At 41.2% G+C, this 244,073-nt stretch overlaps 4 protein-coding genes across 4 annotated transcripts; 2 read left to right on the top strand and 2 right to left on the bottom strand.

Annotated features, from left to right (window-relative positions):
* The first annotated feature begins 3,139 nt into the window (after positions 1–3,139).
* Positions 3,140–130,225, top strand: LOC127656724 (peroxidasin homolog). Its single transcript, XM_052145207.1, has 23 exons — positions 3,140–3,375; positions 39,727–39,798; positions 40,319–40,390; positions 47,363–47,434; positions 49,231–49,302; positions 56,213–56,284; positions 62,330–62,499; positions 70,211–70,328; positions 70,851–71,020; positions 79,213–79,485; positions 79,954–80,070; positions 83,295–83,453; positions 96,028–96,140; positions 96,276–96,432; positions 99,227–99,335; positions 101,727–101,884; positions 103,200–104,703; positions 104,809–104,943; positions 105,537–105,745; positions 106,957–107,071; positions 107,285–107,414; positions 117,366–117,479; positions 126,538–130,225. Exons 1-23 carry the CDS (start codon positions 3,191–3,193, stop codon positions 126,664–126,666), a joined length of 4,425 nt encoding a protein of 1,474 aa, XP_052001167.1. The 5' UTR covers positions 3,140–3,190; the 3' UTR covers positions 126,667–130,225.
* A 16,400-nt stretch (positions 130,226–146,625) lies between these two features.
* zgc:113142 (uncharacterized protein LOC503524 homolog) lies at positions 146,626–159,392 on the top strand. Its single transcript, XM_052146073.1, has 6 exons — positions 146,626–146,695; positions 156,512–156,569; positions 156,701–157,161; positions 157,379–157,531; positions 158,528–158,661; positions 158,854–159,392. Exons 3-6 carry the CDS (start codon positions 156,744–156,746, stop codon positions 159,214–159,216), a joined length of 1,068 nt encoding a protein of 355 aa, XP_052002033.1. The 5' UTR covers positions 146,626–146,695; positions 156,512–156,569; positions 156,701–156,743; the 3' UTR covers positions 159,217–159,392.
* A 6,984-nt stretch (positions 159,393–166,376) lies between these two features.
* On the bottom strand, positions 166,377–169,360 carry ccr6b (chemokine (C-C motif) receptor 6b). The gene is made up of 2 exons (XM_052145991.1): positions 169,336–169,360; positions 166,377–167,768 (listed from the first exon to the last, which is right to left on the bottom strand). Exon 2 carries the CDS (start codon positions 167,751–167,753, stop codon positions 166,659–166,661), a length of 1,095 nt encoding a protein of 364 aa, XP_052001951.1. The 5' UTR covers positions 167,754–167,768; positions 169,336–169,360; the 3' UTR covers positions 166,377–166,658.
* Positions 169,361–200,324: 30,964 nt separating this feature from the next.
* atp6v1c2 (ATPase H+ transporting V1 subunit C2) lies at positions 200,325–236,249 on the bottom strand. Its single transcript, XM_052146041.1, has 13 exons — positions 236,124–236,249; positions 234,886–234,953; positions 231,005–231,090; positions 230,709–230,771; positions 214,739–214,833; positions 214,530–214,621; positions 214,291–214,389; positions 214,110–214,178; positions 207,694–207,786; positions 207,515–207,602; positions 207,310–207,407; positions 207,094–207,223; positions 200,325–200,420 (listed from the first exon to the last, which is right to left on the bottom strand). The coding sequence occupies exons 1-13, from the start codon at positions 236,247–236,249 to the stop codon at positions 200,325–200,327; spliced, it is 1,203 nt and encodes a 400-aa protein (XP_052002001.1).
* Positions 236,250–244,073: the final 7,824 nt, after the last annotated feature.

Genomic DNA, 244,073 nt, shown 5'->3' with positions numbered 1-244,073 from the left:
AGTCCCTTCTACGAAAGGGCGCGATAGAGCCTGTCCCTCTAGCCGAGGTGAAGAAGGGGTTTTACAGCCCCAACATCATACCCAAAAAAGGTGGAGGGTTGCGGCCAATCCTCGACCTGCGAGTTCTGAACCGGGCTCTGCACAGACTCCCGTTCAAGATGCTGACGCAGAAACGCATTCTAGCGAGCGTCCGGCATTTGGATTGGTTCGCGGCGGTAGACCTGAAGGACGTGTACTTCCTTGTCTCGATTCTTCCTCGACACAGACCCTTTCTCCGGTTTGCCTTTGAGGGTCAGGCATATCAGTACAAAGTCCTCCCCTTCGGCCAGTCCTTGTCCCCTCGCGCCTTCACGAAAGTCGCAGAGGCAGCCCTTGCCCCACTAAGGGAAGTGGGCATCCACATCCTCAACTATCTCGAGGACTGGCTAATTTTAGCTCACTCGTGGGACATGTTGTGTGCTCACAGGGACCTGGTGCTCAGGAACCTCAGCCACTTGGGGCTTCACGTCAATTGGGAAAAGAGCAAGCTCGTCCTGGTTCAGAGCATCTCTTTTCTCGGTATGGAGTTGATGATGGCACGCCTCACCAACGAGCACGCACAGTCAGTGCTGAGCTGTCTGCATGCGTTCAGACAGAACATGTTGGTCCCACTGAAATACTTTCAGTGGCTCCTGGGGCATATGGCATTCTCAGCAACGGTCACGCTTCTTGGATTGGTGCATATGAGATCACTTCAGCACTGGCTACAGACCCGAGTTGAGAGACAAGCATGGCGCCACTGCACACACAGTGTCCTTGTCACGCAGGCTTGTTGCCGTTTTCTCAGCCCCTGGTCAGACCTACGGGCAGGAGTTCCACTAGGCCAGGTCCCCAGGCAAGTCGTGGTTATGACAGATGCCTCCCAACGGGGCTGGGGCACTGTATGCAATGGGCACTCAGTCGCCGGCCCTTGGACCGGCCCGCGACTGCGTTGGCACATCAATTTCCTCGAGTTGCTGCCTGTATTACTTGCCCTGAGGAGGCTATTGCCGTTGATCCGGGGCAAGCACGTGTTGCTCCGGATGGGCAACACAGCAACGGTGGCGTATATCAACCGCCAAGGCGGCCTACGATCTCGCCGTATGTCACATCTCACCCGGCGTCTCCTCCTTTGGAGTCAGCACCGGCTCAAGTCGCTCCACCCTCAGGCAGTCCAGCTGATCTGGAGTCGATTCTACCAAGCACAGGTAGACCACGGTAAGTATTTAGGGAAGCATCATTGATAATCAGGTTCCCGAGAGGCGCGAGGAGGTTAAACCCCCCCAGGTCGCGCCTCATTCCCTCGTGGGACCACTCCGTGGTCCTTCTGAGCCTTCGGGGAGCTCACTTCGAGCCCCTTGAGTCAGCAGAGCTAAAGGCGCTCTCTCTGAAGACTGCCCTCCTGATGGCACTCACCTCCATCAAGAGGGTAAGGGACCTGCAGGCATTCTCTGTCAGCGAACTGTGCCTAGAGTTCGGTCCTGTTTACTCTCATGTCATCCTGAGACCCCGACCGGGCTACGTACCCAAGCTTCCCATGACCCCTTTTAGGTATCAGGTCGTGAACCTGCAAGCGCTCAGCCTTGGCCTTGCTTTGTCCGGTGCACGCTCTTCGCATCTACTTGGATCGCACGCAGAGCTTTAGAAGCTCCGAGCAGCTCTTTGTCTGCTTCGGTGGACAGCAGAAGGGAAGCGCTGTCTCCAAACAGAGGATTGCCAACTGGGTCGTCGATGCCATCACTATGGCATACCACGCCAGCACGTGCCACCCCTGCTGGCCTACGAGCCCATTCTACCAGGGGTGTTGCGGCTTCTTGGGCATTGTCCCACGGCGCCTCTCTAGCAGACATATGTAGAGCCGCGGGCTGGGCAACACCTAACACCTTTGCACATCTGGGTTGAGCCAGTTTCGTCCCATGTGTTATCAGGTGACACAAACAGTCTTCCTTGGGCAGAGGGCCCTCTGTCCTTGGTTGCCGTGTTTGTAGTAACTCATCCTCCCTTCGGTATGATCTACCACAACGCCGCTCCGCACGATGTGCTTCCGCTCCTACCGGTAAGACAGTGTGTTGTATTCCACCTAACCCCCCTCCTCCTCTCGGGGCTGGGTGTGGTCTCTGCGGTGTCCTCCTCTTTGGAGGGACACCCCCCAGCTTGGACCATATATTTGGCCCCCAGCTGAACGATTTTGTTCCTTTTGTGGAGAACAATAGAGAGACGGCCAGGTCTGGACCAGCCAGTCCTTATACTCCTGAGCAGTTAGCTGTTCCCCTAGATGCAGGGGACCGCTTCATGCCTGCCAGTGTGTTGGGGGTAGTTATGTGATGGCTTGCTGCGCTGGCTACGAGGCACACAGAGGTCTGCCCGTCTTGCACCACCAGTCTGCGTAACCTAGTTCAGCTCTTGTGGCGTTTTCCATTGGGACCCCTAGTGTCAACTCATCGACACATCGTCGAGTGAGTGACAGATAGGGAATGCCTCGGTTACTGACGTAACCTCCATTCCCTGATGGAGGGAACGAGATGTTGTGTCCTTCCTGCCACAACACTGAACCATCCGCTGAAATGGCCGGATCTTTGGCACGGCTCCTCAGTACAATACCTGATGTGTGGTATGCAAATTCCACACTCCAATTTCCATTGGCCTTTTCTCAAGATCAGAGATGTCTGGGCTCCGCAGGAGCGACCCCTAGTGTCAACTCATCGAGACAATGTCTCGTTCCCTCCATCAGGGAACCGAGGTTACATTAGTAACCGAGATGTTTTCATTATTACTTTGAATTAATCTGTTCATATATTTATTTACTTTTCTTTGAGAAATTATTACAAATATATATTTTGTACATAAAACAATAATGTTTTGTTTTCATTGAATATTACATTGGCATTTTTAATTATTTAGCTTTTAATTTTCAATTAATTATTTCGAAATGAATGGCTAATCCTACATTTATTTATAAGTTTAGTGCTTCATTTTGCGTAGTCCAGTTGCCAACTTCGGTAACGCACGTACTTTGAGGTATGTAGTAGGCGAAACTTCAGAAGGCTGGGCTTTTATCCTGAGAATGATTGAGTGGACTGTGATTGGTCTAGTACGCAGGCTGTAACACTGCCCTACTTTCCACAGGACTGCTCGATTCCTGCACACTGTTCTTGCGGCTCACTGGCAGGCCATGGCGTTGAGGACTGTCCGAAACTTACCTTGCTTTTTAAGTGCACTCGCCGTGTTGCTTCTCAGCAGTGGCCCGTCCCGAGTGTTCTCGTGTCCGAGCCGCTGTTTATGTTTCCGTACCACTGTCAGATGTATGCATTTAAACTTGGAAACTGTACCCGCTATTCTTCCACAGACAACAATCCTGTGAGTACATGAGACTTTATTTCTCTGAGGGAAAGTTTACATGAAACGACCGTTAAAGTGTCTTATTTTGCATTTCTGTTCGGAAGGAGGGCCATTTATAAGTTTCACATTACTTTAGTAAGTTCTCGGAGTAAGTTGTCATCCTTGTAATGCATTATTTATGGTTTGTATGGAGCTCGCCGGTTATTTATTGAGTAGAAACGAACCTAAGGGCATTTAAAGTTCTCGCTCTTTTGAACGTCTCTGTCTCTGTTCTGATTTACATTGTAACGTTCCTCATCTGGACGAGTCTTTGTCTCGCGGACACAACGGCTGTGTTTCAAAACCTAATGAGCTCCCTACCTAGTCAATATTTTTGGGCTTCATAGGCACGAATCGAGTCGGCTCAATTCATGCGCACATAGTCAGCTCAGTATGATGCAAAAAAATGTTGCATGCTCAAATGATTGCAAAGTACATAAATAAATACTTGTTGTTGTTGTTGTTGTTGTTGTTAGCTAAAGTCCCCTTTGATGGCTAATGCAAGTGCTTATACTGCCCAAAATGCTGCACGCTCCTTTGATGCTCCAAAAATGTTGTCCAGGTAGGCACCTGACTAAGTTTTGAGACACAGCCGGGAACTCTTGACCAGTCTACATCTAATTTAGAACAGCGTGTCTTGATTGTATATAATGCGTCTCACAGACTTCCGCAATGGCACACTTAACAAAACTCACAAGTGTTGCATATTTGCAAGTTTTGCAAACGTGTGTATTTGTTTTATTTTTATATTGTATGGATGTTTAAAGCTGTCATTGTATGGGACAGCCAGTCAATCTAACAACTGCCAACTGTTATTTCTCCCCCTTTATTTCTCCTCTTTTGAGTTCAGGTGTTGGCTTCAATGCTTTGATGTAATTGCAACAGTAACAGCCTTGTGTTACACAGTCTGTCCTGACTGATGAATGAATGAATGGCTTTTTCAAGGGCTTCTTTTATGCGACTCTCTGCGTTAAAGCAGTACTGTGTATGCTCAGCACTCAACAAGTCCATGATTGATTAGATGATTATTAGATGTGTACCACTTTCCCTAGAATGTCACACTATCAGTCTGCATCTGAATGAAAGTGTCTTTTCAAAATAATTTCATTTAATTAAATACACTATTTCATTTTATTTAATGATAGAATGAATAAAAAAAATTATATGTACTTATAATAAAAACAATTATTATTATTTCCATATTTATTCACATAATCATGTAAAAATTAATGGGTACATTTATGGATTGGTTTAATACATTTTGCACATTTAATTTGATATTTCTGATTATTTTGGATCTCTATAGTTGTAACTGGGTTTGGTGATTTAGAGTGAATCAAGAACTTGCTACCCTGGTAACGGTAATGCATATACTTGAAATATGTAGAAGGTGAAAGTTTATGAGGATGAGCTTTTATTTTGAAGAAGATTGAGGAGACTCCGAGATAATATTCCAACAGTGTCTCATGGAATCATTTTATGATAGCAAAATTAATTTTAAATAAACTCAAGAATCGCTACAATGACTTTTATTCACTTTCACACAAATCACGAGTAAAATGGAAGTTTATCAGCTCATAAACACTTACTTTTTGCCCTGTTTCTCACACAATGCTATCTTATGATATCTAACACATAGGCAATACATTTTAACGTTTGCTTTCCATAATCATTACAAGCTTGTTAGAGTGTGATCAGATTGAGAGGTGGTTCAATTGACAGAGTGTTGCTGTTGCGATGCAAAGGACTGGGATACGACTCCAAAAGAGCACCTTGTCTGTTTGGGAGAACATTTTAGTGCAACACAGTGGACAGTTTACTCTCAGAACTGCTGCGATACGTTTAATGAACCACGTAAAGTCATTTGGCAAAAATGTCAGCACGGTGACGTAATTTTCATGAGATCAGACTGTAAAATTCAGAGCTGGTGTGTTATGAATTGTAAGATAGTGAGTGTGTATCCCAAAATCCTCTGAATTTGTGAAACATTGCTCTGCTGGTTTTAATAGTCCCATGTGACAGTTGTGTGCATTTGTTGCCAGACCCACAATTCATCTGTGCAGAGACAGAGAGGCCCATTCACATTTGAAGCTGATTGCAAGCAAGTGACTCAAAATTATCGGGGGTGCAGAGCGCTCTCCATTAGCTAAATTTGCTCCTTCACCGACACACTGGACTTAGCATAAAAAGCCCCTCCAGTTCAACACTGCGCTGACCGCAGCTGATTAAGACCTGAGGCCTGGTGGAAGAGAACTCAATCTTTGTTTGATTATTTTGCATGCTTACACACTGTTATCAAATCAAATCACTTTATTGTCATGCAACCATTTACGCAAGTGCAACAGTGGGTGAAAGTTTTTAGTGCAGTTCCAAAATGTCCTTTTGTGTACTGAAAAAAAATGGAAGTGTTGTCGAGGTGAATTATCCTCAGAGTGGCACCAAAAGTGATGTAATACAGTCAACAGGAACGTATATTTTATTTACCATACACCCTAACCCCAACCTTAAACCTAACCGTCAGTGGAGTAAAAATTTAACTAATTTTAGAGCAAATGAAAGAAATCGTGCTCCCCACTGTTTATGAGAATTAGATTACTTCCTTTTTTCCACAGGACCAGAACCCATATCTCTGACCAGTAGTGCCACAGGCAACACAATTAAATTGATGCCGAAATGTCTGATGGGGGATGCCGCTTGTCAGTAATTTGGCAGAATGGGGGCGACTTCAGGGTACATGAACATTCTGAAGCAGCATGTTGATTTCCAATGTGAGCTTTGTAACTATACAGTAGATGGGTTAGTTCAGAGTAATGTGAGCCTGCATATCTTGGGTTCATGATATTAATAGATTATTAATCGATGAACTGAACCGGAATTGGAATAATAGGGTTCAAAACAGTGTTACTATGAATGCAAATTTAAATACAATGAAAAAGACATTCTATTAGCATAGCGTAAATATATATAAATAAATAAGAATTTACAACATTCTTTTTGAACGTGTACTAAAATAAAATGTTTGGTGCCATTAGTGTACCTTCATTTACTATTACTATTATTTTGAATGGCCATAGAAAATGAAGCAATATGATAACAAATTTACCTGGTTGCAAAAAGTAGTCAGTTAATTTACCTGATGATCTTTCATGATCTTTTGCTGACCCTTTATGCTGCGCAGAGCTAATGTGTGCTTCTAAATCACTTGCACCTTTATTAGCAACTTGACACATAAGTGCCAGCTTTACATGTCATACATTCTGCTTTCCACGGATCTCCACCTGGATGAAAGCATGGGAATTATTTATGCAAATCTTATTTAGGCATTATTTCCACTCAGCTGCCATTTGCTGCTACTGTCAGGCAACTGTTTGATGCTAAACACAACAGCGATTCGCACGTTCGTGGAGAGATTGACAGGCAGGAATTTGGCCAATAGTTGCTGTAAGCCTCTTATAATCGACCAATTGGTGTGCAAGAAGGTAGGACTTACAAAGAGTGGTTAAAGTAATGCAAATATGCACGCACACACCCACAATGAAGTATTCGACCAGATGCACATCATAATGCAACTAAAGCAGTATCCTGGACATTTTCGCAAATTTAGAAATCCCGGTCGGATGCTTTTTTAAGGTCTGAAAAAGAGGACCTGTCTGGGAAAAAGAGGACGTATGGTCACCCTAGCTTTTCATCAACATGTAAAAATTAAAAATGTGGGGATTTCACGCACTGTGAAAACGGAATGTGCAGGGATACTTAAAATGTTGCTTAAGGCGTGCGATCCCGCTACAAAATTCATTAAGTGGGTTTTTTTTCCTTCTATTTTCTACACATTGGTAATAGCTGCTGCTAAGACACTTGGAAAAGAGTGAGGACAGTGATAGGAGAGTGAACTCAGGTATTTACATGATCTTGTGCATGCGACTGTGCCTTGGTGCGTCCAGTATATTATGCACTTGCGCATCTTTGCGAACTAAATATTCTTGCGCTCGCTCCTCGGTTAGTAGACTTAATTCGCTCAGTGTAACTGTTATGCTCTCTCACTTGTTGTTTGCTTGCATTAATGTTAAAAATGCAGCACTGGCCCGATCGCCAAGTGACAGTTCTCGCAATTGTCGAGCCCTGCTCATTGCTTTGCTTTATTTCCAGATGTTCCAGAGTTGTTGCTGTGTTTGTTTCCTTAACTTTCCATCAATGAAATAATAATGGGTATAGTTTATAGTGTATGTGCTTTTCCCACTGTAATCCCAAAACATTTTAGTTGACTTGTTGTTGGGCTCCATCCAAAGATGTTTTTTATCCAGTCTGTTCACACACATGCGCACCTATCAAAAACCTGTAACAATAGAGGGCCTGGGTAGCTCAGCGAGTATTGACTCTGATTACCAACCCTGGAGTCATGAGTTTGAATCGCAGGGTGTGCTCCAAGCCAGGTCTCCTAAGCAACCAAATTGGCCCGGTTGCTAGGGAGGGTAGAGTCACATGGGGTAACCTCCTCGTGGTCGCTATAATGTGGTTCTTGCTCTTGATGGGGCGTGTGGTGAGTTGTGTGTGGATGTCGCAGAGAATAGCACGAAGCCTCCACACGCACTGTATCTGATTTAACCACCCGATGATGAATTAAAGTAATACATATGCAGTAGAAAATCTTTAATTTGTCTTGTTTACATTCTGAATTCATGACGCTAATACGCTATACGTATTGGCCATAATATGTGCTAATTACACTCCATTATTGTAATTTATGATGACACTTGTTACAGGAAAGGAGGGCACAGGAGCAGGATCCAAATGCAGTTTAAAGTATGTAATAAAATGAACAAAATACAGATTAACGGGGTAAACACCCACGATGGGAAAAACATGAACGAAGGGAATAGGTGGAGAACAGCAGGTCAAAACACATACAACAACTGACAAGGACTGAACAGAAATAAGGGAATTATATACAAACTGACTAAAGAGGGAATGGAACACAGGTGAGAACAATAGGATACAGCTGGAAGTGAACAGAGCAGGGGATTATGGGAAGTGTAGTCTGGAGGGAAAAGATGATAGAGGCAAAACACAGGGCAGACAACAGTGAATCGTAACATAATCCCTTTTTTAACCTTTAACCAAGGAGGGCACGAAGGGGTGGCAGGGCCAAGATGGAGCCGGGGAACAGAGAGTCCAGAGCAGAACAAGCTGGTGGTCAAAGGACCCAGGAGACCAGATCAGATCAGGCGGTCGACCATGGGGCCAAGGAAACCAGGGCAGATCAGGCAAACGACCAGGAGATGAAGGGAGCAAGGGCAGATCAGGCGGACGGCCATGAGACCAGGGATACCAGAGCAGACCGGGCGGACGATCCGGAGACCCAGAAGAAAGAGTAGATCAAACAGACTGTCAGGAGACCAGAGCAGATCAGGCGGATGGTCAGGAGACCAGAGCAGATCAGACAGATGGTCAGGAGACCCAGAGGACCAGAGCAGATCAGGCAGATGGTCAGGAGATCCAGAAGAACAGAGCAGAACAGGTGGATGGCCATGAGACCCAGAAGACCACCTCAGGTTAGGGACTGAATCAGAAGGCCTGGTTGGCGGCCACAGGGCTGAAACAGGGTCAGGAGGCCAGGGTGGTGACCAGTCTCAAGGGGCGAAGTCGTAGAAGGCAGAGCCATCAGAGGCTCGAGACTAAGAGTCCAGGATGACTGGGAAAATACCTCAGTGTTCGTGAACATGAGTCTCAGGAGTGATCTCTGTGGTCGTGGGCATGGAGAGAGTCATGGGCGGGACCTCTGTGATCATGGGCATGGGCTGAGACTCAGGAATGACATCTGTGGTAGTGGGCATAGGCGAAGACTCGGAGACGACCTCTGCGGTCGTATGCATGGACGTAGTCTCGGGAACAAACTCTGTGGTCATAAACACTGGCAGAGACTTGGAAGACAACAGGGCAAACAACAGTGAATTTTAGCAACACATATTCTACTGAAAAGATGATTTAATAAAAGAGTGTTAATGTGCAGAATACAGACAAAATAATGGTGATAGAGGCATATGTGACCGATCACGGAAAGTAGGGACACAAGTCGGTTTTGGGGCATTTTGAGTTATTCACAGATTCTGAAAGTGTAGTCTCCAAGCTTTCCAACGATTTGTAACACATGGAAATCTGACAATATTTGGAGAAGTTGTGGCCATTTGAAGGTAGGCACTCAAAAAAGCTAAAAGGGGAGAAAACGGCCTCAAAAGATTGTGCAGTTCTCACCTCTCTCTGCTGCTGGGAGTGACAATAGGGCTCATTTACATTTCATTTAGATAAGCCATACCCCTGTAAAGCTCCCCCTGTAAACATGGACTAAACATGAGATAACGTGATGCGTGTTCTTAGAATGAACAAAAAGCGACAAACTTTGATGTTTATGGAAACTCACCCCATAAGAAACAGAAAAGTATTCTTGCAGATCTCGTTGCCTCCAATGAAATAAGTCGTTCGGGCACACTTTCTCTTTGTCGGGGTCTTCTTTGTGGATGTAACCATCTCCGAAGTTTGCACTGTGCGTCTGTTTGCTTCTAAATGTCCAATAATTCGCATGACGCCAGTCCGATACATTCTTCCTCGTCTTCATCTTCGCTCAGTTGTAGATTAGGGATATTATTCAGTCTTATCATGCCACTTTCATCGTCGCTCAGATCGTCTTCAGAATCAGTGAGCGCTTGTTCATAAGCATCCGGCTTGTCGAAGAAGTACTTCAAAACATTTTCGTTGTAGCGGCCACGGTTCAGCTCGTCTGCGACATTCTTTGCGGCGTCCATCTTCATTGAATTTTGATATCAGATAGAGCCGGCTAGAGCTGCATAATAAGTAGCCACGCTGTTAGAGGCGGGGGCAAAAGCGCCGGCGGCTATTCAGTACAGAAATACACACAGACAATGACACGCCCCTACTGCATGCTAGAATCTCCGAAAAACAAGCCGATTTCAACCTCAAAATGTACGCTTTTAAATATACCAATACTGTTATCTCAAACATGGAGAGGCTTCTTCATGATCTCAACTAACAGATTCTGCAAAAAAGCGGAAATCACCAATTTTGGAAAAAAACACTTGTTTCTCATTTTGCTCACAAGTTGTGCTGCCGACTTGTGTCACTGGTTTCCGTGACGGGTCACATATCTTACTTCGGGCAGATGTGTGAATGGCTTTTGTGGCAGATGGCACATGAGTGAATGAGCACTTTAGTGTATTTTAGTAGATTTAATTCCTTTCATAGACTAATTAAACAAAAAATAAATTGCGAACGATTGTACAGATGTTTGTACATTTGCACCAGCTTGCTAATATCTCTACGTTGGTGTGTTCATGCTGAATACTGACAGAACAATGTCAACAAAGTAGTTGGTGAAACTTCAGGTCACACCTAGTGAGGATGTGGACCAATTACAGTAAGAAATTGTTTAGCAGCCAGTTAGAAGTTTTCCTAAACGTTTGCCCAGGCAAGCTGTTATGAACTAATAAAAACAAAAGCAAAAATACCTTCTTTTTGGGGCGATTTTGTTCTAAATGATGCCTCGTGTGACGTATTCGCGTTGGCATGTTATGGATGTAACATCACATTTTTCTTTTGGTTGAGATATTCTGGATGAGCACACAAACGCCCCATTGTGATTTAACCAACAGATACAGATCTAAACCAAAACAAATGGAGCTTCTGTACAGAATTCCTCCTGCTCAATTGTAAACAACACTGCTCTTCCTGGTGTGTTACACGTGCATCTGTTCTTGCGTGAACATGCCAACACAATAATGCCATGAGCATACTGCTGCATTTTATGATTTATAAAATGTACTTAAATATTGATATTTTTCGCAACTAAAGCAGTTGTTTTGCTTTAGAAGACATTTGTTTAACCAGTTGAGTCATATGGATGACGTTTATGATGATTGTCTCTTCTTTTTGGAGCCATAAAGGTCGGATCACCATTCACTTGCATTTTAATAAACCTACTGAGCTGAGATAAAGGACTGAATGTTCAAGAATTTGCACAATTCCAAACATTAGAAACCACTACAAGTTATTATACAAATCTACAAAGGCGGCACAGTGTAATGAAATAGGAGTGGACAGCTAAGCTTCACCAGATGTGCTTCACCAGCTGCGCTTCACTTTCGGTGCCAAAATACAAGCTCCAGGGGAAGTAAATTTGGAAAGAAATATTTTACTTTTAAGTAAAACAAATCTAATACTCAAAATAATAATGATAACTTATAATTATAAACTTGACTTGGTCCCACAGTAATAATTTGATACTAATTTAAAATCATGCAATATTCAACCAGATTTTCAAAAAATGATTGGAGTAGTTTTTGCACACTTTGCTCATTTACTTTTTTTTTTTTTTTAGTAGCAATATATGAAGGTAAATAGTGCATATAGTGCATATCTCATTCTCCCTTGTGTTCATTTAGTGCAAACCTGTAGGGAAACATGCCTTTTTTATTTTTAAATAGATTTTTATTTAATGCCTTTAAAATATTGAATCTACTTGGCTACTGGCTACTGGCTGTTTTCACAGAATTATGGTTCCTCTGATTAAAAAATAATAATCACTTTTGAGCCATTTCAGACCAAATGCATATCGAGATATATACTGTATATCGACCATAGTGTTCCTAATAAAGTGCTGAGTGTAGATTCAATACATTCTGTACATATTCCAGAAATATCTCATGAAAGTGCCAATTCCTGAGAGCTCCTAAGAAGGCATTCATACACAAACACATCTTGCATTATTCAGAGGTGATGATATATTAAAGGTCTCACCAATTAGCATTAAATGCTGCAATGTTTGCTTAGCTAGCAAGGCATATTAGCAAAGAGTTCCATTGAGTTGTGGTGTTCTTGACAACCACAACTTGCTTGTTTTTGCAGGAATTTCAGGATTGTGCCTACTAAGTTCTCTTTTATCTTTTGGCTTCGTTTCCCAAAATCATCGTGAGGATGGATACTGAATGTCTATTGTAAACAGTTGTGACTAGGTGAACACATACTACCTACTTAAAAGCTACAAAATCAAAATGTTGTTTTAATATCAACTCATTTTTAGAAGTATCATTCGTCAAAAAAAAGAACATCCCTCTCCATCCTTCTTTTTTCAGTGTTTGGACGCAAATTGATTTTTCTCTGAGAGAATCCCTGTAGACTAAATGAGTTACGGAAGAGAGAATCAGCATTGTGTGGAATTTGCTGCAGTCAGATTTTGTCAGGCATTCATTCTCTGTGCCATTGTGGAATGCAGAGCCAGTAAAATCCCTAAAGCTTTGCTCATTTGCACAGAGGAGATACGGGGCCAGATAGTTGTTAAAAGAACACACATGGCGCTGTTTTCCTGTGCCAGGGCTAAGGGGAGAGTTTGCTATACCATTTCAACATTAAAAACACTAAAAGGGAAGCCTGATATGTACCGAGAACCTCTAAGAACAATGTGTGAACACTCTATAATGTGGTGTGCTAGAACATAAACCCAGAGCAAAATCCTTCAGCATAACAGCCTTTGATTTAGTTGATCACTATATTCTATTAGATAAATTGCATGCTATTGGTCTTGCGAGATCATCTTTACTCTGGTTTAATAGCTATTTTCATCATCGTCGTCAGGGTGTGTCCTACAGGGGTTGTCAGTCAGATTATACAGGTATAGTAAAAGGCATCCCTCAAGGTTCTTCTTTGGGACCATTATTATTTTCTATTTTTTTTAATGACATGCCCTTATGTTGTACAGACTGTAATATTCATCTTTATGCCGATGATACAGTCATTTACTGTAGTAAACCCACTATCTCCGGGATAAACCTCGCTTTACAGTATGACTTTAATTCTATACAGCAGTGGCTATTGGCGAATAAACTTCTCCTTGATAAATCAAAGTCCTACTCTTTATTATTCCATAGAAAAACCTTGGCTATAGGTGAAAACAACCTTAATCTTTGTTTTCTTGATTCCTCTCCTTTAGAGTCAACTGAGACCTTTAAATATCTTGGTGTTTGGTTGGAAACTGATTTATCTTTCAAAACTCATGTACAAGCATTGACAAACAAACTTTACTCTCGTCTTAAAATACTTTATCAATCTGTTAAATGTTTTAATTTTCCGGTCAGGAAAAGAATAGTCTTACAGCTGCTTCTGCCTATTTTGGACTATGCCGACATTATTTATCAGAACTCTCCTGCTTCTTGTTTGCATTCCATTGATGTGGTCTACAACAGTCTTTGCCGTTTTGTTCTCTGTTGTCCCTTCAGGACACACCACTGTGTGTTATACAGACAGTTGTCCTGGTTGGCCCCTTCGGCCAGGAGACAGTCTCACTGGTTACAGTTTATTTTTAAAAGTTTTTACTTGAATTATCCAGTTTATCTCAAGCAACACTTGGTGCTTTATAATTCAGCTATACAGCCTGCGATACAATGATCAGATTTTTGTTGTTGTTCCTAGAGTTAAAAAACAAGTAGGGAAATATGCATTTTGTTTTAAGGCTCCATATGATTGGAACAATCTTCTTCTTTTTATCCGTTCTTTAACTTCACTTACAGCGTTTCGAAGGGCTCTCAGGGAATATCTTCAGAATATTTGTCTTTGTTTCTAGTTTTGTTTGTTTGACCATGGGCTTCATTGGTCATGTGTTTATTAATTCTAATTTTTATGTCTTCATTTTCATTCATTTATTTATTATTATTGTTATTTTTATCCTCAATTTATTTTTATTTTTTTTATTTTTGTATTACTCTTAGTGCTTGACCTTGTGCAATGCTAGTCATGTGGTTGTTTCTCTATCATGTTATCTATAGGGATCGTGTTGGGTAGGGTGGGGTTGAGCATTGTGAGCTGGTGTGTGTGTGTTGTTGTGTTTTGTTGTGCGGTTTTTGACCGTGATATTTGCTCTGCTGTTTTGGTTCTTTTTTTGCTTTGATGTATTGGAGGACCCCCTCGAAAACGAGATGCTTCATCTCAAGGGGTTAATCCTCGTAATAAAGATATGTTTATAATAATAATAATAATAACAGAGGAGGACGTCTTGTTCCTTAGATGATTCCTTGGAAAATCCATTTGAAGCCTTTGTTTGAATGTAAATTATTCTGTATACTGCACTGAATGTTTCATACATAAAACACATGTAAACTGTTGCTGTCCAGCTGTTTGTGTGGCATTTGAATGCCTTTATGTTAAAGGAATGTTTGAGGATCCATACAATTCAAGCTGTATTGACAGCATATATTATATAATAGTAGTACATTTTTATTGTCCCTTTAAAGGACAATTTCTGTTGCAGAATCTGATGACAAACACCTACAGTACATAGAAACAATATGCAAAATAAAACCAAATAAAACAGACAAATCACAATGGATATAATACTGATTACGATGGAAAGTAATTCAGACTTGTCCTTGAATAAAATTAAGAACAAGTAGTTAAAAAATCAAGGTTATAGTGAGGCACTTACAATTGAAGCATGTGAGTTTAATGCAATAAACCTTAAAAAGTACTGCCACGAGACTTAAACATTGTTCATACAGTATTAGCATTTGGCTAGTGTGATAGAAACCATAAGTGACCTTGTCTGTGCAAATTGCAACCAAATTTTAAACTTTGATGTAAAACAACATAGCGCAGAAAGGTACTTTATATGGAGCAAACTCCACTAGGACTGTCAACTAGTGTTGTCAAAAATATCGATATTTCGATAAATATCGATACTGAAATATCTGAACGGTACCAATACTAATTTCCCTAAGTATCGATACTAGCCGAGCTGTCACTTTCACTTCTCTCCAAAGGCGCGTTGACAAACACCACACACACTCGCACTCCTCTCATTCGCTCTGGTTAAATAGCAAAAGTGAAGTGAATGTAAAGATGGCGAGTGCATCGCGGCTCCACGACCAATTTTGTTTGATAAAGAACACAGCAGGAGTGCTATCTGGAAATATTTTTGATATGAAGCCAGACATCCCAAGTCTCCCGGAAGTTCCGGGAGTCTCCCGCATATTGATAGCTTCTCCCTGATGCCCGCAATTTAGTTCAAATCTCCGGAATCTGTAGCGCACATGCGAGACAGAACATACTGCACGCATAACATAGATAGTGCACACACAACATACATAAGCGTGTGCACGGCAGAGAGGAGAGAGCGAGAGACCTTATGAAAGCTAGTCAACCCCAACCCCCCTTGACGTTTAAGTATCTTTTGTTGACATTGAGATTGGATTTGATTTGACTTGGAAATACAAAAGATTGCACTTTTTATTTACTTGCACTTTATTGGTTTTTGAATGTATGGCAATCTGAGAGGCTTTTGAACAAGTGCAATACCTCAGGACATTTTGTTCATGTAAAATATACCTCATTGTCATGTTCTAGACAGTTCTACCCTCTTAATATTGTGGCAGTTTTTTTCTCTGTGGTATCGAAAATGGAATCGAATATCGATATTTTTCAAGGTATCGTATCGAAGTTAGAAATTCTAGTATCGTGACAACACTACTGTCAACAGGGCTGTGAAGTTTTCACTTAAATGTTACCAATATTAAAATTTTAAACAGCTTCAAGACATCAGTGATCACCAGATTTTGAAATCGATGCTGTCTCTGAATTCCACAAGAGGGTGCAAGGAACCAACATAACAGCACCGTGTTATAATGTTTATTGCAAAGAACTTACCTGGCTGTTCCCCATCTGTCGCTCACTTCGACATTGTGTCGAGTGAAGCGACACTAGGGGACTTTCTTGAAGGCCCCGGTTACCTCTGAACTTGAGAAAAGGCCAATGAGAATTTGTCAGACAGAATTTGCATGTCCCTGCCCCGGACATACGTGTATAAAGGGAGGGAATCACACCTAAGTTCATTCAGATTTCTTCTTCGGAGCCGAGCAGTTGTGCGATCAGCAAGCTGAGATCACTTACTGTTCCACTCTCCTCTGCAGAGCTTATGCTGTTGGATCCTTCTCTGCACGGCATTGCAGCTTTGCCCCTGGGCTTTTCGACAGCGCTGCTAAAAGAAAGTTTTTTCCTAAAAGAGTTATATTTTCTATAAAAGAGCAATACACCGCTGGCGTTGAACATCCTTTTCAGCACGCGTCTTTATAAAGATGCCCTTCCGCCCCTGTTGTACTGTTCCTGGATGTGGTTGATTTCTCTCCGCTCCTGATGGTGACAGACGCTGCCTCGTGTGTCTGGGCCACGATCACACTGAGGCAGCGTTTGTGGATGGTTCGTGTTCTCACTGCGAGAACCTAACCATGGCAACGTTGCGGTCGCGGCTTTCCTTCTTAAAGAGGAACGCTACTCCAGCTTCCCCCCACGTCGTTCCTTCTTCCCACGGGATTGAGAATGACCCGGCTGGCGATGGAGGTGATTTGGGGATGGTAGCGGGCTCTGTTATGCCGGGTAGATCCCCATGAACCACCCGCCCTCCGGCATGCTCGTTGACTTCCGTCCGAGCTCGAGGTGAGAGCGGCTCGCTTCACGGCCAGTCCCTCGACCCCCGAACTGGATGATGAGTTCGCCGCTGCATCGGAGATCGTTCCGTCATCTGACGTGGAAGACTCGACCTGGCTGCCGCCTTCGGGTCGGCATGCCCAGTCTGAGGTTGACGCCCAGATGGCCGACATGCTTATCCCTCCCCCCGGTTCCTTTCTTCCCGGAGGTGCATGATGAGCTGACAAGGTCATGGAGGGCACTTTCACTGCCCCTTAAGTGCTTAAAATGAAAAAATATAAAAATGTAATTTTGGATCTCCAGATACATTATTCAAGTAACTGTAACTTGATATTTGTGACTGTTATTAGAATCGGGTCCCACACTCATGAAGTTGTGATTGTAAAAATGCTAAGATACCAAAAACCAGTACCATTTGACATACAAATGTCATTCCTTAAACATTCAGCACACAAATTAAAATCATTTTAAGCCCTACGATGATTATTAACCGCAAAGGCTTCGATTAAATGAGATAAATGTACAGTTTGCATGTACTGCTTGCTTCAAATGAATGTGTGGAGCTGGTGTTGTGCAGACATACTGTAAAGATTTAAATTGCTCATCCGTTTTAGAGCTCCTTGGATCATACATGGATTTATTCAGAGCATCACATGCTCTGTTTGAAACAGATGACTGCAAGCAGAGCACTAATTCACTTTTTACAGTGAGGCACATACAGACTACATATTTATTTAATTAAAAGCCTTTTTCCATTTAATAATCACATTGGGTCACATAGCGACCTGCTTTTCCATAAGTGAGAAGCTACTGTCAAAAACACACAGAAACAGAAATGGTTTCACTTCAAAATAAAAGCTTCCGCCAAAATAAAAACTCAATATAAATTAAAAACAAATTAAAAACAAATTATGACAAAAATATATCTCTACTGTGTAGTTAAGTAATATTCACTGTACTACTACTATTACTACTACTACTAATATTAATAATACTTCAATTTTAATTGTATTATATTAAAGCAATATTGCACATCTGTGATGCTCTGTTATGCAGCACTTTATTTGATACAAATAATACAATATTATGTAGAAAATGTTTGTTCTATTTTCATTTGATTAAAGTTTTAATTAATTCATTTATTTAGACACCATTGACTCCATCAATTATTTAGAAAAAAAAATAAAAAAATAAACTGTTGGTGTGGAATAAGAAAAAAAAACTGTATCTTATACTGGTATTGGCTAGGTATGCACAATCGGCCAGAAACATCTAAATATTATTATTGCACCGATAATGGGATTGCCACCAATATTTTTGCTGATAATTTGTTACGATTTATTTGCTTGCGACTGAGAATATCTGACTGCCTGCGGCATCTTTCCTTCAGGCAGAGACAGCCACAAGCAACAGCGTGTCTGTGTGAGGAAGAGCCAAGCTCATGTCGCTCCTTGTGGATTATTGCAACATTTCTTGTTATGTTGTTTTTGTACGAGATCATCTGCTGTGAGTAACAATATGCCATATCCCATATTTCCAGGGCTCAATTTGAGGGGGATGTGAGGGGATGACATCCCCCTTGTTGCAAGAAATTTGAAAAAGCATCCCCCTTGTAAAACCACCATCCTCCCTTACCATCCCCTTTAGATCAATTGTGTTATGTATTACTTAGAACTAATCATGCAAGTAAAATAATGTAATATTTTACATATAAAAATATATAAAATATTATATATTTGATAAGTAACAGACTTTAAATAATGGTGATTTGTCAATCAGAATTAGATTTCCACGTGTGAGGTTCCCAGATTTTTATAGGTGTAATCATCCAATCAGATCTTGACACTTGTATCAGTTTGGATATAGTCTGCCCGGGTGATGCTTTAGGAACACAATCTGTCAATCTTAATCGTAATCTTGTTTTTTTGGCAAACAGGTGTGTTGGATTTTGATTTGTCCTTCCTAGTATTCACATGAAACTTACGCCACTGAAGGTAATCCATGTTTTCACTTTCAAAAATGGCTTAAATGGCTTAAAAAAAAAAAAAAAGAGAGAACAGAATGTAATGCAAGTTAAACGTGTGCATGTTTTTAACTCAAAGAATTTTCAGGGTTTTGCCCATAAAACGCTTTTGAATGTCGAATAACTTTTTGACACCATTGTTTAAGCATCCTTCATAGAAACAGCCCAAACTTCCTTTACTAGTTTAGTTATTGGAGTAGAAAAAATGCGTGTCTGTTACAGTGGGCGACCAAGCTAGAAAAAAAACAAAAAATTTTCATTATCATAACGTGGATTCTTTACACAAGATTCATCATAAAATACAATAACAGAGGGTAACGTGCATAATGGCCATGTGTACAAAGGGTCAGTGTAAAAAAAAATTGTCCAGATCTATTACATAAAAAAAAAAATGCTATTCACACAAACCATTTACTTTAAATCAGCTCTTCTATGATGAGCATATTTTCAATTTCTCAGTTCAAAGTCATATTGATATTTTTTCTTGGGCTTAAAAGTGAAAAATGTCACGTGGTGTCCAGAGACACAGTCTCATTAAAAGCTGAAATTCCTGAAAAAAAAGAAATGTTGGCATGACTAGTGCAGAGTAATATTTTATTATTGTTTCTTACAAAAATAAGCAGTGAAACAATTGTGTTTTAAAATATGATTCATTTAAAAATGCTTTTGTCCACCAAATAAAAGTTGTGGTGTAACCAACATGGAGGTAGCCGTTTTGTTGTTTATGTTGACCTTAAGACATCTGATATTATTTTAATATTTTTATGAAAAGGCACATTTTGTTCAAATCATGTGGTGTAACCCTGACATTTTTTTATATTTTTTGTCAAAGATTTATAATATTTTTATTAGGGATGCACCGATTGGGAAATTCTGGGCCGATACCGATACCGATGTTTAACATAACAACTTGGCCGATGCCGATGTTTTTCTTTTTGTTATTTATTCCTTCTTTTGTGCCACGGAAACATACAAGTCTTTCGGCTCTTGATCACACTATCCTAGAATGAGCACAAATTCAATCAGACCAATTTATGAAACAAAAACAACCTTTAATGTCACTTTCTGGTTGACATTAGTTATAACAAGTGATTTTCTGAAAAATAACATTCAAAAACCTTTGACTGTTAACTAATCAATGAAAAGATTGTTTCAGTACATTGCCCAACAAAATTATTTGAGTGGTTTTAGCCTGATAAACAAAAACTTACTCAATGAGATTATTTTCATGGCCCAATAAAAAATATTTTTCTGATAAATAAAAAAAAATACATCAAGTGTAAATGCAAAAACAAGTGAAATAAATAAATTATGTTATTAAAATAAATACAAACATAAATAGGGCTATCTTTCACCTTGTGTATTTCTCATACAGAATAAAACCTTACAGTGTTTCAGAACTCACAGGCTGGAACATGGGGCATCTTATAAAACAAAAACAGTACCTCCACTTGATCATTAATGACATAAGTCACCTGCTGTACCTCTGGCCTACTTCTTAATAAGATGCATGTTTTTCTTTACAAAGATAAGCATCTCTGCCTTGTCACAGCAAAGCCTATTTCGCTTTTCATCCAAAACATGAGACACAGAGCTGAATAACCGCTCACTCTCGGTGCTCTGGAAAACGCAGGTGGTTATTTCTCCAATAGCAGAGTGCGCTCTCACCTCTGGGAATAGTGGTCTCTGCCAGGAAAATACCCAGTTGTTGGGATACAGAGGTACTTGTCCTCTCTGGTCCATTTTCTTCCAGAATCCCCTCAAACACATCATGCAGGGAGGGTCATTGGATCATTGCGCTCTGTGTGATGTGCGCGCTCTCCATCGCGCGTCCCATACACCTGCTCGGCAGCGTGTAGCGTGGCTCCATAAACTTCATCAGACTCCGAAAACCCACGTCCTCCTCCACTACAGAGCAGGCTGGTCATCTAAAGCGGTGAACTCCATCACGTTGTTTGTTATTTGTTTCGCTTTGGCGCTGTCTGGAGGCAGCTGTTTGGCTTTCTCAAACACCGTGTCAATTTAAGTCTGAGTCTTACCGGGGGTTTGCGCTTTCTTGGCGGCTTCATTTTTCCGTTTTTGGTCAGCTTGCAGGTAATCGCCGTACACCGCCTCGTGCCTGCTTCTCAAATGTCCAATGAGATTTGTTGTGTTAAATGACTTTCTAACAGCCCCCCCCTTGAAATTTCAATGGAACACGTATTGCAAACTGCAAAACGCTGATCTTTCTCTGAAACTAAAATATTGCCACACGACCGCCATCTTCTTTGTTTAATCTAAGTTACTGAGGAGAGGGCGCGCGTCTCGGTATCTCCCCCCGCCCAAATAAAAAGAAGGAAAAAAAGTTTCTCCTGAGCACAGCGTTCATGACACATATAATCATCGGCGAATGTCATTTTTATTTCCCGATGGCCGATGGCAGTTAACGAGGCAAATATCGCCCGTTACCGATGTTCAGCCGATGCATCGGTGCATCCCTAATTTTTATATAAAAGAAAATGTACCTTGAAAATTTAGTTTGAAAACCTTTTGGAAATTAATGATCAAGTTTATACTCTCATGTATTCAAGAGGTTGCAAAGAAAGTACTGTTATACTTTTTACTTGATGGTTACACCATATGACAGTTTTACAGTTTTAAATATATTTGTAAAAAATGCTATAAAGGGTTTTTAGGAATGGATGAATCCAAATTGGACACAAAGATTAGATTTCCGAGAACTTGACACAAGTGTTGTCAACTAGATTTTTAAAATATTTCTTATTTTAACACCTTGGACAACCTTATTTGTCAATGACACATATTAGACCCACCATTTTAACAATCAAATGTGCATTTTTATTATACATTTTATTAATATTCAAATGTAGAATTTTTATTTGACAGCCTTAAACTATTAACTATTTCTTAAAATGAATGTTAGCACTTTGATAAAAATGCTAGCTTCATATTTCTGCATTTAAACTCTTGGAATGCTGGGACACTTTACTTCCATTGCAAGTGCATTACTATAACTGTGATTTTTGCATTTAAAAGAAAACACACACACTCAATTTCCTGGAAATAATTTCAACCAGAAAGTTCCTTTAATACAGAGTCCTTGTGTCATCAAATGAGAATGCCATATAGTGGGAATATCATAAGCAGTTAAAAGTTATAACCCAGTCATAAACCACACAGAGAGATTAGGGTGGAAATGAGTGTCAGCAAACCAATCTGAATGTCTAAATGTGATTCTGGGTAAGGTTAATTTACGAATCGATAAGCAACTTTTAAGCATGGTCAAAAAAACTGTGACATTCTTCCTTAGGAGCACAGTCTCAACATAACTCTCATAAGTGTCTGGCGTGTTGATAAGGTTCAGCTCGGGGCGAGCTTGTGTTGGATATGTTATTATTTCCTTCTCGTTCTTTATTATACATTGAACTGGGGAATTTCCAGTGTGATATCATGCTGGAAGTGAGCCTACAAGGAGCTAAACCACATCCTGTTTTTTTTTGTTGACATACATTCTCCCTATATCAGGTCACTTTTCTGTTCTTGAACACTGTCACTGTGAGCACTGACTGACGCGACTGGGAATGCTGGGAATTACTGTGACAGCACCAGATGGTAAATTAGAAGTCATAAACGTAGATGCACCTGCTCATTCTTTATTAGTGCTATTTTTCACATTTCAGAATAATAGTCAAGTTATCAAAAGTATGAAAAAACACAAGGATAATGTCATGATAAATTTCTTTTAAACAGTGCTGTCTTATATTTGAGCTTCTTCAAAGTAGCAACTCTTTGTCTAATTTCCAGCTCTGCACACTGTTAATTCTCTCAACCAACTTCATGAGGTGCATCCTGAGATGATTTTTAAACAGTATTGAGATTTTACTGAGAATTCACCATCAAATGTTTTTCCTTCAATATCCCCTATATTTGGGCCAGTGACATGATGAACATTACTTTGAATTTTGCAGACAAATCAGAAGTATTCCATTTTGATAATTCATAAATAATTTTGCTATACACCTATTATAGTAGTCGGTAAAAACATCAAGCTAGTCAAAGAGCCATGTGTCATATGTCGCTGGAAAGCTCTCAAAGAGTAGAAAACAACCAGCCGCACAAAACATAACCGGTTTCACAGATTATTAGATAATACACACGAAGTGCAATGTGCACACAGTACATAATGTGCTATATCTGGTTAGCTTTCCTGGATCAGATGACCATAACCAGAGGTGGAAGTCATCCAAATATGGGCAGAGAGGATCGTTCACTGTAATTGCATATGGTCAAAAGGACATGACACCAAGTACATGACAAAGACTCAATGATGGCTTAAACGACACAGAATGGAACTGAATGAGATCTTGTTACTCATGCCAGCATGCTTTATAGAGAGAGCATAGCTTTAATTATTGTTGTATTTGCATGTGTAATTATTATGTTTTATTTGGTTGGAGATATTTTTAGACACTATGATCAATTACAGTGCTATGAAAAAGTTTGCCATAATCCAGATTATCTTCTGTTTTTCTGTATATCTCAAACTAAATTGTTTCAAAAATTCTAACAAAATCTAACCTAAAACCAAGGCAATCTGAGTAAACACAAAATACAGTTTTTAAATGATAATGTTATTTATTGAAGCAAACTAATTATCCAATACCAACTGGGCCTGTGTGAAAAAGTATTTACCCCCTTATTTACTAAAACCCAAAATCTATGAAACTGCATTCATAATGTGGTTCATCTGGACTAGACACTGATTACTGATTAGGCTGATTACTGTCAGCCCTGTTCAATCAAATCAACACCTAAATAGAACCTTTTCAGCAGAATGAAGTTGGCTAAAAGGTCTCACCCAGCACACTATGCCAAGGTCGAAATACATTTAAGAAATTATGAGAAAAAAGGGGATTGTAATACATCAGTCTGGGAAGGGTTAAATAGCTATTTCAAAGGCTCTGGGACTCCAAAGAACCAAAATTAGTGCCCTTATCTCCAAATGGAGAAAACTTGGCACAGTAGTGAACCTTCCCGGAAGTGGCCGACCTTCCAAAATTTCTCCAAGAGCACAGAGACGACTCATCCAGGAAGTCACAAAAAAGTCAAGGACAACATCCAAGGAACTGCAGGCCTCACTTGAATCAATAAATGTCACTGTTCATGAATTCACTATCAAAGACACTGGCAAAAAATGGCATCCATGGAAGAGTGGTGAGGCAAAAACCACTGCTAACCCAGAAGAACTTTAAGGCTAGTCTGATATTTTTCCAAAACACACCTTGATGATCCTCAAACCTTTTGGGAGAATGTTCTGTGGACTGATGAGTCAAAAGTCAAACTATCTGAAAGACAGGGGTCCCTTTACATCTGGCTTAAATCACAGAATTCCACAAAAAGAACATCATACCTACGGTCAAGCATGGTGGTGGTAGCGTGACGGTGTCAGGATGCTTTGCTGCTTCAGGGCCAGGGTGACTTGCAATTATTGAGGGAAACACGAATTCTGCAAGTCCTGAAGGAGAACATCTGGTCATCAGTCCATGAGTTGAAGCTCAAGCACAACTGGGTTATGCAGCAAGACAGTGATCCAAAGCATAGGAGTAAGTCCACCTCTGAATGGCTCAAAAGAAGCAACATTTAAGGTTTGGAGTGGCCTATACAAAGTCCTGACTTGAACCCAATTGAGATGCTGTGGCAGGACATTAAACGGGCAGTTCATGCTCGAAAACCCTCCAATGTGGCTGAACTAAAGCAGTTTTGCTAAGAACAGTGGGTCAAAATTCCACCACAACATTGTGAAAGACTGATCTCACTTTTATCGGAAGCGTTTGGTTGCAGTTGTTGCTGCTAAAGGTGGCACAACCAGCTATTAATTTAAGGGGGCAGTTCGTTTTTCACATGGGTGATATAGGTGTTGGATAACTTTTTTGCTTCAATAAATAACATTTATCATTTAAAAAGTGTATTTTGTGTTTACTCAGTTTGCCTTTGTTTTATGTTAGATTTTGTTTACATTTTTGAAACAATTTATTATGAGATATACACAAAAACCGAAGAAATCAGGATGGGGCAAATAACTTTTCACAGCACTGTATTTTTGTAATGCTGTAACTTTTGATTGCTTTGTAGTATCAACACAAAATTGAAACTCATGTACATTTGATATGATTGGGTTTTTTGGAGCTACATTATTCACACCTTGAGATATACGTGTATAATGTCAAATCAGAATAAGAAGAAGAAAAAAAGTACATTTTTGGCTCAAGTTTTTTTATGAATGTTCAGCAGTATCTAAGTATCAGAATTAGTCATAATCAGTATCATTACAAAATTGAAATGTTTTCTTTACAATGATTCCAAACACTTGACCCTCCTTGTTTTTTGTTTTGTTTTTGTTTTTGTTGAGTCATAATTTTGGGTATGCCACTGAAACAGGAAATCTTTAAAACATCTTCAGAGCTTAAAGGTTTAAGATAGCTGTTATTGTGATTAGTTGAACATTATGTTGTTCGATGCAGTTCATCAGCTCACTCTTTGTTTTGGTGTTTCTTGAGGCAGTTTAGAAGCTCTTCTGGAATCTGAATGAACCTGTTTCTGAGCATGTGTGTGTGTGTGTGTTTGTATCTAAGGGGGGCATCCCTTAACTGAGGGGCTGTCAGGCATGGTTGTTTGTCCATGCAGTGAGAATATTTCAGAAATGTAAGCAAGAAAGCCTTGGCTCAGTGTCCCTATGAGGAAAAACAAACTTTTTCCAAAATCTCTTTCACTGACTGACTCATGCACTTCCCTTCTCTTGGCAAAAGTGAGACGACAACAGATTTGAGCTGTCTGGAAATTAATGTTATTGTTTACTTTTCTGAAAACGAATAGGGAGTGTTCATCTTTGATCCAGAATCCATTTATACACAATTAATTGTAGAGAAAGTCTCTTGTATAATCTGCACTGTAAAAAAAATTGTTGTTTTTACAAAACAAGTTTGCCAGCTGTGTTTGCCAGAATAATTCTGTAAAAAATACAGTTAAATTTAAACCACTTTACATACCAACCTGTACATTTTACAGTTTAAAATGGTTGTAATTTACACGCTGGCACTGTAATACAAACAAAAACATTATGTAAAATTTACAGTAAAAAAAAAAAAATTAACATGCCTCCTTAAAATGTAAAAATCTGTTGTTTACTTTATGAGGTATTTGTTAATCACCGTAGTGACTACAGAAGGGCACATGATGACATGAAGTTCATCAGTAGTGACTCTTCTAGGAGCAATGACCAATAAACGTATAGAGACAGCGCTCAACATCACTCATACAAACACTAAACACCATCATGGTAACGCATGTGAGATTTAAATAATGCAGTAAACATGAACTAAATTACATCAAATATAACACAGAACACCCCAGTGCATATAACTTATATTAAAAACAAGAAGAAACATAACTGTTCCCATAAATATAATGAAATGTAATGGGTCATGCAGGGAATTGTGGGAATGCCCGATTACTGGTTTTTACTGTAATTTTAACAATAATTTACTGTAAAAAAAAAAAGTACATGTACTCTCTTGTTCTTTTTACCATTATTATACAGGAAAATCGTTCTTTTTACATTTAAATTATTGAATTTTTACATCATTTTATTGTAAAAACTACTCTATTGACTTTTCAAATATATTAAAACATTTTACTGTATATTTTACAGTTAATATTTGTTAAACAATTAACATATTATTTCTGTAGCATTTTTACACTATTTTACTGTTAAAATTACTGACATTTTTTACAGTGTGGGCGAGAAGTGGGAACTGCAATTAAAAATCTGGTTATTTGTCATTTTGTCACTAATTAAAAGGAATAGTTCACCAAAAAATGTGAATCCCTCAGAAAAGAAAAAATAAACTTTTTATTTAAAATCCATAACTTTCTTTCTTCTGTGGAACACGTAATATATATAGCAAAATAGCCAAGTGGGTAATGGCAGTGAGGATTTCTTAACATCATTATGATATTCTATTCTGAAGCTGGACCACACTACATGTGTTCCATCTTGCACATAATGATTATAAGGGATTTTATTTTGTATTAAAAAAAAAAAACATTTCTGGTTCATTTCTCATTACCACAACACATCTAGATTTATCATTTAATGTATTATACATAAAGTAAACAATAAAATCATATTTTTTAAATTATACATGTTGTACCCAATATTCAATAGTAAATGAGAATAATTTATTTGAAGTTCCTATTTATCACAATTTAGATAATCGATTGAAAAAAACAATTCTTAAAAAAAAAGTTTTGACAGCCAATTCAAAATGCGAATTATTTGCTGAAATAAAGATTTATTCTGCCTGGATGCATCAGCGAGAGAAACAGTTAATACTAAATATGAATAACTAGATACTTTTTATCACTGAAAATATTTTAGTTGTAACTATATCAAAATTAGTGAAGCTTCTTTAAAACTGTAGCTTCCCAATATACAAGCCACTCATAACTTAAAGTAGTTAAACTACAATCAGTAAAGTATATAGCTACAGTGCAAGCTACTAACAAAAATGATCTTACTACATTTTGAATAAAGCAATAATCACACTCGCAATTGTGCTGAAAGGCCCTACATCAGCACTGCTGTGATTCGGTCTTGGGCTGAGTGCCGTAGGTCAGTGGTTCTCAACCGGTTGGGCGCGGACACTCTCCGGGGGCGCGAGTAGGCTACGATGGAAGGGAAAAAAAACTGGAAAAAAAAAAATGTTTCATTGCATAAGCGGTTTCATTAAGCGAGTCATTGAGTCGTTCATTCAAACGATTCGTTCAAACGGCCGATTCATCAAGAATGAGACTGAAATTTTGGAATGGGTCATTGAATCTTTGACTCAACCGATTCGTTCACAACACTGAATCATTCAAAACACGATTGAGTATTGCTGTGAGATGCGCTATGCTAAATAAATAACAATACATTGTTGTAACAGCAATATCTCCAAGTTTTGTTTTTCACTGTAAAAATGTCATGATTTGCCAATGCAAAGAGAGTGCCACCGCCTTTCCCCCCCACTTCAAGCACTGATTATAACACAAACAAATCATCCACGTGGCGGCTTTTTTTTTTTTTGTCAAAAGCGACAAATCCAGCGACTTTTACTGGTGTTTTTGGAGACTTTTGTGGTGTTTGGAGACTCGAAAACACGAATCACTCTGCAGTTAGGCCTACTGTGCTCAACGAACAGCGGGTGCTGCCGTGAGCCCCTCTCCCGTCCAAAAGCACTCACAGGCGGTCAGTCTCTCAGTAGCCTCGTGCAGCAGTCAGAGCAGAAAGGAGACACACACCCCTCCGCTTCCAGGCTGCAAATGAATCGCGCATGCGCATGGCCGCCGCCGTTCCCGCCCTGGCTTACAGAGCGGGGTATAAATGTAAATGTTCACTCACTCTCACACAAAAATGAATCACTGCATTTAAATTGACTCACGACATAGCTTTCCATTCACTCTAGTCTAGTCTCTTGCCAAGTTCGCTTGTGTCAGCTCTCGCTAGTCTTATCAATCTCGATTTACATAGGCCTTTACTACAAAACCCCAACATTCTTTTTAAAGACTAAACCCACAAACATTCTTTTTTAAGATTAGATCAAATCTCAGCCCTAGCCAGTATTTTTTTTTTAACTGCTAGGCAGTAGCTACACTTAGCTAAAACTACCCACACGACTAAGACACACACACACACACACACACACACACACATGTTGTGTTTCCATGTTTTATGGGGACTTTCCATGGACATAATGGTTTTTATACTGAACAAACTTTATATTCTATCCCCTAACCCTACCCCTAAACCTAACCCTCACAGAAAACTTTCTGCATTTTTACATTTTCAAAAAACATCATTTAGCATGATTTATAAACTGTTTTCCTCATGGGGACCAACAAAATGTCCCCACAAGGTCAAAAATTTCGGGTTTTACTATCCTTATGGGGACATTTGGTCCCCACAAAGTGATAAATACAGGCTCACACACACACACACACACACACACACACACACACACACACTGACGAGGACTACAATCATTAAGTATTAAAATAAAATCTGAATTGTCTGCAAAATAATTATTTTGTTCGTTTAATTAAAGATTGTGCCTAAGTCCCGACTGATTAGCCCCTGATACGTCTCTCAACATACACCACACACACACAGTTACATATTGCCTAAACTTTATTGAAAACACATCAAAATGGGGAAATTTCTTGTGAGGACCAACAAGCCAACCGACGCACCACCAGCTGCAAAAAAGCTTCGAAGGTACGATGAAGCATACCTGCAATTTGGGTTTACAGTCACGGCTGATCTGAGACCTCCGTGTGTCCTGTGTGCCGAGGTGCTGGCAAACGACAGTATGAAGCCCTGCAAATTAAAAAGGCACCTCGAAACAAAGCATGCTGGCATTAAAAATAAACCAGCTGAATATTTTAAAAGAAAGCTTGATGGCCTCCATCAGCAACAGGCAACCATTTCAGTGCACAGTACTGTGTCTAAACAGTGTTTGGAGGCATCGTATGTAGTGGCCAAAAGGATCGGTAAACTGGGTAAACCGCATACAATCGCCGAGACTCTCATTTTGCCGGCAGCGCAAGACATGTGCAGAATAATGATAGTGCAGCAGCCAAACTCGGTGCAGTACCACTGTCCAATGACACAGTCGCTAGGAGAATTGTAGACATGTCCAATGATATCAGAGAGCAACTGATAGAGTTCAGTAAAAAGAGTCCTTACTACGCGCTGCAGCTGGGCCGAATCCACTGATATTGCTGGGCAGGCACAGCTCCTCACCTATGTCAGGTATCTGCGGGACAAAGGCGATTGAGGAGGATGTCCTGTTTTGCCGGCCTCTTCAGTCGCACACTACAGGAGAAGCCAGTTTCAATGTCCTTGATATTTTTATCCGTGAAAATGGTTTGGCTTGGGACCGATCGTTGGCCTATGCACGGATGGTGCGCGAGGCAATGGCGGGGCATGGCGTGGCCTAGCTGCTCGGCGTTCAGCAAGTAGCTCCACTTGTGAAATGGACACATTGCATGGTCCATCGCGAAGCACTAGCTGCTAAAAAATGCCGGTTCTCTTTGACTCCGTGCTGAACCAATCCGTGAAAATAATAAATCTCATCAAATCACGGCCGCTAAACTCTCGCTTGTTTGGGGTCCTCTGCCAGGAGATGGGGTCAGGGACGAACAGCTGCTTCTGCACACTGAAGTTAAGCTGGCTCTCCAGAGGCGGGTGTTACAGCAGTTGTATGAGCTGCGAGAGGAGGTGAAGTGGTTTTTGACAGAAATCAAATCAGATCTGGCGAAGCATCTGGATGACACTATGTGGCTTGCGTCTCTGTCCTATTTGGTCGATATATTTGACCGCTTGAATGGCCTCAACCTGTCTTTGCAAGGCCGCGAAACTCATATTTTGCTCCTTGCAGACAAAGTGCACGCCTTCACACAAAAACTAGACCTCTGGCATGGCCGCATCAGTCGAGGGAACTGCGATATTTTCCCCAGCCGTGCAGAATTTATCACTGATGCAGGCACGTCACACGATTTCTCCTCCTTATTTCAATCAGTGTCTGAGCACCTGTCAGCAATGAGAAAACAATTTGCGACGTACTTTATAGAGGATTATCGCTCTTTTGCGTGGGTTCGAGATCCGTTTGGGTGCACAGCAAAGGAGCTATCAATTGATATGCAGGAACAGCTTATTGAGCTAAAGAGTGACCGTAGACTGAAGGAACTCTTTAGCTCCTGCCCTCTTTCGTCATTCTGGGCAGCATTGATGCAGGAATACCCTGAAATCTGTGATGTCGCCTTGAAGATTCTCCTTCCTTTTGCGTCGACATATTTGTGTGAGGCAGGATTCTCAAAAATGACTGCACTCAAAACGAAATACCGCAATCGTGCACAAATCGAGGATGATTTGAGGCTATGTTTATCAAACATTGAGCCAAGAATTGAGGATCTTTGCAAGGCAATGCAGGCTCAGGTCTCACATTAACATCACCTACCAGCAAGCTTCTGTAAAAAATGCAGATGATGCCTACTATTAGGCCTAGTAATAATAACAATAATAAAGCATAAATTAATATCAGAGGTCGGGTGCCAATTCCCAATTATAGCAATAGCCTAGTAATGATAATAGGCCTACTGATGATGATAATAATAATAATAATAATAACAACAATAAAGCATGTAACCTCATATTATTATATAGCAATAGCCTAGTAATGATGATAGGCCTACTGATGATGATAATAATAATAATAATAATAATAATAATAATAATAACAACAAAAAAGCATGTAACCTCATATAATTATATAGCAATAGCCTAGTAATGATAATAGGCCTACTGATGATGATAATAATAATAATAATAATAATAACAACAACAACAACAATAAAGCATGTAACCTCATATAATTATATAGCAATAGCCTAGTAATGATGATAGGCTTACTACTACTCATAATAATAATAATAATAATAATAATGCCTGCAAGCTCACATTAGAAGTCTGGTGCTACTGCCAATAATAATAATAATAATAATAATAATAATAATAACAACAATAAAGCATGGGGCGGGGCGGGGCACTGGGGCCCCAGCTGCAATGAACCAGCTTTGGGGGGGCCCAGCTTGCAAAAGGTTGAGAACCCCTGCCGTAGGTAATCACAGCCTTACTGATTTAGGGCCATATAGCACGATTGTGAGTATGATATTGCTTATATACAACAGTTCAACAAACAAGTAAATAAAACAATGAGAAAAACTATGGTCTGTCACAAAAAAACACACTTGTACATGGAACTACTTTCTTACACAATGGATCAGAATCTGCCATTGCTAATTCAAAAGATGCACCCAATCAAGGGCGTAGATTTGGCTTGAACATTGGGGGTGTTAGAATTTACATGTTTCCATTGATCATTGTATAAATATTGGGGGTGGGGGGGGGGGGGAGGTTGTTCTTGCTTGTTTTGATTATTGGGGGGTTACCTCCCCATCCCCAATATAATATACAGAATCAATGATGTGTGTTGGTGTGTGTGTGTGTGTGTGTGTTTGAGAGAGAGAGAAAGGTAGCGATTGAGTGCTTGCCTCTGCCTGTTGCACCTCGCAAGCAACGATGAACAGTAAAGTTATAGCTGTTTAACTCTTAATACTCATCTTTAGTGTTAGTCAGCTTGCTGAAGATAATTTTCTCTGTGTAAAAATAGCTGTCCGAGTGGGGTCCTTCCCGTATTTTGTTGTAGCCAGTTAGTTTTTCTCCTCCACCATGTTGAATGTTGTTGACATCTGAATTCTGCACCCACTACGGAAACTCTGGTAGGTAAGCACCTTGAGCATGTGTGATTACTTCATCTGTTGTGTCTCTCAGCTGTGATGAGCCTTAATGATGAAGCTGTATTTCCCAGGTGTAGTCTAGTTGTAATCTGAGTGATCATAGAGTGAGAGGCATTTGCCGATAACATCAAAGGACAACTCGCTGACTGGCAGCGCTGACTGAAATGAACGTTGGTTCAACTCGCTCATAACACACAAAAATGGTCTTTTGTCAACACCTGCTGACTAAAATCTTTAATTTAACAGGGAGAAATGAAAAGACACATATCTAGCTTTTTACACATCTGCACTGCTCTTACACAAACAAAAGCGGAGTGATACAAAGAGTGAAGCATCTGACTACTGCAGTTCTGAGACATCAGCTCTCAATAAATGTCTCTCATCCAATAAGATTTGAGGACTGGAACTAACTGTTGTATATATACAACACAAAATTTATGAAACTTAACCATGGTTTTATTATGGGCCTTTTCCACTACATGGTACAACTCGACTCTGCTCACTTTTTTGGGGTTTTCCACTGTGGATTGTACCTGGTACCTGATTTTATTATTACCACCTCGGTCGAGGTTCCAAGCGAGCCAAGCCAATACTAAATGTGACGTCAAAATCCAGCAGATCACTGATTGGTCAGGGAGAATCGTCACTACCAGCACCACTGGATTTCCGACACGCAACATCAACCCACTAGTTTTAAAGTTAGCAACAGCGATAACAGTTTAATTTGTTCACATGAATTTCGAATTGTGAAAAAAGAAAAGGCTGTGTGCAAAACCACGCCGTGGTCAATAAACAAGGTGCAGACGGTCCACTCGTTAGCGATGAACGAAACGAAAAAGTCTCTCAGGAAGTGTCTCAGGTAATGGCCGCACACGGCTTCCACCAGTGTAGGGAAAAGTTAAAAAAAACTTAAAAGTGACTACAGAACCATCAAGGAAAAGTAGAAGGGGTTTGACCAAATGGACGCTATCTAATCCGGCAAGCAATGGGAGGGAGAGTGTCCTGGACATGATGGAGGATGGTACATTTTGTTACGTTAACTCTATACTCTGCTTGAAAGCTTCACTTTATTTAGTTGACCAGCTACTGGAAGCTTTCTTCTAAAACAACCAGACCAATTTAACTGTTACACTTGTGTAAAATCACCATAAAAATAACTGCTTTATGCTGCACAATGAGCTAACAGCTAGCAGTCGTGTTATTGTTTTGGTCAGTTTGTGTCGTGTTTAAGATGATGTCACAGCAGTAGAGGTGGCACAACTATGACGATCAGCCTATAATCCCACACACGTTGAGGTGTCACTAAACTGCAATGGAAATGCAAGCTCAGAAAAGTAAAGCGAGTAGAGTTGAGGCGAGCCGAACCGTAACGTTCAGTGGAAAAGTACCATTACAGTCTAATCACTGTATTTGTATAAAACCATAGTAACCACAAAATTAGCCATGGTTGCGACTATATGGGTTCTGCAGTATTACTGTAGTAAAACTTGCTAAATTCAAAACCATGGACTCTACCAAAAAATATGGTTAAAGTCATGGTTACTAGAGTGATGGTTACCACAATATTACCATATTAGGAAAACCATGTTTCATTTTCTTAAGGGTTATACAAATCGTGGGAAAATATAAAAATAAATATACATTTTATACTTAAAAACACTAATAAACTAGAACACACCCTATTTATATAACTAATATAGATGTCATAAAATATTGATATATCGATTACTGATTGGCATGTAATTTTATCTATATATTTTTGAGGCATCGATATATTAAAATAAGCTGACATTTAAATTAGAAGCCCAATTTACGTGCTTTCAAACAGTCTGATGTTAAACACACTCGATGAGCTGCAGTGTCACAGAAGATGGTAGTCCAAAGTTATGATTACAGAATGATTACAGCGTTGCCATTGTTTAGTATACTATTCCATTACGAAAAGGCCAACTTCTGGACTATAATCATGAATAAATGTTTTTGCAGCACTCTTGATCAGTATAACAATTAAATGAAAATTGCTGAACCATTCCTCAAAAAAGGTCTATTTTATTGTACTTAACCAATATATTTGGTCTACAATTTTAATGTACTAGCTTGTTTGATTCTATTTCACCAACATCTTGGTTACACCAAAGCTCATTTAGACATCTCCAGTAAGGTGAGGTTAATGACTTCAAGCTGAGTTTGGGACCTGATATAGTAATACAAATAGTAATACAAGTGTTGCAACATGCAGTACCATATATATTTGCTTGTAGATGTCTCTGAGAGTTTTCAGGTAAATCTATTATGACTGTAGTATATAATTACGCCATAGTCAATAAGAGCAGTTTATAAATGATGAAGATGTTTGATGTCTTATCCAACAGATTTCAGTTATCTGGTTGGTGCGGAATTCCCAGCATTTGAATTTATTCGGATGGATGTTGAACTTACAGATCTGCAGTAATGTGTGGTAGAGGTAGCTGTTCTAGCATGATGTAGATGACCTCACTCCTTTTTTCAAAATATTTCCATTGCTGATCAGAAGATCCTTGTTCTTTAAATGTTGTGTCTTGGCTGAAGGAGTTTGGCAAGTGTATAAAGCATCTGTTTTATTTCATAAGTCTATAAATCTGTGCATTCTTTATTATATTACCTGATATATTGTGTGTTGCTTCAAACACTGTACAAAGTTTAACATTGGGCAAAGTAAAATGCATTTTTAATACATTCTGTCTGAAGAATGTCACTGGCTTTATTCCAAATCAATCGGTCCTCAATAAAAAAAATTCAGCTTAAAGAATGTCACTTTTCAGACTGGTATATGGCACAATCAGATTTATTTGAGTAGCTTTCCAGATTGGGTTGGTTAACTCTATGACCTAGACAGGTATTTGTGTGCTTCAAAGACAGAGCTTGTGTTCATGAGTGCTTCTGAAGTGCAGAATGGCTGTTGTCTTGGAATTCGTTGAAATTTCTAAAGAGACGGCCACTATAGGCCAGCTGGCACGTGCCCTGTTTACATAGTAATTTACTGGTTTTGGCAAGTAAATTTGATTTAAAGTCAAAGTTGATAAAGTTGATTGTATCTTAACTCTTACTTTTTTTTCTCATACTAGGGAAGTTAAATTATAATGTAGATGCAGATACTGAGCACTGGTACCTTAAACCAGATTTCAGCTACACGCAATTGGCCTATCCACACCAGATGCGACGTGACACCACGATATTAATACTCAAAAATAAGGATAATTGACAGTAAAATTTAGCAATCACAGACGAAACAGTCTGTTTATTGAACCCAACTAATTTCCTCACTGAAGCTCTGTATGGGCATTCGCTTGGCATGGCAAACCCAATGGGATAAATACACAATCACACACATACACAGGGTAAAGTTACTTTATGAATCGCATCATTCTTCAATTTTTTACGATTGTTTATGTTCACGTGGTACTTAGGGTTGCCACCCATCCTGGTACTTAGGGTTGCCACCCATCCTGGATTTTCTGGCATCATTACGTTTTTTTTTGGCCATCTGTCCTGGAAAAATAAAATTCCATTCCGGGATGCAAAATTTCCCCGAATTTCAATATTTTCCTGATGTGTGTAAAATGAGTCTGACGAGCCCTTTGGCGCATGGCCATGAATGCAGGGTAATGTTCCTTCTGCCTGTGCTCAAGAGCCGCAAACCTCAATTTAATGCTCTGTATGCAAAAACAAGATCTTATTAAGTTGATCAAATAAAATGTGAGATATTCTGTTTGGCTGTAAGTCTGTGAGTATTGTGCCTAGATGCTTGATTTAGAAGAACGAATGACACTGAATTGAACATGAATTATATGTGTTCCTAATAGGGATGTGCCCGAAGCCGTATACCTTTTTGGAAAGGCACGAATAATGACTTCTAAACGAATAATGGATTCATCCAAATAAAAAATAAAAAAGTGTACAAGGATAAAGTGTCATTTAAAATAAACATATACAAAATTACAAAGAATTTATGAATCTGTGCAGCCAATATTTCTAAAGTGTAAACCTTATGAATGAACATTGTGATTTCAAGTCAGATGGGTGTGGTCTTGACTCTGTTTGTGGTCTATGTTAATTGTGCACTGTCATGAGGAGGAGAGCGTGGCTGGGCCATGATGATGCATGGCCGGCACTGAATCAGCTGATCTGCGGGAGATCGAGATAAAGGGAAGCCGGAGGCGCCAGTTCAAGAGAGAGACGCATGTGTGCCTGTGTTTGTTTATGTTTGCTTAAGTTGAGTTTTGTATTAAAACTTTATGTTGACTGTTCAGCCGGTTCCCGCCTCCTCCTTGCCCAACCTTTACTTGTTACATGCGCGTCTGGAGCTTATCAAGTGTAACATTACAATACAAAATCATATACACTTTCCTCAATGTCTATGTTAATGTATCACACTGTTCACACGTGATCCCCATGTATTCATTTATAGCCTGAACCTGAGTGCAGTGTTCAATTCCTGACCTGAAGTGATGATTTACTTCAGAGTGTCTATCCATCTTTTAAAGTTGTCCACATTTATGTCCACATCAGTGATTATGAAAATTATCCGGTGAAGAATGTATTCCGGAAAAAAAAACACTTAATGCTCCATAAAGTTGTAAATGCTCCATAGATTTTCATCTATTAGGAATATTCCTCCTTATGTAAAATTAATAAACTGAAACATGCTACGAATTTATTTTCTTATTCTTTAAGCTGTGCTACCTCTGATAAGGTGCTATACAAATGTAACATTATTTGTATTATTATTATTATTATTATTACTGTTTCAGATTTTAATATCTGAAATACCAGGAGAAACCACAACATATTCCACAGTTAATGTAGCCTACAAATTTAGCTTCATCTGGTAATAATTATTATTATTATGAAAAGCCATAAACGAGGCATATTTTATTAATAGAAACTATAAATGTAAGAGTAACATTTAAAAATGGGCATTTCATTTAGTTTTGATGCACTTCCAGTTTAAGCCCTGCCCACACCTGGTTGTATCCGAATACAGAGACAGATGCAGGTAATTTTGTCATATGAACAGATACAAATACAGATCATGGCTTCGCTGCACACCCTGCATTTCCTAATAGGATATTCATATTAGTGGTGGACAGAAAAGGGGTTTCAGTGGTCTATTCTTAAACCAGTTTAATAAACGTTTATTAAAACATTTATTAAAATGGTAAGATTTATTGTGTGGCAACCCTAGCGGTACTCCTGTTGTTATCGGCCAAAATAAAGTTGTTTTGAACTGGCTAATGAGATGCGTGCGGCTTTAATATACTGCAATAAGAATAATTTTACACCCGTTTGTTGACTGCACTGGCCGGCACGACGTCGCAGAAATAGAAACCATTCCAAAAATAGAAAGCCCTGACGCTTGTCATGTGTTACAGCCGGTTAGGACAAAAACTATGATTTACATGGTAAATGTATGATTTACATGGATTTACACTTTTTCGTGTGCCGTTGCATCTGGTTGGGTCATGGTGTTAGACGCTTAGACTGGGTGTTTCACTGGCACTCGTAAATGCATCAAGGATATTAAATAGTCATAATGTAATTGTTAATGATCTAACATTTTAATTAAACGATTTAATGAAATTGTATTTGTATACATACTTACAGAGTTCCCACGGTCATCATTGCATATGTTGTTGACTGTACTAAAAGAGGATCACAAAGCAGTTGAAGTTCGCATGCGTCAAACATGTCTGTTTTTTCCCTCGCAGTCAAAAGTGTATACTTTGAAAGGCTGAGCACTTACCTGTGTGCAAGAGGACCCTGCACATGGAAAAAGGATTAGTATACCTGAGCCTTTACAATACAAACACTTTTAAATAAATATTGTCATATGGGATATGCATACTATTATGAGCAGTAATTTATCAACAGTTGATCAACATTCATCCAGTATTCCAGTAATCTTCTATTCTATATAAAAATAATGTTTATCCTTTTCTCTAGGTACACTGTATAAACATTCAATAATGTCTGTGCTTTATATGTGTCTTTTTTTAATGACATTTCATATTGATAATCGTGCCATTAACGATGATGGACACTTGGCTCCGTGACAATGTTTTACATGTATTAACCAAATTAAGCCTTTTATAGCCAGATAAAAAAAAAATGTATGTAGGTATTTATATATACAGTAGGGAGAGGAACATGGTGAAATACATGTTTGAGATAACTGATAGTTCCAAAAAGCAAATATCAGCAATGATTAATCTGTAAAACCGAAATATCAAGCAGTGGCCAGGGAAGCATGCCATAGGGTATAGCTGACAACAGATGTGGCTTTGCAAATGTGTTCAAAGTGCATGATAATGGGGGTTGATTGAGGCTCAGGGCAGGATCTGGGTAGGACAGTATAGTAGCTTATGAGTTAAGGCCAGAGAAATGAATTGTGATAATATTTGTTTTGGTCCTAATTATGGTTCGGAAACTCTCCAGGTTACATCCTGAGAATAACAGATTCCGATATGTATAACAATACAGCACAGCTGAAAGCATGACTTTAAATAGTTTGCTACATGTCTGACTTAACTGATGAGTCTTAGACTAAGTTTCAAACATTGCCAGAAAGGCTTTTTTAAAGCTTAAGGATCATAAAAGAAATGGATTTCAACATTCTCCGTACTATCAAAATAACTTTTTGACCTTCAGGGGCGTTAAGGATTGTATGGTATTAAAAGATCTCTACAAAAGGTATGGAGAGGCCAGACCATTTATGGCTTTAAAGGCCTTTTTTTAAACAACAGGCAGCCAATGTAAGCAGGACATTCAGCTAATATTGTGTTACAGTAATAAACAGAATCCCTCTTGAAGTTATGAATGCATGAACTAAACATTAACAGAGAACATGTTGCACAATATAGGACAAGTGGAAATAGCTTTCAAATGACAAATAGCACGACGTCCAGGCCCTTAGTTGTAGATCATGACATAATAACAGAACCATGTGTGTGGTCCAATTAATAATACATTTTATCAGAATGGGAGCATGTACAAGGAGAACAACAAAGGAAGGACCTAATGCAGAGCCTTGCGGCACTCCATACTTAAATAGTTTTTGGTTAGGCCTGTTCTCATTTACACACACAGAGTGGTTGCAATTTGACAATTTTGATCCAAACCAGGCCAGAGACTGTCCATTTATGCCAATATGATCCTTAAGTATATCCAAAAAAGAATGTTATGATGAATAGTACAGTCAACACTAACATCTATTAGCGCTAAAATTTGAAATGTGTTTAGATCTATTATTACTGAACCTTTTTTGCTTGTAAGTTATTTTCATCCACAGATCCAAGTTATGATAATTACTTTGTGTCAATGACAAAGTTGTGCACATAAAATACCATATATTTACACATGCTTTGTTTCAATCAAAATTGTTTATCTTTTGTTTTCAGAGACCTGAGGTTTAACAAAATCAAGGATTTACAACCAGGTTCCTTCAGAAGATTAAAGAATCTTAATACACTGTAAGTTTTGTTGTTTTCTATACTCTTAACTTCATGTAAAACTTTTATGAGTGTGGTGGAAATAGGTCACATTTAATACTCTGTCCTAATGTTTATGCTGACTCCAGTCCAGATGTAGGTCACATTTTCCCCCCTTTAGATCCTCTATTCTTCCTAAAGCAGGTCTACAGTCAGATCACCATATGTATCCTTTAAACTTTCAGGTCAAGCTCTGCAAGAAAAGTCAGAGATTCAAAGTAAACGGAGTGGACAAAAAACATTGTGTTAATTTAAATGTATAGATTCATTCATAATGTGTTTTCTGTGTCAGAGTTAACGTGCTGTTTGGGTTATTGAAATCATGAAAAATACAAAGTCTGAATGAATATTGATCTTATTTATATTTTGTACATAATGTTGTGTAAAACCTAATATTTTCAAGCACATAACATTTGTTTAATGTTACATAATACCGTAATGTATGTGGGGTTTTGTAAAACCCTCAGTTGTGATGTCTAATATATTTCTGTCTTTCTTTAAGCCTTATAAACAACAACCACATCAGAAGAATCCCAAGAGGAGCCTTTGAAGATTTGGAAAACCTTAAATATCTGTGAGCTTTTCTTTATCAGATTTGACTTCTGGGGAATCAGCTTGGATTATAGATTCTATAATGTTGATAGAAACTGTGGAAATGATGATACTTCTTGCACAAACACTGTCAATACTCTATATGTCGCAATACCAAAAATGTACATTCTGTTATTATCTCGCACTCATATCCTTATTTTTTTTCTTTTTCTTTCCTGGAACACAAAAGGAGATATTTTGCAGAACGTCTGAGCCACTGTTTCCTTTTATAATTAAATGAAGGGTCATTTTTTCCCCTGCAATTTCCAAAAAGCCATATGGTTGCTTTGTGTGAGGAACAGATCTAGTAGGTATTCACTGACATTTATCACCTCCATGGTAGCTTTCAAATCTCATTGATGAATGCATGTTTTCAAATATACAATATATATATATATATATATATATATATATATATATATATATATATATATATATATATATATATATATACAAATATACAATACTGTTTTTCGTGGCAGGTTTGGCAATTTCTAGGACAATAATGAATTCACTTGAGGTATGACAACAAAGCTATGCTCACACAAAGCTATTGTATGACTTCAGAAGTCTGGAATATAGAGCACAAGTCACATGGACTAGTTTTATGGTGCTTGTATTGTGTATTTTTTACTGTCTACTTTCATTGTTTTGAAAACAGCAATTTGGACATTCTGCAACGTATCTCTTTTTATGTTTCACTGAAGAAATAAAGTCTGAATTTTCATTTTTGGTCAAATACTCTTTTAAATGTACAAAATTATGGGCTGATCTATGATGATTTCATCTTAAATTTGCCATTTCACTTTATTTTATGAACCTTGAGCCAAAATGAACTATGCTCACCACATTTATGAATGATTTAGTGGTTTTTATTGCTATTGTTTGAGATGAGCACAAGAAACAAAGCTCTTAGACATGTGTGGATCTTAATTATCTGTGGTATGAAATTATCTGTCTGACGACTCTGACCCAAAAGTGCAGAGATCAGACAGAGCTGGAAGAATTTGTCTCAGGGCAGCAGACAGTGCACAGTTTCTGTCTGTGTTGGTCACGGGCCAATTAGAGAAGACGTTTTAGTTGTGGTGAGCGCTGTCTGCGTTTATATTGAAATAGAGTCTGATGTTTTAAATGTTTAACACCTGGTTTTGCACAGACAACATCTCAGCTCAGCTGGTGAGATATTACAGGAAGGGTGCAAATATGTGTGGGCAAATCTCATGAAACCTGTTAAGAACATGTCAGGGTCATATGTCTTGCCAAAAAATATGATTATTATAATTTATAAATATATCACTGTAATGAAAATCACCATTGCAAATTATGGGAATGCCCAAAAAAAATAAAAAAAAAAAAATCAGAGTTTAAGAATTTAGGTGTGAAATTAGCACACACAAAACATAATGATACTACAAATATTTTATTTTATTTAATTGTAATTTTTTTGTCTTTTTTACTTTAGGGTGAAATGTGACCTGTGCATGTTTTTGTGAGATTCGTAGACTTTAATTTTCTTGATATTTTCATTTTTGCTTGTTTTGGTTAAGTACCTGAATGTTTCAACTACCACATAGGTTTTTCCATTTCTCTTTAAACTGTATTGTATACACCACTAAAGTAATTTTTTTATATATACTGTACAGTGGTAGGGAAAAGTATGTGAACCCTTTGGAATTACCTGCATTAATGTTTAAATTTGTCTTAAAATCTGGTTTGATCATCATATGAGCAAACACCATCTGTTTTAACTAGGGCTGTCAATCGATTAAAGTTTTTAATTGAATTAATTACATGGTTTGCCGATTAATTAATAAAATTAATCGTATACATAAATATTTGCTGAGAAAGCCCCTCAAATAACAAAAAAAACGTCATGGTTATTGCTGTAACCTCCATTCACCGATGGAAGGAACGAGACGTTGTGTCTATTGTAGTGACACAAGGGGTCTCTTCTGAGAGCCTCTCGTACCTATGAACTTATACGAAAATAAGGTTATGGCGCATTGCAGTGGTAGGGATAGTGACGTGGCAAGGGGAACACAAAAAGTTACTATGACATTCCCTTTCTGTCACTCAATCGACGTTGTGTCGATTGTAGTGACACAAGGGGTCCCACTTCAAAACGGCATGCACTAACCCGTGTTACGTGACTGCTGAGCCAGGTGCAAGCAGGCTGTTGCGTGCTAGAAGTGGCTGGGTCGGCTGCACGTAACCCTCCCCAACGGCCCCAATAAAAGGTGTCATATACCGCTCTTAGTTTCCCAGTACCCATACAGGAATAGGTGACCTGACTTGTATGGGAGCCAGCCTTTTCTCTCTCTCTATGTTTCTCGTCATAGAGTTAATCCGGTCCTGCCAGTGGGGGGACCATATCGTGGAAAATATGTCACAGGGAGCTGCCTGAAGCTGGAACTATGCCTGTGGAGCCCAAGCCCAACACGGTGCACTCGACTCGTGGTGGGTCTGGCGGTGAATTTCTCCACTGAATCTGTGGCCTGAGGGATAGGGAGGAAGAGCATCCAGGAAGCGAGAGCTTGCTGGCTCACCTGGGAAAGAAGGTGCACTGGATCAGCTTGGTGAAGGGTGCAAGGTGCAAGCGGAACACCCGGTCGGTTGTTCCGTATTACCAAGTTCTACCGGCTCGGATCTGTCAAAAGACGGGATGAGACTGACTCAACCCTGAGGTTGTAGAACCTAGCAAAGGTGTTGGGTGTTGCCCAGCCCACTGCTCTGCAGATGTCTGCTAGGGAGGTGCCATAGGCCAGTGCCCACGAGGATGCCACACTTCTCGTAGAGTATGCTCGAATCCGCAATGGGGGGGGGCACGGTCTGGGTGTGATAGGCTAGGGAAATAGAGTCAACAACCCAATGAGCTAACCTCTGTTTTGAGACAGCGTTCCCTTTCCACCGTCCGCCAAAGCAGACAAAGAGCTGGTCCCTGAAGGGGGTCGTGGGAACCTTGGGCACGTAGCCCGGTTGCGGAATTTGGATGATGTGAGCATTTGCCAGACCGAACTCCAGGCAAGTGTCGCTGACGGAGAACGCTTGCAGGTCCCTGACCCTCTTGATGGAAGCGAGCACGATCAGGAGGGCCGTCTTCAAGGAGAGGGCTTTGAGCTCGACTGAATCAAGCGGCTCAAAGGGGGGTCTCTGAAGGCCTGAGAGGACCTCTGGGAGATCCCAGGAGGGGAACAGGCTTGGCCACGAAGGGTTCAATCTCCGGGTGCATCTGAAGGAACCTGATAATCAAGTCGTGCTTACCAAGGGACTTACCGCCTTCTGCGTTGTGGTAGGCTGCGATAGCAGCGACATAAATCTTCAAGGTGGAGGGGGACAGCCTCACTGGGGGAAATGTGTGCCAGCTATGTGCCAGCACTAGTACCAGAGCTGGCAGTGGGAGTTGTCTTGGGATGCAAAGAGATCTATCTGTGCCCTGCCGAAGCGGTCCCAAATCAGCTGGACCACCTGGGGGTGGAGACTCCACTCACCGCTGAGTGAGACCTGTTGCGACAGCTCATCCGCCATCATGTTGCGGTCGCCCGGGATGTGAGTGACGAGCAGCGACCTGAGTTGCGGCTGACTCCAAAGGAGGAGATGGCGGGCGATTTGTGACATGTGACGGGAGCGTTCACCACTTTGCCGATTTATGAACGCTACCGTGGCGGTGCTGTCTGAATGGATCAAGATGTGCTTGCCCCGAATCAGTGGGAGAAACCAACGCCAGGCAAGGAGTACATCAACAACTCGAGGCAGTTGATGTCCCAACACAGGCGGGGCCCCATCCAGGTGCCAGCGGCTGCGTGCCCGTAGCACACGGCACCCCAACCCAGTTGAGAGGCGTCTGTGGTGACCATGACACCTCTGGACACCTGCTGTAGGGGGACTCCTGTCCGCAGAAAACAGAGGTCTGTCCAAGGGTTGAAAGTCTGATGGCAGGAAGGGGTGATAAACACACGGTATGTCCCTCGGTGCCATGCCCATCTCAGGACTCGAGTCTGAAGCCAGTGCTGGAGCAGTCTCATATGCATCAACCCGAGCAGCACGACCGCGGCCGAGGATGCCATATGCCCCAGGAGCCTCTGGAACTGTTTGAGAGGAACCGCTGTGCCTGGCTTGAAGCGAGCGAGACTGACTGCACACGCTTGGTTGTGAGGCGTGCTGGCATTGAGACTGAGTCTAACTCCAAACCAAGAAAAGAGATGCTCTGAACCGGAGAGAGCTTGCTTTTTTCCCAGTTCACCTGAAGCCCTAAACGGCTGAGGTGCGCGAGCACCTGGTCCCTGTGGGGGCATAGTAATTCTCGAGAGTGTGCTAGGATGAGCCAGTCATCGAGGTAGTTGAGTATGCAGATGCCCACTTCCCGTAGTGGGGCAAGGGCTGACTCTGCAACCTTGGTGAAGACGCGAGGGGACAGGAACAGGTCGAAGGGGAGGACCTTGTACTGATACGCCTGGCCGTCGAACGTGAACCGTAAAAAGGGTCGGTGTTGAGGCAGAATGGAGACGTGGAAGTACGCGTCCTTCGGATCTACCGCCGCGAACCAATCTTGATGCCGAACGCAGGTTAGAATTTGCCTCTGCGTGAGCATTTTGAACGGGAGTTTGTGTAAAGTCCGGCTGAGAACTCGCAAGTCCAAGATTGGCTGCAACCCACTGCCTTTTTTGGGTACGATGAAGTAAGGGCTGTAGAAACCCTTCTTCATCTCGGCTGGACGGACAGGCTATATCGCGTCCTTGAGTAGCAGAGTGGCAATCTCTGCTCGTAAAGTGCTGGCCTTTTCACCACGCAACGGGGTGGAGCGAATACCGCTGAAACGAGGCGGGAGCCTGGCGAATTGAATCGCGTAGCCAAGTCGGATGGTCCTGGCCTGCCATCGCGACGGAATGGGAAGCGCAAGCCATGCATCTAAACTCCGTGCAAGGGGCACTAACAGGATGATCATTTTGGACGTACCGAGTGGGGCCTTGTGGCAGGGAGGAGCAGGTAATAGTGTGTCGGGAGGCTTGGGTGCTGAGAAAAAAAAACAGTCCGGGGGACATGATTTATTTCGTAATTTTTTTCAAGGTGTTTTTATATAATTCATTGCACTGAATTAACATGTTAAATAGACCGCCCTAGTTTTAACTAATAACACACAAATTATTTTATTGTTCTTGTACATACTGAATACATCATTCAAACATTCACAGTGTAGTTTGAAAAAAGTATGTGAACCCCTAGGCCAATGACATCATCAAAAGCTAATTACAGTCAGGAGTTGTCAATTACAGTCAATTGAGATTGGAGGTATGGTTTGGAGCTACTTTGACTTATAAAATAGCACTCAAACATTTTGAGTTTGCTATTCACAAGAAGCATCTGTCAACGTAGATCATGCCTTGCAAAAAAGAGATTTCAGAAGACCTACGATGAAGAATTGTTGCTTTGCATTATGCTGGAATGTGTTACATAGGTATCTTGAAGAGGTTAGATATTCATCTGTGAACAGTTTGTATATAAATGGAGATGATTTAGTACTGTGGGTACTCTCCCTAGAAGTGGCAATTCAGCCTAGATGACTCAAAGGGCACACCGCAGGATACTCAATGAGGCAAAAAAGAATCCTAGAGTGACAGCTACAGACTTGAAGGAATCATTGGAACAGGTTAACATCTCTGTTCATGAGTCTACTATACAGAAAACATTCAAACATGCATGGTGTCCATGGCAGGACACCACAGAAGGAAGCCGCTGCGTTCCAACTTTGAAAATCGCATCTCAAGATCCAGCTGTCAAGAATTTGTCCTGTATAACCGGCTCTCATTCTTTGGCTGCACTGCTTCTGTGGTTTGTTGAGGTGCGCTGACTGCCCCTTGCTGTACTTCAAGCTTGAATTGCTCCGAAGGTTGGAAAATGTATACTTTACTACAGAATTTATGTACAGGTCAGGATGCATGATATATTACATCAAATATTTTCTTATATATATATATATATATATATATATATATATATATATATATATATATATATATATATATATATAATCAATCACAATAAATCAACGTGTTAAACCGACAGCCATAATTAATGTCATTGTTAATTTCAAGTTCATGGTAGATCATAATTGATTAACAAATGTTAATGTATTCAAATTTTATTTAAATAAATTATCAGTATATGTTGGAATTATCATTAACTAATATTAATAAAAAGTTACTTTTTTCATTACAATATTGAGAGTGGGGGGTGGGGGCTGCATGCTTAGGAGTCATTAAATACAAAAACATAGGCAAAAAACATAATGGCCCTAAAAATAGGGTTTATGCAAACTATATTGCTTTTGATTTTGAGGTGAAATATGACCTGGATATGCTCTTGACAAGTTTTGGGAAATTCATCCATTACTCCTTTCATCATTCATTCCTTTCAATGTCTATTAGACTCTGTCATCATCACACATTTGTATAGCAGTTTATTAGTATATAGGGCAGTTTAATTGTCTTTTCATTTACTTATGGTTTGATCAGGTTAATAAGAAGAAGGGGAACTTGGGTTTTTGTTTATTATTTTGGCCTGGTCTGCTTCTTAAGCTTAACCCCACATTTGACTTAATTTCTTAAAATACATTTTTGTATATTTTTACTTCCATCTCAAAACACTTTTCTGTTGTGACCTGACTCTATGGGGTCGTAAAAATACACAGTTTTGCTGTCCAGTGGCCCATTCTTCAAAAAGAGAATTTCACTCTTCCTGTTGGTCACTCATTTTAAAGAGAGTGCTCCACTGTCCATTATGTGCTATCAATATTCGGGTAGCAGTCTTCACTTATATTTGATTCAAGAAATTCTTAACATTTCTACTTTATTTTTCTGTATTTTGTTGCTGTTGACTGTTTAAAGTGCCAGTACAAGTGGCACTGTATGACAACAGATTCCCAATGTGTATTAATATCCCTGAACATTCCTTTTTTCAGCTATTTGTACAAGAATGAAATCCAGGCAATAGACCGGGAAGCCTTTAAGGGACTAGTCTCTCTAGAACAGCTGTAAGTGACTTATTGCCCCCTTTCTTCCTATGTCCATTTCTTAAAATCTCCCTTTTCACACTTGCTACTCAAAAAATTATTACAGCATAATTCTTGGTACAAACGCACAAAAGGGTATGATGTAATTTGATCCATGTTGTAATAAATAAAATAAAGATGTAAAAAAAAATTGGTTTCATACGATAAAAATGCCATTTATCCATTTAGAATACCATTGGTATTTTCATTTGGCAGCAATAACCAATAATGCTCTTTTTATCCTCTCTGCTGTTTGCATTAATTATTTATTGTTTATTGTTGTGTTCAGTAAGTGTGCTTATTCATCATGCACAGTGTTGTTTCGTATTCACTGTTGTATTTGGTGGTGCACTAATTCATGTGATAGTCTTGTAAGACATGTTACATGTTAAATGTTTTGCACTGTGGTCTCAGGAGACACTTTGTTTAGTTTGACAAAGTTTAGGACATGACAATAAAAACCTCTTAACTAGTCTTGACTTCATTTAGCTAAATTTGTGTCTCCACATTATATGAGATTTTAATAGGCTGTTTATAAACATCTAAATTGCAGTTTAAGACCGAACTGATGTGTTGTAACTGTAACTCCTGAGAGTTGACAATTCATTTTTACACTCAAAATAATTATTTTAAGATTTTAATTAGTTAAATCTTTTAATCTCATAACAAAATTCCATTCAATTGAATTGAGTAATCTATAACAAAAAAACTCAATATTAAATCTAAAATCTTAAAAATAGGCTACAATATTTTTTTGTGAGTATAACAGATGTGTAAAAGAATAACAGAAATGTACAGTCTTTATCTTTCTGGAAAACAGACCAAAAATATTGATGACTTGTCTTGCACTACACTGGTTTTGTCCAATCAAATGCTGTATAAAATACAAATGCCCCTCCCCCCAATACCACCTGTAACCGCCTAGCGGGTAGCAATTCATGGTTCATGGCTGTGGCATAGTTAAACCCTATAGAGCGCAACTGTGCCCGCCCACTTTTTCAGCCATCTGGGTTCCGGAAGTATTTTCCCCATTCATTTCTTCCATAGACTTTTTATAAAATCCTTCATAAAAGAGTTGTAATCCATGAACCAAACCAACCAGCTCAGAGGAGAATCACAGCATCACAAACTTTGTTTTGAGGCAAAAAAGTATTTGAAGGGTAACTTCTAAAAAGTAATTTAGACTTTAGTATACTTATGTACTTATATGCCATTATTTCAGTTTTTTATTTCTAATAAATGTATTTACCAATACATATTTAATATACTTGATGCATGTTTAAATAATTAAATGTTTATACATTTTTCATAATTTTATTTCATAGTTGGCTAATGTTTTGTCTGTTACAGTTTGACACTGTAATAATGCACATTTTTATCTACTCAAATATGTTATGTTCTTTGACTAAAATTATTAGTCTTTTTAATCAGAGTGAAATATTGACTCAAAAGGACATTTTTATAAAATAAAATAAAAATGACTCAAATAAAAACACAAATTAACACCGAACATAACACCTGCAAATAATATTTTTTACCTGTACAACAAGGAATAAAAGACGCATTCAAAACAGATCAATGTAGAATGTATAGATTCTAAGCATTAATCATTAAAAGAGATATACGTGATATCAGGCAGCAACAAAAGGTGCCTTACAAAATATAATCACCTCAGAAGACAAGTGCTAAAAAGAGAATATTTGCACAAGATTTCATGTCCTCTCTCTCTCTCTCTCTCTCTCTCTCTCTCTCTCTCTCTCTGTGTCTTTCTCTCATAGATACCTGCACTTCAACAACATCGAGTCATTGGAGCCCGAGTCTTTTTCCCATCTACCAAAACTTGAGCGATTGTGAGTCTCAAATTAATTAGATTCCTCAATCATTGTTCAGAATCCCCTCAGTGAGCCCGTTTACATGCACAACAATATGCTGATAATTCCCAAAATCAGTTTATTTAAAAAAAACTGACAATGCAAGAAATGTATTCTCTGCTTTTGACGTCAAACTGTGAAGCGTCATGCGGACACTGGATAAGCCGGTAATGACACCAGTAAAGGTGTTTACTTGCAACGTGAATCGGTGTAATGGACAAAAATCTACCTGTGTCGATCAGTTTATTCTTAAGCCGTTTATGGCCTGAAAAGAAATGAAGGAAATGAAAGCTGTTTAATGCATTTACATGACAAAACACATTGTCACCTATTTAGCATAATCGGTGTAAGAATGTGCATGTAAACACACTCAGTTTTTTACATATGCATGTTCATAGTCATGGTAATACCTCCTGTATGATGTGAGATCAATAAAGCAGAGTACACAGACAATGAGCTAACATCGTATATCCTTTGTTTTGAGAAATAATCAAGCATATTGTTGTTTTGAGAGGAATTTGCTTGCAAGTCACTTCTATGATTATGATTAAATCATCCAGGGCATTAAAAAGCATTAAAAGTCATTAAATGGATTTTGTGAATATTAAGGCCTTAAATAGCATTAAAAAGCATTAAATGTTATTCCTACAGGCATTAAACATTTTAGATAGTTTTGAAAAAAATAATATTACCAATTTATTTTGAATATAGACTTCACAATTAATAACTTTGATTTGCTGTCACAAAGTATGTACATTGGTGTGATAAACACGCGGATCCAGTTTGGTAATTGAATCCGGCCGGTGCAAAATTGACGTAACGCCGGATGTTTGGACAGCGGCTGGCTAGGACCTGGAGGAGTTAGAACAGAGAACGTAAATTTAGTAAAGTTGCAAAGAAATGGGTAAGTGCAAATTACAGCAAAAGAGGCTAGAAGACAAAGAATTTAGGACATAGTTGCTTACATGGTTGGTTGTCAACATGGAGCCGTTAAATCTCATATGCAGTCCGATTGCCACAAATCGGCTGTAAAAGGCAGACAGCAATTAACTATCTCAAGTTACTTCGCCGTGACCGATAAAGTAACATCTTCAGCAACTACTACTACCACCACAACTGCTGCTGTAGTGACCACCGCTTCCTGCGGAGCCACTACCGAAGGAAAATCGATCGAACTTTGACCATAGTTTGTTTCGAATGCGACGCTGCAGGCAGAGGTACAGCACCACTCAAAAGCATCAAATGAAGGTGTTTCTGAGTTGTTCCAGGGAATGTTTCCTGATTCGCAAATAGACAAATCTTTCACCTGTGGATAGGACAAAACCAGCTACATTTTAAAATGTGGACTTGCCATACTTAAAAAATAAACTGATTTCTGTGATTAACAATGCAGGACAATTGTGAACTACTGGCTTCTGTAGCTTCAGCCAGGACCATATACAGGATCTACCTTGAAGAAGAGAGGAGCAAGAGAGAGGGTGCCATGCGTGGACTTAAGAGAAAAGATTTGGAAGATGAGCTGGAAGAACTGAAAAAGAAAAGGGAGGTGTTGATGGAGATGTGTGCCAGCCTTCAGAATGATGTCGATCAACTAGCTGAGCAGGCCAAAAACAAATCTAACACACTCATGGGTCAAATGATTACAAAATCTAATACTATGAGGAGATACAAGGACAAATGCAATGAATTGAAAAATGTTGAGTCAAGAATTGGAACTAAAAATGAGCAAACTAAGGCACATGGATTAATTATCTTATTTACACAAAGTTAAAACTATAGAAATTACTATAGTAATTTCTATAGCACTTGATTTTTTCATACATTAAGTTCCAGCCTTCAGAGTTTTTCCTTCACTGACTAATATAATAGTAAACTATTTAATGGATTATAGAGTGGTTAAATACAGCAAACAATCCAACAGTAAGATTAATCCAAATGGCGATGATGAAGATGACGACGAAGTTTGACAGGCAATGACTGCAGTGAGGTGGGATGATGATGGCAAAGATGACCAAATGCAGAGGGTACTGAGAGAGATATATATCTGGAGCACAGGAAAACAGGTTAAGGTAAATCCAACTAAAACAAGAAAAGAGCGTGAGCATGAGAGAGACAAAGCATGTCACACTAGAACTATCTGACAAACACAACTCACACAATTATAAAGGGGAAAGGAGATAGCATGCAGGTGTCGCATTAATCAGGCAGAGGCTGGTAATAAGCATTGCTGAGGAACGCATGAGGGAAGCCACACAAAACAAACAGGGCTGAATAACCCATAACAGTACCCCCTCCCTACGTGCGCCCCCTGGCACACTCGGGGATGGTGACCTGGTATTTGTAGAAACTATCAATTAGGGAATGATCAAGTATGTCCAGTGCAGTGATCCAACATCTCTCCTCCATACCGTAACCTTCCCAGTCCACAAAATACTGGAACCCGTGCCCACTCCGCCTGTAATCCAGAATACTCTTGACCGAATAAGCGGATTTCCCATCTACTAGATGTAGCAGTGGAGGAACCGGAATGGGCGGATTTATCGGTGAGTAAAAAATGGGCTTAATTTAGATATGTGGAAAGTGGGGTGGACCCTCCTGTACGCTAGAGGCAATTTTAGATGGATTGTTACCGGGATAAGATCTTGGTAACAGGAAATGGGCCAATAAATTTGGAAGCGAGTTTATTGGCGATGGATGCAAAGGAATATCCTTAGAAGAAAGACACACCTTTTGACCTACTATCTAGATGGGAGACTTAGACATGTGGTGATCGGCTTGGGCCTTAGTGTGGCGTCCCACCTGGATGAGAGTTTGTCTGACTCTCCTCCAGGTGCGACAGCACCTCTGGATAAACGCATGGGCAGAGAGGACTGTTACTTTGGGTTCCAGTGCTGGGAATAGTGGTGGCTGGTAATCTAAACTAGTCTGAAATTGATATAGGCCCGTGGATGAAACTGGCAAAGAGTTGTGTGCGTACTCCACCCACGCAAGTTGCTGACACCAAGAAGAAGGATTGTGGGAAGCCACACACCGTAAATTTCCTCCAGGTCATGATTAGCTCGCTCAGCCTGCCCATTGCTCTGAGGATGGAACCTAGAGGTAAGACTGACGGTAGCCCCCAGTAATCTACAAAATTCCTTCAAAAAGTTGGAAACAAATTGGTGCCCCCTGTCGGAGACCACATCTATCGGGAGGCCATGAATTCAAAAGACGTGGTCAACGACAGAAGTCGCTGTCTCTCTAGCAGAAGGTAATTTAGGTAGAGGAATGAAATATTCTGCCTTTGAAAACCGGTCCACTATGGTCAAAACAACTGTAAATCCCTGGGAGGGCGGGAGTTAGGGCAGTAATTAAATCTAGGGCAATATGGGACCAGGGTCTTGAAGGCACCAACAGTGGCTGAAGAAGTCCTGCTGGGGACAAACTGGAAGTCTTAGAACAAGCACAGACTGAACAGGTGACCACGAACTGACGAACATCATGGGCAATGCATGACCACCAAAAAATCTCTGTCTGACCAGAGCCATGGTGCACCCAACTCCAGGGTGACAGGCTAATATGGATGAATGACACCAACGTATAACGTCTGTATGTACAGACTCTTGATGTTTTTGGAACCAGGACGGTAAGAGATAGAAAAATCAAAGTGACCGGAAAAAAAAGAGCCCACCGGCTTGCCTGGTGTTCAGACGTTTAGCGGAGCGAATGTACTTTTTATCGGTCCAGACAATGAAAGGTACCCCAGACCCCTCTAACCAATGGCGCTACTCCTCCAAGGCTAACGTGACTGCCAGCCACTCATGATTATAATTACATTTGGCAGGAGACAAACGATGGGAGGAAAAGGTGCACGGATGTATCTTGTCAACGGAGGGACTCCGTTGGGAGAGTACCGCACCTACCCCCACATCTGACGCATCTACTTCCACAGCAAACTGACGAGATGGGTGAGGAGTAACAAGAATGGAGGCCGAAACAAACCGGCCCTTGAGTTTGGAGAAAGCCAGGTCGGCCTCCCTTAACAAGCAAAACTCAGTGGAGATAAGGTCCATCAGAGGTGCGGCTAGTTGGCTGTAATGGTGAATAAAATGCCGGTAAAAATTGGCAAAACCCAAGAATCTCTGCAGGGCCTTGCAAGAATCCGGGGTTGGCCAGTCTACCACAGCCTTAGTCTTAGCTAGGTCTATCTGAATCCCCTCCATTTCTAGAAAGGTTACCGATCGAGCGTGGAACTCACACTTCTCAGCCTTATCAAAAACCCCATTCTCTAGCACCCGTTGGAGCACCCGTCTGATGTGCTGAACATTTTCCTGGAGCGAATGAGAAAAAATCAGTATGGAATGGAAAGAAAGGTGTGGACAAAAGACAAGAAGCATGAAAGAAAGTACTCCAAGCCAAAATCATGTTACCAGACCAGCAAATGTGTGGATTGTGTGTGGATAACCATGTCCGAGTCCATAACCAAGGTCAGAGGACCACTGGGGTGAGTGGAGAGTCAATGATGTGAAATGAGGTGAGTTCAGAATGGTTACAAGACAGTGAGGTTTAAGGTGGTGGTGCAGTTCTTTATTTCTGTTAGTGGATTGTTGCATAGAGTATTGACCAGAATCTTGACATTGAGAGTAGTAGTGGGGATCTTGAGAGCCTTCACCATGGAAGCGTCAATTAGGTTGGCCTCAGTACCGGAGTTGACTAGGGCTTGACAGGAGTGATGCAGAGAAACCCACTGCAGTCATACCGGGAGGAGAATTGAAAATGAGGATTTCTGTTGGAATGAACTACCCACCAGTAACCTGAACTACTGGTGGACTCTCTCTTTTACCGGACTGGAATATGCTTGATGAACTGGAGATCCACAGTAGAGACAGAGACCTTGTGTGCATCGACGGTTCTTCTCCTCTCAGGACAACAGAGCTCTGTCCACCTGCATGGGTTCTCCCTCAGATGACTGGCTGACCGCAACCTGACTCAAAACTCCCCTGGAAGGTGACGAAGCATACGGCAGATGCTCATGAGATGCTGTAGATCCTAGACACGAGCGACACCGAAGACGTGTGTCCTCTCGAATAGCAAGATCCAGTCCATCAAGATTCTTTGGTAGATCTAGAGCATAGATCTCGTCCTTCATGGGGTCAGCCAACCCATGCAGGAATAAGTCCCACTGCGCCTCCTCGTTCCAGTTACAACTATCAGCAAGCCTCTGAAACTCTATGGAATACTCAGATACTGCTAGCGTTCCTTGGTGAAGTTCGGCTAGAGCACATGCTGCATCTCTGCCATGCGCTGCACAGTCAAAGACCTTCTGAAGTTCCTCAGCTAAGGACTGGAACAAGGAGCAACGTGGATGTTTCTGTTCCCACACTGCCATCCCCCAAAGACATGCTCGACCAGTCAGCAGTTAAATAACATAAGCCACCTTTGATTGGCTGGTGGGAAATGCAGATGGCTGCAAGGAAAATGCCAGAGAGCACTGGAATAAAAAAGCTCTTCAATAGATAGGCTCCCCCAAATAGGATCCTGAAGGGTTGATCTGATGCTCAAATTGAGAAGCAGTGGGTGGTGCTGACCCCGATGAGGGTGGCAGTGGTGGTGTGGGTGCAGGGGACTTATCTTGAGATGACAGTCACCAGACAAGGGAGGCGAGCTCGGTGAATTACGCTGCCAAAACTTTGATGGCTCGCCCGGTGGATCATGTGGCCTCTTCTTGCTGAGCGAGACAGGAATCCTGATGACGATGAGTGTAAAAAAAGCAACCCTATAAGATATCTCGGTCTTTAATGACACTAAACACTTTTGGTACTTTAAGCAGTTAAAAAAAAAATATTACAATTTTTTTGTTCAGTATTCACTCTTCAGAAGAGAAAGGTTGAGGAATACTAAAGAGGCGTGGGCATAACTTCAAAAAATAGACAAGGTACAGGGGGTGGAATGAGTACCTTGTATGCATTAAAGGGTTAAAACACATTTTTCCTTTGCCAGGTTATCAAAGATGCTGTCAGTACAGTCACTTGTATTTAAACCAGATTATGCCTTCTTTGCAGTCGCTAGGGAAGTGGCCCTATCTGACCTGGTATAAATTAAGAACATCCCTGTGGACCTTTATCTCAAGATCTCATTTCCTCGGAGCATATAGACTGTCGGGAACATCACAGATTAGCCCGCTGTATAACTTCAATGGCCCTTTTCCTGTACCAGAATCTACCATGAATGCTACTCCTGTTATACCCTGAAAGACATAACACTAAATAAGGAAAACTGATGAAATGTACTTAAAACACATGTGTGAGGACTTTGAGGAAATTATATAGAAGTTGAAGTACTAAAATATAGTATGAAACTAGATACTAATCATTTAAATTAGTCTGGTTTATTTCCCAAAAATGAAAATAACTATACTTATACATTTGATGAAGAAAACGAATATTTGCTTGTGCACACCACAACTCCACATCACAATGCTTGGGTATTCAGGTTGCTTTTTAATGCAGTTCTATGCAGTAGGAAAAGTTTTACGAGTGGTTATTTACTGGCCTAAATCAAAAGCGTCCACCTTCAGGTCTTTATGACATGATTCGGTCTCTCCTTCAATGTAAGGGATTTTTAATTTTGTAAAGAAAAATGTGTGCCTGTTTTATCATCCACAATACAAATAGCTCTTATCTCTTAGAAAATTAATAATTTACTCTCCTTAACAAGACGTGTCATTTGAGATATCATTTATTTCTTTAGCACAAACAGTGCAGGATGAGTTAATGCACCAAAGTATATGTATATGTTATTTAGTTATATGTCTGTGTTTATTTTTCCTATCGTAGTCAAAAAAAATTATATCCCTGATTAGTAAATACACACTTTTGAACCTGTCACCTCTCATTGATATGTGTTGCAGATTTTTGCACAACAACAGAATAACTCATCTTGCATTAGGAACCTTCTCTCATCTGCAGTCTATGAAGAGACTGTGAGTATTCTTGTCTAATATTACTCTCATCTGTCTTGATGTGTGTGAGTCTTCATTTGAAAGATCAGATACTTTCATGCTGTTTATTTAAAGTTGAAGTATTTAATTGCTCAGAAATTGTTTCTTGATTGAAAGTCAGTCTGATTTCAAACTCAAACTCCAAAAATTGTATAAACATGACAATAAACGGAAATTATACAATAGGATTTTAATTGGGTTGTAAATAAAAATAATACATAAATTTAACCTCCTTGCACCAAGTGGTTGTGCATTGTTCAGGGAAAACCTTGTTCCCTATCTGTCACTAACTCGATGTTGTGTCGATGAGTTGACACTAGGGGTTGCTCCTGCGGAGCCCAGACATCTCTGATCTTGAGAAAAGGCCAATGGAAATTGGCTTGTGGAATTTGCATGCCACTCCCCCGAACATACGGGTATAAAAGGAGTGACGCTGCAAACACACATCAGATATCTTCTTCTGAGCCGAGCGAGCAAGTCACAGAGCTGAATTCTAGGATTCGTAGGATCTACGGCACTTTCCAGCGGTCCTCCCCCTCGCACACTACGTTGTGCTGAGCAAACACCCTTGGGCGCTTCAGCAGCAGAAAAAACAAGAAGTTCACGGAGTGAATAAGTTCGATTTTTATATATATATATATATATATATATATATATATATATATATATATATATATATATATATATATATACATGTCTATATATACATATATATAAGAGTGGCGCAAACGGAAAGTGTATTTTTCAAGATGCCTATTCGTTTGTGTTTATTTCCTGGTTGCAGTCAATGTCTCTCCCCGTCTGATGGCCACGATCGCTGCCTTTCATGTCTGGGTACCACTCACGCGGAGTCATTGTTCATGGATGGTTCATGTCCTCACTGCGAGGACATGACCATGGCTACGTTGCGGTCACTGCTCGCCCTCGTAAGAGCGCAAGCCACCCCAGTGGCTCCCCGACTTGTTCCTTCAACCTACGGGTATGAGGCGGGGTCGGTTAGCACTGGGGCCAATATGGGGACCTCAGTGGGAGGCTCTCCGCCAGGTATTCCTTCACGGACCTCCCACTCCCTGTCACGCTCGTATGCTCCAACCGAGCGCTGGGGCGAGGTTGCCGGTTCGTCGCGGAGCTACCCGCAGGACTGCGACACCACCCACCTCACAGCCGGCCGCCAAGAACCCCAAGATGTCTTCAAAGTGCCCCTGGGACTCAGGAAACTGCACTATGGGAGCTGGTAAGCAGACCACTCCTTTCCCCACCAGAGGGTCGGGTGGAGAATCCTTATTTCTTTACAAATTTGATTTTTCTGCACGCCAACTGTCTCCATGGGCCACGAGGATGAAAATCTTCCTCCCCCATCCCAGGCTGTTCCAGGAGCAGTCACAAGGAGCCAATTAAATGCTTCGATGTCTCTAGACTCAGCACCCCAGGCTCCATCCCGTCGCGAGGCCCCGCCCAATGGTACGTCCGATGCTGTAGTCCCCATGGTCCCTATCACACGGTGCTTGGGGGCATGGCTCGCACTCCCCAACCCGTCACGCTGGTTGATCAGGACCGTCTGACTCAGCTATGCGATTCAGTTCGCCAGGCACCCGCCTAGGTTCAACGCCATCCGCTCCACTGCGGTGAGAGGCGAGAATGCCGCTGCCTTGCGTGTGGAGATCGCCTCCCTTCTACGGAAGGGCGTGATAGTGCCAGTCCCTCCAGCCGAGGGGAAGAAGGGGTTTTACAGCCCCTACTTCCTCGTACCCAAAAAAGGCGGCGGGGTGCGGCCAATCCTCGACCTGCGAGTTCTGAACCGGGCTCTGCACAGACTCCCGTTCAAGATATTCACGCAGAAACGCATTCTACCGAGCGTCCGGCATCATGATTGTTTGTGGCGGTAGACCTGAAGGAAGCGTACTTCCATGTCTCGATTCTTCCTCGACACAACTCATCCTGGTTCAGAACATCTCTTTTCTCGGTATGGAGTTAGACTCGGTCTCAATGACAGTGCACCTCACCAACGAGCTGTCTGCGTGTGCTAAGACAGAACACGTTGGTCCCACTGATATCCTTTCAGAGGCTCCTGGGGCATATGGCATCCTCAGCGACGGTCACACTGCTTGGGTTGATGCATATGAGACCATTTTAGCACTGGCTACAGACCCGTGTCGAGAGACGAGCATGGCGCCACAGCACACCGCGTCCTTGTCACGCAGGCTTGCTGCCATTTTCTCAGCCCCTGGTCAGACCTAGCATTCCTACGGGCAGGAGTTTCCGTATGCCAGGTCCCCATGGAACGTCATGGTTACGACAGATGCCTCCCAACGGGCCTCGGGTGCAGTATACAACAGGCACTCACTCGCCAGCCCTTGGACAGGCCCGCGACTGCGTTGGCACATCAACTGCCTCGAGTTGCTGGTGGTACTACTTGCCCGGAGGAGGCTATTGCCATTGATCAGGGGCAAGCACGTGTTGCTCCGGATGGACAACACAGCAATGGTGGCATATATCAACTCTCGCCATATGTCACAACTCGCCCGCCATCTCCTCCTTTGGAGTCAGCACTGGCTCAAGTCCCTGCGAGCCACTCATAGCCACTCATATCCTGGACCGCCTCAACAGCACAGTGGACACCCTGTCACAGCAGGTTACGCCCAGTGGAGAGTGGAGGCTCCACCCTCAGGTGGTCCAGCTGATCTGGAGTCGATTCGACCAATCACAGGTCGACCTGTTCTCTTCCCCAGAATCCTCCTATTGCCCACTATGGTACTCTCTGACTGAGGCTCCCTCGGCACAGATGCCTTAGCACACAGCTGGCCCCTGGGGCTGCTCAAGTATGCGTTTCCCCCAGTGAGCCTACTTGCATAGACGTTGTGCAAAGTCAAGGAGGACGGGGAGCAGGTCCTTTTAGTGGCCCCTTATTGGCCCTTCCGGATTTTGTTCTCGGACCTCATGCTCCTCGCTACAGCCCCCCCCCCCCGGCGAATTCCCCTGAGGAAGGAGCTTCTTTCTCAGGGACGAGGCACCATCTGGCACCCTTGGAAACTCCATGTCTGGCCCTTGGACAGGACGCAGAAGACCTAAGTGGCCTACCACCCACAATGGTAGACACGATCACTCAGGCGAGGGCCCCCTCAACGAGGCGCCTTTACGGCCTGCAGTGGTGTCTGTTTGCTCAATGGTGTTCTTCCCGAGGTGAAGACCCACAGAGATGCGCAGATGCGTTGGATCAGTGCTTTCCTTTCTGCAGGAAAAGTTGGAGGGACGGCTGTCCCCCTCCACCTTGAAAGTGTATGTAGCCATACCGGCATATCATGATGCAGTGGATGGTAAGTATTTAGGGAAGCACGATTTGATCATCAGGTTCCTGAGAGGTGCGAGGAGGTTAAACCCCCCCAGGTCGCGCCTCGTTCCCTCGTGGGACCTCTCCGTGGTCCTTCGAGGCCTTCGGGGAGCTCCCATCGAGCCCCTGTGTTAGCAGAGCTAAAGGCGCTCTCTCAGAAGACCGCCCTCCTGACGGCGCTCACTATGGCATACCACACCCAGCACGTGCCGCCCCCTGCTGGCCTATGATCCCATTCAACCAGAGGTGTTGCGGCTTCTTGGGCGTTGTCCCACGGCGCCTCTCTAGCAGACATATTTAGAGCCGCGGGCTGGGCAACACCTAACACCTTTGCAAGGTTCTATAACCTCAGGGTTGAGCCAGTTTCGTACCGTGTGTTATCATATGACACAAACAGGTATGTTCGGGTCAGCTGGCTGGGTGTATCGCTTGTGCATAGTGCCTTTCTCCTCCCTTGAGACGAAAACGTGCGCTCTTTCCCCAGTTGCGTTCGCAAAAAGTGTGAACCCTGGACGTTCTTCCTCCCTAACCTAGCAGCCGGCAAGTCTTCGGACTGCTTCTGCTCCTAACCGGTAAGTCCGTGTGTCGTATGGGACACCCCCCAGCTTGGACCTTATATTTGGCCTGCAGCCGAACGATTTTGTTCCTTTTTTGGGGAGAACAACAGAGAGAAGGCCACGGCGGGGCCAGCCAGTCCTTATACTTCTGAGCAGTTAGCCATTCCCCTAGGTGTAGGGGAGTTGGGGGTAGTTATGCGAGGTCTGCCCGTCTCGCACCGCCAGTCTGCGTAACTCGGTTCAGCTCTTGTGGCGTTTTCCATTGACACAACGTCTCGTTCCCTCCATCAGGGAACGGAGGTTACATCAGTTCTGACGTTCTGCAAAACTCTTGTGAGATTGGTATTATGAGGTAGGCTTGCTGTGCGACTCCACAGTATACAAATATTAGTTGTGAATCACACTAGGCTTTTTGCAGAGCGAGTATTGAGTTCTAGCATCTAGACACGACTGCACCAACCTGTGTTATTAGCTTCAGTAGGCCCTGGCAAGTTTAAGCTAATTGATTATTGGTTTGTTAGTTAATGAACAAAAAACAGAACAAAAAAAGCGTTTGTCATTTTTACAGTTCCAGAAGCAAACACACGCAATAAATAAATTAAAAACTGTAGTAAAATTTCAGACTCTAATAATGTTCTCCAATCTCAAGTTTTGGCCACATGGGAATTGATTATTAATGATAATTTGAAACCTTTAAAGCCAGACCTAAGGCAAGCTCTGAGGTTGTTAATTGATAGTAAATGCTTCTTATGCAGCCATCAGTCCACATTATTAAACCTTTAATTTTGAACAATTGTAAAATAATAGCAGAATTTCTGATGAAGAACTACACTAACCATTATCCTGAAGAGCAAAGATCCACTAATCAGATAATACAATCAGCTCAACAGTGCCCACACAATTTTTCAGGCATCTGGGTTCTGGAATTATTTTCCAAATTAATCTCTTCCATAGACTTTTTATAAAATCCTTCATTTTTGATGGATGTTTTGAGCCATGAACCAAACCAACCAGCTCAGAGGAGATTCACAACATCACGTACTTTGTTGTGAGGCAAAAAAGTATTTGAAAATTGGACAAAGACAAAGATACAAGACTGTGTATTTCCCATCTTTCATGAATACATGGACTACAATCCCATGAAGCATTGCGAATGATGTTATTGAATAAAAAACTATTGGAATATATAAAACTATTGATTTTAGGTTGTTGATTTTAAGGATAGAAACAATATATTTTAAGTTTATTGCAAAATACCCTGATATGTACAAATATATACAGTAAGTAGTTTAAGGGTGAAGGGAGACCAACTCAATTACGTCATTCACAGTGCATCATGGGAGCGTGTGGTCACTCCGATGCAAGTTCTGCAGTTTTGTTAGCCGCGGTTCTCTGATTGGTGGATTCTTCTTTGCTGTATCATGGGTAATGTAGTTGTTAACCATGAATTCCGCTATCAAACACGATTTTTAAACAATGAAGTTCAGATAATGCAGATGGATGGCTTAAACAGAAGCATGCCATTGATGTACAACCTCGCAGCTCAAGGTAGGTCTGTTTTCAAAGTTTTATAAGTTATTGTTGAAAATCAATTTGTCAATGGGATAAATGAATGGTATTTTGACAGTTGTGCTCTATTATGGTGAACAAAGTGTTCCAAAAGGGCTCTGCAGTGACTGCCCACTTAACACACTGTGAATGACACAATCTAGACACCCTCACTACACTCTTGAACTACTTATATATACTATATATTTTTATATTTCTGAGTATTTTGCAATAAACTTAAAAACATATTGTTTATATAGTTACAGTATAATCAAACTTGAAATCAATACTTTTATGTGTTTCCATCGTTTATCATACAAACTATGGAAATTTGCTTAGGCTAAATCATTCACAAGGCAGAACAAATATGAAAATTGAAAGCCATACAGGTTTGGAAGATGAGTAAATAATTATGGCAGAATTTTCATTTTTTGTTATTATCATTTTTAGAGGTTTGTTGCAACTTAGCAATGATTGTTTGCAGCTCTGAGAAATGCTGCTTTCGAGAAGAAGCCAAGACTTGACACAGAACTTCTTTCTTATGTTTACTGACATTTGGTCCACTTGTGTGTGTGTGTTTGTGGGTGTTTATAGGCGCCTGGACTCAAACACACTGAACTGTGATTGTGAACTTCTTTGGTTAGCTGATCTGTTGAAGCATTATGCAGAGTCTGGTAACGCCCAGGCTGCAGCTACATGCGACAATCCGAGCCGCTTGCAGGGACGCTCGGTCGCCACCCTCACTCCAGAAGAACTGAACTGTGGTGAGGCCATTCACACACACTTTACACACTCATATACACATTTGGTTACAAATGGATAACAAAATGATTTTCATGTTCAACATCTGCCCCCAGTCACCACATCCACATCACTGTGTTCATTGGGACCCCTTCACATCTCTGAACATGTTAGTCATCGCATAATATCTAACAGATGCTGAACTGGTTTTTATGTGCTGGATTATGGAGTGAATTCCCAGATGTGTCACTGTTCGTATGCTGCACCACTTCCTTTTCAAATGCTGGAGGGATTTGAGGGTCAAACATGATTCTTTTTTGTGATTTAACATTTATATAGATTTTTCAAAGCAAATAAAAACAAAACATATATTCAATGAGTCAACATTAATTCCCAATACTACCCCTCCCCAATCAAGAACCCTACCGACCCCAAACGAACATCCCATTGTTCCTACATAAGTACACACATATACAGAGAATTAAAAAAAAATAAAAAAAAATATATATATATATATATATATATATATATATATATATATATATATATATATATATATATATACATACATACATACATACATATACACATATAATAAACATACAACTCTAAACTATACCTCTCTCTCCACAGACCCACTCCATGAGCCCCCCAAAAACATAAAATATCATCCCCATTTCCCATTAAAAGAATCCCATATCCCCAGCCTTCTACACATTACCTCTTCAAAGGCTGCCACCCTTCCCATCTCCTCGCACCCCTCCCAAATTGAGGGTGCTCCCACTGACTTCCAACCCCTTAAAACAATCTGCCTGCAATCATAGCACTGGTGAAGACCCAATCTTTTATGTATTTGTCACCTACGTTGATGACTGCCCCATCACCCAAGACACAGAGTCTGGGGCAAAACAAAATCTGAATGCCCAACACGTTACACACAAAACTCTGTACCTTCAACCAAAATTCCTGAATCTCAGCACAACATCAAAAACATGGGCCATGTCTCCATCCTCTGATTGGCCATGCCAGCAGGTGGGTGTGTCTTTAAGACCAAGCCTATACAGTCTACAGGAGGTCCAATAGAATCTATGTAGAATCTTGAATCGTATAAGTTGCACCCTTGCATCTCTAGATATAGACTTGACATTTTTTTTGAATCCCAGCCCTTCATCCTCAAATACCAAATTAAAATCTTTCTCCCATAATCTCCTGATTGAGGATAAAGCTCTTTCCCCAGACTCTGAACTAGCAGGGAGTAATACACTGATGGCTCATGACCTTTTCCAAAAGCAGTAATCACCTCTCCCAAAGCATCTGCTGCTTTAGAGAGGGGGTATGCTACTCCCAAAAATAGTACAGAGCAGGTGGCGCAGCTGTAGATACCTAAAAAACTGAGATCTGGGAATCCCAAAATGTTGAGCCAAATTACCAAATGTTCTCAATACTCCACTCTTATATAGGTCACCGAATGTAGTAACCCCCCTCACAATCCACTCTGACCAGCTGAAAGGGGACTTGTCAATACACAATTTTTGGGTTCAGCCATATGCTCGATGCAGCATTCAAATAAATGTCTGAATTAAACACTCTGGACACTTTTGTCCATACCGAGTGCAAATGCGAGATACAGTAATGGGGTGTAACTTAGCTTCTCCGGCTAGTTTGATAGAAAGGATTTGCAATGGGGCAAGGACTTTTTGATCAATACAAAACCAGGGAGGGGGTCTTTCAGGCGGAAGTGACCAATGAGTCAAATGCCTGAGAGCAAACGCATAATAATAAAACAAAATGTTGGGTAGGCCTAGCCCACGTTTGTCCATCGGCCTATGTAATTTTTTTAAATGTAGTCTGGGATTTATCTGAAATTAGTCCATTTGTTTGTACTGCTGCTACAGGGTGTTTATAAAGTAACTTAATCCAACCAATAAATGTACTCCCGAACCCATACTTTCCAATCCCATTCTACCATATCAAACGCCTTTTCGGCATCAAGTGAGATGGCAGCGACCGGAGGCTGATCATTCGCTACTGACCATATAATATTGATGAAACGCCTAATGTTATCAGAAGAGCTACGGCCTTGAAAAAACCCCACCTGATTTATATGTATAAGAGATGTCATAACTTTACTTAATCGGTTAGCCAACAATTTTACATCTAGCTGGATCAGGGACATTGGATGGTAACTTTTACACTCACTTGGATCTTTGTCCTTTTTAAGAATCAGACTGATCCTGGCTTTTGTCATGGTTGGGGGAAGCTTTCCATTCTTTAATGCTTCTGTATAAACTTCTAACAAAAGTGGAGCCAATTCTGTTGCATAAGATCAAAAACATTCAGCAGCAAAACCATCTGGCCCCGGGCGTTGCCTGTTATTAAGGCCTTAATTACCTCGTAAAGCTCCTTCAAGGTTATCTCAGAATCAAAATAATTTATTTGCTCAGTTGTAAGTTTAGGCAGGTCTAATGGTTCGACACATTTTCAAATATCTTCATCAGTAGATGAAGATGTGCAACTATAAAGATCAAGATAGAATTATTTAAAAGCATTATTAATATCAATGGCCGAGGTAAATACTTCACCACCAGCAGATTTCACTGAGGTAATGGTAGGGAAAGACTCTCTATGCTTTATATATCTAGCCAGAAGGTTCCCTGCTTTTTCCCCAACTCAAAGTATGAGTGCCTTGCCCTGAATAAACAAAACTCCACCTTCCGCGACAAAATAGTATTAGATCTGTATTTCAATCAGGTCAATTACCTGAGGCCATCAGACGACATTTGGCACTTCAGTTCTGCCTCTGCACTTTTAATATTCCCTTCCAACTCCACGAGTTCTCGTGCTTTGGATTTTTTTATGAATGAGGCATACTGTGTGATCTGACCCCTAAGAACCATCTTAAGTGCCTCCCAAGCCTCGCCCACAGAGGATACTGAGGACCAGTTGGTCTCCATATAAACATTGATTTCAGTCTTTAATATTTGTTGGAAATCAGGATTTTTCAAAAGGGATACATTAAAGTGCCAACTATATGATTTATTTTTCTCTGTATGTGGCAACATCTCTAAACTCACCAGGGCATGATCTGAGACTAAGATGGTTCCAATTGAGTAATCTACAATAGATGAAATGAGGGACTTGGATATAAAACAAATGTGAAGCATCAATGTTGCTCTAGGTGGCTTACACACTTTTGCTTCACTATGATCATGGACTGAGTCCATCAAAAGATTAAAGTCTCCTCCCAATATTATATCATGAGGGATGCCAGCGGCTTGCAACATCCCTTCAAGATCTATAAAAAAGCCCTGATCATCAACGTTAGGTGCATAAATATTAGTCAAAATCAACCTATGCCCCTGAAATTCTGCTGAAACAATAATGAATCTTCCTAATTTATCTTTAGTCTTTTTTGAGATATTTGAATTGTAGATGTTTATTTATCAATATAATGATTCCCCTGCATTTACTTTAGCCAGCACTAAAGAAAACATGTCCACCCCATATCTTCCCAAATTTTTCAATTTCCTGCGGGGAAGGATGAGTTTCTTGAAGGAACTCTCTATCATATTTCTTACGCTTAAGAGAGAAATAACCTTCCTTTTTTTATGGGGTGCCCCAACCCATTCACTTGGGGCACCCCCATCCATCTCCACACGGAGAAAGAACATATATATTCATATTAACCACTCATATTAACATTTGACATTTTGATATAATAGAAAAAATAAATGGTGTGACAAAAACAAGATTATACAGACCACATTCCCCATTAGTGTAACAATCAAACCCTGAACACCCTAATCCAAACAAACAGAAAAAAAAGAAAATGTGCTCATTATCCCTGTACACGACAGCGCCAACTGGCATCAATCCGTCTAAATTTAAAAGGTCCATATATGCCTACGAGAGCCCCCTCGACAACTTTGCCATCGGATTGCTCAATTTTACCTCACAAATTTGTGAGGCAAAATTACATAATAGAAAATACTTTGTAAAACAAACCCCAGCCAATAGGCAGAATAAACACAAAGAACATGTAGATTTATTCACAGAACTGTCTCGAAGGTGTGTTCCTTCACAAAACAAATTCCAACCGATATAAAGCCTTTCAGTTTCCTCGGACAGACAAACAAGTGTTCAGTGAGCCAGCTGTTAATGAGTGCAGCAGATGGCGTAATCATTCCATTGACCCACAAAAATACTCCACAAAACAAACTTCATCCAACAAGAGGCATAAGCACAAAGAACAAACAGATTCATCCACAACTGTCCCGAAGCAGTGGTATTCAACAAAACAAGATCCAGCCACTAGGCGGAACCAACACAAAAAGAAACAAAACAGGCGTACCGGTTCCTCGGTTGGTCAAGAGTGGCGATATTTGTTTTTCAAATTCTGTTTGATGGCACTAGTGGCGCAGAAATTACACACTTCAACATTTGCAACCTAAGTTTAAAAGGAAAACAGGATATTCAATGAGAAATTGTGGGGCAGAACTTTTTCTTTCTTAGGAATGACTTGGGGAAAAAAACATTTTAGCAGTTGAACTACAGTCAAACTGCCCTTTTGAAAAGTATTTAGCTACACTACCATCTACTTAGCTGTTTAAGGGGACAAGAAATACATAACTAGCAGATGATATCATTTATTGTTCTAAGAGCACTATTGGCATAGGAATATATAAACATCCCAAAAATTACACACTTCATATTTAAGTTATTAGCGTTGCTACAGTACTTGCAGTTATTTTCACTCCAACACTGCAGCAATCAGATGCAATCTCAGCAACTAACCACACTTTCCAAAAAGCTGCATATACATTGTCACATTTCTACATGGTTTACTCTGACATTGAGCAGTCCTGAGCTCTCATACAACCTGAGTAGCTGTATACTGTTCACCACAGAGTAACCACAAACCACTGCAGCGGTTTAGCTCTGTGGACTTGTTCAGGCTTGTTACAGTAATCTGCTCCCCCAATTCCGCTTTTGGCTCTGTAGAAGATAGACTTTAAGACAGTATGGCTTTTTTAGCCCTTTCATACACCGAGCACACCACACAGAGGCCCGAGGCACCAGTCAAAACACAGCAGGGCAGAAGAAATGAACAGCTGAAATGTGCCACTGAGCTTTAAAGGTTTCTCTGAGGCTTGCTCAAGACCTGTCCCTTTAAGCCCAAAGTATACTTCAGTTTTAAGTTGTGCAAGGATACTCCAATTGACCGTGTGCCCTTACAAAGGTGGTTGACGCATACGCGCTATGACTCCGATGAGATATTGGACTATTTTTCTTAAGGCATTTTGAACCATGAATATGTCTTCATAGTCCTTCAGACTGGAGTTATACAAATGCAGGTATCTCCTGACCTCCACACATGCAATCTTGACACACGCCTTCGTTTCCTGTCGATGGCACCTTCTTTTTGCACTTCTTGGTGAAAGCAATGGCTCAATTGTGAGAATTGCCACCTTGTGGACCCACTAATTAGTGCAAATAATTCCAGGCACATGTGCAAACTACGCTTTCGAAGTATGCATGGTTAGAAAAATCAGGCTTCTCGCATTCATTGCTTGAGCACTCTGAAAAGAACGAATTTTGCATCATGCATTCTGTATGAAGACGCCTAGCATTCGCGTCTGCCCGAAGTATACTTTGGACTTTACTGTAACTATTTGAAATGCAGTGATCAAAGGCTAAATTAGAATTAGTTCAACCAAAAATTACAAATTCTATAATAATTTACTCACTCTCATGATTTCATGAAATCATGACATTTTTTAAAATTCAACAAAAGTCCATTGGAACTGGGCTGTCAAGCTTGTAAAATGGCAAAAAGCACTATAAAAATACCTCATGACCACACAATCAGATGTAAGCGTACCGCCTCAGGATGATCAGTCATAAAATACGCGGACCAACAAGTCCAATCAACGGAGGGTCCACCTAGAGACTTAGAGGACTTGAAGGATCTGCTACTAATGTCTTGGTGCCAGATACCACTGGACACTAAGGCTGGGCGATAGGACGATTTGATCAGATAATGACGATGTCTTACAAAGATCACGATGCCGGTTGCGACACTTATTGACAGACGATGATTGACAGTATTGGGAAACGGCAAAATCATGGATCTGGAAGTTGCCAAACATATTAAACAGTAGCCCAGGGTGTGAAACTAGCACCCTCCACCCGAAACTTGCAATGAGGCTGAATTTAGTCCGCAAGCTTCTCATCCAAATGTATTTCATCCATGAGTAATTTTGCTAATCTACCCGCAACAGTTGGGCAACCTGTCAGACTTCTCGGAGTGACGCATGATGAGAATTTCTGTTACTCTTTTTTCTCTTTTTCATTCGTGTGAAAACTGTTTGCAAGAATAATGTCATCTATGAGAATGCTGCAAATTATAATCTAAACGCAATACAAACACAAATTCGATAAGAAGACACATTTGCCAGCATTGTTTTGGGAATACAAGGGAATTTATTAGGCTTATTTATTATTATTATTATTATTATTATTATTATTATTATTATTATTATTATTATTGTCTTTACATTTATAATTGTCTTTATTTCTTAATCTGTAAGCTATTAGTAATTTTCCACCTGTTGTCATTGACGGATTCTTACGTGATGGCAAATGGAGCTGCTGGAGACGGTAAATGTTTAAATAAGGTGGTTATTTTATTGCTTTTTTAGTTTAGTTTAAAGTGCAATTTGAATTTAGAAATGTCTTTTGTTTATGTTTTTTGTGTTTCACGAAATAAATAAAGATTTTAAATCAAAATCAATAAAGCAAAAATAATTCACCGACCCACGCCAAGGGGGTTGACAATGTAATCGTATATCGCAATATTTTAAGCCGATTATCGATAAAATAATTTTTAGATATCGCCCAGCCCTACAAGACACCTTCAGGGGTCAGAGTCCATGCCTTAGCGGACAAACCCGGCCCAAAATGGTCCCGTCTGGCTCATTTAGCAGACCTCTACTTCCTACAGCCACAACTGTACAGCCCAACCTGAGAATCCTAGTTAGAACAGTAACCATAAATCTTAAGAGCTGGAGCTGGAGCTGGGTCTGCTCGAGAAGTAATGCCACTTGACATCATTGACGCACCAGATTTGAATGTGTGGAAGGGGAAATTACATTTTTGAGAAAATAAACGCACACAAAGCTATCGTATGACTTAAGGAGACTTCAATGGTGCTTTATTGTCATTTTTGGAGCTTGACAGCCACTGGTCACTGTATACATTTGTCGTATGGAAAAGATCAGCTTGAACATCCTCCTAAACATCTCTCTGCTAAATGTCTTGTGTGTTGTCTCTGTAAGAATAACTTGATAATGTGAAATGATACGGTGTGCCAGCAGACATTGGATTTTGCCAGTAGAAACAGTTTAACAGTTGTATCAGACAGTTTGGGAATATATTTTGCCATGTTCACAGTGGTGTTGGTGAGTAATGTTTGAGGTTTGGCGTGCAGCCGTCGTGACCATATCAAAAGGCCCTCGTCAAAGATAGCTAGTTGAGTCAGTGAAGAGGAAGTGAGGCAAGAAGGAAATGTTAAACATTCTTTCCAGCAAGCATACAGCACCATCACAAATCAGTGTTGTTATTCAAATAGCTTTCACAGACCAAATTAATCTATTCTTCTTTTTTCCTGACATTTTTCATTTTACAACACACTTATATTTAATTTCATCTGGATGTGTCTCTTATGTGGAGCAGAAGTGCCCCGGATCACATCTGAGCCACAGGATGTGGACGTAACCTCTGGGAACACTGTGTACTTCACATGCAGGGCAGAGGGTAACCCCAAACCACAGATCATCTGGCTAAGAAACAAGTAAGCTCCCATTCCTTCCATTTGATTTTAAAACCCTCATCCTAAAGTTGTTCTAAAAGAAGAAATATTGCAGAATGTCCAGAGATTTCTTTTCTATTTTAGTGGGGACTGGAACCATAAAAGTATCATAAAATAAGTCCATACCACTTGTGCGCTATGTTCCTAGTCTTTTAAATTATATTGTAGTTTTGTATGAGAAATAGACTGAATTTAAAGGCAACCTTCCCCACTGTTGTGCCATATTTACTAAATCTCATGTAGTTCAGTTCAAATATGTCTCGGCAAGACACATCAAGCCAGGTTTGACATAATTTTTTTGTAAAACCTGGCATGACACGTCTTGACCCTCCATATTTTAGATGAATGAAGACAATACAGGTTTGGAACAACATGAGGGTAAGTAATTTTAGAGGAAGTTTCATTATATTCCTTTAAGTAGCTTGTTTTCTTATTAGAAGATTTTTTGCTTTATCCTGGAAATGTGAGATGTATGTGTGTAAACAAGAAAATTGTTCTCGTTAGCAATGCTCTGAACATGAGGGACGACACTCGCCTGAATCTTCTGGAAGATGGAACGCTGATGATCCAGGACACGCGGGAGACGGATCAGGGCGTGTATCAGTGCATGGCCAAAAATGTGGCAGGAGAAGTGAAGACCTCGCAGGTCACCTTGCGATACTACAGAGCACCATGTGAGTTTGAGCCCCTGTAGGCAGCGACAATAGAGCACAACAGTGCCCGCCCACTTTTTTCAGCCATCTTGGTTCCAGAAATATTTTACTCATGTATTTTTTCCATTGAGATTTCATAAAATCCTTCATAAAAGATTTCTAAGCCATGAACAAAACCAACCAGCTCCGAGGTAAATCACAACTTTTCAAACTTGGATTTGAAGAGAAAAAAATATTTTACAATCAGACAAATAGACTTCAAACTATAAATGACAGAAAAATATAAAACGACTGATTTAAAGTTATTGATTATAAGTACAGAAAGAAGATTTCAAATTTTAAGTAGTTTGAGAGTGTAGAGGACTCGATTGCATAATGCAAATGGGCGGTCGCAACAGAGCTCTTTTGGCGGGCTTTGTTTGTCACACTTTTCTGATTGGTGTATATTTTTTTAAAGATCATGAGTAGTGTAGTTCTTCATCTTAAATTTCGGTATTAAAGACAATTTCTTTTTTTAAATGAATTTGAAATAACACGGACTGATGGCTTCAATAGAAGCATATACCATCGATTAACAACCTTGGTGTTCACGGTAGTTCTATAACTAAAGTAGGGCTATCAATAGAGACAAATTTCTAGTCAAATTAATTACACGACATGCCGATCAATTAATCGCATATATAAATATTTGCTGAGAAAGCCTCATAAATAACAATAATTAAATATATAATGATTAAGACTACGTTCACATTAATCCGGATACATTTGAAAACTGCACTTTCGTTTTCGAAATGCTCTCCATACTCACTGCCATTTTCAAGCGTTTTCCTAAAGTTTCTCGTCCACACTAAAACATATGAAAACACTTAAATCAGAAGATCGTTGTTCCATTCATGGAGTGAAATGCAATTGTCCCTGTTTTGTATCATTGGACAGCAATTCCAAGTACACTTTCCTTCGCCTATGAAGGAATGTATTTTGAAGGTTGTAGAAAAGTAGAAAGTAACATTTATCTTTACAACGCTCACAAAGTTGAGTAACAGACAAAATAATACCACTACAATGTGGGCTGCCATCTTGATCATTTGTGTTGAATGGATCACATGACTGCGTCACATGACAACAAATACGTAATTGTTTTCAGATATCTCGGTCTTCTCCATCCTCACCACAAAGTGAAGACTGCATTTTAAAATGTGTCCACATGAGAGAGTGCTTTCGAAAGTTTTTGCTTACAAAAACGGCATCTGAGTGTGGACGGAAGGCCAAAAACGTAGAGAAAAAGATGCATTTTCAAACGAAAACGTATTAGTGTGGACGTGGTCTAAATAATTATATTTCGAATAATATAATTATAATATACAGTATATTATAAATAGAATTAAAATGCATTAAATAATTATGGCAGACAGGTAAAGCATTGATAAGATAAAACAATGTTTTTAGAAGGCAGTATATTGTTTCTTGGCCTACAGTACACAGCAAAATGTTTTGCAATTGAATTTGTCAATCTGTCCGAGATAGATTTATTCTAGGGAATTTTCTAAGGACGTGTCAATGTACAAATACGTCAGACGGATGCTTTTGGAGCATCTCACTTTGGTTTCATCGCGTCATAAACAGTGTTTTTATGTTTTAAGTTAAACGACGTTTGAAACAGAAAAACACATCTCGAGATCCCTGCATTTGGAATTGCGCTGCATCCAGCTGTTTTTTAATGCAAGAAAGTGTGCGGTCGCTGGTGTCAAGCAAGCCAGAGTTTGGTTTGTTCTTTGTACAGCTGTGTGTTGCCTATACAGTTGGAGTTTTGCTTACTGCCCCCTGCTGAAAACAGATGGTAGTTCAAGCTTGAATTGCTCAGATGGTAGAAATATTCTTTGTAAAAGTCCGGGGATGTAATTAATTGCATACATTTTAAAATGTGTTATTTTTAATATAATTAATCGCCCTGAATTAACACATTAAATCAACAGCCATAAATTTAATGTTTAAAAATGATTGTTAATAATCAATTCCCCTTTGGAGAATATGAATGGGATTTTTACTTTACCGGAACCACACTGTTGCGGTTTATTAAACATTAACGGTTGGTTACGTATGTAACCTCCATTCCCCGAGGGAGGGAACGACACGTTGTGTCGGAGAAGCGACACTAGGGGTCTCTCTTGAGCGCCGATATCCACCTCTGATCTATGAAAAAAGGCCAATGAGAGTTGGCAGCCAGTATTTGCATGTCCCGCCCCCGGACATACGGGTATTTAAGCGGCGCAAATACGGGAGTTCATTCAGGATTTTTCTGAGGAGCCGGAAATGGTCCGGCCACAACAGTGGCTCGGTTCAGCAACATGGCGGAGGAAAGACACAACGTGTCGTTCCCTCCCTCGGGGAACGGAGGTTACATACGTAACCAAACGTTCCCCTTCTGTCGCTGTCTCCATGTTGTGTCGGAGAAGCGACACTAGGGGACCCATTCCAATCTTGCCATGTGCTGAACCGTGTACTTGAACTGCCGATACAGAGGCGGGCAGGGATTCATCCAGTGCCACGCATCGTCTGTACCCGGCTGCACGTACCCTTCCCCAATGCCCCATACGGGGGAGTTGCTACAGCACGGCGACCGGGGCAGCTGTAACTGCCTAAGGGAGACACGGGGGTCCGCTCGTAAGGGGACAGAACCGTGGAAATACACACAGGGGGAGTCCGAGCAGGAGGCCTTACCTGTGGAGCACCTATACCAGTGCAGGGTAGCCATCAGGGTACCCGCAGTGGCTTGGGTCGGCGAGTTCCTCCGCTGAACCGCGGACCCGGAGGGCTGGGGAGGAATCAACCAGGGTCCCGACTCGGAGTGGGGCGCCCTGGGAAAAAAGGTGCACTACTTAACCTTGACGTCAGGAAAAAGGGCGCTGGGCGCAAAGCGATCCACCCGGCCGGTCGGTCTACGTGTTACCGAGTTCTACGGGCTCGGACCTGACAAAACACGAGACGCAACCGACTCAATGCGGAGGTTGTAAAACCTCGCGAAGATGTTGGGTGTTGCCCAACCTGTGGCTCTACAGATGTCTGCTAGGGAGGTGCCCTTGGCCAGTGCCCACGAGGACGCAACACCCCTTGTTGAGTGAGCTCGGACCCGCAAGGGTAGGGGCACGGCCTGGGTGTGATAAGCCAGTGTGATGGCGTCGACAACCCAGTGGGTGAGCCTCTGTTTGGAGACGGCAATCCCTTTCTGCCGTCCCCCAAAGCAGACAAAGAGCTGCTCAGAGCGTCTGGTGCTCTGTGTGCGGTCCAGGTAGGGCGCGCACTGGACATAGTAATGAAAGGGCTGGGTCTGACTCCTCCCGGGGCAGCGCTTGCAGGTTCACCACCTGATCTCAGAATGGTGTGGTAGGAACCTTGGGCACATAGCCCGGTCGCGGTCTTAGGATCACAGACGTATCTGCCGGACCGAACTCCAGGCAAGTGTCGCTGACAGAGAACGCTTGCAGGTCCTCGACCCTCTTGATAGAGGCGAGCGCGATCAGCAGGGCCGTCTTAAGAGAGAGGGCCCTGAGTCCAATTGATTCAAGCGGCTCGAAGGGGGGTCTCTGGAGTCCTGCCAAGACTACCGAGAGATCCCAGGAGGGAACTAGGCCTGGCCGGGAGGGATTCAACCTCCGGGCGCCTCTCAGGAACCTGAAGATCAGGTCGTGCTTACCCAAAGACTTGCCGTCTACAGGATCGTGGTGGGCGGCAATGGCGGCAACATACACCTTGAGGGTGGACAGGGACAGCCTCCTGTCCAGCCTCTCCTGTAGGAACAGAAGCACTGACCTAATCGCACATCTCTGCAGGTCTTCAGTTCGGGAAGAACACCAATCTGTGAACAAGCACCACTTTAGGGCATAAAGGTGCCTGGTAGAAGGGGCTCTGGCTTGGTTAACTGTATTCACAACGGTCGCCGGTAAGCCGGCTAGCTCTTCCGCATCCCGTCCAGGAACCAGACGTGGAGGTTCCAGAGGTCTGGGCACGGGTGCCAGAGCGTGCCCCGTCCCTGAGAGTGAGGAGGTCCTTTCTCAGGGGAATTCGCCAGGGAGGAGCTGTCGCGAGAAGCCTGAGTTCCGAGAACCAAGTCCGAGTGGGCCAGTAGGGGGCCACTAGCGTGACTTGCTCCTCGTCCTCCCTGACCTTGCACAGCACCGGTACAAGAAGGCTCACTGGGGGAAATGCGTACTTGCGCAGCCCCGAGGGCCAGCTGTGTGCCAGCGCGTCTGTCCCGAGGGGAGCCTCTGTCAGGGCGTACCAGAGCGGGCAGTGGGAGGTTTCCTGGGAAGCGAACAGGTCTACCTGGGCCTTGCCAAACCGTTCCCAAATCAGCTGGACCGACTGGGGGTGAAGCCTCCACTCCCCACCGGGCAGGCGTTGTCGTAATAGCGCGTGTGAATGAGTCGCTGCTGGCTCCATAGGAGGAGACGGCGGGCAAGTTGTGACATGTGGCGGGAGCGTACGCCGCCTTGGCGATTTATGTTCGCCACCACCGTGGTGCTGTCCGATCTCAGGAGGACGTGTTTGTCCCGAACTAACGGGAGGAACTTCCTGAGGGCGAGAAGGACGGTCAGCAACTCCAGGCAGTTGATGTGCCAAGGCAGCGGGGCCCCTTTCCAATGTGTGGAAAGGGGCCCCGCTGGGGTGCCGCTGCACACGGCACCCCACCCGGACCGGGAGGCATCGGTTGTGACCAGAACGCGTCGGGACACCTGCTGCAGGGGCACTCCTGCCTGTAAAAAGCAGAGGTCTGTCCAGGGTCGGAGTGTTTTGAGGCAGGCGGGGGTGATCCTTACCCGATGCGTGCCGTGGTGCCATGCTTGTCTCGGGACTCGAGTCTGGAGCCAGTGCTGGAGTGGTGTGGTGTGTGCATAGTAACTCTCGAGAGTGTGCTAGGATAAGCCAGTCGTCGAGGTAGTTGAGAATGTGGATGCCGGCTACTCATAGCGGGGCAAGAGCTACCTCTGCGACCTTCGTGAAGACGCGAGGGGACAGAGACAGGCCGAAGGGGAGGACTTTGTACTGAAACGCCTGGCCGTCGAACGCGAACCGTAAGAAGGGTCGGTGTCGTGGCAGAATTGAGACGTGGAAGTACTCGTCCTTCAGGTCTACCGCTGCGAACCAATCTAGATGCTGAACGCCAGCCAGAATATTTCTCTGCTTGAGCATTTTGAACGGGAGTTTTAACAAGGCCCGATTGAAAACTCGTAGGTCCAGGATTGGTCGTAAGCCGCCGCCTTTCTTGGGTACAATGAAGTAAGGGCTGTAGAAATCCTTCCTCATTTCGTTTGGAGGGACGGGCTCTACCGTGCCCTTGGCTAAGAGGGTCGCAATTTCCATGCGCAGGGAACTGGCATGCTCGCCGTGTACTGCGGAAAAGCGGACGCCCCTGAAGGGGGGCCGGAGCCGGGCAAACTGAATTGCGTAACCGAGTCGAATGGTCCGGTGCAGCCAGCGTGATGCGTTGGGAAGCGAAAACCACGCTTCCCAGCTCTGCGCTAGGGGCACCAAAGGGACGAGTATTTTGGACGTACCCGGCGGGGCCTCGCAGCGGGGCGGAACAGGTAATGCAGCGTCGGGCGGCTTCGTTGCGGCCTGAGGCTGGGGTGCTGAGAATAGACTCAAAGCACTTACCTTGCTCTGCGCACCCGGCAGGGGGTGGGTTCGTGACGGAGGAGGAGGTCTGCTGGCGTCCTCTGGACTCGTCTGAACCGGCCAGCCGGGGGGCAGTCATAGGCAGGCGGAAGGCGGGATCGCCGCGTCCGGTGTACCGGGACTGTCGTAATCTGAAAGCAGATTGCCGTGAGAACGGCATTTGCGGGCCAGGTGACCCAGAGGCAAAGGAAATAGCTCTTTTATTGAGAATGTGGGTACCACAGCCCCCGTCAGGGGGTGTGGCAAATGAAAAAACAAAGGATTCTCCTCCCGGCCCTCCACCGGGGGACGGAGCGGTCTTACCACCTCGGAGCTAACGTCTTGGGCTCTGGGTCGGCTGTCTCAGGAACGCTTGGGAGCCTTCCGGGTCCTAGAGGGGGTTCGTGAGACAGGGGTCGTGCGCCGCCTGCGGGGTGCTCGACGCTGGGGCTGAGAGCTGGTCCCAGGTTGAGGCGGAGCAGGAGCTGGTTTCTTCACAGGGGGACGCCCTCAGCAGGCAGACGGGGCAGGGCACGTAGCGACAGGTGTGCGGCGGGGCATGATGTGAGAGATGGGCTCCGTCTGCTTCTTCACCGTGGAGAACTGTTGGGCGAAGTCCTCGACGGTGTCGCCGAAAAGGCCAATCTGGGAGACAGGTGCGTCTAGGAAGCGGTTCTTGTCGGCCTCACGCATCTCGACCAGATTGAGCCAGAGATGGCGTTCCTGGACCACTAGGGTGGCCATCGCCTGTCCGAGTGCCTGCGCTGTGGCCTTCGTCGCTCTCAGGGCGAGGTCGGTCGCTGAGCACAGTTCCTGTAGCACATCAGGATCAGGTCCACCCCCGTGCATGTTTCTGAGTGCTTTGGCCTGGTGGACTTGCAGGAGGGCCATCGCATGCAGGGTGGAGGCAGCGCGTCCAGCCGCGACTGTAGGCCTCGCGTTGAGCGAGGATGTTGTCCTACAGGGCTTGGATGGGATACGGGCGCACGCCAGGAGGTAGGGCTACTGGGGCATAGATGGTACACAACTGCCCTATCGACCTGGGGAATCGCCCGTATCCGTGGGCTCTCCGCCGTCGAGGGTGGTGAGAGTGGAGCGGGTGGCACCTAGACGAGCGGAGAGCGGGGCTCTCCACGTAGGCGTCAGCTTGTCATGCACCTCCGGAAAAGCGGGACCGGGGATGCGTGGCCGCTGAACGGCGCTGCCCCAGGAACCAGTCATCCAACCGTGAAGGCTGTGGGGAGGATGGAGGGTTCCAATCCAACCCCACGCTCACGGCGGCCCGGGAAAGCATGTCAGACATCTGAGCGTCGGCCTCAGTCTGGGCCTGCTGGCCCGAAGGCGGCAGTCCAGGGGAGTCCTCGGCATCAGACATCACACTCTCCGATGCAGCGGCGAGCTCATCTGCTTCGAGCTCGGGAGGGTAGACAGCCGAGCCGTGAGGCGAGCCGCTATCGGCGCGAGCGTAGACGGGGACCAGCTACCCGGCGAAACTGCACCCGCTGCCGCCCCCAAATCGCCCCCAGCGCCAATCGCATCGTCCTCAATCCCGTGGGAAGAAGGAGCAATGCGGGGTGCAGCTGGGGTGGCTTGCTCTCTGTTGAAAGCAAGCCGCGACCGCAACGTGGTCATGGTCATGTTCTCGCAGTGAGAACATGAGCCATCCACAAACGCCGCCTCGGTGTGATCGCGGCCGAAACACACGAGACAGCGCCTGTGGCCGTCTGAAGCGGAGAGCACTCTACCGCATCCAGGAACAACACAGGGGCGGAAGGGCATCCTGAAAAAGACGCGTCCTGAAAAGGACGTTCAACGCCGCTGTGTTTTGCTCTTTTAGAGAAATTCACTCTTTTAAGGGAAATAACTCTTTTAATACACAGTATGTGTGTGTCTGCGCTGTCGAAGCGCTCAGGGGCAACAATGCATGCCGTGCAATGCGAAGGAGAAAGCCGCTGTTGTGCGCCGTCAAGATCCAACAGCATGCAGATCGTCAGAGGAAACAGGAACGTTAGTGGTGTGTAACACGCAGCAAACTGCAGACAGACCATCGGCTCCGAAGAAATTTTCTGAATGAACTCCCGTATTTGTGCCGCTTAAATACCCGTATGTCCGGGGGCGGGACATGCAAATACTGGCTGCCAACTCTCATTGGCCTTTTTTCATAGATCAGAGGTGGATATCGGTGCTCAAGAGAGTTCCCTAGTGTCGCTTCTCCGACACAACGTGGAGAGAGCGACAGAAGGGGAACTTGAGATCAGACAAGATTACTAGAATCTGCCGTTTTTGGTGATGTGAGCTCTGGGTGGCTCTTTCTTTAGTTGCTATAATACATGATTCATAATTCTTATAATACATTTTCCCATTGAGCTAAACCCTCATACGAAATATGAATTGCCTACATATTAAGCCCTCAGGCCAATTGAACATGCTAAAACATTAACAAAAAGTTAATACATATTTGTTACAAAGGTAGCATGGCATTTTGAAAGAGGCTAAATGTATTACCATTCAGCAATCTGCTTTGAGGCCTTGAATCTAAATAGAGCCTTTCCTTTCTCCAGCTCGACCCAGTTTTGTGATCCAGCCACAGAACACTGAGGTTCTGGTCGGGGAGAGCGTGACCTTGGAATGCAGTGCCGCGGGTCAGCCACAGCCTCGTGTCACCTGGACTAAAGGTGACCACACAGCCCTTCCAGTTGACCCTCGCATCAACATCACTCCCTCTGGAGGTCTCTTCATTCAGAATGTCAATCAGGCAGATGGAGGACAGTACGCATGCTTCGCCAGCAACAACGTGGACACAATCCATGCCACTGCTTATATAATAGTACAGGGTAAGATGGGGATTTTGTTATTTGGGGAGTAAAACTCACGCAGATTAACGTGTATGGTTTTGCTTTAATGTAACATTTGGTAATGTTTTTAATGTTACAATATTTTCAAAGAGTTTACAGTCTTTAAAAAAAAAAAAAAGTCATAGGCCTATTTTTATGTTACCATGAAGTTAAATTGATATGTTAGGTAGGGCCTACATAAAGCTACATATGAATATGAATGAATGGCCTTATCTTAAGGTTTATGTGTATAATGCTAATACTATAAGTGACAATTATATTGTTAATCAAAATGATTTATATGGCAATTAATCATCAGCCAAAATTTTGTAATCATGACCGCTTTAATCACACCTAATATGATTAATCGATTAATCACATTGATGTAAAGCAAGCAAATATCTAATGATTCCGATCACATGCTTACCGTATATACATTAGTGTACTTAATTCTCTCTCTCTCTCTAGCTCGTCCCCAGTTCACAGTGACCCCTCAGGATCAGTCGGTGTTGGAGGGTCATACAGTTGACTTTCCCTGCGAGGCAAGTGGCTACCCTCAACCCGTCATAGCCTGGACACGCGGTGGTGAGATAACCTAATGCCACATTGTCTCTTTGATATGTGAGAGTGGAGTCCACGCTTTCTATCTCAAGTCTGCTCAGCATTTATATGTTCTAAATTATGCACCAACTGACATTTGCAGGTCAATAGACAAATTACTTATACTGTACATTCACTGAGCACTTTATTAGGAATGCTATGGCCCTAATAAAGTGCCTGACATGGTCTTCTGCTGTTGTAGCCCATCTGCCTCAAGGTTCAACATGTGCATTCTGAGATGATATTCTGCTCACTACAATTGTACAGAGCGGTTATCTGAGTTACCGTAGACTTTCTGTCAGCTCAAACCAGTCTGGCCATTCTCCGTTGGCCTTTTCGTTAACAAAGTGTCTCTGTCCGCAGAACTGCCGCTCACTGGATGTATTTTGTTGTTGGCTCCATTCTGAGTAAATTCCCAGGAGATCAGCAGTTACAGAAATACTCAAACCAGCCCATCTGGCACCATCAATCATGCCACTGTCCAAATCATTGAGATCACATTTTCTCCCCATTCTTATGGTTGATGTGAATATTAACTGAAGCTCCTGACCTGAATTTGCATGATTTTATCCACTGCAATGCTGCCACACAATTGGCTGATTCAATAATCGCATAAATGAGTAGGTGTACAGGTGTACCAAATAAAGTGCTCAGTGAGTGTATATTACAGTACATACATAGTTTCACACAAATATACAAATATTTTAGAATTGTACTGCTTATAACATTGCACTTAGAGGATTTAATTATTCTCTAGTATAAGGTTAAATTAATGTTTTGCTTTAATGCAAGTTAAGCTCTATCAACAGCGTTTTGGCATAATGTTCATTACCACATAAAATCGTGATATATTTTCTTACCAACCTTGTCTCTCTTATATTCAGTCTTTTGGGACAGGACAATTTAGACATCTTTACTGCTCAAATAATTTTTTTTTAATTCAAGCTTCTTGTTTCAGCTTTTAAACCCTCCAGAATATCTTGCCCCATAGACATTTTTTGGGTCAATGATGTGATGCCAATTTTTTGGTCAGAATCTGTTCTTCAAAATACATGACAAAAGCGAAACAAAAAACAATTACTTAAGTACATGTCTACTATGTAAGATTTGTGAAAGATGATGTAAATGATTTGCTGCTTACTTTACTGTTTGTGGTCATTTTTGGCCAGAAACAATACATGTGTAACCTTTTTTATTTTTTTTAGAAATGACAACATTTCTTCTTCCCTGAAGTAATAACAATAAAACTATGCACTTGTTTTTAAATGCTATTAAGATCTTATGACATGTATTTAAAGGTGCACTCAGCAATTCCTGAAAAACACTGTTGATTCAAACTCATCTTCAAAACAAACACACCCCTCCCCTCAGTGCTCCTTTGGAAGCTCCGCCCCCCAAATTGATGCACACAAGACGGTTTTATGCACACAAGCTCCAGACACTCACAACTCTCCTGCTCCTAAATCTAACATCACAACAAAAGCATAAATATTTTCTGTGAAACAGCTAAATTTATGTTATCCACCTATCAAGAAGAAAAAGAGTAACTTCTGCATCCGACTTCAAGCATTTTACATCTCGGAGGTCACCGATGTTGACGTGGCTCCTAGCCCTCGACTTATCATAATCCTTCTTTTTTAGTTTATATGGTCTGTTTCTCAGCCAGTTGCCCTTCTTGGAGTTTAGAGAGTTTGCATCAGCAAGATTTGTCATCGCTCTTCTCCTCTCACTCTGCCCCCACCCCCCATCCTGTGCACGTGCAAGAACCACCCACTGCTGATTGCCTGGAGTAGTGTTGTGTGGATCGGTGTGATCTACTTTGTTTTTGTCCCATTTACAGAGTCAGGGCTGTGTACAAATTCGAGATTTTCTTTTCAGCCCACCCACAGAGTGGACAGCTAGCATACTGTGAGGAAATATTTGCAGAATTTGACAAAAAGTCTATTGGATTAGAATTACTGAGTGCACCTTTAACTATATTAATATTTACATGTACATTTCTCAATTTCAGCATTCATTTTCAAATGCAAATAAGGACAATTATGTAACTTCGGTAAAAACCTGCACTTCTACAAATTGAAACATTAAAAAAGTGTGAAAATGTGTCATGTATTGGAGGCAGATTGCTCCCATCTGGTGTTTTCTGGTATTATTTGTAAAATGTACATTTTTGTAATAATGTCACAATATGCTTACAGTCAAACCTGACCATGGTGTTACAAAGAGAAGACATATCATTTGTGCCAATATTTTATTTCAAACATCAACATTTAATAACTCAAAGTTAATAATAATGTAAAGAAAATGAACAGCAATGGACAGAAAAGAACAGCAATGGACTGTGACATTCTCCAATGTTAAAAAAACATTGTCAGCAATAATAAAGACAAAATAAACAAATGCAAAGTTTTGAAGAAGTTGAAGAAGCTTTGTCTGGAATACTCTTTAATTATTATTTCTTTAAAACAATAAACAGTAAAACAATTTTAGTATTAAATGATTCGTTTTTGGAAAACGTTTGTCCACCACATTAAAGTCATGTGATGTAACCAAACGTCATATAGCCATTATGCTGTCATGTTATCAAAACACATTAAACAGAGAGGACCCATTTAGACCCACATAACTGTGTGCAAAGTTGTTTTTATATATATATATATATATATATATAAAATATTTTGACATTTTTATGAAAATGCACATTTTGTTTAAGTCAAAAGGAATAACCCTAAGAAAACTTCTGGATAATCGTGACTCATTTGTCATTTTTTTGTTATATGTAAAAACTTTTTTGAAATGAATGATTAAGTTGTGTACAATAACAAGAGATAGGAAAGTATTTTAATACAAGATTTACTCGACTATGACTTGACATTTTTAAATCATAAAAAAATTAAATTTGTCAGACACAAATATTACATTTCTATGAACTTGATAAATGTATTTTAAACTAGATTTTTTTACAAATTTGTATCATCTTCGAAAACCCTATTTGTCAACGACCCTTTTAAAACTGAGGGATGAGTTCAAATAATTGTCAGTGATAATAGACAGCATGCCACATACGCTGTCAATAAAGTTTCATTTGTAATGGAACATTCCTTTAAATGCATTTAAAGACTATTGAATTACGGGTCAGTGTATCAGTTGTTTACAAAGTTTGCTTTCAGTTGAGGTAAAATCACTGAAATTCTGTTCTCCTACCACAGGCAGTCCTCTGCCAAATGACAGACGACATGTTGTTCTCTCAATGGGCAGTTTGCGTATCAGCCGCGTGGCTCTTCATGACCAGGGCCAGTACGAATGCCAGGCAGTCAGTCCTGTTGGCACTGCCAGAGCAGCTGTTCAACTCAACATCCAGCAAACTGGTGAGAACATATTCACAATATGCATCATGGCCTGACTCTGACTGACATTGGTTATTTCGTTCTGAGTAATTGTTGAAACGGGTGTTCAGAAATGGTTCTCGCAGTAATGTTTTATATCACAATATAGTTATTTTTGCTGGAAATTCAATGAGAAAATGGTTCAAATAAAAACAGTAAAACAAACTAAAAATAAATTCTGATTGGATGAGCCATGTTCGAAGCCGTTGTAAAATAGCCGATATACACATATCTGTGACCGCTCATCAATCAAATCTTTATAAGTCTGGACGTTTACATGTGCATTTATAATCGAGCATCATTACATTTACGTATACATGACACAATGTGTATCTAATATTTGAAGGAAGACAAATATGCTGTGTTAAATACCCATCACTTGTCTTTTGGAGCATGCGCACAACGGCGAAGTCAGTTGTGGTCCGAATAAAGTGTATACATGCTGGACGAAGCAAGCTGCAGTCGCATTATCTAGGTCTGCTAGTCCATCCTTGCAAACTGGTATGATGTCAGTCAGATTAAAGCCTTTATAAGACAGTATAAATTCAACTGAAATCAGACTTTTTAAGTGCAAGTAAACATAGTAAAGACAAGACAAGACAAGACAAGTTGATTCGTTGCTTGCGAACTGTTATAACAGTTATGACCCGGACCAGATATGGAGAAAGAAAACCAGGAGTCGAGAAATTCAATTAAAGAATCAAAATTTACTGAAGAATAGTTTGCAGTGAAATTGGTAGAGCCAGCGACAAAGTCTCACGAGGAGATCGAAAGCTAACTCGTACCTTACACAAAATCTTACATCAATTATACCGTTTGCAAGGACGTATATTCCATTATTTTACTCCTGATTGGCCAAAAGAACATAAAGTCACAACATATAGATAGTTAAATGGCCTATCAACATTAATCAGCGCACTTGTCGTCCAGCCCGAGATTTACGTCTGAAGTGACCTCGCGAGATGGTCGCGGGCGTCTTCGAGTCGGCCTGGTGTGCATCCCTGGTTCAAAACCTAGGTAGAAGGTCTAACGCACACACAAAACACTGACGAACGACAGTTCTTCTCTGGGCACAAGAGAGCCAGAGCACACATTATCAGGCCATTTGAACCAAAACAGAGAGATAAAATATTCACTCCTCGGGCAGAGGAGAGGGTTGAAATAACATACATTTCTTCCCTAATGAAATAATAAGAGAAAATCACACTTCTACTATTCAGGTGTTATTACATAGGACTTTAAACCATATAATTAGTCATGGAAAGGTAACAATCAAACACAGAATACATCTGGAACACATGTTTAACGCATTCCCCCTGACCCCCTCCCCTGAGAGGCTGGAGAGCGTCACAAATAAGCTTATCCCCAAAAGACCTTCAGCCGACGTGCAGGACAGAGAGACTCTGGAATGTTCCTAAAAGAGAGTAATTAACATTCAACACACATATGATTCAAAGTATATTTCAATTATGCAATCATGCATATAGTTAATTCATCACTTTATTAAAGAAGTTAAGCAACAGAATACAGATAGATATTGATATAAAAGGATAGATATATATATATATATATATATATATATATATATATATATATATATATATATATATATGTATATATATATGTATTGATATATCTGAAGAGCCAAGGGATTTTGACCCTCACCCTTCAGTCCCCGTTTTAGACCAATGTGGGGTCCAATACCGCCACGTCTGGTCTACCAAGTGAGGTCACTACGGAAGGTGGAGTGGTAACGCATGCTTCCCTGATGGGTCACACTTGTCTCTTCACCTCATTGCAGACATGCTGGATACTAAAAATTCCCAGTCCCCACGCGAAGGCTCTCCCACCTTCCACTCACAACAGGGCATGGATGTTATCCTTCTTAAGTTTCTCTTCCAAGCGTGTCGTCAGTTTTCTCAGTCGGTTCTCCTCCTCGGAAGGGCTCAAGTTACTGCAAGCAGACCTGCATACATAAGAAAAACAGAAACGAACACACATCCACACACACAGACAGAGGACACCCACTCCCAAAAGAGCTCCAAAAGCATATAACACATATTTAACAGCTCCCATGACCAAATCCTCTGACGCAGCCACAAACTCCTCCCAAGCCTCCTCCACATATTCCTCCACTGTTTCCGTCATGTCAGTAAATATTGCTCCTACCGAAAAAGCCAAAACCAATGCTACTGCTATAGCAGACGGAGGTTCCGAATCAGTATAGCATGGAGTGCCCTTAGATTTAAGCCATACAGAATTCAAATACTATAACCTGCAAATGGATCATTAGTTTTTATCTGTTCCAGAAATGCAGTGATAAATTTCTGCCGAGCTGTTTGCGCCTTCAACCGAGGAAAATATTCAGTCTTCTGCTTCAACTCTGCAACACAAAGAGACAGCTCTGCTTCGTTAGCCTTCTTACTCTTATCAACTGGACGCCATGCAGGACCCATGGGGTGTGTCAACCTGTGTTTAGCACAGTCCTCTGATGGAGTCTTAGACTCTAGATCTCAGATTTCCTGTACTGAAGGAATTGGACTCAGAAATTGTCTAAATTGTTTTAACCTGTCAAACCACTCATCTCCAATAGCTACATCGGACAACTGAGGCTACATCCTCACCTGAAATGATTTAGAATTGTCCCACAACAGCTCCTCATACTTTAAAGGTACCAGACTAGTCTTTGCTCGAGTGTACATCATTTCAATATTCAGTTTAAACACTTGCAAATGCATCCATGCTGTCACATTATAAGCCATCGATGTAGGATTATAACATTTATCTTCAAGGTAATCATGCAAGTGATCCATGTTGAAAACAGTTCTGTTAGCAAGGTTCCTAGCAAACTCATACTGGTGCAACACATCAGAAAAACTAGCCCAAGTGTAACCTGACTTAACAAAAGAAGCATTACACACCTCCCAGGGTATCTCCATCATCTTCACACCGGTGAGCTTCTCAGAAATTTCTCTACATTTATCAACATCTCCAGGAGGAAACATCTTAACAAACCACTGTTGAATTTCTTTACCTAAACAACGCTCAACATGTGCAGTCTCCTTCCAAGGGTCATCGAATCTAGTGTACCTGGGCCAAGAGAGGGACAAAGCATTAATAGCAGGCAAATCATTTTTACTGCCATTCAGATCGAACTTGTCATTGTCAGTTTTATCTATCCGTCCTAACCTATCACAGACTGCACCGTAAGCCCTATTAGTGTCCCATCGGATCATGTGGCATTTAGTTGGGACTAACACTCCCCATCTCATCAAATCCTTATCATTTATTGCTGTTTGATACTCATCAGACCCCGGTTCTTCTCTAATCACAATATTGCTGTATATATAGCTTTGGGCTACATCTTTAACGACTTTGTTGTAACCATGTTCATTCTTAGCTTTGGGAAAATAGTATGACATGATGTGGCGAGGATCAGGAGCACTTGGGTATAACGGAAGTTTCACTGCTTTTCCACCTAAAATCATTTGGGAGTCATTCACATCTGCTACCTGATGCCTCCTTCGTTCTGCTCTACTCTCACCTTTTCTAGATTTTAACAAATATCGATTAACCATATCCCTTCGTATAGAGCATGCACTCATGTTTTCACGAGCTATGTGGTCAGGGATCCAGCTCATTGAACTGAAATCTCCTTCAAACAGGTCAACGCCTCCACTCCTCATCCACCGACCTTTTTGCATAATGAGGGTAGTATCGGGATAATTTGGGGAGTGACCAAGCCAATAGGTCACTGTCTCATTTCCGTCCAGACGATAACAACGATCATTTACCTTTTGGTACATGGTCGGAATTAAATTTAGACCCTCAGTTGAATTTAGACATGGGTATTGTACCCATGATGGACGGTTATCGATCTCCTCACAATCCCAATGAGTTGAAAATGCATGGAATCTCCCTGTCCAAATTGAAATTTGAATCCACATCAAAAATGATAAAGCGATCAGAATTAAAAATACCAACGAGAGCGGAAGTACCAATCGGATGAAAGCTCATTTCCTTTCAGTCGTCTCTCACTACGCACTTCTTCTTGAAGAATTAGCAGCTTCAGTATGTCGTCAGATTCTGTAATGATAAAACATTTGTTCTAGAATTCTAGAGTTTTAACATACACAAAAGACATTTAATGATCCCGAGGTAGTAAGTTGTTACACTTTTCAAGTGGTTTCACCTGTGACCAATGTCTCCATACGGTACCCAAAACCCCCCTGTCCAGTAGAGCAGAGGTGTTAGTGGTTAATACCACCTGATAAGGCCCATCAAATTTCGGACCTAAGGGGGAAACTATCTCCCGCTGTAACATTACATTGTCACCTATTTCAGGCAAAGCAGGCATGTCTTTTTGCTCAACATTATCTCGATCTGCTTGTCGTGTGTTAACACTAACCCGTGTCTCGCAGACTGTCATCCAAAGCTTTCAGATAATTTTGTAAATCGTCTTTCAAAGGACCGGATGGTCCCTCATGTTGCAAGGGGGCATCCCAGGGCAGCCGCATGTAGCGACCTGTCATTACCTCAAAAGGGCTGAGCTGTGTAGTCTTGTTAGGGCTGGCTCTCATGCTTAACAAAATCGCTGGGACTGCTGCATGCCACCCTTTCCCCCACTCCAACAATCTCTTTCTCAATGAAGTTTTAAGCGTCACGATTAGTGCGTTCAATAGATCCGCTAGATTGGGGCCTAAATGGAATGTGAAAGTGTTGCCTCACCCCCATCAATTTCATGACATTTTTCATCACCTTCCCAGTAAAATGTGTACCCTGATCTGAATCAATTTGTAAGGGCAAACCCCATCTTGGGAAAACTTCATTCAACATAATCTTGGCGGTTGCATCTGCGGTGCAGTTTCTCAGTGGAAATGCCTCAACCATCTGGAAAACAGATCAACAATCATTAGAATGTATGTAAAACCTCCACTAGGGGGCAGTGGACCTATGAAATCAATTTGGAGGTGTGTCCACGGCCCTTGAGGTCGAGGGGCATGTCCTAAGGGAATTTTCAGCTTAGAAGAAGAATTAACCTTAAGACATACTAGACATCTCTTACAAAAATCATTGCAAGAAGCCCTCAGTTGTGGCCACCACCAGGTTTTGGAAATCATTGCATGTAGTTTTTCAGGACCTGCATGTGCCAAACCATGATACAAAGACATTAGTTCAGTTCTAGCAGAAACAGGACAAACAAAACGCTCATTAAATTTCCACAGTCCTTCTGCATTTTTCTGAGCTCCTAATTTTGTCCATTGTTCTATCTCTTCAGGGTCATCCTCATCATAGAATTTAAAAATGTCTCTGGGGGTCTCACTCTCCTGAGGAGCAAGAGCCATAACACTCACGCAAGTCTCAGTCTGTGTTGCAGCCTCTCTGGCAGCTGTGTCAGCAGCTCGGTTTCCTGTGGCCTCAGGAGAATTGTCCGTTGCATGTCCAGTGACTTTGATAACTGCTCCTGTTGCAGGAAGATCACAGGCATTCATAAGTTCTTTTACCTGCTGTTGATGAGAGATCGGCAGACCGGCAGTGGTTAGAAATCCTCTGCGTCTCCACACAGGGCCGAAGTCATGAACAGCACCATATGCATAACGGCTGTCAGTGTAAACATTGACTCGTTTCCCTGGCCATACTGCAATGCTCGTGTCAATGCGACCAGCTCGGCCACTTGAGCCCCTCCTCCTGAAAGAGAACCACAGTCAACAGTTTCACCATGTTCATTTACAACTGCCCAGCCAGTGAAGCGTTTTCCCTGTTCATGAAAGCTGGAACCATCCACGAACAACTTCATGGCATCAGAAAGTGGTTCAGATTGAAGAGGGCTCTGGCTGTCCGTCTCGATCAGTCGGGCACAGTTGTGTGCAGTTCCTTCTTCTGTAAGTAAGGAGGCAGGGTTGATAGCAGTTTCAATGTCAATATTTATATCCACATTTTTACTCAAGAGAGTGGCCTCCCATTTAGCTCGTCTTTGATTAGAGATAGAGCCTAAACGAGTGTTTGTTAACAGTTTCAGAATCTGGTGTCTAGTGTGCAGTATCACCTTCTGATGAGTCACAATGTCCTCTGTAACCTTTACAGCCCACTCTGCACAGTCGCATATCAACAGGCACGGATGCTGTCCTGCCATTGAAACAGGAATAGGGGCAGAATAATATCCTACCATCCGATAGGAGTTTCTTCCTGGAACCCTTTGACCCAGGGCCGCTGAATAGGATCGAGTTCCCACCCATGTCCATAGATGGAATGCCCTGCTGGCATCGGCATGACGTAATGCTGGGGAGGAAGCAAGAGTTTCTTTGATACTCACAAACGCCTCCTCCATCTCCTCAGTCCAGTCGATCAGCTCCGATCCAGGTTTTCCTCCTTTCAGCGCCTCTGATGAAACAGTGTGGGTGAGTTGCAGAAACCTTGTGGCAAACGACTCCATGTCCATTGGCGACCCCTGCTGGTGAAAGCAAATCTGCCTTGGTCCTCCTTGGCTAGGGGACAAGTCCAAAAACTGTTAGAAATGTCTAAAGCAGTAAAAAGACAATGTTCAGATCCTATCTCATGTAGGATAGTTGCGGGGTTGGCCACCAGAGGGTGCATTTTCTCAGACACTGAATTCAGAGAAGTGTAATCAATGGTCAAACGCCAGCTCCCATCTGGCTTTTTGACAGGCCACATGGGAGAGTTAGTGGGAGAGGAACAGGGAATCACAATCCCCCATTTGCATAATTCATCTACAACAGTGTCAGCTCCATCTCGAGCCTAATTTTTCAAAGGATATTGTCTTCTGGCTTCATGCAAAGGACGTGGGATGCTCAGTGGCTGAATCTGTGCTAAACCACAATCATATTTATCTTTTGCCCATACATCAGGAAATTTGGAAATTATAAACTTCCACTCAGGGCGAGTTTCAGTTAGAATAGCAGGTTCAGCCACTGCACATCTCTGCTCATGGTGGGGGCCACTCTGAGATAAGCGAATTGTTTCATTGCAGCCAAGCACTAGCTTATCTTGAGAAAGCAAAACATCAGCTTTGAGTTCTTTCAGAATGTCAACACCGATTAGGGTCCCTACAGTATTTCTCCCTACCCAAAATTCAGTCCAATAGACTTTTTCAGAGTTAGAAATGGTTAGAGGGATAGGAACAGATTTATGATATACATTTGTGGTTTACCACTACGACAATGTCTAGCAATGTGGCCCTCTCTGTTACAATTTCTGCATCTGGCAACAGGCTTGGTACAATCTCTAGAGGTACCTCTCGTCACAATTATAGCAGGTTATGTTATTGCGGGGACTCATTTCCACTTCAACTGATACAGCAGATACTTTACCCACATTAACATCATCATCACGTGTTTGCAAACGGCTCCAGCTTACAGAGCACCAACGAAGCAAACCCTCCCAATATCTGATGTCAATGGCACTGTTCAACAACATGTCTCATTTTTCACAGCATTTTCTGCCTTCTCACAAACAGCCTCAAAACCCTTACTCAAACTACACAGATCACAGCCGACTTCCTGCCCAATAATTTTTGCCACTCTATCACGCTGGGCAATCAAACTAGACCATCCGTCCATCATATTTGGAATTGCCTTTTCATGGCTTAAAGGTATACCACCCAGTTTACAAATCCATGAATAGGCAAACACGGATAGATATTTGGCCCTATCAGCGTCTTTTTTGTTCTGCAGCCAGTCAATCTGCTGCATGACGTTCCAATCAGAATCAAACCCCTGACTGACCATTTCCTTAACGAGCTGTGCACATTTCTTTGATTTGAGCTCGTCAGAGCAGAGCTGTTTACAGCGTGTGCCCTCCTCGTTTTGGTCAGAACTACTCAGAAAATTCCCTTTATCAGTCATTTTTCTTGGTCACAGTTGAAAATCACTACCGAAAAGATTTTAGCAGCAAATATTTTAGCGGATAAATTAACTATAGCAGCAACAATACTGGATTTCTACCAATTTCACCACAAAGTATTCTTCACAAACATCCTGGTCACATATACTGATCCATACCAATTCAGGTCACAATTTATTTATTTACTTGGGACCGCTCCTGATGCATCCCTGGCAAAACAATCCCTATTGTATTTTATTTTATTTTATACCTAATATCTGAATCCCTAACTGCCTGATTCACTAAGCTCGGGGTACCCCTATCTGAGGTGGAAGAGATTGAGCAGGTTTACGGTGCCACTGGACCTCCCGTCCAGGGACGCACTCTGCCGGGGTGGTGCTACACCAATGCCCACCTGGGCACCCCACAGAGCACGTTTCATTTGCGCTGTTTGCTGTTTTAACCCTTAACAGCTCTCTCAGCGACTTCTTATACTTCTAATTAAATTACTCTTCACACGCCTCGTAGGAGTGAAGCTCTCCCGCTCCCCTTCAAAATCTCTTCCAGTCAGACAGCCCTAACAATTAATAAAAGCTTCCTACCTTGTTTGCTGATTTGCCAGAGATGTCACCACGGAGTGATTGCCTGCCGAATCCTCCACCAAACTGTTAGGGGTATAACAGTTATGACCCGGACCAGATATGGAGAAAGAAAACCAGGAGTCGAGAAATTCAATTAAAGAATCAAAATTTACTGAAGAATAGTTGCAGTGAAATTGGTAGAGCCAGCGACAAAGTCTCACGAGGAGATCGAAAGCTAACTCGTACCTTACACAAAATTTTACATCAATTATACCATTTGCAAGGACGTACATTCCATTATTTTACTCCTGATTGGCCAAAAGAACATAAAGTCACAACATATAGATAGTTAAATGGCCTATCAACATTAATCAGCGCACTTGTCGTCTAGCTCGAGATTTACGTCTGAAGTGACCTCGCAGATGGTCGCGAGCGTCTTCGAGTCGGCCTGGTGTGCATCCCTGGTTCAAAACCTAGGTAGAAGGTCAAACGCACACACAAAACACTGACGAACGACAGTTCTTCTCTGGGCACAAGAGAGCCAGAGCACACATTATCAGGCCATTTGAACCAAAACAGAGAGATAAAATATTCACTCCTCGGGTAGAGGAGAGGGTTGAAATAACATACATTTGTTCCCTAAAGAAATAATAAGAGAAAATCACACTTCTACTATTCAGGTGTTATTACATAGGACTTTAAACCATATAATTAGTCATGGAAAGGTAACAATCAAACACAGAATACATCTGGAACACATGTTTAACGCATTCCCCCTGACCCCCTCCCCTGAGAGGCTGGAGAGCGTCACAAATAAGCTTATCCCCAAAAGACCTTCAGCCGACGTGCAGGACAGAGAGACTCTGGAATGTTCCTAAAAGAGACTAATTAACATTCAACACACATATGATTCAAAGTATATTTCAATTATGCATAAGAAAATAGAATTGATTATGTGATCATGCATATAGTTAATTCATCACTTTATTAAAGAAGTTAAGCAACAGAATACAGATAGATATTGATATAAAAGGATATATATATATATATATATATATATATATATATATATATATATATATATATATATATATATATATATATATATATATATATGTATGTATTGATATATCTGAAGAGCCAAGGGATTTTGACCCTCACCCTTCAGAACCATAAACCCCTTTTCTTTTCTTCCTCATCTTGACTTGTTTTGGACAGTTTGCATTACTCATATTGTTTCATTGTCTCACATGTAAATATCTCTAAGCAGTCCTGCTCACTGATAGCCATTCAAATAAAGACACATTTCTACCATTGCATGTTACTATGTATACCATCATAACACCAAACCCTTGTTGAATCACTGACCCATAAACTGTTCAGCAAGTCAATTCCTCATTTAATCTCTGCACTGAAAGTACAAAAATTAAAGAACACAAAAATGTCCCTATTCACTGACACCTGAATGTGTGGCCTCTTTTGGAACAAGACTAGACATGGTAAAAATGGAGGGTTGGCTTCATAAACTAATTTGTCATTTACCCACAAGTAAAGCCTACAATTAGTTGAACAATGCTCTCATAAAGTGTCAATGAGATACGTAAGACCAGGTCTCTGCTTGTAAGTTCCTTCAAACCACCTCTTAAGCTTTATTACAGGCTTGTGGAACAGCCAGGAAAGCATGCCGCTTTGAAATTCCCACATGGCTAGAAGTTTTCCTTGTAGTAATGGCTGTTAACATGCTGCATAACAACCGCTTGTATTTACATCAAAACCGAGGCATAGACTTTGCTCATGGTCGGTTTTATTTAGAACAAACTTATGGGAAGAGGAAAAAATATCAGGAGAAAAGGGGAGAGTTTTGGAGAGAGATTGAAAAGTGACTTTACAGTTCTTGGCAGTAGTGAGGTGTAATTCTAATGGCTATTAGTGAAGGTAGAACAGCTGCAGATTGTGGGAAATATGGACTAGATCCGTGCTTCTCTACTGGTTTTGCTTAAGGACCCAATATTTTTATTTTTCTGCAAGTGAAATCGGTTTAATTTGGCTTCCATGTTGTGGAAGCTATTAAGAATCTGTAGCTTCCCAAGCTACAAGCTACTCATCACTAAAAACTACAGTCAAGGTAGAAAAAAAGTGATTAGCTACACTACAAGCAACAGAAAGTGGCTACATTGAAGATAGATTTTAGATATTGCAATCATCACCTGATAGTTATATATTTAATTAGATATGTCATTTCTGTATGAAAATTAACCATAGTTTTAAGTAACCACAAAATTAAACATGGTAATACGATTCCGTATTATGCGGGACGATTAATGGAAGTGGAGCGTAGTTCTAGCGGGAAGACCAGCAGGTGTATATCATCACATCATTAGCTGGGTAACTCTTAGCCAATCGCATGTAAGCCAATGCTTTATAAGTCTGCTCACAATCCATCACATTGCTTTTTCGGTGTGCTAACACTGCAACCACCACCAGTTGAGCCCTGTCCCGCAGGGGGGTAGGCTCCTCGCCCCTGCCTCCTATCTCCGGCAGGACATGACTGTTCCGGGTACAACTCCCTCAGACTGCTGGACGGGGCCTACGCCAAAGAGAGAGACATCACCTCCCGTTTTACATCTATCAAATAAATGGCATCTCAAACTTCACTTCAATTATACGGGACGGTTGGCAACCATATGAAATACACATGTGCTGTATATTATACTTAATATACATCAATAAACTTGAAAATACTCTATTTCAGATAACTGAATCAAATTATAGTGATAAACAGCAACAATACATTAAATATTTCACTTTAAAAAAGAAGGTGAAGGTCCTTTGAAGCTAAAGTATGTAACTTTTTCGGTCTTAAAATACTTTCTCCTATAGACCTTAATATGCAGAGACAACTATAAATAAGTCATTTATACTAAGTACATTTTCTTGAAAACTGAAAACACTGTTCACTAAACAGTTGCGCCACTTTTGCGTTTGCTATTTCAACACAAAACGCAGCGTCTTATTCACCAACCACTCGACATAAAGTTTAAACAGGCACAATCAACACTGAAATAGCAGTTTCTTCAGTATTTAAGTCAATTGTCATTCATTTCCGCACAAACACAGCCTTTTTGTATGTAAATTAGGCTTATAGGTTGCACTTAATTCTCAAAAATTGCCCGCTGGAAATTTCTTTGCGCTATTTCCGCCAGATGAAAACAGGTGGTAAAATGAATATTAATTTAAAGAGAAGTTTGTATACATTTTCTATCAATCGTATTAGCAGGAATTCATCAAATAATGATCAAATGTTGGAGAAGAGCCTTATAACCTAACTTTAATCCAGATGTGTCAAGCGCACTTGGGGATGGGACTATCTTTTGTTTGACCAATGACAGACGTGGGGCTCTTTCAGAATGATGTTTTGAATAAAATGTTTATTCTTGTAAATCTGTTTGATGACGCTAGTGCTGCAGAAATGACATACTTCAGCTTTAAGGCTGAGTGGGGCTCAAGTGACTCAGTGAATGATTTAGGAAAACTAGTTCATTAGCATGAACTGTTCGAAAGAACCGATTCACTAAAATGATTTGGTTTTCCCAGCACTGGAAAAGCTACACTATTTTGAAAATAGATGAACTACTGTCACTCCGCTTGAAAATGTAGTTAAGTTTGGCTAACCAAGTAATAGATACATTTGCGCTAAAATATTGTAGACACGGTGCCTTAGACATCAACAACCAAAGACGTGGGACGCAATTTCTTAGATTTATTTTGCTGTCCTAACTCTGCTCAATGAAATGCTTAGTTGCATTTTATCATTTTCAACCCATCAGTTGAGAACCACTGCACTAGATGAAAGTTTAGCATTTCATGACTTTGACTCACAGAATCAAGTGATCCCATCTAGCTCCAGCTCTTAACATGGGGGGGGTTAAAATGTTTAGATTAAGCTCTTTAAACAAACCAAGGATTGGCCTTGAAGCCTCACATATGCCTCTCTCTAAGACGGAACTCCACGAACTCCACATCTGACCTGTGCTTGCACTTTTCTTGTCATACGTGTGTATGTGCACGTCTCACATGATAGATTCAGCTGTTTTTCTGTGCGCTGTAATCATTAACATGTGTTTTTACATCATCAGTAACGCCTGTTTTCACAAATGCTCCAAGGGATTTGACAGTGGAGTCTGGATCAGATGTCCAGATTCCGTGCAGTGCTCAGGGTGAGCCCACACCTATCATCACATGGAGCAAGGTTAGACCAATGGGCTGCCTCCTTCCACAACAACTTTGTCCATACATCTGTATTGTCCATTAACTTTGGTCCCCATGGGGCTGTCTTGATTTTGTGACCAGACTCATTCAAACATTCTCTGGTCCTGATCTGCAGGATGGAGTCCAGATAACAGAGAGTGGGAAGTTTCATATCAATCCGGATGGCTATCTGGAGGTGAAAGATGTGGGGCTCGCTGATAGGGGTCGATATGAGTGTGTCGCTCGTAACTCCATTGGCTATTCCTCATCTAGCATGGTGCTAACTGTACAAGGTAAGAGTGCAAGACTGTAATCACATATTTAGGATTGAGGAAGTGGAGTCTAAGCAGTAGCAATTTAAAGGGATAGTTAACCCAAAAATGGAAATTCTCTCATAATTTACTCACCTTCATGCCATCCCAGATATGTATGACTTTCTTTCTCCTGCTGAACACATTTGAAGAAAAATAAAAAAGTATCTTAGCTCAGTAGGTCCTTAGAATGCAAGTGAATGTTGATACATCCTTTGAAGCTCCAAAAAGAACATACAGTCAGCATAAAGCGTCATCCAGATGGTTACTTTTTAACAATAAATCATTGCTTCCGGTCAGCAGCAGTATGCACATTCACGAAAGGGGGCAGAGTTCACGCGGTCTCTCGAGTGATGTATTCTCATTGGCATGTTAACAACATAATCGCATGTTTTTCTCTTGGTTGAAACATCCAGGAATAGCACACAAATGCCCCATTGTGATTTAACAAACAAATACAGATCTAAAGCAAAACCAACAAAGCTTCTGTACAGCATTCCTCCTACTCAGTTGTAAACAGCACCGCTCTTCTGGATGTGTCGCACGTGCATCTGTTCTTGCTTGAACATGCCAACTCGATTACATTACACGCGCATACTGCTGCAAACCGGAAGCGATGATTTATCCTCCTGACACCCCTGTGTGACAGCTGGGTGCTATTACCATTCTCCTTTTGATTTGTAACTAGTAGCCCCTAAGAAACATTCAGGCGTCTCTGGGCCAAATAAAGATGTATGTCCACATTTGTGGACAGTGGGACTAAGCTGTGAAATTTTAAATAATGTCAAGCTATAAAAAGTCAGAATGTTTTAATCAAATTGTTCCCGGAGTGTTGTTTATTTGTGTTTTTGAGACGTTACAGACATCATATTAGATCAAATATTGCATCATCCAATCACTGCCAACCATGTTAAAATAAAATGACACATATAATATAAATTCTGAATCTATATCCTGATGATCATTGTCCCATGTCTGTCAAACATGTTGAGTGATCCAAACATCATCTGCAGCCTGAAACTGAACTTTAAATAGGAAGTTTGAATTGAATGCACTTTGCTCTATAGAGCGCTATAGGATGCTCCCTTGCTCCCTGTTTAAGGAATGACTTAAGCTCAAGTGTGCTGTCTTCACTGGTCTCAGAACAGTTCAAAATGCACCTTATTTTCATCCTAACTCCATATAAAGCCTCTGAAAACAACATTTTGCAGTTTTTGGAAGCACCCATTATTTCTCAATGTGATAAATCACAGTGAATATAGGATATTTTAACTAAGACTGAGCATACAGTCCACGAATGTGGTCATTGTGTTTAACAGCATGCCGTTATATGATAAATCGCTTAAATTAAAAAATAATGGCATATTGGATGAAACTAGAGAGTCTATTCTTTTGAATCAAACTGCTTTCAATGTAAAAACTTCATTAGGTTTCTTACCAGATGTAGTTGTGTTGGTGTTTCTCCCAAAGACAAACTTCTCTTGCGATTGACACCATATTGTTTAATAACGTGACTCCGTACGTCAGAGTGCACGTTGATAGTCACAATCCTATTTTACTGGTATATGTGCTATTTTTTAAAGGAATATTCTGGGCTCAATACAGGTTAAGCTCAATTGACAGTATTTGTGGCACAATGCTGATCACCACAAATAAAAATTTCGACTCATCCCTCCTTTTCTTTAAAAAAAAGAAAAAATCTGGTTTTCAGTGAGGCACTTACCATGGCCAATCCGTAAACATTAAAATACTCACTGTTTCAAAAGTATAGCCACAAGACATAAACAATATGCATGTAAACATGATTTTAGTGTGATAACATCACTTACTAACAGCATCTGTGTAAAGTTTTTTCCAGTTTTGCACATTCAGTGCCATGACGCGGTAATGCCGTCAACCCTAAAATGACCATACAAATTTTTATTTCAATAACTTTGCAGCTTTGCAGAGTTTTAACTGAAGAATTTATGTTTTTATTAAATTCATCCATTGTAAGTGTCTCACTGTAACCTAGATTTGTGCTTCTATTTTTCTTTTCTTTTTTAAAGAAATAAAAGAAGGGACAGGTCGTAATTTTTGGTGGTAATGCAACAAAAACTACGATAACCTAAACAAAGAGTGAAATAAACATAAACCATTTTAATACATGTGTGAAAATGTTTCTATACATTTTTCAAAAATTATGACCAAACAATTTTGCCCCTAATATTTTGTAATATTTTTTTCAAACATTAGTGTACTTATTAAGCAAGTGGACAAAAATGTCAGTGAAGAGCGTGCTTGAGATGAAATATAAGACGATGTTTGAAGAAATCAATTGAAATATCGCTTGTGAGCAGAATATTTTTATTCTCCGTCATTTCCAATCAAGCAGCCAAATTACAAAAAAGGTGTGAAAATATGATTTAATATTGTATTGTGTATTTAGAAAATGTTTGTAAAATAAAATTAGCCTTAGCAATTCAAAGCAGTCGGTCAAAATATTTCAGAAACATTTAAAATGTCATCAAAAATAACACTGTTTGAAAGTTTTATGACTTTCAGTGGGAGAAAATAACAAAAATGACATTGAGACTAAAAGTGCAAATAAAACCACCCATAAAGTATCTTCAGAAGTTCTAAAGCCCAATCTTAGTTAACCTTATTAATAAAAGGAAAACGTGCAAACTGTCTTTTCACTAGACATACAGGCCAACGCATGTAAACTCTGATACTGCTTTTTTTTTTCTTCTAATTTTGAATGAAAATCATTTACAGGATGTTTCTGTGTCTCCAGTCCCACAGGTGAGCAGGGAGGGGGATCCTTTTGTCTCAACGTCCCTTGAAGAGGCCATTCGGAGTATAAACAGTGCAATAGACTCCACCAGGAGGCAGCTCTTTGACGGGTGAGCGTTCAGTGGTGCAGGGCAGGCACAACATGCCATGAAAACAATTCTTCTGCCGTGAGTCACAATGCTGTAACATGTCAGGAATTTACTGGGACCATCTATGCTGTGGACCAGGGCTGGTCACTGTGGTACGATTCCTAACTTATAGTGGAGAAGACGCCTGCACTTTCGGCTTGATCAACTGTTGGGAGTTTGTTCTGTTTGTCGAGCACACTGCCAGCAGTCAGCATTAGATAATTCAGAGTGTTTGTTTCAGAACTGGAGGTCTGCTTCAAATGCAAATGTCTTTGTATGATGTTATCCTAGTAAAGAGAATCTGCCAAAGGTTGGGTTGTGATTCAAGTTTGAATTACATATTTAATGTCATATTTCCTCTGAAAACCTTGAATTACTTTGAAATTTTATTTAAACATAACATGAGTCAAGATTTTTGGCGAAGTTTGTGCTTAAAGGTGCAAAAGCCTTTATTTATGCACTCCCTTACCGAAAAAAAAACGTGGCGGTGTATCTGACACATATTACTTCAGTTATATTGTTTTAAATTGGCACATTCTCTGTTCTTAAGAGATAATGTGTGAAGTGAAGCCAACTCCAAATGATAAAAGTACTATTAATTCTGTAAGACTTTAGTGTTCTTAAGCTTTTATTTGAATTAACTACAAACAAAGCTGCTAACTGGTAACTTATTATTTGCAGGTTTTATCCAGTTTTCATAAATAACCTAAAAAAAAAAAAATTAAACGAGTAGACAGTTTGCAATAAATCACACAGACTGTAGGAGGTCAAATATGCATAGACACAAAGTTAGACTGCTATTTTAGGTCAGATGTGTAACATTTTAAGTAGGGATGGGCGATATATAGAATATTCACAATATAATCACAATGATTATATTTGGAGTGACAAAGTATTTGGAGCATTTTAAACTACACACAGCACTTTTGGTGTCAAAATAGATGTTTCATGAGAAGTGTCAAAATAAAAGCTCCATGTGAAGTGTCAAAATAAAAACTACATGTGAAGTGTCAAAATAAAAGCTCCATGTGATGTGTCAAAATAAAAGTTCCAGGCAAAGTAAATAGGAAATAAATTATATTACTTTTAAATATTACAAATCTAATCCTCAAAAGATAACTCAGTATTATAATAATAAACTTGACTGGATCCCACAGTAATCATTTTGCATCATGCAATATTCAACCAGATTTTCACAATTTGTTTTTGTCAAAATATATGAAGGTTAATGCTTTTATAATAAGCTATTATGTATCATTGTATATAAAACATTTATATAAAAGTGCAAATCAATGACAATGATTAGATCTCATTCTCCCTTGTGTTTAGTGCAAAACTGTAAGAAAACATTTCTTTTTTAATTTTAAAATGTAAAATATTATTTTTATTCAGTGCCTTTAAAATATTGAATCTACTTGCTACAATGGCTGTTTTCATAAAATTATGGTTATCTGATTTCAATTTGCCATTTCAAGTACATAATTATCAAGATATATCGAATATCATCAATAGGCTGAAAAAAACTCGAGATTTCATTTTTAAAAACATATCGCCCAGCACTAATTTTAAGATGCATTATTTCACAGTGAACAGAGTTGTAAGGCTTTTGAGAAGGTAACACATAGGTTTTTACTTGATTAGCTTAATTGCGGACAATTAATTGTGGAACGTTTAAACTCCTAGATTCTGCTTGCACGTAATTTGAGGATTTAAGAACTGAATTTACTCTCAAGACAAAGATTGACATAATACAGGTTCACACATTGCGAATTTGCATTGTCTTCTAAAGTAAGTCTGAATGTCTTATGGGTTATTCCATGTCAAATCAACCAAATTTCAGAAATGTCCCCAGCTAAAAACATTTATCATATATGAATCATTTTGAAAAATATGCCAAAATATCAATGCAATGGACCAAAATGTACTGAATAATGCATTATTTTGTAGAGGGAGTGAAATACATTTTGCCTATGATTTTAGAACAAAACAAAAACCTTATCACCAATTATTTGAGTCCAAAAAACACTTTTTATGTAGTTTTTTCCTAAAGTTGGTGTGCCTATTACTCTAGAAGTTTTAAAGATATCTTAATATCCTTTTAGATTGTGGTTCAGAACTTTCCTTTTCCTATCTTCATTTGTAAGCTTCTGTATAGTTAAATCCTAGAGATATGGGGCTATTAATGTGACTCCATGCTTAAATTGTAAAATTTTCAAAAACAAATCTATATCTTTATGTATATCTTTCACCGGTAAAAGAAAAAAAAACATGTAAAAAACTTTTGAGCCTGGGACATCTGGTTGAGTTGAGATGGAATGACCCTTATGCGAGTGGAGAAGTTAATGTGTTCTTCATTACCACCATCATTGTCAGATCTCCCCGTACCCCTGCCGAGCTTCTGGCTCTGTTCCGTTACCCCCGGGACCCCTACACAGTGGAGCAGGCCAGAGCAGGAGAGATTTTTGAGCAGACTCTCCTCCTCATCCAGAGACATGTCAACCATGGCCTCATGGTGGACACTAATGGAACAGGTATCTCATATAACTGTCCCTTTGTGCTCAGATGTTAATACTAAGACCACCTCTATATAATATAAGTAGTTGACATTAAAATGTCCAACAGTATATAGCAAAAGAAATGTGTCTGCAGAAATAATAACTGCTAACACTCAGCAGACACTGTGGCTCATTGTACTGCTGCAGAGACAACTCGCTGTTGTTTCTGGTTGAGACAACAGTGCAACTTTCATCACCACACTATGACAAAAGGGTCCCACATGTTTAGACAAGCCATGCCCCAATCAGAGCATTTTACCATCTAGAGTCTAGACACATTCACTGACAAGAATGACCCAAATCTATCCAGGCACTATTGCCTGCATTTGAAGCTGACTGCCTTCTGTTTGTTAATCACAATATATTAGGAGACTAAGTACACATGTATTATGTATAGAGATGTCAGTCAATTACAAATTATAATAGAATAATTACACAGTATGCTGATGAATTAATCGAACTAGTCACAATTAAAAGCATATATCACTATTTGCTAAGATTATGTGGCAGATATGTAAAATATTCCATAGACATTTCTAAAAGTGAATTGAGAAGTCAGTATTTTGTTTGTTTTAAATGGATGTCTTTGGCCATTGTGTCTTTTTGTTTTCACACTATGAGCACAGACCCATAAGTTCTGTTCCGTTCTGTTGCACTCTGTCCAGCTGTTTTTGAACACATGAATGTGTCCTGTGTTAATGGCTCTGCCTCTGCTTTCAGTTAGTGTGGCGAGATGCATTGCCTGTATTAATGATGCCTACACAATAAGAAAAGCTCCAATGGAACATTTGACAGATAGGAATGCTTAAGCTCCATTTGGAGGCTGTGGACAGAGCTGTATCAGTTTGAATTCAAGTGGATTCTGGACTTTTGGTTGCATGACGGAGTGTCACTTTCACAAATCCTTGTGGTTTTCCTCTCCATCCATCAGACCGCCATACCCATTGAAATCCATGCATTCGCAGCATTCTCTGGTACAGTGAAATCTTTAGTGTGTAAGCAACCCAACAGGGCTGACTGCAGATTCGCAAAAACTTTTAAGTTGGTATTTCAAGCTTGAATTGCTCAGATGGTATGGTTATTACAGAATTTACATACGTATCAGGGCATGACTGAATGTAATTTTATCTTAATTATATATTAATATATATTTAATTAAACTAACACATTAAATTGACAGCCCTAATTATCTATAATTTTTGTAAAATAACTTTCATCATTGAGGTTATTCATAATTGATGTGACATTTTACATGACATGTACTGTTTTGTAATTGTGATCCATTTCTTAGCCTTCCGTTACAATGACTTGGTGTCGCCACGTTTCCTGGATATGATAGCCAACTTGTCTGGCTGCACAGCCCACCGGCGCTTTAACAACTGCTCAGACATCTGTTTTCATCAGAAGTATCGTACCCATGATGGCACCTGTAACAACCTGCAGCACTCAATGTGGGGTGCCTCCCTTACTGCCTTTGAGCGCTTGCTAAAGCCTGTCTATGACAATGGCTTCAATTTCCCACGTGGTGCGACTGAGAGACAACACAATGGCTTCACTCTGCCACTTCCACGCCTGGTGTCCACTACCATGATAGGATCAGAGACTATCACCCCAGATGATCGCTATACGCACATGCTAATGCAGTGGGGCCAGTTCCTGGACCACGATCTGGATTCAACCGTTGTAGCTCTCAGCCAATCGCGTTTCTCAGATGGACAATTGTGCACCTCGGTGTGCACCAATGATCCACCTTGCTTTGCTATAATGTTCCCACCCAATGACCCACGTCAACGACGCAGTGGAGCACGTTGCATGTTCTTTGTGCGCTCTAGTCCCGTTTGCGGTAGTGGAATGACCTCTCTGCTTATGAACTCGGTGTATCCACGTGAGCAGATGAACCAGCTCACCTCATACATCGATGCTTCCAATGTTTATGGCAACTCACGGCATGAAGCAGAAGAGATACGTGACCTGGCCAGCCATAGGGGTATGTTACGGCAGGGAATTGTTCAACGCACTGGCAAACCACTGCTACCATTTGCCACCGGGCCACCCACAGAGTGCATGCGGGATGAGAACGAGAGTCCCATTCCTTGCTTCCTTGCTGGTGACCATCGTGCCAACGAGCAGCTTGGGCTGACGGCCATGCACACGGTTTGGTTCCGTGAGCATAACCGCATAGCCAGTGAGTTGCTACGCCTCAACCCCCATTGGGATGGTGACACCATTTACCATGAAGCACGGAAGATAGTTGGAGCCCAGATGCAGCATATAACCTACAGCCATTGGCTGCCTAAAATACTGGGCGAGGCTGGCATGAGGTTAATGGGTGACTATAATGGCTATAATCCCAATATCAATGCTGGAATCCTTAACGCCTTTGCAACTGCTGCCTTCCGTTTCGGCCACACACTCATTAATCCAATTCTGTACCGGCTGGATGAAAACTTCCAGCCAATCCAGCAAGGGCACATCTCGCTGCATAAAGCTTTTTTCTCACCATTCCGCATTGTGAATGAAGGAGGTATTGATCCACTGCTTCGTGGACTGTTTGGAGTGGCAGGAAAAATGCGAGTGTCCACTCAACTGCTCAACACTGAGCTGACAGAGCGTCTTTTCTCCATGGCACATGCTGTAGCTCTCGACCTTGCTGCCATGAACATTCAAAGGGGTCGTGATCATGGTATACCCCCGTATAATGACTACAGAGTGTTCTGCAACCTCTCCTCAGCTCAGACATTTGCGGACCTGAAGAATGAGATTCAGAACCCGAGTGTACGGGAGAAGCTTCAAAGGTAAACTACAAAAAGTCTCACAATGGTGTTCAACATTAGTTTCACAATAATATCGAGTACCACATTGGACATTTGACTCAGTATAATGGTCTGTTCTTCTATCAGGCTCTATGGCACACCTCTGAATATCGACCTGTTTCCTGCTCTGATGGCTGAAGATCTGGTGCCTGGCAGCCGGCTGGGACCCACTCTCATGTGTTTACTGGCAACCCAGTTCAAACGACTAAAAGATGGTGACCGGTAAGACTTTTTTCCAGCCCACTCCTGTCCTTAATCCTCAGAACTAAATTTATTTAAATTGAAGGGTGTCATTTTTGGGATATTTTCTCCAATCCCAGGTAATGTGTAGAGACAACTTAGTACGCCATTGGCAGGTTGACTCCCTAAGGAGTGTAAACACTTTGCCTCTGTGGTAACTTTTATGATATTGCTCTTGTTAGAATCTTAGAGTTGTGGGCAGTGCTCCCATATACACGGACATGAGTTCAAGGTCCTTTCACGATTCTGTTCCCCTCTTTCTCCCCTGTCATTTTCTGCATCTCTCTTTACATTCGGAAAATACCAAACAAATTCAGGCTCAGCCAGTGGCATTGGTTTAGGGCAGGACTATTTTGTTTTTGACCAATGGTGACGAGGAAGGGTCTTTTAGAAACCTGTTTGAAAACAGTTCTTATTTTCTCAATTCCGTTTGATTGCTGCAAGTGGGCCAAAAATTACACCCTTCATCTTTAAAGAAATCTTATTCAACTCTATTTATAGAACTCTATTATCTGTGTAGTTTATTACCCTGTGTAGGACAAAAGAATGCTGAAAGATTTGTAATGTACTGGCAGGTTCTGGTACGAGAACCCTGGCGTCTTTAGCCCTGCTCAGTTGACCCAGTTGAAGCAGGCCTCTCTCGCTCGGGTACTTTGTGATAATAGCGACAATATCACGCACATCCAGTCAGATGTGTTCAGTGTGGTGGACTTCCCGCATGGCTATGGAAGCTGTGACGATTTGCCTAAGATTGATCTGCGAATGTGGCAGGACTGCTGTGAAGGTACAACACTCTTCTAACTATATACTGCCCTTTTGTCCATTTATCTTCTCAACTTACCTTGACCTGATGAAGTATGTTTTCACTGTTCTCCTAAATGAGATATGTTTTAAGGTTAGCTTCATATCATCAATATTTTTAGGATAGAATTGGAACATTTATGCTTAGTCACCCAATTACTTAACACCAATTAGTTTTCTTTATAAATAGAATTCAGGAATAGTGATCTTCAGGACTGACTACAACTCTTTTAATTTTAATGATTGGTTAAAGCCACTATGCTTTTGAGTCAATAACAATAATTCTGCCAAGTAAGATGTATTTCTGAATCAATATCTTTAGCCTAACCATAAAATCTGATTGGTTTATGATAATGTTGTTCCAGGACCACCAAGGATATTGCGAATGTACAGGTCTTATTTGTCAAAATCAAAGTAAGCTCTGCAAAGTCTGTGTGAATCTTTGGCTATGTGACAGCTATATAAAGTGGCCTTGATTAACTTTAGTTTCAGTTATCAGATGCTGATTGTCCTCACAGTGTTTAGAAGTGAATTAGAGGTTTACAGGAACTTCAATGATGTCCTTGAATTCCTATCTTGCAGGCATATCCTCTGACCTTACACATCGCTAACTACAGGGCCTAGCACTGTCGCTCTTGTCTTTCATGTGTTATGTTATTGAACTGGACCCCTTTTGTTCAGACAACCCCACATCCTACTAAACATAAAAGCTATTATCTTAGCCTGACTCACTACATGTTGACTTGACATAGAATATCACAAAGAGCAGTGTGCTGAGGTCAAACAAACTGGATCCACATCTGTAATACAGTGGCTTCACTAAATGTACTGAAGTGAAAAGTCGAAACTGAAAACCGAAAGTCTTGCATTACTAGAACACACAAAAATGCAAACTGAATTTGCGGTTGAGTTTTATTTTTACAGCAATGTGCTTCCATAGGGAGTATGTTGTTCTGTGCTCATCTGTTTAGATTTCTCCAAATGAGTCTCACAACCCAAAAACATTTAATGTAAACCCGACCACTTTTTGATAAATATATAGTTAATAATTTTTTAAAGTTAAAGTTTCTGTTATTGGATATTAATGTAACCGTTTCTGTTCACATTTTTGGCCAAGACTTTTGGCCGATTCAACATAAAAACTTGTTTGTTTAGTGTCAGTACTGAAGTGTTTTGATTGTATTGTACCTGCAGACTGCCGCACTAAAGGTCAGTTCAACGCCCTGTCATACCACTTCAGAGGTCGTAGGTCAGCAGAGCACAGCGATGCAGAGGAGAGACCTGCCAGCAACCTCACAGACAATAGCAGGTACAATTAAAATTTTCCCACAACTACAGTGGGGATTGATTTATTTTTATTATTATTTCACATCAGATCAATTCAAAAGACTTTCTCGCAGAAGTAATGATTGTAAAGGTATCAATACTGTATCCATAATTTAAAAGCATATTAAAGAATTTTAGCAGTTAATTTTTTTATTAAATTTTAATTTCTCTTCTAATTTGTCATTTTTTTTTTTAGAACTTTGGAAGCTGCTCAAACTGAATTAAACATAACTGCATCATACAAGTCAAGCACTGAACCCTCAATAAAGGATTTCCAAGATTTTGTTACAGACATGCAGAAGACCATCACAAGTCTACGAAAACAGGTTAGGCCATGTGGTTTGTCTGGTCCACTGCAATGACCACAGTGTAACGTCTGCAATACATTTTGTCAGCAAGCATTATTAGAATTTTTCATTTATATTAGGGCTTTCAATCAATTAAAATGTTTAATTAAATTAATTACATTATGAACCGATTAATTGATAGAATGAATCGCAATTAATCATATATATGAATGTTGTTGTTTTTGTTATTCCCCTAAATAAAGATTATTTAGTATATAATAATTACAATAATTCTACACTGGCGATCAAAAGTTTGGAATAATGTACAGATTTTGCTGTTTCAGAAGGAAATTGGTACTTTAATTCACCTAAGTGGCATTCAACTAATCACAAAGTATAGTCAGGACATTACTAATGTAAAAAACAGCACCATCACTATTTGATTTGTTTTTGATCAAATCTAGACAGCAGCATCACTTCAACACCTTATCCTTGAGTTCTTCTTCTTAGTGCTTGCATTGCACGTCCAGCCACAGAACAGCATCTTGTTCAGCCATGTGTAGAGCCTCGAGTCCGCTGAAATAAGTTGGCGCACACTGGTTGACAATGTGCTGCATGGTTTCTGGTTCCCCACAGCTGCAGTTTGGGTTGGTGGCTTGACCCCACCAAACAAGGTTGACTGCACATTGACCTTGTCCCATCCGCAATCGGTTCAGCGTTGACCAGTGTCGTCGAGGAAGGTCGAAGCCAGGAGGACAGACCGACGGCTCAGCTACGAGTGCGTGGTTCACAACATCAGTTGCTGCCCACTCATTACTCCATGCTGAGTAAGCTGTCATATCCTCTGGCGACAGGTTCAACCAGACAGGTTTTCTCGATGGCAGGTGGGCTACTGGATGCAGTGTGATATCCGTGTTGAGTGGCAATTTGTCATTCGCTTGGACTTCAGTCAGCAGCTTGGCTCCTGTCGTCTGAGATGTGGTGGTGGTATGTTGCTGAGAACTGGCATCCATGGTTTTGGTGTAGGACGTAGGGTTCCAGTGATTGTGCGCATAGACGTGTTTAACTGAACGTCAACTAGCTTGGTGTGGGATGATCTGGACCAGACCGTGTACAGTATTCTGCTGTTGAGTAACACAGAGCAAGTGCAGTGGTCTTGAGTGTCTGGGCCCTTGCACCCCAGCTTTTGCCAGCCAGTTTGCTGAGTAGATTATTCCGAGAGCTGACATTGGCTGCTGTCTTCTTCAGATGATCATGATATGTTAATGATCGGTCCATGGTAACTCCAAAGTACGTCGGATTTAGGTCATGTTTGATCCGCTGGCCCTTGAGGTGGATATTGATAGATCCTTGAGTAATCATGCAAAATGCTAATTTTTATATATAATTTTTGATATAATGGCAAGTGATTTTCTAGTTCAAAATTAGCAATTTAGCATGATTTCAAGTTTATCAGATGCTGACTCTAGAGGTTCAAAGGGGGTCTCAACCAGACCCTCAAGGACTATTGCTAAGTCCCATGAAGGGATCCTGGTCCTAGCAGGTGGTCTCAAATGCATGGCTCCACAAACGAAGCGAGCGAGCAGGGGATGTTTCCCCAATGGCATCCCATTAATCAAGGCGTGATAAGCCGATAGAGCGGCCACATAAACCCTGAGAGTGGCGGGGCATGTGCCTGCTGATAATTTTTCCTGCAGAAAGTCCAGAACTGATGCAATCTAGCAGTTAACTGGATCTGCATTATGTGCACTGCACCATCTTTCAAAGACACCCCATTTATTGGCATAACTTCTTCTAGTAGAGGGAGCCCTAGCACTTAGAATGGTCTCGATAAAGTAAGGTGAAATCCCAGTGTTCTTCAGTTGGAACATGAAGGTTCCACAGCTCGGGCCGGGGATGAAATATTGTCCCCTGTGCCTGAGGCAGAAGGTCCCTCCTGTCCAGAATCGCCCAAGGCAAGCCGCCGAGGAGAGACATTATCTCCGAGAACCATACCCTGTTCGGCAAACACGCCACTATCAGTAAGAGGCAGGACCCTTGCTGGCGAACTCTGGCCAAGGCTACCGGGAGCAGACAAACCGGAGGAAACCCATACAGGCGCATTCTGGGCCATGTATGTGCCATCGTGTTCAGACCCAGGGGTGCTGGGTGACTCAGAGAGAAGTAGAGGGGACATTACGCTGTCTAATGGGAGGTGAAGAGGTCCACTTCTGCTCTGCAAAATCTCAACCAGATTTGTTCCACTACCTTCGGGTGGAGTTTCCACTCCCCCGTCAGTATTTTCTGTCTGGACAGTAAATCTGCTCCCACACTCAGGCATCCAGGGATATAAACTGCCCTGATTGACAGTAGCTTGCCCTGGGCCCAAAGGAGAATCTGCCGTGTCAGTCTGTTTAGCTGGTGTGAACTTAGACCTCCTTGATGGTTTATGTAAGAGACTTCTACTGCTCCCCAGCCCGTCAGGGAGGTGTCCGTCGTTAGCAACTTGCGATGGCAAGACGCACCTAGAGTGGGACCAAAAGTGAGGTACCGGGGTCTGAACCACATAGAAAGGGTATGAAGCGTGCGGCACGTAACCCTTATCTGCCTTAGGGGACTGGCCCTTGGATGAAATCCCCTGGCTTTGAGCCACAACTGAAACGGTCTCATGTGCAGAAGGCCCAAAGGGATCACCGAGGACACAGATGCCATTAGAACTAGTATTCGTTGATACTGATGAACAGTGCAAACTTGGCCTAGCCTGACTTTGCTCAGGGTGTTCTGAATAGTCTCGATTCGAGCGGGAGACAATTGTGCCTGCAACATGATCAAATTCCATACAACCCCCAGATAGGTAATTTCCTGAGTGAGAGAGAGAACGCTCTTTTGACGTTGAGTCTCAGATCCAGAGAAACCAGATGAGCTGAGACGATATCTCTGTGCTTTAATGCCAGTTGATGTGACTGCTAGTATCAGCCAGTCGTCTATATAATTCAGAATGCGTATCCCGAGGAGTTGCAAAGGAGCCAGTGCTGCATCCATGCACCATGCACCAAACCTCAGGAACTTCCTGTGTTGTGGCAGAATTTCTATATGAATGTATGCATTGATGAGATCGATCGTGAATAAACAATCGTGATGTTGGATTTGACGCCATTGAAACGTGGAGGACAGCGAGGAAATTTTTCCTACTGTTCTTAGGACCCACATAGAAACTCCTGGCAGTAGCTCCACGCTGCTAGGTTCTCTGAGATGGGAATCAATTTTGACACTTCCTGTTGAGGGTATGTCGAGTGCTCCATGTCCTGGAATACAGGACATGGAAGCAACGGAACACCCAGCATTTTGCTGGAAACCGCTAACTCCCGAAACACCAGAGGCGGCGGGAATGGAGAGGTTTCATGGGGGTGTGGGGGAGGTACAGGTGGATGTTTCACACACCCCGTCCCGAAGGGGGCTACTCCCACAAGTCTGGGCGCAAAACCATCAGGGTTTTCTCTTCTTTGAGATGACAGCCCTGAGGTCTTGCTTTGGGGGCTGCTGAGGGTGACGAACCAGCTCCCAGTCTCTACGAGGGGGAGCGCGATTCGCCACGTTCTGTTTTTGAGCCTCCCATCTAGAAGGGGCGGGGCTGGGTGGCCGACGGCCCCTCCCACTGAGTGTGACGAGGAAGGAATTGCCCGAAGGCCTCCTCATGACTCTTCGCCTCCTGGAACCTGGTGATAGCGGAACCAAATAAGCCAGAAAGTGAAACCGGGGCATCGAAGATGAAAACTTCTCTGATGCCCGACAGGTTGAGCCATAAGTGTCTCTCCATGCTGACCAAAGCAGCCATAGACCGGCCAATGGCGTGAGCCGTCTGTTTGGTCACTTGGAGAGACAGATCCGTGGCTCGATGAAGCTCTGAGAAAGCCTCTTTATCGACCGTGGTGCCCGCACTCGGGTCCTTCAACAGGTCAGCCTGGTATGCCTGTAACACTGCCATAGTGTGCAGGGCAGCACCAGCCTGACCTGCTGCCTGATAAGCTTTCCCCACAAGCATAGAGGTGGTCCTGCACAGCTTTGTGGGGGGAGAGGGTTTCTTTAGCGATGATGCCGAGCCAGGCGAGAGAGAACCCGCAAGTGTCACTTTTACCGGTGGTATCACGGAATACCCCTGTGCCTCAGGACCCACGATAGTCAAATATGTCAACGTCGAGGGCACAAAGACACAGGAAGTTTAAGGTTTCCTCCATGAACAAGAAAGATCGTCATGGAGGTCATCAAAGAAAGGAAGGGACTGATGTGGTGTTCCCTTCCCTTGGCCACCAGACAGAAATCTGTCCTCCAGTTTGGAGTGCTTGGGGGGTCTCTTGTTCACATGGCCAGTCTAATTGAAGCCTGGCCACCGCCCGAGTAACCACCTCGAGTAATTCCTCAGCCGCTTTATTATCATGCGAGGAACGAACACGAAGTCGAGGTGGCCCATACGTGCTACCCATACGAGGTGGGTAGCACGAAGTCCGCAGACTCAAGAGATTCAAGGTCCCCCTCATGAACCAAAGAGGCGCCAGAGCGCACTCCAGGATCACGAGAAGGACCGGATTGATCTGGGGAGAGAGCGAGCGATAGGGATGGACCCGTCTCTCGCTCCTCAGCCAGATCCATACGAGAGCTCCATGATGGAAGAGTGGGCGCTGATTCTCGGAAGTAAGCAAGATGAGTGCGAAGCATTTTGACTGAGAACAGATCGCAATGCTCGCACCCGCCCCACCAATGCAAGAGCAGCATGCTCTTCCCCCAAACACACCAAAATAAACCGGTGGTGTGTTTGGGGGAAGAAAAAAATAAACCTTGCTTTGTTTATCAAAGTCATTATTGTCATTATTTTTATTTATTTATTTATTTTTTTTAAAGAAAGGTTTCTGCGCACTGCCTAACAAATTCTATCTCAAATTCTAACTCCTAACAGAGAAAAGTAGAAAGTTCTGACAGGTCAAGAAGCCCAACACACACAGAGTGATCTGAAGACAAAATATTTCACGATGCACCTGTGGCACATCTATTTATAGCCCCTGTACCGGCGTGTGGCATGGGGGGCGTGGTCATGTGTCGGTCTGCGGGAGAGAGAGAGCGGTAAGGCCTCGCCCCCCATGCCACTCGGCGCATCCTGATAATGTCACCGGCGGAGGATATTCTAGTCAGTTTCAATGACATGTTGCACACATATTCACAGCTGCTCACTCCTAAAGATGTTCCCAAAGCGCTAAATCAGCGCAGCATCAAAGTGTAGCATTTTGATAGGGAACTACTCATCATGCGTTAAAATGTTCATTAAAATGTATTTTCAATTTAAAGGGATAGTTCATATAAAAATTCTCTCATCATTTACTCACCCTCATACGATCCTAGATCTGAATGACTTTTTTTCTGCAGAACACAAAGATTTTTAGAAGTATATTTAATCTCTGTAGGTTCATACAATGCAAGTTCCTAAAAGGAACCAAGTCAGCAAAAAAGTAATCCATATGGCCTATATGATAGGTATGGGTGAGAAACAGATCAATATTTAAGTAAATTTTCTCTAGATATTCTTCATGAATGCATGAATAATGTGAACACCAAAACACAAGAAGAAGAATGTAAAAGTGAAAGTTAAAGTGGAAATAAGTCTTGCGTATCCAGACCTATGACTGGGGTCTATAGCTTCTTCAGTTATATTTGCATATATTACAAATTAAGTGACCAATCACTTTTTTGTCACACAATTTTGTCATGACGGGTTGTTAATGGGCAGGGTTATCGGATATGTATTATACCATAATAAAAGACTGACATGGGGAAATAAATAATAATGTAGTAGTGCATGAGTGTCCGTAAGCAACTGCACAGAAAACACACAGGAAAATAGCAGAAAATGTGTAGAGAGTCTTAAGTACAGCACAGAAAACCTCATCACAGAGAATTTCACAGACATAACAAAGAAAACAAAGCAGAATATGCAGCTCTGCTCAAGGACATCTGCTTTACTTTCTGCAACATGCCTCAAACTAAACTCTGAAAATCTTTAAAGATTTTATGTCACTAACCTGCATATCTTGGCAAATTCTATGATCAGAATCAACATTATTGCCAAGTATGCTTACACATGCAAGAAATTTGTCTTGGTGACAGGAGCTTTCAGTGCACAACAATACAAATACTATACAAAAACAGCAGCAAGAGACTCACTGAGCAGGCAGGAGAATTTATAGTAAAAATTGGCTAAAATATTGATCTGTTTCTCACTCACACCTATCAAATCACATCTGAAGACATGGATTTAACCACTGGATTACTTATATGTTGCTTTTATGTGCTTTTTTGAGCTTCACAATTATGGCACACATTCACTTGCATTGTATGGACCTACAGAGCAGAGATATATATATATATATTTTTGTTTTTGTTTTTGGGGGATTATTTTCCCCTTTTTCACCCAATTTGAAAAAATGACCAATTCCCAATGTGTTTTAAGTCCTCGTGGTCGCATAGTGACCTCAATCCGGGTGGCGGAGGACGAATCCAAGCTGCCTCCGCATCTGAGACCATCATCCCGTGCATCTTATCACGTTGCTTGTTGAGCGCGTTACCACGGAGTCATAGCACATGTGGAGGCTTCACGCCATCCACCACAGCATCTACGCTCAACTCACCGCGCGCCCCACCGAGAATGAACCAGCATGCCCTTGGATTCCATCTAGCGAACTAGCGAACTCCAAGGGTGGTAGGCAACGTCTTTACCACTGATCTACCCAGTCCTCTGAGCTGAAATATTCTTAAAAAGAATCTTAATTTGTGTTCTGCAGAAGAAACAATGTCATACACATCCAGAATGGCAAAAGGGTAAGAAAATGATGAATTTGTATTTTTGGGTGAACTAATCCTATAACCTGTGTTTTTGCTGTGGTTGAGCATTGTTACCAAATCACAAGTCCATTGCTCGCTTCTGTTTTTTTATGCTGCTAAGAGAGCCAATGTGAAGTTTAACATTTACAGTAGGTCTCCATTTACTGAAAAAACTGCTAACAAGTAGTTTAAAAACAATTCTTGACTTGTAATTCCAATAACAATATTAAGAGAAATAATCAACAATTGTGAGTTTTGTCATAATCGTGCAGCTCTTGTGGTACATCGAGCTTAAATTGTTGAAACATAATTTATTATGAATTGTGCATATTGGTTTGGGGACAAGATTAAATGTGTAAATTATTTTTTACATACATTTTTTCCAAGGAATTTATCAATTATAAACACCAATGCACTCTGTCTAAAAATAAGAGCCAAGATATTTGTGAATGAATTGACTTTTATTAGTAGACTGAAAATACAAAAACAATTGACTTCTGCTCAGACATTACCATTTGGCAGTGACAGTGAGATACTGAAAATATTCATTGTGCTGTCCAGTACAACAGGCCAAGAATCAAACTTTCCAGTTCTTTTGATGAAAAACACATGGCAGTCTACTGTGTTTTTTCAAATGTTTTTACAAAACTTTAATATTAGATGATCTGATGCTAAATGAACAAGTGGCATCTTCATTATTTTATGGTAGAGGCTTTTTGCAAGTGTAAATAACAACACAAAGCATCTTCTTTGCACTAAGTGCTAATAGTGATGCTATTTACACCCCTAATAAAATACTAACTTACAGTATTACTGCAGTGTTTTTATTATGTTTATTGTATTGCTGCTTTCTGCAAAAACCCTGTAATAAACCGTCTTCTTAAAGGAATATTCCAGGTTCATTAAAAGTTAAGTTCCATCAACAGTATTTGTAGAGTAATATTTATCACCACAAAAATTCATTTTGATGTCCCTCTTCTTTAAAAAAAAAAAAAAGAAAAAGAAATAATCTGGGTTACAGTGAGGCACTTACAATGGAAGTTAATGGGGGCTGAACAATAACATGTGAAAGTACTTAAAAATTATAGCCACAAGACATGAACAATATGCATGTTAACATGATTTTAGTGTGATAAAATCCCTTACTAACCGCATCTGTGTAAAGTTATATCCAATTTTACAACTTTGCTGCTATGATGACAAAAGCTGAAACAATTAGTCGACACAAAAATTTTCATTGTCGAATAGTCGTTTAATCTCATTTAAGTAACATGAGATCACATTAAACTGTAATGATGACGTGTGAGAGCGGCACTGCAGTTCACGACTGACTGAGGAGATGAAGAATCACACAGATCACTGTCCAGATGCACTCAAAACTTTCCAAACAATTTCAGGTGATGTAGATCACAAAGTACAAGATAATTATAATGCAAAAATACAAAATAAATAAAGCAGCTAGATTATAATGTGATGGCTTATGACCACTTGAATAATAAATATGTCACTGTGCATTTCTTATCGTGAAGATAATTGGCAATATGCGGCTTTATTAATAAGAGAGAGTTTTTTTTTTCTTCGTGAGTTAAAGATGGATTGAAGTGAACAGAAAGGTGAGAGAGGAAGTCTTCACCCCATTATACATGGACACAAATTGTGTTTTTGTTTTGTTTTTGTTTTTGTTTTTTTTTCCAATAAAAATATCTAAAACTCCTTTAAAACAACATACATTTACTTCAGCAGCTGTACTGAAGAAGAAAAAATTGTTATCTGAGAATGACTATAATATTAAAAATTCAAATATTTTCAAATATCTTAAAATCCTTTATAAAAAGATGCATTCACCTGAGAAGCAGCATTTAAGATATTTAGACTTGTTTTTAGAGAACAGATCTTGAATTTAAGTATTTTTTCTTTACTGCACTCGCAGAAATATAACCAAGTGAAAAATACACTTATACATGTATATTTAAGATCTATTCTCTTAAAGCAATCCTTAATATCTTATATGTTGCTTCTCAAGTAAATGTATAATGTTTTAAGGATTTTTAGACCATTTTAAATGGAAAACAAGACAAAAACACTTGATAAGCTTAATTCTTTACTGAAAAATTCCCGTTAATTCAGTGAATGTCATTTAGAGGTATTTTAAAAAGTATATTTTGTCCTCTTTATTGTTAGGAAGCACATTTAATACAACATTTTAAGTCGGGCACATGCTGAATAATTGGTTAAGAGCTAATAATGAATCGTTGCAATAATCGCTGAATAGTCGAATAATCATTCTAATAATTGTTAGCTTAATCAATTATCAAAATAAGCCCTAATGATGATGTAATGCAGTAAACTCCAACACCCTAAAACAGTCATAAAAATTATGACTTAAACAACTTTACAGCTCAAATTTTAATAGAAGCGCTTTCATGAAATTATAAGCTTTTAATCCCTCCAAAAATTGTCCCCATTCACTTCCACTGTAAGTGCCTCACTGTAACCCTGATTGTGTTGTTTTTAAAGAAAAGGACGGATGAGTCTAAATACATTTTTGTGGAAATTAGCATTATGCCACAAATGCTGTTGATTGAGCTTAACTTGTAGTGTATTTAAGTGCAGGTAAATGGTGTCAATGACTGCAACCAAACACTTCTTGATGTCTTGAACTCCATTATATAAAAAGAAATGTGAATTGATCAATGACATCTATGAGAGTTGAGTTTTTGGTTTTAGGATCAGAGACTTTAACAGGAAATAAGACACTAACTAAGGAAAGGGTTGCATTAATATGCTCTGAAGGGACCACCATTTGTCCCATTTAACAGCTTATCCAAACAGCGGATCAGATAACACCACGTGTTTTTTTTTAGAGTTGAAGCAGTGAGGGAATTATTTAGTGGGCCTTTATTCCAGCCAATGGAGACTAATTGAATCCTTACACACAATTCTGTCAAATGTTTCTCATCTGCCACACTTTTAGGAGTGATAAACATAATTTAGTCACAGTTCCACTACCTCGGATCATTTTGTGAATCAATCAATTTGATGTTTCGCATTAATAGAGGATACAGCATTTATTGTAAGGCAAAGAATAGCTGACTCTGTTTGGAGTTTGAGTGTAAAGTCATGTTTTCTATCTGGAACTGACAGATTAAAAGACTTGAAGGCCGCCTGAGTCAGACAGACTGCACTGATGAGGAAGGGCGAGAACGAGGAGATGGAGAGATCTGGAAGAAAAACCCCTGCACCATATGTCATTGTAAAGTAAGTTCACTTTAGTTCAGTGAGCCTTCCCTCTTTGGCACTTGTGTCAGCCTGATACCCGTTTTCAAATGTGTTGAAAAACAGTCCAAGATGCCACATAATGACCAAAGACATCTTTTGCATGTGTACAATGACCAACATTTAACAAAATACTCTTCAATAGTATAACATACAGGTTTTCAGTATATGCAGTGGGCTAAATACCTATAACCTAAAACTCAAAATCATAATCACCAAAACATCATGGTTACTGTTGTAACCTCCGTTCCCCGATGGAAGGAACGAGACGTTGTGTCGATTGTAGTGACACAAGGGGTCTCTTCTGAGAGCCTCATGTACCTCTGAACTTGAACTTGAGACAAGGCCAATATCAAGTTGGCAGACAGAATTTGCATGCCCCGCCCCCGGACATACGGGTATAAAGGGAGCGGGCGAGCGAATGCCAGACAGATTTTCCTGAGGAGCCAAGAATACGGTTATGGCACATTACAGTGGTAGGGATAGTGACGTGGCAAGAGGAACACAACATCTCGTTCCTTCCATCGGGGAATGGAGGTTACAACAGTAACCATGACGTTCCCCTTCTGTCACTCACTCGATGTTATGTCGATTGTAGTGACACAAGGGGTCCCACTTAAAAAACACCATGCACTAACCCATGTTACGTGGCTGCCGAGCCAGGTGCAAGCAGTCTGTTGCGTGCTAGAAGCAGCTGGGTTGGCTGCACGTAACCCTTCCCAACGCCCCCAATAAAAGGTGTCATATACTGCTCTTAGGCTCCCCTTACCCATACAGAAACAGGTGACAAGACTTGCATGGGAGCTAGATAAAGCTGCCTGGTAGAGGGAGCTCTGGCTTGGTTGATCGTGTCTACGACTGCAGGTGTTAGACCACTTAAGTCTTCCATGTCACATCCAGGGGCCAGACGTGAAGATTCCAGAGGTATGGGCGCGGGTGCCACAGAGATCTATCTGTGCCCTGCCGAAGCATTCCCAAATCAGCTGGACCACCTGTGGGTGGAGCCTCCACTCTCCGCTGAGCGAGACCTGTCGCGACAGCGTGTCCACCATCGTGTTGTGGTCGCTCGGGATGTGAGTGGCAAGCAGTGACCTGAGTCACGGCCGACTCCAAAGAGGAGATGGCGGGTGAGTTGTGACATGTGACGGGAGTGTACGCCGCCTTGGCAATTTAGGTACGCTATCGAGGCGGTGCTGTCTGAACAAATCAAGACGTGCTTGCCCCGAATCAGCAGGAGAGACCTCCGCAGGGCAAGTAGTACAGCCAACAACTAGAGGCAGTTGATGTGCCAACACAGGCGGGGCCCTGTCCAGAAGCCCGTGGCTGCATGCCCGTGGCTGCACTTCACCCCAACCCAGTTGAGAGGCGTCTGTGGTGATAACAACATGTCTGGACACCTGCTGTAGGGTGACTCGTGTCCGCAGAAAACAGATGTCTGTCCAAGGGTTGAAAGTCTGACGGCAGGAAGTGGTGATTAACACACGGTATGTGCCGCGGCGCCATGCCCATCTCGTGAGTCGAGTCTGAAGCCAATGCTGAAGCGGTTTCATATGCATCAACCCGAGATGTGGCCGAGGATGCCATATGCCCCAGGAGCCTCTGGAACTGTTTGTAAGGAACCGCTGTGCCTGGCTTGAAGTGAGCAAGGCACTTGAGCACTGAACGTGCACGCTTAGTTGTGAGGCACACTGATATTGAGTCTAACTCCAAGCCGGGAAAAGAGATGCTCTGAACTGGAGAGAGTTTGCTTTTTTTTCCCTTCTGACCAAACGGCTGAGGTGCACAAGCACCTGGTCCCTGTTGGCGCAGAGTAACTCTCGAGAGTGTGCTAGGATGAGCCAGTCGTCGAGGTAATCGGGTATGCGAATGCCCACTTCCAGTAGTGGGCCAAGAGCTGCCTCTGCGACCTTGTGAAGATGCAAGGGGACAGGGAGGAGGCGAAGGGGAGTACCTTGTACTGATATGCCTGGCCGTCGGATGTGAGCCGTAGGGAGGGTCGACGGCGAGGCAGAATGGAGCGAATACCGCCGAGACGAGGTGGGAGCCCGGCAAACTGACCCCCCTTCGGCTTCGCAGCGGGGGGGAGCAGGTAATATTGCATCGGGAGGCAGAAGCGCATATCGATGCTTGGGTGCTGAGAAAGACTAATCAGTGCTGGCCTGCCGGGGCTGGACAGTCATGGGTCCGGAGGCGAGATGACTGCGTCTGGGGAGCTGGGGTGCCGTGAGAACAGCACACACCAGCTAGATGACCCAGGAAGTGAGGAAATCGCTCTTTTATTAACAATGTGGGTACCAAAGCCCGAAGGGGGTGCATCAATGAAGTATAAAGAAAACAAGGGTTTTGCTCCCGGCCCTCCACCGGGGGACGCCCTCGGCAGGCAGACGGGGTGCGGGCTGTGTTGAGGCAGCGGCGCAGCATGATGTGAGATATAGCTTCCGTCTACCTCTTCACTGCCAAAAACTGCTGGGCGAATTCATCGATGGGGGCGTTGAGAAAGCGTACCTTGTCAATGTCGCGCATCTCTACAAAATGTAGCCACAAATGGCATTCCTGGACCACGAGGGTGGCCATAGCCCGCCTGAGTGCTTGCGCTGTGACCCTCATAGCTCTGAGAGTGAGGTTGGAGGTAGGGCACCCTGGCCCACGGAACCGATCGAGTAGCCGTGGGGGGGGGGTGGAGGTTTCCAGTCCACCTCACGCTCACGGTGCATAGTGGACATCCGTGCGTCAGGCTCAGACTGGGTGAGCGTACCCGAAGGTGGCAGCCCAGGCAAGTCATCAGCATCAGACAAGCAAGCAGGCGTGCCGGGGGGCGGGTGGTTCGTGGGGTTTTACCCAGTGAAACCGAGCCGTCGTCATCCACGTCATCCAATTGCCTTCAACACCAGCCGGGTCGTCCTCAATCCCGTGGGAAGAAGGAACGATGCTGGGGGGCGGCTGAAGTGGCTTTCTCTCATGAGAAAAGAAAGCCGCGACCACAATGTTGCCATGGCTATGTTATCGCACTGAGAACATGAACCATTCATAAAACGCTGCCTGCGTTTGTTCGCCGCTCAGGCACACGAGACAGCTTTTATGGCTGTCAGAAGTGGAGAGAAATCGACCGAATCCAGGAACTACACAGTAGCGGAAGAGCATCTTTAAAAAGACGCATCCTGAAAAAGATGTTCAACGCTAACTTGTGTTTGTTGCTCTTTTACCAGAATCAATCTCTTTTATAGGAGAAGCTCTGTCGTAGCATCCGGGTGCAGTGTCTGCACAGCATGCAGAGAAGAAAAAGCTGCTGTAATGTGCCGTGAAAGCCAACAGGAAAGCTCTCTTGCAGAGGTGGTGAAGCAGTCGCACACACAGCTCGCTGAACACACAACTCTTCGGCTCTGAAGAAAAAATCTGTCTGGCATTCACTCGTCCGCTCCCTTTATACCCGGGGTGGTTATGCAAATTCTGTCTGCCAACTTGACATTGGCCATTTCTCAAGTTCAAGTTCAGAGGTATGCAAGCCTCTCAGAAGAGACCCCTTGTGTCACTACAATTGACACAACGTCGAGTGAGAGACAGAAGGGGAAACAGGTTTATCACATGCTGCATGTTGTCAGTGTGCTAAAAACATCTTAATTCATCACTTTAAACAGGGCTGCTAACACAATATAAAAGAAAATCTTGATAAACTAGTTGACCCCACTAATCCAACAATCATCCTGACTAGGGATGGGACAATATATCAAATTTCTAAACATCACAAATCTAAATAAATAACTAAATATACCGCAGCACAATCTGATATTTCTAAATTTGCAACATTGTTTTCTGTCCTTGTGATTGTGACGGGTTTTCGCTTTTATTTAACGCTATTTACAGGGTTAGAACAAGGTCTTTAAAGTGCTTGAATTTAGTTTTTTAAATGTAAGTACTGGAATATCTGGAAAATCACCTTGTTTTGATGAAAAATGCTTGAGTTTAAAACGTAACATTTCTTTTGCGTAATGTATTTCCATTACTCATTACACTTTCATTGAGAACGTAAGCCAACAATGTTTTTGGTCATGTAAACGCATTAAACGGCTTTAGAATATCTCGACTCTTCGACATTGGTAGATTTTTGCCCATTAGCCAGATTTTGTGTTGCATGTAAACACCTTTAAAGGCATTCTTACTGGGTTATCCAATCTGCAAAAGTGTTGTCTCTTCACAGTTTTATATCAGAAATAGAGAATAACTCGATTATTTAAAATTACTTCAAATAGTTTCAGTGTATTGGTGTACATGTTAACAGACTCATTGACTAATGTGTGTTTTAATTTCCTCTCTGTTTACAGACATTTGCTGATCAAAAAGTAAAAAGAAACATAAATTTAAATTAAACATAGCACGGATGCGTTAAAGAAACCACGCGACTCCTCTCTCGTGAATGTGCTCTGCCGAAAGATGTCAGTAAAAACATCAAACTGATCAAATAGTCATGTGTCATATGTTGTTAGAAAGCGCTCAAAGAGTAGAATACAACCAGACTATTTGTTTTACTCACAGACAAAAATATAGTGAGTAATATCTAAGTATATGTCTTTGACAATTATGTTGGTGTTGCTTACATGCTGTGTTTTCGCCTTTTAATTTCATGGAAAATAAATGGATCTTAAAAGAGGAGGTGATTATCTTTCAGCCCACAAATTCGTTAGGTGCATAGATCAAGAGCAAGACAGTCATACTTTGAGTTGGGGGATAAAGCAGGGAAGCTTTTGGCTAGATAAAACTCTGTTGCGTGGTTTATGTGCATACTTACAATGACTCGAAGGTTCCATATGACGGCACAGCAAGTGTTGGACTTGCTACAAAATATTAATGAGATGGAATCGGAGGGAGAGGAATGGGAGGTGTTTGATGGAGAGGAGGAGAGAGACGATGGAGGTGGCGTTGATATTGAATCTGATTCAGATTCAGAATCAGACTCTGAAATTGAGTGTGCTGGGGATTCATTTCAAGAGGTTGCAAGAGATGGCACAGTATAGTTTGAAAAAAATCATGTCAACCCTCGGGGTCTACCCCAAGAGGCCAATATAATGAGAGAACCCCCAGGGCCAACATCTTATGCTAAGGACAATATTACAAGTCCATTGAGCAGCTTACTGTGTTTCATTGACACAGAAATGTGGCAAAACATACGAAAGTACACTGATGCGGAAGCTGGGAGGAATAATGCTGAAAAGTTCAAACTGACAGATGACAAACTAAAAGCCTTTTTTGGTCTTGTTTATTTGAGAGGTGTTACAGGAGGCAAAAGCATGAGATTGGATGACTTTTGGTCTAATAAATGTGGCCACTCTTTTTTTCAAAGAGACAGTGTAGCGATATAAATTCTGAGATATCAAGAACACGAGAGCTACCCGCCTTGTGACAGATGGATTTTCCATTATATCTGAGATATTGGACAAATTTGTGAAAAACAGAATTGCTTCATACACGCCCGGTGAGAACATAACAGTTGATGAACAACTGTTCCCTACCAAGCCGGGCTGTCACATGCTGAACGCACATCCCTATCTAGGGAAAGACGACAGTAGGCCAGCTGGTCAGCGGTTATCGGACAATGTTGTCATGCTTCTGGTCTGGCCTTTACTGGGAAAGGGAAGAAATGTAACGACGGACAATTTCTTCACCTCGTTGCAACTAGCAAACAATATTTTGGTGAACAAAACCACCATTGTTGGCACAATTATTAAAATCAGACGGGAGATGCCCCATGGACACTAGCACAGTCTGAAAGATTTTCCACCAAGGTAATGAGGGCTGGACAAGTCACACTCACAATTTACCAGGCAAAGCCAAAGAAAAATTTATGCATCCTGAGTGCAATGCATCAAACAGTTCAACTGATAATAGCACAGAGAAACTGCCCAATACAATTTCCTAATATAATAGCACTAAAGTTGGCGTTGATGTAATGGACCAGATGGCACGACTGTACTCTCTAAAGGGTGGAGCCCGTCGCTGGCCTGTAGCTGTGTTTTACAATGTCTTGGAGCTGGCTGCAATTAATGCACACATTCTGTACAAACAGTGCATGAACGTAACCATCAGCAGTAAAGGAGCTTTGTGTGCATCAAAAAATGGCAGCGGGTGTAGTAGCACAGAAGCGACTTTTTCCTCTAACCCCTTCCCCGCCTGCCAAAAGGAGAAAAATGTCAAGACGGAAGATGTCAATACAGAAACTTTTGAGATCTGCCAGGCATGTAAGCAACTTTGGCTGTGGCACATGCTCCAAGAAGCCACCAAAGTTGTGTTTGGAATGTTGAGAAAGTTGGTCGGTTTGGAAAATGGCACATGACACGGCCATTGAGGGAGAGTGCACTCTAGATTTCGGCTGTCAGTTGAGTATACCGGCACATAGAATACATAAATTGCACTAACATAGTATTTTTCATTTTTGTTTTTTATCTGTTTATCTGTATATGTACTATTTAAAGTTTCGCCTCCTTTTTTACAGTTGTTTTTCAAGTTCAATAAATGGTCAAAATGCAGCCTCTCTCATGTCTTTATTGTAAACTACACACACAAAACAATGACACTTATACACCATGTGCCATTTTCACAATGGAGTCAAAGATTATCTCCCACTTCAGGTCCTGTGAGATGGTAGTGCCCAGGAATCTGAATGCCCAAATTAGCATTCCATTGTGTATGTGTCAGAGAGGGGGTTGGGATGTTGTAAATGTATATGTTGGAGTTACAAACATCTCAACGTTCACAGTTCAAATAACTAATTCATTAGCACGTGTAAACGCATGCACAGAAAAGAAAGCTTTTATTTCAGCTTATTTCCATGTAAATACATGTTAAGGTGTCGAGAATTCAACGATTTATTTATGAATAACAGCACTAAAATTGTTATTATTATTTATACTATATACACTACAATTACTACCTCTGCTGGAGCAGCTGCCTCCGCGACCCGGCTTCGGATAAGCAGTTGAAGATGGATGGATGGACACTACAATTATTATTGATTATATTATAATCATTTGTCTCCGGCCGCTGCAATCTCGCTTGACACCGAAAAGGTGTTTTTTTTTTCTTTTTAAGATTTTGGAAATATATGGTTTCGGGAATTCTTTTATTGGATGGATTAAGTTACTTTATAGATATCTGGTAGCGGCGGTACAAACAAATTGATTAATTTCAGATTATTTTACTCTGGATAGGGGCACCCAGCAGGGTTGCCCTTTTTCCCCATTATTGTTCTATCTTCCCCTGGAACCATAAGCAGCCTCAAAAAGAAAGGAGGTTAATTTTCCAGGGGCGGTGGCTTGAGGTATGGGGCATAAGCTTTTGCTTTACTCAGATTATGTTTAATTATTTGTCTCTGACCTTACTAGATCTATGCTTTGCCTCCACGGAATTATTCATTCCTTTTCTAAGTTCTCAAGATACCGAGTCAGTTGGTCTAAATCCAAAGCTTTGACTCTGACTGCGTACTGCCCAACGGCTTTCCAGCCGGGTGCCTTCCAGTGGCTCACACAGGGCATTAAGTACGTTTTTATTGGATTCCCTCTAGATTGTATAGGCTTGGCCTTAAAGACACTCCTGCTTGCTAGCCCATGTTTTTGGTCCTGTATTAAGATTAAAAAGTTTTGGTCAGGGGTTCAGAGTTTTATCTGTGAGGTCTTGCCTACTGGGTCCTTGCCTACGTGATGATCGGCAGGCAGGTGATACTCTGGGGATGGAAGTTGCCCTGTGCACCCTCCTTTCATGAGTGGTGCAACAAATTGGGCAGAGTGGCGGCTTTTGAGGAGTTATCACATAGACGGCTGGGCTTTTGGGTGATTATATATCAGGGGGCATATATCGATAAAAGTTGATTCTGTGTTTTCATGTGTTTGTGTTCATTTTAATTTTGAAATCAATAAAAAAATTGTTAATGACAAAACATTATCATCGTTTTAATAAAACAAGTTTTCTTTTTTTTTTTTACAATTTATAAGCCTTTCATTTTGAATATGCCATTGAAACAGGAAATCTTTAAAAACACCTCCAGAGCTTAAAGGGTTAATGATGACAAACAAATGAAAAAAAATTGAAAATAAATGTACTATATATAGACAAAAGTTTTAATACATTTATTATTTTCAAACTTTGAGCATTTATATTGTGTTTTAAGAGGTTTACACACCGGACGTGTTTGGCGAACGACACGCCGCATTCTAAAATTTGAAACAATTGTTTTGTTTTCGAAAACAACCGCTGGCTGCACCCAGTTACGACCCCAGGGGCTGCTCAAAAAACTTCTGCAGTGCCATGGAGTGCCACTCACATAGTTTTCCCTTTAAATTTGACCAAAATCATTACCAAATGACAGATTATTTACTCTAGTCATTACAGGATGATTCATTTCATATAGCCCACAAAATATATTTTAATTTACAAGTATGTTTATTTGTTGTGTGACAGCTTGAATTAAACCAATTCATGGCAACACACAGAGATATTGCATAAACGTCACCATTCCTAAACATTTCATTTGCGCAGGTGCAACGGTTTCATACTCTAACCTGTGAACTCATCAACATCAATTTGTTCATTCTTGAAGAAGTACAAAAACCTATGTAACTTTTATGTGTATGGTGACTATATTCACAACTTTGGATTGACACCTGCACCGTATTGACAAGCCTGTGTGGGATACCTGCGCCTTGTCCTACCAACGACACAGTGCTTCTCGTCCGGTGTGTGGTCATCTTTAGAGAACTTTTTTCAAATGAGAAATTTTTATGATTTTAGTGTTGTTATATGGAATCAAGATTATATCAAATCGTGAACCTCATATCATACATTTAACCAAATCACGAGATAACCATATTGTTCCATCTCTAATCCTGAGCCATCCCTGAGGGGAAACGTATCTGTCAAATACTGAAACATTCTGTCAGATATAAGAGAATGGTGTGTCAGTGACACACATAGTAGATTATCAGAGATTTTTTTGTCATGTCCATATTCCACTCTATTGTTCCTCTGTTTCACTCTTGTATCTCTGTCTCCGTAGGGGGTCCAGGTGACATGTTTTGTAGAGAAGTGTCCACAGGAAGCATGTGTGAATCCCGTGACACCTAAAGGTTCGTGCTGTCCTGTGTGCATCAACCAGCCATCAAAACTGCAGGAACATCAAGTATAACCTCAGGACACTTAACCAATGTCACCTTCAGCCCCACCCCCCATTTATTAGTTGTCTTTCAGGGTTTTTTATCATTTTTTTACATATTGGTTATTTGTTTTGTTTGCATATTCCCACAACTTCACATGGCAAGAAGCCCACAAAACTGCACATCAAATGCCTTAAAAGTATTCAATCGGATAGATGACTATGGAACCCTGTTTTCCTCCCTTAGGCCTGTTATATGGGTCATAGTCTCAGATGTCTACCAAAGGTGCTCATTGACAAGTTGACACCTTGATCAGCAGATCATCTCTGAAGAAGCATTCTCAGGTTCGAGATGCTGAAAAAACTGGTGCTATTTAATTTTAAAAGAGTCTTACAAGTATTGTTTTAGGCGTCTAAATGTTTTGCAATATACAGTGCATCCTTTATACACTCATTATTTGCTTTTTAAAACGACATTTGAGCAGAAACCTGTTGTTTTGTAGCTACTCTAAAGAAATGTTACATGTAAAAGGATTAGTTACTCCTACTTTTACCAAATGTTTATGGTGCATAGTATCATATTCGGAACATATGTAGAAAAATAGTTCCCGCTTTATATCATTCTCTCATGTGAAGAAAAATGTGAATACCTTGAAAACAATATTTGCAATGGGGAAAAAACTCTACTGATCACCAAATGTTTGTTTCCCTTGGCAACTGCAGGTTATCGGAGACTCTTGTGTTTGGGCTTTTGTTTCTTTACCTTGACAGAAAGCTGTTGTTTATGCTTGTGGTTTGGTATCTTTTTTTGCAAGGGAGCGACTAAGGGTTTGTCAGCTGACATCAGGGTTACTGTACTTTTTCTGTATTACTCTGGCTGGCCTAAAGCCACATCTATCAGCACAGTATTTATATCCTTATGTTATCATTATCATGAATGAAGGTCCAGATGTTTCCTCTCTTTTCCAAACAGTGTTCTGAAAGGATGTAAACAATTGCACCTCTCCGCAGTACATCACAAGCATGCACACTTAATGCGTCCAGTTTTTGTATTACATTTAGATTTGTTCATTTAGCAGATGCTTGTAAAGAGATTTACAAATGAGAACTGCTTAGGGATGGGATTAGGGCACAACAGTGCCCATACACTTTTTCAGCCGTCTTGGTTCCGGAAGTATTTCCCCCATCCATTTTTTCCAGAGTTGTAAGCCATGAACAAAACCAACCAGCTCTGAGGTGAATCACAACATCACAAACTTTGATTTGAAGCAAAAAAGTAATAAAAAATCAGACAAAAAGATTAAAGGTACAAGACTGTGTTCTTAGACCATCTTTAATAAGGGAATGATTTACAGTCTCAAGAAACATTGCGAATTATGTAATCGAATTAAAATAATGGAAAAATAAAAAACCATTGATTTAAAGTTGTTGATACTATGTTTTGAAAATATTCAGATATATACAAATTAGCGATGCACCGTTATGATCTGGTCGATAGGATTTTAACAGAAACCTATAGGCCGATACCGATATTTTGCCACTTACCTTATTCTGTCAGCAGATCACTGTTTTACTTAGAAATTGTGCTTTAAAATGTACAAAGATGTGTATATATGTTTTGTGTTTCTGTGTTCATTATGTGAATCAATAAAGAATGTTAATCAGAAAACATTTACAAAGAGGTACAAAATCGTTTTATTGTTCTAACAATTTCTAACAATAATTTCCCTTGAACATGGATTTGGATCTGTTGAACACATGACAGGCCAAAATTTTAAAGAGAGCCACAATGAAAGATAAATAGAAGATAAAATGAAAAAATAACTAAATATGATAACATGACAGTTGATGTGAAAACCTTTTATTTTGTACATTTTTGGCCTTATGTTTTTGCATTTTAAAACAACAGAACTCGTATTTTACATGTGTGTACTGTATATGATAGAACATTACCAATTCATACTACGCAAATGTTGGGCAATTCCACAAAAATGTCAACCACATTATGGAAAAATTTAAATGAAAAAACCCCCCTTTTAAATTCTGTATTATAGTGGTATAATGGACCATGGATAATGCCATCCAGACCGCTAGAGGGCGCCGCTTGCTCACACAATGCTGACTGATGCGCTGAATGCAGAAACAAAGCATTAACGTAAGAATGATAAAGAATAAAAATGAAATATTACGTATTCTTAGGAGTACCAGCTCTTTTACATTGAAATTCAAAGAGTTTTTAAAGAGTGTGTTACTAATTAATAATAAATCAACCATCGTTTTTTCATATTGCCGTTTTCATGCTTCTAACCGATATGCCGATTATTTAAATTTGGTCAATAGTTGGCCAGTAAATATTGACAGCCGGTGCATTCCTTATACAAATAAAGTAGTTTGAGAGTGTAGGGAGAGACTAGATTGCATCATTCACAGGCGGTTGCTGCGGAGCTCTTTTGGCACACTTTGTTTGCAGTAATCCTCTGATTGGTGGATTTCCCCCCTCAGGATTCATGGGTAATGAAGTTCTTCAGTAGAAATTCCACTATTAAACATGAATTCTAAAAATAAAGTTGAAATACCATGGACTGATGGCTCCAACGGAAGCATATACCACCGATTAACAACCTCTGAGCTAACGGTTAGTCTGTCTTTAAAGGTTTATTAATTATATTTAAATATTAATTTGCCTATGGAAAACATTAAAAGCATTTCTACTTATGGAACCAGACTGTTGCTCTCAATTGAGATGAAGGTGTCTCGAGACTCGACATATAAAAACAACCAAATACGTTCATCTAGCGCTCTTTACAAAGAAAAACGAATGGAAAAACATGGACGGCAGACGCAAAAACATGTCGGTAATAACAGACCCTTATAATCTTTTTCTTTTTTTTCCCCAAGTTCCCTAATACTGTCAGACACCTTGTAACAGAGGCCTCGCATATCTCGCTCTGGTTCTGTGGACTGGTAAGAAGTCCACGCTGCAGTCTGCTTCGGCAGTTGACGACACTGTGTTTTATAGTATGACTCATGTCTCATTGAAATATAAGCCATAGGCAAGAGATGGGGGCTGCAATGGTAAAAGATGCCCCTTTTCTCTAGACTACTGCCCCTCTCAAAACATTCCATTGTAGCCTGGTTAAATGTCATAATCATTCTACATTTAATCACAATCCCTGTTTGTTTGGATGGTTATGGAAGTGTTAGATAGTGATTGAGAAAAATGCCTCTATGAATTGTGAAGTACAGTGATGTGAGCAGCCAGATAACATTAAGTGTTTGACTGTTGTTTTATTTTTTGTTTTGCCTTGTTCAACCAGCATCCAATTTTTGTCTCTTACTTGACACTGGAGTCGTGTCTATTTCAGTGTTTCATTTCTCCCAAACGGCCATTCTTTCCTCCTTAAAGGCCTAATGCCCTCTTGAAAATCCTCCCCCAAACCAAACTGTGCCCACCTGCCATGGAATGCACTGCCCTGCAAGTCTGAACATGCTCAAACAAGTGGTCTAATTGATTATCTTTTATTTTGTATTGTATTTTTGCCAAAGACTGTTTGCACTGTTATGTATGACTTTCTACAATAAAATGGCCACATATGAAATAGAAAACAGCTGTTTTAATTGTGAGTGAGAGTGAAACAAAATATAGCCACAAGCTGAAATCCTTCCACTTGTTTGATTTGACTCAATCTGTGTGTTTCCAAACACAAGAACCATGCAATCCATTTGTAATTGAATAATGTCTCTTTTAATACCCTTACTGTTCTTTACAGTCATTTTCTCCCCAATTCAGTCAATTGTTCATCAAAAACAACAAAATATCTAGAAATGTATTCTAATTACAAACTGCAAGGATGAGATAAAAAAGCCATCTCATTAATATGCGCTCACATACAGAACTGCCGGTTTTCCTGAAGAGACAGTACTGATTTTTAGCACATTTTATCAATGTTAAATCAATGTAAATAATTGTAAATAGGGCTAGGCATTGATACAGATTTCCCAATTCTAATCCAGTTCGCAAGCTCTCATTTCAGTTTCATTCTATATCGATTAATATGGGGTTATTTCAGGTATATGTACATTTTGCTTACATATTAATGAAATTCTTTTCCAGTTAAAAAGGACCTTCTAATTAGGTACATTACGAAAATATTAATTTTTTTGTTTTTCATAATTTTGGTCACATTTGATCTCATTTATAATATTTACAAATGTACAAATCCATGTATTCCATCAATAAATAAGATAATATACTGCATATATTATAATACGTTTATTTGCATGCATAATTTTGTTACTATTTACTGTAGGGCTGTCGATTTAATACATTAATTCAGTGTGATTAATTATGTAAAATCTAATGCGTTAAAAAAATTACACAATCATGTCCCTGGACCATGGAGTACCACCTGTTTTCTCCAGGGGGCAGTAAGCGAAACTCGCTGTATTGGCAAACAGAGACTCAAACAGAGAAAGAACAAACCACACTTATTGAGAGCAGACAACAGATGATAAGAACACATTCTTGCATACAAACACAGCCAAGTCTGAAGGTAGGTAACAACCTAAAAATGATATGTTTATGCCTAGGGTGGCCAGACGTCCCGTTTTTCCTGGGACAGTCCAGTATTTAAGCACTTTTACTAGTGTCCCGATTTATTCCGATTTATATTTTGTCCCTCTCCTAAAATTTCTCTATCGCCTATGCGGCTTTCTCAGTCACATGAGTATTCTAATCAAAGGTAGCCAAGGATACGGCTTGTAAAACCAATAAAATCACACCGTGTTATTTGAAGTACATGATTGGATAAAACTATCCAATCACAATCCCCTATCAATAGACATCCAGTTAGTGAACTGATTGAAGAGTCAGTTTGAAAGTGCACACAGATGAAATTAAGGCAGAAAAAATGTCAAGGAAGAGTGCACGTACACTTAATGTGGAGCTTCAAAAACTAGTTTATATTTCTAAAAAAGGGCTCACAGACAGAGCCGGTCCTGTCAGTCTGAATTTTGATCTGACACGATGTGGCATCATCGTCCCATGTCTGTTTTGTGTTTCATTGTCTGTCTTTGTGTGAGCGCGTGGTTTCATTTGTATTCCCTGCCTTGCGCTCTTTGGTCCGTCATGTCTGGAGCAAGGTGTCTGGATCCTGACTTCCTGTCCGAACACTCGTGCTCCATGTCTGTTTGTTATTGATTTGGGTGCATCGCACTAATGCCATCTTGGCAGCATGCACTCATGTCAACAGTTTGTCTGGCTCTTGTTAACATGGGTGTGCCTCACGTCATGCTCACGTTGCGTGCCCGGGTCGCAAGTTGTCTTCATGTTGTGCTGAGGTTCGATCACTTTGGTCTAAGGTGTCAGGCGTGTGTGTGTGGCCGAACTTTCACCAAGGTGTCCTGTAATGTTTTAGTTGCCTGTTGCGTGCATCACGTGGCGTTTGCATCGCGATGTACGCTCAGGTTTCGTTTTGTGTGAGAATGCATGGCATCGCTTTGTTTGACTTTGCTATGCATTCTCTCATCTTGTTTGTCGGTTGGCAATGTGCGCTCATGTCGCTCAAGTCAAGTATTTTGTATTTTTCATGCATGTGAGAGCATGTGGCATTGTTTTGTTTCTGTATCGCCACGTGTCTCTCTGTCTTACGTCATACCCTGCCTCCTTGTTTGCTTATTATTAAAATAATGTAATGCATTTTAATTATCTGTATTATTATTTTTTGTATAATATATATATATCTATATATATAATTATTTAAATATAACTCTTTATATTTATTTAATTAGAGGGGCTTTCTCAGCAAATATTTATATATGCGATTAATTGCATAAACTTTTAATTAATCGGCATACCATGTAATTAATTAGATTAAAAACATTAATCGATTGACCACCCTAATTGACTTATTTGAAGAAAACGGTAAAAATCGCTACTGTCTCTTTAAGAAAACCGGTAGTTCTGTAAAGAGTGTCTTTACCTCATCCATGCAATTCGAGATAATAATAAAACGTTTATTTTTTTTGTTGTTTTTGAACAACAATTGACTGTTAACCACAGAAAGAATATTAAAAGAGACATTATTCAATGACAAATTGATTGGGTGGATCTCGTCTTTGACACACATTCTACAAAATGAGTCAAATTAAACTTCAACTCTCAACACTCCGTGAAAGGATGCTGAACGTCTCATTAATATACTACTCACTGCTGAGTGAAATCTGAGCATTTACCATCCCACACAATTGCCAAATTTGAAAGAACTTATCCTGATAGTTGTGGTTGCAAATTAGTTCTTGTACAATTTTTGGGATTTTCATAAAGGCATAGTTCACCCAAAATTGAAAATGCTCTCACCATTTACTCACCCTCATTCCATCCCAAACTCATATGACTTTCTCTCTTCTGCAGAACAGAAATGATCTGTGAAGTGCGAGAATGCTTTAATGAGCTTCTCATATCAATGCTTCAAAAGACATGAATTATACCGCTCAAGTTGTATGGATTACCTTTATGTCTTTATGTTGCCTTTTAAGTCCTTTGGTGAGCTTAAAAGTTTTGGAACCCATTGACATGCATTGTATGGACAGATACATATAATGTATAAATATACATTAAAAAAATATTTGTTTTTGAGTCGGCTTACAGGTAAATGATAAGAGAAATATAATTTTTGGGTTAACTATTCCTTTAAACATTAACCAACCATTCACTAATAACAGATAAGTATCAGTATTCCTCACAATTCTGAACACCGTTCAACATTAGAATCCCATTGTATCTGTTGATTACCTCATTAAAATTAAAACTCATAACTGTATAAATTGGTATTGTCGGATTTACAACAGAGCACAGGAAAATACAAATAAACCACCTTTTTTCTCTGATATCTCTGTAAACATGCTGAAAAAGAGACCTGCCAGTGGACAAAATGGCTCCTGTTACACACTAAGGATTTGTTTTGATGCAGCCCTATGGCCATAGCTAATGTATGTTCAAAGAAATTGTGAGAGAGTTGCAAAAAGAGCAACATTTTCTTTTCCCCTAAAAAAGAAGAGAGCAATCTGTGCAATTGTTTTGTTGACTCAGAGGAGAACACATTCTCTTCACATGAGAAGTTTTCTTTGCAGGGTACAGCCTGGGAGGAGAGCCAAGTTGCACAATTACGCCAAGCAGCCTTTAGTTAGGCTTATCTCGCCGCAGGGACTCACAGAAACGCCTCTAAGTGGTTACAGCAGAAAAAGGCCACAGATAAATAAGACTGTCCAGAGTTGAACATGCTCCGATATTTCACCGCCTGCCAGAAACCTAGTGAAATATGAACGAGAAAGTTCATCAAAGGACATTGATTGTTTAGAGTAGGAATGTGCACGAGTAATTGACTAATCAAGTACTCGTTCTGCATCAGTTTGTCAAATATTAAAAACACTACTCGAGTATTGCAAATCAGTGCTGTCAGATGATATTTTTTTTTAATCGTGATTAATCTAATAATCTTTGTAGTTAATCGTGATTAATCGCAGATTTTGAACATGCTGAAATTTGACATCATATATACTTATTTTCCTGTCAAAATGTATTTATTTCCATCTTAGGAAAGAAAACAAAATAATATGTAACAATACAATGCTTCATAAAAAATATCCAAGCAAAGCCATAGTATAAAGTTAGAAATGGACTAAAATATCCCCAATTCAAGTAACATTAAACATTTCCCAAAGTTTAAGTGTGAATTTGACTTATTGAAAGAATTAGTCCCGACATAGATTGCATATTCATTACAATGGGCATTAAACCTCTTAAACTCTCATCTTCCCCAATATTAATCTGCTTGTAGACTGTGGCTATTTGCTTTGTTACAGCAATCATGAAGCTGCATTCATGATTCGAATCAGAGCATCGCTTTGAACTTTGCATGAAAGTGCTTGCAGACAAAAACGTGTCATTCTGCATTTTGTTCATAGTTAAGATTTGGCGTGCTTCTGTGGTAATTAAAATGTGCCTAATAAAATACTTAATTTCTGTCACAAGTCCCATCTGGGCTTGTTTTGTACATCAGAGAGCATAAGAGGTCCTTTCTCTGTCATTTTATCACTGAGTGTGTGTTTGGTGTGTGCATCAGTGTAATGACACATTACAAAGGTTCCGCCCTCCCAACCAGCGTTTATGGTGGTTTATGCTGTATTTATGATAAATGCTTTATCACATCAAACTTTTTTAATTAATCACATGCATTAATGCGATAATTCTGACAGCTCTATTGCAAATTGATTTTCCTTGTTTTGATTCTTATTGAATTCTACTCTATTTGATATTTGATATTCAGTTCTTGTTGGAGTCATGCAAACCATCGGATGAGGATCTGGTTTAATGGTGGAAAGAAAATGTGCAGCGGTACAAGAAAATCAGAAGCTTATCATACCAGTATGTATGTATGTGCATTAAATTTGTGAACACTGGCACAGCACATTTTATTTAAAAAAATTATTTCACCACTTGTTTTTCTGAAAAAACATGTGAAATCTGTTTTTTTCAGTAATGCATATTAATTTCATTGTTTGTTTTTTTTTGTTTGTTTTTTTTTTCAAAAGAAAAGCATTTTTCATCATGAAACTCCTACTTTACATCTTACACTAAGAGTTTAAGTGTGGGGGAAGTTTTTTAAACAACTGCACTAAGAACAAACAGTAGCATATCTCCTTTCACATGAAAATATGAATTTTAATTGCTTGTCAAACTAGAATGACACTTTATTTTACTAGCAATATATATAATTTGTAATAAATGTTCAAAAGCTGTGGCCAGTTGTTCTGCTCTCCAATAATGTTAAAGCGATCAGCAGTAAACTAGCAGTAAACGCTAGCAACTAGCATCCTCAAGCTATAAAATTGCTGGCAGAGTGACTGTGAGCGGGGCTTTAAAGGTCTTCTTCCTTACCTTCTATAATCTGAAATTCCCTTTTCAGATCCTGGCACAATGGAAAATATTCAGCTTAGTATTTAATCAGTTCCCTCCCATTTTCGTGACTATTTTTGCAAAGCCCAACAATAAACTTTACAGAGATTAGGATCTATCTTGGGTGATTCAATCACAAGTGGTCAGTGCTAAATACAGGACAGGAATAAACAGGGTCCAAAACATTCACTGAAACACATTTGGAAGTGGTCAGAAACACATGTTATCACATGTTCTGATGAGTCCCAGGCAACATCAAAGGACCGCTTACTCCCCAGCAAATCAATCGGTTACATGTGGCTTTAAAAGAAAACAATCATCCAATTTAAAAAGTTGGAAAAGCACATACACATGCATGGACAAAAATAAACTGAACATCCTTGGTTGCCCTGACATTAACATGTAGTGACAGTGACACAGATTATGTGAATCTAAAGTTCAGCATTCCTCTCAAAATATCAACCTTACAAAAAACGTCTAGGTTACTGTTGTAACCTCCATTCCCTTATGTAGGGAACGAGACGTTGTGTTGAATGAAGCAACACTAGGGGTCTTTCTTGAAGGCCTTGGTCACCTCGAACTTGAGAAAAGGCCAATGAGAAATTGGCAGACAGAATTTGCATGTCCCTCCCCCGGACAAAGGAGGGAATCGTGCATCTGTTTAGTGAGTAAACTTCGGAATAAATTTCGGCCGCTACAGTGGCTCGGGTCAGCGTTGTGGTCGGGGGGACACATGTGGAAGTGGCGTGGTGTTAGAGCCTACCTGCTGCGAGGGAGGAGTTGCTACAAGCACATCAACCGGGGGGGAGAGGGGACTGCCCAAGGGAGACGCTGGTCCGCCGGTAGGTCCAGTAGGACCGTTCTGCGGAAAATACACTCAGGGGGATTAATCCATGAAGGCCCATCCTGTGGAGCACCTATTCAAGTACAAAGTAATTAGTATCCATAGTGGGTCTGGTCAGGGAATTCCTCCACTCAATTTGTGGACCAGAGGGCTAGGGAGGAAGTACATCAAGGGAGCGCAAGTTTAGTGGACTCTCCTGGGAGAAAGAGCACATGTGTGCATTGTGCATGCGGAACACCCGGTCAGACGTTCCGTATTCCCGAGTTCTACGTGCTCAGACCTGAGAGAACACGGGACGAGACCGACTCAACCCTGAGATTGTAAAATCTCGTAAAGGTTGTTGCCCAGCCCGCTGCTCTGCAGATGTCTGCTATGGAGGTGCCGTTGGCCAGTGCCCACGAGGATACCACACTTCTGGTCGAGTGTACTCGAACCCACAAGGGGGTGGGCATGGCATGGGTGTGCAAACTATAAAGCACGCTTGTAAAATGCTGACGTGATGGAGTAGAAGAACATGTGCTGCTGAATTCAGAATATACTGTAACCGTTTGATAGATTAAGCAGGTAGACCAACAAATAGTGCATTGCAATAATCAATCCTGGAAGTAACAAATGTGTGAATAAGCCTTTCAACATCAGGCGATGTAAGGAAAGGCCTAATTATAGCAATGTTTCTAAGGTGATGGAATGCAGATTTTGTGATACACTTAATGTGTGAATCTAATGTCAAATGAGCATAAAAAAATCACAATGAAATTGCTACCTTTGTGAATAGCTGGTGGTGTGCCAATGAGAAGAACCTCTGTCTATGAACAATTCAGTTTTAAAAAAGTATGGTGCTTCCACATTTTTATTTCCTGCACACACTGTTGAATTGTAGAGGTAACATTAATATTGGACTTATAGCTGATATAGGTTGAGTATCATCAGCATAAAAGTGGTACCCTAAGCCATAATTCCTAATTATTTGCCCCAGAGGAAGCATATAAATGCTAAACAATATAGGACCCAAGACAGATCCCTGAGGAACACCATGGCAGACCTGTCCAATGTCAGATTTGTTGTTTCCCAAAACAACAAACTGGGAACGATCAGTAAGGTAAGATTTAAACCATTTAAGCACAGTACCAGAGATACCAAGCCAACTCTCAAGTCTGTTAAGCAGAATGAAGAGTGGCACACCATATCTAATGCTGCACTCAGATCTAACAACAACAAGAGGCTCCAGAGTCAGCTGATACAAGCAGGTCATTCATGACTCGAACCAAGGCAGTCTCTATACTGTGTCCCTTTCTGACCCCAGATTGGAAAGGCTCAAAAAGCTTGAGTGACAATTGAGTATAGTTGTGTCGCAACGACACGTTCCAAAACGTTAGCAAGAAAGGGAAGATTGGAGATAGGCCTGTATAGATCAGACTTATCACATCTAGGCTTTTTAAGGACTGTTGTAATAGCTGCAACCTTAAGAGCTTCTGGAACATTACCAGTAGTAAGCGAGGTGTTCACAATGTTCAAAATGAGGGGTCATATTCATGGCAAACATTCCTTAAGAACAACTGTTGGGATAGGGTCAAGAGTACATGTAGTTGTATTCACTGATAACACTAATGTCATAATACAATCAATAGTAACGGTTTCAAAATTAGAATGTAATTTCAGAAGAACTAGGTGGATTGCAGAACAGGGTGTCGAACTAATAGACTTATGAACATTCTAAATTTTTTTCATGAAGAAATTGAGAAACTTGTTACACTCATGTACACAGGAACAAATCGGTGGCTTAATAGGTGTAAAAACATGTTGGGGTTTGCAGCAGCATCACTAAGAATGGCAATATAGTACTTTATTCTTGCTGCTTTAAGTGCTTCAGTGTATTGACTCAAGTGTTTATCATAGATGAGCTTATGAAACGTCAAGACTGATTTTTAGTACTGGCGTTCAAGCTGCCTAATTTTAACCTCAAGCGCTCTGAGTTCAGTAGTGTTCCAAGGGCATGATTTAATAAATGAGACAATACGTTCTCTCCTAGGGGAGAACATATCCAAAGCAGATGATAAAACAGAATTATAGTGATCAACAGTTCCAACTGTTGGGTGCTCTGAGATGCAGCATCAAAATTAATATTCTTGACATTTCTAAAACTAATGACCCTTTTCTAAGCACATCTGTGAGAATGTGAGAAGCTAATGATCACTAATACACAAGTCACTGCTGTCTAGCTGATCAATATCCACCCCAACAGAACACACCAAGTCAAGTGTATGTCCTTTGTTATGAGTTGGAAAATTTACATGTTGGATCAAATTAAAACAATCTAATGTTTCCATAAGATCAACTGTCTGGTTACTATTTGAATTATCAACATGAATATTAATATCTCCAGTGAGAATAATGGATGGACAAACAGAACTAACAAATGTAAGTAGTTCTGTGATTTCAGCAAAAAACAGAGGATTAGGTTTTGGAGGACGATAGATAAATAAAACAAGAACAGGGGAGGTACCATTAAATTTTTAAAGCTGGTAATTTCAGTGATAGATATATCAGCTCTGTAGATAATGGCAAGACCGCCACATTTACCACTTAAACGTGGCCTATCAATGTATGTATAACCCGGTGGAGTCCTCATATTTAGATTTGTGAAGTCATTCGGCTGATGCCAAGTTTCACAGACACAGAAAAAAATGTAGTGTATTGTTCAACAGAATGTCATAAAGTAAAGTATTAAATAAAGTCTTATTGTTCAGTGAGCGAACATTTAGATGTGCAAAGTCACTTGTGGATAGCGCAAGTTCAGAAGGCAAAAGCCACGTAATGATCTATTGTATGTTTCTCCATAGAGAGTCCATATGAGTCCATAGAGCGAGAACCAATCCCAGTAGTTTGAAAGTTACGGCGTGATCCTCTATGTAAATATTTCGGCATACGTAGAAGCCAAAATGTCAGGGGGTAGATGATGTCCCAATGATAGAAGTTCAAAGAAAGAGTACCTTATCATGATGAAATCCAAATATTGAAGTACATGCTCTCCGCGAAGCCCAGTCAAAGTTAAAATGACAATGGATAGCAAGGAAATCCACATCGTAGGAACTTTTATGTCCAAAATGATTTACAAGGAGTAAAATCCAGACACGTTGTTGTCACAAAGCAGCACAGGATCACCGATCGCACAGCATTGAACCACACGTACTGAAAAACTTCTCAATATTATCCTGTTGCAGTCAGTGTGGTCCCTGGGATTTTGTTTGTTGATTTCCTCATGCATGAAGAGATGAAGTTTAGAGATGTAGAAGTTTAAAAGAAGAAGTTTAAAAAGACAACTAATAAAAATCAATTAATAATAAATAAAATTAAAACAAGGAAAACAGAACAATTTTAAAACAAACTGAGAAGCAGCAGCCAACGTGCGCCAACGTTCTCTCCACTCCAATCTAGAGATCTGCGTGCGGTCCACATAGGTACGCAAAGCACACACTAGACACCGCAACAATAAGGCTGGGTCTTCCTCCTCCTGGGGCAGTTTCGCTTGCAGGTTCACTACCTCGTAGGAAAGTACCATGGAGAGATCCCATCAGGGGAACAGGCCTGGGGGGGTTCAGCCTCCGGGTGCCTCTAAGGAACCTGATGATCAGGTTGTGCTTCCCTAAGGACTTGCCGTCCACTGTATTGTGGTAAGCCGAAATGGCAGTTACACAGACCTTCAAGGTGGGGGTGGGGGGGGTCAGCCTCCCCTCCAGCCTCTCCTGCAGACACGAGAGCACCGACCCAACTGCGCATCTCTGCGGGTCTTTCGAACGGGAATAACAGATCGGGAAGAACACCAATTCGCGGGTAGCATAAGATCTGAGGACCAAGTCCGAGTGGGCCAACAGGTGGTCACTAGGGTGATTTGTTCCTCGCCCTCCCTGGCCTCGCACAGCACCTGTGCAAGTAGGCTCACTGGGGGAAATGCGCATTTGCGCAGCCACCGGAGCCAGCTGTGTGCCAGGCCTGAGGGAAGCCTTCATTAGGGAGTATCAGAGCGGGCAGTGGGAGGTCTCTTGGGAAGCAAACAGGACCACTTGTGCTTTGTCGAACCACTCTCAAATCAGCTGGAGCACCTGGGGGTGGAGCCTCCACTCTCCACTGAGCATGCCCTGTTGATACAGTGTGTCCGCTGCTGTGTTGAGGCTGCCGGGATATGAGTGGTGTGCGGCGACCTGAGTTGTTGCTGACTCCTATGGATGTGTCCTCTAGACTTGTCAGAACCGGCCCGCCGGGAGTCTACAGTCGAAGGCGTGGAAACCACGTCCATGGTGCTGCGACTGTAGGTGTTTTGTGACAAACCGCCGTGAGAACGGCGTGTGGGGCCACCAGTTAGATCAATAAGCAAGTATATAAAGATGAATAACTTGATTATTCAAAAGGAGTAATCCACTCACAGTTAAGGGTAGGGATAAGGTTAGGGAAAGGGCTCCCTCTACCTTTAATGGTAGTTTGCAGCTCCTGCCCCTTTTTGTAGCAATGCCTGCAGCTATATCCTTCTCCACAATTCTGGTCTCTGCACTGGAATTTGTTCATATCAGTTTTTGACTGAATCTTTCTTTGTTCACTTCCATTGTTTTTATGGTTAATGACACTGTGTTTTAAAGAATCATTTGAGTTAATTACTGAATGACTCGAGTCACGTGACGCCATGCGAGTATCGGAAGTGTAAACGGTGAGCTCTGTGCACTTTGCTAGTTTTACGACTTTTAATGATATAAACTGTTGCGATTCGATACACTCTGTTTCATAACTGTTCTAGGAGGACAACATGTCAAAGAATTCAAAATCCTCGGGCTCTGTAGACTTTATTAGACATTTACATGCTCAAGTTGATACCACCGAGAGGGCCGTGAGCCAGGGAGCCTATTTAGACGGGGAAGTGCGGGAAATGTTTTCAATGCTGACGAAGGGCATTGCTGAATTGATTCTCTGAGATGGTTACAAGAGCGTGGGATGTCGAGAAATTGATTGATTATCTGGAGTCATCGGAGAGAGAATTATATGCTAATCTGCTAGCAACCAGGGTGGATTTGGAGGGTGTCTGGGAGAAGTTGGAGGACATGGAGAACTGTAGCCGGTGGAATAAAGTCTGTATTGTTGGAATTCCTGAGGCTGAATAGGGTCAGGATATGGTGAAATTCTGAATGGCTGAAATGGGCTCCATCTGAATCTGCTCGACATAACAGGCCATAAGCTGGAAAGCGAGCTCACAGGGTTCTGCCATGGAGATCCATGGAGGGAGACAGGCCCCGATCAATTCTGGCCAAATTTCTGAGATCATCCAATAAACATCTTTTGTTAGTAGTAAAGGAAGGTTTTCTTGGAAAAACCACAGCATTTGCTTGATCCCAGACTTTCTAAATTCGACAAGAGAGAAATGTGATCGCAAGAAACTTTTACATCAACGGATTGTTGCTTTGCACTGATATTCCTGGCCAAATTGAGAATAGATGCTAAAGAGGGCTTTAAAAAATGCACATGCCTACAGCAAGTGATGTCCTTCATAAAGTCAATGGAGTGATTAAGACATTTTGTTTTTCTCACGTTCCAGCCAAATGGACCGGCTCACTGATCATTCACTTGACTGTTTGAGAAAACTGAGCGTTTTTTGTGTGTGCTGGCTCTGCCTTGCGGCTGGAGTTTATTTTACAGCGTGGCACACCTTTGGGGCAGTTTTGTGGATGAATCTACATGCTCTTTGAGTTTGTTCCACCTATTGGCTGGAGTTTGTTTTATAGATTAACTTTTGCTGTGTAATTCTCACAAAATTTGTATAGAAACACTGGATTTGAGCAATCCAATGGCAAAGTTGTCGTGGGGGTCCTCTTAGGCGTACATGGACTGTTTGAGATTGGAGGGATGACACCATTTGGCACTATCGTGCACGGGGTTAATGCACACGTTTTGTTTTTTCTGTTTGTTTGGTTCCAGGAGATGTTCGGGTTTTAATGGTCGCACCAATGTTGGAATGTGGTCTTTATAATCTTGTTATTGACACATGATCTATTTTTTATATATATATGTCAAAATGTCAAATGTTAATATGAGTGGATTGTCTCTCTCCACGTGGAATGTGGGGCACCCCATAAAAAGAAGGAACGTTATCTCTCTTCTTAAGCACAAGGAATGATATAGTGTTTTTCTCAGCAGGAAGTGGACAAATTTGAAAAGATATGGGGTGGACATTTTTTTATAGAGCAGGGGAGTCATTACACTGATAAGTAAACATCTACAATTCAAATGTCTCAAACAGAGTAAAGATAAATTAGGAAGATTAATGACTATTTTAGCTGAAATTCAAGGGCAAAGACTTATTTTGGCTAATATTTATGCACCTAATGTGGAAGATCAGGACTGTTTTATAGATCTTGAAGGGATGTTGCAAGCTGCAGGCTTAACCCTCGTGATATAATATTGGGAGGAGACTCAGTCCTTGATCATAGTGAAGCAAAAGTGTGCAAGCCCCCTAGACCAACATTGATGCTTCACAGGATGTGTAAAAATCTTGGTCTTACAGATATTTGGAGACTTTAGAACCCATCTGGTAGGGACTATAAATTTTTTTCATCAGTCCGTAAGATTTACTCTAGAATGTATTTTTTTTTTAAATATCTAAGTCCCTGTGGCAGGGCGGAGGGCAGGGCCGGGTCGTGATCCTACACACCTGGTCCCGTATTAGGCTAATCAAGCCTCCGAGAGGGATAAAGGTCGACTGCAGAGGATCGTGCGGGAGAGAGACCGTTTACGGACATGTCAGTCATATGTGTGTGTTTGTCTTTTGTTTAAGTTGTTAATTAAAATATTATTTACATTGTCAAGCCGGTTCTCGCCTCCTCCTTTCCCTTGAACTATGTTACAGTCCCATTTAATCTGTTGTTGATTGCTCAATTGGAAACATTTTAGTCTCAGATCATGCCCTGGTGTGTTTAGAGGTGTTGCCACATGCGGAGAAAAATAAATCATATAGTTTGCGTTTTAATGTATCCCTTTTGCAAAATCCTGAGATAACCTTGGAGGAGCTTGGCAGTATAATTAAGGCCTTGCCTACAGGCAAGGCTCTGGGGCCATATGGCTTTCCTGCTGAGTTTTTCAGATCTTATGCTACAGAACTGACTCCAATTTTGCTAGAAGTTTATACGGAATCATTGAAGAATGGAAAGCTTCTGCAAGCCATGACACAAGCCCTATTAGTCTACCTCTTAAAAAGGACAAAGATCCAAGCCAGTGTAAGAGTTACTGTCCAATTTCCCTGATCCAGCTAGATGTTAAAATATTGTCAAAAACTCTTCTGATAACATAGGCGTTTCATCAATATCATGTGGTCAGTGGCGAATGATCATAATCTGGTCACTGCCATCTCACTGAAAAGGCGTTTGATATGGTAGAATGGGATTATCTTTTTTTGAATGCCCAATTCCCAATGTGCTTTTAAGTCCTCGTGGTCACGTAGTGATTTGCCTCAATCCGGATGGCAGAGGAATTCAATTTCCTCCACGTCTGAGACCATCAACCCGTACATCTTATCACGTGGCTTGGAATCAATAAAAATTGTTAATAATAAAAAATGACTGAATGACTAACTCATAACATAAAAGTCGCTCATTTGTCACCACCTAGTGGAGTAAATATGCAATCTCTAAACTGGTCACTGAACGAATCAGTAAATTAAATCAGAATGAACAATAAATCAAAAACCCTACTCTATTTGGAAAGCCACGAACAAGCAGAAGGGGAGTTATACAAATCAGGAAGCATCCCAGTGCTGTTAGACTGTATATCAGCGTTCCAGCCAATCACATTTGAGGACCAGAAATAAATGTTGTTGTGGCAGGGCCTAATACGGGACCGGTTGTGTAGGATCACGACCCGGCCCCGCCCTCCGCCCTGCCACAGTTGTATAATACACAATATAGTAACAGCTATTATGCAAATTACCTGTTCATCTTGCTACTATGTATTTCACTCTGCAAGACACATAGAATAATGTTCGTTTAGTTCAAATGTCAGTGACTATATCTTCTAGTGAAAGAATGGCTTTTAAAGAATTCATTTTTAAAAAATAATGTATTAAAGAAATATCACCCAGCCCTTCCAGGGGAATAAAAAGCTTATAAACCAAGACATCATTTCACACAGTCATCCATCTGTTGTCCTACATCTGCCAGACTCTAATGCAGGCCAGATCTAGTCAAACGTTTTTGGGAACTTCACAGTTGTGATGTTCCAGCAAGTAACAGCTGGTGTTACGTGTTTCTATTTTTCCCAGACACACTCTGTGTCTGAATGTTTATACTTCTCTACTATATAGAATGCCAGAAGCTGTATGTCAAATGAGTTGTACAGTATATCCAAATTCTTAGTATTCTAAATACAGTTAGTGAGAAATACCCGGATGACCTACTGCAACCACGGATATTCTGAAGTGCACATCCACTAGACAATGCAGTATCCCATTATTCCACAGGAGTTGAGGAGGCGTCACATACAAAAATGCTGAATTTTAAAAAATGACAGAAAACCACAAGTCGGGCGGCTCTTTTCAACTGTAAGCGCTAAAGATACCAAGAAAGTTGTTCCTTTAGCTACGTTTGACTAAACCAGAGTTAATTATTTCTGCAGTATCCATTGTCATGGGCCACATGACAATGGATACCTTCCTGAATGTAGTGTGTCCACCAATGTAGTCATACCACTTGTAGTCACCTGCATACCTAAAGATTGTACTTTATTAAAAGTCGAGAAGTACGTTTTTCATTAAATGTGATACATACACAAACAGTATGTGAATCTGGTCATACTAATTAGACCTGTCTAAATGGAAGCGGGTGGAATTATTTTCAGGAAACTACCATGATCAAACTTTGATCAGCAAAATTAACTTGAGATCAGTTGTGACTTTGACAAGACAAATTAATAACTGTATGTAGCATACGGTATTTTATGTCTGTGCACTGTAAGATAACAACAAACGTTTTAAAATCTACTCTATAGGACACTCAGATCCTATCCCATCAGATAATGTCACACTGTTTTGCCTAAATGTTAAAGGGATTTGTCTCCCTCTATTGGCTGTTCTTAGAAAATGTTCGTGCGACTAAGCAGAGTGCTCCCCTATTATGTTTATTACCATTATTTAAACATATATATAATATATATATATATATATATATATATATATAAATAAATTACATAAGCAGTAGAAAACACAGGATTCCAACGATATGCAAAGCTTTGGCAAGGATTGTCAGATCAGTCATTGAATTTATCACATGTAGAAATGCTGCCATTTAGGATGTTCTTAAAAAGCACTATTAATTAGATATGAGGCACAAGCATCTTCCATGTTATTCACTCTATTTTATATCACTGTAAAAAAAATCATAAATACAACACAGAGCTTTTCAGTTTACAGTCCTAACCCAGAAGTGAAATGTCATTTTGTGACTACGGTTGCCCTTCTTATTTCTAATGGGTTTTTAGAAAGCCAGTTTTCAATATATGAATAACACAGGGTCTGTTTTAGTAATTACTTGTAGATATGTTCGTGTTGAAGAGATTTTTGCTTTCTACGACATAAATTACACACCTCAAATGTGACTTTTGAAGCCACGGCATTTTAACTTGTTGCTACATAACATTGTACATAGATTACATAGTACAACGGTTATCCAATATGTCAATCACGAAAACTCAAATCCTTGAGGTAGTTGTGCTCTTTATATAGCAAATTGTTATCAACTTATGTTTTTTAAAGCACACCAATATTCACATTTGAATATCTTGAAAGATTTGGGATTATACTCATAAACTGAAAACCATTTTTTAAAAAGCTATTGGAAATTCCCAAGGGAACCATGTCAAATTAGCTTTCTGGGTTGCCCAACAAACTGACGTCATGACTATACAGGTCAATTATTGAGCTGTCACTTTATGCATGTCATTGTTTTTGATCTTTCAGTTTTTTCTTAACACATGCAGCTACACTTATAATGCCATATCAAATCCACAAATGCAGCATGGGAATTCTCTCAGCGATCATGAGTGCCGTGACACCACAGGATTTGAAAAGGTTCAAAAGGTTAGACTGAAAAAGTTAAAAGTTTCCCCACCATCAGACAGCTACTTGTAGAAGCCACTTGTGATACTTCTTCAGCTCTTGGAAAACAAAGGATTGAAGTTTTTGAATAACATTTTCTTCATATTCCTGGATATCCACCATTTTTTGAAAGCTGAAAGTAAGTTTTGGGGGAGGGATGCATTGCACTATGGGCAAAAATACAGTAGAAGAGTCTGTCATTTCTGGCTGTTACCTGCAAATACTGCCAAAAGGGTATCAGACAAATAACATGTCGATGCATGTAACTTTTTTCAACATTAAGATTTTAAGTTAAATGTATTTGTATATGTAAGGTGTAGTGTATATTTTAGGTACAATGGTGGGTCACCATTTTGTTTTTAGGTTTGAGGAAAGTAAAATTTGAATTCATGTCAGTTGCCCATGGCTGTCAAATTCAGTCAGCTTTATTCATTTATTCTCACTTGAAGATTTTGCATTTGTGTATATAAATGTTACATAACTTTCATTTACATTTAGAACTCTTCATGGCATACACTTCAGCTATCAATGGAAAAAACACTTAATGGGATGTACCTAGTACTCTTAATATCTTAATATCATGTCCTGCTGTGAGATTACAGTATGTAGTTTAACCTTGTATGGTTTAGCTAATGATTCAAAATCAAAACAAATCAGAAGAGGTAGCATAGCTACTAACCACAGCCAAAATTCTGTTGCTCTTGATCTTGACCGTTATTCCACTGAATTTTTAGTTTTTAATTGTGTTAAAGCGCAAAAGCGTGCCAAGATGCCAGTAGGCAGGATAGTTGAAGCTGCGCTTCATGATTTTAACTGTGTCATAAAATTTGTTTAAATAGCTTTGAAAACAGACTGTGAAATTCCCATGAACTGGCAATCTTGTATTTACAATGTATCTCCTCTAATAACCAAATACTGTTTTTCCAAGCTAATTTTTGTACGTAAGTTTGTGTATCAGAAAATATTTAGGCACATTTAAATTATAAATAAAATATATTATTGCTTTTAACCTTAAATTGTTGAAATGAGTGGGTCTTCGTGTTTACACAAAGTTCATCAAAACTTGGAGATTTAAAAGGACCGTAAACTCCCACCATCACATTGGCTATATTGGTCTTCAATTCTGTAAATTCACAAAACATGGTTGAATAAGCCTTTCATCTCTAGAGGGAGCCAAGTTTCCTTTTTAATGGTCTGGTCTGATAAAATAGCCAAAACGACAGGAATGTTGGTAAACACAATATAAGAACCTTCATTTTGTGGGTAGGCTGTTTACGTGTATAAAAGAAGAATAAATAACACGTAAAACGTGTGATAACTTCTGGAAACAATTTTAACTAATGACTAAAATGAATCACTGAATAATTTAAAGGAACAGTTCAAAGAAGAAAAAAATGATTCTGTTTGAGTCTGACCTCAGAAAAACACTGTTCATTATTACGAATCACTCGATCGTATCAAAAGAATGTATTTGGAACAAGTCAACTGCAACGAATGCTGTAAACTCTTTTGGGCCCCCTAGTTGTTGAGTTTAAACTTCCACTTGAAGAGATGACAGGAAATGAGGTTCCCTTTCAAGTTGGTCACTTTGACACTGCATCTGTAGCTAACACTATGGGAACACCTATCAGGAGTGACAATCTCTGAAGCCCTTTAAATCTTACCAATCTATTGGCAGTTAGGGCTTGACTCTCATCAGTGGCATAGAATTTCATCAGAATATTTCTTAATATTGTGCATTGTGTCGTATTATGTGCGTTTCTTTCAGGAATAGAAACTAAAAGAGGCTTTTGCCTATCGTAGGTCTATCCTCTCCATCTAAAGCGGCTTCACCTGTATGAACGGCACATGATATGATCACGTTTGGCAGAGATTATGTTGAGGGGTATGTTATATTTTTCTGATGTTTATCCCTTTTATGTGCAAGCACTCTTCTCTTGCTGATACTGCACTCGCTAAGATTGATTGTGTTAATTGCGAAGACCCTCGAAACACTTTGCTCTTTGCTTGCTTTCTGGGAAAGCTGAAACTGGTTCCATCTCCTCCCTATATCTAGCGAGGCGTGATGTAGAGCATGATGTGGATTGCTAGCCCAATGAAGCACTGTGGGCTATAGCCTATGCTGGACTGGGACACTTGAATCGTACACTCAGGAAGTCTCAGTTCATCATCCTCACGTCTGTCCTCTGGACTGGTTCATGTCATCCAATCTGAAATGGCACTTTCCCACTGCACGTTACGGTTCGACTCACCTCAACTCTACTCCCTTTACATTTCAGAGCTTGCATTTCCATTGCAGTTTAGTGCAACCTCAACGTGGATGGGATTATAGGCTGATCGTCATAGTTGCGTCGCCTCTACTGCCGTGACATCATCTTAAACACACCTCAAACTGACCAAAACAATAACACAACCGCTAGCTGTTAGCTACTAGCTCATTGTGCTGCATAAAGCAGTTGTTGCATGGTGATTTTACACAAGTGTAACAGTTAAATTGGCCAAGTTGATTTAGAAGCAAGCTTCCAGTAGCTGGTCAACTAAATAAAGTGAAGCATTCAAGCAGAGTATAGAGTTAATATACCATCCTCCATTGTGAATCAACACCAGTCCAGGGCACTCTCCCTCCTGTTGCTCGCCGGTTTAGATAGCATCCATTTGGTCGAACCACTTCCACTTTTCCTTGATGGTTCTGTAGTCACTTTAAAAATAAAAAACTTTTCCCTATACTGTTAGCCGTGTGCGGCTTCCTGAGAGACTTTTTCATTTCGCTCATCGCTAATGAGTGGAACGTCTGCACCTCGTTTATTGACCACGGTGTGGTTTTGCGCACAGCCATTTCTTTTTTCACAATTTGAAAGTCGCATGAACAAATGATACTGTTATCGCTGTTGCTAACTTTAAAACTAACAGGTTGCTGTCGCCCCAAAAGACACATTCTTTCATGTTCAGATCAGTCATGAGATTCACCTTCAAGAGTACTGCATACCATTTTAATGTCCTGCCCTTTGGCTTGTCCCTGACTCCTGGTACATCTTTTTAAATGTGTCGATGTGGCACTCACTCCTTCTTGGAATGAAACACGACTCAGTGGCTATGTCATCGTGTCTGACTGACGAACACAATCTATATTCCGGTGCTTGACGAGTTCAAGGCCGTGGGTAGCCCTACTGCTGCAACAATTCCAGCAGGTTTTGGGTTTGACGGCCACCAAAGAAAACAGCTGACCTAACCCCTCTGGGCTTTTTACATATGAAGCCTCTCCAATCTCACATGTGGCAACAAGGTCTCTTATATCTCCTGGTGACATGCTATTGTTATCCATGCTAGCTATTTGGAGAATGCCCTCATTCTATCAGAAGGTTTTTGCATTCGGCCAAGTGGAAAGATGCAAAGTTGTCACGGTGGATGCGTCCGATACAGGCCAGGAAGCCCTGTATGACGGTCATCCTGTCGTTGGCACCTGGACTGGTACGCAAACTATGGAGCACATAAATCATCTAGAAATGCTTTCCGCCCTCATGTCTCTCAAAGCTTTTCTGACAGACATGCAGACAAACTGTCCTTGGTTTCCGGAGCTGGTAGAGCTGTTGTTTGATCATTAAATTCTTACAGGATTGTTCAGGCCCTCTCTCCCCACTACTGTCTCTGTCTGGGACCTGGCACTTTTACTAAACATGCTTTCAGGTTCTCTGTTTTAATCGCTAGATGTGGTACGTTTGTGCATACTCTTTTACAATGCACAAGGCATACAGTGTCCTATGGGGGTTAAGGCCCATTCAACCAGTAGCATGGCTGGACATCCATTAATACATTTACCAGGTTCTATAACTTGAAAGTTTCTTCTCTTTCTTTCCAAGTCCTTGCTGCCAAGGAGAGTTCATTTCTCTATGTTCACTGCCCTGAGGGCGTATGTCATTGTGTATTAGCCACTTGTCTTGTGACTGACCATCTTTGTCTCCTCTGGTAAGAAGAGTTATGTGTTTAAAGTTTGCTACCCTGTTGGTTAGTGGCATTACTTTATTCTGTCAAACATTGACCACCCTGAGCTCTTCCCCCACCACGATGTGGGTGAGTATTTCTGTACAATGTTACCTGTTTGTAGTGTCATTGTTATATTTTCTAACCATATGTAGTTACTGTTGTTCTCTATTTCCTTCATATTTTTCAATATGAGGAGTGACCTTGTCGATCCCTTTCAACTATTCTATTGTCAGGTAGATACTGCCTTCTGTGAATGAATCAGTAGCACAGCGCTGTGGTATACTATTCCCATAGCGTCAGCTACTTACACAGCGTTGAATTGACTGATTGAAAGGGAATATCTCGGTTACGACTGTTACCTTAATTTCCTGAAAGTAGGAAATGAGATGATGTGTATGGTTGCCGCCTAATGATTTTATGCTTTTAAGGGACAAAGAAATGCAATCTCTTCCCTTTACTAGGAAAATCCTGATGCTCAGGTTTATATGCCCGGGATGATGTGCACATCTGCTTGGTGAGCCCTACACCGTGTAAATTTTAATCCTGTCATGTGTAGAGTGAGCCTGTAAATGAAGTAGTAGACCCTGTGAGAAACTAAGTTAATCGAGGAGGTGAGTAAATTCAGCTGAAGATCAGTTTAACAAATAATGTTTGAAGTAATTCATAATTTTTCGAAATTCAAGAGGTTGCTGCTGTTCCATTACAGTCAAGCTAGACTCAATGTATGAATCAATTTAATCACCTGTATGATATTCCTCTCGCCATGGTTTGCACTTCAAAGCATACTAATATTGTAATGACTATCGCGGTTATGGAGTGGCAGAATACATATAATGGGATTACATATTTAAAATACAAAATATAAGTAACTGTATTTCACTACAGTTACAATTTAAATCGTTGTAATTAGAATACAGTTACATTCAAAAAGTATTTTGATTACTGAAGAGATTACTTTGCATTTTATTGTCATTCGTTTAATTTAATATTTAGTCCTTTAAGATGGAAAACATTTCTACCTATAAATGATGTGATCCAAAGTGCATTTGAACAGCGGTGAAACACTTTCTTATGATGTGTTACATTCATACGAGCAGACAGAGAAGTACGTTTGAAGCAGAAGAAATAGAAATAAAACTTGTGTAAATTGTCAGCTTTGCGCTAAGCTAAAATGCTATTTCTAAACATTTTACATGCACATTTTACCAGACATGACCATATTATTTTATCAAGAAAATTCACGTTTGATCATAATTTCTTTTTTTTCTTGTAAGACCTTTGATATTAGAGCAAAAATCGTATTCTTGATGATAATTTTTTAATTGTGTTCCTGTAAAAATATGTAAAAATCCTTAAAACAAGATCAATTTTATTAATCTTGTTTTAGAAACAACACTTCATAAGATATTTGGGTTTTTCAGAGAATGTATTTTTAACATGTGTATTTTGAGTTTTTATAGTCAAAACAAGTGAAAAAAAATCTACCAGTGCTGAAGAAGTAATCCAAAGTATTTAGAATACGTTACTGACCTTGAGTAATCTAAAGCAGTGGTTCTCAACCGGTGGGGCGTGCCCTCCCGGGGGGGCGCGGACACTCTCCTGGGGGGGCGCGAGTAGGCTATGATGGAAGGGAAAAAAAACTGGCACATTTTTATTATCACTAAACTACTGTCATAAAAAGTTATAGTTTTGTATATACATAACTCCTGAATAAAAATTAAAATGTGTTTGGACTGATTTAAAAAAAAAAGTTTTGAACAAATTTGATTGGTTTGTTGATAGTGAGCGCAAATGCAGGTGATAAGCATAAGCGGTTTCATTAAGCGAGTCACTGCTTGTTCATTCAAACGATTCGTTCAAACGGCCGATTCATCAAGAATGAGACAGATGTTTGTGAATGGGTCATTGAATCTTTGACTCAACCGATTCGTTCACAACACTGAATCATTCAAAACACGATTGAGTATTGCTGTGAGATGCGCTATGCTAAATAAATAACAATACATTGTTGTAACAGCAATATCTCCAAGTTTTGTTTTTCACTGTACAAATGTCATGATTTGCCAATGCAAAGAGAGTGCCGCCACCATTTCCCCCCCACTTCAAGCACTGATTATAACACAAACAAATCATCCTCCTGGCTGCTTTTTTTTTTTTTTTGTCAAAAGCGACAAATCCAGCAACATTTACTGGTGTTTTTGGAGACTTTTGTGGTGTTTGGAGACTCGAAAGCATGAATCGCAGTTAGGCCTACTGTGCTCAACGAACAGCGGGTGCTGCCGTGAGCCCCTCTCCCGTCCAAAAGCACTCACAGGCGGTCAGTCTCTCAGTAGCCTCGTGCAGCAGTCAGAGCAGAGAGGAGACACACACCCCTCCGCGTCCAGGCTGCAAATGAATCGCGCATGCGCATGGCCGCCGCCGTTCCCGCCCTGGCTTACAGAGCGGGGTATAAATGTAAATGTTCACTCACTCTCACACAAAAATAAATCACTGCATTTAAATTGACTCACGACATAGCTTTCCATTCACTCTAGTCTAGTCTCTTGCCAAGTTCGCTTGTGCCAGCTCTCGCTAGTCTTATCAATCTCGATTTACATAGGCCTTTACTACAAAACCCCAACATTCTTTTTAAAGACTAAACCCACAAACATTCTTTTTTAAGATTAGATCAAATCTCAGCCCTAGCCAGTATTTTTTTTTAACTGCTAGGCAGTAGCTACACTTAGCTAAAACTACCCACACGACTAAGACACACACACACACACACACACTGACGAGGACTACAATCATTAAGTATTAAAATAATATCTGAATTGTCTGCAAAATAATTATTTTGTTCGTTTAATTAAAGATTGTGCCTAAGTCCCAACTGATTAGCCCCTGATACGTCTCTCAACATACACCACACACACAGTTACATATTGCCTAAACTTTATTGAAAACACATCAAAATGGAGAAATTTCTTGTGAGGACCAACAAGCCAACCGACGCACCACCAGCTGCAAAAAAGCTTCAAAGGTACGATGAAGCATACCTGCAATTTGGGTTTACAGTCACGGCTGATCTGAGACCTCAGTGTGTCGTGTGTGCCGAGGTGCTGGCAAACGACAGTATGAAGCCCTGCAAATTAAAAAGGCACCTCGAAACAAAGCATGCTGGCATTAAAAATAAACCAGCTGAATATTTTAAAAGAAAGCTTGATGGCCTCCATCAGCAACAGGCAACCATTTCAGTGCACAGTACTGTGTCTAAACAGTGTTTGGAGGCATCGTATGTAGTAGCTAAAAGGATCGGTAAACTGGGTAAACCGCATACAATCGCCGAGACTCTCATTTTGCCGGCACCGCAAGACATGTGCAGAATAATGATAGGCGATAGTGCAGCAGCCACACTGTACCACTGTCCAATGACACAGTCGCTAGGAGATTTGTAGACATGTCCAATGATATCAGAGAGCAACTGATAGAGTTCGTAAAAAAGAGTCCTTACTACGCGCTGCAGCTGGACGAATCCACTGATATTGCTGGGCAGGCACAGCTCCTCACCTATGTCAGGTATATGCGGGACAAGGCGATTGAGGAGGATGTCCTGTTTTGCCGGCCTCTTCAGTCGCACACTACAGGAGAAGCCATTTTCAATGTCCTTGATATTTTTATCCGTGAAAATGGTTTGTCTTGGGACCGATGCGTTGGCCTATACACGGATGGTGCGCAGGCAATGACGGGGCGTGAGCGTGGCCTAGCTGCTCGCGTTCAGCAAGTAGCTCCACTTGTGAAATGGACACATTGCATGGTCCATCGCGAAGCACTAGCTGCTAAAAAAATGCTGATTCTCTTTGACTCCGTGCTGAACCAATCCGTGAAAATAATAAATCTCATCAAATCACGGCCGCTAAACTCTCGCTTGTTTGGGGTCCTCTGCCAGGAGATGGGGTCAGGGACGAACAGCTGCTTCTGCACACTGAAGTTCGCTGGCTCTCCAGGGGCGGGTGTTACAGCAGTTGTATGAGCTGCGAGAGGAGGTGAAGTGGTTTTTGACAGAAATCAAATCAGATCTGGCGAAGCATCTGGATGACACTATGTGGCTTGCATCTCTGTCCTATTTGGTCGATAGATTTGACCGCTTGAATGGCCTCAACCTGTCTTTGCAAGGCCGCGAAACTCATATTTTGCTCCTTGCAGACAAAGTGCATGCCTTCACACAAAAACTAGACCTCTGGCATGGCCGCATCAGTCGAGGGAACTGCGACATGTTCCCCAGCCTTGCAGACTTTTTCACTGATGCAGGCACGTCACACGATTTCTCCTCCTTATTTCAATCAGTGTCTGAGCACCAGTCAGCAATGAGAAAACAATTTGCGACGTACTTTAAAGAGGATTATCGCTCTTTTGCGTGGGTTCGAGATCCGTTTGTGTGCACAGCAAAGGAGCTATCAATTGATATGCAGGAACAGCTTATTGAGCTAAAGAGTGACCGTAGACTGAAGGAACTCTTTAGCTCCTGCCCTCTTTCGTCATTCTGGGCAGCATTGATGCAGGAATACCCTGAACTCTGTGACGTCGCCTTGAAGATTCTCCTTCCTTTTGCGTCGACATATTTGTGTGAGGCAGGATTCTCAAAAATGACTGCACTCAAAACGAAATACATGCAATCGTGCACAAATCGAGGATGATTTGAGGCTATGTTTATCAAACATTGAGCCAAGAATTGAGGATCTTTGCAAGGCAAAGCAGGCTCAGGTCTCACATTAACATCACCTACCAGCAAGCTTCTGTAAAAAATGCAGATGATCCCTACTATTAGGCCTAGTAATAATAACAATAATAAAGCATAAATTAATATCAGAGGTCTGGTGCCAATTCCCAATTATAGCAATAGCCTAGTAATGATAATAGGCCTACTGATGATGATGATGATAATAATAATAATAATAATAATAATAATAACAACAATAAAGCATGTAACCTCATATAATTATATAGCAATAGCCTAGTAATGATGATAGGCCTACTACTACTCATAATAATAATAATAATGCCTGCAAGCTCACATTAGAAGTCTGGTGCTACTGCCAATTATAATAATAATAATAATAATAATAACAACAATAAAGCATGGGGCCGGGGCGGGGGGCACTGGGGCCCCAACTGCAATGAACCAGTTTGGGGGGGCCCAGCTGGCAAAAGGTTGAGAACCCCTGATCTAAAGGAACAAATTACATATTACATCATGTATTCTGTAATCTGTAGTGGAATACATTTCAAAAGTAACCCTCACAACCCTGGTGACTACCATACAAACATACAGAATTCATTATTGATATATGGCCATATATGAATGAATATATGAAAATGTATATTCAGATATTTATTTACGCATATTTACATATTGAAAATCTGCTAGTATTTGGGAAAATATATTACATATACAGTATAAAAATGCCTGTTTATGTAATATTTTGAAATATATGTTGCATGTATGTACATGACATATATTGTCACAGTATGTGACTCTTTATATCCATGAATATCATACTGTATATTTCATATATGTGTTTTGCATCTATTGTAGAGTCTCATTTTTATTTTTAATTCATTAATATTTGAGTCATTTGCGTAAGCATGATCAACAACAGAAATTACTTATCATTTAGCTTGTTATTATTATTATTATTATTATTATTCATTTTGTGCGTGTGAAACATTGTCATTCTTCCATTTGAAATGGCAGAATTTACCTAGAATATCTGCCCTCACAAACAAACCATGGACTGTGTTTGTTCTAAAGCCACAACCAGTCGCTTGGAACATTTTTTTGTGTGTTTATATGATTATCTTTTTATCACTAGAAGTAGTTTACAGTAAATAAACCGATCACAGATTTTAATCAGTGGATCTAGTCTGCATTTGCACATGACCTGGTTATTGCAGGGCATCTTACTCCACTTCTCTTTTTTCTTTTTTTTGTCAACAGGTACCACAAGGATAAAACACGGTAACATAAAGAGATTACTGTTTGAACTCCATATGTTGTAAGAATGCATGTTTGCATGTTTATCTCTATTTGGAATTCTATATTTATTATTCCTCAAATATAACTGCTTGCTATAATTTCAGTGTTTTTATATTTTACTTTTACATTTCTCAATGTATTCCTTTTCAGTTGAAGGTTCCAAGTGAATTTCAGACCGTGGATCGTTGAATTTATGAGTCACATTATCAACACCTCCTCATTCATAATGATGCCTAAATTACTGAGCATAACTGCCCTGCTTTTTTCCTACAACTTTTTGGGTGATCACGTTTACAAATATGTAGCTCTTGCCATCATTCTTCTGCTCTTGGCTAACGCTGTAAGCCATGCTGGAAATGGCTTGTCCGATGGATATGGCCGGGCAGTATTGATAACGGGCTGTGATAGTGGATTTGGACTTCACCTTGCTAAGAAACTGGACCGCATGGGTTTCACTGTGTTTGCTGGATGTTTATGCCCTGATGGTCCCGGCGCTCAGAGTCTGATTAAAGAAGGGTCAGAGCGTATGGAAGTACTTCAACTGGACGTGACCAAAAATGAACACGTTAACTTGGCCAAGGATTTTGTCAAAGCAAATTTGCCAGAGAAAGGTAATTTAGCATCTTAAATTCACTGTGGTGTCATTCAGATTTGCTTCCTTCTCATTTTCAAAAGGGGACTTAACATACGGGATCAGATCTCTGGGTGAAAAAATAAATAGTAAAACGTGTATTCTACAGTATGACCCCTTTAAAAGCATTTTTAAATTGACATTTTTGGTTTGTTTAAATCATCCTTTTCTCTGCATGCTTTTCTTTCTTTTTTCAGGTCTCTATGCTGTTGTGAACAATGCTGGAATTAGTGAGTGGGGAGAGACTGAGTGGAGTACAGTTGAAGACTTCCAAAAGATGTCTGATGTTAACCTGTTTGGCAGCATCAGAGTCACCATTGCTTTCTTGTCACTTGTTAGGGCATCCAAAGGTCTGTCAAAAACGAACATGTTACATACCATATCACAATGTAATAAAGGGTCATTCTGTGTTAACTTAACCAGAGGTCCCCAGCTCTGGTTATATATAAACATAAATGATGCTGAAAGCCAAAGTATTGAATGCCATTCATCAATATCCACTGAGTAATCCATTATTTTGTAGATGGGGTAAAATAATAACCGTAGGAAGGTGGAAGCATCATTATTTTACTTTTACACAGAGACAGGTTGGTCTATTACTAAAATCAGTTGACTTCAGCACCTCTTGATGCATTACATGCCAATAGAGTCCAAAAATGGGAAGAACTTTTCATGTTTTTCCAAAGTTGGAGTACCTATAATTTTAAATTATTAAATATATCTTAATATCCTTTTAGATTATGGTTCAAAACAAATTTTCCTTTTTGTATCTTCATTTTTAAGGTCCTGTATGGTTAAATCCCAAAGTTATAGAGCTCTCAATGTGGTTCCATCCATACATTGTTGCATTTGGCCCATTAAACATTCAAAAACCAAATGTCACATGGTGCGAAGCTAGTTTTTCATGCTCAACAAAGGTCTGAAGCACAAATACTGTTAAAACTAGAAATTCAAATGTATTTATTCATATAAGAACATTGTAAAAATATATATTTTTAATAATTCTCTAATAACTAAGAATAAGTGACACTCTTCAGTTATTGAAATACCTATATCTAATTTTTGAGTTTCAGACATGTACATCTGCAAAGCTCTGGATAATTTGGGGGATTTTGACCCCCCTTTTCAAAATAATGCATTACTCAGTAAATATTGATCCATGTCATTTAATATTTCTTGCAATACTTCCTTCAGAATAAAACATTTAAGCTGGGGAAGTTTTGATTGATTTGACCAATTTGTGGTGACTGATTGATTTGTAAATGTTTGCTTGTATTTAATTTTTTTATTCTTATTCTTTGTAAAAGCAATTCACCTCTTTCCTGTATTTCTTCATTCATTTTTAGGTCGTATGTTGTATGTGTCAAGTGTCTTTTCCTTCTTCAATTGTCTGAATATGGGGGCATACAGTGTTTCCAAGCGAGGACTGGAGGCATTCGCAGACTGTTTAAGAGTAGAGATGGCCAGTTTTGGGGTTAAGGTGAGGCCTTTTGCCTTCTATTAAAATCTAGAAATAATCATCCATGATTGGTTGAAGCGTATATGTTGATTGATTAAAGTGGTTGAAGTGGACTGTTTTTTTTTTTTTAAACCAGTTTTTAAAAAGGTACCAGTTACAAAAAGGAAATTGCTTTGAAAATGGGTGCAAATCAATTTCCCTCCTATTTTTTAGGTCAGCATTATTCAACCTGGAAATTTTGGGTCAGCCACAAACATTCAGAGCAAGAAAACTTCGCAAGACATATGGGATGAATTTGATGGTGCTCGTAAACGAATATTTAGTCAGAATTACATTGAGATAGCATGTGATTATTTTCAGTCAATGTGCTCTTTAGGATTTAAGGATTGCACTATGGTTATCGATGCCATGTTACACGCTCTCACTGCACCTAAACCTCAAACTCGATACCTGCTTGTTTCGTCTGTAGATATGCTATTTTTTTACACCTTTCCTTATTTACCCACATACATCACAGATGCTGTGTTTAATCTGAGTTCCATGTATCACAAGCGTAAAGAAATGCTTTACTCATAATTTGGTTTATTGATAATCACTGAGTTCCCTTCATAGACCGAACTCAAAGAAAGTTCCTATTCTAAGAGACTGTATAGACATATGTATTTCTTTGTTTGGCTACAGATATAATAAAATCTTGATGGAAAGGAAAACTATGAACAGTGCTGGAGAATTTCTTATATCCAGACTTACAGTGTGCCATATTAATAAATTCATGTTTTAATATATATATATATATATATATATATATATATATATATATATATATATATATATATATATATGAACAAATAAATTATTAAATATGTCAATAAATAAATGTCAATAAATACATCAAAGTCAAAGAAAGAAATATTTATATATTGACACATTTCAAGATTTATTTATTTTATTTATTGTCACTTTTAATGAGGTATTTCAATGTCCCAAAATGCAAATGAGGGGCGAGTTTTTGTTACTTTGACCCAAGCTGGAAGTATCATGATTAAACAGCAATAAATCTTTCATTTAAAGCAACAATATTTATGTCAATATATCTTTTAATAAATAATTAAATTATGAAATGTCAATAAATAAATACATATTTTTTTCTTCGGACTTTGATGTATTTATTGAAATTTATTTGAAAAAAAAAAAAAATGTCCTTAGTCTTTTATGTATATATATATATACAGTATATATATATTTGTTGACACAATTTAGGATTTATTTATTTATTTACTGAAAAACATATAGGCATATACTGTTAGGCATACCTCGTCTTGTTTCACCGTTGCCCTTTGTTTACCATTTTTGTCACTTTTGTAATTCCTTAGTTTTCACTTTTGTCGCTTTTGTAGCTCCACATTCTCCCTGTAAGCGTTCGTGTTCTCCGTTCATTGTTTTCACCTGCCCTCGTTAATTTGCCATTGGTTTCTGTTTATCCTCTTGTTATCTTGTTTGAGTTCTGTTTGTTCATTGGCCCCTTTGTCCCATGTTCATGTATTTATACCCTGGTTCTTTGTTCAGTCCTTTTCTATCGTTGAATGTTGTTAGGCCTGGTATGTGTTCCCTGCCCGAGTTCTCAGTGTGATTTTCATCGTGTTTAAGTTTCCTGTTTTCCCATTGTGGGTTTTTTCCTTTGTGTTTATTTGTTTGTTTGTTTAATAAAGTAAGCTGCATTTAGATCCACTCTCCTCGTCTGCCTTCGCTGCCTCCATTCGTAACATATATAGTATATTGATGTTTTTAATGAAAGATATATTTAGTTATATGGCACACTCATACAGATTGAAGAAAAAGGACCAATTAAAGATCAATAAAGTATAATTTTTTTATAATCTCAAATGAATTGTGAGCATACATGGAATATTTATTTTCTTTTAAAAATGTATTTAACACACTGAAGGACTTTGTAAATTATTGAAGACAAAAGGTAATTTAAAAATTGTCACAAGTAGTCAACACAATAAACACTTTCTCATTTAAAGTCTGGATATTTCTTGTTCATGTCCATGTAATTTGTCAACTACCCATGGATTAATACTTTAGGTGCATTCCAATCCACAAGGTCCCTATGCAGTGTTCACTGCTCCCTACTCACTGAGCATGGGATATCATTTGGAATACCCTGCAACGTCATCAAACACAGACAACGCTTGAATCATGTTGATCACGGGGCTCAAGTAAGATGACACGATATACTCATGTAAATAAATATAAATGTACAATAAATAATCTTACATCCATATATATAATATTATATATATATATATTAGAGGTCGACCGATATTGGTTTTTTCAGGCCGATGCCGATCTTTTGAAATCCGGGTCGGCCGATGGCCGATTACTGCTGCCGATTTATTTTGGCCGATATTTGGCCGATATGTGCTTGTTTTTAACCTCTTATTTGAACCTTTTATTTGAAAGATAAAATGTAACACAAATAATTATTAAGATATAATTTAATAATATAATTATTAAAGCAACACTTCTCAACAAATACATTTATTGAACACTTGACCAATCTGCACTTGTACACTTAAATTAAAAATGTATAATGTAAAAACATATTGTATAAATAATGTATAACAAATATATTAAATAAACAAAGCAGGTGTTACGAACTGCTCCGAGACACGAAGGTTGAGATCCAAATGCAGCTTTAATTAAGGGGCAATCCAGACACGTAATCCAATATTCAGAGCATCCAAGAGAAGCACAGGCATAACTAGGGATGGGTATCGTTAAGGTTTTAATGGTATTACTACTCTTACCGATACTGCTTATCGATCCGGTACTTTAACGGTATTCTTAACGGTTCTTTTTGTTATATTACACAAAGATAAACGTTATATAGGCACAGTGATTTAATTTCAGGAAGGTCTACTAACATTACTGTTCAGGTGTGGTCTAAAAAGAAATCTAATAAAGTAATCAATTGTAAAATAACACTGCATAGTTTATCATAGATAGATTAATGCTTATTAATGCAGAAGTTATTCATTCAAGAGCTGTAAGTGATTTTCTCTTTGCCTTTTGTTGTTTGATTCGCAGTAATGGCTCAATCGTCACATGTTTAATAGACAGCTTCCCCTTTAAGACCGAGTTCAGATCTAATAGGCTCCTGATGCAGCATATTTTCTCCCCAACTATTTCCATAACTACGTCCATTTAAGACATAAACTGTGTTTAAGTGAATCTCCAAGCCTGTCGTTTTGACATATTTTTGTGTATAGTTGATCGTTTAGATGTGCATATGAAACCCAAAGTAGTCTATACTTTGCTCGTCTCTTTGCGGTGTGTTTTGGAGCGCGCACCACCTTGGGAATGGTAGCCTATCTCTTGCGCTCTTTTTATTATTAAACGCGTCCCGCAATTTAGCAACAGTAGCATTTTACAACAATCACCGATCGTGCTGATTCTGACGTTAAGTTTGAGTTTTAGGGAGAAATGCCAGTGCACCGCTGTGAAGGGAAGGAAGTTGTGCTAGACAGAATGCGGCTTATGTATAAATATTCTTTTTATAATCTTTGGAAGGCGAAATCTAAAATAAAATCAGACTAATATCACAGATCTAAACCAGATGAACACTACGTTTGAATGTTTAGTTCTGTCACTCATTAAGCAGGGCTCGTGTTTTGCTCGCTGTGGCACCGCATGAGCGAGATCTCTCTCTCTCTCTCTCTCTCTCTCTCTCTGACTGCGAATAGCTAAATTGCATCACAGACAAATGGTTTCATATAATTATTATACATAGAAATGGCTGGCGAGATAAAATAACTTTCTCTTTATAGCAATAATAAATGTATTTTCTTAATTTCTCCAGTACCGACAGCAGAACCGATAACGTCCGAGCTTACCAAAACCAGTCCTTCAATAGCCTATAGTGCGTTGGTATCTTTTTATTGCTTATTTCTCTGCATTGAGTGACAACCCTCTCAAATATAAGACACACAAACAGAACAAATAAAAGTCTCAGATTCACTGTCTGTAATTGCAAAATTCTTGCTTCCTTATTGTGACATGATAGCAACCCTTCTGCTGTGATAATGCAACTTCAACTACGCTATCAATATCCAAAGTAGCCGAACGTCATGTCAACTATCGCGTTTGTCACGTTTTTTTCTTGAAGTTGGCAGTAACATATCAAAAGTTTTTAATTAAATATAAAGAAGTTATACAAATTTAACCCTTACCGTTTTCTCCAAGGAACTTAGCTCCTTCCTTAGGCACTGGATGAGGTCTGCTCACTCTGTTGGAAAATGACTCTAGGGGCAGCGTGCGTCGAACACGTGTTCCACAACAGCACTAGGCTGCCCACAGATGCGCCTGCCTAATAATCGGCTTGATATGCGTGGATATTGGCCGATGCCGATTATGTAAAAAATGCAAAAAAAACGGCCGATTAATCGGTCGACATCTAATATATATTATAATATATTGTTATATATTTCAATTTATATATTTTTCCAGACTTGTAACCCATAAGTTAAATGACTGTTGCTGTTTAATATAAAGAATAAACGTTATGTGGTTATTTTATAATAAGTGTTTCTTCTTAACTGTTATATGATCATTTGTCATGACAATGGATGTAAAGGTTGCATTTTGTGCACTTTGTACTCAACACAACTGTGAGGTAAATTAGGGTTAATTAAACACCACCATCTCAAACTCCTTTTGTTTGTTTGATTTTAGCATTTATTTTAGCCTCACTACGTCAGTACTTTGCTGGTTCGCAATGACTGGTGGGTAAATTTCCCTCTCCACTTCCTGTGAAGTGATGTATCACTTATTCCCTGTGCTGTTTGTGCCCTTCCATCTGAATATGTAGGCTCCCTTCGGATTGGAATCTCCCTCAAGATGTCTGAATACCATGTGAAGTCCACTTTGGAGTACCCTAACGGTCGATTGGTACACACGTATCAGCCTATACGTATTAAAGCTGCACTCAGCAACTTTTGTCTTTGTGTCATCTTGGACTTACACTGACACCTAGTGGTTTGGATGCAGCATCATTTAAAATCAACAGTTTTCAGTTTCAGATGACATTGTAGAAGTTTATTATTCACAGTCAGTCATGATTACTTTAATCAATGAGTGAAAGTGTCAATAACAGGACGGTTACTGAGATTAAGGGTGTAGTATTCAGCTGGTCATGTGATTCTAAAATGGCCGCCCCCACATGTAGAATAAAACAGCTTTTATAAGGTTTCTGATATGAGTCTTCATTTTAATGTGAGTGCACATGATTTCATACATATATTGCAAATTACAATTCATACCTTTAGGAGTTCAACTTTTTTAAAGAGGAAAAAAATTATGAGTGCACCTTTACATCTATAATGCTAATAGAAAGAAACATAAAGCAGCAGTGTGGCGAGGTCGTGGTTGAGCATCCGTCAAGGGAGAGGGGAAGCGGTAAGGATTCATCTCTGGGTGAAAATTAAGTCTAACAACTGTTTCTTGTTGCAGTAATTCAGGACGAGTGATAAGAGGAGCCCAGGCCAGAGCCCAGAGAAAGAGGGAATTTTACACAATCTGAAGCTACACAAGTGTGCTAAAAAACTATACAGACTCTATTGAGAGTGAATAAAGAAGTTTGACATTATCTGAACCTCACTTCCTCATTTCTGTAATGTCCAGACCTGTTACAAGCAGCTCATAGAGTTAGTTATTCATGCTTGCACTCGTAATGTAATTATGTATGCAAACTATATGTGGTGTTTACACACAAATAACAGAAGTCATACAAGGAAATGAGCCAAGCATCATTTAAATAGGTAAATTTAGGTAAAATGTGTGTGTTTTTGGATAGTTGAAAGCCCATTTCATCTAATGCATCCTGCTTTTATGGATATGATGTTACTCGTGGTCAAGTCGCATAATTTAAATGTATTTAAAAGGCTTAGTTCCTCTCCTTTTCTTCAATCGTGTACTAGTTTGTCTCTTTGACCCATCTGAAAACATTTAGATAATCATCCTACTACATTCAGTCAGATCTGTGTATCTGCATTTATATTAAGAGGAAGAAGTGTGTCATTGGCCCCTTATCCACAGTTTGCAAAGACACACTTAGAGGCATTCTTTAACATCCACAAGACCGAAAGTCCCTTTCTAACACTTCTGAAAAGAGTTTCAGTCAAATCTATTAAGTTGTCCTATAGCACATTTACATGCACGTTCTTACACCGATTTAGCTTAATAAACCAGTCGACACAGGTATTAATTTTGTACTACACGTTCTAGCTGAGTGCAAAACACTGCCCACACTGACGTCACCGCCAAACCAAGCAACTTCCTAATACCGGTATGTGCACGGTTACTGTTTTTAACATTCGGTTAACCGCAAGGGTTTCACGAACGGTTAATCATATTTTCGTCAGGAGTCAGAACACAAGTATTGTTACACTGCTGGGGTTAAATAGCCTCTTTAGGGTGCTTTAATTTTTAAATGGTTTAAAATCAAATGACAGAACTTATTGTATGTAAATATGCATACCAGAGTAAAAGGAAAAAAACACTTACTGCTTATCAAAGACAAGCTGGAATCATGTTTAATAGTGTAACAGTCCTTTATGCAACCTGAACTTGTTCAGAACGCAGCACAACTAATGAAACACAGTGCAGGTGTCTTTAAAGTTTTTAACTTTACTTGGTGTATAAAAATGCGCTGATCCTGCGCAAGAAGCTGAAAAAAAATAGTGAGTTTCAAAGCAACCGTTAAAGTTACCTGTCCAGCGTGTGTTAGTATAGTATAGATATAGCATATATACATGGTAGACGCACACATGCTTGAACAGCCCATAACTCACTCTATACTAAAAAAAAAAAAACCCGGCCGGAAAACCCAACGGTTTGTTGGAACTGGTCGAGTTCGGGTCAAGTTGAAGACCTCTATTAAACATTTAGATAGAATAACCAGAAAGGGATTTTGGTATTCGATTAGTGGCGCACCGAATGTTGACTATCCGTGCACATCCCGCTTTCCTATTGGTCAACATGGCGAATTCGCCTATGAAAGTTCACAGAACTTGAACTCCATGTGAAATCCGTGAGAGGATTTCACGCAAAATTCACGTTCGCACGGATTCCCATTGAGATGACTGTGTTTCGGCCGCAGAATTTCACCGTGGGAAGGTAAATGTGATTATTTCAAATCTCCTGCAAACAGTTTTCTTACTTTTTGTAAGTTATCAACATATTGGATGTAATGTAATGCATGTAAACAGGGTTGTTTTACAAACCTTACTCAGCAGAGATTTCGTAGAACAAGGCGACAATTTTATGATTATAGATTATATAGACACATTTAGCAGACCACATAACAATATTGCTTAAGGCAACACTAATGAGTATATATATATATATATATATATATACATAATTTTTAAAGGCATATTGGTTTTTAAACATGTTGTGAATGTCAAATGTAACTAATGTCCTCACACTGTAATATTAACTTGATGATAGGGCAAATAAGAATTTGCTTTGCAAATGAAGCAGTCTGACCACTAACTGTAAACCTTTTTAACTGTAAGAAAGCAGTTGAATTTGAATTGAATTTAATAATATATCACAAAATAATATTTCTTAGACAAATACAAAAACATTTATTATGATATATATTTCATACTTTTTTTAACAAGACCATAATGAATAAATGTTTAAATACAAAACTAATTTCTTGTCAATCATACACAAAATGTCTGAACTTTTGAGAAAAACTGCTCTGGAAATAGGATTGCCAACTGTCCATTATTAGCCGGGACATGTAGTTTTTAGTCAGAAATGTAGGCGCTTCAAACGGAAAAGGTGTTGTGTCCCATACTGAAATGCTCAAGAAAGACCCAACCCCACAGCCCTCTGACTCGTTCTATATTGAAGCACTCAAAATTCTCAGACTTCCCCTATCCGTGTGATGTTGGCAACCAAAATTGAAAACAACATTACACTATATACACCAATAACTCAAAAGCTTACATTGTAAATGACGATGGGTTTTCACGATTGTTTCCAACCACGGTTTTGGCTGCTGGTATGTACAACTCTGAGGTCTGCTGAGAGGAGCGTCCAGAGTAGATGTACCTTTTCCCCAGACACCGCAAGTCCTGCAAGATTTGACAAAAATGGCTCCTGAATTTCACCCCGATGAAGGCGTAGAGGATGGGGTTCAGACAGCAGTGAAGGTAGGCCAAACACCTACTTATAGACAAAGTCAGCAGGGTGTCTTGCTCTTTCTTGCATTCTCTGTGCGTGAACAATTTACTGGTGTGGACTAGGAGCGCCACGTTGTACGGCAGATGGCATAGGACAAACACGAAAACCACCATGAGGACCACTCGTATCGCTTTGTGCTTCTGGAAGTTCCTTGCTTTGAGCAGAGTCACCATGATGCAAGAGTAGCAAAATGTCATGACCATCAATGGAACCACAAAGCCTACTAACATCTGCATGCTGGGCACCAGGACCTTCATCAGTTTAGCCATATCATTCCTCTCAAAATTAGGGATGCATTCAGTGATATGGTTTTCCTGGTACTGCTCATAATATATGAACGTCGGCAGAGACAAGATAAAAGCAAGTAGCCATATTATTGAGCAAAAGAGACAGCTATACATCTGAGCTTGTGATCGAATCTGGATAGAGCGTCTGGCCTGGACGATGGCGATATAGCGATCACCGCTGATGCATGCTAAAAGGAGCGTACTGCTGTACAGGTTGATGCTATAGACTCCTCTCAATAACTTGCAGGCCCATGTGCCCATGTACCAGTCATGCTGTTCGTTGTAGATGATCAATGGAAGGGCGATTATGAAGAGAAGGTCTGCCAATGCCACGTTGACCAGGTAGACGTCCGTCATGGTTTTTGCTTTCTTGTAAAATGCATATGTGAGGAGCACCAAAATGTTGCCCACCAGACCGAGTGCACATATCAGAGAGTAGATGTATGACTGAATGGTCACTTCTTGTTGATGGTACCAACTCATGTCACAAACCTCCACATCTTCACAGAAAGGAGGAGTACAATTGTACTCATAATCAGATTCGTTGTAGAAGTCAGAGTCATTCATAACTGTTCGATTTACCTTGAGAGAGAGGAGGCAGAGAGAGAACCATAACTATTTCATAAATCTAGGCACAACAGTTGAAGACACTGAATAAAATTGTCTGTCTGCCTGCCTGTCAACATCAAGAGAGTCCATAAAGTATTTTACTTTGTGTAGGTAAAGAAAATACTAGTCGTGTTTCCATCCAAGTTACGAATTTAATCTATGCTCGAAAAACGTTTATCAGCAAAACAATTTGCGGATAAAGCGGCATATGCTTAACTGAACATAATCTTTACTTCTGGGGAAATTGGTGCAATATAGAAAGGAAAATGGAAGTTGAAGCCACAGTGGCTCTTTTATAAATTGCAGACAAAATGTTCTGACGAACTTAATGTTTGCTAACATCCAGTAGCAAGTGTCTTAAACGTAGACCAGGCTTTGGCATTTCACAATCACCAGATCAACATTTGAGATGCTCTGCAATGATATTGATGACATTCTCTGAGTGATTTATGTATTCATAGGGCTTGTTAAGGCAAAGTCATATGACTTTTTGATTTGCATCTACTTTATATTTCTACAGTGTATAAATTCTATAGGAATATACTTGGTAAATTAGTTTCCATCGTAGTTTATGCGCATCTCTTCTTTTCGAATACAAAATGTATCCACCTCAGGCAAGCACAACCTTCAAAAGATATTCGCATCTCAATTTCATAACAAAATTCCCTCAAAATAAAATAAAAACTACATGTTTGAAGTTTTATTGATTGAATTTTGTTTAACCTTACACAATTAAATTTGATGGAATTTAGAATTTAGTGTAAATCTTAAAAATAGGCTAATATTTATATATATTTTAGAGCACATTTCATGCAAGTCTTTGGAGATTTTATTCGCATCTTGGTGTTTGCATCCAGCATATTGTATGCAATATCCCAAAATTCACATAAAAATACATGGACTGAAAACCCAGCTATTGTGGATGTAACCCAGAATGCTAATTGCATAGCATGAGAGGGAATCTATGCAAATATAATTTTTTTTCCTTTTGCGTGCTTCTGTATATAGCAGATAAGATAATGAAACCACCATCAAAAAAAAAAAAATAGATGAAAGTCGTCTTTGTCCTAGTTTAAAGTGCACATGGTTTCAGTTTTCATAAGCTTGCATAAATAACAATCAAATTCTACACAGTATTGCATGTACAGTGTGGTCCAAAAGTCTGACCACATTGTAAATCTAGAATTCTTTTCATTTAAACCCAGAAATAAACAACGTTTTACAATTAAAAAATTATAATAATGATAAATAAGCAAATACAAGTTGAAAATGAAAAATTAAAGCAAAAAAGTGACATACTAATTTTTATTGCTGTATTAAATTATAAAAGAATGCTAAATATAAGTATTTGTACTAGTATATGTCAAACTATATTTCTGTATAATCTACTGAGAACATAAAACAAACAAATGCATTTTCATCAAATTACTTGTATTTTACTTGTACTCTATATTTTAAGTAAAACCTGTACCTAAAAGCAGCCTATTCATCAAGTCTCCTTATTGACACTTTATCAGACTGATTTGAAAGATATATTCACCTTGCTTTTAAACAGTTCACTTGTGATCCTCCTGCTTCAGTATGGAGATCCCTCTGGTTGTGTTCATTTATATTTGTCTAGACCGCCCCACATGTAAACTCATGCAGTTGGTGTTGCAACAAACACAGTAGTCACATTGTCTGATGTTACACGGTTGTGCTATCTGATGCAGCATCCTTTTCAAGAATTTCACCACCCACATGGAACACCTTGATACCTCAGATACTATATAGAAATAAAGTTTATGGGAGTGATGTTATTGATCAGTCCAATCTGGTGTCATAAGTTTTTGATGAAACCATTTAACCAATGTATCCACTAATCTCTACAGTATAAGCAGAAAATCCACTGACTTTAAGCAAGTTGATTCCTCAACAATTCACCTTTCAAAACTGAGAAGTCAACAGAGGAACAAACGACTGCATTGTAATTCTGACTGTTCTAGCATTCCTGCCTCTCTTACTGAAACTTCATATAACTAAAGGCCAAGAACAGAAGAAGTAAATAAGTTTTTTCCAAGCAATCCTGGTGACCTTGATTAGTTTCCTCAGGTTTGTTTGAATAGGGTTGGAGCTAAACTCTGCAGGACAGTGACCCTCCAGGAGCAAGGTTCCCCTCCCCTGGTCTAGGATGTTCCAGTTAAACCCATTGCACAGGTTCCGCCAGTTGTTGGCACTGGTGCAACGTAAGCAATGATGTACATCCCAGTCCATGAGACAAAGGGAAGTTAGAGAATTTGTGAAAATATGTGGGGTGGCCCACATTAAACAGTCTGCATTATAATAAGCAAAAGGAAAAAAAGCGTGGCTGTTAGTGTGAGTTTGTTTATGCATGTGTTGGTGTTTGACCTTTAAACATGTTACCATGCTGATTCTTCATCTGATATGCAAATTGAATGACCTATAAATGTATAATAAAACATTGAGTTGTTCCTCAATAAGTTCCCCTTCTGTCACTCACTCGATGTTGTGTCGATTGTAGTGACACAAGGGGTCACTTCTGAGAGCCTCACGTACCTCTGAACTTGAGAAAAGGCCAATGTCAAGTTGGCATACAGAATTTGCATGCCCCATCACAAGCATGTCTGACACAGATATATATATATATATATATATATATATATATATATATATATATATATATATATATATATATATATTATTATTATTATTATTTCTCAATTTAATTTGATGTAATTTTTTATTTAAAAAAAACTGACAACTGCCAGTATCATGTCTTAAATAACTCATTTGAAGTTTCTCAAAACATTTTAACAAATTGTAGGGTATGGACGGAGAATCATGAAGTCATTGATTCTGAATGCAATGCACACATTCTTGCGAAGGGTCATAAAACCCCCACTCATGTGACTCGCCCCGCACCCCCCTCCTTAGATGAGTAAGGAATGTGAAAAGTTGAGAGACACACGTTTCTCACATTTAAAGCCCAGAAGGGCTTATGTTTAAGGAAATATGTTTTTATCCCCGTAGGCTTTGGTATTTCTGCTGTATATCAAACTAGTAAGACTGTTTAGTTGTGTAGTAAAACTCTGAGGATATATATATAGAGTCTAAGAGTGTATATTCACTTTTAAGTGTACCAAATACACGTTTCTTGGTATCAAATTAAACCTTACGACTTGCCCTAGCTGAATATAAATATATGGTTACGTTAAAAATGTATTCTGCTATGTTTTTACTGTCTTTTGAGTGATAAAACCCAAAATCCTGACCCGGTCATAAATTATGCAAATGACATGTAAATGAGCCTTGACAGGACAAAGAAACAATCTCGCGCCCAAAACGGAGGAGTCTCATTGGGCCAGTCCTCCCAGAGGAGGTGTGACCTCCCTGCCTTAAAAGTTAGGCTCCGGCATTGAATCTCTCTCTTGGCTTCTTCCCTCGTATCTCTTCAAGCTCTTCAAGCTTTCTTTACTTTTCTTTTGTGTTACTTTCGTCAGACATGTCTTTTATTTTATTTGCCGTTTATCTCAGTCTTTTATTTGTCTTCGGACAAAGCTCAACACTTTACATTTCTAGAGCAATCCGATACCCTCCGGGTGAAAGGACTCTCTCTCAGCAACAACAACCGTTCCTCCTAAGATGCTTTGAACTCCCCATGGCGACCCACGCTCGGGAACACCTAACAGAAATCCTCCATCTCACGGACGCAACGAGGGCACAATAAACACGCAGTCTTGTTCAGCCACAGAAAGGTCCATTGTGCAAGTATTATTTCATCTAAATTCAAATGTTTACACACTAAATTAAAGTGTGTAACTTCCGTAATGGCTCTTAAGGTTTAACTGTTGTAACATGTTTGCTACCCCTCTCTTTACTTTCCTTACCGTTTTTACTTTGTTTATTTTATGTTTGTTCTATGTTAAATGTTTGTTTGTTAAGTGTAGTGATATATCCTAGTTCCTTGTATTAAACTCAATTATACGCGTGATTGCCTGTGTGTGTTGGTTACAAAACAAAGCCTCTTTAATGTGCGATTTTAAGCTACGAGCTGATATTATCAAAGTAAGTTAACGTGCTTTTGATGAGTTAGCTTATAACTAGGAATAACCCCTCTGGAGAATTGGATAAAGTAGGTTCCAAATAAAGTGGTTCGGCGGACGAACTGACTGGTTGCGGTAGCCTACGGTCAATTCCATTACGGGGTTATTAAAATTAATATAGCCTGTCTGCATAGTATATATTCCTAATTAATTATAATTCGTTGTGTTTAATTATCTATATATTCTTGAAGCAGAATAAAGGACTATATAAGCCTTCCTTTTAAGGTTTAAGGCGTTTTTAATATGTAGTGGTGTCCAGGTCACTCGTACGATTAATCATTGATTTCGATCAGTAATATTAATTGTACATTCCCCAAACCTGACCTGTGCACATGCTACATTATAATGGTGGAGAATGCGGGCACATTTTAAGCTTTGTTTTGTGAACTAATGCATTGTCAATTTTGTGTATTTTTGTTGTTAATACTGTATGCGAGCGCGCCGAACTGAAAGGCACAAAGCCGATTCTCAGTTCAGCATTTAACAGCGGCTAAATATATGTCTAAACATTTATTTAAAAGCCACTGTTGATTGCCAAAATAAACTGCAGTTCATAATACTAAATTGCTCGGTAAAGACGAAGAAATCTCTTTGCTGTGAGGACATTTTATTTTAGTATTATCGAAATCACCTGTCTAGAACGAGTCTCTTCTTTCAGCGTGATCTAAAACTGTTATGGGCGAGTTTCCCCAAACAGGTAAAGGCCTTATTTGTGTCGATTAAGAGTGAACGTGGTTATTTCGGTAGCCTAATAATCGACTACAACGACTACTCCCTAAAAGTTAAAGTCAGCCTAGCTAACTGATGCAAACTTTTTGCAGACCTAATCAGAAAACGCGTCTAGCCAGTATCTGATTGGGAATCGTATACGGGAGTCTTTGAACCTTGATCAAGTGATAAAACAACAGCGAAGAAACCCTGTTGTGTATATATTTATTTATTGTGTGTTGGCAGCGAAGAAAAATCCTGCCACACACACTTGTATGCAGGAAACTGGCACAAACTAATCCACCGAGATTTAAAACTTCATTTGTGCTGGTGCAGAAAATCAAGGCGTAACACGCGCCCAGATTTGAATCACACTGAAATATAGGGTGTAATACCGCTGACCAACACTAGAGGGCAGCCTGTAAGTGCTTGATTAGTTCTCAAGTTACTCCCACCCCATGACGTCATCTTGCGCTTGCGCAAGTACGCCATCGTGTGGACATTAGCAGACAGGGCATATATATTTATTTAATTTAGTTCTCAAATTACTCCCACCCATGACGTCATTGTGCGCGAGCACAAGTACGCCATCGTGTGGACATTCATTGTAGGTCATCTTTTTTTTTTTTTTCTCAAACCCTTTCTCCCTGTGGAGATTTACAGTGGAGATTTTTGACTGTCAATCCATGTTTGCAGTTACAAGCTTTGCTTGTGCTAATATTATTGGATGTTAAACAATTCTTCTACCTCCGACTGTTACATTTAATTGGTTTCAAACAAAACTTGAATTAAAATTTAAAGTTAAGTCTCAATCCAGTTGGTTTATCTCAGATTCCATCACTGATATCTTACAGCGATCTGGTTATCGTCGGACACAATTCTGATCTCTAACTTGTCGTACACTTATTCAAATTTGGTTTGAAACAAACAAATTTCGAATGTAAATTTGAATTAAGTCTCTCATTGCAATTATTATTAATTAATATGATTAATTATTATTGATATATAAAAAAAAAAATTCCAAATAAATTTTTTTTTTTTCCTTTTCCCCTCCCTCTTTGATACTTTATTACGACTGTATCCTTACTATCTTAGATGCTACTCGACATCTCTTTACAAGCTTATTTAAATTGAGTTTAACAAGTTGAATTCAATTTAAATTAAGTTTGTCTGTTAACCCTGCCTTGTATACTTCTGTCTTGTCTTGTAATCAAATTGTTTGATAATTAACATCATTATCAAACTTCTCGATTTATCATCAATTGGTAAAGCTTTGCCTGTTATTTCTACACACATAATTACTCAATTTGGTTTAAACAAGAAAGCCTTGATTCACTTTAAGACTTTCACTTGCTAAATCCTGTTCTGTATTTGTATGTAGAATTCCCTAGTGTGCTGTGGTGATTCGACCGTCATCTCTGGTTGGTTCCCAGCAAGCTGGTTTGTCCGACCGGCGGTACCGACGCTGGCTGTATGTGAATCTCGGACTCTTCTGTCTCTTTTCATTGATGCGGCACGCAACGACATCAGCAATTTGGCACTCCAAAGAGAGTCAACCCTGTCAGTCGACACACACGGCAAGTTTGGAATAACCAAATCTTGTTGTGCCGTCTGACAGTTGACACCTTGGTGTTGCCGGTTGTGTTTAAAGTCAAGTTGTTTGAGAGGGCGCACCGTGATAGTAGCAGAGGGCCCGGGGACACTGCTGCCCAGTGTTCGGGGCCGTTGGAAAGATTGACCACGCGCTGGTCCCCAGCAGAGTGACATCGATTCACCCCAGGCAAATTAAAAGAAGGTAAAATCCATCCACCAGTATAGGCCACATAATACTAGACATTCCCACTTCTTTTCTTTCTCTCCCCTAAGCCACACCATCTTCCTAGGGTTTATACCTCGATAGCGCCCCACCCTGTTGGTCCTATCATAAACCCTAGCAGTGGTGGTAGACTTAGGCCCTTTTTCTCCTGCCTATCTATTCCCAACATTAATTGTGTTCTATTTTATTCTGCTGTTCTGTCCTGTCGTAGTGTGTACTTCCAGTTCACAGTAAGACAGAGCCTACAAGAGCCATCAAGGAAAACTGAATAAAGAGACAAACAGGCAGCCCGCATCCTCAGATAACCCTGGTGGGCTGCCGCCTTGTCAAAGTCTTTATTTAGACCTGCACTGACACGCGAAATTTGGCCCACTAACCGCCTAACTGTCAACCCCAGTTAGTCAAAATTACGGCTTATAATAGCCACCTCATTGTAGCTCGCTAACCCTACGCGTACTTGCATTGGCCTCTTTGTGTGTGCTGTTCTGTTCTCTCGCCTACAGTAAGCCAGTATGTCCCGTTCGTCCTGTCCCGCAGCCCACTGGGATCACCTTGAGGCCTGGTTGAGCGCAATGACGGACACCGTCCTACCCAAGGACGCCAGGGACCTACAGCCCCTAGGTCAAGAGCAACTGGACGCCGAATTGGACAGCCTAATGGCCCACGATCCAACACAGAGCTACAACCACAAAGAATGGACCAAGATCATCGGAAGTCTTGCCCACAATCTCGTCGCCCAGGCACGGATAAAGGAGAAAAGCAATCTCGACCTGGAGCAAGAGGCCGCAGCACTAAAACTCCAAGCTGAGGAGGCCCGTAGGAACCAAGCAAAAACTCAGAGTCATCTAGATCAGCTACGCCTCGAAACCGAGGAACAGCGGAAGGAAGAGGATGAAACGGACCCAGAACAGAAAATGGAAGTAGAAAGACTTCAAAATGCCCTGGAAAATCTTCTCCTAGACACAGACCAAAGAGAACAGTCGGAGAAGAAAACCAGAGAGGAACTCAAAGAAAAGCTGCAACAAGGCTGAGTCTCTCCTTGTAAGAGCAGAGATTGCATTTAAGGAAAGAGACGCTAAAGCAAAAGCCTGTGAAAAGCACCTGAACACGGCCCGAGCTGAAATCCATGAACTGACTCAGCACAGAGACCATCTCAATTATGAACTTGACACTGTTCACAGAGAACTGAAACATTCTCATAGACCGTAAAGTGAACAGAAAGGGGAAACGCACACCACAGAGTTTCCCCTGACCAGTGGGTCCAAGCTTTTCAGCCAAGAGCTCAGAGCTGGAAAGGGGGGTGAAAGCCCACTGTTCAACATGTCACCAGCCAGCCTCCAAGAACCCCCGTCGGCAACAAAAGGGTGGGAGCCCGCCCACAAAATCCTGGTCACCAACCACAGCATGGCTCCCAAAGAACTTGACAAGCTGGCCAGAAACATCCCTACTTTCACCCCAAAACCTGCAGGAGGCCACGACGTGCACGCCTACCTGCAAGAAACAAAATGGCTTTAAGACTTAAAACAGCAAGCTTGTCAAACACCAACACCTGTTCCAAGAATGGGACGACATCACAAAAAAATCCAACCCACCCACCCACCTTTAACGTTGCAGTGATAACCCGTAGCAAACAAACTTTTCCTGCAACAGTGCCACCCTCACAGTCTCTAACGCTGGCTCCGCAGATTTCCAACAACGACATAGCGGACATGCAAGCCTCTGACACATCCATACAGACTTTACTGAACCACCTCTCAGACCCCACCAACCACCCTCTGGCACCGTCTGACCTCACTGACCAACCGTGCCTCAGACGACTGCATGACATACAGCACATGCTGCGTGTGATACAAACATTTTCTGGTATGCACCGGATGACATCACAGCACCAAGGCTTGTGGTGCCACAGTGCCTAAGGGGGGAGTCAGGCTAAGTTATGCCCACAACGCGCCATGTGCCAGATACCACGGCCAACCAGCCAGTGCCTGTAACCTCAAACGTCAGAGAGCCAGCGCTTTTAGCCTCGACCGTCCCTGAGCCAGCGCCTGTAGCCTCGACCGTCCCTGAGCCAGCGCCTGTAGCCATGAACGTCCAAGGGCCAGCGCCAGTAGCCATGACCGTCCAAGAGCCAGCGCCCCTCGAGCTTTCCAGAGCTCCGTCTCTCAAGCCTCTCGAATCGGCCAGGAGACTCCAGCCTCGTCACAGCCTGCACCACTCACCAGTACCTCGACGAGCTACACTGGCACCTGAAAGCAACATTTGCTTTCGCCCAACAACAGCTAAAAGAGCAACTCACCCCACAGAGTGCATCCCTGCAGACCATCGCCAAGACCTTGAGAGGAACGTTGGTAATTCTCAAACACTCACAGCGTTCTACTGAACCAGACAGTGAACTCCATGAAACAGCTGTTTACTGTCTTCCAGAACGACTTTGCTCAAACGCAGCTGGTCATAGCCCTAATAACCACCTGCTACAAAACCCTCATGATTCACCTGCCATCCGTCATTGTGATGATTGTCGTCCGATGATGTCTCCAACAGGGACTTCATCTGACTGAAAAGGGGACTGTAGGGTATGGACGGAGAATCATGAAGTCATTGATTCTGAATGCAATGCACACATTCTTGCGAAGGGTCATAAAACCCCCACTCATGTGACTCGCCCGCACCCCCTCCTTAGATGAGTAAGGAATGTGAAAAGTTGAGAGACACACACGTTTCTACATTTAAAGCCCAGAAGGGCTTATGTTTAAGGAAATATGTTTTTATCCCCGTAGGCTTTGGTATTTCTGCTGTATATCAAACTAGTAAGACTGTTTAGTTGTGTAGTAAAACTCTGAGGATATATATATAGAGTCTAAGAGTGTATATTCACTTTTAAGTGTACCAAATACACGTTTCTTGGTATCAAATTAAACCTTACGACTTGCCCTAGCTGAATATAAATATATGGTTACGTTAAAAATGTATTCTGCTATGTTTTTACTGTCTTTTGAATGATTAAACCCAAAATCCTGACCCGGTCATAAATTATGCAAATGACATGTAAATGAGCCTTGACAGGACAAAGAAACAATCTCGCGCCCAAAACGGAGGAGTCTCATTGGGCCAGTCCTCCCAGAGGAGGTGTGACCTCCCTGCCTTAAAAGTTAGGCTCCGCATTGAATCTCTCTCTTGGCTTCTTCCCTCATATCTCTTCAAGCTCTTCAAGCTTTCTTTACTTTTCTTTTGTGTTACTTTCGTCAGACATGTCTTTTATTTTATTTGCCGTTTATCTCAGTCTTTTATTTGTCTTCGGACAAAGCTCAACACTTTACATTTCTAGAGCAATCCGATACCCTCCGGTGAAAGGACTCTCTCTCAGCAACAACAACCGCTCCTCCTAAGATGCTTTGAACTCCCATGAGCTGACCCACGCTCGGGAACACCCAACAGAAATCCTCCATCTCACGGACCTAACGAGGGCACAATAAACACGCAGTCTTGTTCAGCCACAGAAAGGTCCATTGTGCAAGTATTATTTCATCTAAATTCAAATGCGTTAAAGTGTGTAACTTCCGTAATGGCTCTTAAGGTTTAACTGTTGTAACAAGTTTGCTACCCCTCTCTTTACTTTCCTTACCGTTTTTACTTTGTTTATTTTATGTTTGTTCTATGTTAAATGTTTGTTTGTTCAGTGTAGTGATATATCCTAGTTCCTTGTATTAAACTCAATTATACGCCGTGATTGCCTGTGTGTGTTGGTTACAAAACAAAGCCTCTTTAATGTGCGATTTTAAGCTACGAGCTGATATTATCAAAGTAAGTTAACGTGCTTTTGATGAGTTAGCTTATAACTAGGAATAACCCCTCTGGAGAATTGGATAAAGTAGGTTCCAAATAAAGTGGTTCGAGCGGATCTAACTGACTGGTTGCTGTAGCCTACGGTCAATTCCATTACGGGGTTATTAAAATTAATATAGCCTGTCTGCATAGTATATATTCCTAATTAATTATAATTCGTTGTGTTTAATTATCTATATATTCTTGAAGCAGAATAAAGGACTATATAAACCTTCCTTTTAAGGTTTAAGGCGTTTTTAATATGTAGTGGTGTCCAGGTCACCCGTACGATTAATCATTGATTTCGATCAGTAATATTAATTGTACATTCCCCAAACCTGACCTGTGCACACGCTACAAAATATTTGCACATGCATGATGCCTGTCTTCCAGCCTTTTTTTTTTTTTTTTTTTGCTTTAAAATTGGCAGTGGAGGGTACACAGCCATGAAGCTGCAAATGTAACTTGAGCAACAAAATGGGTATTGTGAAGGAGTTAGCGAAGACGGACTCCTGGAATATGGGTGGGGAAGGATCCATCTCCTTTACTGTAGCTCGGCATCCCAAGACCAACAGTCAGGCTGTTTTTAAGGCCTAAAAAAGTCTTAAATTGTCTGGAATGTATTGAACAGAGGCGGCGGCAGCCGATTTTGCCGGGGCTTCAGCCCGAATGTTTTGCGTGTAGCCCCGAATGTATTTTGAAAAGTTGACTGACAAATATGAAACCGGACAATAGCCTATGTAAACCTCCGAAATCATAAGTTGCCTTATTTCATTGTGCTTTGGCTTTGCACATACTGCATACAGCCTGTAAAAATAGACATAGGCATAATCTAGCCTATAGAATAAGATCCTTTGCTGTCGGTAGCCTATGGGCGACTCCGTTTCTTCCTCTCTGTTGAATATGCAACAGGTAGGGGAGGAGCTGACATCAACTTACGTTACTTATTGGCGAGTTAACAGCAGTTAGCAGGAAAGACAGCAAAAATTAAGCAAATGAGGCTTCTAAAATTTCCGAAAGAAGTCAGTGGGTAAGAATTCGCATTTGTTTTTGTCCTTAAAGTCTAAAGATCATCATCTGGCTTGCTTTCACCCATAGTAGGCTAAACCTCAAGACATCTGCTACTGACTGATATCACATGTTGTAACCGCTAGCCTCGTGGTTAGCGCATCTGCCTCTCACGCTGGAGATCGCGGTTCGAGTACAGTTTGGAGCATAATTTTCTTGTTTATCAGGTGTTATTTTCTCTAAGGATAACCAATAAGCATTAGCATAAAATGTATATGTGACTTGTTTTGTGATATTAGTTTGTAGTAAATATACACTTTGAGGGTGGCAAAGATGTGCCAGAATCAGGCATGGAAACTGGTAACAATTAATCAGTCACTTTACTTTAGAGAAAGTTAAAAGTGAAACATTTTTTATCCCAATGATCCTAATGAAAGGATTTTGACAGATGAACATGGAGAATTATATACAGTTCGATGCCATGGTGTGTCAATGAACTTAGACTAAAGTCATTCATGTATTGTTTTAACTTAGGCAAGGCAAGGCAAGGCAAGTTTATAGCACATTTCATACACAATGGTAATTCAAAGTGCTTTACATAGAAGAGATTAAAATAAGAATAAAAAAATAAGAATAATTGAAACAGTTTAGAATAAAATAAAATACAGTACAAACAGTCGGACACACAGTGGCACAGTGCTCATTCAGTAAATGCACAGCTAAACAGATGTGTTTTGAGTCTGGATTTGAATGTGACTACTGTAGGAGCACATCTGATCTCTTCGGAAGCTGGTTCCAGCTGCGGCTGGCATAAAAGCTAAAAGCAGACTCTCCTTGCTTAGAGTGAACCCTTGGTATTTCTAGCTGATGTGATCCTAATGATCTGAGTGATCTGTTGGGTTTATATTCAGTGAGCATATCTGCAATATATTCAGGTCCTAGCCCATTGAGTGATTTATATACCAGTAATAATACTTTAAAATCAATCCTAAATGTAACTGGGAGCCAGTGTAAAGACCTGAGGACTGGTGTGATATGTTCATATTTTCTGGTTCTGCTCAGAATCCTGGCAGCAGCGTTCTGTATGAGCTGCAACTGTCTTATGGTCTTTTTGGGAAGGCCAGTGAGGAGTCCATTACAATAATCCACCCTGCTGGTGATGAAAGCATGCACAAGTCTTGACTGGAAACAAAGCATCTAATTCTTGCAATATTTTTCAGATGATAGTATGCTGATTTAGTTATTGCTTTGACATGACTACTGAAACTAAGGTCTGACTGTAGAGACACACCAAGATTCCTGACTTGATTTTTAGTTGTTTGACCCCTAGCGTCAAGGTATGCATTCACCTTGAGAACGTCATCTTTGTTTCCAAACACAATGACTTCAGTTTTGTCTTTGTTTAACTGAAGAAAGTTTTGGCACATCCAACTGTTAACTTCATCAATGCATTGGCACAGGGAGTCAATGGGGCTGTAATCGTTAGGTGATAGGGCTAAGTAGATCTGTGTGTCGCCTGCATAGCTGTGGTAAGCAATTTGGTTCTTTCTCATTATTTGGCTCATTGGGAGCATATACAGGTTGAACAGGAGTGGCGCAAGAATTGAGCCTTGAGGGACTCCGCATGTCATGGACGCCCACTCAGACTTATGGTCTCCTATACTCACATAATAACCTCTCCCTTCTAAGTATGACCTGAACCATTTTAGGACCATCCCAGAAAGCCCCACCCAGTTTTCCAGCCTGTCAAGAAGTATGTTGTGATCAACAGTGTCAAATGCAGCACTGAGGTCGAGTAGTACCAGTACTGATAATTTGCCTGTATCAGTATTTAAGCTAATATCGCTTATTATCTTTATGAGCTTGTCTCTGTGCTGTGATGCGATCGGAAACCAGATTGAAAATTGTCAAAGTATCCATTTGAGTTCAAGAATTTGTTCAGCTGATTGAAGACAACTTTTTCAATGATCTTGCCTATGAAAGGAAGATTTGAGATTGGTCTATAGTTGCTTAATATGGTCTTATCCAGATTGCTCTTTTTCAAGAGGGGCTTGACAACTGCAGTTTTCAGGGAGTTTGGAAAACTCCCAGAGAGAAGTGAGGAGTTTATCACTTCTAGGAGATCTGCTTCTAAACAGTTGAACACACTTTTGAAAAAAGATGTGGGAAGTGCATCAAAGGCGCAGGTTGATGTTTTAAGGTGCTGTACGGTTTCTTCCAAAATTTTGCCATCAATTTCTTTGAAATCAGACATAGTGACTACTTTCTCAGGTCGTGGTTTGATTTGTCTGACCCCAGCACAACTCAAGGATGTGCTGATCACCTTTCTGATATTATTGATTTTTTCAGAGAAGAAAGAAGCAAACTCATTGCACTTGCTGTCTGAGAGCAATTCACTGGGAATCTGGCTTGGGGGGTTTGTCAGTCTCTCTACAGTCGCAAAAAGAGTGCGTGTGTTGTTTAAGTTGCTGTTTATAATATTCGAGAAGAAAGTCTGTCTGGCTTTGCCTAGTTCCATATTAAAAGCATGGATGCTGTCTTTGTAGATGTTATAATGGACTACAAGTTTTGTCTTCCTGCCACATGCTTCTGCTTTTCTGCATTGTCTTTTCATATTTTGCACTGCTGTTGAGTTTCTCCAAGATGCTTTTTGTCTGCCACTCTTCTTCCTGACTTTCACAGGAGCAATATCATCAATTACACTTTTAACTTTTGAGTTAAAAGAATCAAGGAGAAAATCAACAGAGTCAGCAGATATACTTGGTGTTAAAGATATAGCCTTCATAAATAGTACACTAGTGTTCTCACTTAAGCATCTCTTCTTGACAGACACAGATCTAGCTTCAATGGCAGGAGAGATTAATATATCAAAGAAAATACAGAAATGATCAGACAGTGCTACATCCTTAATAACAATCAATGAAATGTTTAGACCCTTACTGATAAGTAAATCTAGAGTGTGTCCATGATTGTGTGTGGGTCCATGTACATGCTGAGTCAGATCAAAAGTTTTTAAAACAGTTTTGATTTCTTTTGTCATATTGTTTTCTGCATTATCTATGTGAATGTTAAAGTCTCCAGCAATGGCAAAACAGTCAAACGCTGAGGTAATTGTTGATAACAGTTCTGTAAAGTCCTCAACGAAGGCTGGAGAGTATTTTGGAGGCCTGTAAATAATGATAAGTAAAATGCGTGGAGCACCTTTTAACACACTACCCAGATATTCGAAAGACAGGTAATTCCCAAATGATATTTGCTTACATTGATAGACATCTTTAAAGAGAGCAGCTAAACCCCCACCTCGTCTACCTTCTCTGCAGACACTCAAATAAGTAAAGTTAGGAGGGGATGTTTCATTAAGGACTGTTGCACTACAGCTGTCTTCTACATTTAGAAACATAAAATCCAGGTTGTATGTGATAATTAAGTCATTGACTAGAAGTGATTTATTTTTAAGTGAGCGGATGTTTAAAAGTGCTAACTTAACAGTTTTTGTCCCCACAGCAATCTTAGTTTGGCGTGTAATAGGCACCAGATTAGATGGGTTTGCTGTACGGCTTTTGAAGGCCTTAGACTTTCTATGATGTAATCGAACAGCAATAGAGATTGATACAGGCACACTGGGTTCCCGCTTGTTTTGTAAACATTTGAGAAAGTTACTGTTATCATAGCGGGGACCCGACACATATCACTGAGAGCTGGTATCAGTTGTTTTTGGTTCACCTCGAGCAGATGGAGGAGGGTGTGAGCCCTGGCGTTGTGGCAGAGGTCGAAGAGCTCTCACAGGAGGAGGGGGAGGGCGAGCTGGGCCCGCAGGTGCTTGAGGGGCCTGACGTTTTTTGCTTGATATCTGGGGGCTTGCAGCAAAAGAGTGGGATAGTTTGGTTCCAGCATACACCATTTCTTCCATTTTCTCTGAGAAACACAGATGTGGAGATGCTGGAGAGAGGGATAACGTGTCTGGTGAGAGGGGCTGTAATATGCTGTCCTGGTTTCCCTGGATGTTTTCCAGAAAGTCGTCCTTGGGTGCTGAATCTTGGAGCAGTTCTAATATGTCACAGTCTGTCTGTGGTGAACTTTGTGGGCAGGGCTCAGATGAGATTGTGTCCATGAGCAGAAATTGTTGTGGCTGAGTGGTGTTATCATTGTCCTTGTGTGATTTGTCAACTGCATGTCCATTCAGGTGCTGAAGTGAAGTCCTGTGGTCATTCATACTGTGTCCAGGTGTGTGTGTGTGCCATTCAGATTGAGTGGATTGGCACACACTGCAGAAGGATGATTGAGGGAGAAGTAGATATTGTCCTTTAGCACTCTTGAACCAAGTTTGTTTGGGTGGTGGCCATCCTGTCGAAACAGTTGCCTCTGACTCCAGAAAAGATTGAAGTTGTCAATGAAGTTCACTCCTTTTATATTGCAGGTTTTTGCAGCCATGTATTAAGCCCAAGCAACCGTGAAAACCTGTTTGTTCCTCTTGCTGGAAGTGGTCCACTGATGAATGTTTGAACTTTCAGTCTTTTATGTGTTTCAAAAAGTTCATTGAAATCCTTTTTAAGGAGTTCTGACTGCTCTTTATGAATATAATTCTTCCCCACATGAATGATGAGTCGATTTGCAGTCTTATGTTTCATCAGAATGTTCTGAAGTTCCCTGTTTACATCCGAGGTTGTTGCTTGTGGAAGGCAGCATGTAGTTGTATCCCTGCTGCTAATGTTTCTGATTATGGAGTCACCCACTATCAGAGTCCTGGGTCCGGCTGCGCTCTGAGCTGAATGCCGCTGTCTGCTCGACCTTGAGCGCCAGTTCACATCAGTGTTAACTTAGGATCTTATACATCATTTTGACTATTTATGTCAAAAAATATAAATTATTTATATTCAGTATTTTTTTTACCTCACTTTACTTACTATAATATAACTCTTTTGTGATGACTTTATGGTAATGTACATGAAAATTCAAGAATCATGATAGATCTTAGGGCAATCCCACTGATCTGCTCTTCCCAATACATTTTCTTCAATGGTATTGATCTACACTTTGAAATATGTAACACTTGATGAATTAGATGTTTGAAGCTGATTTGCAATAAGTTATGTGCTGTATCTGTTCTTTTGCATCACAGATGATTCAGGGAGGAGAGAGGATGAGTTAGTTGAGGATAGTACTTGAGTGAAAGATTTAGGAACTGTAGAAACAGGCCCAGCAAGAACAGAACTCAAAGAATACCCTCTCACCAGCTTTGAACTACAGAGAAGTGGTTGCTAGTGTGAAAATAAAATTGTCTGGGCTAAGCCCCGGATGTCCTTCAATGCTGGAAACGCCTCTGGTCTTGAATTTTCGAAAGGGAGGTTTTAAATTTCCCACTTCACCGAGCGAGTGAAATGTCTCCATCTGGTTTCGTGTATTTTTTTAACCGCAATTTTATAAGTGACCAGCGCACCTTTAGGGGCAGCATTTGTTCTTTGCGGGTGTCATCTGCATTCTGTGGAACTAGAAGGCTACTGGAGGGCGCGGGCGCGAGCAGGAGAAAGCACCATCACCAAGTGCTCAGACAAGTACACCTGCTACTAGTAACGTTAGGCTTATTGCGTCTACCTCCAGTGCATCTAACTCTGCCTTCAGTGCTTTCTCTAACACAGCCACGTTAAAGGCAGAAGTGCTCTGGGTTTTACGCACAGTTAGCCGCCACCAATCTTACACGTCAAACGATGACATTCACACCGTGCCTTCCAGGTGATGTTCCCGGACTCCGAGTGTGCGCGCGCGTTTAGTTGTGGCAGAGACAAGACGGCGTATCTTGCGCAATTTGGCATTGCTCCATATGTGAAAAAGGAGCTTGTGGCACGGATTAACCAGGGAAACTTTGTCATCATGTTTGACGAAAGCATGAACAGCGCAACAAAGTGTAAACAGTTGGACCTGCATGTCAGATACTGGGCAACTGACCAGACTGGCACTCATCACGTTCAATCCCGTTATTTTGGGTCCCAATTCATGGGCCATTCTACAGCAGAGGTTCTCTTACGAGAGGTTTTCTCGTATTGCGTAAGCAAGCTTACGCTACGGGAAAGATTCATCTTTTCTGAGATATTGAAGCCAAAAAAATTATCCTTAATTTTGTATCCACTGTCAACGCAGTGCGGCAGCTGCAGACCTTGAGCGGGCTAGCTAGCGAGCTCATTGGTTGCTCTGCGGCAACTGCTGCAGCCTATAGACGAGCTTGGGCGAACTCGCATCCAATGAGAGGCGTCCGCGCGCTCACTGCATCAAAGCCCGCCAAAAAGGCAGGCTGGAACCCTGATTTTCATCTCTTCAGCGAAGCTCTTCGCATCTCTGAACTGGAAGCCGCGTCGCCGTTCGAGGGGCATCTAGCAAGCATGGACAGCGCTCAAAGAAGCCGGCCGTCTTCGCCACCTTCAGCCATCCTGCGAGCTACGCCATCCGGCGACGTATCCTTTTTTAGAGCAAGCTAAGTTCCTCAGCGAACTTCACAAAAGAGTATCGAGCGTCTTTTTAAAGATGCCTCGCACTTCCTGCGGCTCATGCCGCGCTCCTCTCAGCGCCGGAGACCAACACATCATCTGCGCTCTCTGCCTGGGACTGGGGCATGCAGAGCTCGCCCTCGCTGACGGCGGACGTGACCTCTGCGAGGAGCTTCCGATGTCGACCCTCGCGGGCTCGACTCGAAGTATGCAAAACCGAGCTGCCGCGCGCTTTCTGTTTCGCGCCGGAAGAAGCGCCGCTCCCAAAGGCTGCCGGAACCGGTTTTAGAATCGACTGTCTCGCCGGAGCCCCTCCCTTGAGCATCGCGTTCACCCTCCCCGCCCCGGGATCGCGCAGTTGCCGCCGAGCGGCCAGACTGCTGCCACCTCGGAGAGCGAGGCGGAGGACAAAGGCTGCTGTTCCATCATGGCTTCGGACAGCGAGGAGTGGTCACAAGCCTCCTCAATGGCCCAGGAATCCAGCAGGACCCGCGCCGGAGTCGAAGAGGAACTGATACGCCTCCTCACACAGGCTGTCGACCGCCTCGGGCTCGAGTGGTCACCGCCCCCTGAGCAGGCTCCCAACAGACTCAACGGCTGTTTTCTTCAAAGCCGTCACCGCTGGGCGCCTGCGTCCGGCCGCCCCTTCCTGCCGGAACTCCACGCCGAAGCTCTCTAAATCGTGGAAGCGCCTCTCTCAGCCAGGACTCGATCCCACGCCTCCACCGCTCTCGCTTCAGTGGACGGCGCCGCCAGAAGGGCTACTCTTCCATCCCCCGGTCGAGGATTCGGTAGCAGCACACCTTTGCCCGCCCTCCGCGAGATGGCGGTCTAAACCAGTGCTCCCGCCTAAGGCCTGCAGAACTACTTCCGCCTGTGTTGGCCGCGCCTATTCCGCCGCCGGCCAAGCCGCATCTGCTCTGCATTCCATGGCCGCCTTGCAGATCCTCCAAGCGGACCTTCTTCGGAGTGGGATGAGAGAAGCAGGCACCCAGAGGCTGTTACAGATCTAAGGAGCGCGACGAACCTCACCCTTCAGGCCACCAAAGCTGCAGCCCAAGCTATAGGGAAGTGCATGGCCTCGCTGACTGTAACCGAGAGACACCTGTGGCTAACGCTAGCCGACATGGGAGAAACTGAGCGCTCCACGTTCCTCAACGCGCGCTCTCTCCGTCCGGTCTCTTCGGTTCCGCGGTAAGTGGCATTGTTGACCGTTTTTCGGAAGTCCAGAAAGCCACCCAAGCCATGAATCTCTTCCTGCCTCGCCGCGCTAGCTCCTCTGCAGGCCACCCACGTAACCAGCTTCCTGCACGAGCATCTTCACAGCGCCCAGCTCAACAAAGCCAGACTTCCCAGTGCCGACAGGGCGGCCGCCCCAGATCACGCTCAGACAGCCGCCGTAGACCACCGCCCCCCCGTGGGCCTCGGCCTAAGATTGCGCTGAAACCTGAACAACCAAAGTCCTCCTAGCTTTGTTGAACAAACGATGGCTCAGTCCCTCCGCGGCCGGACCACCATCAAAGCTTCGCCCCCTGTCAGTCCCCTTCTCTCAGGCTACTGCAGTGGTGAATTTAGCAGCCAACAAGCCGGTGACACTGCCCGCTTGCCTGCACTCAAACGGCGTTTTCACGCCGACCCAAATAAATCTTGTAAAGAGCAAACATGTCTTATGTGTAGAAAATGTGCCCACAACCCTGTGTTCGCCCCTACACACAAGCATAACACATCCCTTGCCCCTGTCAGAGCACGCTCTCATACAGCGGTTACGAACCGCTCGAAGCGCCAGAGTCAATGAAGGCGCTCACAAATGCGTCAGCGCTACCATTCTCTGGCCAGCTCTGTCACACGACCAGCCCTATGTGTAGAAAACGTGCCCACAATCCAGTGTTCACTTCTGCACACAAGCACTGCATGTCTCGTGGTCCCCACCAGAGCACGCTCACATAAAGCGGTTACTGAACCGCTCGAGCGCTAGAGTCAATAAATGCGCTCACCGAATACGCGCGCTACGCCCATTCTCTGCCCACTCTGTTACACGGCCAGCAAACATTCCTCTGTGTGTAAGTCCCGTGCCCATGACTATGCTTACGCATCACGTAACAGATGTGACTCTTTCCCATTCATTCCAATCGGAAGTCACTCACAAAACAGCCTGTTCACGCTGTCTCGCGAGCAATCATGCATAAACACACTAAACGCTCACACATTTTGTTCAGTGCTCTGTGTGCGGCAATCAGAGCTGAATTGGCCATTCACCCTCTAGCGTTACGCTTCAAAGCGTGGGAAGCTATTCCAGGGATATCCAAGTGGGTGTTAAGCACAATACAACAGGGCTATTTGCTACAGTTCGATCGCCGCCCTCCTCGCTTCAGAGCTGCTCGAAACCACTGTGAACACGGAAGCAGCGTGCATGCTTCGCTCAGAAATAGCAAGCCTTCTGTGCAAAAGGGCCATAGAGAAAGTGCCACCCTCTCTGAGCTGAAGTCGGGCTTTACAGCCGTTATTTTCTTGTTCCCAAGAAAGACGGCGGCCTCAGACCCATATTAGATCTCAGGGTTTTGAACAAGGTGCTTGCAAAAAGACCGCTCAAAATGCTTACAATCAGGAAACTCCTCGCGATGTGCGCCAGGGGACTGGTTTATTTCTCTCGATCTGAAAGATGCATACTTTCAGATTCAGATAAATCCCCGCCACAGGCCATTCATGAGATTCGCTCGACGGCCAGGTTTATCAATACACCGTCCTTCCGTTCGGCCTGTCCTTAGCACCCCGTACTTTCACGAAGTGCATGGATGCGGCGCTCGCACCCCTGTGGAGTCAGGGTTTGCGAATTCTGAACTATTTGGATGACTGGCTGATTATGGCTCAGTCACATATGGAGCTTCTGTCTCACAGAGCAGTTCTCCTCAGCCATCTGAACAGTTTGGGTCTTGCAGTCAATTGGACCAAGAGCTCACTACAGCCCAGTCAGACAATTTCCTTCCTTGGGATAGAACTAGACTCCGTGGCAATGACGGCTCGCTTATCTACACAGCGCAGCCGTGTTCAGCTGACTAGTCGCGATCTTTTCAGATGAACAGCCTCACGCCTCTGAAGAAATTCCAGAGAGTGCTAGGTTACATGGCCTCAGCCGCAGCAGTACTTCAGCTGGGTTTACTGCACATGCGCCCACTTCAGCATTGGCTAAGCACCCGCGCGTCTTGCCGGGCTTGGGCCACAGGCCACCAGCCCATCAAGGTGACTCAGACCTGTATTTCAGCTCTGCAGCCTTGGACAGTGGCCGAGTGGTATCAGTGAGGAGTGACAATGGGAGCTGTATCTCGCCGAAAAGTCATCTCGACAGACGCGTCCAACACGGGTTGGGGCGCGGTCTGCGAGGGCTCTCCGGTTTTCGGCCTATGGTCAGTTCAGGAAAAGCTCCTTCACATAAATTGTCTGGAAATGATAGCGGTCGAGTACGCCGCGGCGCTTTCTCCCGGTCATTCAGGGTCACCACGTCCTGGTCCGTTCGGACAACAGATCTGTGATATCCTACCTAAACCGTCAGGGCGGTGTCAGATCCAGGAACCTTTTCCATCTGACGGAACGCATACTGAGTTGGTCCCAGTGCCACCTGCGCTCGCTGAGTGTGACGCACGTGCCAGGCCACCTGAACGACGGCCCGGACAGACTGTCCAGAGACAGTATCCGAGAATCGGACATGGTTCCCGGAGCTTACGCAGCTGTCACTGACAGCGCCGTGGCCCATCCCAGTGAGAGCAGATCTCCTCTCTCAAGCTCGCGGCACAATCTGGCATCCCCACCCAGAGCGCTGGGCGCTGCATGCGTGTGTGATCAACGACTACCCGTCGCTCTGCCAGAAGGAGAAATAAATACCATTATACACGCTAGAGCCCCTTCCACAAGAAGACTCTATGCGTCAAAATGGTCTGTGTTCTCAAAATGGTGCACCGACAGAGACCTGGACCCGCGGACATGTGGGGTGTCGTCGCTGCTCAGTATTTCTACAAGAGCTGCTGGATAAGGGCAGATCCCCATCCACGCTCAAAGTGTATGTGGCAGCCGCTGTGGCGCTCGCTGAACCCCTGCACGGCCAGTCATGGGGAAAAACGAGCTGGTCATCCGCTTCCTTAGGGGAGCTAGAAGGATGAACCCCCGCGCTCCCATCGGTTCCTATCTGGGATCTTTCTATAATTCTCGAAACTATGAAAGCCCCCTTTCGAACCACTTCAATCCGTGGATTTGAAATACCTTTCACTCAAAACCGTTTTTCTGACTGCCCTGTCATCAGTCAAACGTGTGGGAGACCTTCACGCGCTGTCTGTCAGCGCTGCGTGTCTTGAGTTTGGACCAAGTGACTCCAAGGTCATTTTAAAACCTAGACACGGCTATGTTCCCAAGGTGATCGGTACTCCTTTCAGAGCACAGGTCATTTCCCTATCGGCGCTACCAGCATCCAATAGTGAACGCGACGCCAATCTCCTTTGCCCAGTCAGAGCACTGAGATTGTATACACGCGCTCCGCCGCTTTCAGACGCTCTGAGCAGCTTTCGTTTCGCTCGAGGGCGCACCAAAGGTCTCGCCGCCTGAAACAGACACTATCTAGATGGATAGTGGACGCTATTGCTGCTGCATACTCATCAAAGACCTGCCATGCCCGTTGGGCATTAGGGCTCACTCCACTAGAGGCATGGCATCCTCGTGGGCATGGTCCAGCGGGATTCCCATTCACGACATATGTGTGGCAGCGGATGGACTTCCCCTCCACATTTGTCAGATTTTACAATATGGAAGTGCCCGCTCTGCAGGCAAAACTACTAGCGGTTTAATACGCTACAGCTCCCTGGTGAGCTGCACTGATGGGACACATTCCACACAGACCGGCACCGCCGCTCTGTCGCTCCCTTCCCACTATGTGCTTATATATTACACAAACACTGACCCGCATTCTTGCCGGCCAAATCTTATTTCCCCACTCATAAGGGCTCCCCGGGTTCCCCTTAATTCCCTGGGGCTCATACAGTGGATGCTTGGCGCGACGGCGTTAACAATGGGTTCCCGTGAGCGTAAGCTAGCTTACGCAATACGAGAGAACCTCTCAGTAAGAGAACGTGATCGGTTACCTAACGTAACCTCGGTTCTCTCTAGATGAGGGAACGAGTATTGCGTAGCCGGCCGTGCTCGCGCCACGAGCAACTTTTCGCTTCAGTCAATGAAAACCAGGGTTCCAGCCTACGAACTACGCTTATATGCACTCTAGTCACGCCCTTTTTGGTGGGCTTTGATGCAGTGAGCGCGCGGACGCCTCTCATTGGATGCGAGTTCGCCCAAGCTCGTCTATAGGCTGCAGCAGTTGCCACAGAGCAACCAATGAGCTCGCTAGCTAGCCCGCTCAAGGTCTGCAGCTGCCGCACTGCGTTGACAATGGATACAAAATTAAGGATAATTTTTTGGCTTCAATATCTCAGAAAAGATGAATCTTTCCCGTAGCGTAAGCTAGCTTACGCAATACTCGTTCCCTCATCTAGAGAGAACCGAGGTTACGTTAGGTAACGATACGATTTGTTGGAACATTTTAAGGTAAGCCATTCCCCTAGCCTTTTACTAACCAAAATGACATCTGCGTAGACATAGTGTTTTTATATAATTTGCATGCTCTTTGCTACTGAATGTTTGTCTTGAATTCATTCTTAGTGTAGAAAAAAAAGAAGAAAATTCCACTGTAATCAAGCATTTTCCTTGCAATTAATTTGTGATGGTAGGTCATATTTAACAAGATTATGCCTGAAAGTTTTGGATTTTTTATCATATGTTAACTTAAAAAATCTTGTATAATATGACTTGCTGTTTTTGTTTGTTTTGGTTGTATTTATATTATATTTGTATTTTTGTAATTGAATTTTTGCCATGAAAATGGCTTTGAATGCTAACATGGCATTAAATAAAATAATCTGAATCTGTGATGGTGGGTAAGTGTGACATCTAGTGGATTAAGGAAATTTACACTTGCCCTGGAAGTAAACCAGGAGTACCCTATTCCACTATTCTGCAAATAAGTAAAATGGTTTGTTTATAGCAATTATACTTCTATTTTAGGAATCAAGTCATTTTGACACAAAAGCATATCACATAGGCTAATATGTCTTGCCCATTATCTATCTTAAGATAGCAATTATCCTGTACTAACATATTGTAATATATTGTTATAAACCGTATCTGAGTGAACACATAAATGAAAACGTTAATAAAATAATATAACGTTATTGTTAATAAAGTTGGCTTTATTTATATTGTATTTTTATTTTTCGTGATTTCAGGAGTGTACTAAAGATCTCAACTTGAGGAACATGATTTCTTTGTCGATGGATGGACCCTCTGTTAATTGGAAATTTGTGATCCTCCTACAGCAGGAGCATGGCGTACAATTTGGGGGGGTTCAACTCGAAATTGTTGGAAGTTGTGGTCTACATACCCTTCATAACACTTTCAAGAGTGGATTTGAGGTGTGGCAGATACAGAAGGTGCTTAAATCTCTTTCACAATGCCCCAGCCAGGAGAGAGGATTTCACATCATCAACGTCATCAACAACATTCCCCTTACCCTTCTGTGGGCATCGGTGGCTTGAGAACTTGCCAACTGTGCAAAGAGCATTAGAGATTTGGCCCTCCATTGAGAAGTTTGTGGACCAGGTGAAGACAAAGAAGGTGAAGAACCCAGGGACATCATCATATGACACCCTCTCTGAGGCTCGACTGGATCCCCTTCTGCAGGCCAAGCTCCATTTTTTCATGGCTATATCAAGAGCTTTCCAAACTTTTCTGGAGAAATACCAGACAGATGCTCCAATGATGCCTTTTTTGTGGAAAGATCTGGAGGATTTGATCAGGGTAATAATTCATCGTAAAAATACTTAACACACTTAAATGACCAGGACACAGGACAGGTTTAACTTTTAATTATTATTTTTAGAGTCTTCTCAATGATTTATGAAGCGTGATGCACTGCCTAGTACTCCATATAAGCTGGTGAGGCTTGAAGTCACCGACCAGAAGCTTTGGCTTAGTCCAAAGGATGTCGACATAGGCATGGGTGCAGCAGCTGTCATCAAGGTGGGACATCCAGTATATTCAGTAAATTAACCATTCCGAGAAATTCACTAGTGACTCATCTTCAGATGTATGACAGGGAAATGTGAGGTTAGGTCAAAGATGTCAGGCTAATTGAGAATGTTTTAGAGCTGTGTTTAGATGTCTTGCAAATAGTTTAATCTGGACAGCTGAGTTCATGCTAACGTACTGCTGAGCATCTAGAGAAATTTTGGAGATTTGACAAACCAATTTTCTTTGTCAGGAACTCACAAAAGCGGGGGCCAAAAGCTGTGTAAGCGAGCTTGGTGTCCTGCAGTTTAAGAAAGACTGCCAGAATGCACTTTCAAGTATGTGCAAGAAGGCACTTGATAAGTGCCCCCTGAAGTACGCCATAGTCCACAACATGATGTGCTTGGATCCAGGCAAAATGTGCACCAACCCTGAAGAGTGCCTTCAGAAAATGAAGTGCCTCATTCAGAAGTTTGTGCAAGACAAACAACTGTCAGGCGGGATATCTGCTGGTAAATAATAGGAATAAGAATAGAATGGAATAGATTATCTTAATATGACACCTCCTCTCATTTGTATCAACATCATGAATGGTATGAACATTAACGCACTAGTACATGGTTTGAAAGGGTGTATTAGGTCAATATATTTATGTTGTGATTTCAGTAATCAGAGATACTTGATATGCTGTACACTGACTTCAAATTATAGCTAATTTCTGATAAAATGGGAGAGTTAAGTTGCATGTTATTTAAAACAAAGTAACTTTGCCTTTTAATTTTGTGATGCTGTTTATCATATACTTTTTTTCAAATGTACTGAAAATATTATTTTGTGCATTACAGGTGATGTGATTGCACAGCAATTTGAAAAGGTCCTTTTCAATGAGGCCAAAGCTGTGGAATTCATGTCCTTCAGGCCCTCGGAGAAGTCCAGAGTGGATGTATTTTTGCAGCAATATCTTCAGTCCTACACTGAACTCTGGACATTTTGTCAGTCACTTCTTCTTCTGTCCCATGGACAGGCAGAAGTTGAGCGGGGGTTTTCCACCAATAAAGAGGTGGAAACGTGTAATATGGCAGAGGACACAGTGATCACCCAGAGGCTGATTTGTGACCACGTTAAAGTTTGTGGAGGGGTAGCGAAAGTGCCTCTGACCACGGAGCTCATCAGTTACTGTGCTTCGGCACGCAGTCACTACAGGGAGCACTTAGAGGAGGAAAGACGTAAAAAGGAAAAAGAGGAACAGTCCAAGAAGAGGAAAAACATTGAAGATGATCTGGAAGGGCTGAAGAAAAAGAAGAGGTCCATTGAGGAGGTGTGTAAGTCACTTGAAAGTGACGCAGACCGAATGGCAGAACAGGCAGAAAATTCTGCAGGCTCCAAAATGGCCACGCTGATTACAAAGTCTAACACAATGAGAAGACGGGCCAAAGAGAAGCAGGAGGAGTTGAAGGGAGTAAATGGACAAATTGAGGACAAACTCTCTGAGCTCAAAAAAATTTAACACTTCAATCTTATTTGTTATTTTTTAAATGGCACTTTATTAATTTTTTTCTTTATAATTTTTTTTACATAAAACAGTTTTAAGTTGTCGTATTTATATTTTTTGCCGTGGTATAGTCTTAATTTTTCCATTTAGATGTTTTGAAAAGGTCTTAAAAGTCTTTCAGTTTGCACTTAAAAAATGTGCAGATACCCTGACAGTGAGCACCTTGCATGGCAGCCCTGGAATCCTGACTCTGACAGACTACGATGCATGCTTCCATCTCGGAGACATGGGTCTGGTGGCTCATCATTGTTGTGCTCTGGATTCAACAAGTTCACCTGTCCATATAATCTTTGAGTGGTAAATGGTAAACGTATTTGTCTTGCTGTCCGCAAAGGAGGGGCTTGAGTGACTTTTTATGACTAAAAATCCTACGGCACACCACTATCCCACATAGGCTAACCATCATCAATATTTTTCCTTTTCAAGAACTTGTCCATGTTTTTTTCGTCCATCTTAGTTGTGTATTTACTTGTAATGTTTGAAATTCGGCTATGCAAAAAAAAAAAAAAAAAAATCAAGTCACATACAGTGCTTGCGTTAGACTTTCTTATCGTCTGTCATTTAGATGGACAGGGTCATAAAAATTCCGTCACAATCTATTATTACCCGGCATTTTAATTTTCATATTTTAATGATAATAAGATATTTAATAGCTTTTATTTTCATTCACATTTTAATTTTTACAGCATAATCTTTCATAATCTTACAGGACGAGCATATAGCAGATTATGCAGTAATTGTTTATTATAAAACACGACATATGAACAATGCAACGTTACAAAAAACAAATACGATTAAAATATGAACAAAAAACATCCGCTTCGAATTAAACTGTGTGCTGTTATGGCTTCAAAACTGAGAATTTCTGCAAAAGAGTTTGGATCCCTGAAATTATTATTATTTAGTTTTTTTCATGCATTTATTTATTTTGTGGAATTTGATTATTTTCCAAAGCACACCTGACAATCTTTCAAGGCACAGTGGTTGGGAAACACTGCTTTAGGCATAGGTGGAGGGTGGAACTGCAGAGTATGGTTATGTAAAATAAAATAAAATAAATAAATAAATAACATTTTAAATATTTTTTTCCACCTGGAGCCATACAGTCAATATAAGATTTTTCAAATTGCAGGTACTACCTACCGTACAATGTTCACTTTCCAGGCAAAGTAATAAAAAATGCTAAATTATTGTTGATATTTGCACAGATGCCAGAACTCATATTTATAGCATTTTAGCGAAAAAAGACTAGAACAATACCTGATTAGTATCTGCATAAAACATAAATTATTTAAATATAAAAGGATACAATTTGAAAAAGTAATGGTTTAAACATGTATGAACTCTTTTTTTCAAAGCTACAATAAAATAAGAAATAATTATCCAAGAATGACATTATTTAATATTTGTTTAAAAATTTGAAATTATTTAACAAATAAATCTATAATCAGCTTTTCCCTTCTCACTACAACTTTAGGTTTGTATTTGAGGTAGGGAAACTGATCCTAGACCAGCAGTTATGAGCAGTGTCATCCATGACCGGCAATTGTATTCCTCTATTGTCATTGGTACACACATCATGCCATAACTCACACTGCACTGAAAGGGGATAGCCCACACTGCATCTTTACCAGACAGCAAGGAGTCAAGGAAAAAGCTCTACCAAACTAAGATTTGCAACAAGTGCATACTGAAAATACATGTACCTAGACATTACTTGTTTAAGATTAGATAAGTTACCTGGAAACAGTGAAACCAGAATAAAAGTAGATGGTACTTTCCCAGGCTCTAAAGCCGGCAGCGGATTTTCAATGGGGATTAGACAATTGGAGGTCAGAAGAGAAAAGTTTGATCTCAAGGGAATCGGTCATAGTTCTTAGCTTGTGACGGACCCAAATGCCAGAAGGACTATTGCTAAAATGAGCTAAGCAATTGCATATACACTCACTGAGCACTTTATTAGGAAGACTACATGAATACTGGGTAGGGCCTCCATTTGCTTTCAAATCAGCCTCAATTCTTTGTGGAAGGGATTCCAAAAGATGTTGGAAACATTGCTTTGAGTTTCTGGTCCATGTTGAAATTAATGTCTCATGCCATTTTTGCAAATTCTGCTGCACATTTCTGCTGTAAATCTCAAGTTCTACCACATCCCAAAAATGTTCTACTGGATTCAGATCCAGTGATTGGGAAGGCCACTGAAGAACAGTGAACTCATTGTCATATTCATGAAACCAGTTTGAGATGACTTTTGCTTTGTGACAGTACATTATCATGCCAGAAGTCACAATTAGAAGATGGATCAATTGTGGCCATGAAGGGATGCATTTGATTAGTAACAATGGAGAAGTCTTCAAGACCCTCACCAGTATCCAGCAGTCCCAACATCAAGCCCTCAGGGCTTGATGAGTAGGAACAACACTTTCAAGTCCTGATCCAGGCACAAGCGGAGGACCGGTAGGTGCTCTGGAGCCTGATCACCAGGGAGGGGGCTGGTACTAAGACCTCCTCAAAGCCTGTTCCACCGGTGGCCCTTAAAAAAATGGGGCCAAACGATGATTCGGAGGCCTTCCTTGACTTGTTTGAGAAGACCGCAGAGGTTTGGTCAAAGTCAGCTCCACGTCAGGTTGATGCAGAGGAGGGAATACACATTCTCAGGGACTTTCCTGATGGGAATTTCCCTCTGGAGCAATCGCGTGATAAGTACCTCAAGCAAGTCTTTGACCAAGTAAAAGCAATTGATGGTCAACAGCTCCAGCCCAGTGTTGCGCTCACATACCCATATTTTTCTATTATTAAAGAGCGGTTGTATCGAGTGATGCAAGACACTCAAACCAAAGAGAATACAACTCAGCTGTTAGTACCAAAGAGCCATCGGGAAACACTTTTCCGGGTGGCTCACTATAATGCAATGGTTGGCCACTTAGGTCACAAAAAGACTTTGAACCGTATAATGGCCTTCTGTATGTGAGCCGGCCATGCGGCGTGCTTGATGTCATAAGGGAAGCTTGAGAGGAAGGACCTTCGAATAATAAAAATCTAATTCAATACGTTCTTTACCTTAGAGCAAAACTCCACAGAACATCAATGCCAACTGTACGACAGGGGTACTCAACTATGGGAATTCGTACAGGGAGATAAAGTGATTATATTGCTGCCCACCTCAAGCTCCAAATTACTCACCAAGTGGAAAGGACCCTTTGAGGTCACACAACGAGTCTGAAATCTCGATTATGAGGTTAGACAAACAGATAGGGGAGGGGCACGTCAAACCTACCACCTCAACCTCCTCAAACCATGCAGGGAGGCGGTACCTGTAGCCTTGCTGATGGTAGTTCCAGAGAGGGGCAGAGATCAGGCCAGAGGTATCTCCCAAAGCAAGTTCATTCACCCCGGTCCCTTGCAGAGACCACCTCTTACTGTTACAGCTTACAGATATTGCCAGGTTGCAAGCGGAATTCGCGGACGTGTTTTCACCCATACCCGGTCGCACGAACCTCATAGAGCACCATATCGAGACCACCCCAGGTGTGGTGGGTCATAGCCACCGCTATCGTCTTCCTGAACACAAGAAAAAGGTTGTTCAGGAAGAATAAGAGGCAATGCATGAAATGGGCATAATAAAAGAGACACATGGCGATTGGGCCAGTCCGGTAGTTCTGGTACCAAAGAGCGATGGCTCGGACCGGTTCTGTGTTGACTTTCTGAAAGTGAATGCGGTGTTCAAATTTGACGGTTATCCAAAGCTGCAAATTAACAAGTTACTTGATCAGTTTGTAGCAGCTCAATTTTACCCATCGCTGGATTTAACAAAGGGTAATTGGCAGAAACCTTTAACTCCAATCTCCCGAGAAAAGATGGCTTTTTCAACACCGTTCGGATTACACCAATTTGTGACGCTCCCGTTCGGTTTGTTCAGAGCCCTGGCCACATTTCAGCACCTTATGGACAAGGTCCTCAAATGAAAAAGAAAGCATGACACCCCCAAACAGAGAGAGAGAGAGAGATAATGTGTTTAACAAAAGACTATTGTTTTACTTTCATTTATCTTGTTATTCTTGAGATATTGATTGTTACCGTCGATTGTGTGAAATAAAACGACTCACCTTGAACCTGCTTCGTTGTCTCCTGACTCCTCCATTGCCCACAAACCAAGATCCTTATACATACCCACCTGCTGTTTGCATCACAACTGTATTTGAATTGACTCACCTGTTGTTTTATTCTGCTTCATTCACCTGTTCAATAAACCCCTTGATTGAGTCCATATCCCTGCCTCCGTGACAGTAAAGTTATGACATAATTTATACATATAGATCAGGTGGGATTTATTCGGGGACATAGCTCTTCTGATAACATTAGTCATTTCATCAATATCATGTGGTCAGTGACAAATGATCAGACTCTGTTCGCTGCCATCTCACTTGATGCCAAAAAAGGTGTTTGATATGGTAGAATGGGATTATCTTAATAAGATTTTAGAAAGGGACGGGTTTGGAAATACTTTTACTGAATAGATTAAGTTACTTTATAGACACCCTGTAGTGGCGGTTCAATCAAATGGATTAATTTCAGATTATTTTACTCTGGATAGTAGCACCTGGCAAGGTTGTCCTCTTTCACCTTTCTGTCTTGCCCTGGAACCATTAGCAGCCACAATAAGAAAGGAGGATGATTTTCCAGGGGTGATGGCGGGAGGTGTGGCGAATATGCTTTTGCTTTACGTGGATGATATTTATTATTCGTCTCTGACCCTACTAGATCTATGCCTTGCCTCCACAGGATTATTAGATCCTTCTCTAAATTCTCAGGTTACAGAGACAGTTGGTCTAAATCCGAAGCTTTGGCTCTGACAGTGTACTGCCCAGTAACTGATTTTTAGCTGGGCAGGGGAACAACTACAAATTAGGAGACCCACAGCAGCAGAAAATGGGTTTCTTCAGCCACTAAAAGTGCTGTAATATTGCAATAGATCTTTGCGGTATAACCTGCATTGCCAATACTATAATCTTAGTTTTGATCATAACTTGCACCTCTCAATTAAAATTAGCTACATTGCAGAGTGGCATGTCTAGATGTGTTTTTGTTCGTGTTTTGTGTTAATGTCTATTATTTTGAAAAGTAGTTCCACGTCTTGTTATTTCCTGTTTCCCTCATGTTCATTGTGTCTTTTTCCCATTGGTTCATAGTATTGTTATTTGTTCTATCATGTTTGGTTTTATACTTATTTGCATGTTATCTTGTTTAGAGTTCTTTTTGCCATGTATTTAAGTCTCATGTGTCCATTGTATCAGGTTTAGGTATTGTTTGTAGGTTTGTTTGTGTTGGCATACTTAGGTCAAGTCAAGTCCATGTTCATGTTTATGTTTAATGTTACATCATTTAAGTCAAGTCAAATCAAGTCTGTTTGTTTGGATTCATGTTTCTGGATCTACTCTTCATCGTCATCGTCTTGGTCTTTCTGTCATTGCCAGCCAATGTTACAGAATACCTGACCAACTATTCCCCAGTTTGGCTGGGGAATTGTCCCCTGGAGGAATATGTAGAGGAATTCTGTGCTATGGCCTGCAGGGTGGATTTTAACGAGGTGGCCCTCAAAGACTTTTTCAGTTTTGGGCTAAATGACCCAGTCTGCTCCATGGTGACTGGAGGCAAAATCCAATGAACTCAGGCTCAGTTCGTGGACTATGCCCTGTTGCTGAGCGGTTCAACTTTAACTATGGGAGTGGCTGATGAGGGACTCGGCACTCCCACAAAGTCTGCACAGAAGTCCTGTCTTGTTTTTATAGAAATATAATAGAAAAATGCACAATGATAATAGAAAACAAATGCACAAAAATGCACAAAAATGTGTCAGGGTTTATTTAAATCTGTAAGATGCAAAACATGTACAGTATCCCAAATAACGTTTAACATTTCCAGTTTATTCCCAGTGATTGAGTACTAGCTTGGATCCACCAAATTAATATTGATTGGATAAAAGATGTAGGAGTAATATTCCTGCTGTCCAGTGGTAACATCTGGGATATCAAATCCCACCTAGAAAGAGTGACATCAAACATTCATCACAAAAACAGCAGTGGACTTCACATTATTCATTGAGATATTCATAAAGACTTCTTATAAATGTGTAGAAACCCAGTTGCTTGAGTTGCTCTGCAGACGACTCTGCTTTTTTATCTCTGATAATAAAAAAGTCTATCTTCTGCCATCAAAATCCCAAGTCTTTGAGAGTGATTTTTCACAGAGGCGGCTGAAGCCACCACAAATTGGTGACCCCGATGTGATTGGAAAGGACCATAAGAGTGGAAGACCACAGCGGTCTGGCTGGGCAGGCAACACAAACAGGTGACCACCTAAAGGTAAGCATTTTTTGCTAATATAATTAGTTTCTGTTGTTTGCCAGAGTTTGCCCATGATAGTAAGGACACTCAAAAAGCTGCTCCAAATTTAAAGTGCAAAAAGAATAAAAGTATTCTGATAAAAAAAGAGAGAGAAGTGCTAGCACTATTAAAAAAGGAAGGAGAAATTCACTGAAAAATATAAGACAGGCAAGAAAAATCCTGAAGGATGCAGGAAAAGCGATAAATAAAAAAGGAGAGGAACTTGCCAAACCACCTCCATATGTGCCCCCAGCAGGCCAGTTCCCAATACTCAAGGGAACTGTAGAAGCTTTAGGAGAAATGCAGATGGAGGGACAAGTGGAGTTAGAAAAAGAAAAACAAACAGGGCTGGGGGTAAGACCGAAGTAGGGACAGGATAGAAAAGGTGAGAGAAACCTGCCTTTAGATTGTTATGAACAGGCGTTAGAGAAAGTGAAAGCACAGTATGAGGAAAAACAGTATGTGAAGAACCAATAGGGTAAGTGAGAAAAGAAGAAGAAGAGACTGAAGCAGAAGCACAAGTAATAGAAGTAGGAATAGATAAACATTTTGAGAAACAGAAAATGTATATGAGACACAGATAAATTGGTAAGAAATAGAAGTAGATTATTATACATTAGGGAGAGAGAAAGTGAAGAGGAGTCATCATTTGATAGAGGAAGGTGGGCACAGGGAAGAGAAAAGGGAAGGCTTAGACCATTGGCAAAACAACTCCCCATTTTTAATAAAGGTACGCAGGGACCTTGATGGGCTGGTCACTCGCCTCCCTGATATCCACGAGGGGGCTGGTAAATGGATTAGAGTGTTTGAAGAAGAAACAATGGGCAGTCTTTTAGCTGTGGGCAAAACCCCTGGCAAAAATTGTAAGAGGAGCAAATATGGTAGAAATCCTTCAAGCATCTGATCTGGACAGAGCTGTGGACTCTCATTACATGGATGGAACTGTTTTTGATGCATACCGTCCAGCAGTTTGGCAGGCACTGCTTGCTGAGTATTCAACCAGAGTGGACACTAAGGCATTAAAGGGGGAACAGCTGGGGGAAACAGAAAACCCAATCACATATGCCCATAGACAACTGAAAAGATGGAAGCATGAAACTAAAGGGAATCCAAAAGGAGACCTATTAATGGTTACATTGTTTAGAAATGCTGTGATAGATGCCATGCCACAAGCTGTAAAGAGCAAGCTGGAGGACGTGGTCGGCTTAAACTCCAAAACAGACAAGGAGTTTTGTGACCATGTAGTGGAGCAATACAGACAAAATTAACAGAAGCTCAAGAACTAAGAGAAAGAGCTACAGAGAAAACTGACTCAGTTACAACTTGAAGAACTAACAAGCATAAGAAAAATATTCTTTAGCTACAGTAAAGAGAGATGAATCAGAGAAAATGACAGTAATGGCTCCTGTAAATGTTCCACCACCAACTATCCATCTGAATGCACCTACAGCAATCCCTACAAATGCACACCAGATCCCTGCACCCATCGTCAATGTCTTTGCTCAACAGCCGGGGACGATAAAAAAGAAAACCATCACAAAGGGGACAGAGAGGAAGAGGCAGGCCTAATATTTTTCCTCTGGTAGTGTGCTGGGATGTGAACAGCCTGGACATAACAAGAGGGATTGCCCCATAAATCCATGGCAATAGCCACCTGGGGGCCAACAGCCCTTTTGATGTCCATCTCAAGGCCCTGTAAACCCTTGGGGTGGTCCAAATCAAGGATATTAGGGATACCCAGAGAATCCTACAGGGGAGAGTCAGCTTCCAATTTTAACAACCAATGCTAACCAAGAACCTATGCTGCACGTTAAATCAGAGGGAAAGACCACACCCATTCTGGTAGACACAGGAGCAGTTTAGACGTGTAAATTCAAATTATGCCTCACATCTCCCCTTGTCTGGAAAATTTGCAGAGCCAATATATTTACATTTATGCATTTGGCAGACAATGGGATTCTCAGGACAAATGCTGCTAATTCCTATGACCACTCCAGTTTGTCTGCATACTAAAAACAAAAGTGTAACCACACCTATCCTGGTATCAAATCAGACTCCTGTTCATTTGTTAGGGAGAGATGCATTATATAAATTGGGACTTCGAATTTGGTGTTCTCCAGAGGGAGTGTATATAGACATACACAGAATAGGAACTCAAATTATGATTTCTGAGCCAAGAGCAAATGTGTACTGGATAGGACAGATAGAAAATTATGTGAGACAGACAATTAATAAATGGGGAAAGTTTATTGAAGCACAGATTCCTGAAGCACAGTTGCCAAAATCTGAATTTCACTGTACGATGATATATGATCCTGAGAGAGATGCAAAAATAGAAAAGAAATGGCAGGAAGGAACTGAAGGACAAAATTACACCAAATACATCATAAAAGGTAAACAGGGAGCAGCTTTGAGTAAAAGTAAGAGTGAATTTGAAAAAGATTGGTTTAATGTAGCAGATTCTACTCCACATCTATCCTTATATGTAGGGAAAAATTGGAAAGCAAAAGATTTAGGGCCAATGATGAAAAAGGCTAAACAGTGCCAATGGGAACCAACAGTAAATCCAATGATTTTTTTTCTCATGACTGCTGGTAATCATTACAGATTTACCATTTCTAATTTGGATTTAAATTTCCCTGGTTAAGTTGATTTCAGTCTCATACAAACAGTTGGGTTTATGATTTTCCAGACTGCCATCCAGGGGTTCAATACCCATGTTTAAATTGTTCTGAGGGTCGAAATTAAATACAGCATCTATCCACTGATTTATTAATTTGAAGAGCAAATATTATTTACCTTTACATTTATGCATTTGGCAGACGCTTTTATCCAAAACAACTTACAGTGCACTTATTACAGGGACAATCCCCCGGAGCAACCTGCAGTTAAGTGCCTTGCACAAGGACACAATGGTGATGGCTGTGGGGATCGAACCAGTGACCTTCTGATTAACAGTTATATGATTTAGCCCACTACACCATGATGGAAAAGTTAGTGTTACCTATTGGATTGGTTACTCCCCCAAATTTTCCACTTTAAAAAAAAAGGTTAGTGGGTGCTACAAAGAAGGATTGAGTGTCTTTTTCTATTATTATTTTTCTATTTGCCATAGTTAACCCATTAAAGTATCACATTAGAGGCATACAGTTTCTGCACTGTGAATTTTGGTTCTGCTATTTAAATGAATAATTTGTCAGAAAATGCTGTTAAGTATAAGAGAATAATAACTAAAAAAACGTATTGTTAAATAATGCTGAAACATTAGGAAATAATAAAAATTAAGAGACATGAGAAATTAAAAGGGGCGTAAGTGTATTTTACTGATTATTTTTTTCAAAACACAAGAAAAGAGATTTGTTTGAATTTCCATTGTGCCTCTTTACTACTTTATTCTGTTTAAACTTTTACTTATTTTTCTGTTAGCTTAAAAGGGTGATTTATGTTGTTTCAGATTTTTATGTTGTGAGAGTTATTTGACTTAAAAAAGAGGGGAAGATTGGTGTTGTACATTTAAAGCTCTGCTCGAACAGAGGGCTAAAGTGTGTTGTATTGAAGGTAAAGCTTATGTTTTATTAAAGATTTGAAGGTTCTATGTATGTTGTTTGAAAGGACAAAATAAAGTAGGGAATGAGTAGGTTGAATGTTCTGGAAGGTATTCCTGAAGATGGTTAAAGATTGGAAAGTTTGAAAGCAGTTAATATAATGAATTATTATAATTATCACTACTTTTACTGTTGAATATTAACATAAATATATTATTGTGAGATTCTAAAATGAAAAAGAAAGAAATGAAAGAACATTAGAAATAGTGTGAGGGACTGAAATGTCCCACTCTGAATTTCTCCCCTGTCCTACTCAGTCTCAGTTTACTTTTAATAAGTATCTGCTTAAAACAGAAACACAAGAGCAGATTCTGAAGTGTGCTAAAGGCACACCTCTAAATTGTTTTATTTTCCTTTTCTTTTCTTTTATATATGGAAAATTGTGTGATTTGACAATAATGTTAGATACAGTGCGAGAGGTTAAAACAACTTGACTCATCATGACTAAAGATTTGATATATTCAGAGGGCAATCTAAAGTTAAGGGTTTATACTAAAGACAAGATTATTCAGTTGAAACTTGATCTGCACACTTAATGTAGGTTCAAATCAATCTAGAGACTATTACTGAATTAAGATTATTAAGCTTCCTAGAAGCTTGACAGAGGCCACCCTTTATTTTGTTTTGTTCTGATGTTAGTCCCCACAATGATACATGGTCTTTTGTGACGTGCTAAAGTAGCAGAAATACAATCTGAATGGAAACGAATGATCTGTAAATGAGTTATATTTGGACAATTTTAATAGATTGAAACATTTTTAATAATGCTTTGTGAATTTAGTTTTGAACTGTCTCCATATTTAGGCAGTTGTAGATGGTTCCATTGGCCGCAACTGTTCTCTGGTGATACTTCCTGAAACAAAAGGAAATATCTGTTTACTAATACCAAATTATTAAGGATTGGCTAATAGGACTGAGCAGTATCGAGACCAGTGGCAAGAGGTGATGACCCAATGATGGGTAAGACTCCCCAATGGAAAAAGGGAGGTATAGAAGAACCCTGCCCAAAAGTGTGATTTCCACTCATCCCGACTGTGTTTTAATAACCGCTTTACTAAAACAAATTATCAGTGTTAAATACCAAGCATTCTCACTGTACCATCAGGGGATCATACACTGTGTAGAATATTATTTATAGATTGGTTTTAGGTGTAAAGTTTTGAGAACCGTTACAGACAAAGGAGTGCCTGAGTTATTAAAGAAGTATTAAATAAACCTGGGAATGCTTGCGTGATGAATAATTACGATTTAAAGATGATTTATTACTTTTACTAATGTTTTTATTGAACTCGTGTACATTTTAATAGTAATGAAGAATGGAAAAAAGAAAACATGTTCTGTTTATAATTATTTAAATAGAATTGTTTAAGAAATGGGTTGCATAGTTGGCTAAAATTTGTATAATGATTGGAACAACAATCCTTGTGGGAGGAATAATATTCTGTTGTGTGTTATCATTAATCAAATCATTCTTGATTTGAAGACACAATGTAGCAAATGACACTGATCAATGTGATTGGTCCAGTGCAATACAATGACATCTACCCTGGATGGACAGAAAGATCGAACTGGGAGGAACTTGATCTCAATGAAGATATGTATGAGGAGATGAATGATGAGCCATACCCTCTGTGTAAGTGCTAGCCTAACTGCTCCCCAATGTGTGACCCTCTAAAATGCACAAAGTATCTGGGTTAAAATTATCTACACTACAAAACAGAACTCTTAATATTGTGATGAATATTTTGTTTTATGTTTGATGTACATCAAACTGTGACAACCACAGGCAAGGCTGAACCTAAGGCAAGGCTGAACCAAAAGCTGCTCCCTGTTTACCAAACACAGACTCTACATAACTGTGACAACCACAGGCAAGGCTGAACCAATTGCACGCTCATGCTTATAACATGCTTATAAGTTTCATTTATTGAATGAAGGTATAGTGAGACATAATCTTTTACTCAATTCTTAATCAAACTTGAATGGAGGTGTTTGGTTCTGAAATCTCCACTGGAGTGTGGTTGCATAATCTGGTCATTGGTAATTAAACTGTGTGACTTAACTTAGTCACTGGATAGCAGAGCTGATGTGACTGAGTTATGTATGTAACTGCACTCTGGGTAAAGACAGTGAAGGTGGGACTTAATAAGTCCCATAGGGGGAATGTAGAATATTTGTCTAAAGTTGAATACAAATTAATCAAGTATAATCAATGTAAATATAGTCATTTTATTCTACAATTATTTCTGATGGTCAAGCATGTATCTTATTGTGTGTGTCTGTGTAGGAATGGAATGTGCTCACATATGCTGAGTTTCCTGTTTTGACACTAGAGAAAATATGTGTGAGGCCCCTCCACAGAGTTTTGCTTTCTACTTCTCAAAAAAACAACAGACTGGAATCACAGAACAAAATTATAAATAATAGTGACATGTATGGAATGTATTAGCCACGCCTTAGTAGATCATATGTATATAAGCGGGTAAAAACCCAGATGCTTGAGTTGCTCTGCAGACGATTCAGCTTTTTTTTTTATCTCTGATAATAAAGTCTATCTTCTGGCATCAAAACACAAAAACTTTGAGAGTGATTTTTCACAGAGGTGGCAGAAGCCACCACACATGGGATCTTTAAAATGTCTGATTCAGCTAGACAATGCTAATGAGTAGTTCATATATAAAAACAGGAATTAAGGCACAAATGTAATTTTAAAAAAATTCTTACATCTGGTTTACTCGACACTGCTGCTGGGTCAAGGTGTTTGAATAAAGAGTTGAGTTGCTGCCTTAGCTGTTTCACACTCTTCTTATTGGGCTGTACCAAAATAGCCTGGAAACTGACCGGCAGACCGTACCTAAACAACAGCACTCAAATCATAAATTATCCTGTCTGTCTGTCTGTCTGTATTAATTTATTAGATATGTTTAATGTCTTTATTACCTGAGGACTGACTCAACAAATGTACGAAGGACCTTGACATGAATCCAGGCAACAAAAATCTCACTAAAGTTCACCTTTAGCCAACACATAAATGTTCTCTGTTGAGGCAAATTAGCATTCTGTTATTCTTGACAAAGAATGGATAAACAGAGACTATTATTAACTATATTATCATTATATGGAATTCTTGTTAGTTTTTACTTACATACAGTTCCTTCTTATCCACAGCAAGACAGGCCATCTCCTGCTTTTGCTTCTCTGCCTCATCCAGGTTGTATTCCCTCACTATAAACCTGTTTGCAACAGGAACAATTACTTTCTTTTCCAAGCCTAAATAATGCAGACTGGAATATCAGTGTAGTAATGCATTGACAGTTTTCTTACTTGTGCTTTTTGGCATTGGCTTTGAATTCAGTGGCAGCATTCTTAAACAGCGTTACTGTGAAAATTCCTGCATCATCATCCTCAACCAACTTCCTGTGATACACACACACAAACACACTTTAATTATTGAGTATATAGGTATGAACATTACACCTTTATTTATATGATTATACACTGATCATACCTCTATACATCTAACAAGGCCACATGTCAAGGTTTGGGTAGATTAGATGGTAAGCAATCTATCAGTTCTCGTAGTCAACATGTTGAATGCAGGAGAAATGGGCAAGACGAAAGACCTGAGTGACTTTGACAAAGGCCAAATTGGTATGGCCAGACAACTGGGTCAGAGCATCTCTGAAATGGCAAGGCTTATGAGGTGATCCCGGTAAGCAGTGGTGAGTACCTGCCGACAGTGGTCCGAGGAGGGACCAACCACAAACCGGTGAGAGGGTGTTGGGCGCCCAAGGTTCATTGACGCGTGAGGGCAATGAAGGCTATCCCATTTTTCCTAACTGAGAGAAGGTCTACTGTGGCACAAGTCACCGAACATTTTAACAATGTTTACGGGAGGAATGTCACAACACACAGTGACTCGCATCCTGCTGTGAATGGGCTGCGTATCCACAGACTGGTCAGAGTGCCCATGATGACCCCTGTTCACTGTCAAAAGCACCTACAATGGGCAAGCGAGAATCAAACTGGACCTTGGAGCAGTGGAAGAAGAGTGCCTGGTCTGATGAGTCCCATTTTCTTTTACATAATGTGGACGGCAGTGTACGTGTTCGGCGTTTCATCTGGGGAAGTGATAGCTCCAGGATGCACTTTGGGAAGACAACAAGCCGGTGCAGGGATTGTGATACTCTTGTTCTGCTGGGAAACCCTGGGTGCGGCCATTCATGTGGATGTTAATTTGCCTACCTAAATAACCTTTAGGTAAACCTACCTAAATATTGTTGAGAACAGGTACACCCCTTCATGGCAATGGTATTCCCTGATGGCAGTGGCCTCTTTCAGCAGGATAATGCGCCCTGTCACATTGCATACATTGTTCGGGAATGGTTTGAGGAACATGATGAAGAGTTCCCAAATTCCCTAAATATCAATCCGATTGAGCATCTGTGGGATGTGCTGGACCAACAAGTGTGATTCACAGTGGCTCCAGCTCACAACTTTTAGGACTTGAAGGATCTGCTGCTAATGTTTTGGTGCCAGACACCACAGGACACTTTCAGGGGTCTTGTAGAATCCATACCTTAGTGGGTCAGTGCTCTTTTGGCGGCATACGGAGGGCCGACAGTGTATTATGCAGATGGTCAGTATTTTTGGGCTTATTGGCTCATTATCAGATTACCCGTGTATGACACTTGAATGTCACCTGAATTCTTTAAGGCAGGGTCACATTTAACTTCACACTGTGAAATTCTGCAGGGTGAAATACAGTCATCTCAATGGGAATCCACGCAATAGTGAATTTTGCGTGATGAACATCCAGTAGCAAAGAATTTACCCTCAAGAATTTTGTGTGGGTTCAAGTTTGGGAAACTTTGACAAACGAATTTGCAGCATTGACCAAAAGGAAGTTAATTGGTTTTTCAGTGACCACTGTGTGAGCGAGGCATCATACACAACTACACTGAATATGCACAATGGACAAGAATATAATTTTAGCATTGAGTTTCTTTATTACTTCTCTCTCACAGAGTTCAACGTGCTGCAATAAACTGACTTAGTTTTTGCCAGCGGAAATTCGCCATGCAATCGTAATCCCTTACAAAATCTTGAGTTCCAGCAAACTTGCTGCAAACTTTCTGCAAATTCGACACTCATTATTTTAACATACAAATGAGCTTTGTGTCAAACACTTCAAACCAAAGGTTTGCTGCAGGTACACAGTATACGATAAAAATAGTATATATCAAATACACTGTAAGTTGTAATGTGCTGTATTGACATTCAGGCTGTCGGTTGATAGTCAGTTACCAGTGTGTTGTTAAGAGAGAATATAATTTATGACAGTCCTGTGTATAGATAATAAGATTAATAAAGTGCAATGCTGACATATATTGATTGTGAGAGACCAAGAGTTCAAAAGTCTGATTGCTTAGGGGAAGAAGCTGTCATGAAGTCGGCTAGTGTGGGTCCTGATGCTGCAATACTGCCTACCTGAAGGTAGTTGTGAAAGCAGCCAATGGCTCAGGTGGCTTGAGTCTCTGATGATCCTCAATCTTTTTTCACACACCGCCTGGTATTTATGTCCTGGAGGGAGGAAAGCTCACTTCCGATGATGTGTTTGGCAGTTCGCACCACCCTTTGTATGGCTTTGTGATTGAGGGCAGTGCTGTTGCCATACCAGGCAGTGATGCAGCCAGTCAAGATGCTCCCTACAGTGCTGGTGTAGAACCGCGTGAGGATGTGGTGGTTCATTCCAAACTTCCTCAGCCGTCTCAGGAAGAAGAGGCATTGGTGAGCCTTCTTCACAACAGCCTCCATGTGGACAGACTATGTGAGTTCCTCTGTTATATAGACATGAGGAACTTGAAGCTGCTGACTCTCTCCACCTGTAACGTCTAGTGCTGACACAGGACAAGACGGACAAGAGGTGCGGATCCAAACGCGGTTTTATTCAATGCATAATAAATAAAAGGGTAAACACAAAGAAAAGTCCACGATGGGAAAACAGGCAGCTGAAACACAATGGAACAGATAAACACGAGGAAGCAAAGTACTAACAACACTAGGATTTAACACATAAGAAATAAAAGGGGTAAACACAAAGAAAGGTCCACGATGGGAAAACAGGCATCTGAAAACACAATGAATCAGATTAAACATGAGGGAACAAAGACACTAAACAGAACTAGGAACTCGGGTAAAGGATACAGACCAGGCTAGACGACATACCGGAAACAAACAACGATCGACAGTGATTAACCAAAGAATCAGGGTTTAAATACACGTACAAAGTGGAGACTGAACGAGACACAGGTGAAAACAATGATGAATGCAGGCGGTGAGGGAGGCCGGGAATTGTGGGAAATGTAGTTTAGACAAGGACAGTGAAACACGGGGCGAACAACAAGGAAAACGCGACATGGAGCGTGAACGGTGACGGGTGAAACGGAAAACACGGAGCAGACCAGGAAATATGACATAAACGTGATAGTGCGACAGAGAACACAGGGCAGACAACGGGGAATCGTGACACCACCGGTGCTCCATTGATGATGATGGGGCTGTGTTGTTTGTCTTTTCTCCTGAAGTCCACCACATGCTCCTTGGTCTTACTGATGTTGAGGGAGAGGTTGTGATCCTGACACCAGCATGTCAGAGTGTGCACCTCCTCTCAGTAGGCTGTTTCAACGTTGTCAGTGATCAGACCTATCGTGAGCGTGAGAGCTCTCCGCGAGGGGTGGTGTTATTTCCCTCAAAATGAGCATTAAAAGTATTAAGGTCATCCGGGAGAGAGACAGCGGTGTACACGGCAGAGTTTTTTTTCCCTTTGAAGTCTGTGATAATATTAATTCCCTACCACATGCTTCTAGAGTCGGTGGTGTTCAACTGTCCTTCAATCTTTTCCCTGTACTGGCGTTTGGCTGCTCTGATAGTTTTGCAAAGGGCATAAGTGGCTTGTTTATGCTCCTCCGCATTCCCGGAATTAAAAGCAGAGATCTACGCATTAAGTGCCGCATGAACATCACTATTAATCAGATTTATTTGGTCCGGGTAGATCCATAATTTGGTCAGTACTACGTCATTTATGCACTTCCTGATGAAACAGGTTACGGTATCAGTGTAGACCTCGGTGTCGTCATCAAAACAGTCTTGTAGCATAGAATCTGATTGGTCCGACCAGCACTGGATCGTTCTGAGGGCGGGTGCTTCCTGTTTCAGTCTCTGCCTGTAAGCAAGCAGAATGGAAGAGTGGTCCGATTTGCCAAATGGTTGGTGGGGGACGGATTTGTAGCCATCCCGGAAGGAAGAGAAGCAATGGTCCAAAACCCGATCCCCTCATGTGTTGAAGCTGATGTGTTGGTAGTATTTCGGTGCTATTGACTTGAGGTTGGCTTTGTTAAATTCCCCGGTCACAATGAACATGGCCTCAGGGTGTGCGGTTTTCCTGCTCACTTATACTCCCATACATTTCTTTGAGTGCCCGTTCTGTGTCAGCTTTTGGGGGAATATACACATCTGTGCTAATGACCGCGGTGAATTCCCTCAGACACAGAAGCTTGAGAAATTCCAGATCAGGAGAGCAGAATAACTTTATAGAATGTACGTTCCTCTGATCACACCAGGATTTGTTGATCATAAAACATGCACATCATAAAACATACACACCGCAGGTTTGATGGCCTCTGGAGTCTGGAATCTCCGCAACATCCAAGTTTCTGTAAGGCAGATAATGCAGCAATTCCTTGTCTCTCGTTGGAAAGAGATCCGCACTCTCAGCTCGCAGAACTTGTTGTCCAGAGACTGGACATTTGCCAGCAGAATACTGGGTAGCGTCTTAGTCTGATGAGAACGCTGGCTCTCCTTCCCCTTTTCTGGCTGCATTTCTGCGGCCAGGCTGCCCAGACAAATGGCTCCGCTGGTGTTTTTGAGTGGGTCAGCATTGAGGTATTTAAAGTCTGTTTTTGGTGTGCTATTGCAGAACCAATCTCCAAAAGTGTTTGTCTAATGTAGACAATAAGGCACACAACATCAAAACAAAAACCATAAGAATTGTAGACAAAACAAAAAAAAAATTACAATATTGCTTGCAACGCAGCAGCCATATTCAGCACCATCTTGAACTTAAACAAGATGGCTACCTAAAAAGAACTGAAATCTTCTGTCAAACATTTGTAGCGAATCGCAAGCTTATTTGCATGTGAAAATATTGAGTTGGATATTTTTTGTAATGGATGTGACCATGCTTTAAGAAAAAATACTGCTGTTGCACCACTGACATCATATACTAAATCTAAATCTGAATTTTAAACCCGCAAATATTTACCATGGTTCAAAACCGAAGCAGAGAGCAGCATGCTGATAGAAAGAAGAGCACGAGAGAGACACATAAGAAAGAGAGCTGCCAGTCACAAGCAATGTTTCACCAGGTAAAATAATAATTTGGACATCAATTGTTAGTATTTTTTTCTTAGAACTAGAAGAGTCATATGATAATTAGTCATGTAATTTGTTATGATTTCAAGTTTTAAAATAAACAAATAATTTTTTTTTTATCAGAAATAATATCCACTAATGCGTGTCATCAGTGAGTGTACTAAGTATTCTCCATTCTCAAAGGCTCTATTTTGCCACAATGACAGACAGCATGATGCACAGCGCAAATCAGATTAATACCTGCCATTTTTGCTGTATTTGCTCTCACCGATTACATTTCTGAAATGACTTTCTGGCATGATAAATCCCTTTGCCGGTGCAATTTAATTAATTTGCATTGACACCACCCTTTATTTTGCATTGTTGAAGGCACGCCTCTAAATTTCATATTAATTTAGGAAAGCTATTTTGCGCACCTAAAAGAAAGCAAGCCTCAGAATACTGCGATTGTCACGGAGAAACTCACGGAGGCAGGGATATGGACTCAATCGCGGGGTTTATTAAACTGGTGAATGAAGCAGTGATGGAAACAACAGGTGAGTCAATGTAGATGCAGTGGTGATGCAGACAGCAGGTGAGTAATATCCAGACAGGGGAATAATGCGATATACAGATGAATAATTAACTTTTAATAGTCTTTTGATATTTGCAGGAAACTTAAGCAACATTTCTTGGTTCATCCTCCATTTGTCCTCCAGTTAACACTGGAGGATAAACGGAGAATGAACCAACACGAAACACAGATGAGGAGAACAATAACAAGGTAAGTATATTGGGAGGTAAGTTAGACAAATCTAGTAAGTCCATAGTCTCCGGGAAAACATTGACGAGACCAGACAATGAAAGTGTGTGAGAGCCAGGTACAAATGCAGTCCTTGATTAGACACTGATGATGTACAGGTGCGTGTGATTAGAACTTCAGGGGAGAGTGAGCATAGTGTGGGCAGTGAGGGAGAGAGAGTAGTGTGGAGTGAGAGAGAGAGTATGATGGATCCGTGCCATTTGCTATGAACTTTGCGCATCCTATAGTAAATTAGGGCCAAACACTTTCATAAAAAAAACAAGGCAAATTCGTCTTCTCATGATATGACCCCTTTAATATGTTATGCAAAACATGATGGGAAAATTAAAAAATGTTCATAATGGCCTGGATGTGTCTTTCTGAAATTGTAAGCATCTAAATTGCCTAATAGAGAGGAGATAAAGTAAGACAAATAAAGCCAATGAGATGGACTGCAGTCAGACGAACTCTTGCTTTCTATCAGTAACTTGACAATACTGTTGGATTAGCCGTCGGCCAGACTAACCGGCTGGAACGGGGAACAATAAACTTTGACATGGATTCATAGGTCCTCTCCCATAGTGCATATGCCGTCCTACGGAGATACATAATAAATGCATTAAAAATGTTTGATCAATAAAAACATTTATTAGATCTGCTCTCAGTGTTTGGTCCATACACTGTCAAGCTTGAAATATGATACTCACCTGGACACCACAACTAGCAGCGTTGTGAGGTACTCCGAATTTAAAACCAAATCCTCCTTTTTCACAATGAATGTCAGCGTGCGAGTCTGTAATCTTCCTCTGGATAAGCATAGCAGTAGTGATGTTATGAAGGTGGTTAGTGATGTCTGAAGCTTTGTTTCATTAAAAATGAAACATGCAAATATTGTATGACCTCATTGAGGTCATCATTAAGTACATCAACTTAAGTACAAACTCACTCAGTTTTGTGCTCAAGGCTTTGAATTCTGGCTTTCACATTATTGTATGCAGCCCTGCGTGACTTCAACTCTGTGTCCACCTGAGAAACTTGCTATCACACACACACACACACAGATGATAAAATGTAAACTTTAGAATAATATAGGAACAAACAGTTTGATATGCTTTAAAGGGTGTTTCATATTACGTAAGTACAAAAGGTGTATACTTTAGAGATGATGTCAGTGAGGGTCTTTATAGGCTGTGAGTTGGGGTATTTGGCTCTGTCCCACTGAAACTTGGTCACATATGTTTCCAAGTCCACTACAACATCAGAAACACTGAATCAGAATGTGGTAAAAACTCAATGTGCAAAATACGTAAGGCTCATTTTATTTATTTGTACATTTTTTAAATAGGTAAAATACTTTATTTATTTATTGTTCATATACTGACAATAATAACAGAAAAAGTCTCTTTCACCCATAACGTAGTCATGCAGGCCTAGGCAGAGAGTGTAATGGGCAAAACTCTACATGAGATAGCTCATCTGGTGCTAAGGATATCTTTACCCTGCCGAATTAAAGGTGACATATCATGAGAAATCAAATGTTCCTCTATCTTTTGAGATTTACTCAAAGCTTACTCCCGAGTCAAAAAAGAGCATTTATTAAAAACCAAGCAGCAAAAATGTCTCAGATCAGAAAGTTTTGGCTTAAGTTTATTTGAACAGGATCATTGCTGTAACAGTTAGAGGGACGCATTACCACATGGATTTTTCATAAATCTTTCACAATGCAATGCAGGCTTAGCAATAAGGATGGTGCATTGCAGGGGCATACATTCCAGATGGGATTGGGGAGAGGTAACCTACTAATAATCTAAACAAGCAAGTGCATGTCCCCCGTCCCCCCATTATTTGTACCATGATCAATGGAAACATAGGTAAATGCTTAACGCTGCAATCCTACAGTTTTCAAGCCAAATCTATGCCCTTGGGGAAGTATAAACTATTCTCAACCCAACAGCAAACCTGATGCCCTTGTGTGAAGCGCTGTTTCTCATTTAACATGTTTACTTAGAAATCTTAAAAGCCGAGCAGCAAACAAGGACCTGGTTCATTGTAAGCATAAGAGAGAGAGGGCCAAAAATGGTCTTAAAACGTCTCAGTTATGACTGTAACCTTGGTTCCCTAAAAGGTGGGAAAGAGATGCTGCTTTAGTAGCTGACACTATGGGAAATCCCCCCAGAAGTGATGATCTCTGAAGCCCTTTAAGATAACGCAATCTATTGTCCCCTGATGTCATCGTGGGCATATAAACCAGACCACAGCACCATTTCATCAGGATTTCCAAATGAAGAGAAGAGAGGGCATGTCTCACATCTTGCCCCTTAACAGTGAGAAATCAGTAGTGCTGCTAGTGTAGCAGCGTCTTATTCCCTCCTTTCAAGGAACCAAGGTTACAGTTGTAACCGAGACATTACCTCCCAAGACAGTCACTTCAATGCTGCATAAGTTGCTGACGCTATGGGAACTGTATACCATAGCACTGTGCTACTGATTCACATGCACAGTTGAAAGGCATCAACATTTCATAATGAAAAATAGGAAGGATAAGAGAGAATTTCAAAAATGACATAATGTTAGGAAATATAAAAATGGCACTCCATGCAAGGTAGTGAAACTTTGAACAGAAATACTAATTTGCACCGTTGGTGTGAAACAAGTTCAGAATGGTCAATGGCTGACAGAATAATGTATTGCCACTAACCAACATTACATCAAATGCATTAAAAACATTACTCTTCATACCTAGAATATACAAGGAATGGCAGGTAATGAGACCAATGGCAATACACAATGACACCAGCCTTTAGGGCAATGAACATAGAGAAGTTAACTCTCCTTCCCAGCAAGGACATTGGAAGACAGAGAAGACAACATCCAAGATATAAAACCTGGCAAAGGCATTAGGGAAAGCCCAGCCGGCAGCTAGACAGCTGTCCTCCAAAGACACCCTTCACCCAACCCGAGGAGGAAGCCATGCTCCTGGTTAACTAGGCCTTAATCCTCATGGGATACTGCACACCCTGCGAATCACAATGAGCACAATGGCTTTAACCATCTTGAATGGAGAGTTCGAGCATCTCAGATCCATTATGGGCCATAGCCCACTGTCCTCTTTGTTGATGTTATGGGTGCATCAGCTTTCCATCCCAGTGCAGAGGAAGGGCATAAATGGGCCGCAACTGCCTTTTCAACTGGGGGGATCTCAGTATAACCCCTTTGTGTGGAACAATCAAGTGTTGTAAAGATCACTGCACCAGAGACGTGCGTTTGTACAGAGTAGGGCAAAAGCCACATTTTGAGCAGCTAGTCATGCAGCAAGGGGAAAAATGGCACTGCGACTCAGATCTTGGCCACTCAAATTGGAGCTCGACCACATGAGGGAGAACCTGCATCAGCTCAGCATCAGAGATTTAAGTGTGGATTTCCTCCCAGTGGGGGAAAATACCAACAAACGAATTGGCTATGTGTGACCATGCCTCAGCTTTAGACGCTGCAAACGATATAGCATCTATATTTTCTTTGCAACAGGCAAACATGATCGCACCATGCGCACCATTTGTAGGGCGCAGATCTTCACTGGTTAAATACAGAGATGCCTGTAGTGAAGGCGGGGAGGCATGCAAGGTTTGTGCCAGTGACAAATTCTCCTCAAACGCTCCATGCTCAATCTCTCAGCCTTGCGTGCCTCCTTCATGCTGTCCTTCTGTATTCGCAGAGGGAGTATGCTGGGAGGGAGGGGGACAGACATTGTCCTTCAAAAAAGAAGGTGAGCCACAAGTGAAGGGTCTTGAGTTTCATGCATTAACAATGAATGCAATCAGTCTCACCGAGCACCGCTTCCATGTGTCCCGCCTCCTGGCTGTCAGACAGAGGTATATAATGCTCACGAAGTGCAAAACATTTGTGAAATGCCATCTTGAAAAAGACACCATTGAGCTAAAGGCTCTTTTATGTGCTTTACAATTAAATAAAACAAACAACAACAATCCCATAACCCCAATAATCCCATAATGTTTAAAACGTGGAAGTGATAAAGGATTTGCTGTTTGTCGGCACAAAAGCATAATCCAGGGGCCACGTGACGCGAGGAGGCTAGATGGCTGCTTAATGCTGAGCTCCGTGCCGCGTTGAGAGAATTATCCTATTAAACGAATATAAGACGGTCAGTTCTTTTAGAGATTTATATCCTGATTGTAGCCTAATGAGTAAAATGTCGAAACAGTTGAAAAACTCGAATGCTGGAGACATTAAAAGACATATGAGATCACATACTCCTGAAGTGCCTCAGGATAGCAAGAGTTCACAAGATATAGTGAATATTTACATTATGTTGAAGAAAATCTCGGATGATATGGGGGGCATTGAAAATATTCGCCTAACTACAACTTCTGTGGAGAACAAGCTATCTGCACTGATCACGCGAATCGATGATGTCGAAATGTCGGAATTCCTCGAGGAAACGGAGAAAGAATGGCAAACGAACCCGCCAGCAACTAAATGTGAACAGTTAAAAGATAAAGTGGAGGACATGGAGAATCGGAGTCGACTAAATAATCTCTAATTTATCTGTGTTTCGGAGGGAAAGGAAAGCGGAAACATAATTAAGTTCATAGGGGAGCTGATCTCCACAATAATCGATACATCGGAGCGACGGAGGTAGATAGAACGGGCTCACCGAGTATTTGGCCCTCGACCCAATCCCGAGGACAGACCTAGGCCTATACTGGTGAGATTTCTAAGATCAATGGATCTTGATTCAGTGTTGCGGGCTGTGCGGGAGAAAGGGGAGATTCACTTTGAGGGTAATCCGATACAGATTTTCCCTGACTTTGCAAGAGCAATGCAACTAAAGTGAGAAAAGTTTAGAGAATGCTATGCTTGTGGGGTGAAATTTGCAATGTTGTATCCAGCGACCTTATGGCTGTAGACCAGCGAGGGATATAAACGCTTTGTTTGCCCAAAAGAAGGCTTGAAGTATGTTACAGAGATGGAGCAGTGACTGGACTGATCCTTCATGTTGGATCTATGTATCTTTTTTGTTTTTTATTTCATTATTATGACTTGAGTTACGTTAGATGGTAAAAAATAAAAATAAAACATTGAAATTTAGGAGTTTCATTTATTTTAATGCTTCAAGTATTTATACAGTATTGGTTATGTCATTAATTGAGTAGGCTAATGCATATTATGTATACATATGACCGGGGATATGTATTTTGCGTCAATAGTGAGTAACAGTTGTTTGCAGTCTTTTACCTGCATGCGAGTCATGGACGTCAAGTTTTTGTTTGAAAAGACATTTATCGATAATTATTGGACAATTATGCGCTCTGTTCTTGTTCAAGCGCAGTTTATTTCATTTTTCAGGTTTTTGGGGTGTCAGTGGCAAAATGGTACATGTATATTTTTGATTGCTATTTTTATATTACTTTTTTGAAAGTTGGTACTGCTTTTATCTAGAGTACTGCGTCTCACCACATGGAATGTCAAGGGGTTAGGTCATCCGATTAAAAGAAGAAAGGTTATGTCTAAACTTAGGGCAGAGAAAAGGGATGTTGTGTTTCTTCAAGAAACTCACTTGTCACAGAAGGAAGCAGAGAAGCTAAAAAGGGGTTGGGAAAGTATTCTATAATGTGGGTACAAGCAATAGTAGGGGTGTGATAATATTGGTAAATAAACAGTTACAATTTAAATGCATTAAACAAATGAAGGATGAAGAGGGGAGAATTCTTGTTCTATTGGGGGAAATGAATGGGCAGAATATCATACTAGCCAATGTTTATACTCCAAATAGGGATGATCCGGCTTTGTAAATCTGGAGGGTATGTTATATGCAGCTGGGCAGTATGATATTGTTTTAGGTGGGGATTTGAATTTAGTGTTTGACCCAGTGCTTGATTGGAGTAGTCTGATAAGATGTAAAATGACCAAAGCTAGTGTAATGTTAAAATATATGTGCAATGCTTTTAGATTAGTAGACATTTGGAGGCTTTTGAATCCGGATGGGAGAGATTATACATTCTATTCTGCTTCTCATAAAATGTACTCTAGAATTGATTGTTATTTGATATCAAAATCTCTTGTATCTTGCTCGACCTGTTCTATCGGCACCATTATTATTTCAGATCATGCTTGGATATATATGGAAATGACTCCATATAAGGATAGGCAACGTACTGACAGATGGAGGTTAAATTCTTCCCTTTTACAGAGATCTGAGAGCTTTGAGAACTGAAGTTAAAAAATATGAGGAGACAAATCTGTCAACGGCGCCCTCTGCAGGACTTTATTTGGGAAACGTTGAAGGCAGTGATAAGGGGTTATATTATTCAATATGCATCATATATAAAAGAATAATAATATTAAAAACTTGGCTAATTTGGACAGAGAAATTAAAAAAAGGGCATTGGAGATGATGAAAAGACCACACATGAATGATATACTGTCGAAGAAGGTGGAGTTTGGAATGTTCAGGGCAAGGCAGAAATATTTTGAATCTGGGGGAAAAGCAGGCAGGATTCTGGCAAATTATATTAAGCAAAGAGAAATGTCTGCTCTAATTCCAACTATTCAGTCTACTGAAGGAAACACTGTTACTAAGTTAGAGGATATTAATGATGTTTTTAGAAAATTTTATATGGATTTATACACATCTAATTGTGAAGCAGAGGGTGGAGATATAAAGGATTTTTTGAACTCATTAAAGGGCACCTATTATGGAATTTTGAAAATTACCTTTCATGTAGTGTGTAACAGATTTAAGTGAACAAAAACATCCTGCAAAGTTTTATATATGAAAGTTCACTGTAAAAAGTTATTGTCTCTCAAAAGTAGGAGTCGACTCTGAGTCAATGTAATGAATCTTTTTTCCAATGAGTCATTTTCCTTTTCGTTGTGACGTCAAGGCGAAAAATTATCAAATTGGCAGCGCCCACTCATCGTAGCGCGAGACACCAGGGAAAACTTGAAAACATCAGGTCGACAACAAGATGCTGTGTTCTGAAGTGCATATCAAAAGCGACCTTTTTTCACTGCCCAGGGATGAGCATGTGAAGAATCAGTGGCTAGAGTTTATATTTACAACTATACCACACAAGTATAGCCCGAACCTTGTGCTGTGTTAGCGTCATTTTAATGACGATTGCTTTACTGAACATGAATGCTTTCAAGTGTGGATTCATGAGCGGTTGATACTGAAGGAAGGTTCAGTACCAAGTTTATTTCGATCAGCTTCCTCCTACGAATCACAACCTGTAAGTATTATTAATAATTGTTGCTTTTATGTGTTTTGTAGCATGCTTAATAAGTATTTGTGTGTGTTGTGTACGTTACGCTCAGCGCAGCTTCTAGGTCTCCAATGTCAATTTTTTTGAAATATGTGAAATGTTTGTGGATGTTATTGGAGTTGTCATAAAGAATAGAGCAATAACTTCTAGTAATGCAGTGCTTTATCAGTATGTTTATGCGTTGGCTAACGCAAACAATAACTGATTGGGTGTTTACCACCGAACTTTGGGCTATGATCGCTAACATAAATCAACTCAAATTCCTTCTCTGATTTAGATTTTTTTTACTACAAAGCGGTGATGGGCATTCCGTTTCCGACAATCTCTGCACAGAGTATACCAATCACAACTGACTGGGTCATCTGACCAATCACCGCAGATTAGCGTCACGCAAAGGAGGGGTTTGGAAAAATTAGTCGTTGAACGAATCATTTGGGAGTCGGTGAGCAAATCAGGTAAACATAAATGCATATTATAAGACAACAAAAGTGTTTTTTGTCATTGCATGCATGTAAAACTGTTGTTGGGGACTCCCAAAACAATATTAGGAACATTTTAAATGCCATAATAGGTGCCCTTTAAATTTACAAAAGTTGACAGAATTGCAGAAACAGGAACTTGATTCCCCCATTACATTGAATGAAATTGTAGTCAGGTAAAAAAATAAGTAATCAGGTCCTTGCCCTCATCTAAGTCTCCGGGGCCGGATGGCTTTACTGCAGAATTTTTTAAGTGCTATACTGCTGAGGTGTCTCCATTGCTGCTTAACGTGTATAATGAGGCAATGGAGAAAGGTGAGTTACCACCCACCCTGTCACAGGTGTTAATTACCCTTATCCTTAAAAAGGATAAAGACCCAACTGAGTGTAAGAGCTATCGTCCGATCTCTTTCATTCCTGTGGATGTTAAAATTCTCTCTAAAATCCTGGCAAACAGGTTGGACAGTGTAATTACTTCTTTGGTTCATGTGGATCAGGTGGGTTAAATACATGGAAGAACTGGGGCAGATAACATAAGGAGACTTATTAACATTATGTGGTCAATGGCTGACGTTAATTCGCCAGTGGCAGCGATTTCACTGGACATGGAAAAAGCTATTGACCGTGTGGAATGGGGTTACATATTTGAGATGTTAAAAACATATGGGTTTGCGATTTTTTTTTAAAATGCATAAGTTTACTGTACACGCAACCCCATGCTGCAGTGCAGACTAATGGGTAGATTTCTTCTTATTTTACGTTGGCAAGAGGGACCCGGCAAGGATCTCCATTATCCCCCCTGTTGTTTTATTTGGCTTTAGAACCACTCGCGGCAGCTATAAGATCAAGTACAGGCTTTCCTGGGGTTGCTGTGGGAGGATCGGTTCACAAATTGATGTTGTATGCAGATGACATACTGTTGTTTGTTTCAGATCCCCAAAAGTCTGTGCCATGCTTGCTAGAAATTATTAATTCATTTTCTAAGTTTTCAGGTTACAAAGTCAACTGGTCCAAGTCTGAAGCTCTTCCATTAACAGCCTATTGCCCTGTAACGTTTTTCCAACCTGCTCCATTCCAGTGGCCCAAAGAAGGTATACGGTACCTTGGTGTACTTTTTCCTCATAAACTTAATGATTTAGTGAGAGTGAATTTTGACCCATTACTGCAGAAAGTTTTGAATGATGTAGGGAGGTGGTCATCACTAAATTTGTCTCTTTGGGGTATGTTGAATGTTCTCAAAATGAACTGTCTCCCAAGAATTAACTATTTACTTCAATCAATCCCGGTAGAAATTCCACTGAAATATTTCAAACAGTTTGATAAGATAACTAAGTCAATTCTCTTGAATGGTAAGCAGCCTCGGCTGCATATGAGCAAGTTGCAACAGCCGGATGATAGAGGGGGGTTGGGACTTCCTAAACTTATGTTCTCTTACGAGAGGTTCTCTCGTATTGCGTAAGCTAGCTTACGCTACGGGAAAGATTCATCTTTTCTGAGATATTGAAGCCAAAAATTATCCTTAATTTTTGTATCCATTATCAGCGCAGTCGCGGCAGCTGCAGACCTTGGCGGGCTAGCTAAGCGAGCTCATAGGTTGCTCTGTGGCAACTGCTGCAGCCTATAGACGAGCTTAGGCGAACTTCGCATCCAATGAGAGGCGTCCGGCGCTCACTGCATCAAAGCCTGCCAAAATGGGCGTGACTAGAGTGCATATAAGCGTGGTTAAGTAGGCTGGAACCCTGATTTTCATCTCTTCAGCGAAGCTCTTCGCATCGCTGACCTGGAAGCCGCGTCGCCGTTCGAGGGGCATCAAGCAAGCGTGGACAGCGCTAGAAGAAGCCGGCCGTCTCAGCCACCTTCAGCCATCCTGCGAGCTACGCCATCCGGCGGCGTATCCTTTTATTCAGCAAGCTAGTTCTCACGAACTATTCACAAAAAGTACTGGCGTCTTTTTCAAGATGCCTCGCTCCACTTGCGCCTCATGTCGCGCCCTTCTCAGCACAGGAGACCGCCACATCATCTGCGCTCTCTGCCTGGGACTGGGGCACGCAGAGCTACGCCCTCACTGAGGGCGGATCGCGATTCTGCGAGGAGCTACCGATGTCGACCCTCGCGGGCTCGACTTCGGCGCTCAAAGCAGAAACCGCCGCGCTGCCTTACCTTCAGCAGCGCAGGAAGAAGCGCCGCTCACAAAGGCTGCGGAAACTGTGGTTGAAGCGACTGCCTCGCCGGAGCCTCTCCCTCGAGCATCGCTTTCACCCTCCCGCCCCGGGGCCAGCGCAGTTGCCGCCCGGCGGCCGCACTGCTGCCATCTCGGATGGCCGGAGGATAAGGGCAGCTGTTCCATCATGGCCCGGACAGCGAGGTGGTCAGGCTCCCAAGCCTCCTCCTCGGCCCAGGAATCCAGCAGGACCAGCGCCGGTCGAAGGGGAGTTAACGCGCCTCCTCACACAGGCCGTCGACCGCCTCGGGCTCAGTGGTCACCGCCCCTGAGCAGGCACCCAACAGACTCGGCGGCTGCTTTCTTCAAAGCCATCGCCGCTCTACACCCGCGGCCGGGCGCTCCCTTCCTGCGGAATTACATACGGAGCTTGCAAAGTCGGTGGAGCAGCTCCTTTTTCAGCCAGGACCCGTTCCCGTCTCCACCTCTCTCGCGTCGGTGGGCGGCGCCACTGAAGAGCTACTCCTCCATCCCCGGTCGAGGACTTCGGTAGCAGCACACCTTTGTCCGCCCTCCGCGAGATGGCGTTCCAAGCCTGTGCTCCGTCTAAGGCCTGCAGAGCGACTTCCGCCTATGTTGGCGCGCCTATTCCGCCGCCCGGCCAAGCGCATCTGCTCTGCACTCAATGGCCGTTTTACAGATCCTACAAGCAGACCTTCTTCGGAGTGGGATGAGAAAGGCAGGCACCCAGAGGCTGTTACTGATCTCTGGCGCGACAGACCTGCGCCCTTCGGCTACCAAAGCTGCAGCCCAAGCTCTAGGGAAGTGCATGGCCTGCGCTGACTGTGACCGAGAGACACTTATGGCTAACACTAGCCGACATGGGAGAAGCAGAGCTCCACGTTCCTCAACGCACCGCTCTCTCCGACCGGTCTCTTCGGCTCCGCGGTGAGTGGCATTGTTGACCGCTTCTCAGAAGTCCAGAAAGCCACCCAAGCCATGAACCTCTTCCTGCCGCGTCGCTAAGCTCCTCTGCAGGCGCTCACGTGATCAGCCTCCTGCACGAGCCTCTTCACAGCGCCCAGTTCAACAAACTCCAGACTTCTCAGCGTCGACAGAGCGGCCGCCCTCGATCATGCTCAGACAGCCGCCGCAGACCGCCGCCCCAGCGGGCCTCGATTTAAGGTAGCGCTGAAACCAGAGCAACCGAAGTCTTCCTAACTTTGTTGAACAAGCGGCGGCTCAGTCCGCTCGCGGCGGACCACCGTCAAAGCTTTGCCCCTGTCAGTCCCCTTCTCTCAGGCTACTACAGTGGTGAATTTAGCAGCCAACAAGCGGTGACACTGCCCGCTTGCCTGCACTCAAGCGCCCGTTTTCACGGCGACCCAAATAAATCTTGTAAAGAGCAAACATGTCTTATGTGTAGAAAAAGTGCCCACAATCCAGTGTTCACTTCTGCACACAAGCACTGCATGTCTCGTGTCCCTATCAGAAACGCAGCTCTCATAAAGCGATTCACGAACAGCTCGAGCGTCAGAGTCAATGAAGAGCCCACAAATGCGTCGCTGCGCCCATTCTCTGCCCGCTCTGTTACCCGACCAGCAACCATTCCTCTGTGTGTAAGTCCGTGCCCATGACTATGCTTAGCATCCACGTAACAGATGTGACTCTTTCCCCATTCATTCCAATCGGAAGTCACTCACAAAACAGCCTGTTCATGCTGTCTGCGAGCAATCATGCATGAACACACTAAGCAGCTCACACATTTTGTTCAGCTCTGTGTCGCGACAATCAGAGCGAATTGGCCATTCACCCTCTAGCGTTACAGCTTCAAAGCGTGGGAAGCTATTCAGGGATATCAAGTGGGTGTTAAGCACAATACAACAGGGCTATTTGCTACAGTTCGATCGCCGCCCTCCTACGCTTCAGAGCGTGGCTCGAAACCACTGTGAACACGGAAGCAGCGTGCATGCTTCGTTCAGAAATAACAAGCCTTCTGTGCAAAAGGGCCATAGAAAAAGTGCCACCCTCTCTGAGCGAGTCGGGGCTTTACAGCCGTTATTTTCTTGTTCCCAAGAAAGACGGCGGCCTCAGACCCATATTAGATCTCAGGGTTTTGAACAAGGTGCTTGCAAAAGGCCGTTCAAAATGCTTACAATCAGAAACTCCTCGGCGCATGTGCGCCAGGGGACTGGTTTATTTCTCTCGATCTGAAAGATGCATACTTTCAGATTCAGATAAATCCCGTCACAGGCCATTCTTGAGATTAGCCTGGCGGCCAGGTTTATCAATACACCGTCCTTCCGTTCGGCCTGTCCTTAGCACCCGTACTTTCACGAAGTGCATGGATCTGGCGCTTCGCACCCCTCTTGAGTCAGGGTTTGCGAATTCTGAACTATTTGGACGACTGGCTGATTATGGCTCAGTCACATATGGAGCTTCTGTCTCACAGAATCAGTTCTCCTCAGCCATCTGAACAGTTTGGGTCTTGCAGTCAATTGGACCAAGAGCTCACTACAGCCCAGTCAGACCATTTCCTTCCTGGGAATAGAACTAGACTCCGTGGCAATGGCGGCTCGCTTATCTACACAGCGCGCGCGCCGTGTTCAGCGACTAGCCGCATCTTTTCAGATGAACAGCCTCACGCCTCTGAAGAAATTCCAGAGAGTGCTAGGTTACATGGCCTCAGCCGCAGCAGTACTTCAGCTGGGTTTACTGCACATCGCCCGCTTCAGCATTGGCTAAACACCCGGCGTCTCGCCGGGCTTGGGCCACAGGCGCCAGCCCATCAAGGTGACTCAGACCTGTATATCAGCTCTGCAGCCCTGGACAGTGGCGAATGGTATCAGCGGGGAGTGACAATGGGAGCTGTATCTGCGCCGAAAAGTCATCTCGACAGGCGGCGTCCAACGCGGGTTGGGAGCGGTCTCGCGAGGAGCTCTCGGTTTTAGGCCTATGGTCAGTTCAGGAAAAGCTCCTTCACATAAATTGTCTGGAAATGATAGCGGTCGAATGCGCGCTCGTGCGCTTTCTCCCGGTCATTCAGGGTCACCGCGTCCTGGTCCGTTCGGACAACAGATCTGTGGTATCCTACCTAAACCGTCAGGGCGGTGTCAGATCCAGGAACCTCTTCCATCTGACGAAACGCATACTGAGTTGGTCCCAGTGCCACCTGCGCTCGCTGAGGCGACGCGCGTGCCAGGCCACCTGAGCGGCGGCCCGGACAGACTGTCCAGAGACAATATTCCCCCAGGGGAATGGTCCTGCGCGCTCAAACAGTCCAGGCGTTATGGCACCTATTCGGCAGAGCAGAGATAGACCTCTTTGCGTCCAAAGAGAACTCTCACTGCCCAATATTTTTCTCAGCGAGGGCAGCTGGCCCAGGACTGGCCCAGGCGCCCGGCTTACGCCTTCCCTCCCGTCTCGCTATTGCCACAGGTAATGCAGAGGATCAGGAAGCAGCGTCACTTCGGTGCTCCTCATAGCCCAGCGTTGGGAGAATCAGACATGGTTCCCGGAGCTTACGCAGCTGTCACTGACAGCGCCGTGGCCCATCCAGTGAGAGCAGATCTCCTCTCTCAAGCTCGCGGCACAATCTGGCATCCCCACCCAGAGCTGGAGCTGCATGCGTGGGTGATCAGCGACTACCGTCGCTCTGCCAGAAGGAGTAATAAACACCATCATACACGCTAGAGCCCCTTCCACGAGAAGACTCTATCGTCAAAATGGTCTGTGTTCTCAAAATGGTGCACCGACAGAGACCTGGACCCGCGGACATGTGGGGTGTAAGTAAGCTGCTCGTATTTCTACAAGAGCTGCTGGATAAGGGCAGATCCCCATCCACGCTCAAAGTGTATGTGGCGGCCGTTGCGGCGTTCAGCTGAACCCCTGCACGGCCAGTCATGGGGTAAAAGCGAGCTGGTCATCCGGCTTCCTCAGGGAGCTAGAAGGATGAACCCCAGCGCCCCATCGGTTCCTATCTGGGATCTTTCTATAGTTCTCGAAACTATGAAAGCCCCCCTTCGAACCACTTCAATCCGTGGATTTGAAATACCTTTCACTCAAAACCGTTTTTCTGACTGCCCTGTCATCAGTCAAGCGTGTGGGAGACCTTCACGCGCTGTCTGTCAGCTGCGTGTCTTGAGTTTGGACCAAGTGACTCCAAGGTCATTTTAAAGCCTAGACACGGCTATGTTCCCAAGGTGATCGGTACTCCTTTCAGAGCACAGGTCATTTCCCTATCGGCTGCCAGCATCCGATAGCTGACGCGACGCCAATCTCCTTTGCCCGGTCAGAGCACTGAGATTGTATACTGCGCGCTCCGCTGCTTTCAGGCGCTCTGAGCAGCTTTTAGTTTAGTTCGGAGCGCACCAAAGGTCTCGCCGCCTCGAAACAGACACTATCTAGATGGATAGTGGGCGCTATTGCTGCTGCATACGCGTCAAAAGACCTGCCATGCCCGTTGGGCATTAGGGCTCACTCCACTAGAGGCATGGCATCCTCGTGGGCATGGTCCAGCGGGATTTCCATTCACGACATATGTGTGGCAGCGGGATGGACTTCCCCTCCACCTTTGTCAGATTTTACAATATGGAAGTGCCCGCTCTGCAGGCAAAACTACTAGCGGTTTAATACGCTACAGCTCCCTGGTGAGCTGCACTGATGGGACACATTCCACACAGACCGGCACCGCCGCTCTGTCGTTCCCTTCCCACTATGTGCTTATGTATTACACAATCAATGACCCGCATTCTTGCCGGCCAAATATTATTTCCCCACTCATAAGGGCTCCCGGGTCCCCCTTAATTCCCTGGGGCTCATACAGTGGATGCTTGGCGCGCGGCGTTGACAATGGGTTCCGTAGCGTAAGCTAGCTTACATATCTGAGAGAACCTCTCGTAAGAGAGCGTGTCGGTTACCTAGCGTAACCTCGGTTCTCTCTAGATGAGGAGCAGTATTAGCGTAACCGACCGTGCTTTCAGCGCCACGGCGACTTTTAAGCTTCAGTCAATGAAAACCAGGGTTCCAGCCTATGAACTACGCTTATATGCACTCTAGTCATGCCCATTTTGGCGGGCTTTGATGCAGTGGCCTGGGACACCTCTCATTGGATCGCGAGTTCAGCCCAAGCTCGTCTATAGGCTGCAGCAGTTGCCACAGAGCAACCTATGAGCTCGCTAGCTAGCCCGCTCAAGGTCTGCAGCTGCCGCACTGCGTTGACAATGGATACAAAAATTAAGGATAATTTTTTGGCTTCAATATCTCAGAAAAGATGAATCTTTCCCGTAGCGTAAGCTAGTTTACGCAATACTCGTTCCCTCATCTAGAGGAACCGAGGTTTCGTTAGGTAACCGATACGTTTTATTATTACGCCTTCAGCTTGATACATCTGGCTCACTGTTCCCTCCCTCCTGAAAGGGCCCCTCCATGGTTTAATGTTGAGCAATCTATCCTGCTACCCCTGCCGCCACTGCAATGCTTATCTATTAAATTACCTCAAACAGTACAGTCCCACCCCATAATATCACATCTTCAATCAATTTGGAAGAAAATAGCGAGAATATTTCAGTTTAACCCCTTTTTGAACACAGCTTCAAGTATTTGGATGAATCCCAAATTCGCATTGGAAATTCAACTTTTTTGTGGAAGGAATGGATAACGAAGGGAATTCTGAAGTAAGGGGATGTTTATGAGAATAACACTTTGAAATAATTTAACCAGCTAACCCAAGCTTTTGGACTTAACAAAGTGCAATTTTGGAGACATTTACAGCTGAGACTCGTGTTATGTGCAACTTTTGGTTCTTGTAGTCAAGCTCCACAAGAGGATAATATTTTGTCTACAATCCTAGCAGCATGGGGAAGAGGGCATGGGGCATCAGCATATTACAGATTGCTAATGGATAAAGTAGGTTATAGTTCCCATTCTGCTCTTAAAGTAGTCTGGAGTAAGGATTTGAATCGTTTAATTAGTGATGAAGATTGGATCAGAATATGTAAAAATTGTACAGTAATGTCAAGGAATCTGGGAGTACAACTTATCCAATTTAAAATATTGAATAGTTTTTATTGTAGGCTATTTAGGCTCGGTCTGAAGGACTCTGCCGAATGCTGGCGATGTGAGAGGGAGGACGGAGACCTGATGCATGCTCTGTGGTCCTGCTGTAAAATACAGAAATTCTGGTCTTAGGTTCATAACTATATTCAAGATGTGTCAGAATGTTGCTTTCCATGCTGTCCAGACATTTATGTCCTTGGAGACCCATCTTCTCTATGCTCTGATGTAGAGACAACCGAATGGATTCAAATAAGTATTATGATAGGAAGACAAACTATTATGAGAGGTTGGCGGTCACCAGGTTCACCATCTTTCCAAGAATGGGTTACAGAATTGGGGAAAGTTGCAGCATATGAAACATTTTTATGTAGACTACTTGGAAAAAAATGATGTTTATCTGATGATAATGACCTGGTGGTGAGACGCAATATAAGAGTGTCATTTATATATTTGGTGATTAAGTTTTTTACATTATTATTTTAATTATGTATTTATTTTTTGCAAGTTTATTTGTTTTTTCAATTATTTGTTTTCTGTGGATTTATTCTAGCAATCTATATATAATTATGACTGACACATGTTAGATGGGTGGGTAATGGGGGAGGGATTTGATAAAAATATATTTGTAAAATGGAATGTACTGTTTTGTTAATATGAAGGAGAAAACAAAAATACAAATAAAAAGTGTGAATCATAAAAGAAAACAAAAGCATAATCCAGTGGCTGTTAAGGTGTGCAGATTAAATGACAAAGCAAAGATTGTGGCATCCAGAGCATGAGAGATGTTGTTGTGAACCTGAAGAGAAAAATTCTGATGAAATGGAGGTAGAGCATCAAACGCCATCTGCTAGTAGATTGGTGTGATTTTAAAGGGCTTCAGAGATTGTCACTCCTGGGAGGTGTTCCCATAGCATCAGCTACTGGTGCAGCGTTGAAGTTATGACTTAAAAGGGAAACTACATTAGGTTTTCTGAATTACATTTACTAACATTATAACTGGACCTCATCTATATAAATGAAATAATAACAAATGTATCGTATGACCACATAAGGCAGCTCATCATATTCTCTAACACTGCTTACACTAAAATACACTCACAAACTAAAATGAACACACAAGCTCAAGCTTGGAAAAGTTAGCATACCGTGCACGTTCTGGAAATATGATTTCAGTGGTGACTGCTGATCTTTCTGGTGGGTTTTGTGCTCTGGTGAGAGTATTAACAAAGTATCAATCACTAAAAAAAGAGTAAAATAAATTATATGACCTTGTATCTGGTAAGGCAATTATTTTTATGTTAAATCTTTCTATTAGGCCATGTTTGTGTCATATGTAACATGATCTATAGGTGCTCAGGGCCCTGCTCAGAGGAGGTGGTCTGAAGCTAATGAGCTCTTCTGTGCTGTCTGATGGAACAGGTTTAGCTGTTACCACACTCACCTCTGTTCACTAACATGATCTCCAGGAGTTTTCCACTGAACTCGTCCATCACCTCACCCAAACACTGTGACGTCTGACGAATCACACTTCATTATACAACAGAAATTTGGAGATAAATATTTTAGCTGGTGGTGCCAGAAAAAGTGACACTACAAACAATATAAACAGAGTTCAGTCAAATACTATTCCATAAGCAAAGACAAATCCAGTCAGAATAATGGTCTGTGAACCAAACAGAGGATCTGATGCCCCACTAAGCTTAAAAAAATAACACAAATTTTCACAGTTACCATTCAGATCTATAACCCAAAGTTGAACCCAGCACCTAAGTGTAACATTGCCTGAGGTCATGTGAATGGAAATGCTAGACTGAAAGAGAGAAAGGGGAGAAAGAGAGGACAGTTTCCACCACACATAAACTCAGCAGCTCAGGCAGGAAGATTCATTGTAAGGTGGCACCTGAAACTCAACTCGACTGGATTAAGTGTCACGGTTAGTGATAACTGTTTTACAGGAGATGGAGAAATTTCCCACCAACACACAGGACACCAAACACACAGATGCACACTACAGAGAAGCATTTCTCATGAAGTAAAAATTGACACTGTTTACATTATTAAATATGCATTCCTGGTCTTATTATGTATGATTTATGTGCATGCTATACCAAAGAAAAACAGTGATTATCTATATCATTTTACATAAAAATGTTATATCCTTCTCTGGCTCTGAAATAATTTTTATTTTCAGCTGACATCATAAAGGACGCTTTAGTTTCAACCAATGGGTGCCGGCAATCAGTTACCAATGGATAAAATTAGGTCTAGCCTACATTTGAAGCCTACACATCTCACTGAATGTGTTTCAATCTAAAATATGTTGCATTACAAAACTAAAATGGGTTGCGAATGTTGTTTTATGTTGACTTGTTGACAAATGCATGTTGACAAACGCAGATGTGAAATTTGGCCAAAGGACCAAGGCTTGGAGGGTTACTTTTAAAACATTATTCCACTACACATTACAAAATACACGATGTCATATTTAATTAGTTACATATTCCATTAAATTACTCAAGGACAGTAATGCAATTTAAATACTTTGGATTACGTCTTCAGCTCTGGCAGATATTTTTACTAGTTTTATCTGTACATAACTGAACAACAATTAAAAATAAATCTGCCAGTACAGTAAGAAAATATACACTTATCTTTAAAATACATTCCTACCAAAAAACAATCCTATCTTATATCATATTCAGAGTTATTCTCAAGTAAATATATATATTTGTAAGGATTTGTAGATATTTTTTACAGGAAAACAATATAAAAGTATTTATTACGAATATAATTTTGCACTACATCTTTGCCATATTATCAAAGGTCTTACTTAAGAAAGCAAAATATGATCTGATGTGGATTTTCTTGATAGAATTCATCATAAAATATATTGGTGCCTGGTAGGTGCCTGTAAAAGTGCTAGAATTAGCATCATAGCTTAGCATAGAGCTACATTTTCACATGACTATTACACATTGTTAACCATTTATGCTGCTCCAAACTTACTTCAAAAACACAATGTGTATACAACAACGTATTTTCTGATCGTATATTGATTCTGTTCATAGAATGAGGCAATAATATATTATTTGTAACTTTCTAAACGATGCTTAAGGCTACATTGGTTAGCATTTCTCATAAAAACATCCTTTATTCTTGTAAAAATACCCTAACTGCATACAAAAATATTAACAAACCATATATAATTATATTTGTGTATTAATTGGATTCATGTTTCATCTGTCAATATTTCTAACTGTTTTCTGTTAAACTATAGTTCCTGCTGGAGTTCTTCATTAATGCTCCCAAAGGGAAAGTTCTTCAATTATGTCATATCCACCTTTTCACTCATAACAGTGTGAAAGCGTCCTCCGTCTGCACGTATGAATTTAACACATCATAAAGGTGGAGTGTGTAATTTCTGCACTACTAGTGGAACCAAACGGAATTACAAAAATAAAGTATATTTTCAAACATCCTTTGCCAACACCCCTCAGACTAATCACGCCCTTTCGCACTCTCTGATTCCCTATGAACAGATAGGCCATTCTAAATAAAAGATGATAAATGTTTAACGTCGTAATAAACAAGACCACTATAACACAAACACACCAGAGAGAAATCTTTGCAGAGGAATCTGCCGGTCCGATAACATTGCCGGTGTTACGGTTCAACTGGTTATCATGGTAAAGTTGGAGTAAGTGATTCCTTAGAAAGACTGTTGATATTTGAACTCAAGAGCTAAACAAACACACCCCTCCCTTCAGTGCTTCTTCAGAAGCTCCGCCCCCCAAATTCATGCAGGCTAATTGCCAATGCTTTGTGATCGCAACAGTGATGTGCGGATCGGTCCAATCTACTTTTTATATTTTCCCATTTACAGAGCCAGAGCTGTGTACAAACACCAGATTGTTTTCACCGCACAAACAGAACGGACCGCTAACGGACCGTGAACAGATATTCACGGAATTTGACCAAAAGTGCATTGAATTAAAATTACACTCTCCACCTTTAAAGGCAATCAGATCGTCTTATGTGTTTGGACAAAAGCTTTAAAAATTAATAGACTAAATATTAAAAGAAACAAATTACTATAAAATGCCAAGTAATCTCATTAGTAATCAAAATACTTGTAACTGTATTCTGATTACCAAACGATTTAAATTCAAGTGGAATACAGTTACTAATATTCTGTATTTTAAATACTTAATCCTGTTAAATGTATTCTGTTACTCCATCAACCCTGCCAAGGACCAATGACATAAACCACTGGTGCCATATTCTATTGACAAGATTATCCTAAATGGTGATTGTAAGTGTATAAACTAGCAAAACATCTTATTTTTAACATCAGAAATATTGTAAATATTTTAAAATAATAATAATTAGACAAACTCCTTGTACTCCCTTATAAAAAATGTATGTCGCAGTACCATGGTTCAGTATTGGTATTAGGTGGTAATACTATTGTGCTTTGATATAAAGTATACCAAGGTATTATTATGGTCAGGGTTGAGGAGTAATGGAATACATGTAACTGGATTACATATTTAAAATACAAAATATAAGTAACTGTATTAAACTGCAGTTACAATTTTAATCAAGTAATTAGAATACAGTTACATTCAAAAAGTAATTTGATTACTGAAGAGATTACTTTGCATTTTATTGTCATTTGTTTAATTTAATATTTAGTGCTTTCAGATGGAAAACATTTATACATATAAATGATGATCCAAAGTGCATTTGAACAGCGGTGAAACACTTTCTGATGATGTGTTACATTCATACAAGCAGACAGAGAAGTACGTTTGAAGTAAGTTTGGAGCAGAAGGAATAGAAATAAACCTTGTGTAAATTGTCAGCTTTACGCTAAGCTAAAATGCTATTTCAAGCCATTTTACATGCACATTTTCTGCATTTTGTATTTTTTTTTTTGGCAGATGCTTTTATCCAAAGCGACTTACAGTGCACTTATTACAGGGACAATCCCCCCGGAGAAACCTGGAGTTAAGTGCCTTGCTCAAGGACACAATGGTGGTGGCTGTGAGGATCGAACCAGCAACCTTCTGATTAACAGTTATGTGCTTTAGCCCACTCCGCCACCACCACTCCGCACTCCGCACTCACAAAAACATGCTAAAAGTAGCATCATGTTCAACATTTTGTAAGTGCTATTACCGAAGCATACAATGTACTATGTTATAAATACATATTGTAAATACTATACTGAAATGTGGCAAGTGGTAGTTTAGTAATGTACGCCTGATATATTTATATTGGGATACAGACAAATATTATTAATAAAGGAATGATGCTTACCCCTCTGTAAATGTGTCCAGTTTTGACAGATCATCAGAGACCCCCAACAACACATCCAGAGTTCCCACCTTCGTACACAACAGAAGATATGTTGTTAGCCCAAATATACATAGCACCCAGAGTTACATAGTCAAGTTGTTTTTCCTCTCAATTAATTCCTATGGAGCAAACTGGTCACTAACTAGAGTCATGTTGCTTTGAATGGAATTCAAAATCAAGCATGGTCTGTAAATGGAACACTTACTATCAGTTATCACACTCAAGTGACTACGCTTTTTTTTTTTTTTTACCTCTGTTTATCAAGATAAAACTGAAGAGTTTAATTATTTTCATAATGTATTCTTTGATCCCAGTTAGTAAACTATTGGTCCCCAAGGGGGCCAATAGGGGCCCCAAGCCATATCAAGTGACCAAAATATCATAAGACTTGGCATGGAGACACATCTTAGGCTAGTACAAAAAAACCCAGAACCCCTAGCAACCACCTAGCGACACTCAATCACCCTAGCAACATGGCAGCCAATTTTACACAGATAAGAACCACTCACAATTTCTTTAAGCAATGCAAACATCTAGACTTGGGTTCAGCCATGAAACTCTATGTGGCACAAGCTGATAGGTTCTTGTTATCTGTTAGCCAAGCTGTTCGCTCAGATGTGACAAGTTAGGCCAATCATCTCGCTTGGTTTAAGCTGAACGGTCCTTTGACATTTATTCGGGTAACCAATCATCTAGCATCTGTCTCTTGGTGTAACATTTAAATGACTCAGTTTTGCAGATAATCTGGTTTCAATGCAGTGTGCCGCGAGAGTATTTTTTCTCTGAAACCCACCTCCACCCCAGCACCACATAACTAAATCTGTTTGTAATGTTTAGGTGTGCAGCAGTATGTTCATACATGCTTGATGCAGCATGTCTTGCTTTTCGTTTACCAGTAGCAAGTCTCCATACTTGCTCTACAGCAGCAGCAGTGTAGCAGATTTAGCCTTCCAAGACTAATATCCTATCAATATAAATGCATTTTTGCTATTGTGACTATATTTGAGACTGTTATTTTGTGGGGCTCTTGGCCCCTTAAAACTAGTTTAAACTTTTTAGACAATGCTTTTTCAAGACAACAAAAATTTACCAAGACAACTTTACCAGTCTAGTTATTTTTGCTATTCTGTTAGGTGCCCTTTGTGGCACAGATTTTACTGTGGTGATGTAACTGAGTGCTCTGAAAATCGATCTTTTACCTTCAGCTCTGGAACATGGAATCTGTAGCTTGTGGCTAGACCTGTTTTGGCAGTGATGTGTTTGAGTGTCTCAACAGACTGACAGCTGACTTTGTCCAGAGGAACTGAAATCAGCCAGAACTCCATCACGGCCAGCGATCTCCTGTTCTCACCTGTGACAGGAGTATACTACTTCAAATTTGCCCAAAAATATAAATACTAGTTGTTTGTTTAAGTACATAGGCCACTTTCTGACAGCATTGTTATATTTGCTGACTACAGTGTCTGAGAATATTTGGTTTCTCAGACAGGGAAACACAGTTCTCATGTTCTCAAGACAGTAAAGTTTTATGATGAGATTTAATGAGGTTATACTTCATCAAGGTTAACCTGGAAAAAGCTCAGTGATAAACATCTTTTTTTGTAAATAGACTTTATAAAGTTGTATTCATGGGCAAACACATTGATAATGTACAGTATGTTCCAGTATTGAATGTTGTTTACTGTGAAAGTAACTTATCATGAATGTTGCACACATTGGACCTTATTCATGAAATGCAGAAAGAATTTCTGTGTAAATTGTTTTGAAAACCAGTCTTACGTAAACTGTCCCATTAAATTTAATGGGACAATTTAGGTAAGAATTGATTTATGATTTATTACGCTCTGCTCATGTATCATGAATAAGGCCCATTGTGAGATAAAGAGTTTCTGGGAAAAGTTGCTTAAACTGATAATAATTCTGTTTTTATGGCAAGTTAAAGCTCTGGGAAAAGTTTTGCAAGACATCCATGTATTGTAACAGCATTAACGACACACAATTAACTCTGAAAATTTAATTAGGCATTTTAGAACATGAATAAAAATCAGATAGTTAGGTTATAGGCAAATAATAATTTAAGTGATTTGCATGGATTCTTACCTGAATTCTAACCACTTACCCGTATTTAATCTTGCTTCATATTTTCCACAGGCAGCCCAAATGCAACAATAGTGAACATATTAAGATAAATATAATAATGTACCTATAATCTGTATTAATTACAAATTAATTAATTAAATGATATTTAAAAGAAATGAAGTGCACCTACTTCATGTGGTGTGTGTGAAGTTGACCAGGTAAGACGGACAATGGACTGTTATGTAAAGTGATCATTGTTACCGCACTGTGAGTCAACAGGTGTTGTGTGCAAACATTACCATACTGAGAGCCACTGCTCTTCTCACATTGCATACAATGTTCCTTAATGTAATGGACCATATTGTGTCTATTTTATTGTTGTTGTTTTTTTAAATTGAAGCTACCCAGTGTCTGAATGTTCATTGTGTCAAATTTAAGGTCTCTATGATCTAAAACCTTTCAAATTTTCTGCTAATAACTTTTGAACTATATGTTGTTCCTGTAGTTTCTTGGATCAAGTTAAGTTCAATGCATCATCTTGGATTTCTTTTTTCTCCTACAAATTCTTTCTTTTTCTTAACACAAAGGGAGCAATTGGGAGAAACAAAATTAAGCTCAGTGATGTCATACAATGGCAGTTTGTGGTGACCACATCTTCAAAATGCAAAAGTATAATTTAAAAGTCTAATAAATTATTCCATGAGACTCACGATTGTTATGAAAGCACACAGTAAGGTTTGGTGAGAAACAAACCAAAATCGAATGTATTATTTAGTGAAAATTTTCAATGACCGTTGAACCGTCACGACATAGGGCATTCAAGCTAAAACTTGTTTGTTTATCTAAAAACAGGGATAGCAACAAAAGAACACAATACAGCTGCATAAAAACCAGACAACAGAACTTTACTGAACATACATGAAGAGTTTGTAGTCAAAGAATTTATGCATTTCTATGCCCAGCCTTATTTTATTTGAAAGTTTTTGGACCTGAGCCAGTTCACAGCTGTCACGATTCCGTGTTTAACCAGTGCCCTTCGTAGATGTTTGCTCCTGTTTATGTTCTTGTTTCCCATCGTGGATGTTTTATTTGTTCCTGTGTCTACCAGTTATTGGTATTTGTTTATTTTCATTAAAATCCTTAGCTGCATTTAGATCATGCTCCTATGACCTCCTTCGTTGTAACAGAACAACTGACCAACCAAAATGGATCTGGCGGCTCCATTCATTCGGCTGACCTGAGCGAACTTGCCTGTTATTCCCATCAGTTTTGTGTCCTTGCCAAGTGCAGACTTTTCTGATGCTACATTGAAGTCCATGTACTCGATCGGTCTCATTGCACACCAGTGGAGGGAATTGCCGGAGACCGGAGACTGCACATGGAAGGAGTATGTAAGGATAGTTTTGGAGACAGTCGCTGCAGAGTTACCACCTCTCTCAATCCCGGTTTCAGCTTCTGAGCATTTCATGCCTGCCACGGCCGGTGAGCCAACGCCCACGCCTGCCACGGCCAACGAGCCAACGCCATGCCTGCCACGGCCAACGAGCCAACACCCACGCCTGCCACGGCCAAAGAGCTGGAAGTCTCGTCCGTCCCAGAGCCAGGGTTGCCAGCCTCGTCCGTCCCAGGACAGGCTCCGCCTCCCGAGCCTTCCACGGCTCCGCCACCATAGCCTTCCATGGCTCTGCCCCCTGAGCCTTCCACAGTCCCACCTTCCACGGCTCCGCCTTTCATGGCTCCACCACCAGAGTCTTCCACGTCTCCTCCCCCAGTGACTCTTCCTCCTTCAGCAGCTCCATCCGCCTTACTAGTGGCGACTCCTACAGCGGCTCCACCTCCTGACCCAGTCCCCGTCCTGTGGCCGCCTCCCAGGCCTCCTGACCCAGTTCCCATCCTGTGGCTGCCTCCCAGGCCTCCTGACCCAGTCCCCATCCAGTGGCAGCCTCCCAGGCCCCCAGACCCAGTCCTCATCCTGTGGCCGCCTTCCTGGCCTCCTGACCCAGTCCCTGTCCTGTGGCCGCCTCCCAGGACTCCAGACCAGGTCCCCACCTTGAGGTCATCCCCTTGGTCTCCAGGCCGTACCCCAGATCTGCTCTGGTCACCTTGGTCTTCTAGCCGTCCGCCTGACCTGCTCTAGTCTCCCTGGTTACCGGCTCCATCTTGGCCCTGCCTCCCTGTCTTTGCCCTATTCCCCTCATCCCCTTGCCTCTTGTGCCCCCTTGTACTGCCTGTTTTCCCTTTTTTCCCCACATCCCATGGACAGTTTTTGTTTTTTCTTTTTTGGGGGGAGCATCTAGAATCCGCTCCTTAGAGGGGGGGCTATGTCACGATTCACTGTTGTCTGGCCTGTGTTTCCCTGTCATCTGTTCCCAGACTACCCTTCCCATAATTCCCTGCTCTCATCTCTGCCAGCTGTCCTTCATTGTCCTCACCTGTGTTTCATTTAGTCATTATCCTTTGTGTATTTAAGCCCTGTTGTTTGATCATTCGTTGTCAGTTGTTGTATATGTTTTGACCTCCCGTGTTTAACCAGTGCCCTTCGTAGATGTTTGCTCCTGTTTATGCTCTTGTTTCCCATCATTCCTATTTGTTCCTGTGTCTACCAGTTATTGGTATTTGTTTATTTTCATTAAAATCCTTAGCTGCATTTAGATCCTGCTCCTGTGACCTCCTTTGTTGTAACAACAGCAAATGGAGTTACCCACATACAAAATCTCTGAATACCATAAAAAAACATACCTTTCATCATGTGTCGTTTGCCGTCAGGTTAGGACATTGTGAATCAGAATGAGCTTTATTGCCAAGTGTTCTTACGTACACAAGGAATTTTTATTTTTGGTGATAGGAGAAACAAGTGCACACAGAACATTCCAGTAAGACACAGATTATAGAACAAGGTAAGAATATAAATAGGCATACATATAATAGGACATATAACAGAATGGTGTATGTACACGTGCAAGTGTTTGTGTATGTGCAATGTAGGGGTATATACAGTTAATTAATTAAATATGTGAATTTACATATGTACATGAGATATATGTTTACATTATTGCACTATGGGGGAGTTCTGAGGAAGTTTAATTGTTCATGAGGAAAATGTCATGAGGGTAAAAACTGTTCTTGTCCCTGGATGCCCCCTGGTAAGAGAGCAAGAGTTCAAAGAGGGAGTGGGCAAGGTGTGTGGGGTCCAGAGTGATTCTACCTGCACGTTTCCTCACTCTGGAGACGTATATGTCTTGGAGGGTGGGCAGGGGGTACCAATAATCCTCTCAGCTGTCCTGACTGTACATTGTATTTTCCTTCTGTCTGATTTGGTGGCTGAACCAAACCAGACAGTTATAGATGTACACAGGACAGACTCAATGACGGCCGAGTAGAACTGTGTCAGCAGCTTCTGTGGCAGGTTGAACTTCCAGCTGGAGAAGGATATACAACCTCTGCTGAGCCATCTTCACGGTGGAGTCTATGTGGGTGTCCCACTTCAGTTCCTGAGAGATGGATGAGCCCAGCAACCTGAATGACTCCACTTCTCAACAATCCACGTGATAAGATGCGCAGATTGACGGTATCAAACCCTGAGGCAAATGAGATTCGTCCTCCGCCATCCAGATAGCAAGTCACTATGCCACCATGAGGACCTAGAGCGCATTGGGAATTGGGCATTCCAAATTGGGGAGAAAAAATTGTAGAGAAAAAAAACTCTTTTTTTCTCCTACAAATTCTTTCTTATTCTTACCAGCATTTCAATGGCAAAAATGTCAGAAAACACAATGAAGATCACAAGTGAGGGTAGAAGTCTCTATTCACCTATTATCCATACTATATATAATTTGAAAATAATTAAACTTTAGCCCAAGGTCAGTTTGTCCAAAACTGTATCTGCCGGCTGAGCACCTTCCTCTCAAAGAACAGGTTTATTGATACATCAGTTCAGAAGGGTGGAATAGCAGGAATGTCTGGATGTTTGGAACACACAGGAGTGGTAACACAGCTCATCAGAGAGGCCAGAGAGAACAAGGGCAATCTGTCAGTGCTGTGGCTCGATATGGCAAATGCTTATGGCTCAATACCACACAAGTTGGTGCAGCTCACTCTGATAAAATATCACGTCCCCAGCAGAGTCAGAGACCTCATCGCTGACTATTACAACAATTTCAGGTTGAGAATCTCTTCAGGAGCAGTGACATCAGGCTGGCACAAGGTCGAGATCGGAATCATCAAGGGTTGTACCATCTCCGTTATTCTGTTCTCCCTGGCCATGAATATGCTCACAAAGTCTGCTGAACCAGAGTGCAGAGGGCCAAAGACGAAGTCAGCTCAACGTCAGCCACCGATCAGAGTATTTATGGACGACCTCACGGTCACCACAGAATCAGTTCCAGGCTGCCGGTGGATTATAAAGGGTCTCGAAAAGCTAATGGAGTGGGCACGGATGCATTTTAAACCAGCCAAGTCAAGATCGATGGTGCTGAGAAGAGGAAAGGTGGATGAGAAATCCCGGTTTAGTGTCGCAGGTGTAATAATCCAGACCATCACTGAGAAGCCTGTCAAGAGCTTAGGCAAGGTGTTTGACAGCACCCTGAGGGACTTTGCATCAATCCAGTCAATCTGCATTGAGCTGAACATGTGGCTGAAGTCAGTGGACCGGTCTGGATTGCCAGGGAAGTTTAAAGCTTGGCTATACCAGCATGGCATTCTTCCCAGGATCCTGTGGCCACTACTCGTCTACGAAGTGCCAATCTCGACTGTGGAAACCCTAGAGAGGAAGGTCAGCAGCCACCTCAGAAGATGGCTGGGGCTTCCAAAAAGTCTAAGTAGCATCGCACTTTACAGGCACCGCAACAAACTGCAACTGCCGCTCAAGTCCTTGGAGGAGGAGTTCAAGGTAACAAGAGCTAGGGAAGTGTTGATATACAGAGACTCAAGTGATCCAAAGGTGGCAACGGCTGGGGTTGAAGTGAGGACTGGTCGGAAGTGGAAGGCTGAGGAGGCTGTTCGACAAGCAGAGGCAAGATTACACCACAAAAGACTGGTGGGGGTGGTTACAAGAGGCAGGGCTGGACTGGGTTCCTTTTCAACTCCCCACATTGACACCACCAAAGGGAAGGAAAGGCGCTGCCTTGTCCAGGAGGAGGTGAGAGCAGTGGTCGAGGAGGAGAGAACCTGCAGGACAGTAGGAATGAGGCAACAGGGCCTGGACACGATGGGAGAACGCGATCGAGAGGAAGGTGACATGGGCGGAGCTGTGGAAGGCAGAGCCACATCGGATCAAGTTTCTTATCCAGGCAGTATACGATGTGCTTCCCAGCCCATCAAACCTTCACATATGGGGCAAAGTGGAGTCTCCAGCATGCCCACTGTGCTCCAAGCGTGGAACCCTGGAGCACATTCTGAGTTGCTGCTCAAAGGCACTGGGAGAGGGAAGGTACAGGTGGAGGCATGACCAGGTACTGAAGGCCATTGCTGAAGCCATTGCTACAGGAGTCGAGTGGGCAAAGCGCTCCCGCCCCTCCAAACAAGCCATCACCATCGTCAGAGCTGGAGAGCAGCCAAAACCAGCCGCAAATACATCTGCAGGCATCCTGGCCACTGCGAGGGACTGGCAGCTGTTGGTGGACTTGGAGCGGCAACTCAAGTTCCCCAACCACGTTGTGACCACCTCCTTAAGACCAGATGTCGTTCTCTTGTCTGAGTCCACCAAACAAGTGGTTCTGTTGGAGCTTACAGTCCCTTGGGAAGATCGCTTGGAGGAGGCCTTTGAGAGGAAGCTTACCAAGTCACGAAGGACTAGTCAGCGAGTGTCGACAAGCCGGATGGAGAGCAAGGTGTCTTCCAATAGAGGTAGGATGCAGGGGCTTTATAGCCCGATCCCTGTCCAGAGCCTTTAGTCTGTTAGGCATTGATGGAGTGCGGAGGAGAAGAGCCATCCGCAATACCACTGAAGCGGCAGAGAAAGCCTCAAGATGGCTATGGCTCAAGAGAGGAGATCCATGGGGGCAGGGTAGCTAGATTTGCCAACTGGACACAAGCTGGGGTCTGATCAGCCACAGCTGGGTCGCCTGGATGAGGGTGTATGATGTTGAGAGACCCGAAACACCCAATGATTCCAGGAACATCACTGAAGATGTGTCCAGTAGCATCAGTAGATGTATTTGCACAGCTGTAGTATATGATTATTTTTTAATGTTATCTGATCTCTTCTGTTTTTATTTTATGTTGTATTTAATTGTATGGGCAATATCACATGTTTTAATATTACCATTTATTAAATGTATTAAACATATTAAATGTATTAAATTAATTACATTAAATGTGTTTCACTCATAATTTTAGATAAAACTAAACTAAATCAAATGGACAAATTGAAAATGAAGTAGAAATTAAAATTAAATAAAAATTCTAAATAATAATAACTTGTAATGGCTAACGCAGCTTTCACTTTCTTTGGTGTATGTTGAGTGGAGGGGAAATCAGCAAATAATTTAAATGTCAGCAGAACGCAATAAGAAGTATGTTGAAGGACAGTTTTGTTTGCATACACCTAAAACATATGCTTTCATAGAAACCACTTTGAAATTTGTTCAGCAGGATACTTATCATTTGTTTTTGCATTTATATGGACAAATAGATTTTCTTAGTTGTGAAGTTAAAATAAGCTGAAAATATTGATGTTGAGTTTATGGTTTCAATTTTAATCCAGACTCTTGAACAGATTCATTCAGACTTGGACTCAACTCGGACTCGGCCTGTTATGGATTCGGTCTTGAGTCCGACTCGGCCCCTTTTGGACTCGGACTTAACTCAGACTCAACTATTTAAAGATTCAGACTTGACTCGGACTCGACTAAGGTAGACTCGAACCCAACACTACCATTATCATCTCCACTTTTTTGAGCGTGTTCAGCTCAAGGTTGTTGTGACCGCACCAGACATCAACTACCCATCTGTATGTAAACTCGTCACCATCGCGGACGATGCCAATGACTGTTGTGTTGTCTGAAAACTTCAGGAGCTTGATAGTTGCAGTCATTCGTGTACAGGGAGAAGAAAAGTGGAGAGAGAACGCA

Source organism: Xyrauchen texanus, chromosome 16 (genome assembly GCF_025860055.1).
Source record: "Xyrauchen texanus isolate HMW12.3.18 chromosome 16, RBS_HiC_50CHRs, whole genome shotgun sequence".
Lineage (NCBI taxonomy): Eukaryota > Metazoa > Chordata > Actinopteri > Cypriniformes > Catostomidae > Xyrauchen > Xyrauchen texanus.
This window is presented reverse-complemented; position numbering and strand designations above follow the sequence as displayed.

Bases quoted from the DNA above. Each gene is read 5' to 3' on its own strand.
- LOC127656724 (XM_052145207.1), top strand. From the start codon at position 3,191: ATGGCGTTGAGGACTGTCCGAAACTTACCTTGCTTTTTAAGTGCACTC. The intron at 70,329-70,850 runs GTAAGCTCCCAT...TGTTCTCGTTAG, and splicing joins ATCATCTGGCTAAGAAACAA to CAATGCTCTGAACATGAGGG. The intron at 80,071-83,294 runs GTGAGATAACCT...CTCCTACCACAG, and splicing joins CATAGCCTGGACACGCGGTG to GCAGTCCTCTGCCAAATGAC.
- zgc:113142 (XM_052146073.1), top strand. From the start codon at position 156,744: ATGAGTCACATTATCAACACCTCCTCATTCATAATGATGCCTAAATTA. The intron at 157,162-157,378 runs GTAATTTAGCAT...TTCTTTTTTCAG, and splicing joins AGCAAATTTGCCAGAGAAAG to GTCTCTATGCTGTTGTGAAC. The intron at 158,662-158,853 runs GTGAGGCCTTTT...CCTATTTTTTAG, and splicing joins TGGCCAGTTTTGGGGTTAAG to GTCAGCATTATTCAACCTGG.
- ccr6b (XM_052145991.1), bottom strand. From the start codon at position 167,753: ATGAATGACTCTGACTTCTACAACGAATCTGATTATGAGTACAATTGT.
- atp6v1c2 (XM_052146041.1), bottom strand. From the start codon at position 236,249: ATGGAGTTCTGGCTGATTTCAGTTCCTCTGGACAAAGTCAGCTGTCAG. The intron at 214,179-214,290 runs GTGAGTATCATA...GTATCTCCGTAG, and splicing joins CTGCTAGTTGTGGTGTCCAG to GACGGCATATGCACTATGGG. The intron at 207,787-214,109 runs GTTAGTCTGGCC...TGTGTATCACAG, and splicing joins ATTGTTCCCCGTTCCAGCCG to GAAGTTGGTTGAGGATGATG.